Source organism: Onthophagus taurus, chromosome 1, assembly GCF_036711975.1.
Source record: "Onthophagus taurus isolate NC chromosome 1, IU_Otau_3.0, whole genome shotgun sequence".
NCBI lineage: Eukaryota > Metazoa > Arthropoda > Insecta > Coleoptera > Scarabaeidae > Onthophagus > Onthophagus taurus.
Genome location: NC_091966.1, coordinates 43,223,775 through 43,503,319, shown reverse-complemented (window position 1 = coordinate 43,503,319; position 279,545 = coordinate 43,223,775). Strand labels below are relative to the sequence as shown.

Here is a 279,545-nt window from a genome sequence, read left to right as displayed (position 1 = left end):
TTCTACACCAACGGCGTCGACTATCGTAATCAGATCATCAACCAGAAGGGACCAACGCAGAGTTGATAACATCCCTCCCTGCGGACAGCCACCTCCCAGCCAGAACTATTCTACTATCAAGCATATTGCGTTATAGTTTCTGCTACTGCCCTGTCAAGAGCAGCTCTTGCAAGAGATTGTGGCATTGCGTTGTTGAACGCACCTTCTATATCCAGGAACGCACAAACCAAGATCTCTTTATTCTGGAGCATCCTGGATACTCTATCAACCAAGTTATGCAGAGCCAATTCTGCTGATTTTCTCGCTTGATAAGCGTACTGGTGGCGACTCGGTGGACCAGATACTACTGGTATCGTTCGGAAATGACATCAAGCTGATGTGTCGAAAGGCATTAGGAGTAGGGACCGAACGGCCCACTTTAGGTATATAAGATACCCTTACCTTAGTCCATTCTACCGGTACATATTTCCAGACGACACTCGCTTTGAAAATTTTTACCAAAATATGCAACAATAATGACCCTCCTTGCTGTAACAAAGCAGGAAAGATATTGTTTTCTCCGGGCTTAAATGTTGGAATCGCCTGGTCGACAGATGCGCAAGTGACAACTTTAGTAGTATAGAACGCCGATTCTAGATAGGAAGTTACTCCTCCGTTCCTCAGTGGCTCCTCCGTGACCAACCCAACCTAAGGCTGAGAAAAAAAATAGGTTGGTATTATTTTTTTTTACAAATTCAATTATATGAGCGGACTTCGGTTTACCTTAGTACCTTTATTATACACAATATGCTATTTATTATGTAATGTTTATTAATACTTTTATTGGGTTGATTGGGGGGGAAAATTAAATTGTGTTATTATTATTTCCGGAATATTCCTAAGTTCCTGCGCACGCGCATTCAAGAGTTGTGAGGCAAGACTTTTGTGCGTTCAATAGGTAAATTTGAATCTACGCGCGCGCCATCTTTCGGAAACGCCGATTCTAGACAGGAAGTTGTTGCTCCTGCGCTCCTCCGTGACGTCATCTGCCCAATGTAAAAGGATAGGGAGGGTTGTCAACCAAAGGCTTGGGGGAAAAAAATAGGTTGGTAACTAGATCTGGTGACTTTTTAAAAGTAACAGTCTACCTGGTTGAGTTCCACTACCAACCACTAGGTGGCGCGTTACTTTTTTTAAAAAGTCACCAGATCTACTTTTCCAATACTAACCTATTTTTTTTTCTCCTCAGCCTTAGGTTGGTACCCTTCCCTATCTTTTTACATTGGATTGATGACGTCACGGAGGAGCCACTGAGGAGTGGAGGAGCAACGTCCTATCTAGAATCGGCGTTTCTATACTACTAACTTTTCTAGCCACACTCCAATCCGTATTTGAGGGGCGCTTTGTAAATAAGACATTAGATTGTTCAGGAATAAACTTTATTTTCTTCCAATATTCTTTCAATGATATTTGTTATTTTGTGTACCTGACTCACACTTGAGTGTTTACTTCTGTAACCGAACTGATAATTTGGGAGCAGATTCTTCCTTTCTATGATAGGTTGCATTGTTTTTAAAAATAATTTCTCAAAAATGAGAGATAATTAAACTAAGATTAGAACTAAAACTAGAAACTTTCGGGTTTTGCCGTGCGTCTTTTAATAAAAGGTTTGACGTTTCGGATGCCATGTTGCAACCTTCTTTAGAAACTGGTTCGAAGTGACGAGATCAAAAAATCGGTAACTATATATAAGTCGGAAAAACTAATTAATAACTAATTGCGTCGCGTCCGGTGTGAGGCGGGAAGAGGTCTTCGTGTTCACCACCATCTTCCATGTTCTGCTAAGCTCCCAGCCATCCTCTCTGTTGACGTTATTTTTATGTCGGTGAATCTCTATGGCTTCTCTTGTCAGTCTTTGGTAGTATCTGTTGTCCCTAGCCAGCACCTTTGTTTGTTCGAAGTCTATTCGGTGCCCCTCTGCATGGCAATGTTCCGCATCTTCTTCAGCCTTACATCCCTCTCATGCTCCTTGATGCGGCACTCGACGTTGCGTCCAGTTTGGCCAACATAAACCTTCCCACAACTAAACGATAGTCGATAGACTCCCGCTCCTTTTAATGGAGTTAGTTTGTCCTTGGCTAATTTTGCTGACCGTGCCGTACCGCACTACGATGTCGTTCTTCTTGAGGTGCCTAGCAATTCGTTCCGTTACACCTGAAACATAGGGAAGACAGATAAATCCAAGTGGTTTTGTACTTACCGTGTCCTCTTTCTGCTTTCGCTGCTTGATGGCCTGGTTGATGTCCCTCGAAGTGTATCCATTCTTCTGCAGCACGCCTCGTAGAAAGTGTTGCTCCTTCTTCAAGTTCTCTCCTTCACATAGTCTCGCTGTTCGCTGAAATAATGTACGGATCACGGACCTCTTCTGTTGGGGATGATGATGTGAACATACCTGTAAATACCTGTTGGTATGGGTCTTCTTTCGGTATACACCAAGTTCTATATCTCCATTTGTCGTCCTGGTGACCAACACATCTAGGAAAGGTAGTTTTTTGGCAGTTTCTGTTTCCATGGTGAACTTAATCATAGGATGTTGAGAGTTCAAGTGATCCAAGAACTCTTGGAGCTGTTTTTGACCATGTTGCCATATCACAAACGTGTCATCCACATATCGGAGCCATAGTTTTGGTTTCCACTGGCTCTTCTTCAAAGCGGCCTCTTCGAATAATTCCATGTAGAAATTAGCTATAATTGGCGATAGTGGAGATCCCATGACTGCCCCTTCGAACTGCTCGTAAAATTCTCCTTTCCAGCTGAAATACGTCGACGATAAGGATCTGGCACGTATCCTGGTAAACCCTCCGGAATGAGTTTTCGGCGAAGACCCTCTACAGCATCCTTAACTGGTACCCTAGTAAAAAGGGATTCCACATCGAAACTTACCAACATATCCCCAGCATCCAGCTTTACACCTTTTACCGATTCCACAAAATGTGTAGAATCCCTGACATACGATTCCGTGTTACCTGTAAAGGGGGACAAAATCTTTGCAAGATGTTTAGCCAGCTAGTATGTTGGGGAGTTGATGGCGCTGACGATAGGGCGGAGGGGGACGTCTGGTTTGTGAATCTTCGGTAGTCCGTAGATTCTTGGTGGTACCGGCGCCTGCACAAACAAACCTTTCTGCTGTTCTGCTGGAATTCCTGTGGATTTTATCAGTTCCTTCATTTTTCTAACGATTTTGTCTGTGGGGTCCTTCTTGATCTTCCTGTAGGTGGCTGGGTCCAGTAAGTTCATCATTTTGTCGTCGTATTCTTTCCTGTTCATAACAACGGTGGCATTCCCCTTGTCTGCTGGTAACACGACGATTTCTGACTTTTCTTTTATAGATCGGAGTGCCTTCTTTTCACCAACTGTTAAGTTGGATTTTTTGCTGATTTCAGTACTCTCGCAACTTCTTGTTGGATCTCTTCGGCTTTCAGTGCAGGCATCCCTCGAACAGCTGCTTCCACTTCGCAGATGATTTCTTCCTTTGGGACCTTCTTCGGGGCGATTGCGTAGTTCAATCCTTTGGCGAGCACAGAGGTTTCGTCTTTCGTTAGTGGGACATTCGATTTGTTAATGACGATTGTTTCTACTGGTAAACTATTACCTTTCTTCTTTTGCGACCGGCGCACTATGGAAAATGTAGTCCGTTTGCTGATCAAAAATCAATAACTTTTTTATTTTTAAAGATAAACCTTTCAAACTTGGTAAGAATATTCTACATTACAGGAAGTAAGAGTACCAATTTTCTTTTTATTTTTTATTATTTATTATTATTTTTATTTCCTCGTATATACGAACTATATGAAGACAACTTCTGTCCCAAACTACCGTTTCGAGGTTGTGATGAATCTTTACATTTGATGGTCCTAGAACCTATTTTGACCATTTTAGCATTACATCAGTACATATTATGTATCTGTTAGTATATAGTATGTATTATATACGTATTATCTACTTCCATGAAATTTGGTATGCGGCTATTAAATTAAGACTGTTGATCTCTACCAACTTTTGGAACAAATCTGTCGACCGGAAGTAGCAGTTTACTTTAACAGATTTAGAAATAGTTAAAAAAATTTTGTAGAGATCTGAATATGAATAAGTAACTTTCAGATACAAAATTTCTACCATCTCACATAACCGGAAGTAGTACTTTACCTGAAACTGTACTCATTTGTTTCATATAAGCTGGTACTAAGTAAAATAAATTATTAAAATTTTTTATAAGCCTTTATATCTGAAAAATATATAGATAAAAAATTACATTGAAATCATGAAACCGGAAGTAGTATTTTACTTAACAAATCACTTATTAATCATTTTATTAATTTTTTTATGAATATTATTGATATTACAGAGTAATATTATTATTGAAAAAAACCCTAACTGATTACAATCTATCTGAGATATAAATATTATAATACAATGTATAATATATGTATAATATTGTTTAACTCGTTCAATATTCCATCATTGCCTGACACTGTTCAACTTATTCAATTTAATTTTCAGAAATCAGGTGATGCTGTGTTAAAAGAGCTAGGGTTTCTTCGCCAAGTTTCTTTACATTTTTAATGCACTGATTTGTAATATTCGTTATGTATGGATCTGATGTATAAAGGAGTATATAAAATACATCTTCGTTTGTAGCATATCTAGAACATTTTCGTGCATGATGTAGTCTAAATTTTTTGTAATCATTATTTCGAGATTCCTGTGCATCTTCTGATAGCTGTTCAATAGGTAAAATTGCAAAATGTCGTATGATACGTTCACCATGAATTAATATTTTATGTACGGAAGATGGCATGTAATACCAGTCATAATTTTTAATGTATATTTTTACCGTTTCCGTAACACCCGATGTCAACACCTGAAAAATTATGTGAAATCGCTTAATCAATATTTCGTCGACACTGGTAATTTCTGCCGAAGAAGAAGCATTACAAAAAAAATCTTTTAGCAGTATTTCCATCGTTTGTATTACCACTTATTTCTTTGGCTCATCAATAATCAAACCAAGCTATTTGCGGAATCGTGCCTGGACTAAAGCTTTCTTATCTCTTTTTAATTGTTTATTTTCTGCGGTAATAGCTGACCACTTTCGGAAGTGTAGATAATATGATATGTGTAAAATCATCTCCATGCAACGTATCGAGGCATGTATCATTGACAAACCATAGCGAAATGCATTATCATTTTCTGGTCTTGCTGCCACCTTTTCTAAATTATTCATTTGCTGTGAATTAGCACCGCAAATAGTGCATGTCGAACATGAAGATGTACCTGCTATTATTTGGGCAACTTTTCCATCTATCATAGTGAGAAACATGTCATGTTTGATTTGTATTGCTTTTCCTTGCTTTGTAATTACCGATGAACTCAAACTACCAATTTGACTTTGTATATCATCCACAACGGCTTTTGTTTTCTCGGGAGTCTCTTTAGAAACTCGATTGAAATTGGTCGACAAATCCGCACAGAAGAGGGGACAGGATTTTGCCACACTACCGTACTTGTGTGATTTAATAAATCTTGTAAAGATGTTACCTTTGCATGTGTATTGCTGATTTCTATGCTAGAAACAGGTTGATAACAGCTTTTTTTACTTTCCTAGATGTTGTGATAAGAAGGTGGCAATAAAAAGCAGCTTTTCTCATTGGTTAGATTTCTAAGATATAAATATTGTGCTTTAGTGAAATCTAAATCAATGTAAACGCTTAATGCTTCAACTACAGTCAATGGTTGTGATTTATCATGGTGGATCTGTTTTAAAATTGCTTTCTTTTCATCAGGCTGCAAATCTCTTATAGTCTCCACTACATTTGCTTCATCACTTTCTCCCATTGACCGTAATCCCTGGATATACGCACTGTATATACGATCAAATCCATATTCATTTAGCAATGTGGTATTTTTTCGTCTCTTACTAGATGCTGCAGAATCTTCGTAAGGTAGATACGGTCTTCCTCTCTTTTCATTAGATGTAGATGGCGCGGAACCAACAGATTCGTCGCATTCTTCATTTAGAACAGATAAAGATACAGTATACTCCTGGTTTAACCAATCATGAGCCAAATGATTGAGTCAATATTACCAAAAAAATTAAGTGCGCCATTGGCCGTTGAAGATTTATTCACGCCAACTAAATTAATGGGCAACAATATATAACCGAAAACTTATTACATATTGTGTTGAATAACTTGAAAAGCATGCAAATAAATAAATATTTATAAAAATAATTTTAAAATTAGACTATTTTTTAATAATTAATAATGATTGGGCTTTATATTTAAATAAAAATGTACTACGGATATAACTTTTGTGGACACACTGTATAGTATTGATTCTTCCGATATTCTGAAAATTGATTATATTCTCGTGATATTATTATTCTGTATGCCAAGTTTAAGCTACCTAACCTAAGAAAAGCCATATTGCATTTAAGTTATGTACGTCGTTAATAAACAAGACACTTATAAACAACACTTCTGTGCGTGACGTGGACTCTTTTAGTTTTCTGGTAATAACTTCTAAATAGGCAAATGTTGGCAGCTAATTTTTTTTATATGTTTTAAAGAAATAAATAGTCTTTAAAACTATATATATTGTAGACCGTCGCTAAACATCGCTAACTGCTAAAATTTTAGCGATAGTTAAAGAAATCTCGAAATTGATGTCATCGGATAATCCTACGTTTATTATTAAAATGCAACGATGAAATTACTTATTGATAGCTGAATTAGGTTCTCCATTGAACAACCTTTTCGGGAAGATGTGACGTTATATAGGTTTTACACTAAAAATTTATATTAGCAGTCTTTAAAAATCACGACAAAAGTAACCGAAATACGTGAAATCAGAGATATATAAACTTTGATAATTTTTTTTTACTTAAATACGTCATATAAAAATAAAACTTATGTTAATTATTAAAATCTGACATTTCTACTATAGGATTCAATTGAAAAAAGAAATACATTACGACTTTCGAAAAACCCATTTATGATCAGCAAACGACTCAAATTGCCCATAGTGCGGCGTTCCAGAGATTCAAACTTCTTGATGTGTGTGTCACGGGTCTTCTGAAATTCGCGATTAGCCTTCTCCATTGTTAGTCCCAGTCTTCTCCGGATATACAATTGGAAAGTGAGAGGTGGAGTCGTAGTAACTTCTCACTTATTTTTTGTAGATCATTGAAGGTCTTGTGGATTCTTTCTCGTAGCAGTGCTTGTTCTGTCCTAATCAAAATTCTACGTGCTGCAGCGGAGTCGATGTGGTGCTTCACCTTCAAGAAGGTTGGCGTTACTTTCTTCTCTCTGCATCTTCGTAGAAAGGCCAAAAGAATTCGTATGGCGATTTACCTGGCTTTGAGATCATCAATTTTTCATATTTTATACATTAAATACTAAATAAATTTTAAATTGCTTCTTGTTTCATGATTGTATCTTAATTAGTTTTTGAGATACAAATTTTTATTACATTGTTCTTCAAATTTAGAGTAATCAAACATGTTAAGTTGGTGTTAAAAAAATCATAACAGCGATAGTTATGAAAAATAAAAAATCATTTATAACACATTAAATCTTCATTAAATTTGCTTTAAACTGCTTTTTATTTCATAACGATATCTCAATTAGTTTTTGAGATACGTAAGAATTTATTACCCTAACATGTTTAAGATTATGTAAGGCTGCAATCAAAAAATAACTTCAAAAAGATGCTGAGTATGATACAATATTTTTGCAACCAATATTTTGCAAAATAGTATTTTTACACATCAAACTACTCTTCTTGGTCTAATAATATATTCTGCCATATTATCATCACCAAACTGTCTGGATGGATTTATGAGTTGCGTAATTTCGGTTATTTTCTCTCATCACTCGATCAATATTTATTCATGTCCCAACAAAACGTTGCCAAATTCTAAAACTTATCTAAAACTTTGTAAATATTGATAAAAAAAAGTCGTTTTTCAAAAACGTCATATTTAACGTTACTCAAAATGTACCGGAACTTTTAAAACGAATTTGATTGAAAAGTAAATAAAGTAAACGTTTGTGAATTTATGAGGTTTTTGAAGAAAGGTCATTGTTTGAAGAGCAAAGGTTTTTAGAGGGCACCCGGTCCGAGAGGGGTCGTTAAAAAGACGACGTGTTTAGATTGGTTTTCGTTGGCAAGTCTTTGACAAGTAATGACCGGGGAATCATTAATACTGGCTCCAAGATTTCCATTAAATTTTTGTCAAGTAGCGCCACACGATAGCCCGTGTAGTAAAAACCTTCTTTTTCCCTTTCAATCGGTACATAACGACCCGAAGATTGATTTGTCCTGTTGTCTCGACTTTGTCCTGTTTATATTTTGTTTACTAAGTGTTTTACATATGTCGAGTTTGAACAAAAAAATCTCCACTTAAACGTAGAGCATATTATAAAAAATATACGATCTAATTCACTATTTTCTAATTAAGTTTTGCGCGATAATCTTGGTTGAGTTACAGCTTCACTGCGTTGAAACGCGATACTGCAGTTGACGTTGTCTGACGACGATGACGGTCCGTTGGTCAGCGAATTCGTTCTATTTCTGACCGGAAGTGCGTTACAGATAAGACGAGACTCTCTTCTCAGAACCGCTTCGTTACAGCCTTATTACTTTTTTTCTTGTGTTTATCATTTCCCTTTTCTTATTTTAATTATTTCCATCTTATAATGTATTTATTAAACATTGCAAGGATACAAACTTTTTAGTATGATGATCGTTTTTGGTTTAATTTATTAAAAATTCGTAATCCTCGATGAAAATCCTTTAAAATGAGTCCAAACACGACTAGTTTTGATTAATAAATAACCGAGATATCCTCAAAAATAACTCAAAAAACAATTGACAATCGAAAATTTTAAATCATTCATAACTCAGTTATTTTTTTAAATAAACATATGGTGTTTGGGCTCATATTAAAGGGTTTTTCATGAGGATTTATTTTTAATTACTACTTGATACTAGTTTACTAATTCTTTATGTGGTCGAGCGAAATTTTACTATCAGACATTTGAAGATGAAACCACATATCTTCCAGATCCATAACGTTGCGAGGAGGCCACAAGAACTCCGTTATCACGTTATCCGTTATAGTATTATCTGCCACATTAAAAAAAACATGCCGCTTGTCCAAAATTCGCACCAAATAATGGTTCATTTTGTTAATTAACGAACTCGCTTAAATAAAAGTGCATCATTTTGTTCCAGCACCCACTTAGAAAACAACATGCATAGGAAACTATAGCAGCGTACAATCAGACAAATAGAGACTATTTGATGAAAAAAGGGTGAGGACATAAACCTTTAGCTGAAGGAATTAGAGAAACTAAAAATACAGTCAATCACGAGGAAATTCTACCAGAATCTGCACAAAGGGTTGTCATGCCACTAATGACCACGAATATGCAAAACAGTTCATTTTTCAAAATTTCTGTGTCGCATAACCTTAGTTTTTTGAAAAATAACTTTTAGTTTTTGAGAAAACAATATTTGAAGTTTTGATAAAATTTTCGATGTTGCAATTTTAATCGATAATATTCAAAATTCGCTATAAAATTAATTTCTTGAAGGATCCTTGTGGAAATAGCACCAATTATTAATTAAAGTATCCTCGTTTTAATGCAACAAGCCGTTTTGAAAAATCACTTTTAGTTTTTGAGAAATAAATTTTTGAAGTTTTGATAAAATTTTCGATATTGCAATTTTTATCGATAATTTTCAAAATTCGCTATAAAATTAATTTCTTGAAGAATCCTTGTAGAAATATCACCAATTATTAATTAAAATATCCTCTTTTTAATGCAATAAACCGTTTTCAAAAATCGCTTTTAGTTTTTGAGAAATAAATTTTTGAAATGATTGACACTTTTCGAATTTTGCAATTTTCGCCGATTAAGTTTTAAAAATTCGTATAAAATCCATTTCTTGGAATATGAGTATGAAAATTTCCCAAAGTGTTAATAAAAGTGTGCTCTTTCCAATAAACCAACCCGTTTTGAAAAATAACTTTTAGTTTTTGAAAAAACAATATTTGAAGTTTTGATAAAATTTTCGATGTTGCAATTTTCATCGATAATTTTCAAAATTCGCTATAAAATTAATTTCTTGAAGGATCCTTGAGGAAATATCACCAATTATTAATTAAAGTATCCTCTTTTTAATGCAAGAAGCCGTTTAAAAAAATCAGTTTTAGTTCTTGAGAAATAAATTTTTGAAATAATCGGCTAATTTTTCGAATCTTGCAATTTTCGTCGATTAAGTTTTAAAAATTCGTATAAAATCCTCTTTTCAATAAACTAACCCGTTTTGAAAAATAACTTTTAGTTTTTAAAAAAGCAATATTTGAAGTTTTGATAAAATTTTCGATGTTGCAATTTTTATCGATAATTTGAAAAATTCGCTATAAAATTCATTTCTTGAAGAATCCTTGTGGAAATATCATCAATTATTAATTAAAGTATTCTCTTTTTAATGCAACAAACCGTTTTGAAAAATCGCTTTTAGTTTTTGAGAAAAAAATTTTTGAAATGATTGACACTTTTCGAATTTTGCAATTTTCGCCGATTAAGTTTTAAAAATTCGTATAATATCCATTTCTTGGAATATGAGTATGAAAATTTCCTAAAGTGTTAATAAAAGTGTCCTCTTTCTAATGAACCAACCCGTTTTGAAAAATAACTTTTAGTTTTTGAAAAAACAATATTTGAAGTTTTGATAAAATTTTCGATGTTGCAATTTTCATCGATAATTTTCAAAATTCGCTATAAAATCAATTTCTTGAAGGATCCTTGTAGAAATATCACCAATTATTAATTAAAGAATCCTCTTTTTAATGCAAAAAGCCGTTTTGAAAAATCGCTTTTAGTTTATGAGAAATAAATTTTTGAAATAATCGACAATTTTTTCGAATTTTGCAATTTTCGCCGATTAAGTTTTAAAAATTCGCATAAAATCCATTTCTTGAAATATGAGTATGAACATTTCCCAAAGTGTTAATAAAAGTGTCCTCTTTCCAATAAACTAACCAATTTTGAAAAATAACTTTTAGTTTTTGAGAAAACAATATTTGAAGTTTTGGTAAAATTTTCGATGTTGCAATTTTAATCGATAATTTTCAAAATTCGCTATAAAATTAATTCCTTGAAGGATCCTTGTGGTAATATCACCAATTATTAATTCAAGTATCTTCTTTTTAATGCATAAAGCCGTTTTGAAAAATCACTTTTAGTTCTTTAGAAATAAATTTTTGAAATGATTGGCCTTTTTTTTATAATTTTGCAATTTTCGCCGATTAAGTTTTAAAGATTCGTATAAAATCCATTTCTTGGAATATGAGTATGAAAATTTCCCAAAGTGTTAATAAAAGTATGCCCTTTCCAATAAACCAACCCGTTTTGAAAAATAACTTTTAGTTTTTAAAAAAACACTATTTGAAGTTTTGATAAAATTTTCGATGTTGCAATATTTATCAATAATTTTCAAAATTCGCTATAAAATTAATTTTTTGAAGGATCCTTGTGGAAATATCACCAATTATTAATTAAAGTATCCTCTTTTTAATGCAAAAAGCCGTTTTGAAAAATCTCTTTTAGTTCTTGAGAAATAAATTTTTGAAATGATCGACAATTTTTTCGAATTTTGCAATTTTCGCCGATTAAGTTTTAAAAATTCGTATAAAATCCATTTCTTGAAATATGAGTATGAAAATCTCCCAAAGTGTTAATAAAAGTGTCCTCTTTCCAATGAACCAACCCGTTTTGAAAAATAAAGTTTAGTTTTTGAGAAAACAATATTTGAAGTTTTGATAAAATTTTCGATGTTGCAATTTTAATCGATAATTTTCAAAATTCGCTATAAAATTAATTTCTTGAAGGATCCTTGTGGAAATATCACCAATTATTAATCAAAGAATCCTCTTTTTAATGCAACAAGCCGTTTTGAAAAATCACTTTTAGTTTACGAGAAATACTTAAATTTTTGAAATGATCGAAAATTTTTTCGAATTTTGCAATTTTCGCCGATTAAATTTAAAAAATTCGTATAAAATCCATTTCTTAGAATATGAGTATGAAAATTTCCCAAAGTGTTAATAAAAATGTGCTCTTTCCAATAAACCAACCCGTTTTGAAAAATAACTTTTAGTTTTTAAAAAAACAATATTTGAAGTTTTGATAAAATTTTTGATGCTGCAATTTTGCATCGATAATTTTCAAAATTATTTATAAAATTAATTTCTTGAAGGATCCTTATGGAAATGTCATGAATTATTAATTAAAGTATCCTCTTTTTAATGCAAAAAGCCGTTTTGAAAAATCACTTTTAGTTCTTGAGAAATAAATTTTTGAAATGATTGGCCATTTTTTTATAATTTTGCAATTTTCGCCGATTAAGTTTTAAAAATTCGTATAAAATCCATTTCTTGGAATATGAGTATGAAAATTTCCCAAAGTGTTAATAAAAGTGTGCCCTTTCCAATAAACCAACCCGTTTTGAAAAACAACTTTTAGTTTTTGAAAAAACACTATTTGAAGTTTTGATAAAATTTTCGATGTTGCAATTTTCATAGATAATTTTCAAAATTCGCTATAAAATTAATTTCTTGAACGATCCTTGTGGAAATATCTCCAATTATTAATTAAAGTATCCTCTTTTTAATGCAAAAAGCCGTTTTGAAAAATCACTTTTAGTTCTTGAGAAATAAATTTTTGAAATTATAGAAAATTTTTTCGAATTTTGTAAATTTCGCCGATTAAGTTTTAAAAATTCGTATAAAATCCATTTCTTGGAATATGAGTATAAAAATTTCCCAAAGTGTTAATAAAAGTGTGCTCTTTCCAATAAACCAACCCGTTTTGAAAAATAACTTTTAGTTTTTGAAAAAACAATGTTTGAAGTTTTGATAAAATTTTCGATGTGGCAATTTTCATCGATAATTTTCAAAATTCGCTATAAAATTAATTTCTTGAAGGATCCTTGTGGAAATATCACCAATTATTAATTAAAGTATCCACTTTTTAATGCAAAAAGCCGTTTTGAAAAATTGCTTTTAGTTTATGAGAAATAAATTTTTGAAATGATCGACAATTTTTTCGAATTTTGCTATTTTCGCCGATTAAGTTTTAAAAATTCGTATAAAATCCATTTCTTGGAATATGAGTATGAAAATTTCCCAAAGTGTTAATAAAAGTGTGCTCTTTCCAATAAACCAACGCGTTTTGAAAAATAACTTTTGGCTTTTGAGAAAACAATATTTGAAGTTTTGATAAAATTTTCGATGTTGCAATTTTCGTCGATAATTTTCAACATTCGCTATAAAATCAATTTCTTGAAGGATCCTTGTAGAAATATCACCAATTATTAATTTAAGTATCCACTTTTTAATGCAAAAATCCGTTTTGAAAAATCACTTTTAGTTCTTGAGAAATAAATTTTTGAAATAATCGACAATTTTTTCGAATTTTGCAATTTTCGCCAATTAAGTTTTAAAAATTCGTATAAAATCCATATTTTGGAATATGAGTATGAAAATTTCCCAAAGTGTTAAGAAAAGTGTGCTCTTTCCAATAAACCAACCCGTTTTGAAAAATAACTTTTAGTTTTTGAAAAAACAATATTTGATCAAATTTTCGATGTTGCAATTTTCATCGATAACTTTCAAAATTTGTTATAAAATTAATTCCTTGAAGGATCCTTGTGGAAATATTACCAATTATTAATTAAAGTATCCTCTTTTTAATGCAACAAACGGTTTTGAAAAATCGCTTTTAGTTTTTGAGAAATAAATTTTTGAAATAATCGACAATTTTTTCGAATTTTGCAATTTTTATTGATTAAGTTTTAAAAATTCGTATAAAATCCATTTCTTGGAATATGAGTATGAAAATTTTCCAAAGTGTTAATAAGAGTGTCCTCTTTCCAATGAACCAATTCGTTTTGAAAAATAACTTTTAGTTTTTGAGAAAACACTATTTGATAAAATTTTCGATGTTGTAATTTTGATCGATAATTTTCAAAATTCACCATAAAATTAATTTCTTGAAGGATCCTTGTGAAAATATCACCAATTATTAATTAAAGTATCCTCTTTTTAATGCAAAAAACCGTTTTGAAAAATCAATTTTAGTTCTTGAGAAATAAATTTTTGAAATGATCGACAATCTTTTAAAATTTTGCAATTTTTGCCGATTAAGTTTCAAAAATTCGTATAAAATCCATTTCTTGGAATATGAGTATGAAAATTTCCCAAAGTATTAATAAAAGTCTCCTCTTTCCAATAAACTAACCCGTTTTGAAAAATTACTTTTAGTTTTTGAGAAAACAATATTTGAAGTTTTGATGATGCAATTTTCCGTGCTTCCGTGCTTCCGAAATATAAAATACTATTTACAATGCAATAATAACAATAAAAGCAATTAGATTAAACGGTTTAAAGTCGAGCATATAAAGCCTTAAATTAATCACAGGAAATAAATATTTTTTTATTTATTTTTCAAAGAAACACGTTATTTAATGTTCGGCACGCGACACAATATTATTTTAAAACAATATTTATATTTATAAAGCGCACACTTCAACAACAAACAAAAAGGATATAATAAAACTATTTGTGATTTTATTAAAAAAATTGTTTTACTCACTTCAATACAACTTTAATTGTTTATCTTTTTCTTACATATTTTTTTTTTCATTCTCGTGATGTAAGTTGCAAGTCATTTGATTGAGAGTCAGGTGTGTAAGATGATCGGCGTTATTGTGACCAGTCTTGGGTTCCAACCGATCATAACTGTCAGGTTTCATTAAAAACAATCAATTAGGTTCGGTATTTGAAGGAAAGAACGAAATCTCGATTCATTTAATTTCATTTGTAATTTAATTTATTTATAACAATTTATTAAATTTGTAGTGTATTACGGGAACCGATGATAGCGATATCAACAGCGTGTGTAAAACGATAAACACAAAACGGAAAAAGTTTTATTTTTCCTTCTTTACGAAATGTAAAGACACCTTTCTTCTTCAGCTTGCGATAAGGTTGTGTTTATTCGCTGCACGTGTGGACCTGATCTTACTACATCAACAAATTCAACACACCTGCTCCTTCTTTCTTTACAACTAAATCATAAAACAGAAAATTTTTTGAAATAATATCGCTATCATTAAATACAAGAGTTTCATAATAACGTTTTGAGTCGATTCTTGGGTTCGGACATGTTAAGAGGTGTTAATCCACGTGGAGTGTTGTTGATCACGGCGGGTTATAGGCGAGGCGTAGCCCTCGAGATATCTCGAGGACCACGTTGATGGACCGTGCCCAGATCGCGGTAACGCCCACACGCAACATTATTTTCTTCATTCAATTTTTTTTTATTTCGTCTTTATCATCAACCGTATATTGTCAATATCGAATTCGTCACACAATTTCATTAAAAAGAAAGAGAATGATGAAACGGAGATGAAGGGTTGGTTAAAAAAGACCGATTACTTGGAATGTTAAAGTCATTCTCAACCAACAACGAATCGTGTCAATCAAATTAAATCAAATTTGTCCGGGAGGATCCCTTTACAATAACAGCTAATGAATAGATTGGCGAGAATATATAAAAGGGACTTAACGAGATGTTATAATAATAAATAATGTAATATTTAAATAAAAATTTGGGAAAATTAGGAAATTTTTTTAGCTTATTTACGTTTCCCATCGATTTCTCCTTTTTGGTCGCATTCCATTTCTAATTATTTGACGAAACGTCCAAGACCGACAAAGAAAAAAAATGACAAAACAAAACGCTTCTCATGCCATAACTTTACCTTCGTTTTAACTTGGTAGATGGAAAAGACAACTAATTGGACCGAAGTAAAACAATTATCGACTTCAAAGTAATGACCGCGAAGTCACATAATAACGCGACGGTTACTCACGCTTTTTGTTTGTCGACACCTTCTCGATAAAGAAGTCGAAAAAGGAGTGATTACGAAAACGTTTTTGCGGCAACCAAATTCGAAGGAATTTCTAAATTGCCCCCAACGTTTAACTCAATTACATCTCATTCATGAATATTTATAAATTATTTTAAATAAACACTCAGTGAATTTTAAAAAATTTTATTACATATAGATCAAAACAATTCATTGATCTCAGTAGCTCCATCTATGATTAAATAGCTACAGTCTTAAATCATAAAAGTAGAGAAATCTGCAAATAACTAATTTTTATATATAATTACTAGGGCACGGAACTTTTGTAACAAAACGATTCGATTTCCCCCCTCCACTCGTTCTCAGCAGAAAATTTCATAAAAATTTATATATTTTTTTATTGAGATTATGTTCTTAATTATTAATCAAATCAAAAATTTTTATTAACAATATTTGTTTAGAATTACTCCAGGAACAGTGTTTGTTAATACAATTTTTTGCTAACTTGAAATTTTAATTTCCCTCTGAATAGTAGGTATGCTTCAAAATTAATTATCTCAACAATTATTGTTTTTATTAAAAAATGTTTTAAATAAAAATTGTTTCAATTTTTATTTTGAATCAATTATCTTAATAAAAAAATTTTACATCTCTATTAATTAACCATCTAAGTATAATTATGTATAAAAACGGAAAAATTATTATTTCGAGGTTATCTCCTTAATTATTGATTAAATCAAAAAAAATTGTTGACAAAGCTTATTTAGAATTGTTTCAGGAACAATTTTTGTTAATACAACTTTTTTCTAACTTGAAATTTTAATTTCCCACTGAATAGTATGCTACAAAAATTAATATTTTTGAGATTATATCCTTATTGTTGATTTAATCAAAAAATGTTGTTAACAAAATTTGTTTAGAATTACTCCAGGAATAGTGTTTGTTAATACAATTTTTTGCTAACTTGAAATTTTAATTTCCCTCTGAATAGTAGGTATGCTTCAAAATTAATTATCTCAACAATTATTGTTTTTATTAAAAAATGTTTTAAATAAAATATGTTTCAATTTCGATTTTGAATCAATTATCTTAATAAAAAATTTTTATATCTCTATTAATTAAGCATCTAAGTATAATTATATATAAAAACGGAAAAATTATTATTTTGAGGTTATCTCCTTAATTATTGATTAAATCAAATAAAATTGTTGACAAAGTTTGTTTAGAATTGTTTCATGAACAATTTTTGTTAATACAATTTTTTTCTAACTTGAAATTTTAATTTCCCACTGAATAGTATGCTACAAAAATTAATATTTTTGAGGTTATATCCTTATTGTTGATTTAATCAAAAAATGTTGTTAACAAAATTTGTTTAGAATTACTCCGAGAACAGTGTTTGTTAATACAACTTTTTGCTAACTTGAAATTTTAATTTCCCTCTGAATAGTATGCTATCAAAATTAATTATCTCAACAATTACTGTTTTTATTAAAAAATGTTTTAAATAAAATTTGTTTCAATTTCGATTTTGAATCAATTATCTTAATAAAATATTTTTTCATCTTTATTAATTAAGCATCTAAGTATAATTATGTATAAAAACGGAAAAATTATTATTTTGAGGTTATCTCCTTAATTATTGATTAAATCAAAAAAAATTATTGACAAAGTTTGTTTAGAATTGTTTCGGGAATAATTTTTATTAACACAATTTTTTTCTAACTTGAAATTTTAATTTCCCACTGAATAGTATGCTACAAAAATTAATATTTTTGAGGTTATATCCTTATTGTTGATTTAATCAAAAAATGTTGTTAACAAAATTTGTTTAGAATTACTCCGAGAACAGTGTTTGTTAATACAACTTTTTGCTAACTTGAAATTTTAATTTCCCTCTGAATAGTATGCTATCAAAATTAATTATCTCAACAATTACTGTTTTTATTAAAAAATGTTTTAAATAAAATTTGTTTCAATTTCGATTTTGAATCAATTATCTTAATAAAATATTTTTTCATCTCTATTAATTAAGCATCTAAGTATAATTATGTATAAAAACGGAAAAATTATTATTTTGAGGTTATCTCCTTAATTATTGATTAAATCAAAAAAAATTATTGACAAAGTTTGTTTAGAATTGTTTCGGGAATAATTTTTATTAACACAATTTTTTTCTAACTTGAAATTTTAATTTCCCACTGAATAGTATGCTACAAAAATTAATATTTTTGAGGTTATATCCTTATTGTTGATTTAATCAAAAAATGTTGTTAACAAAATTTGTTTAGAATTACTCCAGGAACAGTGTTTGTTAATACAATTTTTTGCTAACTTGAAATTTTAATTTCCCTCTGAATAGTATGCTATCAAAATTAATTATCTCAACAATTATTGTTTTTATTAAAAAATGTTTTAAATAAAATATGTTTCAATTTCGATTTTGAATCAATTATCTTAATAAAAAATTTTTATATCTCTATTAATTAAGCATCTAAGTATAATTATGTATAAAAACGGAAAAATTATTATTTTGAGGTTATCTCCTTAATTATTGATTAAATCAAAAAAAATTGTTAACAAAGTTTGTTTAGAATTGTTTCAGGAACAATTTTTGTTAATACAATTTTTTTCTAACTTGAAATTTTAATTTCCCTCTGAATAGTATGCTATCAAAATTAATTATCTCAACAATTATTGTTTTTATTAAAAAATGTTTTAAATAAAATTTGTTTTAATTTCGATTTTAAATCAATTATCTTTATAAAAAATTTTTACATCTCTATTAATTAAGCATCTAAATATAATTATATATAAAAACGGAAAAATTATTATTTTGAGGTTATCTCCTTAATTATTGATTAAATCAAATAAAATTGTTGACAAAGTTTCTTTAGAATTGTTTCAGGAACAATTTTTGTTAATACAATTTTTTTCTAACTTGAAATTTTAATTTCCCACTGAATAGTATGCTACAGAAATTAATATTTTTGAGGTTATATCCTTATTGTTGATTTAATCAAAAAATGTTGTTAACAAAATTTGTTTAGAATTACTCCAGGAATAGTGTTTGTTAATACAATTTTTTGCTAACTTGAAATTTTAATTTCCCTCTGAATAGTAGGTATGCTTCAAAATTAATTATCTCAATAATTATTGTTTTTATTAAAAAATGTTTTAAATAAAATTTGTTTCAATTTCGATTTTGAATCAATTATCTTAATAAAATATTTTTTCATCTCTATTAATTAAGCATCTAAGTATAATTATGTATAAAAACGGAAAAATTATTATTTTGAGGTTATCTCCTTAATTATTGATTAAATCAAAAAAAATTATTGACAAAGTTTGTTTAGAATTGTTTCGGGAATAATTTTTATTAACACAATTTTTTTCTAACTTGAAATTTTAATTTCCCACTGAATAGTATGCTACAAAAATTAATATTTTTGAGGTTATATCCTTATTGTTGATTTAATCAAAAAATGTTGTTAACAAAATTTGTTTAGAATTACTCCAGGAACAGTGTTTGTTAATACAATTTTTTGCTAACTTGAAATTTTAATTTCCCTCTGAATAGTATGCTATCAAAATTAATTATCTCAACAATTATTGTTTTTATTAAAAAATGTTTTAAATAAAATATGTTTCAATTTCGATTTTGAATCAATTATCTTAATAAAAAATTTTTATATCTCTATTAATTAAGCATCTAAGTATAATTATGTATAAAAACGGAAAAATTATTATTTTGAGGTTATCTCCTTAATTATTGATTAAATCAAAAAAAATTGTTAACAAAGTTTGTTTAGAATTGTTTCAGGAACAATTTTTGTTAATACAATTTTTTTCTAACTTGAAATTTTAATTTCCCTCTGAATAGTATGCTATCAAAATTAATTATCTCAACAATTATTGTTTTTATTAAAAAATGTTTTAAATAAAATTTGTTTTAATTTCGATTTTAAATCAATTATCTTTATAAAAAATTTTTACATCTCTATTAATTAAGCATCTAAATATAATTATATATAAAAACGGAAAAATTATTATTTTGAGGTTATCTCCTTAATTATTGATTAAATCAAATAAAATTGTTGACAAAGTTTCTTTAGAATTGTTTCAGGAACAATTTTTGTTAATACAATTTTTTTCTAACTTGAAATTTTAATTTCCCACTGAATAGTATGCTACAGAAATTAATATTTTTGAGGTTATATCCTTATTGTTGATTTAATCAAAAAATGTTGTTAACAAAATTTGTTTAGAATTACTCCAGGAATAGTGTTTGTTAATACAATTTTTTGCTAACTTGAAATTTTAATTTCCCTCTGAATAGTAGGTATGCTTCAAAATTAATTATCTCAACAATTATTGTATTTATTAAAAAATGTTTTAAATAAAATTTGTTCCAATTTCGATTTTGAATCAATTATCTTTATAAAAAATTTTTACATCTCTATTAATTAAGCATCTAAGTATAATTATGTATAAAAACGGAAAAATTATTATTTTGAAGTTATCTCCTTAATTATTGATTAAATCAAAAAAAAATGTTGACAAAGTTTGTTTAGAATTGTTTCAGGAACAATTTTTGTTAACACAATTTTTTTCTAACTTGAAATTTTAATTTCCCACTGAATAGTATGCTACAAAAATTAATATTTTTGAGGTTATATCCTTATTGTTGATTTAATCAAAAAATGTTGTTAACAAAATTTGTTTAGAATTACTCCGAGAACAGTGTTTGTTAATACAACTTTTTGCTAACTTGAAATTTTAATTTCCCTCTGAATAGTATGCTATCAAAATTAATTATCTCAACAATTACTGTTTTTATTAAAAAATGTTTTAAATAAAATATGTTTCAATTTCGATTTTGAATCAATTATCTTAATAAAAAAATTTTACATCTCTATTAATTAAGCATCTAAGTATAATTATGTATAAAAACGGAAAAATTATTATTTTCAGGTCATCTCCTTAATTATTGATTAAATCAAAAAAAATTGTTGACAAAGTTTATTTAGAATTGTTTCAGGAACAATTTTTGTTAACACAATTTTTTTCTAACTTGAAATTTTAATTTCCCACTGAATAGTATGCTACAAAAATTAATATTTTTGAGGTTATATCCTTATTGTTGATTTAATCAAAAAGTGTTGTTAACAAAATTTGTTTAGAATTACTCCAGGAATAGTGTTTGTTAATACAATTTTTTGCTAACTTGAAATTTTAATTTCCCTCTGAATAGTATGCTATCAAAATTAATAATCTCAACAATTATTGTTTTTATTAAAAAATGTTTTAAATAAAATTTGTTTCAATTTCGATTTTGAATCAATTATCTTAATAAAATATTTTTTCATCTCTATTAATTAAGCATCTAAGTATAATTATGTATAAAAACGGAAAAATTATTATTTCGAGGTTATCTCCTTAATTATTGATTAAATCAAATAAGATTGTTGACAAAGTTTGTTTAGAATTGTTTCAGGAACAATTTTTGTTAACACAATTTTTTTCTAAATTGAAATTTTAATTTCCCACTGAACAGTATGCCGTTCTTTTAATCAAGATTTTCTGAGAACGAGTGGAGGGGGGAAATCGTATCGTTTTGTTACAAAAGTTCCGTGCACTGATAATTACTTCTATATTATTTATAAATTCAAATGTACCCGTTACATCAAAAACCACACAATCGTGAGAATATATCGCAACACATTACGATACATATCTTTTTCGTTTGAGAATAATTGTGGGCGTGATATGAACTGTCATGATGTTCTCTTACAATTGAGGGGTGTGGGAAGAAATTTATTTTCTTTTCTGATTGACACCTTTTGCAATAACATCTTTAAGCTGACACATAACCTTTTTTATTTAATTCTTACTGAATAAATTTTAAAAGGAATAAAATTTAGAAACGGAAGTGACAATTATCTCTATTAACAGGATAAAAAATCTCCCAAAAATAAAATAAGAGAAAAGACGCGGTTAGAAAAGTAAGAAAAACCTAGGAAGGCGGCGCTTTTGAAATCTAATCGGGGTCAAATCCTTAAGAAGAAGAAGAAAATTAACACTACAAAAGTGATTTGACGATATCCACGTTTCATATTTTGTTGGGAGGTCTTACGGTGAATACTGAGAAGGAGAAGTTGGGATGGTATGATGAGAAACACGTGTCTTTTAAAATAATCATTAAAAAATTTTTTTTATAATTTATACTACTACTATTAATTTATAATGTTGTATCAATAAAAACCGGAAGTAAATAATTGACGAAAATAATTTCATTATCTTATAGAAAATAAAAAATGCTTTAAAATGAGTCTAAACACGGTGAGGTTATTTAAAAAAACACGGGAAATATACCCAAAATTAATAAAGGGGTGACACAAACAAACGACGATCACCCCTTTTAAAATTAACTAAAATGATCGCATCTCCGTTGTTTTTAAAGATAACTTAGTCGTGTTTGGGGTCATTTTAAATGATTTTTGATAAGGATTAACAATTTTTAATAATAATATCATTTTTATTTGAAACTACAACAATTTAACCTAATTTTTATTTATCCTAAACTTAATATTTATTTCATTTTATTATAACGAATTGATTAGCATTTAATATAAGTACAAAAATGATTTATATCAATAAAGGTGCGATTTAAAATTGTAAAAACCGGAAGTAGATAATCGAAAAAATTATTTCATCACCACTATCTTATAGCAAATCAAAAATCCTTTAAAATAAGTCTAAACACGATTAGGTTATTTTAAAAAAGACGGGAGATATACCCAAAATTAATAAAGGGGTGATACAAACAAAAGACGATCGCCCCTTTTAAAGTTAACTAAAATGATCGCATCTCGGTTGTATTTAAAGATAACTTAGTCGTGTTTGGGGTCATTTTAAATGATTTTTGATAAGGATTAACAATTTTTAATAATAATATCATTTTTATTTGAAACTACAACAATTTAACCTAATTTTTATTTATCCTAAACTTAATATTTATTCCATTTTATTATAACGAATTGATTAGCATTTAATATAAGTACAAAAATGATTTATATCAATAAAGGTGCGATTTAAAATTGTAAAAACCGGAAGTAGATAATCGAAAAAATTATTTCATCACCACCATCTTATAGCAAATTAAAAATGCTTTAAAATGAGTCTAAACACGATTGGGTTATTTTAAAAAACACGGGAAATATACCCAAAATTAATAAAAGGGTGATACAAACAAAAGACGATCGCCCCTTTTAAAGTTAACCAAAATGATCACATCTCCGTTGTTTTTAAAGATAACTTAGTCGTGTTTGGGCTCATTTTAAATGATTTTTGATAAGGATTAACAATTTTTAATAATAATATCATTTTTATTTGAAACTACAATAATTTAACGTAATTTTTATTTATCCTAAATTTAATATTTATTCGATTTTATTAAAACGGATTGATTAGCATTTAATATAAGTACAAAAATGATTCAAATTAATAAAGATGCGATTTAAAATTGTAAAAACCGGAAGTAGATAATCAAAAAAATTATTTCATCACCACCATTTTATAGCAAATGAAAAATCCTTTAAAATGAGTCTAAACACGATGCGGTTATTTAAAAAAACACGGGAGATATACACAAAATTAATAAGGGGGGGGACACAAACAAAAGACGATCGCCCCTTTTAAAGTTAACTAAAATGATCGCATCTCGGCTGTTTTTAAAGATAACTTAGTCGTGTTTGGGCTCATTTTAAATGATTTTTGATAAGGATTAGCAATTTTTAATAATTATATCATTTTTATTTGAAACTACAACAATTTAACCTAATTTTTATTTATCCTAAATTTAATATTTATTCTATTTGATTATAACGGATTGATTAGCATTTAATATAAGTACAAAAACGATTTATATTAATAAAGGTGCGATTTAAAATTGTAAAAACCGGAAGTAGATAATCGAAAAAATTATTTCATCACCACCATCTTATAGCGAATCAAAAATCCTTTGAAATGAGTCTAAACATGATTAGGTTATTTTAAAAAACACGGGAGATATACCCAAAATTAATAAAGGGGTGATACAAACAAAAGACGATCGCCCCTTTTAAAATTAACTAAAATGATCGCATCTCAGTTGATTTTAAAGATAACTTAGTCGTGTTTGGGCTCATTTTAAATGATTTTTGATAAAGATTAACAATTTATAATAAGTATATCATTTTTATTTGAAGCTACAACAATTTAACCTAATTTTTATTTATCCTAAATTTAATATTTATTCTATTTTATTACAACGGATTGATTAGGATTTAATATAAGTACAAAAATGATTCATATCAATAAAGGTGCGATTTAAAATTGTAAAAACCGGAAGTAGATAATCGAAAAAATTATTTCATCACCACCATCTTATAGCAAATAGAAAATGCTTTAAAATGAGTCTAAACACGATTAGATTATTTTAAAAAACACGGGAGATATACGCAAAATTAATAAGGGGATGATACAAACAAAAGACGATCGCCCCTTTTAAAGTTAACTAAAATGATCGCATCTCGGTTGTTTTTAAAGATAACTTAGTCGTGTTTGGGCTCATTTTAAAGGATTTTTGATAAGGATTAACAATTTTTAATAATTATATCATTTTTATTTGAAACTACAACAATTTAACGTAATTTTTATTTATCCTAAACTTAATATTTATTCTATTTTATTATAACGGATTGATTAGCATTTAATATAAGTACAAAAATGATTGAAATCAATAAAGGTGCGATTTAAAATTGTAAAAACCGGAAGTAGATGATCGAAAAAATTATTTCATCACCACCATCTTATAGCAAATCAAAAATGCTTTAAAATGAGTCTAAACACGATTAGGTTATTTTAAAAAACACGGGAGATATACGCAAAATTAATAAGGGGGTGATACAAACAAAAGACGATCGCCCCTTTTAAAGTTAACTAAAATGATCGCATCTCGGTTGTTTTTAAAGATAACTTAGTCGTGTTTGGGCTCATTTTAAAGGATTTTTGATAAGGATTAACAATTTTTAATAATTATATCATTTTTATTTGAAACTACAACAATTTAACGTAATTTTTATTTATCCTAAACTTAATATTTATTCTATTTTATTATAACGGATTGATTAGCATTTAATATAAGTACAAAAATGATTGAAATCAATAAAGGTGCGATTTAAAATTGTAAAAACCGGAAGTAGATGATCGAAAAAATTATTTCATCACCACCATCTTATAGCAAATCAAAAATGCTTTAAAATGAGTCTAAACACGATTAGGTTATTTTAAAAAACACGGGAGATATACGCAAAATTAATAAGGGGGTGATACAAACAAAAGACGATCGCCCCTTTTAAAATTAACTAAAATGATCGCATCTCCGTTGTTTTTAAAGATAACTTAGTCGTGTTTGGGCTCATTTTAAAGGATTTTTGATAAGGATTAACAATTTTTAATAATTATATCATTTTTATTTGAAACTACAACAACTTAACCTAATTCTTATTTATCCTAAACTTAATATTTATTCCATTTTATTATAAAGGATTGATTAGCATTTAATATAAGTACAAAAATGATTCATATCAATAAAGGTGCGATTTAAAATTGTAAAAACCGGAAGTAGGTAATCGAAAAAATTATTTCATCACCACCATCTTATAGCAAATCAAAAATGCTTTAAAATGAGTCTAAACACGATTAGGTTATTTTAAAAAACACGGGAGATATACGCAAAATTAATAAGGGGGTTATACAAACAAAAGACGATCGCCCCTTTTAAAATTAACTAAAATGATCGCATCTCGGTTGATTTTAAAGATAACTTAGTCGTGTTTGGGCTCATTTTAAATGATTTTTGATAAAGATTAACAATTTTTAATAATAATATCATTTTTATTTGAAACTACAACAATTTAACGTAATTTTTATTTATCCTAAATTTAATATTTATTCCATTTTGTTATAACGGATTGATTAGCATTTAATATAAGTACAAAAATGATTTATATCAATAAAGGTGCGATTTAAAATTGTAAAAACCGGAAGTAGATAATCGAAAAAATTATTTCATCAACACCATGTTATAGAAAATGAAAAATGCTTTAAAATGAGTCTAAACACGATTAGGTTATTTTAAAAAATACGGGAAGTATACCCAAAATTAATAAAGGGGTGATACAAACAAAAGACGATCGCCCCTTTTAAAGTTAACCAAAATGATCACATCTTCGTTGTTTTTAAAGATAACTTAGTCGTGTTTGGGCTCATTTTAAATGATTTTTGATAAGGATTAATAATTTTTAATAATTATATCATTTTTGTTTGAAACTACAACAATTTAACCTAATTTTTATTTATCCTAAACTTAATATTGATTCCATTTTATTATAACGGATTGATTAGCATTTAATATAAGTACAAAAACGATTTATATGAATAAAGGTGCGATTTAAAATTGTAAAAACCGGAAGTAGATAATCGAAAAAATTATTTAATCACCACCATTTTATAGCAAATGAAGAATGCTTTAAAATGGGTCTAAACACGATTAGGTTATTTTAAAAAACACGGGAAATATACCCAAAATTAATAAAGGGGTGATACAAACAAACGACGATCGCCCCTTTCAAAGTTAACTAAAATGATCGCATCTCGGTTGTTTTTAAAGATAACTTAGTCGTGTTTGGGGTCATTTTGAAGAATTTTTGATAAAGATTAACAATTTTTAATAATTATATCATTTTTATTTGAAACTACAACAATTTAACCTAATTTTTATTTATCCTAAATTTAATATTTATTCTATTTTATTATAACGGATTGATTAGCATTTAATATAAGTATAAAAATGATTTATATCAATAAAGGTGCGATTTAAAATTGTAAAAACCGGAAGTAGATAATCGAAAAAATTATTTCATCACCACCATCTTATAGCAAATGAAAAATCCTTTAAAATGAGTCTAAACACGATTAGGTTATTTAAAAAAACACGGGAGATATACCCAAAATTAATAAAGGGGTGACACAAACAAAAGACGATCGCCCCTTTTAAAGTAAACTAAAATAATCGCATCTTCGTTGTTTTTAAAGATAACTTAGTCGTGTTTGGGCTCATTTTAAAGGATTTTTGATAAGGATTAACAATTTTTAATAATTATATCATTTTTATTTGAAACTACAACAATTTAACCTAATTTTTATTTATCCTAAATTTAATATTTATTCTATTTTATTATAATGGATTGATTATCATTTAATATAAGTACAAAAACGATTTATATCAATAAAGGTGCGATTAAAAATTGTAAAAACCGGAAGTAAATAATCGAAAAAATTATTTCATCACCACCATCTTATAGCAAATCAAAAATCCTTTAAAATGAGTCTAAACACGATTAGGTTATTTAAAAAAACACGGGAGATATACCCAAAATTAATAAAGGGGTGATACAAACAAAAGACGATCGCCCCTTTTAAAGTTAACCAAAATTATCACATCTCCGTTGTTTTTAAAGATAACTTAGTCGTGTTTGGGCTCATTTTAAATGATTTTTGATAAGGATTAACAATTTTTAATAATTATATCATTTTTATTTGAAACTACAACAATTTAACCTAATTTTTATTTATCCTAAATTTAATATTTATTCTATTTTATTATAACGGATTGATTAGCATTTAATATAAGTACAAAAATGATTTATATCAATAAAGGTGCGATTTAAAATTGTAAAAACCGGAAGTAGATAATCGAAAAAATTATTTCATCACCACCATCTTATAGCAAATAAAAAATCCTTTAAAATGAGTCTAAACACGATTAGGTTATTTTAAAAAACACGGGAAATATACGCAAAATTAATAAGGGGGTGATACAAACAAAAGACGATCGCCCCTTTTAAAGTTAACTAAAATGATCGCATCTCGGTTGTTTTTAAAGATAACTTAGTAGTGTTTGGGCTCATTTTAAAGGATTTTTGATAAGGATTAACAATTTTTAATAATTATATCATTTTTATTTGAAACTACAACAACTTAACCTAATTTTTATTTATCCTTAACTTAATATTTATTCCATTTTATTATAAAGGATTGATTAGCATTTAATATAAGTACAAAAATGATTCATATCAATAAAGGTGCGATTTAAAATTGTAAAAACCGGAAGTAGATAATCGAAAAAATTATTTCATCATCACCATCTTATAGCAAATCAAAAATTCTTTAAAATGAGTCTAAACACGATTAGGTTATTTTAAAAAACACGGGAAATATACGCAAAATTAATAAGGGGATGATACAAACAAAAGACGATCGCCCCTTTTAAAGTTAACTAAAATAATCGCATCTCCGTTGTTTTTAAAGATAACTTAGTCGTGTTTGGGCTCATTTTAAATGATTTTTGATAAAGATTAACAATTTTTAATAATTATATCATTTTTATTTGAAACTACAACAACTTAACCTAATTTTTATTTATCTTAAATTTAATATTTATTCTATTTTATTACAACAGATTGATTAGCATTTAATATAAGTATAAAAATGATTTATATCAAGAAAGATGCGATTAAAAATTGTAAAAACCGGAAGTAAATAATCGAAAAAATTATTTCATCACCATCCTATAAAAAATTAAAAATGCTTTAAAATGAGTCTAAACACGATTAGGTTATCTCAAAAAATACCGGAGATAACCCCAAAATTAATAATTGAAATGTTAAAAACAAATGACGACTCAATCATTAAATATTTAATAAAATTGTTGTATCTCTGTTGTTTTTAAAGATAACCTAGTCGTGTTTGGACTCATTTTAAAGGATTTTTGATTTCGTATTCAATTTTATTAACAAAAATAAATAATAAACGAATTAATTTTTTTCAAAATTTATTAATTAATATCACATAAAATAAAATAAAAGCGAATCGTGTCTCCTCGATGCATTGTGAGCAAAATCAGCTTTCACAATGATCTCAGAATCGAATATATCTGTCAAATCACTGTGAAAACCAGTTTTGCCTCACTTCTAATCATCTCTATCTTTCTTTGAGGATGACTTGCGGAAATATTTTCGATTTTTGACGACTTCGATGGAGGTCTTCCTCTTCAAACAGCAATTCAATCTTCGGCACGTCTCTCAATCTTATTTTTCGTCATCTTTCAATTCGTTTATTTATCATGTTTTATTCCCTAGAAAAAAAAAATATAGAAAATTATTTTCTTTTTATTAAATCTTTTCGTAACGCGTCTAACGACGTCATCTCATAGCCGTATATTTTTTCGTCGCGGTGCAATAAAAGTTTAAAAGGCGCGTCGTCATTGCATAGCGTATTTTAAAACGGTAGCGAAAACGTTTTACTTGGAACAGCTGACGATGTACACATTAACTCTAGTGTAAACAACTTTAATTTTTTATTTATTTTAATAAATAATTATATATATATTATATATATCACATACACATATATTACAAGAAATTTCATTTGAGTAAAACACACCCGCATCACGTGAACGTTTTGCATTTATGAATGAACCGTTTTTTTAGTGAATGGTTGTAAAAAGGCGTTATTCATACGAGCGAAACTCATTCTCGCGCTTTACATTAACACGGAACACGGCGTTAACATAGCACAAAGACGACGTCGCACGGCGTCACGACGCGACCTTTGACATTGCAGTTTCGCTTCGTACCAAAGACGGTGATGCACTGATCAGTGACAAGTTTGGCGCCGCGTTTTACCCAACTTTTGAATATGTGCACACTACATATTGCGGTGACGTATTTCGACTTGGAAACAATATAAATTCTACGCACGTAAAAACGTATGAAAAAAATAAACGAACGTTGGGTAAACGTAAATTACCCATTTATATAAATTAATTTGTATTTACCTTTTAGGTAACAATTATTGTGTTATAAATAATTAAGTTAATTTCGAACTATTTAGATTTAGATAGACGGTGATTGCGTGTATTGTTTGATGATAATATCGCTGACGCGCAATGGCATGTACCAAGTAAACTTCCATTTCTCATTTTCTCCTCCTCCCCCCATCTTTATTTAAGTACACAGAACGTTGCAAATTGTGGTGTAATCATCTCATTTGATACACACAACATTTAATAACGTCATATCGCCGCCAATTAATTATTAATTTTAGCCTTTAATTTTAATAACGGGTATTCTTGCTTTTTATATCTTCGCATTATCTGTTGCGTTTGTGATTTATCGATGTCTCGGGTCGTCGTCGTGCAACAGATGACGATTTCCTGTTATTTCAATTAGTGGGGCCACACCGATACATGGCAATTAGTGTCTAGTACACCATGCTCGAGAGAACGACGATTACCAAGTCCTTTTTTTAAAGATTGATAATAAATACTCGGCGAGTTCGAGATCAAGGGTCATCGTAGTTTTATTTTCGTTATCTAACAGCTTCCGGGCGCTAACTGTTTTATTTACAACTTAATTTTTCTTAATTTAAAAATTAAAATATCGCTCAAATAATTTTATATTTAAAAATTCGTGATCTAGATGAAAAATTCTTTAAAATGAGTCCAAACACGACTAGGTTATCTTTAAAAACAACGGAGATACGATTATTTTATAATAACGATTATCGATTGTTTTTTTGGTTATTTTTGGCGATATCTTGGTTATTTTTTGAGATAATCTCATCGTGTTTGGTATCATTTTAAAGGATTTTTAATTTCCTACAGGAATTTCATATCGCTCAAATAATTTTATATTTAAAAATTCGTAATCTAGATCAAAAATTCTTCAAAATGAGTCCAAACATGACTAGGTTATCTTTAAAAACAACGGAGATACGATTATTTTATAATAACGATTATCGATTGTTTTTTTGGTTATTTTTGGCGATATCTTGGTTATTTTTTGAGATAATCTCATCGTGTTTGGTATCATTTTAAAGGATTTTTAATTTCCTACAGGAATTTCATACAATATCGATTATTTAAAAAATTAAAATATCGCTCAAATAATTTTACATTTAAAAATTCGTAATCTAAATTAAAAATTCTTTAAAATAAGTCCAAACATGACTAGGTTATCTTTAAAAACAACGGAGATACGATTATTTTATAATAACGATTATCGATTGTTTTTTTGGTTATTTTTGGCGATATCTTGGTTATTTTTTGAGATAATCTCATCGTGTTTGGTATCATTTTAAAGGATTTTTAATTTCCTACAGGAATTTCATACAATATCGATTATTTTAAAAATTAAAATATCGCTCAAATAATTTTATATTTAAAAATTCGTAATCTAGATGAAAAATTCTTCAAAATGAGTCCAAACACGACTAGGTTATCTTTAAAAACAACGGAGATACGATTATTTTATAATAACGATTATCGATTGTTTTTTTGGTTATTTTTGGCGATATCTTGGTTATTTTTTGAGATAATCTCATCGTGCTTGGTATCATTTTAAAGGATTTTTAATTTCCTACAGGAATTTCATACAATATCGATTATTTTAAAAATTAAAATATCGCTCAAATAATTTTATATTTAAAAATTCGTAATCTAGATGAAAAATTCTTTAAAATGAGTCCAAACATGACTAGGTTATCTTTAAAAACAACGGAGATACGATTATTTTCTAATAACGATTATCGATTGTTTTTTTGGTTATTTTTGGCGATATCTTGGTTATTTTTTGAGATAATCTCATCGTGTTTGGTATCATTTTAAAGGATTTTTAATTTCCTACAGGAATTTCATACAATATCGATTATTTTAAAAATTAAAATATCGCTCAAATAATTTTATATTTAAAAATTCGCAATCTAGATGAAAAATTCTTCAAAATGAGTCCAAACACGACTAGGTTATCTTTAAAAACAGCGGAGATACGATTATTTTGTAATAACGATTATCAATTGTTTTTTTGGTTATTTTTGGCGATATCTTGGTTATTTTTTGAGATAACCTCATCGTGTTTGGTATCATTTTAAAGGATTTTTAATTTCCTACAGGAATTTCATACAATATCGATTATTTTAAAAATTAAAATATCGCTCAAATAATTTTATATTTAAAAATTCGTAATCTAGATGAAAAATTCTTCAAAATGAGTCCAAACATGACTAGGTTATCTTTAAAAACAACGGAGATACGATTATTTTCTAATAACGATTATCGATTGTTTTTTTCGTTATTTTTGGCGATATCTTGGTTATTTTTTGAGATAATCTCATCGTGTTTGGTATCATTTTAAAGTATTTTTAATTTCCTACAGGAATTTCATACAATATCGATTATTTTAAAAATTAAAATATCGCTCAAATAATTTTATATTTAAAAATTCGCAATCTAGATGAAAAATTCTTCAAAATGAGTCCAAACACGACTAGGTTATCTTTAAAAACAGCGGAGATACGATTATTTTGTAATAACGATTATCAATTGTTTTTTTGGTTATTTTTGGCGATATCTTGGTTATTTTTTGAGATAACCTCATCGTGTTTGGTATCATTTTAAAGGATTTTTAATTTTCTACAGGAATTTCATACAATATCGATTATTTTAAAAATTAAAATATCGCTCAAACAATTTTATATTTAAAAATTCGTGATCTAGATGAAAAATTCTTTAAAATGAGTCCAAACATGACTAGGTTATCTTTAAAAACAACGGAGATACGATTATTTTCTAATAACGATTATCGATTGTTTTTTTGGTTATTTTTGGCGATATCTTGGTTATTTTCTGAGATAATCTCATCGTGTTTGGTATCATTTTAAAGGATTTTTAATTTCCTACAGGAATTTCATACAATATCGATTATTTTAAAAATTAAAATATCGCTCAAATAATTTTATATTTAAAAATTCGTAATCTAGATGAAAAATTCTTCAAAATGAGTCCAAACATGACTAGGTTATCTTTAAAAACAACGGAGATACGATTATTTTCTAATAACGATTATCGATTGTTTTTTTCGTTATTTTTGGCGATATCTTGGTTATTTTTTGAGATAACCTCATCGTGTTTGGTATCATTTTAAAGGATTTTTAATTTTCTACAGGAATTTCATACAATATCGATTATTTTAAAAATTAAAATATCGCTCAAACAATTTTATATTTAAAAATTCGTGATCTAGATGAAAAATTCTTTAAAATGAGTCCAAACATGACTAGGTTATCTTTAAAAACAACGGAGATACGATTATTTTCTAATAACGATTATCGATTGTTTTTTTGGTTATTTTTGGCGATATCTTGGTTATTTTTTGAGATAATCTCATCGTGTTTGGTATCATTTTAAAGGATTTTTAATTTCCTACAGGAATTTCATACAATATCGATTATTTTAAAAATTAAAATATCGCTCAAATAATTTTATATTTAAAAATTCGTAATCTAGATCAAAAATTCTTCAAAATGAGTCTAAACACGACTAGGTTATCTTTAAAAACAACGGAGATACGATTATTTTCTAATAACGATTATCGATTGTTTTTTTGGTTATTTTTGGCGATATCTTGGTTATTTTTTGAGATAATCTCATCGTGTTTGGTATCATTTTAAAGGATTTTTAATTTCCTACAGGAATTTCATACAATATCGATTATTTTTAAAAATTAAAATATCGCTCAAATAATTTTATATTTAAAAATTCGTAATCTAGATCAAAAATTCTTCAAAATGAGTCCAAACATGACTAGGTTATCTTTAAAAACAACGGAGATACGATTATTTTATAATAACGATTATCGATTGTTTTTTTGGTTATTTTTGGCGATATCTTGGTTATTTTTTGAGATAATCTCATCGTGTTTGGTATCATTTTAAAGGATTTTTAATTTCCTACAGGAATTTCATACAATATCGATTATTTTAAAAATTAAAATATCGCTCAAATAATTTTATATTTAAAAATTCGTGATCTAGATGAAAAATTCTTCAAAATGAGTCCAAACATGACTAGGTTATCTTTAAAAACAACGGAGATACGATTATTTTATAATAACGATTATCGATTGTTTTTTTGGTTATTTTTGGCGATATCTTGGTTATTTTTTGAGATAATCTCATCGTGTTTGGTATCATTTTAAAGGATTTTTAATTTCCTACAGGAATTTCAAACAATATCGATTATTTTAAAAATTAAAATATCGCTCAAATAATTTTATATTTAAAAATTCGTGATCTAGATGAAAAATTCTTCAAAATGAGTCCAAACACGACTAGGTTATCTTTAAAAACAGCGGAGATACGATTATTTTGTAATAACGATTATCAATTGTTTTTTTGGTTATTTTTGGCGATATCTTGGTTATTTTTTGAGATAATCTCATCGTGCTTGGTATCATTTTAAAGGATTTTTAATTTCCTACAGGAATTTCATACAATATCGATTATTTTAAAAATTAAAATATCGCTCAAATAATTTAGTATTTAAAAATTCGTAATCTAGATGAAAAATTCTTCAAAATGAGTCCAAACACGACTAGGTTATCTTTAAAAACAGCGGAGATACGATTATTTTGTAATAACGATTATCAATTGTTTTTTTGGTTATTTTTGGCGATATCTTGGTTATTTTTTGAGATAACCTCATCGTGTTTGGTGTCATTTTAAAGGATTTTTAATTTCCTACAGGAATTTCATACAATATCGATTATTTTAAAAATTAAAATATCGCTCAAATAATTTTATATTTAAAAATTCGTAATCTAGATGAAAAATTCTTCAAAATGAGTCCAAACATGACTAGGTTATCTTTAAAAACAACGGAGATACGATTATTTTATAATAACGATTATCGATTGTTTTTTTGGTTATTTTTGGCGATATCTTGGTTATTTTTTGAGATAACCTCATCGTGTTTGGTGTCATTTTAAAGGATTTTTAATTTCCTACAGGAATTTCATACAATATCGATTATTTTAAAAATTAAAATATCGCTCAAATAATTTTATATTTAAAAATTCGTAATCTAGATGAAAAATTCTTCAAAATGAGTCCAAACATGACTAGGTTATCTTTAAAAACAACGGAGATACGATTATTTTCTAATAACGATTATCGATTGTTTTTTTGGTTATTTTTGGCGATATCTTGGTTATTTTTTGAGATAACCTCATCGTGCTTGGTATCATTTTAAAGGATTTTTAATTTCCTACAGGAATTTCATACAATATCGATTATTTTTAAATTAAATTATCGCTCAAATAATTTTATATTTAAAAATTCGTAATCTAGATGAAAAATTCTTTAAAATGAGTCCAAACACGACTAGGTTATCTTTAAAAACAACGGAGATACGATTATTTTCTAATAACGATTATCGATTGTTTTTTTGGTTATTTTTGGCGATATCTTGGTTATTTTTTGAGATAACCTCATCGTGTTTGGTATCATTTATCATTTATTATATTATGTATCACAGTTTGGATTTTTAATTTTCTACAGGAATTTCATACAATATCGATTATTTTAATTACTTCCGAATATTTTTTTATTGGTTGTATTTCTAAATTTTTAAAATAATTGTTTCGTTTCGATTTATTATATTATATTTTCAGTTTTATTCCATTATCGTTTAATACTTTATCTACATAACCTAAATTATGATGAAAATGTGATTTAAATTTTTAAACAATAACATTTTCGTAAAGATCAGGAAATTTTAACCTAATTTCATGTATCACACCCTATATCTCTCATAAAATTCACATTTACAAGCATAAATGTCACAATTAATTAGTGTTTTGTTTCGGCCATTTTGATTTTATAAAAACAAAGATATCTCTTGTGCTATAACACCTAGATATATCGAGTTTGGACTCATTTTAAACGTTTTTTCATTTTCTACCGAAATATTTATTTAGATTTTATAAAAAATTGCTGATTATTATTTTTAATAAATTAATTTTTTTAAATTATTTTATGTCCGTCAATGATAGATGGAGCCATTATATTCCAAAAAATTTCTTTAATACTTACAGATCCCATTCAAAACTTACTTCACTCGGTTTGTTTACCTACTACAGTCTCAACGTGAAACATCTACACTCCGATAGATGGCGCCCCATTCTAAATCATTGCTGCGTTGTAGAAATTTCCGACAAATTAATTCCCTGTAAAAATACAAGATTTTTTTAAGCTAAATCATTAAAAACATAAATATTTATGTAGAAATAACGAAAGGTGGAAGAATTAAAAACAAAGATATTAAATGACGCGGAGAGATACTCGTGAGAAAGTCTAAGGAATGTAAATAACAACAATAATAACGAAAGGTTCGTTGATGAACCGTACGGGGATAGAGATTGTCGTTTCTTTTTTTATTTTTTTTGTTATTATTAAGCTAATAATAAACGTCCTTAATCTTACACAATCGGTTTTTGTTTTGCTGGCGTCTTCTCGACTACTCATTACCAACAATTCTTCAACAATCGGGTATAAAATGGGAAATCTAATGAATAACCCATTGTCTCTAATTACATAAAGGTATGAAAAGACGTCTTCGCCGCTAATAATAGGCAAAGAAGAACTCTTTCGATTATACAAAATTATATATATTGATATCTTTAAGGATAACAACCAAGAAACGTCGTCAATTTCTTATGGTTTTTAAACGACGATGAACCCGGAAGCAATATCGTAGTCGACGTATTAATCTCTCCCAGTATCTTCGATGTGAAGAAGTGAGTCGCAAGTGGCGAAAGAGACTGTTGCGGGTACTGGATGGCAGCAAAGCAGTAGGAGCAGTGGCAAGAGTAAAGAGCACAACCAAGCAACAGCTGACCGTGGGACAGGGTACAGTGAAAAAGTCGCACGCTGTAAGAACGTTCCGTTACAGCGCAGGCGCCAAACGGCCGCAAACCGAATATTTCCCGGTGCTGTTGTTGGGTTTATTTTAACCGAACAAGGAAGAATCCGGCTAAGAAAGAGAACGAATCAAAAGAACACGTACAAATTTTAATTTTAGTCAAAAATCTTAAATTAAGGTTATGTAATACCAAAAAAATTGAAATCTACGTAAAAAATCCTTCAAAATGAGTCCAAACACGACTAGATTATCTTCAAAAACAAGCGAGATATGACCGTTTTAAATATAGCGATTGTCAATTGTTTTATAGATTATTTCGTTGTAACTCGGTTGTTTTAAAAGATAATTTAGTGGTGTTTGGGGTCGTTTAAAAGGATTTTTGATGAAGATTAATAATTTTTAATAATTATTGCGAAATTTCGAAAAATGTTTTGCCTTAACCCAACTTTTTTCTTGGTAAATTAAGAATTTTGAATTTAATTAATTAAATGAAATAATTTTTAGATTATTAATTAATTTAAAAAAAAATGCAATTTATTCGATTAAGGTAATAAGGAAGAATCGTAAAAACCGGAAGTTATTTAACCTAAGAAATAATTTTGTGGTTATCATTGAATAGGAAATGAAAAATCCTGCAAATTGAGACCAAACACGACTAGGTTATCTTCAAAAACAAGCGAGATATAACCGTTTTAAATATAGCGATTGTCAATTGTTTTATAGATTATTTCGTTGTAACTCGGTTGTTTTAAAAGATAATTTAGTGGTGTTTGGGGTCGTTTAAAAGGATTTTTGACGGAGATTAATAATTTTTAATAATTATTACGAAATTTCGAAAAATGTTTTTGCCTTAACCCAACTTTTTTCTCGCAAAATTAAGAACTTTTAATTTAATTAATTAAATTAAACAATTTTTAGATTATTAATTAAATTTTTTTAAAAATGCAATTTATTCGATTAAGGTAATAAGGAAGAATCGTAAAAACCGGAAGTTACTTAACCTAAGAAATAATTTCGTGATTACCATTGAATAGGAAATGAAAAATCCTGCAAATTGAGACCAAACACGACTAGGTTATCTTCAAAAACAAGCGAGATATGATCGTTTTAAATATAGCGATTGTCAATTGTTTTATAGGTTATTTCGTTGTAACTCTGTTGTTTTAAAAGATAATTTAGTGGTGTTTGGGGTCGTTTAAAAGGATTTTTGATGGAGATTAATAATTTTTAATAATTATTACGAAATTTCGAAAAATGTTTTTGCCTTAACCCAACTTCTTTCTCGCAAAATTAAGAATTTTTAATTTAATTAATTAAATTAAATAATTTTTAGATTATTAATTAATTCTAAAAAAAATGCAATTTATTCGATTAAGGTAATAAGAAAGAATCGTAAAAACCGGAAGTTACTTAACCTAAGAAATAATTTTGTGATTACCATTGAATAGGAAATGAAAAATCCTGGAAATTGAGACCAAACACGACTAGGTTATCTTCAAAAACAAGCGAGATATGACCGTTTTAAATATAGCGATTGTCAATTGTTTTATAGGTTATTTCGTTGTAACTCGGTTGTTTTAAAAGATAATTTAGTGGTGTTTGGGGTCGTTTAAAAGGATTTTTGATGGATATTAATAATTTTTAATAATTATTACGAAATTTCGAAAAATGTTTTTGCCTTAACCCAACTTTTTTCTTGGTAAATTAAGAATTTGTAATTTAATTAATTAAATTAAATAATTTTTAAATTATTAATTAATTTTTTAAAAAATGCAATTTATTCGATTAAGGTAATAAGAAAGAATCGTAAAAACCGGAAGTTACTTAACCTAAGAAATAATTTTGTGATTACCATTGAATAGGAAATGAAAAATCCTGGAAATTGAGACGAAACACGACTAGGTTATCTTCAAAAACAAGCGAGATATGACCGTTTTAAATATAGCGATCGTCAATTGTTTTATAGGTTATTTCGTTGTAACTCGGTTGTTTTAAAAGATAATTTAGTGGTGTTTGGGGTCGTTTAAAAGGATTTTTGATGGAGATTAATAATTTTTAATAATTATTACGAAATTTCGAAAAATGTTTTGCCTTAACCCAACTTTTTTCTTGGTAAATTAAGAATTTTGAATTTAATTAATTAAATTAAATAATTTTTAGATTATTAATTAATTTTAAAAAAAAATGCAATTTATTCGATTAAGGTAATAAGAAAGAATCGTAAAAACCGGAAGTTACTTAACCTAAGAAATAATTTTGTGATTACCATTGAATAGGAAATGAAAAATCCTGCAAATTGAGACCAAACACGACTAGGTTATCTTCAAAAACAAGCGAGATATGACCGTTTTAAATATAGCGATTGTCAATTGTTTTATAGGTTATTTCGTTGTAACTCTGTTGTTTTAAAAGATAATTTAGTGGTGTTTGGGGTCGTTTAAAAGGATTTTTGATGGAGATTAATAATTTTTAATAATTATTACGAAATTTCGAAAAATGTTTTTGCCTTAACCCAACTTTTTTCTTCGTAAATTAAGAATTTTTAATTTAATTAATTAAATTAAATAATTTTTAGATTATTAATTAATTTAAAAAAAAATGCAATTTATTCGATTAAGGTAGTAAGGAAGAATCGTAAAAACCGGAAGTTACTTAACCTAAGAAATAATTTTGTGATTACCATTGAATAGGAAATGAAAAATCCTGCAAATTGAGACCAAACACGACTAGGTTATTTTAAAAATTACCGGAGATACACTCAAAAATAATAAATTAACAAATGACGAACGTCATTTTAAAATGATCGTATCTCGGTTGTTTTTGAAGATAATTTGGTGGTGTTTGGGCTCGTTTTAAAGGATTTTTAAATCTTTACGTGAAAATCGAAGAAAATTTACGAAAATCCAAAAATTTTTTTTGCATATTCATATATCTTAATTATTATCGTAAATGATGTCGTTACGGTTTTAAACGGACGACTGGCGACTTCTATAATTAGACTTGATTTTTAATTGCCTCTAATTGAGGACGAAATTGCCCGCGTTATTTCTATATACGTCGAAGGGTCGCGCGCGAAGAGATAAATATAGCTTGGGATGAGCTCATAATCCGCACCGCCTCGACGCGAACTCTCGTCGTCTGGGAATTTCGCTTGACCGCTATTAAAAGAAAGCTCCACGACCAACGGCGGCGTCTAAACGAAATACTTTTGACAGGTAAAACCGACATTTTCGTTCCGGACGTCGAACGTCCGGAATCCGCGCAGTGTTGAACAATTTCCTGTTGAAGCGATTATGGTTTTTTTTCCAAGATAAATAGTTGTCGTTTCGCTTTAGTTGATTTTTTTGTACACACACAAAACGTAATTTCATTATTATTTTTAGATAAAAAAAAACCTACCGTAGAGATAACGTTAATCACCTGGCAAATAGCAGGGCGCCATCATGTGGAAGAAAAAAGAATGTACACATTAACGGTTTACATTTCGTTATCGGCTATATTACGTAAAACAAAGAAATACTTTCTAATAAAAATGATTTAGTTCAAAAAATTGTACGTTGATTAAACTGGAGAATAATTCCTCGACGACCATCGTATAGGAAATTAAAAATCCTTTAAAACGAGTCCAAACACGACCAGATTATTTTAATAAACATCGGAGATACACCCAAAAATTAATAATTAAAATATATAAATAAATGACGATCGCTACTTTAAAACGGCGGTATCTCGCTTATTTTTTAAAATAACCCCATGGTGTTTGGGCTCATTTTAAGCGTCTTTTTAATATCTATATGATGGACAAATAAAATTCATGAAATTAAAAAAATTAAAAAAATTTTTTTTTTTTTTGAAAGTAAAGAATGTTTGTACTGGCGGAAATAAATAGAATGAAAAAAACGGAAAGCGACGAACGAACGAAGGTTAATGCTGGAATGTTGTTCTACTCACCCAGTGTAAAGTAAAGGCGCCGACACACTGCGAGCGATGTCCAAGATTCAATTGGTCAGCTTGGTCGATGCGTGTGCAAAGTTCTCTCTTTATTTTCTTACTTCCTTTTCTTCTCTCCATAATTCTTTTTTGATTTTTCACCCACCACCACCACCATCATAACCACTACTACCACCACTCACCAATCGCATTCCCCGGAATATTATTATTATTTTCAAGCGATTATGCAATAACTGAGTAACCACCCGACACCTTCCTCTTCTTGTTATTGGAGCCGCTTTTGTTTTGTCTGCTTTGAGGCGCGCGTAAGCTGCTTATTGTTGAATTCCAAAGAAGGCAGAGGCGGACGACGACGTTAAGGGTCGTCAATCTGTAACGAAAACAAGAAACAATAGAATCGATATAACTATACCTTTTGTTTTCCTTTCGTATCGTTTCAGTTTTATGATGTTTAGCAAACGTTAACTTCATAAAACTCGATGTAGGTGTTAAGTGATTAGAACATATTTTATCGGGTCTATTTTGCAAGAGTTATTAAAAGACCTTTTTAGATATGAACTAGCAACAGCAGCTTTGGCAGCATTCATTCATTAAATTCTTATCAAGTTCCACGAAAGAAATCGTTACGTCAATGTTTTATAAATACAAACTCACCATTTCATTTCTCAATTCTAACTCGACAAACACGATGTTTTTTCATGACGGTCTTCATGATCACGATCCAGTGACTAACTAAATCACTAAGTCACTATGCGATTTTTATAGCCGGAATACGTTAATAGTTTTGTGATTGAATCATGATTTTCCGGGTAAATTTATTTTCTGACTAACCAATAACCAGCTTTTTTACCACCACCACCACTACCACCAGCATCCATAGTTAGAAGTCCAGTCACTTGGTATCTTTAACAATCTATTAACAGTAATCGTGTGCGTTGTGGAATGCGAGACTTTAATTGGTCGCCGCCGTTCGCAATGGTGCGGTTACGTAAGAAGACGTGAACGCTCGATGGCCTTTTGCGACCTTCTGACAGGCGTCGTCCATTCATGAAGGATCGGCCTCGCAGGTGGGAAACGGGCGCGTATTTGCGTCACGCGAAAGGACGCGGCGCGTGTTAGTGCATGGGAGGAAGGAAATCGACGTCGAGGAATGAGAATTACTTATTAGTATGAAACGGTCGAACCAACAGCAACTCGGCCCAACCAGCATTGGTCACCGCTATGATATGTCGCTTGTTGCTATTGCTGTTGTTGTATGCAGAAGGTGACGTCAACGCTATATGTGCACAAGATTCGTATGCAAGAGACACTTTCAAATCAACAGGAATAAGTGATTTGCAAAAGAATTCAGACCGGTTTTTTCTATTGTTTTCTTCGAACAGCATAACTTTATGACGTAATATGTTATTCTACAAATAACACACATACTGCTGTAGAATTTTCATTATGAATGGGTGAATAAGGATGTAAAATAGTCGAACAGTATCATAATGCTTCAAAAAATGTATATTTTTAAAACAATCCAAAAAATTGAAACACCCTGTATATTCAAAACTTTTAAAACAGAATTGATAAAAAAAAATCGTTAATATCAAAAAATTGTTCGAATCATATTTGTTCAGAATTTAATCAACAACATTTTTCGTTAGAATTATTTTTTGAAATTCCCGCTAGATATCGCTGTGTATAGATATGAAAAAACATATTTTTGAGGTTATGTCAATAACCATTATTGCAATCGAAAAATGTTTCAAATAATATTTCTTTAAAATTTAATAAAGCACAATTTTCGTTAGAATTATTTTTTGAAATTCCCGCTAGATATCGCTGTGTACAGATATGAAAAAACATATTTTTGAGGTTATGTCAATAACCATCATTGCAATCGAAAAATGTTTCAAATAATATTTCTTTAAAATTTAATAAAGCACAATTTTCGTTAGAATTATTTTTTGAAATTCCCGCTAGATATCGCTGTGTACAGATATGAAAAAACATATTTTTGAGGTTATGTCAATAACCATTATTGCAATCAAAAAATGTTTCAAATAATATTTCTTTAAAATTTAATAAAGCACAATTTTCGTTAGAATTATTTTTTGAAATTCCCGCTAGATATCGCTGTGTACAGATATGAAAAAACATATTTTTGAGGTTATATCAATAACCATCGTTGCAATCGAAAAATGTTTTCAATAATATTTCTTTAAAATTTAATAAAGCACAATTTTCGTCAGAATTATTTTTTGAAATTAGCGCTAGATATCGCTGTGTACAGATATGAAAAGACATATTTTTGAGGTTATATCAATAACCATAATTGCAATCCAAAAATGTTTCAAATAATATTTCTTTAAAATTTAATAAAGCACAATTTTCGTTAGAATTATTTTTTGAAATTCCCGCTAGATATCGCTGTGTACAGATATGAAAAGACATATTTTTGAGGTTATGTCAATAACCATTATTGCAATCAAAAAATGTTTCAAATAATATTTCTTTAAAATTTAATAAAGCACAATTTTCGTTAGAATTATTTTTTGAAATTCCCGCTAGATATCGCTGTGTACAGATATGAAAAAACATATTTTTGAGGTTATGTCAATAACCATAATTGCAATCAAAAAATGTTTCAAATAATATTTCTTTAAAATTTAATAAAGCACAATTTTCGTTAGAATTATTTTTTGAAATTCCCGCTAGATATCGCTGTGTACAGATATGAAAAAACATATTTTTGAGGTTATGTCAATAACCATTATTGCAATCAAAAAATGTTTCAAATAATATTTCTTTAAAATTTAATAAAGCACAATTTTCGTTAGAATTATTTTTTGAAATTCCTGCTAGATATCGCTGTGTGCAGACATGATAAAACATATTTTTGAGGTTATGTCAATAACCATTATTGCAATCCAAAAATGTTTCAAATAATATTTCTTTAAAATTTAATAAAGCACAATTTTCGTTAGAATTATTTTTTGAAATTCCCGCTAGATATCGCTGTGTACAGATAAGAAAAAACATATTTTTGAGGTTATGTCAATAACCATTATTGCAATCAAAAAATGTTTCAAATAATATTTCTTTAAAATTTAATAAAGCACAATTTTTATTAATACAATTTTTTGAAATTCCCGCTAGATATCGCTGTGTATACGTATAAAATTACTATTTTTGAGGTTATTTCAATAATTATTATTACGATCAAAAAATATTTCAAACAATATTTGTTTAGAATTATACTGCTGTAGAATTTTCATTATGAATGGGTGAATAAGGACGTAAAGTAGTCAAACAGTATCATAATGTTTCAAAAAGTGTATATTTTTTAAACAATCCAAAAACTTGAAACACCCTGTATATTTAAAACTTTTAAAACAGAATTGATTAAAAAAAATCGTTAATATCAAAAAATTGTTCGAATCATATTTGTTCAGAATTTAATCAACAACAATTTTCCTTAGAATTATTTTTTGAAATTCTCGCTAGATATCGCTGTGTACAGATATGAAAAAACATATTTTTGAGGTTATATCAACAACCATCATTGCAATCAAAAAATGTTTCAAATAATATTTCTTTAAAATTTAATAAAGCACACTTTTCGTTAGAATTATTTTTTGAAATTCCCGCTAGATATCGCTGTGTACAGATATGAAAAAACATATTTTTGAGGTTATGTCAATAACCATTATTGCAATCAAAAAATGTTTCAAATAATATTTCTTTAAAATTTAATAAAGCACAATTTTCGTTAGAATTATTTTTTGAAATTCCCGCTAGATATCGCTGTGTACAGATATGAAAAAACATATTTTTGAGGTTATATCAATAACCATCATTGCAATCCAAAAATGTTTCAAATAATATTTCTTTAAAATTTAATAAAGCACAATTTTCGTTAGAATTATTTTTTGAAATTCCCGCTAGATATCGCTGTGTACAGATATGAAAAAACATATTTTTGAGGTTATATCAATAACCATCATTGCAATCCAAAAATGTTTCAAATAATATTTCTTTAAAATTTAATAAAGCACAATTTTCGTTAGAATTATTTTTTGAAATTCCCGCTAGATATCGCTGTGTCCAGATATGAAAAAACATATTTTTGAGGTTATATCAATAACCATCATTGCAATCCAAAAATGTTTCAAATAATATTTCTTTAAAATTTAATAAAGCACAATTTTCGTTAGAATTATTTTTTGAAATTCCCGCTAGATATCGCTGTGTACAGATATGAAAAAACATATTTTTGAGGTTATATCAATAACCATCATTGCAATCCAAAAATGTTTCAAATAATATTTCTTTAAAATTTAATAAAGCACAATTTTCGTTAGAATTATTTTTTGAAATTCCCGCTAGATATCGCTGTGTCCAGATATGAAAAAACATATTTTTGAGGTTATATCAATAACCATCATTGCAATCCAAAAATGTTTCAAATAATATTTCTTTAAAATTTAATAAAGCACAATTTTCGTTAGAATTATTTTTTGAAATTCCCGCTAGATATCGCTGTGTACAGATATGAAAAAACATATTTTTGAGGTTATATCAATAACCATCATTGCAATCCAAAAATGTTTCAAATAATATTTCTTTAAAATTTAATAAAGCACAATTTTCGTTAGAATTATTTTTTGAAATTCCCGCTAGATATCGCTGTGTACAGATATGAAAAAACATATTTTTGAGGTTATATCAATAATCATCATTGCAATCCAAAAATGTTGCAAATAATATTTCTTTAAAATTTAATAAAGCACAATTTTTATTAATACAATTTTTTGAAATTCCCGCTAGATATCGCTGTGTATACGTATAAAATTACTATTTTTGAGGTTATTTCAATAATTATTATTACGATCAAAAAATATTTCAAACAATATTTGTTTAGAATTATACTGCTGTAGAATTTTCATTATGAATGGGTGAATAAGGACGTAAAGTAGTCAAACAGTATCATAATGTTTCAAAAAGTGTATATTTTTAAAACAATCCAAAAACTTGAAACACCCTGTATATTTAAAACTTTTAAAACAGAATTGATTAAAAAAAATCGTTAATATCAAAAAATTGTTCGAATCATATTTGTTCAGAATTTAATCAACAACAATTTTCCTTAGAATTATTTTTTGAAATTCCCGCTAGATATCGCTGTGTATAGATATGAAAAAACATATTTTTGAGGTTATGTGAATAACCATTATTGCAATCAAAAAATGTTTCAAATAATATTTCTTTAAAATTTAATAAAGCACAATTTTCGTTAGAATTATTTTTTGAAATTCCCGCTAGATATCGCTGTGTACAGATATGAAAAAACATATTTTTGAGGTTATATCAATAACCATCATTGCAATCCAAAAATGTTTCAAATAATATTTCTTTAAAATTTAATAAAGCACAATTTTTAGTAATACAATTTTTTGAAATTCCCGCTAGATATCGCTGTGTATACGTATAAAATTACTATTTTTGAGGTTATTTCAATAATTATTATTACGATCAAAAAATATTTCAAACAATATTTGTTTAGAATCGCAACAGAAATATTTTTCGTTTGAAACATTTTTCAAAATTTTCATTAGTAATTGCTGTATACTGATATAAAAACATTTAATTTCCCTGTGAATAGTACAATTCAATGTAATTGAAGACATATTGAAGCACTATTTTTGTTTTAATCGAAAAATATCTCCTATAATAACCGATTTTTTTAAAGAAATTTTCGATATTTTTGCTAGGTGGTGCTGTATACTGATATAATATCCTTGGGGCAAGTAGCCAAGAACAACTTTTTTCTATTGTTAACGAACAGAATGACGAAGACCCGTAGTTCTGGTTTTCATGACGACGAAGGCATTGTTAACAATTGTTAGCAGAGCACTTGGCAAATGAAACATCTGCATTTCGCAACGTATGTATGTGTATAGTGAAAATCCGTTCTGTACACATATCTACTTAAATACATTCGAAGTAGTTATGACTCATGCAAAAGATATTTATTCTTGGTCGACGCTTGTTTCGCAGAGATAAAAAAAAGATTTCTTCTTTTTAAGAATAAGGGGTTTAAGATTTTCGTCAAGATTCATCTTTCCTTTTCGGTAATAAGAACACACCTGCTTATTTCCCCTTCAATTCGTATAAAGAGAACATCTGCTCTTTTAGGGCACGTGTTCCATCTTGCACCTTGTGATTTTCGGAAGAAGAGGCTCAGCACAGAAGAAACAGCTGCTCTTTAGTGTTATTAAAATTATTTCTGAACCAGTTTTTCCATCAAATTAAATTTTGGTTTGAAATAATCACTTCTTCACTTAGTCACCAGTTACTTAGATCACCAGACGGTGGTAATTTGCAATCACAATAAAAAAGTATATGTAATTTAAAGATAAATTTGATTTAGAAGTGTGAATAAAAATATGGAGGCGAAAAAAATTACTTCCTGCAACACATTGTAATTTGCAAAGTCATTTAAACAGGCAAAACACGCTCTGTTGGGTGAAAAGACGATTATTTTTTTTATTATTATTACAAACACGTTGAGAAACGTCAAACACGCCTTCGTCTTCCTTCAACAACTCATTACAAAGTTTAAAATGTGAGATAAGATTTTATTTTGTTTCCATTAATCCTATAATGATATTTTTTTGTTAAATAAAAAGGATAGATTTAGATACATTATAAGTTCTAGGTAATAAAGAGTAGGGAATGAAGTTCTTGCCTTAAAGAAATTTTGCTTAATAATCCAGATTAGCGGATGGACTTGCGGATTATCGATAATTACAGCGTGAACAATTTCGTGAAAAAAACACCTCAATTTACTACGAATAAATCTTGTTGAGGAATAGTTTGCTACAACTTTTATACTAAAACTTTTTTCCAAAACTCTTCAATCCCATGCTTCGCAAGAACAAGATGTAAAACCACGATTTCATCTAATTTTTACCTTTTCGAACTTCTCTGGACATTTATGCATCTGATTGTGAGAGCAAAAGTGTAAAAGAGCAATATTGTTGAGAATATAGTTTCCTACAACTTTTATACTAAAACTTTTTTTCTAAAACGTTCCAATCGCGTGCTCTATCAATAAGAAGATGTAAAATCACAATTTCATCTAACTTTTACCTTCTCGAACTTTTCTGGACATTTATGCATCTGAGAGCAAAAGTGTAAAAGAGCAATATTGTTGAGAATATAGTTTCCTACAACTTTTATACTAAAACTTTTTTTCTAAAACGTTCCAATCCCGTGCTCTATCAATAAGAAGATGTAAAATCACAATTTCATCTAACTTTTACCTTCTCGAACTTTTCTGGACATTTATGCATCTGAGAGCAAAAGTGTAAAAGAGCAATATTGTTGAGAATATAGTTTCCTACAACTTTTATACTAAAACTTTTTTTCTAAAACGTTCCAATCCCGTGCTCTATCAATAAGAAGATGTAAAATCACAATTTCATCTAACTTTTACCTTCTCGAACTTTTCTGGACATTTATGCATCTGAGAGCAAAAGTGTAAAAGAGCAATATTGTTGAGAATATAGTTTCCTACAACTTTTATACTAAAACTTTTTTTCTAAAACGTTCCAATCCCGTGCTCTATCAATAAGAAGATGTAAAATCACAATTTCATCTAACTTTTACCTTCTCGAACTTTTCTGGACATTTATGCATCTGAGAGCAAAAGTGTAAAAGAGCAATATTGTTGAGAATATAGTTTCCTACAACTTTTATACTAAAACTTTTTTTCTAAAACGTTCCAATCCCGTGCTCTATCAATAAGAAGATGTAAAATCACAATTTCATCTAACTTTTACCTTCTCGAACTTTTCTGGACATTTATGCATCTGAGAGCAAAAGTGTAAAAGAGCAATATTGTTGAGAATATAGTTTCCTACAACTTTTATACTAAAACTTTTTTTCTAAAACGTTCCAATCCCGTGCTCTATCAATAAGAAGATGTAAAATCACAATTTCATCTAACTTTTACCTTCTCGAACTTTTCTGGACATTTATGCATCTGAGAGCAAAAGTGTAAAAGAGCAATATTGTTGAGAATATAGTTTCCTACAACTTTTATACTAAAACTTTTTTTCTAAAACGTTCCAATCCCGTGCTCTATCAATAAGAAGATGTAAAATCACAATTTCATCTAACTTTTACCTTCTCGAACTTTTCTGGACATTTATGCATCTGAGAGCAAAAGTGTAAAAGAGCAATATTGTTGAGAATATAGTTTCCTACAACTTTTATACTAAAACTTTTTTTCTAAAACGTTCCAATCCCGTGCTCTATCAATAAGAAGATGTAAAATCACAATTTCATCTAACTTTTACCTTCTCGAACTTTTCTGGACATTTATGCATCTGAGAGCAAAAGTGTAAAAGAGCAATATTGTTGAAAATATAGTTTGCTACAACTTTTATACTAAAACTTTTTTTCTAAAACGTTCCAATTCCATGCTTTATCAACAAAAAGATGTAAAACCACGATTTCATCTAATTTTTAACTTTTCTAATTTTTCTGGACATTTATGCAACTGAGAGCAAAAGTGTAAAAGGGCAATATTGTTGGAAATATTGTTTGCTACAACTTTCATACTATAACTTTTTTTCTAAAACATTTCAATCCCATGCTCTACCAACAATAAGATGTAAAACCACGATTTCATCTAATTTTTACCTTTTCGAATTTCTCTGGACATTTATGCATCTGAGAGCAAAAGTGTAAAAGAGCAATATTGTTGAGAATATAGTTTCCTACAACTTTTATACTAAAACTTTTTTTCTAAAACGTTCCAATCCCGTGCTCTATCAATAAGAAGATGTAAAATCACAATTTCATCTAACTTTTACCTTCTCGAACTTTTCTGGACATTTATGCATCTGAGAGCAAAAGTGTAAAAGAGCAATATTGTTGAGAATATAGTTTCCTACAACTTTTATACTAAAACTTTTTTTCTAAAACGTTCCAATCCCGTGCTCTATCAATAAGAAGATGTAAAATCACAATTTCATCTAACTTTTACCTTCTCGAACTTTTCTGGACATTTATGCATCTGAGAGCAAAAGTGTAAAAGAGCAATATTGTTGAGAATATAGTTTCCTACAACTTTTATACTAAAACTTTTTTTCTAAAACGTTCCAATCTCGTGCTCTAACAATAAGAAGATGTAAAATCACAATTTCATCTAACTTTTACCTTCTCGAACTTTTCTGGACATTTATGCATCTGAGAGCAAAAGTGTAAAAGAGCAATATTGTTGAAAATATAGTTTGCTACAACTTTTATACTAAAACTTTTTTTCTAAAACCAATTCCATGCTTTACCAACAAAAAGATGTAAAACCACGATTTCATCTAATTTTTACCTTCTCTAATTTTTCTGGACATTTATGCAACTGAGAGCAAAAGTGTAAAAGGGCAATATTGTTGGAAATATTGTTTGCTACAACTTTCATACTATAACTTTTTTTCTAAAACATTTCAATCCCATGCTCTACCAACAATAAGATGTAAAACCACGATTTCATCTAATTTTTACCTTTTCGAATTTCTCTGGACATTTATGCATCTGAGAGCAAAAGTGTAAAAGAGCAATATTGTTGAGAATATAGTTTCCTACAACTTTTATAATAAAACTTTTTTTCTAAAACGTTCCAATTCCATGCTTTACCAACAAAAAGATGTAAAACCACGATTTCATCTAATTTTTACCTTCTCTAATTTTTCTGGACATTTATGCAACTGAGAGCAAAAGTGTAAAAGGGCAATATTGTTGGAAATATTGTTTGCTACAACTTTCATACTATAACTTTTTTTCTAAAACATTTAAATCCCATGCTCTACCAACAATAAGATGTAAAACCACGATTTCATCTAATTTTTACCTATTCGAATTTCTCTGGACATTTATGCATCTGAGAGCAAAAGTGTAAAAGAACAATATTGTTGAGAATATAGTTTCCTACAACTTTTATACTAAAACTTTTTTTCTAAAACGTTCCAATCTCGTGCTCTATCAATAAGAAGATGTAAAATCACAATTTCATCTAACTTTTACCTTCTCGAACTTTTCTGGACATTTATACATCTGAGAGCAAAAGTGTAAAAGAGCAATATTGTTGAAAATATAGTTTGCTACAACTTTTATACTAAAACTTTTTTTCTAAAACGTTCCAATTCCATGCTTTACCAACAAAAAGATGTAAAACCACGATTTCATCTAATTTTTACCTTCTCTAATTTTTCTGGACATTTATGCAACTGAGAGCAAAACTGTAAAAGGGCAATATTGTTGGAAATATTGTTTGCTACAACTTTCATACTATAACTTTTTTTCTAAAACATTTCAATCCCATGCTCTACCAACAATAAGATGTAAAACCACGATTTCATCTAATTTTTACCTTTTCGAATTTCTCTGGACATTTATGCATCTGAGAGCAAAAGTGTAAAAGACCAATATTGTTGAGAATATAGTTTCCTACAACTTTTATACTAAAACTTTTTTTCTAAAACGTTTCAATCTCGTGCTCTATCAATAAGAAGATGTAAAATCACAATTTCATCTAACTTTTACCTTCTCGAACTTTTCTGGACATTTATGCATCTAAGAGCAAACGTGTAAAAGAGCAATATTGTTGAAAATATAGTTTGCTACAACTTTTATACTAAAACTTTTTTTCTAAAACGTTCCAATTCCATGCTTTACCAACAAAAAGATGTAAAACCACGATTTCATCTAATTTTTACCTTCTCTAATTTTTCTGGACATTTATGCAACTGAGAGCAAAAGTGTAAAAGGGCAATATTGTTGGAAATATTGTTTGCTACAACTTTCATACTATAACTTTTTTTCTAAAACATTTCAATCCCATGCTCTACCAACAATAAGATGTAAAACCACGATTTCATCTAATTTTTACCTTTTCGAATTTCTCTGGACATTTATGCATCTGAGAGCAAAAGTGTAAAAGAGCAATATTGTTGAGAATATAGTTTGCTACAATTTTCATACTGAAATCTTCTTTCTAAAACGTTCCAATTTCATGCTCTCCCAAAAACGAGATGTAAAACCACGATTTCATCTAATTTTTACCTTTTCTAACTTCTCTGAACATTTACGCATCTGAGAGCAAAAGTGTAAAAGAGCAATATTGTTGAGAATATAGTTTGCTACAATTTTCATACTGAAATCTTCTTTCTAAAACGTTCCAATTTCATGCTCTCCCAAAAACGAGACGTAAAATCACGATTTCATCTAGTTTTCACATTTTTTAACTTCTCTCGACATTCATGCGTCTGAGAGCAAAAGTGCAAAAGAGCAATATTGTTGAGGATATAGTTTGCTACAATTTTTATACTAAAACTTTCTTTCTAAAACCTTCCAATCCTATGCTATAATAACAACAAAATGTAAAACCACGATTTCATCTAATTTTTACCTTTTCGAACTTCTCTGGACATTTATGCATCTGAGAGTAAAAGTGTAAAAGACCAATATTGTTGAAAATGTAGTTTGCTACAACTTTCATACTAAAACTTTTTTTCTAAAACGTTCCAATCCCATGCTTTACCAACAATAAGATGCAAAACTACGATTTCATCTAATTTTTACCTTTTCTAACTTCTCTGGACATTTACGAATCTGAGAGCAAAAGTGCAAAAGAGCAATATTGTGGAGAATATAGTTTGTTACAACTTTTATACCAAAACTTTTTTTCTAAAACGTTCCAATCCCATGCTCTACCAACAACAAGATATAAAACCACGATTTTATCTAGTTTTCACATTTTTTAACTTCTCTCGACATTCATGCATCTGAGAGCAAAAGTGTAAGAGAGCAATATTGTTGAAAATATAGTTTGCTACAACTTTCATACTAAAACATTTTTTCTAAAACTTTCCAATTCCATGCTTCGCAACAACAAGATGTAAAAGCACGATTTCATATAATTTTTACCTTTTCGAATTTCTCTGGACATTTATGCATCTGAGAGCAAAAGTGTAAGAGAGCAATATTGTTGAGAATATAGTTTGCTACAACTTTCATACTGAAACTTTCTTTCTAAAACGTTCCAATCCCATGCTCTACCAACAACAAGATATAAAACCACGATTTCGTCTAATATTTACCTTTTCTAACTTCTCTAGACATTTATGCAACTGAGAGCAAAAGTGTAAAAGAGCAATATTGTTGGAAATATAGTTTGCTACAACTTTCATACTATAACTTTCTTTCTAAAACGTTCCAATCCCATGCTCTACCAACAATAAGATGTAAAACCACGATTTCATCTAATTTTTACCTTTTCTAACTTCTCTAGACATTTATGCATCTGAGAGCAAAAGTGTAAAAGAGCAATATTGTTGAGAATATAGTTTGCTACAATTTTCATACTGAAACTTTCTTTCTAAAACGTTCCAATTTCATGTTCTCCCAACAACGAGATGTAAAACCACGATTTCATCTAGTTTTTATATTTTTTAACTTCTCTCAACATTCATGCATCTGAAAGCAAAAGTGTAAGAGAGCAATATTGTGGAAAATATAGTTTGCTACAACTTTCATACTAAAACATTTTTTCTAAAACTTTCCAATCCCATGCTTCGCAACAACAAGATGTAAAAGCACGATTTCATCTAATTTTTACCTTTTCGAACTTCTCTGGATATTTATGCAACTGAGAGCAAAAATGTAAACGAGCAATATTGTTGGAAATGTAGTTTGCTACAACGTTCATACTAAAACTTTTTTTCTAAAACATTCTAATCCCATGCTCTACCAACAACAAGATGTAAAACCACGATTTCATCTAATTTTTACCTTTTCGAATTTCTCTGGACATTAATGCATCTGAGAGCAAAAGTGTAAGAGAGCAATATTGTTGAAAATATAGTTTGCTACAACTTTTATACTAAAACTTTTTTTCTAAAATGTTCCAATCCCATGCTCTACCAACAACAAGATGTAAAATCACGATTTCATCTAGTTTTCACATTTTTTACCATCTCTCAACATTCATGCATCTGAGAGCAAAAGTGTAAGAGAGCAATATTGTTGAGGATATAGTTTGCTACAACTTTTATACTAAAACTTTTTTTCTAAAATGTTCCAATCCCATGCTCTACCAACAACAAGATGTAAAATCACGATTTTATCTAGTTTTCACATTTTTTACCATCTCTCAACATTCATGCATCTGAGAGCAAAAGTGTAAGAGAGCAATATTGTTGAGGATATAGTTTGCTACAACTTTTATACTAAAACTTTCTTTCTAAAACTTTCCAATCCTATGCTATAGTAACAACAAGATGTAAAACCACGATTTCATATAATTTTTACCTTTTCGAATTTCTCTGGACATTTATGCATCTGAACGCAAAAGTATAAAAGAGCAATATTGTTGAAAATATAGTTTGTTACAACTTTTATACTAAAACTTTTTTTCTAAAACGTTCCAATCCCATACTCTACCAACAACAAGATGCAAAACTACGATTTCATCTAATTTTTACCTTTTCTAACTTCTCTGGACATTTACGAATCTGAGAGCAAAAGTGTAAAAGAGCAATATTGTTGAAAATGCAGTTTGCTGCAACTTTAATACTAAAACTTTTTTTCTAAAACGTTCCAAGCCCATGTTCTACCAACAATAAGATGCAAAACTACGATTTCATCTAATTTTCATCTTTTTGAACTTCTTTCGACTTTTGTGCATCTGAGAGCAAAATGTGCAAAAGAGCAAGATTGTCGAGAATAAAATTTGCTACAATTTTAACAACTTTAACAACTACATCTTGTGAAACTACAATTTCATCTATTTTTTTCTCGATATTTATGTATTTGAGAGCAAAAGTGTAAAAGAGTAATATTGTTAATCATAAACTTTGCTACGAGTTTTATACTAAACCTTTTTTCTAAAGCGTTCCGAATCCCGTGCTTAGATTAGCTAATGTGTGTATTAATTTAGATAACTTTTTATCAATTTCAAAGAAAAAGTAAAAGTAGCCAACTCGTTGGCGACACCAAAAAGGAATTTGTTTAGTCAGCATCGATATTGAAAGACGCCGAGCTCGCGCATTTCGTTATCGGGACAACGATGACGCGACGGGCAGAGTAACAGCAGTTAAAGTTCAGAATGAAATAGTACCGAACAGATTAGAAAAGATATTTTTAGCCTCCCCGTATAAATGTTGGAATCCGAGTACCGCATTCGATAATAAACGGTTGCGTAACTCATCTTCCTCTTCTTCTTCTTCTTCATCAACACACTCACTCACTCACGAGTATTTATAGCGACGACAAATCGAAAACAAAAGAGCCAACATAAACATTGGACCTTGACAAAAAACAAATCAAAAAAATAAAAATTTTTTCCTTACCTTTTTTTAAATTTTATGAATGAACTCGTATTGTGTAAATACGAGGTTCATAATAATGATTATAACCTGTGACCTATTTTGGTAGAGAAAAAAGAGGATGGAGTGAGAGGAGCGGATGGAACTCAGACGACGGGCTCTGATGCGCTTATATGATGAATTGCCCCCCGTTTTCCATCTCACTTCTTCCTTTCCGCGTGCGGTGCGAAATTACGTAAGCAGTGTGGTCGACACAGAGACCAGATAGAGCAGACACTGGAGAGGAGAGTGCACTAAAACTTGAAATAAGCCGAGTGGCGCCCACGTCCGTTAAAGGACGGGCGCCGCGCCGCGGACGATTTTTTTCCCACTAGAAATTGTCGCGTAAACCAGATAAAACCGATCAGATTACGCACGAGGATTCTTATCTTTAACGACAACGACATCTCGAGAGATTACCCGATTCCAAATCGAATTTTTAGACGATGAGTAATAGGAAAAATCTAATTTTCAAAAAAATGATCACGTTATATTTCAATAAGCTCGAGAATCGGAGTCGGTGTGCGATAAATAACCCCATATAATAAACGTTTTTTCTTTTTTTTTAATCTCTTTTTGAGGTTCCTTTGCCTGTCCGCGGCATTGTCCGTAACTTGAACAAGAGAGGTGGCGGCACCGCGAAACGAGTTTTCTGACCGTGTCCCATTCAAAATTCGGCGGATGGAACGGCGGCTTATAAAGAAGAAGAGAGGTCGAACGACGCGACGGACGGAGGAGAGTGTGGAAACCGAGCGAACGACGACGGTTCCGTGCCGGTTTCCTAAGGGAACCGTCGCCCTGGTTCTGTGGGAACCCACCGACCGTGGGAACGACCGATTCGCGGCGCCACCAGTAACAATATCTTTTCGCATTCTATACAAATACAACACACAGAGAACCACAAACTACTCGATATAAATGTGTATGTATCAAGATAACAACGTCGAATTAAATTGAATTCATTTTAATAAATCGTAATCTACGTGAAAAATCCTTTGGAATGAGTATAAACATGAAGGGGTTATCTTTAGAAACAAAGGAGATATTATTAAAATTAACTTTTTTTAATAAATTCTTAATCTACATTAAAAATCCTTTAAAACGAGCCCAAACTCTACTATGTTATCTTTAAAATTAAAAAATGTGTCAATTTTTACGATTATCATTTGTTTTTTTGATCATCTAGGTTGTCTTAAAAGATAACCTAATCATGTTTGGGCTCATTTGAAAACATTTTTTAACGCAATTGCAAATTTTTAAGAATTAAATCTTAATTATATCCAGTTTTCTTATAAAATCATTTTGTAACTTAATAATAAATCGAATTAATTTTATTTTAAAAAATTCTTAATCTGCGTTAAAAATCCTTTAAAATGAGCCCAAACACGACTATGTTATCGTTGAAACTGAAAATGGTGTCAATTTTAACGATCATGTTTTGTTTTTTTGATCATTTTGTTGCATTTTAAAACATAACCTCATCGAGTTTGGACTCATTTTAAAGCATTTTTCATCGCGAGTTCGAATTTTTAAGAATTAACTTTTAATTATAATCAGTTTTCCTAAAAAATCATTTTGTAACTTAATAATAAATCGAATTAATTTGATTTTAAAAAATTCTTAATCTACGTTAAAAATCCTTTAAAATGAGCCCAAACACGACTATATTATCTTTAAAACTGAAAATTATGTCAATTTTAACGATTATGTTTTGTTTTTTTGATCATATTGTTGCATTTTGGTTGTTTTAAAACATAACCTAATCGAGTTTGGGCTCATTTTAAAGCATTTTACATCGCGAGTTCGAATTTTTTAGAATTAAATTTAAATTATATCCAGTTTTCTTATAAAATCATTTTGTAACTTAATAATAAATCGAATTAATTTGATTTTAAAAAATTCTTAATCTACGATAAAAATCCTTTAAAATGAGCCCAAACACCACTATATTATCTTTAACACTGAAAATTGTGTCAATTTTAACGATCATGTTTTGTTTTTTTGATCATATTGTTGTATTTCGGTTCTTTTAAAACATAACCTAGTTGAGTTTGGGCTCATTTTAAAGCATATTTCATCGCGATTGTAAATTTTTAAGAATTAAATTTTAATCATAACCAGTTTTCCTAAAAAATCATTTTGTAACTTAATAATAAATCGAATTAATTTGATTTTAAAAGATTCTTAATCTACGATAAAAATCCTTTAAAATGAGCCCAAACACGACTATGTTATCTTTGAAAATAAAAATTGTGTCAATTTTAACGATTATGTTTTGTTTTTTTGATTATATTGTTGCATTTCGGTTGTTTTAAATCATAACCTAATCGAGTTTGGGCTTATTTTAAAGCATTTTTCATCGCGATTGCGAATTTTTAAGAATTAAATTTTAATTATATCCAATTTTTTTATAAAATCATTTTGTAACTTAATAATAAATCGAATTAACTTGATTTTAAAAGATTCTTAATCTACATTAAAAATCCTTTAAAATGAGCCCAAACACGACTATATTATCTTTAAAACTGAAAATTATGTCAATTTTAACGATAATGTTTTGTTTTTTTGATCATAATGTTGCATTTTGGTTGTTTTAAAACATAACCTAATCGAGTTTGGGCTCATTTTAAAGCATTTTTCATCGCGATTACGAATTTTTAAAAATTAAATTTTAATCATTACCAGTTTTCTTATAAAATCATTTTGTAACTTAATAATAAATCGAATTAATTTGATTTTAAAAAATTCTTAATCTACCTTAAAAATCCTTAAAAATGAGCCCAAACACCACTATTTTATCTTTGAAAATAAAAATTGTGTCAATTTTAACGATTATGTTTTGTTTTTTTGATCATATTGTTAAAGTTCGGTTGTTTTAAAACATAATCTTATCGAATTTGGACTCATTTTAAAGCATTTTTCATCGCGAGTTCGAATTTTTTAGAATTAAATTTTAATTACATCCAGTTTTCTTATAAAATCATTTTGTAACTTAATAATATATCGAATTAATTTGATTTTAAAAAATTCTTAATCTACGTTAAAAATCCTTTAAAATGAGCCCAAACACGACTATATTATCTTTAAAACTGAAAATTGTGTCAATTTTAACGATTATGTTTTGTTTTTTTGATCATATTGTTGCATTTCGGTTGTTTTAAAACATAACCTTATCGAGTTTGGACTCATTTTAAAGCATTTTTCATCGCGAGTTCGAATTTTTAAGAATTAAATTTTAATTATATCCAGTCTTCTTATAAAATCATTTTGTAACTTAATAATAAATCGAATTAATTTTATTTTAAAAAATTCTTAATCTACGTTAAAAATCCTTTAAAATGAGCCCAAACGCGACTATGTTATCTTTAAAACTGAAAATTGTGTCAATTTTAACGATTATATTTTGTTTTTTTGATCATACTGTTGCATTTTAAAACATAAGCTCATCGAGTTTGGGCTCATTTTAAAGCATTTTTCATCGCGAGTTCAAATTTTTTAGAATTAAATTTTAATTATATCTAGTTTCCTTAAAAAATCATTTTGTAACTTAATAATGAATCAAATTGATTTGATTTAAGAAAATTCTTAATCTACGCTAAAAATTCTTTAAAATGAGCCCAAACACGACTATATTATCTTTAAAACTGAAAATTATGTCAATTTTAACGATTATCTTTTGTTTTTTTGATCATATTGTCGTATTTCGGTTGTTTTAAAACATAACCTAATCGAGTTTGGGCTCATTTTAAAGCATTTTTCATCGCGATTACGAATTTTTAAGAATTAAATTTTAATTTTGTTCCGCTTTGTTATAAATTCGTTTTACAAGCGAATAATAAATCGAATTAATTTAATTTTAAAAGATTCTTAATTCATATTAAAAATCCTTTAAAATGAGCCCAAACACGACTGTGTTATCTTTGAAAATACAAAATGTATCAATTTTAACGATTATGTTTTGTTTTTTTGATCATTTTGTTGCATTTTAAACATAACCTAATCGAGTTTGGGCTCATTTTAAAGCATTTTTCATCGCGATTACGAATTTTTAAGAATTAAATTTTAATTTTGTTCCGCTTTGTTATAAATTCGTTTTACAAGCAAATAATAAATCGAATTAATTTAATTTTAAAAGATTCTTAATTCATATTAAAAACCCTTTAAAATGAGCCCAAACACGACTATGTTATCTTTGAAACTGAAAATGGTGTCAATTTTAACGATTATGTTTTGTTTTTTTGAACATATTGATGCATTTCGGTTGTTTTAAAACATAACCTAATCGAGTTTGGACTCATTTTAAAGCATATTTCATCGCGGTTACGAATTTTTAAGAATTAACTTTTAATTTTGTTCCGCTTTGTTATAAATTCGTTTTACAAGCAAATAATAAATCGAATTAATTTTATTTTAAAAGATTCTTAATTCATGTTAAAAATCCTTTAAAATGAGCCCAAACACGACTATGTTATCTTTGAAAATACAAAATGTGTCAATTTTAACGATTATGTTTTGTTTTTTTGATCATTTTGCTGCATTTTAAACACAACCTAATCGAGTTTGGGCTCATTTTAAAGCATATTTCATCGCGATTACGAATTTTTAAGAATTAACTTTTAATTTTGTTCCGGTTTGTTATAAATTCGTTTTACAAGCGAATAATAAATCGAATTAATTTAATTTTAAAAGATTCTTAATTCATATTAAAAATCCTTTAAAATGAGCCCAAACACGACTATGTTATCTTTGAAAATAAAAAATGTGTCAATTTTAACGATTATGTTTTGTTTTTTCGATCATTTTGTTGCATTTTAAACATAACCTAATCGAGTTTGGGCTCATTTTAAAGCATATTTCATCGCGGTTGCGAATTTTTAAGAATTAACTTTTAATTTTGTTCCGCTTTGTTATAAATTCGCTTTACAAGCGAATAATAAATCGAATTAATTTAATTTTAAAAGATTCTTAATTAATGTCAAAAATCCTTTAAAATGAGCCCAAACGCGACTATGTTACCTTTAAAATTACAAATTGTGTCAATTTGAACGTTTATGTTTTGTTTTTTTGATCATAATGTTGCATTTCGGTTGTTTTAAAACATAACCTAATCGAGTTTGGACTCATTTTAAAGCATATTTTATCGCGGTTACAAATTTTTAAGAATTAACTTTTAATTTTGTTCCGCTTTGTTATAAATTCGTTTTACAAGCAAATAATAAATCGAATTAATTTAATTTTAAAAGATTCTTAATTCATATTAAAAATCCTTTAAAATGAGTCCAAACACGACTATGTTATCTTTAAAAATAAAAAATGTGTCAATTTTAACGATTATGTTTTGTTTTTTTGATCATTTTGTTGCATTTTAAACATAACCTAATCGAGTTTGGGCTCATTTTAAAGCATATTTCATCGCGGTTACGAATTTTTAAGAATTAACTTTTAATTTTGTTCCGCTTTGTTATAAATTCGTTTTACAAGCGAATAATAAATCGAATTAATTTAATTTTAAAAGATTCTTAATTCATATTAAAAATCCTTTAAAATGAGCCCAAACACGACTATGTTATCTTTGAAAATAAAAAATGTGTCAATTTTAACGATTGTTTTGTTTTTTTGATCATTTTGCTGCATTTTAAACACAACCTAATCGAGTTTGGGCTCATTTTAAAGCATATTTCATCGCGGTTACGAATTTTTAAGAATTAACTTTTAATTTTGTTCCGCTTTGTTATAAATTCGTTTTACAAGCAAATAATAAATCGAATTAATTTAATTTTAAAAGATTCTTAATTCGTATTAAAAATCCTTTAAAATGAGCTCAAACACGACTATGTTATCTTTGAAAATAAAAAATGTGTCAATTTTAACGATTATGTTTTGTTTTTTTGATCATTTTGCTGCATTTTAAACACAACCTAATCGAGTTTGGGCTCATTTTAAAGCATTTTTCATCGCGATTACGAATTTTTAAGATTTAAATTTTAATTTTGTTCCGCTTTGTTATAAATTCGCTTTGCAAGGAAATAATAAGTCGAATTAATTTGATTTTAAAAGATTCTTAATTAATGTCAAAAATCCTTTAAAATGAGCCCAAACTCGATTAGGTTATGTTTAAAATTAAAAATTGTGTCATTTTTAACGATTATCGTTTGTTTTTTTGTTAAATTGGTTATATCTCGGTTGTTTTTAAAGATAACCCCATCGTGTTTGGGCTCGTTTTAATCGATTTCTCATTCCGATTACGATTTGAAATAAATCAATTTAAAAAGTTGACTTTGATTTTTATCGAAGCTTTTCATTTACATTCCAAAGTGTGCAGAAATGAACAGGTGATAAAACTGTTTGTTACAATAGAGTTCTCTTCGTTTTAGACTTGATTACCGAGAGGCATAAATATTTGGTCTAGAATCCATCTGCAGACGACCGGCCGTCTAATAATATACCCCGCGACTCTATTTCTCTGTTGCTAAGCGGCGCGCGCGCGTTGCGATGAGTTCAATTTGCATAAGATCAACACGTTTTGCAATTAAGCTAAACCAATTATCTTTTTAAAGCAACTTTCATTTGTTATCTTGCTTTGGTCTTTGTTTTGGAAAAAAAGTGGAATTCTTCGTTTTTCTACTTTAAACGAAAAGATTAACTTTAAAAGCCTTTTTGAAAGTGAAATTTCTAAAGTTTGAAACTTCGTGATTGTTTACGTTTACAGAATGGAATGCGTAAACGATAATTCACAGTTCGACTGTGGCGGCTTCGCGTGCCAAAGTCGAGTACTAATCGGGCAGTTATTACGCTCTATTTCCGGACTCTATTAATATCGCCCGAGGGATAAATTTAATATACGTTTTGCGAGAATGGAATTTGCCCCGGGAATAAAATAGTATTCCAAGGATATAAAGAGATAGTCATAATAAAATGATTATTTTTTGTGATATATAATTTTGCTTCCCCGTTTAAATACTAAATACGGTTTTTCTTTGCACGAACGTTACCGAGAGTTGAACGACCCCTGACAAACGACGACTACGACGACGACGACGACGAGACGGATAGACACGTGCGCTCGCACGCATAGTAACTCCCGTTCCGTTTTGCTACACGCTTTTCCGTCCATTCATAAACGGCTTCCTCGCGACGCGACGTTCGTCCATTCTTCACTTCAAACCACTCAAACTTAAGAATAACTATTAAAAAAAAAAAAACATTTAAAAGAAGATTTATGTAATATAAACGGGGAGGGTCACCCTTCGACCCTTAACGGAAAAAAAAGAAATTCTTAGAAACCAATTCGTCGTTTCTCGGAAGAATCTCATTTTTAACTCCCCCTTCTCTCTCTCTGTTTTTAACTCAAGAAATCTTTCGTGTACGCATTTTACACTCACACACACACACCGAAATGAACGCACACAAACGTAAAGGTTTCGTCTTCTCTTCATAAAATCGTATACAGAAGAAGAGAAGGTCTGCGCCCACCCAAGCATGGGAAAAGAGGAGGGTCGTCTACCACCGTTGAAGATATAAGTAGTAGAAGAAGTAGAAGAAGAAGGAGCGGTGTGTATCAAAAGAGGGTTGAGGCAAAGCTATTTGAATTTTAGAGTGGCGCGGCCTTCTAGATTTTAAACGAAGATACCAACCAGGCGTCTTGGATATATTCGGTAATTGCCGGACTTCTACTAATGAATTAACCTCAACAAAGTGGGAACGATAAGAAAAAAGTATTATTATTTAGTTAAACTTAACGAAGAGGAAATTTAAAGAAAAAAAATTATACTCACTTCTTAACCTTCATAATTATGAAACGGCACCAAATAAATCAGTTCTGGTGTGGCTTTGATCGATTTATCGAGCTTTATGTGTGAAGTTCAAGGTGTAAAAGGAGGAGGGAGAACATTTTTTGAACACGTCACGACCGAATGTTATGCCAACGATTTGTGTCTGCAATGTGTGACTCAAAATTATTACTTATCAAAAAATGGGGGAGGGGTGGATAAAGAGGAGGTATTGGTTGGCAATAGATAGCGTGTACCAACACGTAATTAAATTCCGGTACCGATAATGAAATTGCTGGCCTATTAGTCACTGTATTAAACCGTTTTTAGTTTCTATTTTTGAATTTTCGAGCTGATTAGGAAATGAGTGTGTTGAAAAAATTCATAGGGAGTTAATAATGAGTGGAGGAAAGAGGATTAGATTAAAAAATTGCATCGAAATAGCATATCTAATTAATTAAAAAGTTTCGAAATACACGATTTTGTGTAAATAATGATAGATTAAAAAATCAGTGTAAGAAGAAGAATGAGGTTTAAAAATTGAATGGAAAAAGCATCAAATTCCCCCAGTTAATTAAAAAGTGTCAAAATCGCGATTTTCTGCTAAAAATGAATGATTAAAGTCATATCATCTTGAAATGAAGAGTTGGAAGAACGAAACTTTATACACGATTAATAATGAGGGTCGAAAAGAGAATGCGGTTTAAAAATAGTATGGAAAAAGCATCAAATTCCCCCAATTAATTAAAAAGTCTCAAAATAACGATTTCTGCTAAAAATGAAGGGTTAAAAAATTATATCGTCTTGAAATGAAGAGTTGGAAGAACGAAACTTTACATACGATTAATAAGGAGTGTAAGACAGAAGATGAGGTTTAAAAATTGAATGGAAAAAGCATCAAATTCCCCCAATTAATTAAAACGTCCCAAAATCACGATTTCTGCTAAAAATGAAGGAATAAAAAAAAACCGTATCATCTTAAAATGAAGAGTTGGAAGAACGAAATTTTACATACGATTAATAATGAGTGTAAGAAAGAGAATGAGGTTTAAAAATTGAATGGAAAAAGCATCAAATTCCACCAATTAATTAAAAAGTGTCAAAATAACGATTTTCTGCTAAAAATGAAGGGTTAAAAAATTATATCGTCTTGAAATGAAGAGTTGGAAGAACGAAACTTTACATACGATTAATAAGGAGTGTAAGACAGAAGATGAGGTTTAAAAATTGAATGGAAAAAGCATCAAATTCCCTCAATTAATTAAAACGTCCCAAAATCACGATTTCTGCTAAAAATGAAGGAATAAAAAAAACCGTATCATCTTAAAATGAAGAGTTGGAAGAACGAAACTTTACATACGATTAATAATGAGTGTAAGAAAGAGAATGAGGTTTAAAAATTGAATGGAAAAAGCATCAAATTCCACCAATTAATTAAAAAGTGTCAAAATCACGATTTCTGCTAAAAATGATGGATTAAAAAACCATATCATCTTGAAATGAAGAGTTGGAAGGACGAAAATTTACCCACGATTAATAATGAGTGTAAGAAAGAGAATGAGGTTTGAAAATTGAATGGAAAAAGCATCAACTTCCCCCAATTAATTAAAAAGTGTCAAAATTACGGTTTTATGGTAAAAATGAAGGATTAAAAAGTAGTATCATCTTGAAAGGAAGAGTTGGAAGAACGAAACTTTATACACGATTAATAATGAGTGTAAGAAAGAGAATGAGGTTTAAAAATTGAATGGAAAAAGCATCAAATTCCTTCAATTAAATAAAAAGTGTCAAAATCACGATTTTCTGCTAAAAATGAAAGATTAAAAAATCATATCATCTTGAAATGCAGGGTTGGAAGAACTAAATGTTACACACGATTAATAATAAGTGTAACAAAGAGAATGAGGTTTAAAAATTGAATGGAAAAAGTATCAAATTCCACCAATTAATTAAAAAGTGTCAAAATCACGATTTCTGCTAAAAATGATGGATTAAAAAATCATATCATCTTGAAATGCAGAGTTGGAAGGACGAAGCTTTACACACGATTAATAATGGGTGTAAGAAAGATAATGAGGTTTGAAAATTGAATGGAAAAAGCATCAACTTCCCCCAATTAATTAAAAAGTGTCAAAATTACGGTTTTATGGTAAAAATGAAGGATTAAAAAGTCGTATCATCTTGAAAGGAAGAGTTGGAAGAACGAAACTTTACATACGATTAATAATGATTGTAAGAAAGAGAATGAGGTTTAAAAATTGTATGGAAAAAGCATCAAATTCCCCCAATTAATAAAAAAGTGTCAAAATCACGATTTCTGCTAAAAATGAAGGATTAAAAAATCATACTATCTTGAAATGAAGAATTGAAAGAACAAAACTTTGCACACGATTAATAATGAGTGTAATAAAAAGAATGAAGTTTAAAAATTGAATGGAAAAAGCATCAAATTCCTTCAATTAAATAAAAAGTGTCAAAATCACGATTTTCTGCTAAAAATGAAAGATTAAAAAATCATATCATCTTGAAATGCAGGGTTGGAAGAACTAAATGTTACACACGATTAATAATGAGTGTAAGAAAGAGAATGAGGTTTAAAAATTGAATGAAAAAAGCATCAAATTACTCCAATTAATTAAAAAGTGTTAAAATCACGATTTCTGCTAAAAATGAAGGATTAAAAAATCATATTATCTTGAAATGAAGAATTGAAAGAACAAAACTTTACACACGATTAATAATGAGTGTAATAAAAAGAATGAAGTTTAAAAATTGAATGGAAAAAGCATCAAATTCCTTCAATTAAATAAAAAGTGTCAAAATCACAATTTCTGCTAAAAATGAAGGGTTAAAAAATTATATCATCTTGAAATGAAGAGTTGGAAGAACGAAACTTTACGTACGATTAATAATGAGTGTAAGAAAGAGAATGAGGTTTAAAAATTGAATGGAAAAAGCATCAAATTCTCCCAATTCATTAAAAAGTATGAAAATAGCAATTTCTGCTAAAAATTGAGGGTTAAAAAATTATATCGTCTTGAAAAGAAGAGTTGGAAGAATAAAACTTTATACACGATTAATAATGAGTGTAAGAAAGAGAATGAGGTTTTAAATATTGAATGAAAAAAGCATCAAATTCCCCCAATTAATAAAAAAGTGTCAAAATCACGGTTTTCTGCTAAAAATGAAGGATTAAAAAATCATATCATTTTGAAATGAAGAGTTGGAAGAACAAAATTTTATACACGATTAATAATGAGTGTAGAAAGAGAATGAGGTTTAAAAATTGAATGGAAAAAGCATCAAATTCCCCCAATTCATTAAAAAGTGTTAAAAGTCATGATTTCTGCTAAAAATGAAGGGTTAAAAAATTATATCGTCTTGAAAAGAAGAGTTGAAAGAACGAAACTTTATACACGATTAATAATGAGTGTAAGAAAGAGAATGAGGTTTAAATATTGAATGGAAAAGTATCAAATTTCCCCAATTAATTAAAAAGTCTCAAAATCACGACTTTTTGCTAAAAATGATGGATTAAAAATCGTATCATTTCGAAATGAGTAGTTGGAAGGACGAAACTGCACATACGATTAATAATGAGTGTAAGAAAGAGAATAAGGTTTAAAAATTGAATGGAAAAAGCATCAAATTCCCACAATTAATTAAAATGTGTCAAAATCACGATTTCTGCTAAAAATGATGGATTAAAAAACTATATCATGTTGAAAGGAAGAGTTGGAAGAAGGAAAATTTACACACGATTAATAATGAGTGTAAGAAAGAGAATGAGGTTTAAATATTGAATGGAAAAGTATCAAATTGCCCCAATTCATTAAAAAGTCTCAAAATCACGACTTTTTGTTAAAATTGATGGATTAAAAATCATATCATTTCGAAATGAGGAGTTGGAAGGACGAAACTTCACATACGATTAATAATGAGTGTAAGAAAGAGAATGAGGTTTAAAAATTGAATGGAAAAGGCATCAAATTCCCCCAATTAATTAAAAAGTGTCAAAATGACGATTTCTGCTAAAAATGATGGATTAAAAATCATATCATTTCAAAATGGGGAGTTGGAAGAACGAAACTTCACATACGATTAATAATGAGTGTAAGAAAGAGAATGAGGTTTAAATATTGAATGGAAAAAGTATCAAATTCCCCCAATTAATTAAAATGTGTAAACATCACGATTTTTTACTAAAAATGAAGGATTAAATCATATCATCTCGAAATGAAGAGTTGGAAGAACGAAACTTTATACACGATTAATAATAAGTGTAAGAAAAAGAATGAGGTTTAAAAATTGAATAGAAAAGTATCAAATTCCCCCAATTAATTAAAAAGTCTCAAAATCACGAATTTTTGCTAAAAATGATGGATTAAAAATCGTATCATTTCGAAATGAGGAGTTGGAAGAATGAAACTTCACATACGATTAATAATAAGTGTAAGAAAGAGAATGAGATTTAAATATTGAATGGAAAAAGCATCAAATTCCCCAAATTTATTAAAAAGTCTCAAAATAACGATTTCTGCTAAAAATGAAGGGTTAAAAAACTATATCGTTTTGAAAAGAAGAGTTGGAAGTACGAAACTTTATATACGATTAATAATGAGTGTAAGAAAGAGAATGAGGTTTAAAAATTGAATGGAAAACGCATCAAATTCCACCAATTAATTAAAAAGTGTCAAAATCACGATTTCTGCTAAAAATGATGGATTAAAACATCATATCATCTTCAACTGAAGAGTTGGAAGAACAAAACTTTACAAACAATTAATAATGGGTGTAAGAAAGAGAATGAGGTTTAAATATTGAATGGAAAAAGCATCAAATTCCCCCAATTAATTAAAATGTGTCAAAATCACGATTTCTGCTAAAAATGATGGATTAAAAAACTGTATCATCTTGAAATGAAGAGTTGGAAGAACGAAAATTTACACACGATTAATAATGAGTGTAAAAAAGAGGGTGACGTTTGAAAATTGAATGGAAAAAGCATCAAAATACCCCAGTTAATTAAAAAGTGTTAAAATCACGATTTCTGCTAAAAATGATGGATTAAAAAACCATATCATTTTGAAAAGAAGAGTTGGAAGAACGAAATTTTAGACACGCTTAATAATGAGAGTAAAAAAGAGAATGATGTTTAAAAATTGAATGGAAAAAACATCAAATTTCCCCAATTAATTAAAAACTGTCAAAATTACGATTTCTGCAAAAAATGAAGGATTAAAAAGTTATATCATCTTGAAATGCAGAGTTGGAAGAACGAAACTTTACATACGATTAATAAGGAGTGCAAGAAAGAAAGTGAGCTAAAAATTGAATAGAAAAAGCATCAAAATTCCCCAATGAATTAAGATGTGTCAAAATCACGATTTTCTCCACAAAATGAAAGATTAAAAAATCATATCATTTCTAAATGAATAGTTGGAAGAACGAAACTTTATGTACGATTAGTAAGGAGTGTAAGAATGAAGATGAGCTTTAGAAATTAAAAGGAAAAAGCATCAAAATCCCCAATTAATTAAAAAGTATCAAAATCACCTTTTTCTGCATAAAATGAAAGAATAAAAAATCATATCATCGTGAAATGAATAGTTGGAAGAACGAAACTTTACACACGATTAATAATGTGTGTAAGATAAAGAATAAAGTTTAAAAATTGAATAAGAAAAGCATCAAATTCCTCCAATTAATAAAAAAGTGTCAAAATCACGATTTTCTGCGAAAAATGAAGGATTAAAAAATTATAATATCTTGAAATGAAGAATTGAAAGAACGAAACTTTGCACACGATTAATAATGAGTGTAATAAAAAGAATGAAGTTTAAAAATTGAATGGAAAAAGCATCAAATTCCTTCAATTAAATAAAAAGTGTCAAAATCACGATTTTCTGCTAAAAATGAAAGATTAAAAAATCATATCATCTTGAAATGCAGAGTTGGAAGAACTAAATGTTACACACGATTAATAATGAGTGTAACAAAGAGAACGAGGTTTAAAAATTGAATGGAAAAAGCATCAAATTACTCCAATTAATTAAAAAGTGTCAAAATCTCGATTTTCTGCTAAAAATGAAGGATTAAAAAATCATATCATCGTGAAATGAATAGTTGGAAGAACGAAACTTTACACACGATTAATAATGAGTGTAACAAAGAGAATGAGGTTTAAAACTTGAATGGAAAAAGCATCAAATTCCTCCAATTAATAAAAAAGTGTCCAAATCAGGATTTCTGCTAAAAATGATGGATTAATAATCATATCATTTCGAAATGAAGAGTTACAAGAACAAAACTTATACACGAATAATAATTAGTGTAAGAAAGAGAATGAGATTTAAAAATTGAATGTAAAAAGCATCAAAATCACCTAATTAATTAAAAAGTGTCAACATCACGATTTTCTACATAAAATGAAGGATAAAAAAATCATAACATTTCTAAATAAAGAGTTGGAACAACAAAGCTTTACATACGATTAATAAGGAGTGTAATAAAGAAGATGAGCTTTAAAAATTGAAAGGAAAAAGCATCAAAATCCCTCAATTAATTAAAAAGTGTCAAAAACACCTTTTTCTGCATAAAATGATAGATTAAAAAATCATATCATCTCGAAATGAAAAGTTAAAAGAACGAAATTTTACACATGATTAATAATGAGTTTAAGAAAGAAAATGAGGTTTAAAAATAGCGTCAAAGAAGCATCAAAACCCTGCAATTAATTAAATAATGTCTAAATACACGATTTTGTGCATATAATAATGGATTGAAAAAATCATACCATCTCGAAATGATGAGTTGGACGAACGAAATTTCACATATAATTAAGAATGAGTATAAGAAAGAAGATTAGAGTCAAAAATTGGATGGACAATGTATCAGAGCCTCTCAATAAATTAAGAGAGAAAGAAATAAAAGATAACTTTTTAAAACCCATATTGTTATTCGTTTTTGGAATGGTGCTTATTACTAATCATTTTTGAAGAAACTCATATGTGTGGATCATGTAGAACAATGATTTTTAAATCGAACAAGAAGAATAACACTGTTTGATATTAAGCTTCGTTCTTGAGATATTTTTGTAAAATACGTCGACATTGATTGATTTAAGAAAAAATATCTTAATTTCAAATTTATTTTTGAATCAGAAAAAGACGTTAAAATTTATTTTTTTTTCAAAATGATTATTAAAGTGGGACATACACTAAATAAAAATCATCCTTACACAATTTTTAAATTAGAATGTCCACGAGTTTATTTCCAAGGTTTTTCTTAACTTATTACATACAAAACACATTCCTCGACCCACTTTATTCCACCCCGCGCACATGATTTGATTTCCTCTCAAATCGCCAATTAAACGATTTCAAAGAGCTCCGTACAAAGTCAACATCATCGACGAATATGGAAATTTTTTCTTTCTAGGAGGCGGCTGGCTCGCGATAGTGACGTCACACGGCAACAATGCGGTCGCGAACCCGGCGGCGGCGGCGGCGACAACGATGGCAATACTTTGGCCGTTATGGTCATGAAACGAAAGAAAGAGAGGACGACGACGACAGAGGCGGCACAGCCGGTGGCGCTAAACCATTTATGGTTAAACCCAACGTGAGCGACCGTGGTGTAGAGTGTGATTCATACCGCTTATAAGAGGGGTCAAAAAAATCTAAATAAAAAATATATATGTATAAAAAAATCATCCAAATTAATTTTTATTATTATTTACTTGTAGAAAATTAAAAATTCTTTGAAACGAGTCCAAACACGATGGGGTTAACTTAAAAATTAACGGAGAAATAACCCAAAAAGTAATTGACATATTCAAAAAACAGTTGATAATCGGCGTTTTAAAACTATGATATCTCGATTGTTTATTAATATAAATATACGTTGTTTGGGCTCATTTTGAAGGATTTTTTATGAGGATTATAGTTTTTTTTACATTAAATCGATTTAAGGAGAATTTTTTTACTTAATAAATAAATAAGAAGAAAGTTTCGCCAAATATAGACTTTCTTTGGTGGCGAGAACCAAAGAGAGAGTAAGAACGATGATTTAAGAGAGGAGGAAGAGGTGAAAGAGACGAAAGGAGAATCGAGTGTGGGAAAGAATTCCTCAATCGGCCCCGTTACTACTACTAACTGTGTGGAATGCGCCGGACCTTTTCACACCTATTTTCGAAAACAGATAAGGCTGTTTGTAAACAGACGGCGCGCGTGAGAGATCGAGGGAAAAAACAGGGGAGGGAGAAGTAAATAAACCTTAAAAAAAGGGACGTTGTCGAAAAAAAAAAAGAAATAAATAAATATTAAAACCGGCTATCTAAGGCAACTTAATAAAATTAATTAAAACTGTCAAAATACTTCTGAAATCGTTAATTAAACTTTATGTAATCTTTAAACGTCCACGTGCGTAATAAGAGTAATTTACCGATCTCTAAAATCGACGATTATCACCACTTAAATAACTTAAAAAAGTTTTTAGGTGAAAGAGAAAACGAATTTATTTCGATTCAAAATGGCGCCCCGATATTAATCTATAATTATATCCATATTTAAATTTATCGCAACTTTATCGGCACCGTTTCGTAGAGAATGAAAAATCCTTTAAAATGATACCAAACACGATGAGGTTATCTCAAAAAATAACCGAGATATCATCAAAAATGACCGAAAAAACAATCGAGAATCGCCATTTTAAAAATGGTCTTATCTCGGTTGTTTTTAAAGATAACTTGATCGTGTTTGGTATCATTTTAAAGGATTTTTCATGAAGATTATGAATTTGTCAATCTACTCTTAAAATGCCGAATTTTAGTTATTTTAAATGATAATATCATCATGTTTGGACTCATGTTAATGGATTTTGTTAATAATTTGTTAAAATTGAAGTAATCTATAATGTTTTTATTTTATATTTATCAATAATTTTTGTTACTGCGTAGCGTGATTATTTATAGGTATTTTCCTTGACGGATTTCTAACCATTTATCAAGCGAAAAGTATGTATTCTACATCCAAGGCCCTGGCGGCGGCGCTACGACGCAAAAACCCCAATTCGTCGTCCGTCGTCGTCGTTAAACAATGGGCCTGCTGGCGGCATGAAGGCGTGGCGGCGACGTTTCGCTCTATTTTACTACTATTTACGAAGGCACAAAACGTTACTTGTGCTTGCTTTCGTTCATAGAAACGTCTCTCGGTCGACAACGAAACGGTAGATCGCGTGCTTTGCCATGTTACTTCTTGGTGGACATCGAGAGAAAGAGGGGAAAGAAGTAAAGGGGGAAATAGGAAAAGGAAACCCACTTCCGCATTATACAAAACTTAACTTACCAGCATTAAAGAGAATTTAAGAAATAAATTTTTAAACTTTATCAATAAACTAAAATTAATGTTATGTTGTTTTATTATTGATTAGTTTTAATCCACGTAAAAAGTCCTTTAAAATGAGTATAAACACGACTAATTTATTTTAATAAGCAAATGTTATAAAATTTAAAGATGGCGGCTTTTATTATTAAATATTCTTAATCTTTATTAAAAATCATTAAAAATAACCCCAAACTCGATACAGTTATCTTCAAAAACAACGAAGATACGAGGGTTTGAAAAAAAGCGACTATCGATTGTTTTTTTGTGTTATCCGGTTATATTCGGGCGAGTTTTTGAGATAACTCAGTTGTGTTTGGTATGATTTTAAAAGATTTCTCATTATCTATAGAATAGCCATCTTTAATTCTTAATTTTTTCAAAAAAAAAATCAATTTTTATTTTGATATTTTTTTGAAAATTTTTTATATAATCTTTTTATTAAATATTCTTAATCTTTATTAAAAATCATTAAAAATAACCCCAAACTCGATACAGTTATCTTTAAAAGCAACGAAGATACGAGGGTTTGAAAAAAAGCGACTATCAATTGTTTTTTTGTGTTATCCGGTTATATTCGGGCGAGTTTTTGAGATAACTCAGTTGTGTTTGGTATCATTTTAAAAGATTTTTCATTATCTATAGAATAGCCATCTTTAATTCTTAATTTTTTCAAAAAAAAAATCAATTTTTATTTTGATATTTTTTTGAAAATTTTTTGTACAATCTTTTTATTAAATATTCTTAATCTTTATTAAAAATCATTAAAAATAACCCCAAACTCGATACAGTTATCTTCAAAAACAACGAAGATACGACGGTTTGAAAAAAAGCGACTATCGATTGTTTTTTTGTGTTATCCGGTTATATTCGGGCGAGTTTTTGAGATAACTCAGTTGTGTTTGGTATGATTTTAAAAGATTTCTCATTATCTATAGAATAGCCATCTTTAATTCTTAATTTTTTCAAAAAAAAAATCAATTTTTATTTTGATATTTTTTTGAAAATTTTTTATATAATCTTTTTATTAAATATTCTTAATCTTTATTAAAAATCATTAAAAATAACCCCAAACTCGATACAGTTATCTTTAAAAGCAACGAAGATACGAGGGTTTGAAAAAAAGCGACTATCAATTGTTTTTTTGTGTTATCCGGTTATATTCGGGCGAGTTTTTGAGATAACTCAGTTGTGTTTGGTATCATTTTAAAAGATTTTTCATTATCTATAGAATAGCCATCTTTAATTCTTAATTTTTTCAAAAAAAAAATCAATTTTTATTTTGATATTTTTTTGAAAATTTTTTGTACAATCTTTTTATTAAATATTCTTAATCTTTATTAAAAATCATTAAAAATAACCCCAAACTCGATACAGTTATCTTTAAAAACAACGAAGATACGAGGGTTTCAAAAAAGGCGACTATCGATTGTTTTTTCGTGTTATCCGGTTATATTTGGGCGAGTTTTTGAGATAACTCAGTTGTGTTTGGTATCATTTTAAAAGATTTCTCATTATCTATAGAATAGCCATCTTTAATTCTTAATTTTTTCAAAAAAAAAAAATCAATTTTTATTTTGATATTTTTTTGAAAATTTTTTATATAATCTTTTTATTAAATATTCTTAATCTTTATTAAAAATCATTAAAAATAACCCCAAACTCTATACAGTTATCTTTAAAAACAACGAAGATACGAGGGTTTCAAAAAAAACGACTATCGATTGTTTTTTTGTGTTATCCGGTTATATTTGGGCGAGTTTTTGAGATAACTCAGTTGTGTTTGGTATCATTTTAAAAGATTTCTCATTATCTATAGAATAGCCATCTTTAATTCTTAATTTTTTCAAAAAAAAAATCAATTTTTATTTTGATATTTTTTTGAAAATTTTTTATATAATCTTTTTATTAAATATTCTTAATCTTTATTAAAAATCATTAAAAATAACCCCAAACTCGATACAGTTATCTTCAAAAACAACGAAGATACGAGGGTTTCAAAAAAGGTGACTATCGATTGTTTTTTTGTGTTATCCGGTTATATTTGGGCGAGTTTTTGAGATAACTCAGTTGTGTTTGGTATCATTTTAAAGGATTTTTCATTTTCTATAGAATAGTCATCTTTAATTCTTAATTTTTTCAAAAAAAAAAATCAATTTTTATTTTGATATTTTTTTGAAAATTTTTTATATAATCTTTTTATTAAATATTCTTAATCTTTATTAAAAATCATTAAAAATAACCCCAAACTCGATACAGTTATCTTTAAAAACAACGAAGATACGAGAGTTTCAAAAAAGGTGACTATCGATTGTTTTTTTGTGTTATCCGGTTATATTTGGGCGAGTTTTTGAGATAACTCAGTTGTGTTTGGTATCATTTTAAAAGATTTCTCATTATCTATAGAATAGCCATCTTTAATTCTTAATTTTTTCAAAAAAAAAAATCAATTTTTATTTTGATATTTTTTTGAAAATTTTTAATATAATCTTTTAATTAAATATTCTTAATCTTTATTAAAAATCATTAAAAATAAGCCCAAACTCGATACAGTTATCTTTAAAAACAACGAAGATACGACGGTTTCAAAAAAGGCGACTATCGATTGTTTTTTTGTGTTATCCGGTTATATTTGGGCGAGTTTTTGAGATAACTCAGTCGTGTTTGGTATCATTTTAAAGGATTTCTCATTATCTATAGAATAGCCATCTTTAATTCTTAATTTTTTAAAAAAAAAATCAATTTTTATTTTGATATTTTTTTGAAAATTTTTTATATAATCTTTTTATTAAATATTCTTAATCTTTATTAAAAATCATTAAAAATAACCCCAAACTCGATACAGTTATCTTCAAAAACAACGAAGATACGAGGGTTTCAAAAAAGGTGACTATTGATTGTTTTTTTGTGTTATCCGGTTATATTTGGGCGAGTTTTTGAGATAACTCAGTTGTGTTTGGTATCATTTTAAAAGATTTCTCATTATCTATAGAATAGCCATCTTTAATTCTTAATTTTTTCAAAAAAAAAAAATCAATTTTTATTTTGATATTTTTTTGAAAATTTTTTATTTAATCTTTTTATTAAATATTCTTAATCTTTATTAAAAATCATTAAAAATAACCCCAAACTCGATACAGTTATCTTTAAAAACAACGAAGATACGAGGGTTTCAAAAAAAGCGACTATCGATTGTTTTTTTTGTGTTATCCGGTTATATTTGGGCGAGTTTTTGAGATAACTCAGTTGTGTTTGGTATCATTTTAAAAGATTTCTCATTTTCTATAGAATAGCCATCTTTAATTCTTAATTTTTTCAAAAAAAAACAATCAATTTTCACTTTGACATTTTTTGAAAATTTTTTTATCATTTTTTTATTAAATATTCGTAATCTACATCAAAAATCCTTTAAAACAACCCCAAACACCACATACTTATCATCAAAAACACCAAAGATACGGTAATATAAAAAATTGCGATCCTCGATTGTTTTTTGAGTTGTTTCAGGTTGTATCTCGGTTATTTTTTGAAATAACCCCTTCGTGTTTGGTATCATTTTAAAGGATTTCTCATTTTCTATACGATTATCATATTTAATCCAACATATTTAATCAACATCGATTTTGACATTTTTTGGAAATTTTTAAAACAATTTTTTTATTAATTATTTATAATCTACATCAAAAGCCCTTTAAAACGACTCCAAACACCACATAAATAAATTTAAAAACACCAAAGATACGTTGGTTTTAAAATGGTGATTCTCAATTGTTTTTTTGGTTATTTTTGGGGATATCTCGGTTGTTTTTTGAGATAACCCCATCGTGTTTGGTATCATTTTAAAGGATTTTTAATTTTCTATAAGATTGTATTAAAAAAATTTTAAAATGGTGAAATTTTTTATTGTAAATTCCACAAAATTGCGTTTTTGTCCCTTTAAATTTTAAAAGGAAGCTCGGATTATTCTATTCGGTAATTTATACCACGATAAGTTAAAAGCGGAATATTATTTTTTTTGTGGCGCCTATGTCGACAGTCGTTGATAATTTTCTGACGTAAAGCGATAAAAATTCCTGGAAAAATGATTTTTTTTTCGATTATTTCTTTAACACTACGGAAGTTTATTATCGGAAATCGAACGGAAGAGATTAGAGGTGATGAATGAATTAAAAAAATACGATTTTGAGGTTTCTTGGGAAGTCGAAAAGTTTTTAACAGACCGCAAAAAAAAATTAACCAACTCTAGCAATTATCTACTCTACCGACCGAACAACTGAACGTAGTAGTCCCTAAATCGAGCCCCCTATGTCTACACTAACCTAGTAGTCTCTCGGTCAAGCTCCCACATTCAAAGTTTTTTAACTGTTGCTCAAACAGTTTTTATTTAATATTATTACATTTTTAGCATGATTTAATTTTATTTTAATTATTATAACTCTGATTAACAAGGAATTTATTATTATTAAAAGTTTTAAAATGAAAAAGCAATGTTACAATAAAAATTCTTTGGAAAAAATGTAGTTTTTTTCGACTTACCTAATAAGTTTGTAATAAATCCAACGAAAGAAAGATTAATAAAATAAACCGAACAAAAATCATCGTTATTTTTTGTTAATTTGAAATTATTTAGTTTAAATCCACGTTGAGTACACCTCAATTGCAAACCCGTAACTACGAAAACTATAACGATATAACGACCGCTGAGCGAGCAAACCATATGTTTAAAGTGGGAACAGTACTCTTAATACTAAAACCGTGGACAACACATACTCTTATCCCACTTTGAAACGTTACAAACCGAACGTTCCCTCTTCGTTTTTAGTAGTCATCCCCACCATTTAACTCCCCACGTTTCGACGAATCTCGAACCGAAACGATCACGAGTTTTATTCATTTTTACTCGTTTTTACCCTTAAAATTCGTCGAAGGTCGAATTATTACCGAGGAAACACCTTTATTTAACCATAAACAATGAGATTTGACGAAAAAAAAATTATTTTTTTCCTCGGAAATTAACGAAAATTTCGTTTAAAATGTGTAAAGTCGCACCATGGGCGCTGAGGGGGGAACACGTAACGACTCCGTGTCACAAAATGGCGTAGTTTACGATCGGTTTTTGTTGATCGGGGTTTCTAGAAAATGTTTTTAAAGATTTTCAAGTTTCTTTTTGTTTTTGATTAATCGGAATTGAGGTAAAATTGGATAAAAAAACGCATGGGATGATAATTGGGGGGAAAGGATTCGATTTTTTGCGTTTTTGTGGAATTTTATGTTACGGGGTGGTTTTTTTTGGGAATTAGGTGAAATTTATTGATTTTTATGATTTATTTTTGAGGGTATGGTTGAGTATTTAGAGATGGGATTAAAAATGTGGGGGGTTTTTGTGGGGAATTGGGTTAAAAAAATTAGCGTATTTTAAGAAAATTTGTCGGTAATTATAAAATTGCTTATAAATAAATAAAAATAGAAATTAGGTTCTGAATAAATAAAATTGGAATTTCGATAAATAAAATACAAAAAAGTAAATAAATAAATGACGGATTTCAAAGATTTAACCCCTCAACATCTACGCCGCTGACTAAATTAAAGGGAATAGATACAAAAGGATAGATTTTGAGAATAGATACAAAAAACTATTAGCTTTTAAATAAAAAAAACCGTTTTTAAAAATATCTCTTAGTTCTTGAGATATTACGTTTTGGAATTTATAAAAAAGATTATTGATAAGATGATTTTTCGTTGCTTTTCAAAAAATCGCCAAAAATCTATTTTTTAACGAAACTTTTTGAAATTTTTAAGAATTATAAAAGAAATTATCAGCTTTTTAATGAAAAACGCCGTTTTTTTAAATATCTCTTACTTCTTGAGATATTACGTTTTGAAATTTATTAAAAAAATCATAATAACAATTAACCTTTATTGGTATTTAAAACATCGTAATAAATCGATTTTTTATTTAATCTTTTCGAAATTTTCATAAATTATAAAGAAAAATGTCAGCTTTTCAATGAAAAAGGCCGCATTAAAATAAAACTTTTACTTTTTGAGATATTAACTTTTTAATTTCAATCAGATTTAGCTCTGCACCTCTTAAGACGGCTAAACCTGAATAATTCTAGTTCTAGGTCTTGCGTTAGTTCTAGTTTTGCACTACCACTATCATTAAAACTAAGCCGTCTTGAGAGACGTGCGGCTAAACCCGAATGTATCTAGTTCTAGGACTAGTGTTAGTTCTAGTGATAGTGCTAGGTAGTACTAGTTAGCGTTAGATATCAATGTGTTGCATATTTTTATTGAAATAAGTGCATCATATCGACACTGCTGCAGCACCTAGGATCTTGATTAAGACAGAGCTGATACGAGAAAGAATTTACAAAACCTTTAAAGATCTACCGCGAATAAGTGAGAAGTCCACCTCTCACTTTGCAATTCTATCCTGTGATATCTACCATAATGACTAAATTAAAGGGAATAGATACAAAAGGATAGATTTTGAGAATAGATACAAAAAACTATTAGCTTTTAAATAAAAAAAACCGTTTTTAAAAATATCTCTTAGTTCTTGAGATATTACGTTTTGGAATTTATAAAAAAGATTGTTGATAAGATGATTTTTCGTTGCTTTTCAAAAAATCGCCAAAAATCTATTTTTTAAAGAAACTTTTTGAATTTTTTAAGAATTATAAAAGAAACTATCAGCTTTTTAATGAAAAACGCCGTTTTTTAAAATATCTCTTACTTCTTGAGATATTACGTTTTGAAATTTATTAAAAAATCATGATAACAATTTACCTTTATTGCTATTTAAAACATCGTAATAAATCGATTTTTTATTTCATCTTTTCGAAATTTTCATAAATTATAAAGAAAAATGTCAGCTTTTCAATGAACAAAACCGCATTGAAATAAAACTTTTACTTTTTGAGATATTAACTTTTTAATTTCAATCAGATTTAGCTCTGCGCCTCTTAAGACGGCTAAACCTGAATAATTCTAGTTCTAGGTCTTGTGTTAGTTCTAGTTTTGCACTACCACTATCATTAAAACTAACACAAGACCTAGAACTAGTATCATTCGGGTTTAGCCGTCTTAAAAGACGTGCGGCTAAATCCGAATGCTTCTAGTTCTCGGTCTAATGTTAGTTCTAGTATTGTACTAGTACTAACACAAGACCTAGAACTAGCATCATTCGGGTTTAGCCGTCTTGAAAGACGTGCGGCTAAACCCGAATGTATCTAGTTCTGGGTCTAGTGTTAGTTCTAGTGATAGTGCTAGGTAGTACTAGTTAGCGTTAGATATCAATGTGTTGCATATTTTTATTGAAATAAGTGCACTATATCGACACTGCTGCAGCACCTAGGATCTTGATTAAGACAGAACTGATAGAGCTGATACGAGAAAGAATTTACAAAACCTTTAAAGATCTACAGCGAATAAGTGAGAAGTCCACCTCTCACTTTGCAATTCTATCCTGTGATATCTACGACACTGATTAAATTAAAGGGAATAGATACAAAAGGATAGATTTTGAGAATAGATACAAAAAACTATTAGCTTTTAAACGAAAAAAACCGTTTTTAAAAATATCTCTTAGTTCTTGAGATATTACGTTTTGGAATTTATAAAAAAGATTGTTGATAAGATGATTTTTCGTTGTTTTTCAAAAAATCGCCAAAAATCTATTTTTTAAAGAAACTTTTTGAATTTTTTAAGAATTATAAAAGAAATTATCGGCTTTTTAATGAAAAACGCCGTTTTTTAAAATATCTCTTACTTCCTGAGATATTGCGTTTTGAAATTTATTAAAAAATCATGATAACAATTTACCTTTATTGGTATTTAAAACATCGTAATAAATCGATTTTTTATTTCATCTTTTCGAAATTTTTATAAATCATAAAGAAAAATGTCAGCTTTTCAATGAAAAAAACCGCATTGAAATAAGACTTTTACTTTTTGAGATATTAACTTTTTAATTTCAATCAGATTTAGCTCTGCACCTCTTAACACGGCTAAACCTGAATAATTCCAGTTCTAGGTCTTGTGTTAGTTCTAGTTTTGCACTACCACTATCATTAAAACTAACACAAGACCTAGAACTAGCATCATTCGGGTTTAGCCGTCTTAAAAGACGTGCGGCTAAATCCGAATGCTTCTAGTTCTCGGTCTAATGTTAGTTCTAGTATTGTACTAGTACTAACACAAGACCTAGAACTAGCATCATTCGGGTTTAGCCGTCTTGAAAGACGTGCGGCTAAACCCGAATGTATCTAGTTCTGGGTCTAGTGTTAGTTCTAGTGATAGTGCTAGGTAGTACTAGTTAGCGTTAGATATCAATGTGTTGCATATTTTTATTGAAATAAGTGCACTATATCGACACTGCTGCAGCACCTAGGATCTTGATTAAGACAGAACTGATAGAGCTGATACGAGAAAGAATTTACAAAACCTTTAAAGATCTACAGCGAATAAGTGAGAAGTCCACCTCTCACTTTGCAATTCTATCCTGTGATATCTACGACACTGATTAAATTAAAGGGAATAGATACAAAAGGATAGATTTTGAGAATAGATACAAAAAACTATTAGCTTTTAAACGAAAAAAACCGTTTTTAAAAATATCTCTTAGTTCTTGAGATATTACGTTTTGGAATTTATAAAAAAGATTGTTGATAAGATGATTTTTCGTTGTTTTTCAAAAAATCGCCAAAAATCTATTTTTTAAAGAAACTTTTTGAATTTTTTAAGAATTATAAAAGAAATTATCGGCTTTTTAATGAAAAACGCCGTTTTTTAAAATATCTCTTACTTCCTGAGATATTGCGTTTTGAAATTTATTAAAAAATCATGATAACAATTTACCTTTATTGGTATTTAAAACATCGTAATAAATCGATTTTTTATTTCATCTTTTCGAAATTTTTATAAATCATAAAGAAAAATGTCAGCTTTTCAATGAAAAAAACCGCATTGAAATAAGACTTTTACTTTTTGAGATATTAACTTTTTAATTTCAATCAGATTTAGCTCTGCACCTCTTAACACGGCTAAACCTGAATAATTCCAGTTCTAGGTCTTGTGTTAGTTCTAGTTTTGCACTACCACTATCATTAAAACTAACACAAGACCTAGAACTAGCATCATTCGGGTTTAGCCGTCTTAAAAGACGTGCGGCTAAATCCGAATGCTTCTAGTTCTCGGTCTAATGTTAGTTCTAGTATTGTACTAGTACTAACACAAGACCTAGAACTAGCATCATTCGGGTTTAGCCGTCTTGAAAGACGTGCGGCTAAACCCGAATGTATCTAGTTCTGGGTCTAGTGTTAGTTCTAGTGATAGTGCTAGGTAGTACTAGTTAGCGTTAGATATCAATGTGTTGCATATTTTTATTGAAATAAGTGCACCATATCGACACTGCTGCAGCACCTAGGATCTTGATTAAGACAGAACTGATAGAGCTGATACGAGAAAGAATTTACAAAACCTTTAAAGATCTACAGCGAATAAGTGAGAAGTCCACCTCTCACTTTGCAATTCTATCCTGTGATATCTACGATACTGACTAAATTAAAGGGAATAGATACAAAAGGATAGATTTTGAGAATAGATACAAAAAACTATTAGCTTTTAAACGAAAAAAACCGTTTTTAAAAATATCTCTTAGTTCTTGAGATATTACGTTTTGGAATTTATAAAAAAGATTGTTGATAAGATGATTTTTCGTTGCTTTTCAAAAAATCGCCAAAAATCTATTTTTTAAAGAAACTTTTTGAATTTTTTAAGAATTATAAAGGAAATTATCAGCTTTTTAATGAAAAACGCCGTTTTTTAAAATATCTTTTACTTCTTGAGATATTATGTTTTGAAATTTATTAAATAAATCATAATAACAATTAACCTTTATTGGTATTTAAAACATCGTAATAAATCGATTTCTTATTTAATCTTTTCGAAATTTTCATAAAATATAAAGAAAAATGTCAGCTTTTCAATGAAAAAGGCCGCATTAAAATAAAACTTTTACTTTTTGAGATATTAACTTTTTAATTTCAATCAGATTTAGCTCTGCGCCTCTTAAGACGGCTAAACCTGAATAATTCTAGTTCTAGGTCTTGTGTTAGTTCTAGTTTTACACTACCACTATCATTAAAACTAACACAAGACCTAGAACTAGCATCATTCGGGTTTAGCCGTCTTAAAAGACGTGCGGCTAAATCCGAATGCTTCTAGTTCTCGGTCTAATGTTAGTTCTAGTATTATACTAGCACTATCACTAGAACTAACACTAGGCTCAGAACTAGATACATTCGGGTTTAGCCGCACGTCTCTCAAGACGGCTAAACCCGAATGATTCTAGTTCTAGGTCTTGTGTTAGTTCTAGTGATAGTGCTAGGTAGTACTAGTTAGCGTTAGATATCAATGTGTTGCATATTTTTATTGAAATAAGTGCACCATATCGACACTGCTGCAGCACCTAGGATCTTGATTAAGACAGAACTGATAGAGCTGATACGAGAAAGAATTTACAAAACCTTTAAAGATCTACAGCGAATAAGTGAGAAGTCCACCTCTCACTTTGCAATTCTATCCTGTGATATCTACCATACTGACCAAATTAAAGGGAATAGATACAAAAGGATAGATTTTGAGAATAGATACAAAAAACTATTAGCTTTTAAATAAAAAAAACCGTTTTTAAAAATATCTCTTAGTTCTTGAGATATTACGTTTTGGAATTTATAAAAAAGATTATTGATAAGATGATTTTTCGTTGCTTTTCAAAAAATCGCCAAAAATCTATTTTTTAACGAAACTTTTTGAAATTTTTAAGAATTATAAAAGAAATTATCAACTTTTTAATGAAAAACGCCGTTTTTTAAAATATCTCTTACTTCTTGAGATATTACGTTTTGAAATTTATTAAAAAAATCATAATAACAATTAACCTTTATTGGTATTTAAAACATCGTAATAAATCGATTTTTTATTTCATCTTTTCGAAATTTGCATAAATTATAAAGAAAAATGTCAGCTTTTCAATGAAAAAAACCGCATTGAAATAAGACTTTTACTTTTTGAGATATTAACTTTTTAATTTCAATCAGTGCGGCTAAATCCGAATGCTTCTAGTTCTCGGTTTAATGTTAGTTCTAGTATTGTACTAGTACTAATACAAGACCTAGAACTAGCATCATTCGGGTTTAGCCGTCTTGAGAGACGTGCGGCTAAACCCGAATGTATCTAGTTCTGGGTCTAGTATTAGTTCTAGTGATAGTGCTAGGTAGTACTAGTTAGCGTTAGATATCAATGTGTTGCATATTTTTATTGAAATAAGTGCACCATATCGACACTGCTGCAGCACCTAGGATCTTGATTAAGACAGAACTGATAGAGCTGATACGAGAAAGAATTTACAAAACCTTTAAAGATCTACCGCGAATAAGTGAGAAGTCCACCTCTCACTTTGCAATTCTATCCTGTGATATCTACCATACTGACTAAATTAAAGGGAATAGATACAAAAGGATAGATTTTGAGAATAGATACAAAAAACTATTAGCTTTTAAACGAAAAAAACCGTTTTTAAAAATATCTCTTAGTTCTTGAGATATTACGTTTTGGAATTTATAAAAAAGATTGTTGATAAGATAATTTTACGTTGCTTTTCAAAAAATCGCCAAAAATCTATTTTTTAAAGAAACTTTTTGAATTTTTTAAGAATTATAAAGGAAATTATCAGCTTTTTAATGAAAAATGTCGTTTTTTAAAATATCTCTTACTTCTTGAGATATTACGTTTTGAAATTTATTAAAAAATCATGATAACAATTTACCTTTATTGGTATTTAAAACATCGTAATAAATCGATTTTTTATTTAATCTTTTCGAAATTTTCATAAATTATAAAGAAAAAGTGTCAGCTTTTCAATGAAAAAAACCGCATTGAAATAAGACTTTTACTTTTCGAGATATTAATTTTTTAATTTTAAGCGTTTTTGAATTTGTCCTTTTAATTACTTATTTGTATACGCAACTTTAAACAATTATGAGACATCTGATAATTTATAAATGTTTATGAAATTATTATGATCTATGAAATAAAGCATCTATTTTTCAATGAAAATGGTTGCATTAAAATCCGAGCTTTACTTTTTGAGATTCGAAATTTTAAATTTTGTGGTCTAGGTAATAAAACAGAGAAAAACAGAGAATCCTGAAAAACAGATCTAAAGTACAATTTTGCAAAATCAACGATAACCAACAAAAGAACAGTATTGTACGCAAATATTAATGGGTTAATTTACTATTAAATGCTTTGGTCACTAACCTACATACAAAATATCCATAGTATGTAAATCTATTACATGACTTGGCTTTCCTATGTAGATACAAAGAAGGATAACGAAAAAACTTCCTCAGAGTGAAGTACTATATCGGCACCGCTGCATTTGAACAGGCATTGATACGAGAAAGAATTCACAAAACCTTTAAAGATCTACAGCGAATAAGTGAGAAGTTACTACGACTCCACCTCTCACTTTGCAATTCTATGGCAAGAGAAGACTGGGACAAAATAGAGAGGATAACCACGGAGAAGGGTAGATTAAGAAATTTAAATCGTTGGACCGCAGCACCCACACGTTGAAGAAGAACGAGTTATCAATCGAAACAATAAAAGGTTTAAATTTTGCAGTCGCTCCAAAAAGGGCTCCCAAAGAAGAAATTATATGTGAAGTGGAAGCGGCTATTTGCAGAATACCTGCAGTGAAAGCACAAGAAATTCGTCTCATGACATAGCGAGAGTGCTAAAATCAATCAGGAGTATGAAGCTAGACCATCAGGATATCCTGGTAAGTTTCGACGTAAAATCTCTATTCATCAGAGTACCAGTCAAAGATGCCGTGGATGATCTTCGCCAGAAACTCATCTCTGAGGGTTTCCCAAAGTATGTCCTAGGACTAGTGGAGTAATGCCTATCGTCGACATATTTCACCCATGGGATCACCTCTGTCACCTATGATTGCCAATTTCTACATGGAGATGTTTGAAGAGCCCAGACACTTCAAATTCTATGTCACATCAATTCGCAGCACCCCATGATAAAATTTACCATGGAAACAGAAACTGCAAAACAGTTGCCATTCCTGGATGTGTTGGTCACTAGAAAGACAGATAGGGGCATCGAACTGAGAGTATACCGAAAGAAGACGAATACACCCAGAATAGAAGAGTGATTAGTAGATCCGTGATTCAAGCTTTATTCCAGCGAGCAGAGAGGATATGTGATAAAGAGAACCTAAGGAAAGACATCCTAGAAGATGTACTACAGAAGAACTGCTATACGATGAGGGATATTCAACGAGCTACCAAAAGACGCAAACAGAAGGACGACATAATAAGTACGACACCAGCCGGTTTTATCTGCCTTATTTATGTTTCAGGTGTGACGGAGCGAATTGCGAGGTGTCAAAAACAAACTAACCCCATTAAAGGGAGCGGGAGTCCTTCGGCTATCGTGCAGTTGCGAAAAATATTACATTGGCCAAACAGGACGTAACAACGAATGCCACGTCAAATAACACGTGAGGGATGTCCGACTGAGTGAAATGAAACAATCTGCAGTCACAGAGCATTGCCACAAAGGAGGACACACCATAGAGGTTGACGAAACCAAAGTACTAGCAAGAAACGGACATTACTTCCAAAGATTGACGAGAGAGGCGATAGAGATTCATCGACATGACAATAACATGAATAGATAAGACCTCAACGAAACCTTTTCTACCCGAATTTGACAAAAACAACTTAGTTAACAATTAGACACTAATTAGTTATTAATTATCTTTTTATGTATTTATTGTCAAATTTGTTTCCGAAGGGGGTTGCAACATGGTATCCAGAACGTCAAACATTTTTTCAGAAGACGCCCGACTTAACCCGAAAGTTTTTAATTTAATACAACATACTTATATGATGATCTACTTTGACAATATAACTGTTATGCTTAATTACCTGTGACACTTTATATCCTGGTGTTTTGAAGATTTTAGTCATGCGCCTAGTGGATTCCTATTCGAATCCGACCTGAAACACAAAAAAAGAAATATTAGGTCAAATAAAACTGTAAGTTGTTACTACTACATGTTTTTGTTGAATATGTAAGAAAGAAAGGATGTCGGTAAAAGGCTATAAATACATCATCGTAAATTGAGCTGATCTCAATAGTTGCGGAGAAACCCGTAAAGCTGATCTCTATCACAAACTTGGTTAAAGTGAGTAAAAGACGTTGCTTTGTAGAAGCATGATTATATACAGGGCTCTCATTAACGTACTTTTCGCATAGTTTGGTTTAAGATACGACAAGAAATCCCAAAACTTGTATACTACACGTATCACCGGTGATAGCACTACGGGCAACGGCACTGCCATATGGTTTAATGAAGCACTAAGCACACAGTCACAAGGTAACACTCGGAAGAACTCAGCAAGTTTAAAGCTTCCTGACAAATTGATCAACTTGATGTCACGAAGCGCAATTTAAATGTCTAAAAGAGATCAACAGGTAGCAAAGTCCACTAGAGATGTCTAGAAACTCATCACAAAACCACCGAATATCATACAGAAGGCAAACTCGCCCTCGTAGCACAAATTGCGTATTCTCTGCTTCATTTTTCGTGTAAAAAGGACTAAAAATTGCTTATAGGCCCCATACACCTGCAAAGAAATTCCGCAAACTGACGTTGCACAACAGGTTATTGTGCAAACAAGGTTACCCATACAGTATACACAATTTTATACAAACTTCTTGTGTTGTGTACGCATAGAAAGATGCCGTCTGACGAAGCAGCCTGTTTAGCTATAATAATTGCTGTTGCGTCAGAAGATGGTGTTAGAAAAAGAAAACATCTCTTTTTAGCCAAGCAAATCTTCTCAAAGAACTTAAGTTGAGTTCACCATTAGACTATAAAAATTTATTTAAATAGAAACCAGGGCGTACCTACTAAACTCTCGGTAAACTCGATTGTTTCTAGTTCTAGGTCTAATGTTAGTTCTAGTGACAGTGGTAGGTAGCGCTAGTTAGCATAAAATATCACTATGTTGCATATTCTAATTGAACTAAAATTAGAACTAACACTAGACCTAGAACTAGAAAATATCTTCTGTCCCCCGCTTTTAGTTTTTGAGATATAACCTATAATGATGTACAAAACGCCAAAATCGAGTTTTTTTTAGATTATAGTCAAACAGGTTCGGAATAGTCAATGCTGGAATAGAAATGATTATGGAAAATGTTTTAGGGGATATTACAGAATATTTTCGAATAACAAAACTTTTTTCCTCCGCTTTTAGTTTTTGAGATATAACCCATACTGATGTTAAAAACGTCAAAATAGGGTTTTTTTGATTATAGTCAAATAAGTTTGGAATAGTCAATGCTGGAACAGAAACGGTTATGGGAAATGTTTTAGGGGATATTACAGAACATTTTCGAATAACAAAACTTCTTTCCTCCACATTTAGTTTTTGAGATATAACCTACACTGATGTTCAAAACGTCAAAATCGGGATTTTTAGATTATAGGCGAATAGATTCGAAATAGTCAATGCTGGAACAGAAACGATTACGGAAAATATTTCTTGGGATATTACAGAATATTTTCTAATAAGAAAACTTTTTTCCCCCACTTTTGGTTTTTGAGATATAACCTACAGTGATGTTCAAAACGTCAAAATCGGATTTTTTTAGATTATAGTCAAATAAGTTTGGAATAGTCAATGTTGGAACAGAAACGGTTATGGGAAATGTTTTAGGGGATATTACAGAATATTTTCGAATAACAAAACTTCTTTTCTCAAAATTTAGTTTTTGAGATATAACCTACACTGATGTCCAAAACTTCAAAATCGGGATTTTTAGATTATAGGCGAATATATTCGAAATAGTCAATGCTGGAACAGAAACGATTACGGAAAATGTTTCTTGGGATATTACAGAATATTTTCTAATAAGAAAACTTTTTTCTCCCACTTTTAGTTTTTGAGATATAACCTACACTGATGTCCAAAACCTTCAAAATCGGGATTTTTAGATTGTAGGCGAATATATTCGAAATAATCAATGCTGGAACAGAAACGATTACGGAAAATATTTCTTGGGATATTACAGAATATTTTCTAATAAGAAAACTTTTTTCCCCCACTTTTGGTTTTTGAGATATAACCTACACTGATGTTCAAAACCTTCAAAATCGGGATTTTTAGATTGTAGGCGAATATATTCTAAATAGTCAATGCTGGAACAGAAACGATCACGGAAAATGTTTCTTGGGATATTACAGAATATTTTGTAATAAGAAAACTTTTTTCCCCCACTTTTAGTTTTTGAGATATAACCTACACTGATGTTCAAAACGTCAAAATCGGGTTTTTTAGATTATAGTCAAATAAGTTTGGAATAGTCAATGCTGGAACAGATACGGTTCTGGGAAATGTTTTCGGGGATATTAGAGAATATTTTCGAATAACAAAACTTCTTTCCCCCACTTTTAGTTTTTGAGAAATAACCTACACTGATGTTGAAAACGTCAAAATAGGGTTTTTTAGATTATAAGCGAATAGATTCGAAATAATCAATACTGGAACAGAAACGGTTATGAGAAATGTTTTAGGGGATATTATAAAATATTTTCGAATAACAAAACTTCTTTCCTCCACATTTAGTTTTTGAGATATAACCTACACTAATGTTCAAAACGTCAAAATCGGGATTTTTAGATTATAGGCGAATAGATTCGAAATAATCAATGCTGGAACAGAAACGATTACGGAAAATGTTTCATGGGATATTACAGAATATTTTCTAATAAGAAAACTTTTTCCCCCCACTTTTAGTTTTTGAGATATAACCTACACTGATGTTTAAAACGTCAAAATCGGGATTTTTAGAATATAGGCAAATAGATTCGAAATAGTCAATGCTGGAACAGAAACGATTACGGAAAATGTTTCTTGGGATATTACAGAATATTTTCTAATAAGAAAACTTTTTTCCCCCACTTTTAGTTTTTGAGATATAACCTACACTGTTGTCCAAAACGCCAAAATCGGGTTTTTTTAGATTATAGTGAAACAGGTTCGGAATAGTCGATGCTGGAACAGAAACGATTATGGGAATTGTTTTAGGGGCTATTACAGAATATTTTCGAATAACAAAACTTTTTTCCTCCACATTTAGTTTTTGAGATATAACCTACACTGATGTTCAAAACGTCAAAATGGGGTTTTTAGATTATAGGCGAATAGATTCGAAATAGTCAATGCTGGAACAGAAATGATTACGGAAAATGTTTCTTGGGATATTACAGAATATTTTCTAATAAGAAAACTTTTTTCTCCCACTTTTAGTTTTTGAGATATAACCTACACTGATATTCAAAACGTCAAAATCGGGTTTTTTAGATTATAGTCAAATAAGTTTGGAATAGTCAATGCTGGAACAGAAACGGTTATGGGAAATATTTTAGGGGATATTACAAAATATTTTCGAATAACAAAACTTCTTTCCTCCACATTTAGTTTTTGAGATATAACCTACACTGATGTTCAAAACGTCAAAATTGGGTTTTTTAGTTTATAGTCAAATACGTTTGGAATAGTCAATGCTGGAACAGAAACGGTTATGGGAAATGTTTTAGGGGATATTACAGAATATTTTCGAATAACAAGACTTCTTTCCTCCACATTTAGTTTTTGAGATATAACCTACACTGATGTTCAAAACGTCAAAATCGGGATTTTTAGATTATAGGCGAATAGATTCGAAATAGTCAATGCTGGAACAGGAACGATTATGGAAAATGTTTCTTGGGATATTACAGAATATTTTCTAATAAGAAAACTTTTTTCCTCCTCTTTTAGTTTTTGAGTTATAACCTAAACTGATGATTAAAACGTTAAAATAGCTACTTTTTAGATCTAGAACATTTCTAGATCTAGGTCTAGTGTCACAAAACTAACAAAGTGGTTATCAAATTATGTGTAGTTTTATAAGGGATTCACCAAAATAACAAATAATTAATTGAATGTGTTACAAATAAAATGTATTTACTTCTAAAGCTACAACATGGGCCATAGCACAGTACACGATTAACATAGAATACTGATTAACGTCCAATTAACATTAGGTTAGTTGTCGATTTGAACTCAATTAAGGTTACATCACTTTTTGAAATCCATGATTAATATATCGTGGCGTCAACACAAAGTTGACATCTTAGATGATGATGATGATCAAACAAAGTGGATAGTTTTTAATAAAAATGACCGCAATAAAGTTAGACTCATTTCATTTTGAGATATATTTTTTTATAATAATTTTTGCAGCACTACATGTTACGAAAAGAAAAAGAATTTCAAAACGGAAGAATAAATGGGTTGGAAAATAAAACGGTTTATTAAATACTTTTATTTCGAAAATAATAAATAATGATCGTTGTTTTAGTTAACGAAGTGAATAAAAATTTAAATATTATTAAAAAATAATCTCATTTAACAACCCCCTTTTTAATAACGAATGAAAATGGGGTTAATCGTATTCTGGGAGTTATTAAAAGCTGCCCAATTTCGGGATGTAAGATATAATTAACTCGAAAATGTAAAGATAATATCTTTTACGTTCAATTAAATTTGTTAGGTAGGAAAAAAGTTTGTTATAAAGTATCTTTTTATTAATTTTGCATTGAATTTCATTTATCTGAACAATGATTAATCATCAAATTTCCAAGTAATATTTCTCATCGAAATATTTTTTGATAGCTGGTAATTGATATCGTTTTCTTTTGCAAAAACAGTGATTAGAACTATCACACGAAAGGAATTTTATAAATACAACCAACCAGTTAATTACACAACATTGCGTGGTCTAGAAGTTCATTACATTTTTTTTAACTCTGCGTCAATATTCTCGGTATCGATTCACATTTGTAGTTCTTAGATTACTCGAGAATAACGATGAAATAGTTTTGAGTAATATTAATAATGTTTTAAAAACTATTTTAGTCTCTATCAGATACGTATTATTTTTCATTCCAACAACAAATTCCATCATCATAGTTGATATTTCTTGGAAAACAGATTTTTATTGATGACTCATAATTATTGATTCATAAGTCTTGTTAATTATATAAATGTTTCTTTTCGGGTTTTTATATTGAACTTTTTTTAATAATATGTAAGAAAATACTTAAAACATTTTTCTTTAATTCTTTTTAAACTCATAAATATTTATTTAATGTCGCGACATTAAAATGAATGTCAATGTTAAAAGTGTCGTCCCAGATTTAGATTGAAAACGTATTTATGTATGCGTTTTAAAGGGGCGTTCGTACGGTTATATTGATAATAAGTCAGTTAAGTTGAAGCGTAAGGTGAACTTGACACAAAATCATCATTTGTGTAGAGTTTTTATTGTAAACATTTTCTTTCCATTACGCTTAGTTCCATAGCGAGATTATTGGTTATTTAAGCACAACAATAATTATTGAGGATAGAAAAAAAACTTTTTAATTGTAACATAATCCTTGTTTAATAAGAAATTTTTGTATTAAAATAAATTTTCCTTGACTAATTTAAGTTTTGAATTATAATAACTATTATTATTGTTATAATAAAAATAGATAAAATGTTTTTAATTATAAAATAATTCTTATTGAATAAGGAATCGTTTTTATTAAAATCATTTTTCCCTAAATAATTTAATTATTGAGTTACAACAACTTTTATTAAGAAATATAGAAGAAAATGAGGTTATCTTGGATTTTAGCAATAAATATAAGAAATAGAAAAAAACTTTCTTATCAAAAATGGTGCATTACTTAATAAGAAATCTTTTTTATTTGAATAATTTTTTTCTATATCTTTTAATTCTTGAGATATTATCAATTTTAGTTAACAATTAATGTTAAAAATAGTAAGGTTATGTTGTAGTACAACAGTAAATATTGAAGACAGAAAAAAACTTTTTAATTATAAAATAATCCTTGTTTAATACAGAATCATTTTTATTAAAATCATTTTTCCCCAAATAATTTAATTATTGAGTTGCAATCATTTTTATTAAGAAATCTAGGAGAAAATGCGGTTATCTTTGATTTTAGTAATAAATATAAGAAATAGAAAAAAACTTTCTTATCAAAAATGGTGCATTATTTAATAAGAAATCTTTTCTATTTCAATAATTTTTTTTTACATCTTTTAGTTCTTGAGATATTATCAATTTTAGTTGAGAATTAAAGTTAAAAATAGTAAGGTTATGTTGTAGTAGAACAATAAATATTGAAGATAGAAAAAAACTTTTTTAATTATAAAATAATCCTTGTTTAATAAGGAATCGTTTTGATTAAAATCATTTTTTTCCAAATAATTTAATTATTGAGTTACAATAATTTTTATTAAAAAATCTCGGAAAAAATGAGGTTATCTTGGATTTTAGCAATAAATATAATAAATAAAAAAAAACTTTCTAATCAAAAATGGTACATTATTTAATAAGAAATCTTTTTTATTTCAATAATTTTTTTCTACATCTTTTAGTTCTTGAGATATTATCAATTATAGTTGAGAATTAAAGTTTAAAATACTAAGGTTATGTTGTAGTACAACAATAAATATTGAAGATAGAAAAAAACTTTGTAATCATAAAAGAATCCTTATTGAATAAGGAATCATTTTTATTAAAATCATTTTTCCAAAATAATTAAATGTTTGAGTTATAATAACTTTTATTAAGAAATCTAGAAAAAAATGAGGTTATCTTGGATTTTAGTAATAAATATAAGAAATAGAAAAAACTTTCTTATCAAGAATGGTGCATTATTTAATAACAAATCTTTTTTATTTGAATAATTTTTTTCTACATCTTTTAGTTCTTGAGATATTATCAATTTTAGTTGAGAATTAAAGTTCAAAATAGTAAGGTTATGTTATAGTAGAACAATAAATATTGAAGATAGCAAAAAACTTTTTAATTATAAAATAATCCTTATTGAATAAGGAGTCGTTTTTATTAAAATCATTTTTCCCCAAATAATTTAATTATTGAGTTACAATAATTTTTATTAAAAAATCTAGGAAAAAATGAGGTTATCTTGGATTTTAGCAATAAATATAAGAAATAGAAAAAAAATTTCTTATCAAAAATGGTGCGTTATTTAATAAGAAATCTTTTTTATTTCAATAATTTTTTTCTGCATCTTTTAGTTCTTGAGATATTATCAATTGTAGTTGACAATTAAAGTTAAAAATAGTAAGGTTATATTGTACTAGAACAATAAATATTGAAGATAGAAAAAAACTTTTTAATTATAAAATAATCTTTATTGAATAAGGAATCGTTTTTATTAAAATCATTTTTCCCCAAATAATTTAATTATTGAGTTACAATAACTTCTATTAAGAAATCTAGAAGAAAATGAGGTTATCTTGGATTTTAGCAAAAAATATAAGAAATAAAAAAGAACTTTCTTATCAAAAATGGTGCATTATTTAATAAGAAATCTTTCTTATTTCAATATTTTTTTTGTACATCTTTTAGTTCTTGAGATATTATCATTTATAGTTGACAATTAAAGTTAAAAATAGTAAGGTTATGTTGTAGTAGAACAATAAATATTGAAGATAGAAAAAAACTTTTTAATTATAAAATAATCCTTATTGAATAAGGAGTCGTTTTTATTAAAATCATTTTTCCCCAAATAATTTAATTATTGAATTACAATAACTTTTATTAACAAATCTAGGAAAAAATGAGGTTATCTTGGATTTTAACAATAAATATAAGAAATAGAAAAAAACTTTTTTATCAGAAATGATGCATTATTCAATAAGAAATCTTTTTTATTTCAATAATTTTTTTCTATATCTTTTAGTTCTTGAGATATTATCAATTTTAATTGACAATTAAAGTTAAAAATAGTAAGGTTATGTTGTAGTAGAACAATAAATATTGAAGATAGAAAAAAACTTTTTAATTATAAAATAATCCTTGTTTAATACAGAATCGTTTTTATTAAAATCACTTTTCCCCAAATAATTTAATTTTTGAGTTACAATAACTTTTATTAAGAAATCCAGGAAAAAATGAGGTTATCTTGGATTTTAGCAATAAATATAAGAAATAGAAAAAAACTTTCTTATCAAAAATGGTGCATTATTTAATAAGAAATCTTTTTTATTTGAATAATTTTTTTCTACATCTTTTAGTTCTTGAGATATTATCAATTGTAGTTGACAATTAAAGTTAAAAATAGTAAGGTTATGTTGTAGTACAACAATAAATATTGAAGATAGAAAAAAACTTTTTAATTATAAAAGAATCCTTATTGAATAAGAAATCGTTTTTATTAAAATCATTTTCTTCCAAGTAATTTAATTGTTGAACTACAACAACTTTTATTAAGAAATTGAAAAAAATGAGATTATTTTTGGTTTAATCAATAAATATAAAAAAAACTTTCTTATCAAAGTATATTTAAAAGGAATGCCTTGAATGAATACAGTATGTATGAGTGTTCTTATTCATGTTTAGTTGACTAAATTGGTACGTAAGTGGGCCATATTTGAATAGAATATTCATGTAAATGGCTCGTAATTAATCATCTTTATCGTGCGGCGGCGCTTCGACTCGAACTAACGAGATTAAAGTACGACGTTAAGAATTTTTCGTGTTATTTACGAACTAAAAATACGTTTGATTATAGGAATTATAAATTGTAGTAACTAAAATGTACGAGTAAGAGTACATTCTCAATATTGAGAGGAGGGAAATTATTGCCGCTATTAATTAAACTATATCACGAGCGTACGGCGAATGCCGTTGTCCTTCGGATAACAAAAATAATGAAAAGTGTGGGAACACAGCTTTCTATTTCGACTCTCTGTTACTACTCCGTAGACATTCTCGCCAACCACTTCTTCTTTCTATTTCTGTTTGTTCTCTCGAGTATCGATTTGCCCGGGATCCAATTTGTCGGGAAGAAAGCGTGAATGCTTTTTTTATTGGCCTTTTTGATAAAGCGATTTAAAAACGTTGAACCCGACACCCTAATTCGTCATAATTAACCGTTAGACGAAAGGGGGATTTTTTTCCTCCCCTTTTCGGGTCGTTTAATTGCTTGATTACCAAAGTGTGACCCTTATGTGGGGATAACCACGATGTGTTCAGCTCTACACAGGTCATTTATTTAATACTACTAGAGTATCCACTTAAAAATGAAGGGTGAACCGTGACGACAACGACCACCGAAATACAAATAGAAAAACAATTTCGTTATTATTCGTTTCCTGTTAAATAATCAACTTTATTTGTTTTCAATGAAATAGTATTAAGCAATCAATTAAACGACCTTTTACCTTTTTTTTAATGTGATAGGCGCGAATACTTGGAACTAAGTGCTGTAACCAACAACGAACGAGGAATGCAGCAACCAATATTCTATTCTATTCCACAAGAGAGACCATTCTTAGAACTATGCTATCTATCTACCTCTCTTTCTTTGCATTCTATACACTCGCTTCAATAGAAAACGAAAATTTGCATCTGAATAGGTTACTGGTACATTGATTTTTTGATTTATTACCAATAATATGTAACACTTGTAACATAATAGAAATTTTTTTCAACATTTTTCATTGTTGATTCACTAAGTGAACGAGATAAGTGGGTTGAAGAGATCGTGTGGGTGTGGAAAAAGAAGCCGACGACAGACAAAACTGCACCTTCCCAATGGATAATTGATAAATTGAAATATCGTTATTAAGCAGCATCCGGTTTCATGGACTTTTGAATTGTATAATTGTATAATGTTAAGATTTATTATTGTCATTACCGTTGGTGAAAGGAAAATCGATTTTAATTAAAATGTTATAAAAATATTTTTAATATCAATATTTTAATGTCTCTATAAAATTTTGCATACGCATAAATTAAGTAATAAATAAATGAGATACTGTTAAAAGAAATTGTTGGAATAAAAAGATTGTTTATTAAATAATGAATCTCTTTGTTAATAAATTTTTTATATTTATTGATAAAATAGAAATTCCACTAAAAGCTCAATTTTTTTTGATTTCTCGTTAAAAGTTATTGTAACTCAAAAATTAAATTATTTGAGGAAAAATGATTTTAATAAAAACGATTCCTTATTCAATAAGGATTCTTTTATAATTAAAAAGTTTTTTTCTATCTTCAATATTTATTGTTCTACTATAACATAACCTTACTATTTTTAACTTTAATTGTCAACTATAATTGATAATATCTCAAGAACTAAACGATGTAGAAAAAAATTATTGAAATAAAAAAGATTTCTTATTAACTAATGCACCATTTTTGATAAGACATTTTTTTTCTATTTCTTATATTTATTGCTAAAATCCAAGATAACCTCATTTTTTTTTTAGATTTCTAATAAAAGTTATTGTAACTCAATAATTAAATTATTTGGGGAAAAATGATTTTAATAAAAACGATTTCTTATTCAAGGAGGATTCTTTTATAACTAAAAAGTTTTTTTCTATCTTCAATATTTATTGTTGTACTACAACATAACCTTACTATTTTTAACTTTAATTGTCAACTATAATTGATAATATGTCAAGAACTAAACGATGTAGAAAAAAATTATTGAAATAAAAAAGATTTCTTATTAACTAATGCACCATTTTTGATAAGACATTTTTTTTCTATTTCTTATATTTATTGCTAAAATCCAAGATAACCTCATTTTTTCCTAGATTTCTTAATAAAAGTTATTGTAACTCAATAATTAAATTATTTTTTTTAAATTATATCTCGAGAACTAAAAGATATAGAAAAAAATTATTGAAATAAAAAAGATTTCTTATTAAATAATGCACCATTTTTGATAAGAAATTTTTTTTCTATTTCGTATATTTATTACTAAAATCCAAGATAACCTCATTCTTTCCTGGATTTCTTAATAAAAGTTATTGTAACTCAATAATTAAATTATTTGGGGAAAAATGAATTTAATAAAAACGATTCCTTATTCAATGAGGATTCTTTTATAATTAAAAAGTTTTTTTCTATCTTCAATATTTATTGTTGTACTACAACATAACCTTACTATTTTTAACTTTAATTGTCAAATATAATTGATAATATCTCAAGAACTAAAAGATGTATAAAAAAATTATTGAAATAAAAAAGATTTCTTATTAAATAATGCATCATTTTTGATAAGAAAGTTTTTTTCTATTTCTTATACTTAATGCTAAAATCCAAGATAACCTCATTTTCTCCTGGATTTCTTAATAAAAGTTATTGTAACTCAATAATTAAATTATTTGGGGAAAAATGATTTTAATAAAAACGACTCCTTATTCAATAAGGATTATTTTATAATTAAAAAGTTTTTTTCTATCTTCAATATTTATTGTTCTACTATAACATAACCTTACTATTTTGAACTTTAATTCTCAACTAAAATTGATAATATCTCAAGAACTAAAAGGTATAGAAAAAAATTATTGAAATAAAAAAGATTTCTTATTAAATAATGCATCATTTTTGATAAAAAAGTTTTTTTCTACTTCTTATATTTATTGCTAAAATCCAAGATAACCTTATTTTTTTCCTAGATTTGTTAATAAAAGTTATTGTAACTCAATAATTAAATTATTTGGGGAAAAATGATTTTAATAAAAACGATTCCTTATTTAATAAGGATTATTTTATAATTCAAAAATTTTTTTCTATCTTCAATATTTATTGTTGTACTACAATAAGTATAACCTTACTATTTTTAACTTTAATTGTCAACTATAATTGATAATATCTGAAGAACTAAAAGATGTAGAAAAAAATTATTGAAATAAAAAAGGTTTCTTATTAAATAGTGCACCATTTTTGATAAGAAAGCTTTTTTCTGTTTCTTATATTTATTGCTAAAATCCAAGATAACCTCATTTTTTCCTAAATTTGTTAATAAAACTTATTGTAACTCAATAATTAAATTATTTGGGGAAAAATGATTTTAATAAAAACGATTCCTTATTCAATAAGGATTATTTTATAATTAAAAAGTTTTTTTCTATCTTCAATATTTATTGTTCTACTACAACATAACCTTACTATTTTTAACTTTAATTGTCAAATATGATTGATAATATCTTAAAAACTAAAAGATGTAGAAAAAAATTATCGAAATAAAAAAGATTTCTTATTAACTAATGCACCATTTTTGATAAGAATTTTTTTTTCTATTTCTTATATTTATTGCTAAAATCCAAGATAACCTCATTTTTTCCTAAATTTGTTAATAAAACTTATTGTAACTCAAAAATTAAATAATTTGGGGAAAAATGATTTTAATAAAAACGATTCCTTATTAAACAAGGATTATTTTATAATTAAAAAGATTTTTTCTATCTTTATTATTTATTGCTATATTACAACATAACCTTACTATTTTTAACTTTACTTGTCAACTATAAATGATAATATCTCGAGAACTAAAAGATATAGAAACAAATTATTCAAATAAAAAATATTTCTTATTAAATAATGCACCATTTTTGATAAGAAAGTTTTTTTCCATTTCTTACATTTATTGCTAAAAACCAAGATAACCTCATTTTTTTCTAGATTTCTTAATAAAAGTGTAACTCAATAATTAAATTATTTGGGGAAAAATGATTTTAATAAAAACGATTCCTTATTCAATAAGGATTCTTTTATAATTAAAAAGATTTTTTCTATCTTCAATATTTAATGCTGTATTACAACATAACCTTACTATTCGTAACGTTAATTAGTTCTAGTGATAGTGCTAATGCAAAACTAGAACTAACTAAAACTAGACTTAGAACTAGAAACATTCGGGATTCGAGATTCTTTTGAAAGAATTTTTCATTTTCTAGAAGATATTATTAACCATAAAATTAATTTTATAACATTTTTTTTATTAAAAATTTTAAATACATCCCGTATTATCGGGCAATTAAGCTGATAATGATGTCTAATTGGCAGAATATTATACGCCGGAATCATCGTCCGTGCTAAATTGCTCACGAAACCACTTTCGGCGAGTAAAAAAATTTCCCCCAACAGATGGAGGTACACAATAAAAAATTAAAACAAAAAAAATAACTATTCGGTTATCATCATCATCTAGGAAATGAAAAATCGCTTAAAATGAGTACAAACACGACCAGTTTTGATTAAAAAATAACCGAAAACGTCAAAAATTAAACAATCGACGATTGCCATTTTAAATTGATCGTATCTCGGTTGATTCTAAAGATAACTCGGTCGTGTTTGGGTTCAATTTAAAGGATTTTTTGGGTGGATTATGAATTTTAAGTGAACGAAATGTTTTCGTTAATTAATTTTTGTTTATCGTTAAACATCTGTTTTTTTTCTGTTGGACTTGACTTGATGAACCCGGAAGGAAGGAGATCTTTTAGAATCGCAACATTGTAATAAATTGATATAATTGGCCGTTTAATTATGCGAGTTTTTATTCTTTACTTGTTCAATCCGTTACCGTTCATTTTTTGGTAGTTTAATAACGGTACGGGAACAGCTGCTTCTTTTTCTTTTTTCCATTTTTTTTTTATTTGGGCACTCGGCTATTTCACGGTCAATTTGCACTAACACCTGTTCAATAATTTGGGAATAATATCATCTCAGCAGGGATGTAAATGGGATTTGCTAATTTTAATAATAAGTTTGGGATCATTTATTAAAATCATTTTAATGATCAAAAACGGTTTTTTAAAGACGGCTAAACACGAATGATGCTAATTTTAAGTCTTCTTAGTGATAGTTCTAATATTAGTTCAATAAAAATATGCAACATAGTGATATTTTATGATAACTGGCGCTACCTACCACTGTCACTAGAAGTAACATTAGACCTAGAATTAGAAACATTCGGATTTAGCCGCACGTCTTCTTAGTAAACGTTAAGTAACTCAAAAATTTAATTACTTGAGGAAAAACGATTTTAATAAAAAAAATTTCTTAGTTAACAAGGATTATTTTTTAATTAAAAAGTTTTCTTCTATCTTTTAATATTTATGGTTGTAATACAACATAACCTCACTATTCTTAACATTAATTATAGACTATGATTGATAATATCTCAAAAACTATATAAAATAGAAAAAAAATATTGAAACAAAAAAGATTTCTAATTAAATAATGCATCTTTTTTGATAAGAAAGTTTGTTTCTATTTTTTATATTTATTGAGAAAAATCACTAAAACCTCATTTTTTCTTGATTTCTTGTTAAAAGTTATTGTAACTCAAGAATTAAATTACTAGGAAGAATATGATTTTAATAAAAACGATTTCTTATTTAATAAGGATTCTTTTATAATTAAAAAGTTTTTTTCTATCTTCAATATTTATTGTTGTACTACAACATAACCTTACTATTTTTAACTTTAATTGTCAATTAAAATTGATAATATTTCAAGAACTAAAAGATGTAGAAAAAAATTATTGAAATAAAAAAGATTTCTTATTAAATAATGCACCATTTTTGATAAGAAAGTTTTTTTCTATTCGTTATATTTATTGTTAAAATCCAAGATAACCTCATTTTTTTTTAGATTTCTTAATAAAAGTTATTGTAACTCAATAATTAAATTATTTGGGGCAAAATGATTTTAATAAAAACGATTCCTTATTCAATAAGGATTATTTTATAATTAAAAAGTTTTTTTCTATCTTCAATATTTATTGTTGTACTGCAACATAACCTTACTATTTTTAACTTTAATTGTCAATTAAAAGTGATAATATCTCAAGAACTAAAAGATGCAGAAAAAAATTGTTGAAATAAAAAAGATTTCTTATTAAATAATGCAGCATTGTTGATAAGAAAGTTTTTTTCTATTTGTTATATTTATTGTTAAAATCCAAGATAACCTCATTTTTTTTTAGATTTCTTAATAAAAGTTATTGTAACTCAATAATTAAATTATTTTGGGAAAAATGATTTTAATAAAAACGATTCCCTATTCAATAAGGATTATTTTATAATTAAAAAGTTTTTTTCTATCTTTAATATTTATCGTTGTAGTACAACATAACCTTACTATTTTTAACTTTAATTGTCAACTATAACTGATAATATCTCAAGAACTAAAAGATGTAGACAAAAATTATTGAAATAAAAAAGATTTCTTATTAAATAATGCACTACTCTTGATAAGAAAGTTTTTTTCTATTTCTTGTATTTATTGCTAAAATCCAAGATAACCTCATTTTTTTTTAGATTTATTAATAAAAGTTATTGTAACTCAATAATTAAATTTTTTTGGGAAGAATGATTTTAATAAAAACGATTCTGTATTAAACAAGGATTCTTTTATAATTAAAAAGTTTTTTTCTATCTTTAATATTTATCGTTGTATTACAACATAACCTTACTATTTTTAACTTTAATTGTCAACTATAACTGATAATATCTCAAGAACTAAAAGATGTAGACAAAAATTATTGAAATAAAAAAGATTTCTTATTAAATAATGCACTACTCTTGATAAGAAAGTTTTTTTCTATTTCTTGTATTTATTGCTAAAATCCAAGATAACCTCATTTTTTTTTAGATTTATTAATAAAAGTTATTGTAACTCAATAATTAAATTTTTTTGGGAAGAATGATTTTAATAAAAACGATTCTGTATTAAACAAGGATTCTTTTATAATTAAAAAGTTTTTTTCTATCTTTAATATTTATCGTTGTATTACAACATAACCTTACTATTTTTAACTTTAATTGTCAACTATAACTGATAATATCTCAAGAACTAAAAGATGTAGACAAAAATTATTGAAATAAAAAAGATTTCTTATTAAATAATGCACTACTCTTGATAAGAAAGTTTTTTTCTATTTCTTGTATTTATTGCTAAAATCCAAGATAACCTCATTTTTTTTTAGATTTATTAATAAAAGTTATTGTAACTCAATAATTAAATTATTTGGGGAAAAATGATTTTAATAAAAACGATTCCTTATTCAATAAGGATTATTTTATAATTAAAAAGTTTTTTTCTATCTTCAATATTTATTGTTGTACTGCAACATAACCTTACTATTTTTAACTTTAATTGTCAATTAAAATTGATAATATCTCAAGAACTAAAAGATGCAGAAAAAAATTGTTGAAATAAAAAAGATTTCTTGTTGAATAATGCACCATTTTTGATAAGAAAGTTTTTTTCTATTTCTTATATTTATTGCTAAAATCCAAGATAACCTCATTTTCTCCCAGATTTCTTAATAACAGTTATTGTAACTCAATAATTAAATTATTTGGGGAAAAATGATTTTAATAAAAACGATTTCTTATTAAACAAGGATTATTTTATAATTAAAAAGTTTTTTTCTAACGTCAATATTTATTGTTATACTACAACATAACTTTACTATTATTAATTTTAATTATCAACTATAATTGATAATATCTCAAGAACTAAAAGATGTAGAAAAAAATTATTGAAATAAAAAAGATTTTTTATTAAATAATGCACCATTTTTGATAAGAAAGTTTTTTTCTAATTGTTATATTTATTGTTAAAATCCAAGATAACCTCATTTTTTTTTAGATTTCTTAATAAAAGTTATTGTAACTCAATAATTAAATTATTTGGGGAAAAATGATTTTAATAAAAACGATTCCTTATTCAATAAGGATTATTTTATAATTAAAAAGTTTTTTTCTATCTTCAATATTTATTGTTGTACTGCAACATAACCTTACTATTTTTAACTTTAATTGTCAATTAAAAGTGATAATATCTCAAGAACTAAAAGATGCAGAAAAAAATTGTTGAAATAAAAAAGACTTCTTATTAAATAATGCACCATTGTTGATAAGAAAGTTTTTTTCTATTTGTTATATTTATTGTTAAAATCCAAGATAACCTCATTTTTTTTTAGATTTCTTAATAAAAGTTATTGTAACTCAATAATTAAATTATTTGGAGAAAAATGATTTTAATAAAAACGATTCCTTATTCAATAAGGATTATTTTATAATTAAAAAGTTTTTTTCTATCTTCAATATTTATTGTTGTACTGCAACATAACCTTACTATTTTTAACTTTAATTGTCAATTAAAATTGATAATATCTCAAGAACTAAAAGATGCAGAAAAAAATTGTTGAAATAAAAAAGATTTCTTGTTGAATAATGCACCATTTTTGATAAGAAAGTTTTTTTCTATTTCTTATATTTATTGCTAAAATTCAAGATAACCTCATTTTTTTTTAGATTTATTAATAAAAGTTATTGTAACTCAATAATTAAATTATTTGGGGAAAAATGATTTTAATAAAAACGATTCCTTATTCAATAAGGATTATTTTATAATTAAAAAGTTTTTTTCTATCTTCAATATTTATTGTTGTACTGCAACATAACCTTACTATTTTTAACTTTAATTGTCAATTAAAATTGATAATATCTCAAGAACTAAAAGATGTAGAAAAAGATTATTGAAATAAAAAAGATTTCTTATTAAATAATGCACCACTCTTGATAAGAAATTTTTTTTCTATTTCTTATATTTATTAATAAAATCCAAGATAACCTCATTTTTTCTTAGATTTCTTAATAAAAATCATTGTAACTCAACAATTAAATTATTTGGGGAAAAATGATTTTAATAAAAACGATTCCTTATTAAACAAGGATTATTTTATAATTAAAAAGTTTTTTTCTATCTTCAATATTTACTGTTGTATTACAACATAACCTTACTATTTTTAACTTTAATTGTCAATTAAAATTGATAATATCTCAAGAACTAAAAGATGTAGAAAAAAATTATTGAAATAAAAAAGATTTCTTATTAAATAATGCACCATTTTTGATAAGAAAGTTTTTTTTTATTTCTTATATTTATTGCTAAAATTCAAGATAACCTCATTTTCTCCTGGATTTCTTATTAAAAGTATGTGTAACTCAATAATTAAATTATTTTGGGAAAAATGATTTTAATAAAAACGATTCCCTATTCAATAAGGATTATTTTATAATTAAAAAGTTTTTTTCTATCTTTAATATTTATCGTTGTATTACAACATAACCTTACTATTTTTAACTTTAATTGTCAACTATAACTGATAATATCTCAAGAACTAAAAGATGTAGACAAAAATTATTGAAATAAAAAAGATTTCTTATTAAATAATGCACTACTCTTGATAAGAAAGTTTTTTTCTATTTCTTGTATTTATTGCTAAAATCCAAGATAACCTCATTTTTTTTTAGATTTATTAATAAAAGTTATTGTAACTCAATAATTAAATTATTTGGGGAAAAATGATTTTAATAAAAACGATTCCTTATTCAATAAGGATTATTTTATAATTAAAAAGTTTTTTTCTATCTTCAATATTTATTGTTGTACTGCAACATAACCTTACTATTTTTAACTTTAATTGTCAATTAAAATTGATAATATCTCAAGAACTAAAAGATGCAGAAAAAAATTGTTGAAATAAAAAAGATTTCTTGTTGAATGATGCACCATTTTTGATAAGAAAGTTTTTTTCTATTTGTTATATTTATTGTTAAAATCCAAGATAACCTCATTTTTTTTAGATTTCTTAATAAAAGTCATTGTAACTCAATAATTAAATTATTTGGGGAAAAATGATTTTAATAAAAACGATTTCTTATTAAACAAGGATTATTTTATAATTAAAAAGTTTTTTTCTAACGTCAATATTTATTGTTATACTACAACATAACCTTACTATTTTTAACTTTAATTGTCAACTATAATTGATAATATCTCAAGAACTAAAAGATGTAGAAAAAAATTATTGAAATAAAAAAGATTTTTTATTAAATAATGCACCATTTTTGATAAGAAAGTTTTTTTCTATTTGTTATATTTATTGTTAAAATCCAAGATAACCTCATTTTTTTTTAGATTTCTTAATAAAAGTCATTGTAACTCAATAATTAAATTATTTGGGGAAAAATGATTTTAATAAAAACGATTCCTTATTAAACAAGGATTATTTTATAATTAAAAAGTTTTTTTCTATCTCCAATATTTATTGTTGTACTGCAACATAACCTTACTATTTTTAACTTTAATTGTCAATTAAAATTGATAATATCTCAAGAACTAAAAGATGCAGAAAAAAATTGTTGGAATAAAAAAGATTTCTTATTAAATAATGCACCATTTTTGATAAGAAAGTTTTTTTCTATTGCTTATATTTATTGTTAAAATCCAAAATAACCTCATTTTCTCCTAGATTTCTTAATAAAAGTTATTGTAACTCAATAATTAAATCATTTGGGGAAAAATAATTTTAATAAAAACGATTTCTTATTAAACAAGGATTATTTTATAATTAAAAAGTTTTTCTCTATCTTCAATATTTATTGTTTTACTACAACATAACCTTACTATTTTTAACTTTAATTGTCAACTATAAGTGATAATATCTCAAGAACTAAAAGATGCAGAAAAAAATTATTGAAATAAAAAAGATTTCTTATTAAATAATGCACCATTTTTGATAAGAATGTTTTTTTCTATTTCTTATATTTATTACTAAAACCCAAGATAACCTCATTTTTCCTGGATTTCTTATTAAAAGCATGTATAACTCAGACATTAATATATAATATTATTCCACTGTATACTTTAATAAATAGTAACTTTAATTAAATTAAAACGGATTCTTTATATTGTTCAGAAACACATAAATAGATAACGTCCAAGCTTTTAACTCAAACTATGTTTACGTTCTTATATTTCAACATACATAACTGGCCTTAATTATTTTAGGTTAAAGATAGTAATAATCGTAGTTTAAAGTACTTTTACAGTAATCGTTTCTGTTTCAAATATAGGACGTCGAAAATTGCTCGTAAACTAACATTAAGTCGTATCTTTTAAGAGTTGCTTTGAGAGGTGGACAACTTTATGAATGGGAAGTTAATCTTATCGTTTATTTCCGGTCTCTGAGAGGAAACGCAATTTACACTTACAATGGTCTCGTTTAAAGAAAAGGATTTCAAAAAATCGATATTCAAGACTTTCATATTTGCGAATAAATTAGTATGATTAAGTTATTATTATATGATTGAATTTAAATTTTAAATCGTGAGAGTTAAGTTTTAATGAATATTTATTAATAATAATAAATTCGGTTTCATCGATTTGCGTAATTGGTTTTAATAATTGTTTATATTACGATAAAAAGGGTTTCTTAAGAAAGTCGAGATAATTGATAATATCTCAAAAATTAAAAGAGATTGAAAAAAATTATTAAGATAAAAAAGATTTCTAATTAAATAATGCTACTTTTTTAATAAGAAAGTTTTTTTGTATTTTTTATATTTATTGAGAAAATTGATTTTTTAATAAAACTTGTTATAACTCAAGAATTAAATTATTTCGACTAAAATGATTTTAATAAAAACGATTCCTTATTCAATAAGGATTAAAAAGTTTTTTTCTATCTTCAATATTTATTGTTTTACAACAACATAACCTTACTATTTTAAACTTTAATTGTCAACTATACTTGATAATATCTCAAGAACTAAAAGATGTAGAAAAAAATTATTGAAATAAGAAAGATTTCTCATTAAATAATGCACCATTTCTGATAAGAAAGGTTTTCTCTATTTCTTATATATATTGTTAAAATCCAAGATAACCTCATTTTCTCCTAGATTTCTTAATAGAAGTTATTGTAACTCAATAATTAAATTATTTGGGAAAAAATGAATTTAATAAAAACGATTCCTTATTCAATAAGGATTATTTTATAATTAAAAAGTTTTTTTCTATCTTCAATATTTATTGTTCTACTACAACATAACCTTACTATTTTTAACTTTAATTGTCAACTATAATTGATAATATCTCCAGAACTAAAAGATGTAGAAAAAAATTATTGAAATAAAAAAGATTTGTTATTAATTAATGCATCATTTTTGATAAAAAAGTTTTTTTCTACTTCTTATATTTATTGCTAAAATCCAAGATAACCTCATTTTTCCTAGATTTCTTAATAAAAGTTATCGTAACTCAATAATTAAATTATTTGGGGAAAAATGATTTTAATAAAAACGACTCCTTATTCAATAAGGATTATTTTATAATTAAAAAGTTTTTTTCTATCTTCAATATTTATTGTTCTACTACAACATAACCTTACTATTTTTAACTTTAATTGTCAACTATAAATGATAATATCTCAAGAACTAAAAGATGTAGAAAAAAATTATTGAAATAAAAAAGATTTCTTATTAAATAATGCATCATTTTTGATAAGAAAGTTTTTTTCTATTTCTTATATTTATTGCTAAAATCCAAGATAACCTCATTTTTTTCCTAGATTTGTTAATAAAAGTTATTGTAACTCAATAATTAAATTATTTGGGGAAAAATGATTTTAATAAAAACGATTCCTTATTTAATAAGGATTATTTTATAATTCAAAAATTTTTTTCTGTCTTCAATATTTATTGTTGTACTACAATAAGTATAACCTTATTATTTTTAAGTTTAATGGTCAACTATAAATAATAATATATCAAGAACTAAAAGATATAGAAAAAAATTATTGAAATAAAAACGATTTCTTATTAAATAATGCACCATTTTTGATAAGAAAGTATTTTTCTATTTCTTATATTTATTGCTAAAATTCAAGATAACCTCATTCTTTTTTTAGATTTCTAATAAAAGTTATTGTAACTCAATAATTAAATTATTTGGGGAAAATTGATTTTAATAAAAACGATTTCTTATTAAACAAGGATTATTTTATAATTAAAAAGATTTTTTCTATCTTTATTATTTATTGCTATATTACAACATAACCTTACTATTTTTAACTTTACTTGTCAACCATAAATGATAATATCTCAAGAACTAAAAGATATAGAAAAAAATTATTGAAATAAAAACGATTTCTTATTGAATAATGCACCATTTTTGATAAGAAAGTTTTTTTCTATTTCTTATATATATTGTTAAAATCCAAGATAACCTCATTTTCTCCTAGATTTCTTAATAAAAGTTATTGTAACTCAATAATTAAATTATTTGGGAAAAAATGAATTTAATAAAAACGATTCCTTATTCAATAAGGATTATTTTATAATTAAAAAGTTTTTTTCTATCTTCAATATTTATTGTTCTACTACAACATAACCTTACTATTTTTAACTTTAATTGTCAACTATAATTGATAATATCTCCAGAACTAAAAGATGTAGAAAAAAATTATTGAAATAAAAAAGATTTGTTATTAATTAATGCATCATTTTTGATAAAAAAGTTTTTTTCTACTTCTTATATTTATTGCTAAAATCCAAGATAACCTCATTTTTCCTAGATTTCTTAATAAAAGTTATCGTAACTCAATAATTAAATTATTTGGGGAAAAATGATTTTAATAAAAACGACTCCTTATTCAATAAGGATTATTTTATAATTAAAAAGTTTTTTTCTATCTTCAATATTTATTGTTCTACTACAACATAACCTTACTATTTTTAACTTTAATTGTCAACTATAAATGATAATATCTCAAGAACTAAAAGATGTAGAAAAAAATTATTGAAATAAAAAAGATTTCTTATTAAATAATGCATCATTTTTGATAAGAAAGTTTTTTTCTATTTCTTATATTTATTGTTAAAATCCAAGATAACCTCATTTTTTTCCTAGATTTGTTAATAAAAGTTATTGTAACTCAATAATTAAATTATTTGGGGAAAAATGATTTTAATAAAAACGATTCCTTATTTAATAAGGATTATTTTATAATTCAAAAATTTTTTTCTATCTTCAATATTTATTGTTGTACTACAATAAGTATAACCTTACTATTTTTAACTTTAATTGTCAACTATAATTGATAATATCTCAAGAACTAAAAGATGTAGAAAAAAATTATTGAAATAAAAAAGATTTGTTATTAATTAATGCATCATTTTTGATAAAAAAGTTTTTTTCTACTTCTTATATTTATTGCTAAAATCCAAGATAACCTCATTTTTCCTAGATTTCTTAATAAAAGTTATTGTAACTCAATAATTAAATTATTTGGGGAAAAATGATTTTAATAAAAACAACTCCTTATTCAATAAGGATTATTTTATAATTAAAAAGTTTTTTTCTATCTTCAATATTTATTGTTCTACTACAACATAACCTTACTATTTTTAACTTTAATTGTCAACTATAATTGATAATATCTCAAGAACTAAAAGATGTAGAAAAAAATTATTGAAATAAAAAAGATTTGTTATTAATTAATGCATCATTTTTGATAAAAATGTTTTTTTCTACTTCTTATATTTATTGCTAAAATCCAAGATAACCTCATTTTTCCTAGATTTCTTAATAAAAGTTGTCGTAACTCAATAATTAAATTATTTGGTGAAAAATGATTTTAATAAAAACGACTCCTTATTCAATAAGGATTATTTTATAATTAAAAAGTTTTTTTCTATCTTCAATATTTATTGTTGTACTACAACATAACCTTACTATTTTTAACTTTAATTGTCAACTATAATTGATAATATCTCAAGAACTAAAAGATGTAGAAAAAAATTATTGAAATAAAAACGGTTTCTTATTAAATAATGCACCATTTTTGATAAGAAAGTTTTTTTCTATTTCTTATATTTATTGCTAAAATTCAAGATAACCTCATTTTTTTTTTAGATTTCTAATAAAAGTTATTGTAACTCAATAATTAAATTATTTGGGGAAAAATGATTTTAATAAAAACGATTTCTTATTCAATAAGGATTATTTTATAATTAAAAAGTTTTTTTCTATTTTCAATATTTACGAAGCGATTTGTTTAATTGGTTTTAATAATTGTTTAATTAATAAATAAAGAGTTTAAGTGTTAAAGACCCTCTGGTATTTCCTGTGCAACGACGAACGTTTTTTTTTGAAATGTCGATTTCCTTTTCCGATCAGGAAGTTTCCTTCCTTCTTAGAAACCGTCCGTTTATGTCATGAAACCGGATTTAACACATTTTTGTCATTTCAACATTTTTAAATTTATTAGTGGGAATAAAATAAAATTCCATTGAATACAGTTATAATCGGTATGGAATTACAGTAAAACCAGGATTATTGTAACAATTTTATATAATTCGTCCATTCATTGTGACATCCTGTTGTACAAACACCATTATTACGGTAAATATACCTGCATTTTTAGCTTTTAACTAATTTTTTCTTCGCATTCAAGATTATTTATACAGCTGGTTTGGTTGAGGAGAGTTATGAATGGGGAAGTTAATCTTATCGTTGACTTCCGGTCTCGGGGAGGAAACGAAAATCAACGTGTTCGTCGTTGCTTTGTTCGTTACTTACACAAAAAAATTTCTTTATATAAATTATATTTCGTAAAACTTACCGTTTTTTTTTTTGGAATATTTTAATTTTGAATTCTTGTTTTTACCAAAAATGAATTCGATGTGAAGTCGGTGACACAGCTGATTGCGAGGGTCAATTACATAACTCGCAGTATAAGATCAACGTCTTTTAACCAACCACACAAGTCTTTTTTCCTTTTTGTTAAAGTTTAAAGTAATTCGAAATTTCCACTTAATTTATTTATTTTAAATTAAAATTTTAATACACTAAACAATAAATTTTATCACAAAAATAAAAGCATTAATTAAAAAATAAGAAATTAAAAAGAAATAATAAATAGAATAAAATGTCTTTTTGTTTTTTAGAGTTTTTTTATTTATTTTAATTGTTTAACTTGATGAAAAAATGTTTTAAAACCGAACCGTATAGCAGCACTTGTCTGATGCCTACTGTTAGCAAGAGCCCATTCAAGAATGCACTCACAACTTGCACTACCTCTGTCGTCGTCGACGTCGTCGTAAAGGAGGCCCTTCTTTGGTGGATTGGGAGAAGTGGGACGAGAGGGACGTGGATCGAAGTTGGCTTGGAACGCAGGGCCGGACGCAGAGCGTCGCATCGGAATTCACCGCATTCTACCCGGCAGCGCCCCCTGGATGAGGCGCCGGCCGTCTTCTTGGCGCCGCGACGCGACGTCCTACTATTATTATTACTCCTCATCATTTTTCACACACATTATTATTATATATTTCATTCAAAATATAAATTATATACTTTTTTTAATTATCAATTTTAACTCAAAATAGAACAAACATCTAATTTGAAAGATTTTTACATAAAGCGTAGAAAATAATCAATTTTACGTTTGAAGTAGTTAAAGATTACAATTTTCAGATTCACTATGAGCAATATAATATATACAGGGTGGCCCATTGAAAACGTTTAGAGTTTATTTGCTAACTAGCTTTCAAACTAATTATGACCAAGCAGGAAATGAGTACAAGAATTGGTCGATGGGCGCTGAGTCTAGAAGATTATACACCGACCTGGTTCTAATATGAAGCACGTGGATGCCGTGTCGAGATACCCAGTAATGATTATAGAAGACGGATTAATATTGCGAATACGTTGGCATAAGAGAGGGATGAAAACATAAAAAATCAATCTTCAGTCTGCTAAATAAAGGCGATTATGACAATTATGTTATTGACTGTGCCTTTTACGTAAAAATGTAGACAGATCTAATTTGATAGTGATACCGAGGATTTTACAAAGGGATCATCAGAACATTACATGGAAATGGTCATTTTGGAGTTAGGAAAACAAAGGAGATGATTAAGAAAGTAGCATTCGGAGAAGGACCATCAACTACCGCGGATTCTATGAAACCCTGGAAGCAGGTTCATGGATTTGATGTTTTAAACAGCAGTTTATCCGAGATGGATGACGAGCAAGAGGGCCGAGTTGTAAGATGCTCGTCAATAGGAGTAGGCTAGTTAAAAAAAGAGATACAAACAAAAACAATTTTTTTTGTTAGATAAAAAACGTGTTGTGCAATTATTCTGCGAAAATCTAGAGTTCACTATATTTTCTTAAACTTATGTTAATGTATTGTAGATCGATGGGCTCAAAAAAACATCTCTATCCCATAACGTGAAGAAAAACATACCGAGCAATTTGAAAATCAAAAGTTGATAATCGTTTGAAATCGAAGATGGCGTTGGAAAAAGAGTTACAGCTTACGGCGTTCTTGTGCGACAACCTGTATATACAGGTGTCTTTTTTCTACTAAAATTACATTCAAAATGGATGTATTACACATCAGTGCATTCAGAAAAACAATCCCTATCTAATGACGTGAAGAAAAATATATGGATCAATTTGAAAAACAAAAGTTAATAATCGCTTAAAATTGAAGATGGGCTTGAAAAAAATTTATTTGTAGCACGAACCATAGTATTTATCAAACCATTTCATTTGATGCCTCGGTCATGAAAATCGGAATATAAATGACAGAGTTACAGCTTGGAGCGTTTTTTGTGTGACACTCTGTATATAATATACAGGGTGTATCTGAATGACTGCAACAAACTTCAAGGGGTGATTCTTTAGTGAATTTTAAGGGTACTTTCATATATGAACCATGGGCGACTTCGGCTCCCCTAAGGAGCTACACCCCTCCAAAAATGGGGGAAAATTTTGGTTTAATTGTTTTTTCTCAAAAACCATAAATGCTAGGAAAATGAAATTTGGGGAATATGTTTAACTCATAATAGGGCACGTTTTGACCCTATTTGTACTTTCAACCTACCCTTCTAAACTACTAAACGTAACCACCCCCGTTCAATTTATGCCTAGATTTTTTTTATGAAGATGATAAATACATTGGAAAAATTTCAGTTAGATAGATAAAACTATTCTAAAACTTTTTTGTCTCTCTGATGTTCTTCTAAAAATTAATAATTTCTGAGAAAAAAAATAATTAAGCAAACACTGACCGTTAAGCTGAAGGGTTGTTAATCGAAAGTTGGAATGAATTTTGAATAAAAAAACAAATTTATTATTGTTTTATTTAAAATTTTGAAACGTCGAGTGAGCGAACGTAAATGCGATAGAACTTTATTCAAAAATTAATTTGAAAAACAATAATAATAGTAAGAAAAACTGACATTTAAACGTCAAAAATATTTCTGACAAAGATTGCAACGCCTACTAAGATTTTTTCATTAAAAATTCATTCCAACTTTTGATCGACAACCCCGTCGTTTAACGGGCAGTGTTTGCTTTACTATTTTTTTTCTCAAAAATTAGTCGTTTTTGGAAAAATTTCAGAGAGACAAAAAAGTTTTAGAATACTTTCATCTATCTATGTAAAATTTTTCTAATGTATTTATCATCTGCATACAACAAATTTTCGCAAAAATGCAAAAGGGATGGTTACGTTTAGTAATTTAGAAGGGTAGGTTGAAAGTACAAATAGTGTCAAAACGTGCCCTATTATAATATATTCCCTAAATTTCATTTTCCTAGCGTTTATGGTTTTTGAGAAAAAACAATTAAACCAAAATTTTCCCCCATTTTTGGAGGGGTATAGCTCCTTAGGGGAGCCGAAGTCGCCCATGGTTCATATATGAAAGTACCCTTAAAATTCACTAAAGAATCACCTCTTGAAGTTTGTTGCAGTCATTCAGATACACCCTGTATACCTATAATATACAGGGTGGTTCAACTTTCAATCGGGAAACTTTATTAGGACGTGGTACTTGGCAAAATAACAAAAGTTTTTTATATAAAGATAGGTTCACAACTCTTTTGTTTTCGAGCTGTGAGCTGTCAAAGTTGAGCCAAAAATTTATATTTTATCTTTTATTTTGGGTATAAGTAAACCGTAGAATTTGAAATTCTGTATGTATGTACTACTGATTAATACCTTATTTTTAACCGTACCTTAAACTTCCCTAGTGCTCTCTAAGGGGATGAAATTCACACCCCCTTAGATTTTATTATAACAATTTTTTAACGCCATGGAATATTAACATATAAAATATGGGTTGTAAAGCTTATTCATTATTGCCACCTTTTTGTATCTTTAGTTTTTTCCTTAAACATAATAGTTTTAGCATAAAATACACAGGATCTAGTAAAATCTTAATATATATGGTCTTGCAAATGCCATCTTAACGAGATATGAGGGTGTCAAAGTTTTTTTAAAATTAAACATTACCTGCAATAAAAAAAACCCTTTTTTAAAAATATTAAAATGTACAAAGGATACTAAAATTTTACGTCATCGTAAAGAGAAAAGTAATCTCTATCAAATGAGCCTAACGAAAGGGTACATTGCCACTTAAAAAAATTCAAGTGTTATTCCTTACTATACTAGTTTTCTCCAATTTTGTCTTGAAACTACGTCAGATAATAGTCAAAGCCAATAGGTAAATGATAGTATCCAAAGATATTAGATATGCTATACAGCGTGTTCATAAAGCTTAGTTATTTTTGATGTTTTTCAAATAGCTTTTTCATAGGTTTTTTAAATGGAACACCCTGTATATTGTGTGCTGGTTGAATTGCCCATCAAGTTACCTTTAATTAATGATAAATATGTCATATATCTAACTTTAGTAGTTTTCCTGATATTTAAAATTTAAAGAATAATGTGTAATAAAATATGCGTTATTGTACTTAATATTATATTCTGTCTATGCTTATCACTTTTCTTTGTTATTCCTTTCATTATTTGATTAATATTTTATAATGTCAAATAATTTTGTTGCCATATACCAGATTTTAATTTTAATTTTTCTTATTATGGCAAATAAAATATTAAACAACTTTTGTATAAAATGTTTTTTTTATAAAGTCAATATTTACAAGATATACACTTAATGATAAATGATAAAGAAGATACATACTATATTCCATACATAATGGGCACCCTGTATCAACTTTATAAAAAAACATTTAGTTAGATTTTTATACATAAAATAAAATCATACAATATTTATGTTATTTAAACTAAAATGTGATGGTTCAACCATAATTTTTCATTTTGAACAACTTTTTTCGGCCCACTGTCAAGGCCGACTTTGTTTTCAAAACATGAAAATATTCTTAAAATTCTCTTCACACCAAGCAGGGTTTAATTCCTCAGCCTTAAAAAAAAATTCTAAAATTTTTAGGTTACACACTGTATATGTAATATACAGGGTCATTCAAAAAACCGCTGACAGACTTCTAGGGCAGGTAATGCATCAAAAATTAAGATGAAAAGTCTTAATATACATGGAGTTGCAAATGCCTCCTTAACGAGATAAAGCGGATCAAAGTTTCTTTACAATTAAACATTATCTGCAATAAAGAGCCCTATTTTAAAAATATTTTCAACGCCACTGCTAATTTTGTTAAACGGGCAGTATTTTCGTGTAAAGTGATCAATTATCTATCAATTGGTCTCTTACAAAACTTTGATTAAAGCAACAGTTTTTGATTGGATTCACAAATTTTCTATAAACGTGTTTTTCTTAAAAATTATTGCTTACATCAGTACCAAACGTTATCGCTTCCTTTAAACTAACTTCTAAAGAAACCTGGTTAGTTAAACAAATTTAACGTCACACTGTTCAGCAACTTTTTCTTCAACAACAGCTCAAATTAGTGTAAAAGATTTATGTTTCTCAACAGAAGTAAACTTAATTTCGCCACGTTAACTGAGATTCGTTGCTGAAATTTGGTGCACTACTCCACCAGTAGTACCAATAGTATTTCACCAGATCACGATCGGAGACATTTCGGAAACTATGTTTACCGTTCACTGCTAGTATTGTTTCATCATGATCTAACGTGGTTGCAAAGATGTCCTTACCAAAATCCTAAGATCATCAGGTTGCGTATTGCTTCACCGGGAGTAATCATTTGAAACCATCTACAATACATACACGTTTCTGAAACAAAGCGTTGGTTATCCATTAAGCAAAGGATCGTATTGCTTGAAAAACACTCGTGCGACACCTCAGACAAATGACACAGCTCGTTAGAACCGCGTTTGTTGAAATAGGTGCGTATATACATATATAAATAAAGTTGTATGACAGAATGGTTCTTCAACCCTTAATTCTGTTTCTATACATCATCATCATCATTCTTTGTGAGCTGGTTGTTTAAGTTTTTTGGTTTTTCGAAACGCAATTTATTGTGATTCTTTATCAAATTTAACGTTGAAAGCGGATATCTTAAAAACCCCATTTGTGCAAATATTTTATTTACAACAATCTTTTCTCCAAACAGCTTATTTAATATTTAACACCCCACCATGTTAAATAAACCACCTTTTATTCCGTTGTTGTTTTCGAAAATATAGGCGAAAATAAATAGTATTTTTTTGTCAGTAATCTATGTTGATGTAGAATTAGAGTAAGAAGAATTAGTGTTTGTTCTTGGCGCCGGGACACCGCCGACGTTGATCCAAATATAACGACGTCCACGCTATTTCGATCGCGACGCGAGCGCCTCGCGTGGTAAAAATACGCGGAACGACGACGACGACAACGACAACGACGCAAGAAGGCGTCGGCGTCGGCGTCGCGTTACGTAAACGACGCGAAACGCGAAACGCGGTCGTCGTTGGAACGCGCGAGGGCGACTCTCGCCGGAATTCGCGTAAACGGACGCGAATAACTCGCGTGCCGTTATTGTGTCTGGGAATTAAGTTGAGTACACACTGTAAGAAATCTTTCAAACATTATATTTCTACGTCCGTACAGCTAGACCCCCCTTTTAAGATATCAGCATTTTGATACTACTATAATTATGTACTAATTTTGTACTACATTAAAAATTTTTGTACTAATCATCTTTATACAGGGTGTTTCGGTGACTCGGGGAACAAATTTAACCACATATACTAGAGTGAAAATGATGAAATTTTTTCAAATATCTTAAACACTATTTACAGTAAAGCGCTGAAATTTGGTACAGTATAAATCAATGTGATGCAAAATCTTTAGGCAATTTATGAGTTGGATTGGTCCGCGGGAAAAATGCTATACAGGATGTTCCTAAAGTTTGTTTGCTCACAACTTTTTTATTCTGTCATAACGCTACATTTATTTTTGCAGTTTCTAATAGTAAAATTAGTTTAGAAACTTTTATTACTCTTAAATAATATTGATAAAAGTCACCGTTTTCGTGTTAAATGCAAAAATACATTACTACTAGTTCATTTCATGTGGAATTTAATTCTAAAACTTTTCTTACTCTTATTATTTTTTAAAAAACATTGTCGTTTTCATAGAAAACTTAAATAATTAAAGACACGTATTTCGTAATGTTACTTAAAATAAGAGAAAATTTAATACAAATAGGTTATAAAGTTATTTACGACAAGGTTTCCTCCATCTTTTCTCCATCACCTTTCATTCTTGAGTTATAATCGATTTTAACACCAAAAGTACCCAATTTTGACATTTTGGAGATTTTCTCTTTATCACCTGAAAATCATTACATCTAAACTAAATTTGTTTATGGATGATGTCTTCTTAGTTGACAATAAACAACTCATTCCTAAAAAACTTTTCTCCATCACCTTCCATCCTTGAGTTATGATCAATTTTAATACCAAAAGTATTCAATTTTGATATTTCGATGATTTTCTCTTTTTATCATTAGAAAATCATTATAACTAAACCAAATCTTTTATGTGAATAAAAAACTTTGCTTTTCAGAAGTGTGGAAATTTTTTAATTTTCGACTCAACCGGTTTCGACTATTTTTTAGTCATCTTCAGGAACAATAGCCACCTAATATATAATTCAAAAATCAAATTAAAACTAAATTAAAAATTACAGAATAAAATTTTGTTCTTTAGAACGAACATGTGTTTTCTAAAAAGTATTCTAACAAGATGGGAAGTAATAATATTAATAAACCAAATCTGTTTATGAGTAATGTCCTTTTATTAGTTCATAATAAACAATTTATTTGAAGTATACTTTTCTCCATCACCTTTAATTTTTGAGAGACGAGTGACAATAGTAGCTGATGACAATTTTATTGTTCTAAGCAATCGTAGAACGACAGCTATAGAAGCTCGGTGTCGTCTTCAAATGGTGCATGTTGTTGATGTCAGTGAGTAATTGCGGCAAACTCTTCTTCACAAGCAATTCGTAACTTTTGAAGGTTGTCCGGTAGGACAGGACGATGACGAATGCGTCTCTCAAGTTGGTTCCAAAGATATTCGATAGGGTTAAGGTCCGGGTTGCACGCTAGCCACTCTATCCGTTCAATACCCTACTTCATCAAGATTTTCGTTAACCACACGTGCTACGAGCGGTCGCGCATTGTCATGCATTAGCATGAATACGTCACCAATAAAATGGGAATAGAACCTCCATGGAAAGATACTCTTTCCGAAATTGTGCAGGTCGCAAACCTTTCATTACGACGTCTCCACACTCATTCTCGATCATCAGGTGACCGGAGACAAAATCGAGACTCGTCAGTGAAGAGCACCTTACCCCATTGTTCCATTCCCTAATTCATATGTACGCGCCCAAATTGAAGACGTGTTCGCCGATGTCTCTGGAGCAGTCGAGGTCTTTTGGCAGGTCTTCTTGCAGTCAGATCACATTTATCAAGTCTTCGGTGAATAGTTCTTTCACTTACGGCAACGCCATGCACCATTTGAAGACGATGCCGAGTTTCTACAGCTGTCGTGCTACGATTCCTCAGAGTGTTTAGAACAATAAATCGATCATCAACTGCTGTTGTCACTCGTCTTCTACCGAAACCTTGCCGCCTAGTGAAATTTCCTGTTTCCACATATTGATTCCAGGCATCCTGAACTGTTGTTGGGGGTATACCCAACGTATGGGCAACGTATCGCTGACTTTTGCCATCCTCAATTAAAGTAACAATACGCGCAACATCGGTTACTGACAACGGGATTGCTATTATGTTAAAAGACTGTAAAAATCTTTAACAACTGTCAATTTACTATTCAAAACAAATGACATACGCTACCTAGCGCGCCACCTTAGATTTTTTATGCTTGCTTGTCTTGTTTTTACAGGCGTTCGCTTTAAAACACTTCATCTTCGTTATTAATAGAGATAATAGAGTGAATAAAAAAATAAGATGTTCAGAAAAGATTGGGCTTCCGTTTGATTCCAGTTAACACCATCTGCTGTAGCAGTTGCAACCCACAGGGTATTAGAAATTTCGAGAAAAAAAAAGTTTTTCTCATTCTTGCAGCCCGTATATGCTCAAATTAATATCCGAATCAAAAAGAATCAACCTTTCGATCAAAAAAGGAATCATCAAAATCGAATGCGCGGTTCGCGAGAAAGCCAGCTTTGAAGTTTTGGCTAATTTAAAATGGCCGGTTCAGTTTATATTCAGGTATTTACCGGAGTTTAAGTTTTTATGGTAGATACTATATGTCAACATTCTATTATCTAAAGGGGCACACCATACATTGAACCCCAATCTTCTTTGAACGCTCAAGGACTTCATCGGTCAAGACGACATATTGAACAAACAGCAGATTATTTAATTTTTCTAGATATCATCTACAAAATTCTAATCTTAGATTGACATCTCCGGCACGTAAATAATGAGTTAGCCCCGCTTTGTATGGTTTATACTTATTTTCTTTTCATATTCGGGAGCAGCGACTTTTGAGTCAAACGTCTTGTTCAATTGCTCTGCAAGATGTTAATGGATTTATCGCAAGTGAAGCCAATACATTGACATCATCCCCTTCCAAGTCATTTTGGTATGTTTTTGCACGTAGTTTGGGGAAGGACCAAAAATCTATTAAATTTTCTACTAATCGGCTGAAAGTTCTTACATGCGGTTGTCTTCTTTCCGGATACCTTGTGAAATATAATTCCGCGGCTAATGTCGCATTCTTATCTGATAACGTATAGCATTCCATCATGTTACATTGTTCATAATTTTCGAAATTCATTGTAAAGTTTTATTCAGTTTTGTTATACGTTGACACTTAACATGCTGGTGCTTCGTAGCAGCACATAATGCCAGAGTTGTTATCGAATTTTTAAATACAAACTTTGGCAATTATTTGGTACATTATGTTCCATCATAGTATGTATGGTTATCACCATAGCTACATTAACTTTGAAATACATACATTAATTTTAGATTGAAAAAAATGAATTTTTGTTAATTATTCAATAACTATAAGAAATATACCTCATAAACTATATATATTTGTTATCAAAAGAAAATAACAAATTATTTTAGGTCATAATTATGGCACTATCAAAATGCTAATATTTTAAAAGGGGAGTATAACTGGACGTCCTGCTATACCCCCCACTTTCATATACATAAAAAATATACTAAATGATTAGTACAAAAATTTTTAATGTAGTACAAAATTAGTACATAAATAGCATACTACCTGAATAGTATGCAAGTTAAAAGAATAAATGGGTATAATTTATTTATTAATAAAAATATCTATGTCAAGTGGTATATCATTAAAATCGTTGAGAAAAGGCCTTTTTTATAAAGTCATGGCCAACTATGGTTTACATTAGAAAAATTACAAGTTTGTGTCATAACTCAAAAATTATTGCTTAAATAAAAAAATCAGTTAAACTGCTTTATTAAACATGTAGTACCCTACAAATTTTTCCTAAAATCAATAACAGCGAAGCCATAGGTATGTAACGATATAACAAAAAAACGGTTTCTTCGAGATATCTAGTTAGCCATGCATTTTATCCAAAAAACAAAAAGCTCATTAAATTGAGTTCATGAAACTGCAATTCTTTGCCTATTTAATCTTCTCTCTATCTCCGCTAGTTTTCGAGATCTTCATACTAAACATGGAAAAAAACTCACCCTGTATATAAAAAAAGTACTAGATGATTAGCACAAAAATTTTTAATGTAGCAGAAAGTTAGCATATAAATAGTACAAAATTATGGAACTATCAAAATATGATATCTTGAAAGGGGGGTTGTATATGGAGGGGGGAGTGTAACTGGACGTTCAGCTACACCCCTCACTTTGACATATTTAAAAAAAAAATACTAAATGATTAGTACACAAATTTTTAATGTAGTACAAAATTAGTAGATAAATAGTACGTAAATATACAGGGTGTCTCAGCGAGACCGGTCATTAGACGTTTCTGGGGTTCTGGCCAAACAAAAAATTTGAGAATGCAGACTTAAGTATTATTAATTGCGTTCTCTTCGACTAAAATATTTTCAGATCTCTAGCACTTCCGGTTATACCGGAAGTCGCCACCTACTTTATTTTTTTAAATGGAACACCCTGTATATTTTTACATATTTGGATTTGTCTGTTTTGAAGGTTTATAAATAACTTTACTTTTTGCAATTTGATTCGGCCGTTCTCGAGTTATTCGATTTTTTCTAGAAAAATCTGCTCCAGCGGACATTTGTTCAAAAAATCATAAAACACTCAATTTTTGAGATATCAATTTAGGGTTCAGAACATGCTTAAACAACATGATGGAGTATGTTTTGGTGCCGAGAACGGCTGTCTAGATCGTTTGGTCACTTTACTATGACACGTTAACTTTTCGAAATTTGGAAGCACCATACCTTCATTTTTTTAAATGGCACCTCCCATATTTTATTACTTAGTCGTCTTCGGCGTCTCATTTTACATCTTTTATATTCCATATGTCCTTTGCCTAACATTAATAGTTTGAGAAATAATTAGGGTTTTTTGAAAAATGCTCACATATCATATCGATATTAACCTAGTGTGCCATGGAAAACAAATGTTTAATGACTTATTGACAAACGTCAAAGTCTGATTTACGTTGTATGATGCTTGTGAGTATAAAACCAGTTAAAATGAATATTAATAACGTAAATAATGTTTATACAAATGAAGAAATCCATAATTTATTTTTTGTGCACGAAAAGTGCAACAAAGTTCTTAGTAGAACTTGCAGAATGTTTAATGAAAATTATCCACATTTATCTCCGATGACAAAAGGTAAATTTAGAGGAATAGAAGCAAATTTTTGCATTTTGGACGAATTAATCACTTGTTAAACTGACCAAAAAATGTAGTAGATAATGCAACGGAAGAGGTGAATACCTTGACTTAATTCGAGCCCAGTCCCAACACCTCAATTCGAGCTGCCAAAGAAGATCTGGGAATCATACTACGAACTTTGTCGCGCTTTTCATGCAAAAAAAATAAATTAAGAATTTCTTGATTTGTGTAAATATTACTTTCGTTATTGTTATCGATTTTAACTCGTTTCAGTACTAATATTAAGGGACATAACAGATAATTATTAGCTCACATGCATCAAGTGACGTAAACAAGTGAGTCTTTGACAAGAACTCATTGAGAAGGCTTGTTTTTCATGGCACACTACGCTAAATATCCATATGATATGTGTGCATTTTTCAAAAAACCCTAATTATTTCCCAAACTATTAATATTAGGTATGGGCCATATGGGATATAAAAGATGTAGAATGAGACAACGAAGACGACTAAAAAATAAAATATGGGGGGTGCCATTTAAAAAAATGAAGTTATGGTACTTCCAAATTTTGAAAAGTTAATGTGTCATAGTAAAGTGATCAAACGTTCTAGACCGCAGTTCTTGGCACCAAAACATACTCCATCATGTTGATTAAGCATGTTCTGAATCCTAAATTGATATCCCAAAAATTGAGTGTTTTCTGATTTTTTAAACAAATGTCTGCTGGAGCAGATTTTTCTAGAAAAATTCGAATAACTCGAGAACGACCGAATCAAATTGCAAAAAGTAAAGTTATTTATAAACCTTGACAACAGACAAATCCAAATATGTAAAAATATACAGGGTATTCCATTTAAAAAAATAAAGTTGGTGGCGACTTCCGGTGTAACCGGAAGTGCTAGAAATATGAAAATATTTTAGATGAAGAGAACGTAATTGATAATACTTAAGTCTGCATTCTCAAATTTTTTGTTTGGCCAGAACCCCAGAAACGTCTAATGACCGGTCTCGCTGAGACACCCTGTAGTAGTATCAAAATGCTAATATGCTGTACGGACCTTCTTTTTCTTTATTATCAAACTAGGTGAGGTTAACACGATGTTAATATATAATATAACAATAGTACAAATTTTGCGATACAACTAAAATATTTATTTATAGGAATCAAAATGATCGATTAAAAATAAATGAAAATTGGAGTGCGGGAAGTTAGCCCCCATTTTTTGATTTTTAAATTTTTTATTGTTGTTCTAGATTGTTCTAGAGTTGTTCTACATTGTTCCAAACCGGCAAATCGAAAAAATAAAAACTCCGCGAGAAAACCGAAAAAACAGGTTTTTTGACTAGCCCCCATTTTTGGAAAAATCATGTGATTAAATAATGATTAAATAGTGGAAATTTTAAGTACCTAGAACAACAAGAACAATTTAGAGCAACAAAAAATATGTGATTTTGCAAAATTAATGTCCGTGTTAAACGTAAAACACATCTAGAACAATTTGAATCGGCAAAGATTGAGTTATTTTAGATTGTTCTATGTTTTTTAATTCTTATTGTGTAATATAAAGCCGCTGACACAAGAATTACTGACTGAAACTTCGAAAAACTTTAATTTTCAAAGAGTAAAGTGCCCTTTAGAGAGTTGTTCTAGTGAAAATAATAGCTGTTCCAGATTGCGTTAGCTATAATAAGTATATACAGGGTGTTCCGGTGACTCGGGGCATAAAATTAATCTCATATACTATAATTTTGACTTTGATCGGGCTTCGGCAACCATGCTATACAGGTGTCCCTAAAATTTGTTTGCTCAGAACTTTTTTGTTCGCTCGTAACTCTACATTTATTTTTGCGGTCAATGTTATCACAATTTTCAAAGAGTGATAAAAGTTCCTAAAATAAATTTGCTATTAAAAAGTACAAATATAAATGTAGGGTTACGAGCGAACAAAAAAGTTCTGAGCAAACAAATTTTAGGGACATCCTGTATAGCATGGTTGCCGCCGTCCGATCAAAGTCAAAATTGGTTCAATGATTTTGCTTGATATTTGTTTACCCTCTACCAAAGTTCAACGCTCTACCATAAATGATATTGAAAATATGGAATTGATAATAGAAAAACTATGATCACAGCAATCAATTAGACATTTCGGCGGCCAAAGCTATTTTTAGTTATAACTTCGTAATGCTGTATCCCATAATTTTGATTTTCTAGAACAATAACTAGAACAACTAGAACAACCCAGAACAACACAAGAAAATTTGATTTTTCCAAAAATGGGGGATTTGCCGCTTTGGAACAATGTAGAACAACTCTAGAACAATCTAGAACAACAATAAAAAATGTAAAAATCAAAAAATGGGGGGCTAACTTCTCGCACTCTCCCCAAAGGCGATTCGTACGTTGTATTTTAAAACGATTTGCAATAATCATTAATATCAGATTAGTACAAATTTTGCGATACAACTAAAATATTTATTTATAAATTGATGAAAATTGATGTTTTAATAGAGAAAATGTGAACGCGCTTTGAGATGTTCTGGTTGTAGGCGGCTCCTATTGTCGATTTGGACCTCGGTCCCAAAGAAACGAGGACGTCTCGCAAAGCGAGACGACGATAGGAAATATCTACAGAGCAGAGAGTCTCACGAGGCGCCGTGCCGTTAGCGTCTGGACGCTATATATAAGCGTCGGCCGGAATACACTCGACCTTTTGCACAATCAGTACAGACTATACTGTTTATTTTTATTTATGTCTACTATTTTTTTTTAATATACCCGAACAAAAAGAATTATTTCTTGAGAAACAATTGATTTGGTTGAATTTAATGTATTCAACGTAGGTATAGGTTTCGTTGTCGAAAAATCGCTGTACATCTGCCGTGTATCGGTGCACAAACGAGAACGAGCATATAAATAAATGAACCGGAACAATGTGGATCGTTTCAAAGAGGCGGTTTTTGATGCAGGTGATGTTCCTCTTCAGCACCTGCAAAGAAACACCTTTTTAAGTGGCCAACTCGTGTGTAACTAAAATGTTTTATAAATTGAAATTTTGCGCTTTACTTTTGGTTGGCAATTATGATACGGTTGTTATTATCTTTGTGGCTTTATTCCGTTACTGTATTATTTTTAGTGGAGTTGCTATATTTTATAAAAAAGTTTTAAATTAACACAAATTTTAGATGTATTCGATACTTTTTGATTATCAACACATCAATGATTAGTGATTCATCTTAAAATAGAGCTTTCAAGCATTAATGTAAATCATTTTTATATCTTTATAAATAAAGTCAAGACGATTTTTTGAATTTAGACAAATTTTCTTAAATTTTTCAAATTAGTACAAATTTCAAACAATTCAATTTTGAACCATTTCGGATATTTTTTGATTATTAACATATTGATCTTTATACATCATCCTAAAGCACAGATTCCAAGCTTTCATTTAAGATATAAATCACTTCCATATCTTTGTAAATAAAGTTAAAACGATTGTTTGAATTTCGATAAATTTTATTAATTCTTTCAAATTAACACAAATTTCAGACTACACAATTTTGAACATTTCTGGATATTTTTTGATTAATTTTTTAATTAATATCGATCTTTATACATCGTCTTAAAGCATACATTTCAAGCTTTCTTTTAAGATATAAATCACTTCCATATCTTTCTAAATAAAGTCAAGACGATATTTTGAATTTTGACAAATTTTCTTAATTCTTTCAAATTAACACAAATTTCAGACTATTCAATTTTGAACATTTCTGGATATTTTTTGATTATTAACATATCGATCTTTATACATCGTCTTAAAGCATACATTTCAAGCTTTCTTTTAAGATATAAATCACTTCCATATCTTTCTAAATAAAGTCAAGACGATATTTTGAATTTTGACAAATTTTCTTAATTCTTTCAAATTAACACAAATTTCAGACTATTCAATTTTGAACATTTCTGGATATTTTTTGATTATTAACATATCGATCTTTATACATCGTCTTAAAGCATACATTTCAAGCTTTCTTTTAAGATATAAATCACTTCCATATCTTTCTAAATAAAGTCAAGACGATATTTTGAATTTTGACAAATTTTCTTAATTCTTTCAAATTAACACAAATTTCAGACTAATCAGTTTTAAACCATTTCTGATACTTTTTCATTATCAACATATCGATCTTAATACATCATTTTAAAGCACAGATTCCAAGCTTTCATTTCAGATATAAGTGACTTCTATATCTTTACGAATAAAGCCAAGGCAATTTTTTGAATTTTTACAAAGTTTCTTAGTTATTTTAAATTAACACAAATTTCAGACTATTCAATTTTGAACATTTCTTGATATTTTTTGATTATTAACATATCGATCTTTATACATCGTCTTAAAGCATACATTCCAAGCTTTCTTTTAAGATATAAATCACTTCCATATCTTTCTAAATAAAGTCAAGACGATATTTTGAATTTTGACAAATTTTCTTAATTCTTTCAAATTAACACAAATTTCAGACTAATCAGTTTTAAGCCATTTCTGATACTTTTTCATTAACAACATATCGATCTTAATACATCATTTTAAAGCACAGATTCCAAGCTTTCATTTCAGATATAAGTGACTTCTATATCTTTACGAATAAAGCCAAGGCAATTTTTTGAATTTTGACAAATTTTCTTAATTATTTCAAATTAAGACAAATTTCAGACTATGCAATTTTGAACATTTCTGGATATTTTTTGATTATTAACATATCGATCTTTATACATCATCTTAAAGCATAAATTCCAAGCTTTCTTTTAAGATATAAATCACTTCCATATCTTTCTAAATAAAGTCAAGACGATATTTTGAATTTTGACAAATTTTCTTAATTATTTCAAATTAACACAAATTTCAGAATATTCAATTTTGAACATTTCTGGATATTTTTTGATTATTAACATATCGATCTTTATACATCATCTTAAAGCATACATTCCAAGCTTTCTTTTAAGATATAAATCACTTCCATATCTTTCTAAATAAAGTCAAGACGATATTTTGAAGTTTGACAAATTTTCTTAATTATTTCAAATTTCAAGACAAATTTCAGACTATTCAATTTTGAACATTTCTGGATATTTTTTGATTATTAACATATCGATCTTTATACATCATCTTAAAGTAAACATTCCAAGTTTTCTTTTAATATATAAATCACCTCCATATCTTTGTAAATAAAGTCAAGACGATATTTTGAATTTTGACAAATTTTCTTAATTATTTCAAATTAACACAAATTTCAGACTATTCAATTTTGAACATTTCTGGCTGTTCTTTGATTATTAACATATCGATCTTTATACATCATCTTGAAGCATACATTCCAAGCTTTCTTTTAAGATATAAATCACTTCCATATCTTTCTAAATAAAGTCAAGACGATATTTTGAAGTTTGACAAATTTTCTTAATTATTTCAAATTTCAAGACAAATTTCAGACTATTCAATTTTGAACATTTCTGGATATTTTTTGATTATTAACATATCGATCTTTATACATCATCTTAAAGCATACATTCCAAGCTTTCTTTTAAGATATAAATCACTTCCATATCTTTGTAAATAAAGTCAAGACGATATTTTGAATTTTGACAAATTTTCTTAATTATTTCAAATTAACACAAATTTCAGAATATTCAATTTTGAACATTTCTGGATATTTTTTGATTATTAACATATCGATCTTTATACATCATCTTAAAGCATACATTCCAAGCTTTCTTTTAAGATATAAATCACTTCCATATCTTTCTAAATAAAGTCAAGACGATATTTTGAAGTTTGACAAATTTTCTTAATTATTTCAAATTTCAAGACAAATTTCAGACTATTCAATTTTGAACATTTCTGGATATTTTTTGATTATTAACATATCGATCTTTATACATCATCTTAAAGTAAACATTCCAAGTTTTCTTTTAATATATAAATCACCTCCATATCTTTGTAAATAAAGTCAAGACGATATTTTGAATTTTGACAAATTTTCTTAATTATTTCAAATTAACACAAATTTCAGACTATTCAATTTTGAACATTTCTGGCTGTTCTTTGATTATTAACATATCGATCTTTATACATCATCTTAAAGCATACATTCCAAGCTTTCTTTTAAGATATAAATCACTTCCATATCTTTCTAAATAAAGTCAAGACGATATTTTGAAGTTTGACAAATTTTCTTAATTATTTCAAATTTCAAGACAAATTTCAGACTATTCAATTTTGAACATTTCTGGATATTTTTTGATTATTAACATATCGATCTTTATACATCATCTTAAAGCATACACTCCAAGCTTTCTTTTAAGATATAAAGCACCTCCATATCTTTGTAAATAAAGTCAAGACGATATTTTGAATTTTGACAAATTTTCTTAATTCTTTCAAATTAACACAAATTTCGGACTAATCAGTTTTAAACCATTTCTGATACTTTTTCATTATCAACATATCGATCTTAATACATCATTTTAAAGCACAGATTCTAAGCTTTCATTTAAGATATAAGTGACTTCTATATGTTTATGAATAAAGCCAAGGCAATTTTTTGAATTTTTACAAATATTCTTAATTATTTCAAATTAACACAAATTTCAGACTATGCAATTTTGAACATTTCTGGATATTTTTTGATTATTAACATATCGATCTTTATACATCATCTTAAAGCATACATTCCAAGCTTTCTTTTAAGATATAAATCACCTCCATATCTTTCTAAATAAAGTCAAGACGATATTTTGAATTTTGACAAATTTTCTTAATTCTTTCAAATTAACACAAATTTCAGACTAATCAGTTTTAAGCCATTTCTGATACTTTTTCATTAACAACATATCGATCTTAATACATCATTTTAAAGCACAGATTCCAAGCTTTCATTTCAGATATAAATGACTTCTATATCTTTACGAATAAAGCCAAGGCAATTTTTTGAATTTTTACAAAGTTTCTTAGTTATTTCAAATTAACACAAATTTCAGACTATGCAATTTTGAACATTTCTGGATATTTTTTGATTATTAACATATCGATCTTTATACATCATCTTAAAGCATACACTCCAAGCTTTCTTTTAATATATAAATCACCTCCATATCTTTGTAAATAAAGTCAAGACGATATTTTGAATTTTGACAAATTTTCTTAATTATTTCAAATTAACACAAATTTCAGACTATGCTATTTTGAACATTTCTGGATATTTTTTGATTATTAACATATCGATCTTTATACATCATCTTAAAGCATACATTCCAAGCTTTCTTTTAAGATATAAATCCCTTCCATATCTTTCTAAATAAAGTCAAGACGATATTTTGAATTTTGACAAATTTTCTTAATTCTTTCAAATTAACACAAATTTCAAACTAATCAGTTTTAAACCATTTCTCATACTTTTTCATTAACAACATATCGATCTTAATACATCATTTTAAAGTACAGATTCCAAGCTTTCATTTCAGATATAAGTGACTTCTATATCTTTACGAATAAAGCCAAGGCAATTTTTTGAATTTTTACAAATTTTCTTAATTATTTCAAATTAACACAAATTTCAGACTATGCAATTTTGAACATTTCTAGATATTTTTTGATTATTAACATATCGATCTTTATACATCATCTTAAAGCGTACATTCCAAGCTTTCTTTTAAGATATAAATCACTTCCATATCTTTCTAAATAAAGTCAAGACGATATTTTGAATTTTGACAAATTTTCTTAATTCTTTCAAAATAACACAAATTTCAGCCTATTTAATTTTGAACCGTTCCGGATATTTTTGATTAGCAACATATCGATCTTTATACATCATCTTAAAACACAGATTCCAAGCTTTCTTTTAAGATATAAATCACTTCCATATCTTTCTAAATAAAGTCAAGACGATATTTTGAATTTTTACAAATTTTCTTAATTATTTCAAATTAACACAAATTTCAGACTATGCTATTTTGAACATTTCTAGATATTTTTTGATTATTAACATATCGATCTTTATACATCGTCTTAAAGCATACATTTCAAGCTTTCTTTTAAGATATAAATCACTTCCATATCTTTCTAAATAAAGTCAAGACGATATTTTGAATTTTGACAAATTTTCTTAATTCTTTCAAATTAACACAAATTTCAGACTATTCAATTTTGAACATTTCTGGATATTTTTTGATTATTAACATATCGATCTTTATACATCATCTTAAAGCATACATTCCAACCTTTCTTTTAATGTATAAATCACCTCCATATCTTTGTAAATAAAGTCAAGACGATATTTTGAATTTTGACAAATTTTCTTAATTATTTCAAATTAACACCAATTTCAGACTATTCAATTTTGAACATTTCTGGATATTTTTTGATTATTAACATATCGATCTTTATACATCATCTTAAAGTAAACATTCCAAGTTTTCTTTTAATATATAAATCACCTCCATATCTTTGTAAATAAAGTCAAGACGATATTTTGAATTTTGACAAATTTTCTTAATTATTTCAAATTAACACAAATTTCAGACTATTCAATTTTGAACATTTCTGGCTGTTCTTTGATTATTAACATATCGATCTTTATACATCATCTTAAAGCATACATTCCAAGCTTTCTCACTTCCATATCTTTCTAAATAAAGTCAAGACGATATTTTGAAGTTTGACAAATTTTCTTAATTATTTCAAATTTCAAGACAAATTTCAGACTATTCAATTTTGAACATTTCTGGATATTTTTTGATTATTAACATATCGATCTTTATACATCATCTTAAAGCATACACTCCAAGCTTTCTTTTAAGATATAAAGCACCTCCATATCTTTGTAAATAAAGTCAAGACGATATTTTGAATTTTGACAAATTTTCTTAATTATTTCAAATTAACACAAATTTCAGACTATGTAATTTTGAACATTTCTAGATATTTTTTGATTATTAACATATCGATCTTTATACATCATCTTAAAGCATACATTCCAAGCTTTCTTTTAAGATATAAATCACCTCCATATCTTTCTAAATAAAATCAAGTTGATATTTTGAATTTTGACAAATTTTCTTAATTATTTCAAATTAACACAAATTTCAGACTATTCAATTTTGAACATTTCTGGATATTTTTTGATTATTAACATATCGATCTTTATACATCATCTTAAAGCATACACTCCAAGCTTTCTTTTAATATATAAATCACCTCCATATCTTTGTAAATAAAGTCAAGACGATATTTTGAATTTTGACAAATTTTCTTAATTATTTCAAATTAACACAAATTTCAGACTATGCTATTTTGAACATTTCTAGATATTTTTTGATTATTAACATATCGATCTTTATACATCATCTTAAAGCATACATTCCAAGCTTTCTTTTAATATATAAAGCACCTCCATATCTTTGTAAATAATGTCAAGACGATATTTTGAATTTTGACAAATTTTCTTAATTATTTCAAATTAACACAAATTTCAGACTATTCAATTTTGAACATTTCTGGATACTTTTTGATTATTAACATATCGATCTTTATACATCATCTTAAAGCATACATTCCAAGCTTTCTTTTAAGATATAAATCACTTCCATATCTTTCTAAATAAAGTCAAGTCGATATTTTGAATTTTGACAAATTTTCTTAATTATTTCAAATTAACACAAATTTCAGACTATGCAATTTTGAACATTTCTGGATATTTTTTGATTATTAACATATCGATCTTTATACATCATCTTAAAGCATACATTCCAAGCTTTCTTTTAATATATAAATCACCTCCATATCTTTGTAAATAATGTCAAGACGATATTTTGAATTTTGACAAATTTTCTTAATTCTTTCAAATTAACACAAATTTCAGTCTAATCAGTTTTAAACCATTTCTGATACTTTTTCATTAACAACATATCGATCTTAATACATCATTTTAAAGCACAGATTTCAAGCTTTCATTTCAGATATAAGTGACTTCTATATCTTTACGAATAAAGCCAAGGCTATTTTTTGAATTTTTATAAATTTTTTTAGTTATTTCAAATTAACACAAATTTCAGACTATGCAATTTTGAACATTTCTGGATATTTTTGATTATTAACTTATCGATCTTTATACATCATCTTAAAGCATACATTCCAAGCTTTCTTTTAAGATATAAATCACTTCCATATCTTTCTAAATAAAGTCAAGTTGATATTTTGAATTTTGACAAATTTTCTTAATTCTTTCAAATTAACACAAATTTCAGACTATTCAATTTTGAACATTTCTGGATATTTTTTGATTATTAACATATCGATCTTTATACATCGTCTTAAAGCATACATTTCAAGCTTTCTTTTAAGATATAAATTACTTCCATATCTTTCTAAATAAAGTCAAGACGATATTTTGAATTTTGACAAATTTTCTTAATTATTTCAAATTAACACAAATTTCAGAATATTCAATTTTGAACATTTCTGGATATTTTTTGATTATTAACATATCGATCTTTATACATCATCTTAAAGCATACATTCCAGCCTTTCTTTTAAGATATAAATCACTTCCATATCTTTCTAAATAAAGTTAAGACGATATTTTGAATTTTGACGAATTTTCTTAATTATTTCAAATTAACACAAATTTCAGACTATTCAATTTTGAACCGTTCCGGATATTTTTTGATCATCAACATATCAATCTTTACACACCCTTTAATACAGACACTCCAATCTTTTATTTAAGATATATATAATTTCTATATTTTCATAAATAAAGAAGTTATTTGAAGTGAGATATCTTAAGAAACATTAACAACAATTTGGAAAACAAAAAAAAAGTAAGAAAACGGTAAATAAAATCCTCACGAGGAAGTAATTAGTTTCCGCTCCCGTCATGTGAGTGGCGCGTTCCGAATAGTCACAACTCTACGTGTATACTGTATTGGTTGTTCGGTTCCGCTTCGTCGTATCCTTTTCCGGTCTGTCTAAAAACTGATGGATGTCGCAAACTACACATGAATCATCGTTTAAACAACCACAATCTTCACTTTTCTTTCTCATTTTTCACACAAATTTAAATAACTCTTATAATTAACTTTTAAAAATCCGACGAGCGGTCCCAATTTGAAACATCAAAGTTCCGTTATCCGCTTACAGCCGCCACCGCCGCCACCACCATTCGTCGGCCAGTCGATGACGACGGAATTTTCACACGACAGTGAGCTCGACATTCCGTATTTTGCGTCAAGTCATTTCCTCTTCGTACACTTTCCACAACGTGGTCGCTTTTAATACCATTATTGCTATATCTATCAATGAACTACACATTTACATTCACCTTTACGTTTACTTTTACATTCATCTTAAATAAGAAATCCACACAGTTCTATTTTGATTCAATTTTGATTAATTAATGTAAAATATTGAATCAAATTTCGTCTCATTCTTAAAAGATTTTTACTTTTAATTGTTTTCCTTTTTTTACAATCGAAAACGTGCCGTGGGAAAGCCACCTCAAAACGCAATAAGTTCTGCATTGCTAACTTTATATCCTATCGCATTACGAGTGCGAACTAATGGTAAATTGCACGGGCTGCGCATTCCATCGGTGTCAGCGTATGCGCACACTTCGCCAACAACTACTAAGAAATTCAAAAAAAAAATTTCTTTTATCTTGTATTTTTAGTACAAAAATAACCTAAACAAGTGCAGACACTTCTTGAACGAAACATGATGAATTATCAATTGGTAGACCTGTAATTTCTACACACTCGAACCACTTAAACCGTGAAAGATTTATTATCATTATGTATCAGATGCATCTTTCAGGAAACAACCGATTTAATAATCCCAAATAAAAATGCCATTTCTGAATCTTAATGTCTGTCAATCGAAATGTTTAATTATGCTTATGTTGTGCCTAAAAATAACTTTGCAATTAAAAAATTTAAATAATATGGAAATTGCATAGTCTCGTTTTTCTTAATAGGGTAAAAAGAGCTGTTACATTTATTAATTGGCTCGAGCTCGTTAATTTTAATTGTTTCTTACAAGAATCTGTACCGTATCGTTCACTCTTTACCATATGAAACTCGAACCATACCATAGAGTTTCGTTGCAATCAGTAATTTTTTGCAATTTAATAAAGAATGGGAAAAAATTGGAATTTATTAGCTTTAATGTGTTATAAATGACTTTTTAGTTTCCATAAACATCATTGCAAAAGGTTATAATTCAAAAAATCACCTTAACTTTATTTATAAAGATATAGCACTGTCTGAAGACGCACGGCTAAACCCGAAACTTTCATTCTCGGTCTAGTGTTAGTTCTACAGCAACTCTAAAAAAAGATACTTTAATTAATAATTGGTGATATTTCCACAAGGATCCTTCAAGAAATTAATTTTATAGCGAATTTTGAATGTTATCGATGAAAATTGCAACATCGAAAATTTTATCACAACTTTAAATATTGTTTTCTCAAAAACTAAAAGTTATTTTACAAAACGGGTTTGTTCATTGGAAAGAGGACACTTTTATTAACACTTTGGGAAATTTTCATACTCATATTCCAAGAAATGAATTTTATACGAATTTTTAAAACTTAATCGGTGAAAATTACAAAATTCGAAACATTTGTCGATCATTTCAAAATTTTATTTCTCAAGAACTAAACGAGATTTTTCAAAATGGCTTTTTGCATTAAAAAGAGGATAATTTAATTAATAATTGGTGATATTTCCACAAGGATCCTTCAAGAAATTAATTTTATAGCGAATTTTGAAAGTTACGATGAAAATTGCAACATCGAAGATTTTATCAAAACTTCAAATATTGTTTTCTCAAAAACTAAAAGTTATTTTTCAAAACAGGTTAGTTCATTGGAAAGAGGACACTTTTATTAATACTTTAAGAAATTTTCATACTCATATTCCAAGAAATGGATTTTATACGAATTTTTAAAACTTAATCGGCGAAAATTGCAAAATTCGAAAAAATTGTCAATTATTTCAAAAATTTATTTCTCAAAAACTAAAAGCGATTTTTCAAAAAGGCTTCTTGCATTAAAAAGAAGATACTTTAATTAATAATTGGTGATATTTCCACAAGGATCCTGCAAGAAATTAATTTTATAGCGAATTTTGAATGTTATCGATGAAAATTGCAACATCGAAAATTTTATCAAAACTTCAAATATTGTTTTCTCAAAAACTAAAAGTTATTTTTCAAAACGGGTTGGTTCATTGAAAAGAGGGCACTTTTATTAACACTTTAGGATATTTTCATACTCATATTCCAAGAAATCGATTTTATACGAATTATTAAAATTTAATCGGCGAAAATTGTAAAATTTAAAAGAATTGTCGATTATTTAAAAAATTTATTTCTCAAAAATTAAAAGCGATTTTTCAAAACGGCTTGTTGCATTAAAAAGAGGATACTTTAATTAATAATTGGTGATATTTCCACTAGGATCCTTCAAGAAATTAATTTTATAACGAATTTTGAAAGTTATCGATGAAAATTGCAATATCAAAAATTTTATCAAAACTTCAAATATTGTTTTCTCAAAAACTAAAAGTTATTTTTCAAAACGGGTTGGTTCATTGGAAGGAGGACACTTTTATTAACACTTTGAGAAATTTTCATACTCATATTCCAAGAAATGGATTTTATACGAATTTTTAAAACTTAATCGGCTAAAATTGCGAAATTTGAAAAAATTGTCGATTATTTCAAAAATTTATTTCTCAAGAACTGAAAGTTATTTTTCAAAATGGCTTTTTGCATTAAAATGAGGATACTTTAATTAATAATTGGTGATATTTCCACAAGGATCCTTCAAGAAATTAATTTTATAGCGAATTTTTAAAATTATCGATGAAAATTGCAACATCAAAAATTTTATCAACATTTCAAATATTGTTTTCTCAAAAATTAAAAGTTATTTTTCAAAACGGGTTACTTCATTGGAAAGAGAACACTCTTATTAACACGTTGGAAAATTTTCATACTCATATTCCAAGAAATGGATTTTATACGGATTTTTAAAACTTAATCGGCGAAAATTGCAAAATTCGAAAAAATTGTCGATTATTTCAAAAATTTTTTCTCAAGAACTAAAAGTGATTTTTCAAAACGGCTTATTGCATTAAAAAAACGATACTTTAATTAATAATTGGTGGTATTTCCACAAGGATCCTTCAAGAAATTAATTTTATAGAAGAATTTTGAAAGTTATCGATGAAAATTGCAACATCAAAAATTTTATCAAAATTTCAAATATTGTTTTCTCAAAAACTAAAAGTTATTTTTCAAAACAGGTTAGTTCATTGGAAAGAGGACACTTTTATTAACACTTTAAGAAATTTTCATACTCATATCGCAAGAAATGGATTTTATACGAATTTTTAAAACTTAATCGGCGAAAATTGCAAAATTCGAAAAATTTGTCGATTATTTCAAAAATTTATTTCTCAAGAACTAAAAGTGATTTTTCAAAACGGCTTGTTGCATTAAAAAGAGGATATTTTAATTAATAATTGGTGATATTTCCACAAGGATCCTTCAAGAAATTAATTTTATAGCGAATTTTGGAAGTTATCGATGAAATTGCAACATAAAAAATTTTATCAAAACTTCAAATATTGGTTTCTCAAAAACTAAAAGTTATTTTTCAAAACGCATTGGTTCATTGAAAGGAGGGCACTTTTATTAACACTTTAGGAAATATTCATACTCATATTCCAAGAAATCGATTTTATACGAATTATTAAAATTTAATCGGTGAAAATTGCAAAATTCGGAAAAATTGTCGATTATTTCAAAAATTTATTTCTCAAGAACTGAAAGTGATTTTTCAAAATGGCTTTTTGCATTAAAAAGAGGATACTTTCATTAATAATTGGTGATATTTCCACTAAGATCTTTCAAGAAATTAATTTTATAGTGAATTTTGAAAGTTATCGATGACAATTGCAACATCAAAAATTTTATCAAAACTTCAAATATTGTTTTTTCAAAAACTAAAAGTTATTTTTCAAAATGGGTTGGTTTATTGGAAAGAGGACACTTTTATTAACACTTTAGGAAATTTTCATACCCATATTCCAAGAAATCGATTTTATACGAATTTTTAAAACTTAATCGGTGAAAATTGCAAAATTCGGAAAAATTGTCGATTATTTCAAAAATTTATTTCTCAAGAACTGAAAGTGATTGTTCAAAATGGCTTGTTGCATTAAAAAGAAAATACTTTAATTAATAATTGGTAATATTTCCACTAGGATCTTTCAAGAAATTAATTTTATAGCGAATTTTGAAAGTTATCGATGAAAATTGCAACATCGAAAATTTTATCACAACTTTAAATATTGTTTTCTCAAAAACTAAAAGTTATTTTTCAAAACAGGATGGTTCATTGGAAAGAGGACATTTTTATTAACACTTTGAGAAATTTTCATACTCATATTCTCAGAAATGGATTTTATACAAATTTTTAAAATTTAATCGGCGAAAATTGCAAAATTTGAAAAAATTGTCGATTATTTCAAAAATTTATTTCTGAAGAACTAAAAGTGATTTTTCAAAACAGACTTCTTGCATTAAAAACAGAATACTTTAATTAATAATCGGAAGTGATAATCGCGACAGTTCTTTTAGTAATGAATATGACGATGAATTACAAACGAAGAAAAGAAAACTAGAGGAAATTGCAACAAGAGATTTTATATATCGTATTGGGATTGTTACAATGAGGTTGCTAATGACAAACCTGATATAAATAAATTTGTATTAAATGAAAAAAGTCCTATTGGGGTTGAACTTGATTATTATCTGCAGTGTCTAACACCTAAAACAGATACTAATTCCTGTGAATGGTGGAGTACTAAGTAATAGGTTTTTAATATCCGGCCAAAGACCTAGAACTAGAAACATTCGGGTTTTAAAATATTCTTAAATATCACTGTGTTCTATATTTTTATTGAATTAAAACTACAACTAACACTAGAACTAACACAAGACTTAGGACTAGCATCATTCGACAAGACTTTTGGGACTGACTAATTTAAAAAAAAAAGTAAAAATTGCAACACTTGCACATATGCAAGTGATTTATATCTTAAATGAAAGCTTGGAATCTGTGCTTTAAGATGGTATATAAAGATCGATATCTTAATAATCAAAAAATATCCGAAATGGTTTAAAATTGAAATTTGTAATAACTCAAATAAACCTTCTTCATATCTCAAAGAGTTAAGGAGTGAGGTTTGATGAATTTATCCAGAATTAATTAATTAAGTCGTACTCTGAAAAGCAATTTTTAATATTATATTTTTCAAACTTACCTTTTTAAATCAGTCCAATTTTGAAGAAATCAAAAAACGCAATTGAGACATTCCTCTTGGTTTGTTCCGCGGTCTGATTGCAATCGTTTCTTAATCTCCATTTAAAGGGCTTCAATTTGATACAATTTGAAATCAATTTAATTTTTCAAAAATAGAAAAATGAAACAATTAACAATCAGGTTCTAATGAATTGCGTTTGGATTTCTATTGTTTCTTGCTTTAATTTGATACCAAGAGCCCATAAAATACAATGGATAATCGGGTTCCGATGAAATAGAAAACCAATTTAATTTTTAAATAATTTATTTTCATCCAAAAAGTAAAACGATTAAATAATTTTTATTAAAGTACTTATTAATTAAGTATATTTAAAAAAAAAATTTGTTTTATTTAATTTTTAAGACCGTAACTTACATTGCACGTTAGATAACTATAAAAGTATCTTTTTAAACGAACCCAAACACAATTTTTAGTAGTTTAAAATTAGATTTCTCTTTGTGTTACAATACGTTTTGTTATCACAGTTACCGTCATAATCGTTTTTTTAGTTTGTATAAAAATACTTAGCAGTTGATTAATTAATTTAATTAATTAATCGGTAGTAGAAAAATATTTTTTTCTTCACGATTACGGCTTAAACCAAATTAATTACAATACTGAAAATAATTAGTGATTAAGAATAAAAAGTGGAACTATTTAAGTAGTACAAGAGAATACCCTGGCTTTTTTAAACACCATTTTGAACACTTAAAACTTTGAAATAAATCTAATAAGTACACTATAAAATGGAAGTTGTAGAAGAGGCTTTTATGTACAGAAATAAAGAATGATTAAAGTACAACGTAAATAATCTAATGAGGATATGTAGTTCTTTGTATTTATCTTTTTAATTTCCTATGCGTTAATGACAAGAAAGTGACGATTATTATTTTTAAAAAAATGCCTTTTGCGTTTAAAAAGTTAAAAAAAAGGAATCTAAGTTTGTTGATAACTACTAATCGATAAATTTATTGCATCTACTTATCCTAATCCAACGTCCAAAGTCATCATGACTAGAAATCCAAGAATTGAGCCCCAAGTTGCCAATTTTCCATTCCCACTGTAAAAAAAATTGAAATGAAATACATAAAATAAAATGATTGAAATGTAAATGTAAATAAATGAATTGAATGAAGTTTGCGAAATCATATGATGCACCGTCACAGTTCTGTTCTTCTTCTGGTGCGGTCGAGACGGGGCGAATGTACGAACGGATGGATGGATGGATGCCTGTCGAATTCCTTCACGTTGCCAGCTGGGGCCATCGCCAAGTTCGTTCACACGGCCGGACGCGCGACGTCGTCCTCTCTTCTTCGTCGTCGTTCCCCAGACGGGAACGACTTGGTCATGACGAAGACGACGACGACGACCAGAAAACGAGACCAACACGGATCAAATTAAATAAGGAAAATTTCATATTTTGACATTAAACGATAACATTATAACTTAAAAAGTGATATTTTGAATTCAAAAAAACCAATCATCTCCGTAAAAAATTGAACGACTTCAAACATCACGTGAATTTTATTTAATCAAATAAAGTGATTGGTTCTAAGTTTATCCGAAATTGCTTATAGCTAAGTACGTTGTAATATCGACGTTGCCAAGCCAAAACGGCTTAAATTACATTTACTTGATTATTTAAGAAAACAAAAAATTTTGTATCACATTGTATTGAAATAGGCACATGCGCAAAATGTAAACTAATATTGTACCGATTGTATGTTGCTTGAGGTTATATCACTTTAACTGTTGGATGCAGATTTAAAAATCCTATTCAACGGTGTTGCTAAAGCGGTTATGAGTAGGCAGGAACGTTTTTCGGCCCTTGGCCATCTTCAGAGACTCTACAAATAGATTAACATCTCTCCTCTTATCCATTTTACAAACAACAGCAGTAAGTAGCGCTAGTTAGCATAAGATATCACTATGGTACATATTTTTATTGCACTAAAACTAGAACTAACACTAGACGTAGATCTAGAAAGTTTCGGGTTTAGCCGTTCTTGGTGTAGTATTAGTTGTAGTGGCAGTGGTAGGTAGCGCTAGTTAGCATAAGATATTACTATGTTGTATATTTTTATTGAACTAAAACTAGAAATATTCGGGTTTAGTAGTGAAAAAATTATATTTTATTATATTATATTTTTATTATTATATTCGTAATCTTCATAAAAAATCCTTTAAAATGAGTCCAAACTCGACATATTTACCTTTAATATTAATGAAAATACAATCGCTTCCGGTTTGAAACGTCAACGTCAATTTAGTAAAATTTGTCATCTTCATTAAAAAATCTTTAAAATGAGTCCAAAGATGACGCACTTATCTCAAAAGACAAAAAAGTTAAGAGGCTACTTTACCATACAGCTCGGCAAATTACAAAAAACATACATTATTTATGAAAATATTTGGATGAAATTTTGTACATAGCTTCTTCTAACAATTCTACATAACGCATGGTGAAAATTTTTAAAGTTTTCCAAAAAAAGGGATTTTTTTCCTCAATATTATACAATTTGGTCGTTCTTTTTTAGCTTGCATGATAGTATACTTGAAAATAGTAATATTTTTCAAATAAATTTTTTCAAAATTTTTAGTTATAAAGGAATAGTTTGTAATTTGCTAAAATTGCAAAAAGGTAGCGTAAAAATGAATATTTTCCGTCAAGATTCCCACGAAGTATTACCACCGCGTTAGTCCCGCCTCTTGCCGACTGAGCGGCGCTTACATCGACTCTCTTCATCGAAGCTCCTTGTTTTATCTATTACTTTTTAATGTGGTAGAGAAAATAATCATTTCCAAAAGTACGTTTTGAACTTTATTTTCCGTGATTTTCTACTAATGATTGTGTAATTTAACAAAATTTTTGAATTTATAGTCAATAGTTGTTATTTTATTGTGTACTATAGTGTTAGTTTAATTTAGTTTGTGTAAAGTTTTTATAAACAATGGGTAAGTATGTTCATCTAAAAAACTACCCCTTAGCATTTAAAGATGTTCTCGAAAAAGGAGTAATAGACGGTAATAATTTACGATATAAATTTTTATAAAATCTAAAATTTCATATTTTATAAACCGAGATTCAATTGAAAAATGTATTCATTCCGAAAGGTAAGTTAAATTTTATTAATTTTATTGTATAAACTGTGGCACACATAAAAAGGACTTATTTAAAAAGAATAAACCATCACAGTAAAAATTAAAACGATACATTATTTAAAGCGATACCATAAGATAAATAATACAAATGATGCAGAACCAAATACTGATGGTGGAGAATAATTCATTCAACTGCAACAAAACTCGCATTAAATTTATTAATGAGTCAAAAGCAGGGCTTAGCAGCTCATTTCTTTTATGTTTTATGTGCGGGATAAAAAAGAAGCTTACACTGAAGAAAGCAAAGAGTCTATTGAGATAAACTCTGCTGTTGTTTCTGTTATCTGTCGGTACCGGATATACACAGGCTGAAGAATTATTGTTATGTGTTTGTTATTTATGTTAACAAAAACATTCCAAAAATATCAAGAAACCGCAAGTGACATGGCATAGCAGTTTATGAAGAACGCAAGTAAAGAAGAATTAATTTAGTTACAGCTTCAGGAAAAGTAAATAAAGACTGAATAAAGACTGTAAACGCTAAACGCTCGAACAACATCAATTACGATGCATCATCCGGAGTGGTACTGCTATAAAATAATTGTATACAATAAAATAAAATACTCGTGTATACAGAGTAATTCAGGTAGGTAGCGAAAGCCGATCAGGGTAATGATAGCAATTCGGTTATAATTTATGAGTGACATTTCACACGAAGAATATAAAAGAAAGAAGAATTTATTGGAAACTTGCAAGATGGATGCATTAACAGAAATAAAATACAAATTCTTACCAGAAGCTAAAGTACCAATCAGATATGGATCCAAGAAAGGTATCTGTGCCTAACTGCATCGAGATTTGGTGATGTATGTAGGATGAGAAATGACACGTCTTGCTTAAATAAAGTTAAATCAATCTTGTACTCGAAATTTGCTAGAAATAATAACACTAAACATGGCCAAGACTATGAATGGCTTGCATTAAAAAAATTTGAAAGTAAATATAACTTGCCAGCAAACTCTTGAGCTCTATTCATCCGTAGGATGTATGGATTCTTAGTTGCAAGTCCAAATGAAACAATAAAAAACGAAAATGCCATCGTCGAAGTGAAGTGTCCAGCGAATTTCAAGAGCTTACATCTATTCAACGATGGCAAATTAAAATTTTCTAAAGATATTTCTAGTCAGGGCTGTTTTATTTATTACACTATTAGCCATATTTTGTATACTTCAATCATTATTTAATATTATTATTAATTAGGTATTACATATTATTTCATTTACTTATACAAGGTGATGCAGACCATGCAGTCCATTTTTTAAACAGAAATATTAAAAAAGTTCGAATGAAAAGTAATAATATTCATAAAGGAACCACATTTATTCAGCTATTTTTTCTTTAATTTTTGTAACTACCTGTGTTTTCAAATAAAATTACTTACACGGTTACTCTGAGACACCTGTATATCAAACGAACGCATAATAATACAACAAAGATATAATTTATAAATGTTGTACCGAACTTTTCACATTCCCTGTATTGCAAATATATCTATTTTAATATAAAATGAAGTTATAAATGTTATTTTCGTTTCAAAATGATATAAATGTTTTATGCCCCGCAAAATTATTTATTGCATTTGAAATTGATTTTTGCCTTACATTCAATTGAATTATAAACCCATAATCTTAGATGTTCTCAACTTCTTTCTCTAATTTCTCTATTAAAAAATTAATATTCTATTCATATCGAAAAAAAGCGTTAAAAAAGTGATATTTGCGTAATGTAAATTGTTGTGAACCAAAATACTTAAAAAAACAAACGTAGTAAAAAGGTGGGCTACGACTACGATTATTAATAAAAAATCAAAATAATAAATAAATTGGAAAGTCAATAAAAAGATTGATTGTAATTCGTAATTAAGAAAAATTGTTAATAAACAATAATATTTAGAAGAAGTCGTTTAATTTCTTCATTAACAACATCTACGAGAAAAAGAATCGTAATAAAATAAACACGATGTTTTTTTTATCTATAAAGGGTCGGGCCTAGTAGAAAATAAACTCCGCCTCGTTGCTTCCGAACGTCCGTCGTCTGCGCCCCTCAGAAACTGACCGACCTGGTAAAGTGGGCTCTTAAAATATAAAACATTAAACCCGAAGTTAGCAACAATGAAGATAGCAATTTAATTTTTAAATATTAATACCAACCTTAATTTTTTATTTTTTTTTATTATATTTTTGTTTTTGTGACAAATATTAAGACATTTTATAAAAATTAAAAATAAGTCAAAATGACATTGACATTTCAAACCGGAAGTTGCTTATATCTCGAGTAATATTGGAATTAAACGTATCGTGTTTGGACTCATTCTAAAGGATTTTTCATGACAATTACAAACATGTCAAAATTGACGTTGACATTCTTAACCGGAAGTTGACCATAACTTCATTAATATTGAAGATAAATATGTCGTGTTTGTACTCATATTAAAGGATTTTTAATGAAGATTACAAATATGTCAAAATTGAGGTTGACATTTTAAACCTGAAGTTAGTTATCATATAACAGAAGTTTTATAACTGAAGTTAATCTACTGTTAGTCACTTTTCCAGACTTTCTTTTTATTTTTAACGTGTTTCTTGGGTCATTTCACATTGATTAAAAAAAATCTTCATTTTTTTAGCCACATGATGATTCTTGAATTTTTCCCAAGTTTCTTAATATTTCTTTTCTTAAAAAAGAGCGTTCTTAAATTTTAACCTGTAATCTTATAACAAACACTTCGTCCTTAATTTCCTTTTATAACTTTTTAAGCTTTAATTTTGTAAATTAGTAACTAATAAACTGATTTCCACTTTGATATGTGATCTTTTTTAACAAAACAAAAAGAAATATTAAGCAACTTGTTTGTAAAATGGATAAGATATTAATTTATTTGTAGAGTCTCTGAAGATTATCAAGGGCCGAAACTGGTTAGACTTAAATTCTATATAAAATAAAAACCAGTTTAAAAGTACAAAATCAAACTTTAGATTATTTTCTTCAAAAATTTTTACACGAATCATTTTGTTTCTAGTTTTAGTGATTAAATTTAAGCCGCGATTTACAGAAACACCTGTATAATCGTAAAATATAATGAGTCACCAGGCGTCTTCTGTGCTTGTGATAGCTGTCATCAGTGTTCTGTGATAGAAATGGAGCTGTTTGAGCATATCTATTCTGAGATGTCTTATATTTTTAGAGAGATGAAAAGGAAAATCCTGTTTTTCTCAACATAATTCATTTGTCGCTAAGTCAAGTGATGTATAATGCGGTCCAATTAAGTTAAAGTCGGTTGTACAATATACTGATAAATCTACCTGATAACTATCCGGCCGATAAACTTATTAGGGGGATAAAGATATTCGCTATTGTACAAATTCTTTTTGTCGGTAGGATTGCAATTGGCGAAATAAGAGTAGATTGGTACTAGTTTTTCCCCGTATCTAGTGATTTGTGTCGTAGGTTGGTAACGCTAACGTCTTTCTTTGAAGTTTGAATTATGATTTTGACAATAATAACAATTGTTCAAAAAAAAATGTTCACGGTTCATTTAACCGTCTTTAGAGAGGCTAAACCCAAATAATTCTAGTTCTAGGTCAAATGTTACTTCTAGTGACAGTGCAAGTGTAAAACTAGAACTAACACACTATATCTAGAACTAGAATCATTTGGGTTTAGCTGACTTTAGAGACGTGCGGCTAAACCAGAATGATATTAGTTCTAGGTACAGTGTTAGTTTTACATAATAGCAATGCTAGTGTAAAACTAGAACTAATACTATATCTAGAACTAGAATCATTCGGATTTAGCCGTCTTTAGAAATGTGCGGCTAAACCCAAATGATTCTAGTTTTAGGTGTAATGTTAGTTCTAGTGACAGTGCAAGTATAAAACTAGAACTAACACTATATCTAGAACTAGAATTATTCGGGTTTAGTCGTGTTTAGAGACGTGTGGTTAAACCCAAAGGATTCTAGTTCTAAGTATAATGCTAGTTCTACATAGTAATAGTGCTCGTGTAAAACTAGAACTAATACTACATCTAAAACTGGAATCATGGAACTAACACTATATCTAGAACTAGAATCATTCGGGTTTAGCCATCTTTAGAGACGTGCGGCTAAACCCAAATGATTCTAGTTCTAGGTCTAATGTTAGTTCTAGTGACAGTGCAAGTGTAAAACTAGAACTAACACTATACCTAGATCCCAACCCGTATTGAAAGACGTACGGCTAATCCCGAATGTTTCTAGTTCCACATCTATTGTTAGATCTCGTTAATCATTATCCAGGGTTAGATTGTGGTGTATTTTTATTGAATGAAAAGTAGAACTAACACTAGACCTAGAACCAGAAACATTCGGGTTTGTTTGATTTCCTTTTATCATCGTGTGCTTAATGGATGTGAGTAAATAAGTATAGTACTTTAACGATGAAAAGTTTTATTTTTATTTTTTGGTTTCTACGGGTTTCGGCGCGACGTCATCATCAGGAAAACCACGTCATACAATTTCTGCCTTTTCTTATCATATCATTCAATTATATATAATACATAAGGACAATATCATACTGACATCACCTTTTTCAAGAAAATGTTTTCCTTTGCAAAACTGCCTGTACTACTACATATTAAGCTATGTTGTATTTTATGTGGGACAATGTATTTATACAGAGTGAGTTTTTTGCGATGTTTAGTATGGAGATCTTGAAAACTAGCGGAGATAGAGAGACGATTAAATAGGGAAAGAATTGCAGTTTCATGAACTCAATTTAATGAGCTTTTTGTTTTTTGGATGAAATGCATGGCTAACTAGATATCTCGAAAAAACCGTTTTTTTGTTATATCGTTAGATATCTATGGCTCCGTTATTATTGATTTTAGGAAAAATTTGTAGGGTATTACATGTTTAATAAAGCAGTCTAGCTGATTTTTTTATTTAAGCAATAATTTTTAAGTTATGACACAAACTTGTAATTTTTCTAATGGAAACCATAGTTGGCCATGACTTTTTAAAAAAATGGCCTTTTCTCAACGATTTTAATGGTATACCGCTTGACATGGATATTTTTATTAATAAATAAATTATACTTAGCCATTTATTCTTTTAATTTGCAAACTGTTCAGTATGCTATGGAAACAATTGATAGATACGTTTGCAAACGTAAGTTTCCATGATTTCGTACCGCTAGCTTATTAAGCAAATGACGCGTCTGCAGGAGCAATTCATCTAACATATTATCGAAGTCGTTCTGTAGAAAGTGAAGATAACGATCTGTGTTTAACGTATCATAAAAACGGGCCAAGAATTTTTGAACAAATGACACCGCACCAAACATTAAATCCAAACATAACTTGAGGTCTCCTCCCTTGAACATGGTGCGGATTTTCATGCATCCATAAATGTTGATTATGTCTATTAAACGAGCAGCAGTTTGTAAATCGTGTTTCATCTATCCACAAAACTTTAATCTAAGCTATGATCAGCTTCACACATGTTAATAAATCACGTACACGCTTATTGTAGTCATCTGGGGGTAGTGTTTGTGAAACTGACACTTTATATGAATGAAATGTATGCTTTTTTAGTTCTCTTACGACAGTGCCTTGTGACGTGCTTACGATGCATCTTGATGCATACTCACCCAAATTATCAGCCTCTTCAAAGTAGGTAGAGAAGGCTGGCGACGATCAAAATACTGTTCTGCAGCTTGTATTGCATTTTTATAGCATAAAATGTAACGCTCAGTGATATCACGCTTTTATTGATTAGAAAAATTCATATTGATTATAATTTACAAAACCTCAATCAACGTTAAGTAGAAACTAAACGAAACATACGTTTGCCTTAAGCTGTCATAACCAAACGTATCTATCAATTGTTTCCATAGCATACTACCTGAACAGTTTTTCAATTAAAAGAATAAATGGCTATAATTTATTTATTAATAAAAATATATATGTCAAGTGGTATATCATTAGAATCGTTGAGAAAAGGCATTTTTTATAAAGTCGTGGCCAACTATGATTTCCATTAGAAAAATTACAAATTTGTGTCATAACTCAAAAATTATTGCTTAAATAGAAAAATCAGTTAGACTGCTTTATTAAACATGTAATACCCTACAAATTTTTCCTTTACACATTTTTCCTAAAATCAATAATAGCGAAGCCATAGGTATCTAACGATATAACAAAAAAACGGTTTTTTCAAGATATCTAGTTAGCCATGCGTTTTATCCAAAAAACAAAAAGGTCATTAAATTGAGTTTATGAAACTGCAATTCTTTTCCTATTTAATCGTGTCTCTATCTCTGCTAATTTTCGAGATCTCTATACTAAACATGGAAAAAAACTCACCTGTATATTGCGAGTTAGATGAAATTCCCGGTATAGAAAGTACTATGAAAATGAACGTATTCATCGTAATAACAACAATCGTTGAAAAATTTGTTAATAATATCAAAATCATAAAACGTTTGTTGAAGAAATTGTAATTTTGTTGAAATGATGAGAAGAGGTTGGGCATCGGGCGTCAATATTTGGCAAATTGTTTGTTATTGCGCGTCGGCTATTGGGTTGTCGATCGTTGGAAGGACGTCGTCGTCGACGACGACGGCAGACGACGGCGAGCGTCGATCTCTAAAACGCGATTAGGACACGCCCCCCTGACGCCTTCGCCCCGCGGCACCCAAAACAATCCAACCGATGCCGCCGCCAACGATTAAAATAGCGGGGCCCCCGTAATGAATTACAAGAATCAACGGTCGGTTGGATTCAATAACTTCGACCTAAATACCAATATCTCTTTCTTTCTCTTTTTTTATTTTTCTTTCCACAAAGATTAATAATAAAAAATTAACTTTAAACCATTTATTTCGTTGTTTTCATGAAAATACCTAAATTAAAACAAAATATTTCTTATTCCATTCATCTTTCTTTCACGGCAAACTTATCAATGAACCGATTCCCTCCATCTTTCTCATTTTCCATCTCCGTCTTCGTCGTGTTTCTTCACGCACTTCTTGAATGCGCTTCTACACCTTTCTTTTAAACCCGATTTATTATTAAAAAAATTTCTAATTATTTCGAATTTCTTTGTTTAATAACGGTTGTTATTCAAGAAGAGGGTTTCTCTCGCGGAGACCACCTCGATGACGACGACGACGTTCGTGTCGTCGACCCCGCCTAATCGCCAAAGAGTTAGTCTATCTTCCGATTCGATAGAGAGGAGAATAAAAGAGAATGAAAGAGAAAGATGGAGAGGGTGAAAAAGTGTCGTTTACGATTAATAAACGCCCGAGTTTGCATTGTTGACGTTCTAAAAATGAAGAAAATAAATACTCGATAAGGTATCGGTGTTATGGCCGATTAAAACGGTTTTATTATGTTTTTGGGATGATAAGATTCGTTGTTTCATATCAGAGGTAAAGAATACTCACTTAGTATTGGCTTCGGGAATTATATCATCGACTACAACATATATCATAGCGCCCGCGGCAAACGCCAAGGCATAAGGCAAAACGGGTTGAGCTAAGGCCACCGTTAAAGCACCCAGAACGCCAAAGATTGGTTCAACCATACCACTAAGTTGACCATACCTGAAATACAAAAAAAATACTTTAAATTATAATTATTATTGTTTAAAAGATGACCCTGCAAGGTCGAGTTTTGTGCCTCATTAATCACTCCTCCTCAGTTCGCCTCAACTCAGTTTGCCTCAACTCAGTTTGCCTCAGTTCGTTTCACATACGCCCTCTACCGTAAACGCTAAGTGTCTCAACAAGGTACAAAAGAGAGCCGCCGAAACTGTTCACGAAAATAAAAAGGAAAAAAAAAATAAAATGAAAGGATGAGAAGAAGGGAGGGGGCTTGGTTCGTCGTTGGAATGCGGTCAGAAATGTACCTATTGCACATCTACCAAAAACGATTTCTTCGTCTTCTCACAGATCGCTTCTTATCGGTCTCAACACATCTATTACGCGGCCCCCTTGTAAATTTCATATTTGAAAGATGAAGGATGATGAAAGAAAGCGGCGTGAAAGGTACAATTTCGCCTTTCTTTATTACTTACCAAAAGCTTCGCAAGGTCGAAAAACCGGCCGCGTGAAGCGGAAGGCTTACGGCTAAACCTTCGGGAAAGTTTTGAATTCCAATTCCGATAGCCAAGTTTCTGAAAATGTAGAAAATAATTTTTGTTTAGTTTATAGTTGCATGTTAATGTGTTTTTCATAAACAGTGAATTTTACTTCAAATGCAATATACAAAAATATATTTCTAGTTGTAGATCTAATGTTAATTCTAGTATTGCACTAGCACTATCATTAGAACTAACACAAGACCTAGAACTAGAATCATTCGGGTTTAGCCGTCTTAAGAGACGTGCGGCTAAATCCGAATGTTTCTAGTTCTCGGTCTAGTGTTAGTAAAGTTCTAGTATTGCACTAGCACTATCATTTGAACCAACACAAGACCTAGAACTAGAATCATTCGGGTTTAGCCGTCTTGAGAGACGTGCGGCTAACCCCGAATGTTTCTAGTTTTAGGTCAAAAATTAGTTCTAGTGACAGTGATAGGTAGCGTTAGTTAGCATAAAATATCACTGTTCCATATTTTTATTGAATTAAAACTAGAACTAACACTAGACCTAGAACTAGAAAGTTTATGGTTTAGCCGTGCGTCTGAAGACGCACGGCTAAACCCGAAACTTTCTAGTTCTAGGTCTAGTGTTAGTTCTAGTTTTACACTAGTACTATCATTAGAACTAACACAAGACCTAGAACTAGAATCATTCGGGTTTAGCCGTCTTGAAAGACGTGCGGCTAAATCCGAATGTTTCTATTTCTCGGTCTAGTGTTAGTTCTAGTGTTGCACTAGCACTATCATTTGAACTAACACAAGACCTAGAACTAGAATCATTCGGGTTTAGCCATCTTGAGAAACGCACGGCTAAAAAAAAACTTTCTAATTCTAAGCCTAGTGTTAGTTCTAGTTTTATTTCATTAAAAATATGAAATACAGTGATGCTAACTAGCGCTACCTTGTTTGGACTCATTTTAAAGGTTTTTTAATAAAGAATACATCATGAAAGAACACCATGAAGTTGTCCATATGTCTATTATACAGGATGCCCATTATATATGGAATATAGTATATATCTTTGTAGGTATCAACTTTATAAAAAAATATTTTATACAAAACTTGTTTAATATTTTATTTGCCATAATAAGACTGCATTCAATTGTTTTTAATTCAGAAAACAAATGAGTAACGAATTATACTTAAATTTTTTTTAATGGCAATGTATTCTTTCTTTAGGCTCATTTGATAGAGATTACTTTTCTGTTTACGATGGCGTAAAATTTTTATCCTCACATCAGAAAATTTTTGAGAAAAATGGAAAAACTGTTTATTAATAAAAATTAATCAATAACATTAATCTTCTAGATTAATAGAATCTCGATATCTATAACAGAATCTAGATAACCGAGATCGTCAAGTACCTCGAATTATTACTGTAAATTAAATTTACATAAAAAATAAAACAAATAAACGAAAAATTAGTGTACATCTCCAATAATTCGAGGTACTACGAGGTACTTGACGATCTCGGATATCTAGATTAATGTTATTAGTTAAATTTTCTTAATAAACAATATTTACATTTTTTTCAAAAATTTTCTGATGTAAGGGTACTAAAATTTTACGGCATCGTAAAGAGAAAAAAAATCTCTATTAAATGAGCCTAACACAGGGTACATTGCCATTTAAAAAACTTCAAGTGTTATTCGTTGCTCATTTGTTTTCTGAAATAAAAACAATTGAATGCTGTCTTATTATGGTAAATAAAATATTAAACAACTTTTGTATAAAATGTTTTTTTATAAAGTTGATACCTACCAAGATATACACTATATTCCATACATAATGGGCACCCTGTATGATAACAGACTTCAGGTTTAAAACGTCAACCTCAATTTTGACATATTTGTAATCTTCATTAAAAATCCTTTAATATGAGTACAAACACGACATATTTATCTTCAATACTAATGAAATTATGGTCAACTTCCGGTTAAGAATGTCAACGTCAATTTTGACATGTTTGTAATCGTCGTGAAAAATCCTTTAAAATGAGTCCAAACATGATACGTTTAATTCCAATATTACTCGAGATATAAGCAACTTCCGGTTTGAAATGTCAATGTTATTTTGACATATTCTTAATTTTTATAGAATGTCTTAATATTTGTCACAAAAACGAAAATTAAAAAAAAAAAATCAAAAATTAAGGTTGGTATTAATATTTAAAAATGAAATTGCTATCTTCTTTGTTGCTAACTTCGGGTTTGATGTTTTTTATTCTAACTTTTTTGTTTTTTGAGATAAGTGCGTCATCTTTGGACTCATTTTAAAGGTTTTTTAATGAAGATGACAAATATGTCAAAATTGACGTTGACGTTTCAAACCGGAAGTGATTGTATTTCCATTAATATTTAACTTAAATATGTCGAGTTTGGACTCATTTTAAAGGATTTTTTATAAAGTTAACAAATATGTCAAAATTAATTGTTGAAAGATCAAACTCATTTTAAAGGTTATTTTATAAAGATTACGAATATAATAATAAAATTAAACTTGACATTTTGTTGTTTAACGTTAAATTGTGGTATATTTGTATTATTTTTATAATCCTTTAATATGAGTAGAAACACGACATATTTATCTTCAATACTAATGAAATTATGGTCAACTTCCGGTTAAGAATGTCAACGTCAATTTTGACATGTTTGTAATCGTCGTGAAAAATCCTTTAAAATGAGTCCAAACATGATACGTTTAATTCCAATATTACTCGAGATATAAGCAACTTCCGGTTTGAAATGTCAATGTTATTTTGACATATTTTTAATTTTTATAGAATGTCTTAATATTTGTCACAAAATCGAAAATTAAAAAAAAAAATCAAAAATTAAGGTTGGTATTAATATTTAAAAATTAAATTGCTATCTTCTTTGTTGCTAACTTCGGGTTTAATGTTTTTTATTCTAACTTTTTTGTTTTTTGAGATAAGTGCGTCATCTTTGGACTCATTTTAAAGCTTTTTTAATGAAAATGACAAATATGTCAAAATTGACGTTGACGTTTCAAACCGGAAGTGATGGTATTTCCATTAATATTTAAGTTAAATGTGTCGAGTTTGGACTCATTTTAAAGGATTTTTTATAAAGTTGACAAATATGTCAAAATTAATTGTTGAAAGATCAAACTCATTTTAAAGGTTATTTTATAAAGATTACGAATATAATAATAAAATTAAACTTGACATTTTGTTGTTTAACGTTAAATTGTGGTATATTTTTATAATCTTTTAATATGAATAGAAACACGACATATTTATCTTCAATACTAATAAAGTTATGGTCAACTTCCGGTTAACAATGTCAACGTCAATTTTGACATATTTCTAATCGTCGTGAAAAATCCTTTAAAATGAGTCCAAACATGATACGTTTAATTCCAATATTACTCGAGATATAAGCAACTTCCGGTTTGAAATGTCAATGTTATTTTGACATATTCTTAATTTTTGTAGAATGTCTTAATATTTGCCACAAAAACGAAAAATAAAAAAAAAAATCAAAAATTAAGGTTGGTATTAATATTTAAAAATTAAATTGCTATCTTCTTTGTTGCTAACTTCGGGTTTGATGTTTTTTATTCTAACTTTTTTGTTTTTTGAGATAAGTGCGTCATCTTTGGACTCATTTTAAAGCTTTTTTAATGAAAATGACAAATATGTCAAAATTGACGTTGACGTTTCAAACCGGAAGTGATTGTATTTCCATTAATATTTAAGTTAAATGTGTCGAGTTTGGACTCATTTTAAAGGATTTTTTATAAAGTTGACAAATATGTCAAAATTAATTGTTGAAAGATCAAACTCATTTTAAAGGTTATTTTATAAAGATTACGAATATAATAATAAAATTAAACTTGACATTTTGTTGTTTAATGTTAAATTGTGGTATATTTTTATTATTTTTATAATCCTTTAATATGAGTAGAAGCACGACATATTTATCTTCAATACTAATGAAGTTATGGTCAACTTCCGGTTAAGAATGTCAACGTCAATTTTGACATGTTTGTAATCGTCGTGAAAAATGCTTTAAAATGAGTCCAAACATGATACGTTTAATTCCAATATTACTCGAGATATAAGCAACTTCCGGTTTGAAATGTCAATGTTATTTTGACATATTCTTAATTTTTATAGAATGTCTTAATATTTGCCACAAAAACGAAAATTTAAAAAAAAAAACAAAAATTAAGGTTGGTATTAATATTTAAAAATTAAATTGCTATCTTCTTTGTTGCTTACTTCGGGTTTAATGTTTTTTATTCTAACTTTTTTGTTTTTTGAGATAAGTGCGTCATCTTTGGACTCATTTTAAAGCTTTTTTAATGAAAATGACAAATATGTCAAAATTGACGTTGACGTTTCAAACCGGAAGTGATCGTATTTCCATTAATATTTAAGTTAAATGTGTCGAGTTTGGACTCATTTTAAAGGATTTTTTATAAAGTTGACAAATATGTCAAAATTAATTGTTGAAAGATCAAACTCATTTTAAAGGTTATTTTATAAAGATTACGAATATAATAATAAAATTAAACTTGACATTTTGTTGTTTAACGTTAAATTGTGGTATATTTTTATTATTTTTATAATCCTTTAATATGAGTAGAAACAGGACATATTTATCTTCAATACTAATGAAGTTATGGTCAACTTCCGGTCAAGAATGTCAACGTCAATTTTGACATGTTTGTAATCGTCGTGAAAAATCCTTTAAAATGAGTCCAAACATGATACGTTTAATTCCAATATTACTCGAGATATAAGCAACTTCCGGTTTGAAATGTCAATGTTATTTTGACATATTCTTAATTTTTATAGAATGTCTTAATATTTGCCACAAAAACGAAAATTAAAAAAAAAAAACAAAAATTAAGGTTGGTATTAATATTTAAAAATTAAATTGCTATCTTCTTTGTTGCTAACTTCGGGTTTGATGTTTTTTATTCTAACTTTTTTGTTTTTTGAGATAAGTGCGTCATCTTTGGACTCATTTTAAAGGTTTTTTAATGAAGATGACAAATATGTCAAAATTGACGTTGACGTTTCAAACCGGAAGTGATGGTATTTCCATTAATATTTAAGTTAAATGTGTGGAGTTTGGACTCATTTTAAAGGATTTTTTATAAAGTTGACAAATATGTCAAAATTAATTGTTGAAAGATCAAACTCATTTTAAAGGTTATTTTATAAAGATTACGAATATAATAATAAAATTAAACTTGACATTTTGTTGTTTAACGTTAAATTGTGGTATATTTTTATTATTTTTATAATCCTTTAATATGAGTAGAAACACGACATATTTATCTTCAATACTAATGAAGTTATGGTCAACTTCCGGTTAAGAATGTCAACGTCAATTTTGACATGTTTGTAATCGTAGTGAAAAATCCTTTAAAATGAGTCCAAACATGATACGTTTAATTCCAATATTACTCGAAATATAAGCAACTTCCGGTTTGAAATGTCAATGTTATTTTGACATATTCTTAATTTTTATAGAATGTCTTAATATTTGTCACAAAAACGAAAATTAAAAAAAAAAACAAAAATTAAGGTTGGTATTAATATTTAAAAATTAAATTGCTATCTTCTTTGTTGCTAACTTCGGGTTTAATGTTTTTTATTCTAACTTTTTTGTTTTTTGAGATACGTGCGTCATCTTTGGACTTATTTTAAAGCTTTTTTAATGAAAATGACAAATATGTCAAAATTGACGTTGACGTTTCAAACCGGAAGTGATGGTATTTCCATTAATATTTAAGTTAAATGTGTCGAGTTTGGACTCATTTTAAAAGATTTTTTATAAAGTTGACAAATATGTCAAAATTAATTGTTGAAAGATCAAACTCATTTTAAAGGTTATTTTATAAAGATTACGAATATAATAATAAAATTAAACTTGACATTTTGTTGTTTAACGTTAAATTGTGGTATATTTTTATTATTTTTATAATCCTTTAATATGAGTAGAAACACGACATATTTATCTTCAATACTAATAAAGTTATGGTCAACTTCCGGTTAACAACGTCAACGTCAATTTTGACATGTTTGTAATCGTCGTGAAAAATCCTTTAAAATGAGTCCAAACATGATACGTTTAATTCGAATATTACTCGAGATATAAGCAACTTCCGGTTTGAAATGTCAATGTTATTTTGACATATTCTTAATTTTTATAGAATGTCTTAATATTTGTCACAAAAACGAAAATTAAAAAAAAAAATCAAAAATTAAGGTTGGTATTAATATTTAAAAATTAAATTGCTATCTTCTTTGTTGCTAACTTCGGGTTTAATGTTTTTTATTCTAACTTTTTTGTTTTTTGAGATAAGTGCATCATCTGTGGACTCATTTTAAAGGGTTTTTTAATGAAGATGACAAATATGTCAAAATTGACGTTAACGTTTCAAACCGGAAGTGATTGTATTTCTATTAATATTTAAGTTAAATGTATCGAGTTTGGACTCATTTTAAAGGATTTTTTATAAAGTTGACAAATATGTCAAAATTAATTGTTGAAAGATCAAACTCATTTTAAAGGTTATTTTATAAAGACTACGAATATAATAATAAAATTAAACTTGACATTTTGTTGTTTAACGTTAAATTGTGGTATATTTTTATTATTTTTATAATCCTTTAATATGAGTAGAAACACGACATATTTATCTTCAATACTAATGAAGTTATGGTCAACTTCCGGTTAAGAATGTCAACGTCAATTTTGACATGTTTGTAATCGTCGTGAAAAATCCTTTAAAATGAGTCCAAACATGATACGTTTAATTCCAATATTACTCGAGATATAAGCAACTTCCGGTTTGAAATGTCAATGTTATTTTGACATATTCTTAATTTTTATAGAATGTCTTAATATTTGTCACAAAAACGAAAATTAAAAAAAAAAATCAAAAATTAAGGTTGGTATTAATATTTAAAAATTAAATTGCTATCTTCTTTGTTGCTAACTTCGGGTTTAATGTTTTTTATTCTAACTTTTTTGTTTTTTGAGATAAGTGCATCATCTGTGGACTCATTTTAAAGGGTTTTTTAATGAAGATGACAAATATGTCAAAATTGACGTTAACGTTTCAAACCGGAAGTGATTGTATTTCTATTAATATTTAAGTTAAATGTATCGAGTTTGGACTCATTTTAAAGGATTTTTTATAAAGTTGACAAATATGTCAAAATTAATTGTTGAAAGATCAAACTCATTTTAAAGGTTATTTTATAAAGACTACGAATATAATAATAAAATTAAACTTGACATTTTGTTGTTTAACGTTAAATTGTGGTATATTTTTATTATTTTTATAATCCTTTAATATGAGTAGAAACACGACATATTTATCTTCAATACTAATGAAGTTATGGTCAACTTCCGGTTAAGAATGTCAACGTCAATTTTGACATGTTTGTAATCGTCGTGAAAAATCCTTTAAAATGAGTCCAAACATGATACGTTTAATTCCAATATTACTCGAGATATAAGCAACTTCCGGTTTGAAATGTCAATGTTATTTTGACATATTCTTAATTTTTATAGAATGTCTTAATATTAGTCACAAAAACGAAAATTAAAAAAGAAAAATCAAAAATTAAGGTTGGTATTAATATTTAAAAATTAAATTGCTATCTTCTTTGTTGCTAACTTCGGGTTTAATATTTTTTATTCTAACTTTTTTGTTTTTTGAGATAAGTGCGTCATCTTTGGACTCATTTTAAAAGTTTTTTAATGAAGATGACAAATATGTCAAAATTGACGTTGACGTTTCAAACCGGAAGTGATTGTATTTCTATTAATATCAAAGTTAAATATGCCGAGTTTGGACTCATTTTAAAAGATTTTTTATAAAGTTGACGAATATGTCAAAATTAATAGTTGAAAAATCAAACTTTTTGTTTTTTTGAGATAAATGCGTCATATTTGGACTCATTTTAAAGGTTATTTTATAAAGATTACGAATATAATAATAAAATTAAACTTGACATTTTGTTGTTTAACGTTAGATTGTGGTATATTTTTATTGAAAGAAAAGTAGAACTAACACTAGACCTAGAACTAGAAACATTCGGGTTTAGCCGCACGTCTCTCAAGACGGCTTAACGCGAATGATTCTAGTGATAATGTTATTGTAAAATTAGAACTAACATTACACCTAGAAAGTATCATAACGTAGAAAGTACCTAGAACTAAAAACATTCAAGGTTAATGTTTTTTATTTCCCTTTTTGTTTTTTGAGAGAAATGTATCGTATTTGGATTCATTTTAAAGGTTTTAATGAAGATGACGAATATGTCAAAATTGACGTTGACATTTCAAACCGGAAGTGATTGTATCTCTATTAATATTAAAGTAAAATATGCCGAGTTTGGACTCATTTTATAGGACTTTTTATAAAGTTGACAAATATGTCTAAATTAATAGTTGAAAGATCGAACTTTTTGGTTTTTTGAGATAAATGCGTCATGTTTGGATGCATTTTAAAGGTTATTTAATTTTGACATATTTATAATCTTCAAACATCAAATATTTTTTTAGTTTGTCATTTCATTTGTCAAAAAAGTAGGGGTAGTTTTCTACTGCCTCTACTGGGATTGAATATACTGTGTTCTCTAATACAACAAATATTATTTATTATAAGGTTTTATTTCTTAATATTTAATATTAATATTAATTATTACAAAACACGTTTTCAAATATTCCGCCATTTTAGTTACACTGCACTTATTGAACTTAATCGAAAGCAGGTGCAACAAAATCTGCACTAACTTGCACCGGCTGCACTAAATTGCACTGCACCTGGCCCAACGAACAGTATGAGTGCAACTGCACTAAACTGCACTATCCCCAACGAACACACAACATCTGCACTAAACTGCATAGTGCAAGTGAATGCAAGTAGTGCAGTCCCAACGAACAAAGCTATGGTATTAAACAAAACCAATTTGGCAACTGTCATAATCAAATTGGCATTAATCAAAATCAAAATGACATTAATCAACATCAATTTGGCATTCAATAATGTAACAAAACAATCTTTGATTCGTGATTAACGTTTTAAACGCATAATTTTATACTTGGTAATAAACACTATTGTTAACTCAAAAGGTGACATCCTCCATGTTTAAAATAGATGTGATGTGCTTTTGAATTCCGGTTATAAACCTGTTACAGTTAGTTACATTAATTTTGGCAATATTGTTTTTAATTATATGTTCTAATTTTCAATTCTGTTTCCTTCCAAAATATTTTTCACTGCATTCGCCAAGTCCACCTTTACACCTGCTTTCAAAATTGACCAAGCGTGTTCAGTTGAATGAATTAGAATCATTCGGGTTTAGCCGTCTTTAGAGACGTACGGCTAAATCCGAATGTTTCTAGTTCTTGGTCTAGTGTTAGTTCTAGTATTGTACCAGCACTATCATTAGAACTAACACTATACCTAGAACTAGAATTATTCGGGTTTAGCCGTCTTTAGAGGCTAAACCGATAGAGGCTAATATTGCACTAGCACAATCATTAGAACTAACACTATACCTAGAACTAGAATCATTCGGGTTTAGCCGTCTTGAGAGACGTGCGGCTAAATCTAAATATTTCCAGTTCTCGGTCTAGTGTTAGTTCTAGTTTTACACTAGCACTATCATTAGCACTAACACAAGACCTAGAACTAGAATCATTCGGGTTTAGCCGTCTTGAGAGACGTGCGGCTAAATCCGAATGTTTCTAGTTCTCGGTCTAGTGTTAGTTCTAGTATTGCACTAGCACTATCATTAGAACTAACACAAGACCTAGAACTAGAATCATTCAGGTTTAGCCGTCTTGAGAGACGTGCGGCTAAACCCGAATGTTTCTAGTTCTCGCTCTAGTGTTAGTTCTAGTATTGCACTAGCACTATCATTAGAACTAACACTATACCTAGAACTAGAATCATTCGGGTTTAGCCGTCTTGAGAGACGTGCGGCTAAATCCGAATGTTTCTAGTTCTCGGTCTAGTGTTAGTTCTAATTTTACACTAGTACTATCATTAGAACTAATACAAGATCTAGAACTAGAATCATTCGGGTTTAGCCGTCTTGAGAGACGTGCGGCTAAACCCGAATGTTTCTAGTTCTGGGTCTAGTGTTAATTCTAGTATTGCACTAGCACTATTATGAGAACTAAAATCATTCGAGTTGTAGCCGTCTTGCGAGACAATTGGCTAAACTCTAGTTTTAGTTGTTATTCAATACCAAGTTATTTTATATTTTGAACACTTCGAAATTGTTTCTGAACAAGATTGCAACGTGGCATCCGAAAAGTTAAATACTTATTCAAAAGAGTGTTAGTTCAATTAGTACCGGGCGTAAAACCCTTCCTATTTATAAATGAGAAATAATTGTAGAAAAAGTAAGTTGTATTTGATTATTTTCGTTTGGTTCTCGTTCTTCTTTGGTGGGTATACACACGTCAGAACATCGGCCGGCGTCTTTAATCTGGCGCGGCGTCGTTCGAGACGAGGAGGAGATCGGCCGAGACCGGCTGCACACTGCAGTTCTAGCGCATACCTGAGCAGTTAACAGTTCTTGGAAACGGGCGGGTCGGAGACGGTCATCTGACCCCGAGCGCCGCCTCAGCAGCAGCTACAGGAGGCATCAGCGCCATCCGTCGATATCCAGGCAAAGACGATGACCACACCATCTTCAACCCGCAATCACGGATATAGATTATGTACAAACACGATATCTTCATTAATATTGTGTAATAGTGACCTTTATCAACAACTATACCAAGTATATCTTTTCTTTATATTTCTTAAACGAAAGATTAAACAATAAAATTGTTGTGGTATTAAAATTTTAATAAAAAAAAATAAATTATGTAATAATTTCGATTTTTTTTTCAATAATTTAAAAAATAAAAAATATTTCCCGGCGCTTCCACCAAAAGATAATTTGTAAGTCCAAATTAATTTATCCAAAAAAATAACATATATTAAGATAAGTCCAAAAGAATTTAACATCTTTCTTTTATATTAGATGGATTAAATCGATTATTCAATTATCGAAAATTTTTAAAACACATTAATAAGAATTATTTCTAATTTAATTCTTAACATAAATTGTTTGAAACATTTTTTGATATCATTGATTATTAATAAGATAATCTCAAAAACGTTGTTTTTATACCAGAATATGATTTTGAAACTTCCCAATTTATTTTTCTTGGCTAATTTTGTAGTTGTTTAGTATCTCTTATAAACTAGAATCATTTTGACACACACCAATACATTTGGTCAATTTTTTGCAAAGTTTGAACACTTTGAAAAAATATCGAAATGAATTTTTTAAATTAAATCGTTTTCGTTGAGTATTCTCGAGATATTTTTAATAGATTAGAATGATTTTAATCAACACCAATCATCATTTTCAGATTTTTCAAAAATTTGAAACTTCTGGACAACATCCCAATTAATTTTTTTAACTTATTTTTTTGTTGCCAAGTATCGCGTAATAATTTCTAATCGATTAAAATGATTTTGACAAGCACTACTACATATTTCGATTCCTTGCCAAATTTGAAACATCGTCAAAGATGCATTTTATTCGTTTTAGACATGCATTTTCATAAATATTTTGATATTCCCAAAAAAAAGAAGAAGAAATCTTTAACAATTCATTTTAGATTTTGAAAGATGTTGAGGGTGAAGAAAGAGGGGATTCTGGGGCGAAGCGCCAGGGCGTTTAAAGAACACGAGACGGTGAGAATCGGCGATAACAAAGGCATTCCGCGATGGTTCCCGTCCAGAGAGAAGAGCGGCGCTCTCTCAGGGGAAAAAAAATGTGCCAAGAGACGGGCCGCATTCAATGTAGATTCGGCGGCCTGTTTCGGGGATCTCTTCGGGGAACGAGGGGGGAGGGAGCAAAAGAGGGCTGCCGCCGCTGCTGCGATTCTGGGAAGGCGTCAAAGCAACCGCATGCCACCGCACGCCGCCCCGTTTCGAACCGGGGGCCCTCTTCTCCTTATTTATTTCGGGCCTTGTTGGGCACGGCGACCCTCCTCTTCCTTCCACGTCTTCTGTCTCGTTAACTAAATAGGCGAAACACTCGTCTTTTCGGTTCGTTTCAAGAAACATTAAAAAACGAATTGTATTTATTTTAACGAATCAAAAATTTCTACACACATCCTATAAAATTAATTCAAATATCAAATATATATTCTTGATTCTCTGTTTTTGATTGAAGATGTCCAAAATTGATTATATATACGGTGTGGCGTATGGTATATGTAAAGTTGTAAAAATGAAGTTTTTGAAGTATTTTTGATTTTTATTTTGATCTTGAATGTGTTATGGAGCCCTCGCGGCGGAATGCGCAGGCGTTTCGGTCGTCGACCCCGCACATGTCATTCTAACTGTCCGCAAATCCGCGGCGGCCGCCACTGCCGCCGTCGCCGCTTCTGGGAACAACCGCGCCGCGGCGCGCATTCCTCGCGTTCGTGCTCGAATCCCGTCATTAGGTCATGTACTCTTTCTCTCTCTTCTTTGCACAATATTCGCTTAATAACTAATTTCCAAAAAAAATTCTCATTGCTTATATTAATTTATATATACAGGGTATATCTGAATGACGTGCCCAAACTGACGCCTCCAATGTATTTATCATCTTCATAATAAAAATTTAGGTATAAATTGAACGGGGGTGGTTACGTTTAGTAGTTTAGAAGGGTAGGTTTAAAGTACAAATAGGGTCAAAACGTGCCCTATTATGGCACGTTTTGACTATTGACCTATTTATGGTTTTTGAGAAAAACAAATTAAACCAAAATTTTCCGCTATTTTTGGAGGGGTGCAGCTCCTTAGGGGAGCCGAAGTCGCCCATGGTTCATATATCAAAGTACCCTTAAAACTCACTAATCACCCCTTGAAGTTTGTTGCAGTCATTCAGACACACCCTGTATACAGGGTGTCCCAATTTCGATGTCCACATAGGCTATCTCCGAAACTAAAAGAGATAGAAAAAAAGTAGCTTACATGTCATGATCTCGTTTTTCGAGAAAATGCTAATGCCGAAAACTCCGAACAGCTATTGTCTTTTGTTTTCGCCCCATCGGCAAAAACTGAAAATTTTGCAAAAACGAATATCTCACTTATTATCAAAGATGGAGTATTATAAATAAAACATTATATGGGCAACTTTTTACGAAGAATTCAGTGGCGTAGGTAGAATTTTTTTCCCATCTTTTATTTTCGAGATTTGAGATATAACTTTATTTTTTTAAATGGAAACCATAGTTGGCTATGACCTAAAATAATTTGTTATTTTCTTCTGATAACAAATATATATAGTTTGTGGGGTATATTTCTTATAGTTATTGAATAATTAACAAAAATTCATTTTGTTCTATCTAAAACTAATGTATGTATTTAAAAGTTAATGTTGCTATGGTGATAACCATACATACTATGATGGAGCATAATGTATCAATTTTTTTTGTTCTTTCTAAAACTATTGTATGTATTTAAAACTTAATGTTGTTATGGTGATAACAATGCCACGATGAAAAACATTGGGTACGTTCAGCAGGTGTCAACAGTTGAATTAAATCAGTCAGCTAGTTGTATGAGCTTTAATACAGCGGGACGAAATCGGCTGAACAAGCAATTGAGAATTAGCAGTTCAGCATAACCTAAAACTATGGCCAACAATAATATTTTTGAAAATTTTGTGTTATTACAAGAGATAATGGATGATGATGTTGATTTTAAGGCTCATTTCATTTTATACAGTTCTGCCAGTTTTCAAAATTAAAGGGGAGAAACAAAAAATATTAATCCTAACCTAGAATTTCACAACCGCTGACAAACTAAGCGCAGATTACTTACGCTGAGATATTTACTAAACTGCTGCGTAACAGCGCTGACTTAGCATATCGTTCAGCCGCGACTGCTAATATAGCAACTTAACAGTTGACACCGGCTGAACGTGCCCATTGTTTCCAATTATTGCCAAAGTTTGTAGTAGTATTTAAAAATTCACTGACAACTCTGGCATTATGTGCTGGTGCTCCGTCATATTGAAAATATATCATTTGAGACTTATTTAATGGCAAATTGTCGAGGCACAATGTGCTGCCTTGATATATTGAGGTATTACCTGAGTTTAAGTTTTTATGGTAGATACTATATGCCAACATTCTATTATCTAAAAGGGAACACCATACATTGAACCTCAACCTTCTTTGAACACTCAGAGACTTCATTGGTCCAGATGACATTTTGAACAAACAGCAAATTATTTAATTTTTCTAAATATCATCCACAAAATTCTAATCTTAGATTGACATCTCCTGCACGTAAATAATGAGTTAGGCCCGCTTTGTATGGTTTATACATATTTTTCTTTCATATTCGGAAGCAGCGGTTTTTGGGTCAGACGTCTTGTTCACTTTCTCTGCAAGATGTTGATGGATTTATCGCAAGTGAAGCCAACACATTGACTTCATCCTCTTGCAGGCCATTTTGGTATGTTTTTGCACATGGTTTGGGGATGGACCAAAAATCTATTAAATTTTCTGCTAACCGGCTGAAGGTTCTTACGTGCGGTTGTCTTCTTTCCGAACACCTTGTGAAATATAATTCCGTCATATTACATTTTCATAATTTTTGAAGTTCATTGTAAAGTTTTATTTAGTTTTGTTATACTTTGACACCTAACATGCTGGTGCATCATACCAGCTCATAATGCCAGAGTTGTTATCGAATTTTTAAATACAACCTTTGGCAATTATTTGATACATTATGTTCCATCATAGTATGTATGGTTATCACCATAGCAACATTAACTTTTAAATACATACATTAGTTTTAGATAGAACAAAATGAATTTTTGTTAATTATTCAATAACTATAAGAAATATACCCCACAAATTATTTTAGGTCATAGCCAACTATGGTTTCCATTTAAAAAAATAAAGTTACGTCAAAAATCTCGAAAATAAAAGATGGGAAAAAAATTCTACCTACGCCCATATAATGTTTTATTTATAATACTCCATCTTTGATAATAAGTGAGATATTCGCGATTGTCGTTTTCGCATAATTTTCAGTTTTTGCCGATAGGACGAAAACAAAAGACGATAGCTGTTCGGAGTTTTCGGCATTAGCATTTTCTCGAAAAACGAGATCATGACATGTAAGCTACTTTTTTTCTATCTCTTTTAGTTTCGGAGATAGCCTATGCGGACATCGAAATTGGGACAGCCTGTACAGTGCGTCCGTAAAGTAACGGATATAGGCGATAAAATCATTGAAAACGATTTATGAAAAAATCCCTGAAACGGGTCTAAAGATTTAAATTTTCACCGCCATTTTTCAACGAGTTATGACGTCATCGATACTTTTTTCAAATGGCAATACCCCATTTTTAAAGTTTAACTATTCAAATTTGCAACACATGATAAAAATAGCAGTAGCCATGAGTAACTATGGTAACCAATGATTTTAAACAATTTCCTAAGTGTCAAAAAGTGATTTAGTATAGCTTGTTGAAGTGTGGTGGCACGCCATCTTGTTGGAATTGGCTTGGGTCAATATTATCGGAAAATCTGGATGTTATGAAAGGAATGATATCGTTTTGAAAAAACCTAAACATCTCTCTCCAGTTAAGGTTTCTTCACATTGATCTTTTGCGGATATTGAGTGTGACTTTCTTGCCAAATATGAATTTTGGGTAGCCCAATATCGACAATTTTGTCTATTTACTTATTCGCCTAAACTACGACTTGATAGGAATGATATTTTGCGAGTTTTAAAATTTTGTGAACCTTTGATTTACTAATGTCCAAATTAGACCCAATATCCCTTACAGTAAGAAGCAACATGAAGGGTTTCTTGCCCAGCTAACACTACGTTTTGTTTAACCTCCCCTGAAACATTTGGTAAGCGCCACACTTCGAAAAATGCTTCAAGGGATGTCCATGGTTTTAATTTGCTCATAGCTAGGCTTACCATACTTTAGCTAATGAGTTGATGATCAATATATGTTGTATTAAAGATGTCAACTACTTACTAAACCATTTTTTAATACTTAGGAAATTGTTTAAAGTGATTGGTTACCATAGTTACTCGTGGCTACTGCTATTTTTATCATGTTATGTAAATTTGAATAGTTAAACTTTAAAGTAATTTTTCTCAAAAGTTTTCTTATGTAACCAATGTTAATATTGACTGTACTGGATTCAGAACAAAATCCTCTGTCATATTCCGTAATAAAAATGGGGGATTGCCATTTGAAAAAATTAAAATCTACACCAGAAAATTGTAAAAAATTTAAATCTTTAGACCCGTTTCAGGAATTTTTCCATAAACCGTTTTTAACGATTTTATCGCCTATATCCGTTACTTTACGGACACACTGTAGAATTTAAGTCTAACTAGTTTCGACCCTTGGCCATCTTCAGAGACTCCACAAATAGATTAACATCTCTGATCTTATCCATTTTACAAACGACAGCGGTAGGTAGCGCTGGATATCATAAGATATCACTATGTTGCATATTTTTATTGCACTAAAACTAAAACTATCGCTAAAACAAGATCTAGAACTAGAATCATTTGGGTTTAGCCGTCTTGAGAGATGTGGGACTAAATCCGAATGTTTCTAGTTCTCGGTCTAGTGTTAGTTCTAGGTTTGCACTAGTACTATCACTAACGCTTTACTAAAATCGAATGGAGGAGCTACGACGTACTAGTACTACGCACATTTCATCGTTCATTGCAACATTTAGAACTGTACGATTACTTTTGTGAGGTTTTTGAGGTTTCTAGTTCCCGGTCTAGCATTAGTTCTAGTGGCAGTGCTAGTTAGCATAAGAATTACTATGTTGTATATTTTTATTGAACTAAAACTAAAACGAGAACTAGAAACATTCGGGTTTAGTCGTGAAAAAAACTTTCAATTATCAATGTCAACTTTAATTTTATTATTGTATTCATAATCTTCATAAAATAACCTTTAAAATGAGTCCAAACTCGACATATTTAACTTTGATATTAATCGAAATACAAGCACTTCCGGTTTGAAACGTCAACGTCAATTTTGACATATTTGTCATCTCCATTAAAAAACCTTTAAAATGAGTCCAAAGATGACGCACTTATCTCAAAAAACAAAAAAGTTAGAATAAAAAACATTAAACCCGAAGTTAGCAACAATGAAGATAGCAATTTAATTTTTAAATATTAATACCAACCTTAATTTTTGATTTTTTTATTATATTTTTGTTTTTGTGACAAATATTAAGAAATTTTATAAAAATTAAGAATATGTCAAAATGACATTGACATTTCAAACCGGAAGTTGCTTATATCTCGATTAATATTGGAATTAAACGTATCATGTTTGGACTCATTTTAAATGATTTTTCACGACGATTACAAATATGTCAAAATTGACGTTGACATTCTTAACCGGAAGTTGACCATAACTTCATTAATATTAAAGATAAATATGTCGTGTTTGTACTCATTTTAAAGGATTTTTAATGAAGATTACAAATATGTCAAAATTGAGGTTGACATTTTAAAAATTAAGTTAGTTATCATGTAATTGATGTTTTATAACTGAAGTTAATCTAGTCTTAGTCACTTTTCCGGAATTTCTTTTTATTTTTAACGTGTTTTTTGGGTTCTTAAATTTTAATCTTTAAACTTGTAACACTTCGTCCTTAATTTAAGATGGCTAAGGGCCGAAACTGGTTAGATTTAAATACTATATAAAATAAAAACCAGTTTAAACGTATAAAATCGAACTCTAGATTATTTGCTTCAAAAATGTTTACACGAATCATTTTGTCTCTAGTTTTAGTGATTAAATTTATGCCGCAACTTACAGAAGCACCCTGTATAATCGTAAAACGTAACAAGTCACCAAGCGGCTTCTGTGATTGTGATCTGTCATGAGTGTTTTGTGATAAAAATGGACAGGCACCAAACAATTTTCAATAGTTTGACCCTGTCTATTCTGAGAAGTCTTGTATTTTTAGAGAGATGAAAACGAAAATCTCGTTTTTTTCAACATTATTCATTTGTCGCTTAGTCAAGTGATGCATAATACGGTCAAATTAAAACTATCACTACTACTACTATCACATTCTAGTTTTAAGTCTTGTGTTAGTTCTAGTGATAGTGCTAGTGTAAAACTAGAACCAACGCAAGATCTAGAACTAGCATCATTCCGGTTTAGCCGTGTTAAAAGACGTGCGGCTAAACCCACTTGATTCTAGTTTTAGGTATAGTATTAGTTCTAGTTTTACACTTACACTGTCACTAGAATTAAGAGACTACGACAACGCACTGAAGATGTCAGGTGAGATCTTGGCGAAACGATTGCCCCTTTCAAAAGGGAACCAACAGGAAGAACGGATGAAACTCGGATCGACCACAACAACATATATATATATTATATATATATAAAATTTTAATCTTGGGTGTTTTTAAAAGCAGTAAAGTTATTTTGACGGTTTATGTTAACATAATTAGTTAATTTCGTGGGAATTATTGTTAATTATTAATTTCTAATCGGTATATAAAGAGATTCTATCATCAGAATGCAAGAGCAGAAGGCAACAGAAAGGGTCAAGTTGACTGTGGAATGTGGCCACGACTACCTTGACCAGACGGTCGTGATCTCACAGCGTTCAGGTATGCGCTATCCGTTCTCTCATCTGCAGGACAACAACCACTACTCTCTAGGAACGCGGTGCCCTCCTCCAGGCGATGAAACGTCCTTTTACGATCAACGAAAATAGGAAGAACAAGTATTTTCACAAACAATTTTTCCTTTCGTTTCTGCGAATATCGTTAAGATGGAATTAACACATTTTCTTCTTATTTATTTAGATACACTAAGAACCAGTTTCTATCAAAATTGATTATCATCAGGTTGATAAAATATTATCTCACCAGATTAATTCAATTAACTTGAATACCACGTTTTAGAAATTATTATAAATGTGATGTAGGTAGAAAAGAATAGAGCGAGGTCATTTTAGGGGCCGAGAATTGAATGAATGAGGAAGGACGTGTTTCCCGTGGAAGTGTGCGTGTGTGTGAACGTTAACCGCCGCATCCTGGCGATTGCTGGTGGCAACCGGGAATCCCTCTAACACTCCATGTCTTTGAATCCCATTCGTTCCCGGACACGATTAATTAAATCAGCTGCGGTTAGAGTTTTTCCGAATTAAACGAGAAAAATTAATTATTCTCAGAATTTTCATACAAAAATAGAAATTGATAAAACTATTTGAGATAACGAAATAATCTCGTTAATTCAAATCTAATTAATAATAAATCTTCTGGATTATAGATGGCGCATACTAAAATTAAATCATTTCGAAAATGATTTTTTTTAATTTTTACCTGGTGGTTATAATTAAGAAAAAAAAAACGGGGAAAAAGAATTTTAAAACGAAGCAAAAGCAACATCTGTTGGACGCCAGGCGTAAACAAACGGTGCCCGTCCCCCATTCATAGTTCGCGTCCGTGACGCACGTTTCATTGAATAACAGGCGGAAGCCGACACCGTGCGCCAACGGAGAGATCTTGACTCAACCCGAGAGAGAAGAACCTCTTTGCTTCAAGCTTGGATAAAATACGGGGGTCCCCCCCGTTTTCTTTCTTTCTTATCGACGGGTTGGGGTCGAGTTAGTTCGTTGACGGACGACGACGGCGGTTGACTGTTTGGTTTTTATTGATAACGGAGAGCGCATTCCTCGTCAGTTTCAGACTCGAGACGAAAGAAACGAAGGGAAAACATTTAATAATCGTAAAATGAAATAATTTAAAAAAAAATAACATTTATTTTATTTAAATATCTTTTATTACTCGTTAGTGCCATCTATTGAAATCTATTACTACTAAGTTACTTTACTTATACAGGGTGTCTCAGCGAGACCGGTCATTAGACGTTTCTGGGTTTCTGGCCAAAATAAAAATTTGAGAATTCAGATTTAAATATTATCAATTGCGTTCTCTTCGACTAAAATATTTCCAGATTTGTAACACTTCCGGTTATACCAGTCTTATGAAACGTATTTTTATGCTATTTTTTGTAATTCGCGTTTTTATCTTTTTTCTCAAAAATAAAATAAATATTTAATAAATATTTTGACAATGTAGGGAAATAGGTATGTAGCAGTTGGTAACACTTGAAAATAGAAATTTGAATTGACAAGTAGAAACTGTCAAAACACAAAATGTATTCACCTAACAAAAATGTTTCATGTACACCTCCCAAAATAAGAAAAATTGCTCAGAGTTTAATGTACTCATCCATAGACAAACATTGTCACATTGACAACTGGAAAAATTAATGACCCAATGTCACCAACTTGAACTGGTTCCATAAAATGTTACTAAAATCACATTACAGCATCGGAAGCTGTAAGGAGTCCCGCTTTTCATGTATACAAAATAAATTAAGAATTTCTTGATTTGTGTAAATATTATTTTCGTTACAGTTATCGATTTTAACTTTTTTTAATACTAATATTAAGGGACCTAACAGATAATTATTAGTTCACATGCATCAAGTGACGTAAACAAGTGAGTCTTTGACAAGAACTCATTGAGAAGGCTTGTTTTCCATGGCACACTAGGCTCAATATCCATATGATATGTGTGCATTTTTCAAAAAACCCTAATTATCTCCCAAACTATTAATGTTAGGTATAGAACATATGGGATATGAAAGATGTAGAATGAGACACCGAACACGACTAAGTAATAAAATATGGGGGGGGGGGGGTATTTAAAAAATGTAGTTATGGTACTTCCAAGTTTCCAAAAGTTATCGTGCCACAGTAAAGTGACCAAACGTTCTAGACGTTCTCAGCACCAAAACATACTCCATCATGTTGCTTATCATCATGTTAGCATCTTTTTTGACAGTCTTAGGTTATACGAAAATGTATGTTTTATTTCAACATTTTTTTAAATATTTTTCCAATCCAACCCAACAATTATTACACATCATTTAAGTCTCATTCCTTAATTTCAATAAATACGGTTTACAAGAATTTTTAAATTAGCATCTTTTTTGACAGTTTTAGGTTATACGAAAATGTAAGGTTTGTTTCAAAATCTTTTTTTCTTAATATTTTGCCAGTCCAACCCAACAATTGTTATACATCATTTTTAAGAGAAAGCTTTGAGCTTTAATTTACAACAAGTCTCATTCCTTAATTTCAATAAATACGGCTTCCAGGAATTTTTAAATTAGCATCTTTTTTGACACTTTTAGGTTATACGAAAATGCAAGTTTTATTTCAATATCTTTTTTCTTAATATTTTTCCGATCCAACCCAACAATTATTATAGATCATTTTAAAAAGAAAGCTTTGAGCTTTAATTTAGAACAAGTCTCATTCCTTAATTTCAATAAATACGGCTTCCAGGAATTTTTAAATTAGCATCTTTTATGACACTTTTAGGTTGTACGAAAATGCAAGTTTTGTTTCAATATTTTTTTTCTTAATATTTTTCCGATCCAACCCAACAATTATTATACATCATTTTAAAGAAAAAGCTTTGAGCTTTAATTTAAAATAAGTCTCATACCTTAATTTCAATAAACATGGCTTCCAGGAATTTTTAAATTAGCATCTTTTTTGACACTTAGGTTATACGAAAATGTAAGTTTTGTTTCAATATCTTTTTTCTCAATATTTTTCCAATCCAACCCAACAATTATTATACATCATTTTAAAGAGAAAGTTTTCAGCTTTAATTTAGAACAAGTCTCATTCCTTAATTTCAATAAATACGGCATCCAGGAATTTTTAAATTAGCATCTTTTTTGACACTTTTAGGTTATACGAAAATGTAAGTTTTGTTTCAACATTTTTTTTCTCAATATTTTTCTAATCCAACCCAACAATTATTATACATCATTTTAAAGAGAAAGCTTTGAGCTTTAATTTAGAACAAATCTTATTCCTTAGTTTCAATAAATACGGCTTCCGGGAATTTTTAAATTAGCATCTTTTTTGACACTTTTAGGTTATACGAAAATGCAAGTTTTATTTCAATATCTTTTTTCTTAATATTTTTCCGATCCAACCCAACAATTATTATAGATCATTTTAAAAAGAAAGCTTTGAGCTTTAATTTAGAACAAGTCTCATTCCTTAATTTCAATAAATACGGCTTCCAGGAATTTTTAAATTAGCATCTTTTATGACACTTTTAGGTTGTACGAAAATGCAAGTTTTGTTTCAATATTTTTTTTCTTAATATTTTTCCGATCCAACCCAACAATTATTATACATCATTTTAAAGAAAAAGCTTTGAGCTTTAATTTAGAACAAGTCTCATTCCTTAATTTCAATAAATACGGCTTCCAGGAATTTTTAAATTAGCATCTTTTTTGACACTTTTAGGTTATACGAAAATGTAAGGTTTGTTTCAACATTTTTTTTCTCAATATTTTTCCAATCCAACCCAACAATTATTATACATCATTTTAAAGAAAAAGCTTTGAGCTTTAATTTAAAATAAGTCTCATACCTTAATTTCAATAAACATGGCTTCCAGGAATTTTTAAATTAGCATCTTTTTTGACACTTAGGTTATACGAAAATGTAAGTTTTGTTTCAATATCTTTTTTCTCAATATTTTTCCAATCCAACCCAACAATTATTATACATCATTTTAAAGAGAAAGCTTTGAGCTTTAATTTAGAACAAGTTTCATTCCTTAATTTCAATAAATACGGCTTCCGGGAATTTTTAAATTAGCATCTTTTTTGACACTTTTAGGTTATACGAAAGTGTAAGTTTTGTTTCAATATCTTTTTTCTCAATATTTTTCCAATCCAACCCAACAATTATTATACATCATTTTAAAGAGAAAGCTTTGAGCTTTAATTTAGAATAAGTCTCATTCCTTAATTTCAATAAATACGGCTTCCAGGAATTTTTAAATTAGCATCTTTTTTGACACTTTTAGGTTATACGAAAATGTAAGGTTTGTTTCAACATTTTTTTTCTCAATATTTTTCCAATCCAACCCAACAATTATTATACATCATTTTAAAGAGAAAGCTTAGAGCTTTAATTTAGAACAAGTCTCATTCCTTAATTTCAATAAATACGACTTCCGGGAATTTTTAAATTAGCATCTTTTTTGACACTTTTAAGTTATACGAAAATGTAAGTTTTGTTTCAATATTTTTTTTCTCAATATTTTTCCAATTCAACCCAACAATTATTATACATCATTTTAAAGAGAAAGCTTTGAGCTTTAATTTAGAACAAGTCTCATTCCTTAATTTCAATAAACACGGCTTCCAGGAATTTTTAAATTAGCATCTTTTTTGACACTTAGATTATGCGAAAATGCTAGTTTTTGCTGAATATGTTTTTTCTCAATATTCTATCAGATTTTCGTCGTTCTGTACCTACAGGTCTGATAAATAAATATTTAAATTTATTGCGTCTACGGAAATGTCCGTACGGAATTCCTTAAATTTTTGATTTTCACATCTTTGCAATTTATGCAAAATAAGAAATTATTTTGGGCACGTTAAAATTTGATTAAATTTACTTTAAAACGTTTTTTATTTAATAGTGTTATCTCAATTCGTTTATGTTCTCAAATTTTTACTGTTTAAATCTGTGACAATGGAAGATGCCAAGTTGGGCTTCACAAATCGTAACAACGCAGTGTATGGAAAATAAGAAATTGCATCTGGCACATCTTTATTTCTTTTAAAATTGCTGCAAAATACTTGACGATACATCAAGTTATCAGTTAAACATAAGTTACATTATGTTAAAGTTTTTGCAATTAATACTTTTGAAAATCCTTAGAATTTCTCTGAAAATCTTGATGCATCCAATTAAATCACAGAAATTTTATAAAATTGTAGGTTACGTTTTGAAATCGTTTAAAATCTCTGAAAATCATCAAGGTATTTTTGGAAATACTCCAAAAAACTAGATAATACTCTAATAAATCCGACAGTCGTTAAAAATCTCAAGCAATGTTCTGAAAATTTTTCTATATCGCAAGGTATATCAAGTAGAAGACCTTAGAAATCTCAAATAGTTCTTGGAAGTTGTTAAAATCATTAGGTAACGAAATGCTGTTATTTGATCAATCTGGGACATTTTACTGAAACTACGAAAAATGTTACTGGCTTAGAACATCAGCCGCTTAGTCATCCCACAGATTGGGTGTGAACATGGTTTAGACTGGAAAGTTGTCTGTAGTATGTTGGAAGTCATGATGGTGTGCAACGATAAAAAAAAGGATGGAGTGCTATTTCGATAAGACGTCACAATGTAGGGACGGATCATCTTGTAGATTCCGCCACAGCGAACCCAAAAGCTCATTTCTGGGTAGAGGAGACGTTGTCAAAGTGTGTATTGTGTAATATATTGTGTTCAAATATAAATAAATATAAATAACTAAAAAAAACGTTTTAAATGGGTATGATTTGCTAGTAGATATATAAAGGAGAAACCAGAACTATTTAGAAATCCAATTGACATTTGAAATATTAAAAACATTAAAAGAAAAAAATAGAAAAATGGAATTATTGCGTATTGTTGGTTATTTATTTTTTTTATAGATACATAAACGTCCTTGTCAAGTACGACGCAATAAATGGTTGCGTATTGTTTCGTTTTGACGCCGTAACATAACTACGTATCGTAAAGATAATTACGTATCGTGTTCGTTACGTTCTTAAAAACGGAATTTGCAGTAAAAAATTTTTAACAAAAAAGAACATCTTGAATGTTTTTATAAATGAACGGTTTAAATATTTTAATTCCATCTTAAGATTTAAAATGCGAAAAACGATCTTACCATGCGCAGTATTTACGTGCTCGCAATCTAAATCGCATAACATTAATTACTAATGCAAAATGTTATAAACAGAAAACAACGTATATGATATGATATATTTTAGTTTCTTTTCTCTTTAGATGGTCTAAATGGACGTTCAATCAAAGATATGAGAAGTAGGTCGATGTTGACGCAACGAACGACGATCAGAGATCGACTTCGTTGGTACGCGAAGAATTCACAACCAATTACCCGGGAATTTAACCGTTTGATTACCGCCGACATATGATTGAGGAGCGTGTGAATATCAACACTGGTCCACGCCTTAAAACAAAACTATTATCTTTTATACGTACACTCAAAGAAAAGATTTTACTAATTACTAATTATTCACGTCTTAATTTTTGACACACCCTATAATTTCGTGGTCAAAAAAAAAAGAATGACCTAGACGGGGGGAAAAACAGAAATAGTAAAATTCCCGCTGAGCACACGTGTGCGCACGCGGAAAAGAACAACGAACGACGTCGACGACAACGAGACGAGGAGACGACGAAGAAGAAGAACAAGTCGCAACCGGGATGGACGATGAGAGAGGAAAAGAGGGATATAGTAGAGGAATTCAGGTCACATAACTTCGAGATGTTCGCGGTTCTCAATCGCGGGCAGGCGAAAGCAAACGGACCAGCACAGACTGCGAGTCTCCGAGAACCAGCAACAACTAACGTGTTTCGATCGAATGTCAGACAAAGATGACGATAATTAAAAATCGGTTCCAGCAAACGAACCGGATGTAAATAACTCGAAGCGAACCGAGAAACGTTACGAACTAAATTTACGACTTCTATTTATGATTAAATCAATATATATGTATATAAAATCAATTAAATCGCCTAATTTATTATCCCAATATGGTTCTAAATCTTTGGAGATAAAGATTCTGCAATAAATGTGTTAAGATGTGGTTGAAATATTACAATTATATCATTTATAAACAAAGACAGCTGAGCTGCCAAGGCAGTAAAGTTTACTTTTTAATGTAAATATGTGATATCTGTGATGGGCGCTGGGTAAATACTCAAATAGTACATATAAAAGTGATACAAGTCAAAATATAAGATTCGGCCAAAAAATGAAATGGGCGTTGAAGACGAGGAATTGTCAACGATCGAAGACGTATTATAATCAAGTAACCACTGCTCATCCTTCATTCTTGCCACGATGATCCGCCCAGTTCCAGTTGAGCTTTGCCACAATGTTAACTACATTATTTACGCCAGTTCTTTTTCGTAGGTCTTCATTTCGTATATGGTCCCTCAGGGTTACACCCAGCATCGACCTCTCCATCATTCTTTGCGTTACTTTGAGCCTCCTGGTAATGGCCAGCGTTAATGTTAAAGTTTCGGAACCGTATGTCATAACCAAAGGAGGAAGTTTCAAATATACAGGAATATCGCTCATGAAGATGTCTCTAAGTTTCCTGTAGGCTGCCCATGCGAGTATCATCCTTCTGTTTAATTCGCTTGTTTGATTATTATGATCTCTCGATACACGAACCTCATGGCCAAGATATATGGCTGCGATGCGAACCAACTGAGATGAGTGCTTAAAGAACAATAGTGAAAAATACAAGAAGAGATAGAGTTAGGAACAAAATTGTAAAAGAATTTTATGGATTCGGAGATGTCATGAGATTTGCTAGGAGAAAAATAAAAAAAATTAATGAATATTTCCAAAGAATGGAAGAAACCTGGCTGAAGACAGCAAGAGACCAAAGATTAACTAGAAAGAGATCCCGGGAGACCAGGAAGTTGGATTTCCAACTCTAATGAAACACCATGAATGATGCGTAAAAAACAGGTTACAACCTGAATAAAAGAAAAATAATAATAAGATCTTAAACGAACTACTTAATTTTCAATTGGAAATCAACAATCTCATGGATCTTGGATTTGATAGAAGTGCAATATGACTAGAAAAGTTTCTGGTTTAGACTTAGAACTAGAACCATTTGGGTTTAGCCGTACGTCTCTTAAGACGGCTAAACCCGAATGATTCTAGTTCTTGGTCTAGCGCCGCATTGTAATTACGTCTTTCAAGACGGCTCACTAAAGAATCATAAAAACTACATTTTTAGATAGTTTAGCACTTCCATGCGATGTAGAGTTTTTTTAGGGGATGACCTATCGAGTTTTACCTTATTTTAAAGGTAATAGAAAAAGAAACACAACCCCATAAACCAAAACCCGATATCTTAATTCTTTCAAGAATTATGAGGGGTTGACTACCAAATGGGAAAATGGGAATTGAACGTAGGTGACTTCGAAAGAAGGTTGGAATTCTGTGAAATAGTACGTGAACAATGTGATGTTGACAGAAATTTTCTTTTGAACGTTGTTTTCTCTGCTACTTTCTACTTGAATGGTAAGGTTAATGGCACAATTGTCGTTATTGGAGTGACGAAAATGCACGTTTAATAAGAGAAGGTCATACTCAGAGACCGCAAAAAATTAATGTATGGGCTGGTATTATGGGAGAGAATGTAATTGGTGCATTTTTTATTAATGGAAATTTGAACGGAGACAGATATCTGCATCTTTTAGAAAATCAAGTAGTTCCAAGTGTACGTGCCGTATGCCCTAATGGTATTGACAATAAATGGTTCCAACAAGATGGTAGTCCTCCACATTTTAGTCGCGCAGTCCGAGACTTTTTAAGCCGTACGTTTCCAAACCGTTGGATTGGTAGTAGAGGTGACATTGACTGGCCACCACGATCTCCTGAGCTAACACCACTCGATTTTTTCTTTTGGGGATTTCTCAAAAGTAGAGTGTATGCAACAAAACCAGAATCAATCAATGATTTGGAAAATCGCATACTTGAAGAACCACCAATATCACTTGGGATATGCTCCTCATGGTTCAAAATTCAATCTATGAGCGTTTAGGTTATTGCGAGACCGAAGAAGGTTGACAATTTGAACATTTGTTATAAAAATCATAATAAAAGTGCAAAAAAGCATGAAAACATTTTATTTTCCCATTTGGTAGTCAACCCCTCATAATTCTTGAAAGAATTAAAATTTCGGGTTTTGGTTTATGGGGTTGTGTTTCTTTTTTCATTGCCTTCAAAATAAGGTAAAACTCTACAGGAGTTGCTATTTAAAAAATTTTTTACCCCTAAAAAAATCTCTTAAAAAAACTCCACATTGCATAGAAATTCTAAACTATCTAAGAATGTAGCCTTTATGACTCTTCAGTGATTCCCAAATTTTCAAATTTTGTTCTTCACTCGTTCAAAACTTATAGCTCCGTCCTGGCAGTTTTGGGAAACCCTGTATATTTATTATATACATAAAATTTACTATACAGGGTGATTTATTAGCTCACCATCAAACTTTGACATATGATAGCTAATTTAATTACCAAAAAAATTTTAATGAACATATGTCCTATTTCAATTATTTACGAAATTATAACACTTTAAAGTTTTCTGCAGCGAATTTATTAATAGTCAGTAAAATCAAACATTTAACAAAAACAAAGTTGTCATTGTAATATGTCAGTTTGCTGTAAGGTTTAATTATTACATACAAGAAGATACTCAAAATGTACGCTTATAGCACTTAAGAATATGCTAATATAATTTTCGTGTATGGTTTTTGCAATGGAAATGCTCGACAATCAGTACGAGAATATCAAGAAAGATTTCCACAACGTCATTTGCCATATTATTCAGTTTTTAACGATTCTTTCAGAAGACTTCAAGAAACAAGTAATCCTGCTCCAGCAAAAGCTATTCGACCGCATGTAGTTAATGTAGAGAACGAAGAAACTGTCAAAATGTAAGTCAAAATTTTGTATGGCGCGTATTGAACCGCGAAATCCTTCATCCGTATCGTAATCAGAATGTTCAAGCTCTACAGCCAGGAGATAATCAGCAATGGTTAGCATTTTGTGAATGGTTATTGCAGCAACATGCCCAAAATAATGACTTCATTTCAAATGTTCTCTGGACAGATGAATCATGTTTTACACGAGATGGTATAAATAATTACCATATCTGGGCATTACAAAATCCGCATGCGATTAGACCAAGGAAATTTCAACAACGTTTCAGTATCAACGTTTGAACGCTGTAAATTACAGATTTTTTTGAACAATACACTTTTTGATTTACTTGAAGATATATCTCTTAATGTAATTCAAAATACGTGGTACCAGCACGATAGTGCCCCACGTCATCGCGGAAGAGTAGTTGTCGACCAATATTTTCCAAACAAGTGGATTGGTAATAATGGTCCATTTGCTTGGCCACCAAGTTCCTCCGACTTAATCCATTGGATTTCTACTTATGGGGTCAAATGAAACAAATTGTGTATCAAGTGGAAATTAACACACAAGAACAGTTATTAAACAGAACATAAATGGCGGCTACTGAAATAAAAAATCAATCAGACATTTTAATTCGGCTGAAGAACTCTTTAATTTGTCGTTGTGAAGCATGTATTCTAGCAGAAAGAGGCTATTTTGAACAATATTTGTAATATTTATGTGTTTAAAAAAAATGTAGCAGTTAATTATGATACAAAAATTAAAACTTTAAAGTTCATTAACATTTTTTTTGGTAACTGGATTAGCTATCATATGTCAAAGTTTGATGGTGAGATAGTAAATCACCCTGTATACAGGGTGTTTCAGGTTTTTGTAGCAGGACTTTAACAGTCGATAGATCTTTTAAAATTAGCACAAAAACTTTATATAAACATAGACCGACAAAAATTTTGTTTTGAAAATACAGGGTGTTTAAGTTAAATTTTGTAATTGATTTTTATTTAATATTACACGTGTATTTCATCCGATTCTATTCAAATTTGGTATACGGATGTTTTTTGGCATGAGAAAGACGATTATGGAGTCCGTTTTACTATAGAGTTAGCGGATTTTCATTTTGTTTATGGGTTTGCAAACGGAAACTCAGCAGAAGTAGCCTTAGAGTATAGGAGAAGATATCCGCATCTCTAGACAAATAGTTGAACAAGGGCTAAATAATGACGGGTAGATCGTAATAATGACAAGGTTAGACTGCAAACTTTAGAAGAAGAATTTTGCGTTAGTTCGACAGAGATCTCACTACGAGTGTTAGAAGAGTTTCGAATGCCTTACGAATTTCTAGGGCGCGTATTTATCGCCTTGTAAAACATGATCGTAGGTATGCTTATCATTTACAACTTTTGCAAGGATTGCAACCAGGCGATAAAGAATGGCGTGTAACGTTTTGTCGGTGGATTGCTAAAGCATCAGCCGACAATCGAGATTTTTTAAATAATGTAATGTGGAACGATGAATCGTGTTTCACAAGACTTGGGATTGTAAACTTTCACAATTTACATGATTTGGTATCCCTACGCAATTCGACCACCAAACTTCCAACATGAATTTAGTGTCAACGTCTGAGTAGGTGTTTATAATCATCTTTTGCGGCGTTCTTGTAATTTTTGATAGCTGAACATGCCAATATGTGGGATGACATTGATTTAGCTTTAAGAAGAAAGGCCTGGTTTCAACTTGATGATTGTGCAGCTTATTATGGTAGGGTGGTAAGAAATTGGCTAGACAACCATTTTCCTGCAAGATGGATTGGTCGTGGTGGACTACTATCTGTGCAAAAAGTCAAGGCCCCTCACTTTAGAGATCGATATCTTCGCAACCGCTCCATAAAAAAAATTGCAACAAAATTTGTTGTAATCACTGAACATTTCTACGTAACTTATGTTAATCTGAAAATTTTCGGATCCACGGTTTTCTTGTTACCGCGAGTTAAATGAAAAATGTACCCGATTTTTTACGGAATTGGCAACTTTATCAACTTTGCGATTTTTTTTCTCGAAAACTATCGTACGAAAAAATTTGAATTTTGAACAGGTGGTAGTCTGATGTGTTCTCGATGAGTGGCATGTTTTATTTTTTCGATATTTCATACAGTTTCGCGGAAAATCGCGGTTTAGTAAGACGCCGTTATGTCGAAAACGGTTGGGTGGATTTCTTCGCGGATTTGACCAAAATATGTCAAATAATGTTGGTTGTCGGATTCCGTTATCAGTTTTTCAATATTAAGGCTCTTTATTTTTTTAAGAGCGATTAAATGGAATTACAAATTAAAACGAAACAGAAATAAGCTCTGCGGGGTGACTAGGGTTCCGGCCAATCGGAACAGATGGTGCGTCCCAGACAGGACGTCGCGCCTTATTTCTTTATATAGGCAAGATAAAGGCGCGACGTACTGTGCACTGTTCCGATTGGACGGAACCTTCCTCTCCCCGCATAGCTGATTTCTGTTTCTCTTTAATTTGTAATTCCATTAAATCGCTCTTAAAAAATTAAGGAGCCTTATTTTTGAAAAACTGATAACGGAATCCGAAAATCCGCGTTATTTGACATATTTTGGTAAAAACCGCGTTGAAATTCGCCAGGTCGTTTTCGAAATAACAGCATCCTACTAAATTGCGATTTTCCGCGAAACTATATGGAATATCGAAAAAATAAAATATGCCCCACATTAAGAACACATCGGTTTACCACCAGTTCAAATTTGAAATTTTTTCGTCAAATAGTTTTGGAGAGAAAAAATAGCAAAGTAGACAAAGTTGCTGGCACTCTCAAAAATCGGGTACTTTTTTCACTTAACTCGCGATAAAAGTAAAACCGCGGACCCGAAAATTTCCAAATTAACATGTGATACGCAGAAATGTTCACTGATTACAATAAACTTTACAGCAATTTTTTCCATCGAGCGGTTACGAAGATATCGATCTCTAAAGTGAGGGGCCTTGACTTTTTGCACGAATAGTAGTCGCATGGCCCCACGAGATTTTTATGTGGCGATATTTGAAAGGAAAGTTGTATGAGACACCTGTTCCCACAAGGGATGAACTTTTATTAGGATTAGCAATGCTTGTAATGACATAAGGCCGTTCTTAAATACCATTACTCTATAAGTAATTCGTCTGTCAATTATGCAAGCAAAATTTTTACCTTTTCAACAATTTCTTTAATTTGTTTCTTCTATTATTTAGATTAAAAAACATTAATAAACTAAAACCAAGGACAGTAGAATCTAACAGGACTGCTACATTCATTGTTGTGACAACCTGCCCGCAAACTACGTCATACCATTTGCCACGCCCAGCTCTATGCGTTTGTTGTGTATTTTTAGAGGTTATATCGTATTATTTTTGAAGTTTTATTTTTTTACACGTATTAATGTCTATCATGTAACCTCTAAATCTTAAAAAAACACACAGCAAACGCATAGTACTCAATGACAGTTAACAGGGCGTGGCAAATAGTGTGACGTAGAGTGCGGGCAACCAACCCGTAGTGAGCTACAAAAATACAATACATGTAGCAGATTATCTTGAAAACGATAAACTTTAAAGCATTTTGATAAGAGTACCCTTTTTGCTTAAAAAGTACAGAGAATAAAAATTTTTTATTCAAAAAGCCAAAAAGTATACTGTCAGAAAAGTTATTGTTATTTTAATCCGTAAAGAATACGTTACAGAGCGGCCTCTACCGGCTATTGTAAAACTGACTCCATAATCGTCTTTCTCAAGCCAAAAAACATCCGAATAGCAAATTTGAAAAGAATCGGTTGAAATACACGTGTAATATTAAATAAAAAATCAATTTAAAAAATTTAATTTTAACACCCTGTATCTCCAAAACAAAGTTTTTGTGTTAATTTTAAAAGATCTATTGAGCTACTACAAAAACGTTAAACACCCTGTATATGTATATAAAATTGTATAAATGATTATTATTTTTTATATGAAAATTGTTGGTTTTTAGTAAAGTTTTAAAGAGGTCTATGTAGGCGCCTACCTTAGCTTCTTGAATCGGAGGACCAACACACGAAAGAATGCAGTACCTGTCCGTTCAGGTAAAGGTCCTTCTTGGAATTGGATCCCGGTATCAGACCGAATCAGTTTAATATTATTCTAATGATTTCGTGCGGAAAGAAAAGAAAGTTAATAAAAATTGTTAATAATTATATATACCTATATATAATTATTGAAAAAGAAAAACAATAATACTGATGGATGTAAAAAAGAAATCCAGATGATGTCGAAATGTGTGTATTTTTTTTAATGAACGGTGACCCGTTAAGCGACCCACGGCCTTTTTTGTGTAAACATCGGCCCGTTTATCGGATTGACTCGTTTACTAAATAGGAACCGACAGGAAATGGGTGGACGATAAGAAAACGTGCCGATAGGAAAGAGGAGATTATTATTAAGGAAACTGGGAAACCGATTATTGAAGAAAAATATTATTCTTATACATTCAAATTTTTTTTTTGACTTCAAATTAGAAAAAAGATAGTTAACATTTTTGTTGTATTCCATGTTATTATTAAATTGCCGAGGCAACTTACAAAATAAACAGAAATTTTTTTATACTATGTTCTCTAGATAGAATCTGAGGCAACCATTGTGGCCAAAAAGCAAATGATCAAGTATTCAAAGAACAAACTTTGATGCCAATGTAATATTGATTATCACAATTATCAATAGAGTGACTACTTAAGAAATAAACAGAAAACCATTTTGGCCAAGAAATAAAGTATAGTTAAATTCGATTTTGTTATTGAGTGGCCGAGGCAGCTGTGCTGCTGAGGCAGTTGATCAACAACTCAAAGAACCAATAGTAAATCCTTTTTTAATGCAAATGTACGTAAAAACAAATGTATACAAATCTATATAGAAGTATATAAACGTTTCGTAATTGCGATAATTTATTATTTTCAACTAGATCTGTAATCGACAGTAAAAATTGCATCCGCGACCAATTAATGTAGCAATTGCTCGACGAACGCAATCTTATCTCGAAATCAAGCTAATTTAAAGAAAACTCGAGGCACTAATTAGTACCGGGATGTGTTCGCGCACGTTCGTTCAACGTCGACGTCGACATCGACATCGTCGTAGTCGTCTTCGTCGCCAGAGCAAATAATTAAACGTTATAATAAATTAATAACAACATTTTCTCAAGAAGAACATTATTAATTACAAGCTTAGTATAAAAATGTGTTTTAAGGCCGCATCAAAACTCGCACGGGAAGAAAACGACCCATAATCATCATTGTAAATATTATATTATTATAAAATAAACTCTTGGGAATATCTAACAATGCGAAACAAATTATTTTAAATAATTTCCGATTATATCTCAATTATTTTGAAAAATAGAGCCCGTCGTGTTTGTACTCGTTTTAAAAGATTTTTCATTCTCCACAAAATGGGAGTCATAAAAAAACAGAAAAAAGAAGTCACCGCCTTGATAATTACGAAAGGAATTTAGAAAACCTGTAAATTGCCGGCCAAACAACCCAAAACAAGAGTAGTAATTCAATTAGCGTTAGAGAGCGTCCGTAAACATAACGGGAACGAACTGTATCTCAAATATCTACCGGATATTGAACGAACACCATTTATATATACATACATGTACTTATAATTTGATATATTATTAATAATTTGAATAAACGAAGTAAATTAATAAAAAGGAAGGGAACGGAATGTTTTCCTTGTCTTTCGGTTTTAATCTTTTTTCTTTTACTCCGTCTCTGAGGTCAGGCGTCTTGCGCGAAGGAATGTCGGCGCCCGGGGCGAAACTCGGATTCCAGGCCCCCATGTTGTGCCTCTACCAGACCTCTCTCAGTTCATTCATACACAACGAAAGACCTCCTACCACGATACCTACATCGGAGTTTGCAGAATAATCGAAAGGTAACGCCATCTCTTAACCATAAGCTAAACAACGACTATTCAACAAAAAAAATTATAAAACATTTGAAAAAGACAGATTGCTTATTTATCGACAAAGATATATATGTTATATTGATTATAGATGGTGCTATAAACACGATATAAATACATATATTATATAAATATATATTATTTATATTTTTATAAAATATTTGTATAAGTTAATATATTTTTTTATATATTATATAAAAAAATCATAAAACATTTGAAAAAGACAGGTTGCTTATTTATCGACAAAGATATATATATATTATATCGATTATAAATGGTGCTATAAACACGATATAAATATAATATATATATAAATATAATATATATATAAATATAATATATATATAAATATATATTATATATATTTTTATAAAATACTTGTATAAATTTAATATATTTTTTTATATATTATATAAGAAAAATTATAAAGCATTTGAAAAAGACAGATTGCTTGTTTATCGACAAAGATATATATACATATATATATTATATTGATTATAGATGGTGCTATAAACACGATATAAATATATATTATATATATTTTTATAAAATAGTTTCATAAATTTAATATATTTTTTTATATATTATATTAAAAAATTATAAAACATTTGAAAAAGACAGATTGCTTGTTTATCGACAAATATATGTATATATATATATATATATATATATATTATATTAATTATAGATGGTACTATAAACACGATATAAATATAATATATATATAAATAATATATATATATATATATATATATTATATTAATTATAGATGGTACTATAAACACGATATAAATATAATATATATATAAATAATATATATATATATATATATATATATATATTATATTAATTATAGATGGTACTATAAACACGATATAAATATAATATATATATAAATAATATATATATATATATATATATATTATATTAATTATAGATGGTACTATAAACACGATATAAATATAATATATATATAAATAATATATATATATATATATATATATTATATTAATTATAGATGGTACTATAAACACGATATAAATATAATATATATATAAATAATATATATATATATAAATATATACAGTGTGTCCCCTGATAGGTGAAACGACTCTTATAAAAGGTAAAATTTTTTCGATATTAATTGTCATCTTTTGGGGTTTAGCCCTGTTTGATTAACGACTAATTTTGAACATATTATCAATTATTAAAAAACAAGTTAGCCTTGACAGTGAAAGAAAAACTCTTTTTGTGGCAGGTAAAGTACCTTTTCTGTTTACAGTACGTGAAAGTGTTACTAAGAAGTTTTGTTCAGAATGAAAAACTATGGGCATATGCAAATTTTCGGATTGATCGGCCTACTTTGAAAAAATCCATATCAAACAATTTTATTTCTAACAAAGACTGCCATGGAAAAACAAAATTGCTTTCCTGTCACTGTTAATCTCTCAAACTGTAATTTAGTAAACTTAAAGTGTTTTTTAAACAGAATGTTAACATTACAGGAAAAAGTTTACGTGATTCAGTGTTATGGAACCGGGAAAAAACCGATTATTGCTTTATTTTGTGAAAAATTTTCAAATACTGCAATTAAAAGAAGTACTTGTTGGCGTTTAATCAAAAGATTTCTTACAGCAGGAAGTATTCACTCTAAGAAAAAAGAATTATGATGAAACTGATTAACTATGATCAACTGTTTTCCTTTGTGGGCGAACACACACTTAATTTCTTGTGAACATTTTCAGAACGATTTGTTTATTTCTCCCTAATAATCTGAATCTCAAAACAAAAAGTGTAATAAAGTACTATTGACGAAAATAATAAACAATAGGTTTTATCAAAGTAGGCTGATGAAAATTTGCATATGGCCATAACTTTTCATTCTGAATAAAATTTCTTAGTAACATTTTACCATACTGTAAACAGAAAAGGTACTTTACCTGACACACAAGAAGTTTTAGCGTCAGTATCAACACTCACTTGTTTTTTAAAATTTGAAAATATGTTCAAAATTAGTCTTTAATCAAGCAGGCCTGAACCCTAAAAGATGACAGTTAATATCGAAAAAAATTTACATTTTATAAGAGTCGTTTCACCTATCCGGGGACACACTGTATATATATAAATATATATTATATATACTTTTATAAAATATTTGTATAAATTTAATATATTTTTTTATATATTATATAAGAAAAATTATAAAGCATTTGAAAAAGACAGATTGCTTGTTTATCGACAAAGATATATATACATATATATATTATATTGATTATAGATGGTGCTATAAACACGATATAAATATATATTATATATATTTTTATAAAATAGTTTCATAAATTTAATATATTTTTTTATGTATTATATTAAAAAATTATAAAACATTTGAAAAAGACAGATTGCTTGTTTATCGACAAATATATATATATATATACAGGGTGTCTCAGCGAGACCGGTCATTAGACGTTTCTGGGGTTCTGGCCAAACAAAAAATTTGAGAATGCAGACTTAAGTATTATCAATTACGTTCTCTTCATCTAAAATATTTTCAGATTTCTAGCACTTCCGGTTATACCGGAAGTCGCCACCTACATTATTTTTTTAAAAGGAACACCCTGTATATTTTTACATATTTGGATTTGTCTGTTTTGAAGGTTTATAAATAACTTTACTTTTTGCAATTTGAACCAGCAATTCTCGAGTTATTCGAATTTTTCTAGAAAAATTTGCTCCAGCGGACATTTGTTCAAAAAATCATAGAACACCCAATTTTTGAAATATCAATTTAGGATTCAGAACATGCTTAAACAACATGATGGAGTATGTTTTGGTGCCGAGAACGGCTGTCTAGATCGTTTGGTCACTTTACTACGATACGTTAACTTTTCGAAATTTGGAACCACCATAACTTAATTTTTTTAAATGGCACCCCCCATATTTTATTACTTAGTCGTCTGCGGCGTTTCATTTTACATCTTTTATATTTCATATGTCCTATGCCTAACATTAATAGTTTGAGAAATAATTAGGGTTTTTTGAAAAATGCTCACATATCATATGGATATTAACCTAGTGTGCCATGGAAAACAAATGTTTAATGACTTATTGATAAACGTCAAAGTCTAATTTAGGTTGTTTGATGCTTGTGAGTCTAAAACCAGTCTGAATTCTCAAATTTTTATTTTCGCCAGAACCCCAGAAACGTCTAATGACCGGTCTCGCTGAGACATCCTGTATATATATATATATTATATTGATTATAGATGGTACTATAAACACGATATAAATATAATATATATATAAATATATATTATATATATTTTTATAAAATATTTGTATAAATTTAATATATTTTTTTATATATTATATAAGAAAAATTATAAAGCATTTAAAAAAGACAGATTGCTTGTTTATCGACAAAGATATATATATATATATATTATATTGATTATAGATGGTGCTATAAACAAGATATAAATATATATATAACTTCATTATAATATAATATTATATATTATATAACTTTATTAATATTAAATAAGTATTTAAAAACTGGGCTATTACATTTACATTCCAGAATATGCAGTATTCGTAATAGAAGGCAAAAAAAAAGGTCGACACAGATAAGTTTAGTATTCGTTCAATGCCACAGAACCATTAATGCCAAGTTTGCATACTAATTGTTCGATAAATAATTATCGACATCCGAAAAGAATTGTTACAAAAAAAATTATAATTTAATTACAAGTTGAATAAAGAATCTTGGATAACTTTGATATTATTGATTTAACTCTAACCAGAGAATTATGTATATTAGTGCGAGTGATGTATATTAAATAGATTTTTATGATGAAACCGTGTAAACAAAAAAACCTAAGATAAAAATAACTTATATATTCCAGATTATTCCAGGTAGCGATTATTTGTTTATTAATATAACCGCAACCTATCTATCGGTACCAAGAGAATTTCTTCGTTTTTATGTAAAAATCAAGGACGGATCGAAGGTGAAAAGAAAGTAATTTAATAAACGTTATTAAGACGTATAACATATACTCAAAAGTTTTTTTGTAGATTTTTTTTATAAAATTATTCATGCTTACACTTATTTCTTGTCACATCAATAAACTTTAATGTTATTTAGATGTAAAGTGATTGATTATAGTTACGAACATATTATATAGAGGCCGAGGCAGTAGAGTGTATTTCAAAATAAAATGATATTAAAATTGTTCTTTGAAGCCAGTTATGTTTGAGCCAGCTCTTAGCCAGCTGATGCAGTTGAAGGAGAGGCCCAAATTCTTGAAAAATAGACAGTAAATCTTATTTCTAGTGTTAACTAAATATTTTTTAAAAATTTTTTCGGAAGATTAGGCGAAATTGAAACTGTTTTTTACAGACGAATCTGTTATTTATTTGCCAGAGCAACAAGTACTTGAAAAATAGAAAATAAAGTTTATTTCTTAATACCAACATGTTATTTGGAAATTAAGGCAGCTTTGTTGCCGACGTAATAGAGTAAACTTGAGGGTAAAAATAAATTAGAACGCTCTTTATAGACGATCGACATGAAAACAAAACAAACAGAAAAGCTCATTTTTTAATAGCAATATACCCTTTTCATTGAATACAACTTTATTTATATCAGGTTTGTCTTTATCAACCTCATTGTAACAATCCCAATACGATATATAAAATCTCTTGTTGCAGTTTAGTCTAGTTTCGTTCTCTTCGCTTGTAATTCATTATCACATTCATTACTAACAGAACTGTTGCTGTTATCACTTTCGATTATTAATTAAAGTATCCTCTTTTCAATACAACAAGCCGTTCTGAAAAATCGCTTTTAGTTTTTGAGAAATAAATTTTTGGAATAATCGACAATTTTTTCGAATTTTGCAATTTTCGCCGATTAAATTTTAAAAATTCGTATAAAACCTATTTCTTGGAATATAAGTATGAAAATTTCCCAAAGTGCTAATAAAAGTGTCCTCTTTCCAATGAACCAACCCGTTTTGAAAAATAACTTTTAGTTTTTGAGAAAAGAATATTTGAAGTTTTGAAAAAATTTTCGATGTTGCAATTTTCATCCATAATTTTCAAAATTCGCTATAAAATTAATTTCTCGAAGGATCCTTTTGGAGATATCACCAATTATTAATTAAAGTATCCTCTTTTTAATGCAAAAAGCCGTTTTGAAAAATCAATTTTAGTTCTTGAGAAATAAATTTTTGAAATAATCGATAAATTTTTCGAATTTTGCAATTTTCGCCGATTAAGTTTTAAAAATTCCTATAAAATCCATTTCTTGGAATATGAGTATGAAAATTTCCCAAAGTGTTAATAAAAGTGTCCTATTTTCAATGAACCAACCCGTTTTGAAAAATAACTTTTAGTTTTTGAGAAAACAATATTTGAAGTTTTGATAAAATTTTCGATGTTGCAATTTTCATCGATAATTTTCAAAATTTGCTATAAAATTAATTTCTTGAAGGATCCTTTTGGAAATATCACCAATTATTAATTAAAGTATCCTCTTTTTAATGCAAAAAGCCGTTTTGAAAAATAAGTTTTAGTTCTTGAGAAATAAATTTTTGAAATAATCGACAATTTTTTCCAATTTTGGCCGATTAAGTTTTAAAAATTCGTATAAAATCCATTTCTTGGAATATGAGTATGAAAATTTCTCAAAGTGTTAATAAAAGTGTCCTCTTTCCAATGAACCAACCCGTTTTGAAAAATAACTTTTAGTTTTTGAGAAAACAATATTTGAAGTTTTGATAAAATTTTCGATGTTACAATTTTCATCGATAATTTTCAAAATTCGCTATAAAATTAATTTCTTGAAGGATCCTTGAGGAAATATCACCAATTATTAATTAAAGTATCCTCTTTTTAATGCAAAAAGCCGTTTTAAAAAATCAGTTTTAGTTCTTGAGAAATAAATTTTTGAAATAATCAACAATTTTTTCCAATTTTTGCCGATTAAGTTTAAAAAATTCCTATAAAATCCATTTCTTGAAATATGAGTATGAAAATTTCCCAAAGTATTAATAAGAGTGTCCTCTTTCCAATGAACCAACCCGTTTTGAAAAATAACTTTTAGTTTTTGAGAAAACAATATTTGAAGTTTTGATAAAATTTTCGATGTTGCAATTTTCATCGATAATTTTCAAAATTCGCTATAAAATTAATTTTTTGAAGGATCCTTGTGGAAATATCACCAATTATTAATTAAAGTATCCTCTTTTTAACGCAATAAGCCGTTTTGAAAAATCACTTTTAGTTCTTGAGAAATAAATTTTTGAAATAATCGACAAATTTTTCGAATTTTGCAATTTTCGCCGATTAAGTTTTAAAAATTCGTATAAAATCTATTTCTTGGAATATAAGTATGAAAATTTCCCAAAGTGCTAATAAAAGTGTCCTCTTTCCAATGAACCAACCCGTTTTGAAAAATAACTTTTAGTTTTTGAGAAAACAATATTTGAAGTTTTGATAAAATTTTCGATGTTACAATTTTCATCGATAATTTTCAAAATTCGCTATAAAATTAATTTCTTGAAGGATCCTTGTGGAAATATCACCAATTATTAATTAAAGTATCCTCTTTTTAATGCAACAAGCCGTTTTGAAAAATCAGTTTTAGTTCTTGAGAAATAAATTTTTGAAATAATCGACAATTTTTTCCAATTTTGACCGATTAAGTTTTAAAAATTCGTATAAAATCCATTTCTTGGAATATGAGTATGAAAATTTCCCAAAGTGCTAATAAACGTGTTCTCTTTCCAATGAACAAACCCGTTTTGAAAAATAACTTTTAGTTTTTGAGAAAACAATATTTGAAGTTTTGATAAAATTTTCGATGTTGCAATTTTCATCGATAACTTTCAAAATTCGCTATAAAATTAATTTTTTGAAGGATCCTTTTGGAGATATCACTAATTATTAATTAAGGTATCCTCTTTTTAATGCAACAAGCCGTTTTGAAAAACCAATTTTAGTTCTTGAGAAAAAATTTTTTGAAATAATCGACAAATTTTTCGATTTTTGCTGATTAAGTTTTAAAAATTCATATAAAATCCATTTCTTGGAATATGAGTATGAAAATTTCCCAAAGTGTTAATAAGAGTGTCGTCTTTCCAATGAACAAACCCGTTTTGAAAAATAACTTTTAGTTTTTGAGAAAACAATATTTGAAATTTTGATAAAATTTTCGATGTTGCAATTTTCATCGATAATTTTCAAAATTCGCTATAAAATTAATTTCTTGAAGGATCCTTGTGGAAATATCACCAATTATTAATTAAAGTATCCTCTTTTTAATGCAACAAGCCGTTTTGAAAAATCAGTTTTAGTTCTTGAGAAATAAATTTTTGAAATAATCGACAATTTTTTCCAATTTTGGCCGATTAAGTTTTAAAAATTCGTATAAAATCCATTTCTTGGAATATGAGTATGAAAATTTCCCAAAGTGTTAATAAGAGTGTCCTCTTTCCAATGAACCAACCCGTTTTGAAAAATAACTTTTAGTTTTTGAGAAAACGATATTTAAAGTTTTGATAAAATTTTCGATGTTGCAATTTTCATCAAAACATCAAAAAAGTTCATTTTGTATCTTTGATCCAAATAATTTGACATATCTAATAATAATAAGCTGTCTTATTAATTTCATTTTTATTCAAATATCGCAATACTGTGGCAATGTAGGGTATAACTTGGCTTTTCGCAAAATCACTTTTCGTTGAGGCAGTTGTGTAAATAGTCGAAAACAACCTCATCATAAAAGATATGAAAATCTATTAACTACTAATTTATAAGTAGTTATTCTAATAATAATTCAAACGCAACAATTTTTCTATGAAACAAAGATTTCACAAGAAAATTACTTAACAAGGAATAAAATTAGGAATAAAAACGCCCAGTATAATTTATAATAATAAATTTGCAGTGTAAAAGCATTTAGTAATCGAAAAATAAACTTATGCAACATAAATAATCGGTAAGCTGTACTATTTTAAAATGCGTATCGGCTTTTTTCTTCGTCAACGAAAAAAAAGTCAAATATTTCACCACGTTGATGTCTAAGAATGTTATATTAACTGGAATTGTTTGATACAAAAGCAAGGTCGAATTAATTGACTCCAAAGAAACTCGAAATAATCTGGTCGATGAACGAATAAAATGCATTGGAAAAAAAATGAAAAATTTAAAGAGAATTAATTTAAAATGAAATAATGCAAAAATAAAGACAAAAACAACTTCCTTTGCATATCGAGTATTTAAATAGTGTTACAACAAAATTCAACGTAAATAAACGTTTTTTTTTTGGGCACTTTATTTCCACTTTCCTCGTTATCACCTAGACACATTAAGAGCCCGTTTTTCCTCCCCGCGAATTCAAGGTTGGTTATTTACCCGCGGTCCTATACCTGGCCAAGATCGACGTAAAATCGCAAAATAGAAAACCAGTTCATCAATAACAAAAACAAATCAACCTTTAATCGGAATTCGGGGGATTTGTTTTTCCAAACTAAACTATTACGCAAAGAATAACAAAACAAAATTATCAAGATATATCATATTAATATGTTAAAATTAAAACTAATTTATTCAAGGATTTTTAACCGATTTTTAAAAACAATTTTTTTTAATCAACATAAATGATATATTAATTTAAAAACCCAATTACGTAATGTAATAGTTTCAATAAAGTCAATGTCGATTAGTTTTTACTCACCTAGCACTTTCAAATGTTGCCGATGTTGAACTTCCAACAGCTCCAAAACCAACTCCGACAGCTAAACCTTCCGGAATATTATGAACGGTTATTGCAACGACGAGTAACATGATCCTTTTCCATTGTCCATGTTGAATTTCCTCAATGTTCTCCTCATAAGTCTGAGAATCAACTATTGTATCATCTTCGTTAGTATGCTTAATTCTTCCTACATAGCGGACGCGGGGGTTAATATAGCCAGTAAGTAGTATTAGAATAATTAATCAATAAAAGAATTAAAAAAAAAACTATTCACTCTTGAATTTAGTGCGAAGCTTGGTATAATTCAAGAATCATCATGTCGCTTAAAAATCGACAATTTCGTTTTTAATCGACGAGAAATCACTCAAGTAAGCCGTTATAAATAAAAAAAAAAGTCGTCTTTACGAAAAATCACTTTAAAGTTTCGACGTGACGTCATCGACCATATATTTTCGCAGCACATTTGGTTAAAACGCATATTTTCGGGTGAAATACGATTACTTTTTAGATTTTCATAAATTAAAGATAACCTAATATCTATTAATCTATTCTCTTTAAACGTTACATTCCTATCCACCTAATTTACTGATTTATTTCAGAATTTTGTGTAGAAATTCCACTTTGAGTTAACATTTAAACCAGTGTGAATTTCTCAAATATTGGGTTGGGCATGGAGCAGCAGAGGGTTATAAATTCCGGGTTGAATTGAACCCTATACTTTCTAGTTCTAGGTCTTAGTTATGTCTAGTTTTACACTATCACTAGAACTATCACAAGACGTGCGGCTAAACCCGAATGTTTCTAGTTCTAGGTCTAGTGTTAGTTCTACTTTTCTTTTAATAAAAATATACCACAATCTAACGTTAAACAACAAAACGTCAACTTTAATTTTATTATTATATTCATAATCTTTATAAAATAACTTTTAAAATGAGTCCAAACATGACGCATTTATCTTAAAAAACAAAAAAGTTAGAATAAAAAACATTAAACCCGAAGTTAGCAACAATGAAGATAGCAATTTAATTTTTACCAACCAATTTAATACCAACCTTAATTTTTGATTTCTTTTATTATATTTTAAACCTGAAGTTAGTTGTCATATAATTGACAAATGGACTTCATTAAAGAACCTTTAAAATGAGTCCAAACATGATACATATCTCTCAAAAAACAAAAAAGAGAATAAAAAACATTAACCTTGAATATTTTTAGTTCTAGTTTCACACTAACATTATCACTAGAACTGATCACTAGATTACTGTAGGAATATTGACATCTTTAATGTTTCTTTGACTGTTTTCAGACGTTTCTTGTGGGGTGTGGGTGTGGAGAGATCGTTACTACTTCGTTAATGATTATATTTTTATTTATATAAGCAACGATAATTTTTTATGTTTTTTGATTTGTTTATTATTGTTACACACAACCTAACGTTAAACAACAAAATGACAACTGTAATTTTATTATTATATTCGTAATCTTTATAAAATTGCCTTTAAAATGAGTCCAAACATGACGCACTTATCTCAAAAAACAAAAAAGTTAGAATAAAAAACATTAAACCCGAAGTTAGCAACAATGAAGATAGCAATTTAATTTTTAAATATTAATACCAACCTTAATTTTTAATTTTTTTAATTATATTTTCGTTTTTGTGAGAAATTTTAAGACATTTTATAAAAATTAAGAATATATGAAAATGACGTTGACATTTCAAACCAGAAATTGCTTATAACTCGAATAATATTGGAATTAAACGTAACACGTTTGGGCTCACTTTAAAGGATTTTTTCACGACGATTACAAATATGTCAAAATTGACGTTGACATTTCTAACCGGATGTTGATCATAACTTCATTAATATTGAAGATAAATATGTCGTGTTTGTATTCATTTTAAAGGTTTTTTAATGAAGATTACGAATATGTCAAAATTGAGGTTGACATTTTATACCTGAAGTTAGTTGTCATATAATAGACAAATGGACAATTTCATGGTGTTATTTCAGGATGTATTCTTTATTAAAAAAACCTTTAAAATGAGTCCAAACATATCTCTCAAAAAGCAAAAAAGAGAATAAAAAACATTAACCTTGAATGTTTTTAGTTCTAGTTTTACACTAACATTATCACTAGAACTAACACAAGACCAAGAACTAGAATCATTAGGGTTTAGCCGTCTTGAGAGACATGCGGCTAAACCCGAATGTTTCTAGTTCTAGGTCTAGTGTTAGTTCTACTTTTCTTTTAATAAAAATATATCACAATCTAACGTTAAACAACAAAACGTCAACTTTAATTTTCTTATTATATTCGTAATCTTTATAAAATAACCTTTAAAATGAGTCCAAACATGACGCATTTATCTTAAAAAACAAAAAAGTTAGAATACAAAACATTAAACCCGAAGTTAGCAACAATGAAGATAGCAATTTAATTTTTAAATATTAACACCAACCTTAATTTTTGATTTTTTTAATTATATTTTCGTTTTTGTGACAAATTTTAAGACATTTTATAAAAATTAAGAATATATGAAAATGACGTTGACATTTCAAACCGGAAGTTGCTTATATCTCTAATAATATTGGAATTAAACGTATCATGTTGGGCTGATTTCAAAAAATTTTTTCACGACGATTACAAATATGTCAAAATTGACGTTGACATTTCTAACCGGATGTTGATCATAACTTCATTAATATTGAAGATAAATATGTCGTGTTTGTATTCATTTTAAAGGTTTTTTAATGAAGATTACAAACATGTCAAAATTGAGGTTGACATTTTAAACCTGAAGTTAGTTGTCATATAATAGACAAATGGACAACTTCATGGTGTTATTTCAGGATGTATTCTTTATTAAATAAACCTTTAAAATAAGTCCAAACATATCTCTCAAAAAACAAAAAAGAGAATAAAAAACATTAACCTTGAATGTTTTTAGTTCTAGTTTTACACTAACATTATCACTAGAACTAACACAAGACCAAGAACTAGAACCATTCGGGTTTAGCCGTCTTGAGAGACGTGCGGCTAAACCCGAATGTTTCTAGTTCTAGGTCTAGTGTTAGTTCTACTTTTCTTTCAATAAAAATATACCACAATCTAACGTTAAACAACAAAATGTCAACTTTAATTTTCTTATTATATTCGTAATCTTCATAAAATAACCTTTAAAATGAGTCCAAACATCACACACTTATCTCAAAAAAACAAAAAAGTTAGAATAAAAAACATTAAATCCGAAGTTAGCAACAATGAAGATAGCAATTTAATTTTTAAATATTAATACCAACCTTAATTCTTGATTTTTTTTTATTATATTTTCGTTTTTGCGACAAATTTTAAGACATTTTATAAAAATCAAGAATATATCAAAATATCAAATATGTCAAAATTGACATTGACGTTTCTAACCGGAAGTAGACCATAACTTTTTTAATATTGAAGATAAATATGTCGTGTTTGTATTCATTTTAAAGGTTTTTTAATGAAGATTACAAACATGTCAAAATTGAGGTTGACATTTTAAACCTGAAGTTAGTTGTCATATAATAGACAAATGGACAACTTCATGGTGTTATTTCATGATGTATTCTTTATTAAAAAAAACCTTTAAAATGACTCCAGACAAGACGCAGTTATCTCAAAAAACAAAAAAGTTAGAATAAAAAACGTTAAATCCGAAGTTAGCAACAATGAAGATAGCAATTTAATTTTTAAATATTAATACCAACCTTAATGTTCGATTTTTGTTATTATATTTTCACGACGATTACAAATATGTTAAAATTGACGTTGACATTTCTAACCGGAAGTTGACCATAACTTTATTAGTATTGAAGATAAATATGTCGTGTTTGTACTTATTTTAAAGGTTATTTAATGAAGATTACAAATATGTCAAAATTGAGGTTGGCATTTTAAACATGAAGTTAATTAAATAAAGTAAAATATTTTTTCTGTTTGAATTTTTGTTAAAAATGGATTAATTGTTTTAAATTCTACCGGTTTCGGTTCATCTACAAAACCATCTTCAGGAACCTTCGAATCTCGTCGATTTATTTTCAATGTCTCTTGTGATAATTAGCGTGTTGATTTTCTAGTAAACGTTTTTATTTAAATGAATCTGCGTCGTTATTTTTAAGTGTAATGTGGTGTTATGCTTTAGGCTATCTTTTATTCAGACTGTATCGAACCAGTGACGTCAATCTGCGGGGTAATAATCGATACTACAGAGGCATAGGGAATTAGGTAACCTTATGTTCTATAAACCTTGGCGTTAGGTCTAGTTTTGCACTAGAACTAACACAAGACCTAGAACTAGAACCATTCGGGTTTAGCCGTCTTGAGAGACCTGCTGCTAAACCCCAATGTTTCTAGTTCTAGGTCTAGTGTTAGTTCTAGTTTTACACTAGCACTGTTACTATGTAGAACTAACACTATACCTAGAACTAGAATCATTTGGGTTTAGCCGCACGTCTCTAAAGACGACTAAACCCGAATGATTCTAGTTCTTGGTCTAGCGTTGCATAACAATTAAAACTAGAACTAACACAAGACCTAGAACTAGAAACATTCGGGTTTAGTCGCACGTCTCTTAAGACGGCTAAACCCGAATGATTCTAGTTCTAGATGTTGTGTTAGTTCTAATTTTACACTAACACTGTTACTAGAACTATCACTAGAACTAAAACAAGACTCAGAATTAGAATCATTCGGGTTTATCCGTCTTGAGAGACGTGCGACAAAATCCGATTGTTTCTAGTTTTCGGTCTAGTGTTAGTTCTAGGGACAGTTCTAAATAGCGCTAGTTGGCACTACTATCCGTGCAAAAAGTCAAGGCCCCTCAATTTAGAGATCGAAATGCGACAAAGTTTGTTGTAATCACTGAACATTTCTACGTAACGTATGTTAATTTGAAAATTTTCGGATCTCCGATTTTCTTTTTATCGCGAGTTAAACGAAAAAAGAACCCGATTTTTTACGGTACCGGCAACTTTGTCAATTTTGCGATTTTTTTTCTCGAAAACTATCATACTAAAAAATTTGATTTTTCAACAGGTGGTAGCCTGATGTGTTCTTAATGAGCGGCATATTTTATTTTTTCGATATTCCATACATTTTTGCGGAAGTGGCTGGGTGAATTTCCTTGCGGATTTGATCAAAATATATCAAATAATGTCGGTTGTCGGATTCCGTTAATAGTTTTTCAAAATTAGAGTTCCCTAATTTTTGAAGAGCGATTTAATGGAATTGCAAATTAAAGAGAAACAGAAATAAGCTCTGCGGGGTGCCGGGGCTTCTGTCCAATCGGAACAGATGGTGCGTCTCAGACAGGACGTCGCGCCTTATTTCTTTATGTAGGTAAGATAAAGGCGCGACGTACTGTCTGGGACATACCATCTGTTCCGATTGGACGGAACCCTCCTCTCCCCGTAGAATTTACTTTTGTTTCTCTTTAATTTATCATTCCATTAAATCGCTCTTAAAAAATTAGGAAGCCCTAATTTTGAAAAACTGATAATGGAATCCGACAACCGACATTATTTGACATATTTTGGTAAAAACCGAGTTTTAATCCGCCAGGTCGTTTTCGAAATAACCACATCCTACTAAACCACGATTTTCAGGGAAACTATATGGAATATCGAAAAAATAAAATATGCCCCACATTAAGAACACATCGGTTTACCATCAGTTCAACTTTGAAATTTTTTCATCAAATAGTTTTGGAGAAAAAAAAATCGCAAAGTAGACAAAGTTGCTGGCACTCTCAAAAATCGAGTAGTTTTTTCACTTAACCCGCGATAAAAGAAAAACCGTGGCCCCGAAAATTTTCAAATTAACATGTAATACGCAGAAATGTTCACTGATTACAATAAACCTTACCGCAATTTTTTCCCTCGAGCGGTTACGAAGATATCGATCACTAAAGTGAGGGGCCTTGACTTTTTGCACGGATAGTAGATAGCCTTAGGTTGTGTATTGTTATTGAATTAAAACTAGAACTAACACTAGACTACTAGAAACATTCAGGTTTAGCCGTGCGTCTAAAGACACATTCTAGTTCTAACGGAAAACTTTCTAGTTCTAGGTCTAGTGTTAGTTCTAGTTTTACACTAGCACTGTTACTATGTAGAACTAACACTATACCTAGAACTAGAATCATTTGGGTTTAGCCGCACGTCTCTAAAGACGACTAAACCCGAATGATTCTAGTTCTTGGTCTAGCGCTGCATAACAATTAAAACTAGAACTAACACTAGACCTAGAACTAGAAACATTCGGGTTTAGCCGCACGTCTTTCAAGACGGCTAAACCCGAATGATTCTAGTTCTAGATCTTGTGTTAGTTCTAGTTTTACACTAACACTGTTACTAGAACTAACACAAGACCTAGAACTAGAATCATTCGATTTTAGCCGTCTTCAGAGACGTGGTGCTAAAATCCAATGTTTCTAGTTCTAGATCTAGTGTTAGTTTTAGTTTTGGACTAGAACTATCACTAGAACTAAAACAAGACCCAGAACTAGAATCATGGTTCTAGTTTTCGGTCTAGTGTTAATTCTAGTATTAACACAAAGTCTATTGACACACAGTCTATCTAACGACAGGTAGTCAGTCGTTATGCATCAAAAGTCTAAGAAAAACAAGGATATTTCATCCGAAAATATGCGTTGTAATCTCACCTAGTTTAGTGAAAATAACTTTACTTTTAAGTTTATCAGATTGATTTTGTGCATGGGTATAAAATAAACAATTTGTAGGGTAGATATTGACCGATTTAATTTAAAAAAATGCATGGTTAACATTGCTTGTGAAACTTTAATGTGATTTTTTGGTATGTTCTACACTTTTTCGCGCTTTCTTTTTATTTTTGACATGTTTTTTAGGTTATTTCACATTGATTAAAAAAAAAACGTCGATTTTTAAGCCACATAACGATTCTTAAATTGTTCCCAAAGCATTTGAGGCGAAACGCACATACAAAACGACGACAACAAAGAAACTAAAGCTTTATACACTCACCTCTCCGTCGAAACGTCGTTGTTACAGTTGTTTCAGTAAAATCGACAGTTGCTGAATCTACGGTTGAGATTTTTGAGTTACGTTTCGATTCTTCTTTGCGTGTTGACGAATTATGTAGAGCTAAAAATGAAAAAATTTCGTAACCAATGTTTACACCAAATAAAATTTTATTTACCCAACATCATGTTGTGCGAATGCGATCCTAATTTAGATATTAACTTATCAGCTAAGAATACAAAAACAGCACCAAGCAAGAACCCTATCGCTACAGGAATGAAAGCGTATTCCCCATTTTCACCGTATTTCTGCGATTTCTCAGCCATTTCAATAGCCGGTGATAATAGAGACCAATACGATGCCGCTATCATCACGCCAGCTGCAAACCCCAAACTTGCATCGAGAAATTTTCTCTAAAAAAAATTAATTTAATTATTTAAATTTTAATATTATTATAAACGTCATTAAACGTCATTTATGACAATTAAAAAAAGTGAGGTTATGTTATTACTTACTCTTGTCCCTTTAATAAAAATAACTAAAGAAGCCCCGGCAGCTGTGAGACCCCACGTCATGAGTGTCCCCATGAAGGCTTGCATAACGGGTCCATATCCTTGCAACATATTCGTAACGTTATGGGGTTCTTTTAATTTTGAGGTTATCTCGACACTACATAACTATCAGTCAAAATACGCGCTTATTTTAAGGCTTGAAGTTAATAAGCGAACCGTGGATGGGGGCCCCCACCACCGTAAATCGCGGAATCCACGTCAAATTCACGTTTCAAAACCTCCTCTCCGTCCGCTCTACGTCGAAGGCTGTTTGGGTAAATTTTTTTTGTTGATTTTGTTGAATCATACACAAACCGAAATTATAAAGCATTAAGTGTTTCTATTCAATTAGAGATTTACTTTTAATTTTTTAATTACTCTTTACAAATTTAATGGTTAAAATTAAAAATTTTTTTTTTTTTACGGCAAATAAAAATAATTACAGCACCCTCTATAAAATAAAAATAGAACTAAAAATGTGATTTTAATCGAATTATTAAATTAATTATTATTTTGATTTAATATTGTTACGATATTGATTAGATTCGATAAGATTCTTGTAATCTAAATTAATTTATTATAATATTAATTCGAATTAATATTTAAAATGTAATTTCTTAAATGTCATTTTGTTTGACGTTTAAACGTCAAATTAATATAATTTAAATAATATAATTTAATAATACTATTTAATAATACTATTTAATTTAATAATATAATTTAAATTATAATTAATATAATTTAAATGTTAAAATTAAAAAAATTTTTTTTTTACGGCAAATAAAAATAATTACAGCACCCTCTATAAAATAAAAATAGAACTAAAAATGTGATTTTAATTGAATTATTAAATTAATTATTATTTTGATTTAATATTGTTACGATATTGATTAGATTCGATAAGATTCTTGTAATCTAAATTAATTTATTATAATATTAATTCAAATTAATATTTAAAATGTAATTTCTTAAATGTCATTTTTTTTAGGTTTAATGTCATTTTGTTTGACGTTTAAACGTCAAATTAATTTAAAAAAAAATTTTTTGTAATATTTTTATCAAATTTTACCTGTTAAATCATACTCATATGACGAATGAAATGGAATTTAAAAGATTAGAGTAAACAAGTTTTATTGATTACGTGTTTTTTTCTTTTCATGATAAGAGATATAGAATTTTTTTTAATCTATATCTTGAAATAGTATTTCGAACGAAATTTGGAATACAAATACAATAAAATACTTTGTTTTAAAACGAGTAAATTTAAATTTGAATAACCCACGAAACTCATCAACAATAGCGATAATATAATCATTAAATTATGTGTTTTTGTCATTTATCCCACACATTTTAACAATGGGTTAGGGTTTTAGGGTTTACGGTTGGTTTACAACATGTTAAAGAAGTGCTTTTAATAAAATACATAAAAAAATTACTGGTTTTGTTTCGTGTTTAAATGTTTTCTGAGTCTGTGTGTACAATTAGAGAGTTTTCGAGTTTATTATGGTTGTAAATTAAGTTTTAAGTCGGATTTATGTGCTTGCCGTTGCAATAGCACGTACACTATCGCTTTAAATAGAGGGCAAAACATCGAAATTTATCAGTTAGAGTGGTTACTGCGTTACTCGAAACAACAATGTTTTTGTGATAAGCTAAAATTGAGATTATATTTGAAAATCAACCATTTTTTTGTTCAATATAATCCTTTAATATCTCTGGAAATGCGGATAAAATCTTCCTGCTGTTTTCACGTCAATTATTATTTCGTCCATAATCAAGTTTCTCTGCGTGTCACTTCTTTTTCTAATTTACTCAATCAAATGCTTTCGTAAATAGTTTGCGTAGAGGGTAATCTTGTAGACGTTTGAAGTGACCAAGATATCTTTCATTTTGTAACTATCCTCTGGACTTTTAAGATAGTCAATAACGTCTGGTTTGGTTCAATAATGCACTTTATGTTTCAATGCCTGCGAATTTATTATTGTGATGATAAATTTGTAGATAAATTTACTTTTTTTATGGGCTGATACAGTTCATCTCAGTTATGGATGAAGTCTGTAGATGTGGAAGAGGAAACCAATAATACTGGTTACAAATTAATTTTAATAAAACTGAAATAATGGCTGTAGCGAGATGAGAGAGAAGACATACAGATTAATACAGACGGATTTACACTCAAGACAACAGAAAGTTTTAAATATCTAAGAACGATATTGGATAATACTGGAAATCTGGAAACAAAACATTTAAATTATTTAATATCTACGGAGACGAATCATGAATGCTTTTACAAAGGATTAAATCAAAGATTATTGTTATGGAAATGAAGATGGACTAATAAGGGACGATGAAATAAGAGCAAGACAATAATAATAACAAATAAAAGGGAATTTAGATGGTTTGGACACCTGGAAAAATGAACAAAAACAATCTGACGTTTTGAAAAAAGAGGACATGAACGGCGGTCAAAAATAAGGCGAGAGATAGAAGTAGTTGAAGTATGCAGGAAGCCCAATCTCGCATCTAATAGTATAAAGGAGAACTGAGAATAAAATTTGCTACAACTTTCATTCTAAAAGTTTAATTGTGATATGCACTGAATCCTAAGCGTTACCATTAACAGCATGCACCACGAATTATCTAATTTTCACATTTTTGCTTTTTCTCGATATTTATGCATCCAAGATCAAAAGTGAAAAAGAGCAATTTTGTTAAGAATTAAATTTGCTACAAGTTTGGTTCGAAAAGTTATTCTGCAGCATGCTCAGATTCCCCACTGCTGCCATAGTTTAAAAAAACAACGAATTAATGAAATTTTTATATTTTCGTATTTTTCTCGATATCTAAGTGTATAAGAGCAAAAGTGCAAGAGAGCAATTTTGTTAAGAATAAAATTTGCTACAAGTTTGGTTCGACAAGTTATTCTGCAGCATGCTCAGATTCCCCACTGCTGCCATAGTTTAAAAAAACAACGAATTAATGAAATTTTTATATTTTCGTATTTTTCTCGATATCTAAGTGTATAAGAGCAAAAGTGCAAGAGAGCAATTTTGTTAAGGATGAAATTTGCTACAAATTTGGTTCGAAAAGTTTTTCTGCAGCATGCTCAAATTCCCCACTGCTGCCATAGTTTCAAAAAACAACGAATTAATGAAATTTTTATATTTTCGTATTTTTCTCGATATCTATGCGTCTGAGGGCAAAAGTGCAAGAGAGCAATTTTGTTAAGAATAAAATTTGCTACATGTTTGGTTGGAAAAGTTTTTCTGCAGCATGCTCAAATTCCCCACTGCTGCTATAGTTTGAAAAAACAACGAATTAATGAAATTTTTATATTTTCCTATTTTTCTCTGTATCTATGCGTATAAGAGCAAAAGTGCAAGAGAGCAATTTTGTTAGGAATGAAATTTGCTACAAGTTTGGTTCGACAAGTTATTCTGCAGCATGCTCAGATTCCCCACTGCTGCCGTAGTGTGAAAAAACAACGAATTAATGAAATTTTTATATTTTCCTATTTTTCTCTGTATCTATGCGTATAAGAGCAAAAGTGCAAGAGAGCAATTTTGTTAAGAATGAAATTTGCTACAAGTTTGGTTTGAAAAGTTATTCTGCAGCATGCTCAGATTCCCCACCGCTGCCGTAGTGTGAAAAAACAACGAATTAATGAAATTTTTATATTTTCGTATTTTTCTCGATATCTATGCGTATAAGAGCAAAAGTGCAAGAGAGCAATTTTGTTAAGAATGGAATTTGCTACTAGTTTGGTTTGAAAGGTTTTTCTGCAGCATGCTCAGATTCCCCAGTGCTACCATCAACAGTTTGAAAAAACAACGAATTCATGAAATTTTCATATTTTCGTATTTTTCTCGATATCTATGCGTCTGAGAGCAAAAGTGCAATAGAGCAATTTTGTTAGGAATGAAATTTGCTACAAGTTTGGTTCGACAAGTTATTCTGCAGCATGCTCAGATTCCCCAGTGCTACCATCAACAGTTTGAAAAAGCAACGAATTCATGAAATTTTCATATTTTCGTATTTTTCTCGATATCTATGCGTCTGAGAGCAAAAGTGCAATAGAGCAATTTTGTTAAGAATGAAATTTGCTACAAGTTTGGTTCGAAAAGTTTTTCTGCAGCATGCTCAGATTCCCCAGTGCTACCATCAACAATTTGAAAAAGCAACGAATTCATGAAATTTTCATATTTTCGTATTTTTCTCGATATCTATGCATGCGAAAGCAAAAGTGCAAGAGAGAAATTTTGTTAAGAATGAAATTTGCTACAAGTTTGGTTCGAAAAGTTTTTCTGCAGCATGCTCAGATTCCCTAGTGCTACCATCAACAGTTTGAAAAAACAACGAATTCATGAAATTTTCATATTTTCGTATTTTTCTCGATATCTATGCGGCTGAGAGCAAAAGTGCAATAGAGCAATTTTGTTAAGAATGAAATTTGCTACAAGTTTGGTTCGAAAAGTTTTTTTGCAGCATGCTCATATTCCCCAGTGCTACCATCAACAGTTTGAAAAAATAACGAATTCATGAAATTTTCATATTTTCGTATTTTTCTCGATATCTATGCATGCGAAAGCAAAAGTGCAAGAGAGAAATTTTGTTAAGAATGAAATTTGCTACAAGTTTGGTTCGAAAAGTTTTTCTGCAGCATGCTCAGATTCCCCAGTGCTACCATCAACAGTTTGAAAAAACAACGAATTCATGAAATTTTCATATTTTCGTATTTTTCTCGATATCTATGCGTATAAGAGCAAAAGTGCAAGAGAGCAATTTTGTTAAGAATGAAATTTGCTACAAGTTTGGTTCGAAAAGTTCTTTTGCAGCATGCTCAAATTCCCCACTGCTGCCATAGTTTGAAAAAACAACGAATTAATGAAATTTTTATATTTTCGTATTTCTCTCGATATCTATGCGTCTGAGGGCAAAAGTGCAAGAGAGCAATTTTGTTAAGAATAAAATTTGCTACATGTTTGGTTGGAAAAGTTTTTCTGCAGCATGCTCAAATTCCTCACTGCTGCCATAGTTTAAAAAAACAACGAATTAATGAAATTTTTATATTTTCGTATTTTTCTCGATATCTATGCGTATAAGAGCAAAAGTGCAAGAGAGCAATTTTGTTAAGAATGGAATTTGCTACTAGTTTGGTTTGAAAAGTTTTTCTGCAGCATGCTCAGATTCCCCAGTGCTACCATCAACAGTTTGAAAAAACAACGAATTCATGAAATTTTCATATTTTCGTATTTTTCTCGATATCTATGCGTCTGAGAGCAAAAGTGCAATAGAGCAATTTTGTTAAGAATGAAATTTGCTACAAGTTTGGTTCGAAAAGTTTTTTTGCAGCATGCTCATATTCCCCAGTGCTACCATCAACAGTTTGAAAAAATAACGAATTCATGAAATTTTCATATTTTCGTATTTTCTTCGATATCTATGCATCTGAGAGCAAATCTGCAAGAGAGCAATTTTGTTAACAATGAAATTTGCTACAAGTTTGGTTCGAGAAGTTTTTCTGTAGCATGCCCAGTCTCCCCAGTGCGGCCATAGTTTGAAAAAACAACGAATTAATGAACTTTTCATATATTCGTATTTTTCTCAATATCTATGTGTCTGAGAGCAAAAGTGCAAGAGAACAATTGTGTTAAGAATGTATTTTACTACAAGTTTAGTTCGAGAAGTTTTTCTGTAGCATGCCCAGTCTCCCCAGTGCGGCCATAGTTTGAAAAAACAACGAATTAATGAAATTTTCATATATTTGTATTTTTTTCGATATCTATGCGTCTGAGAGCAAATGTGCAAGAGAGCAATTTTGTTAAGAATGAAATTTGCTTCAAGTTTGGTTCGACAAGTTATTCTGCAGCGTGCTCAGATTCCCCACTGCTGCCATAGTTTGAAAAAAAAACGAATTAATGAAATTTTTATATTTTCCTATTTTTCTCTGTATCTATGCGTATAAGAGCAAAAGTGCAAGAAAGCAATTTTGTTAGGAATGAAATTTGCTACAAGTTTGGTTCGACACGTTATTCTGCAGCATGCTCAGATTCCCCACTGCTGCCGTAGTGTGAAAAAACAATGAATTAATGAAATTTTTATATTTTCGTATTTTTCTCGATATTTATGCGTATAAGAGCAAAAGTGTAAGAGAGCAATTTTGTTAAGAATGAAATTTGCTACAAGTTTCGTTCTAAAAGTTTTTCTGCAGCATGCTCAGATTCCCCAGTGCTACCATCAACAGTTTGAAAAAATAACGAATTCATGAAATTTTCGTATATTCGTATTTTTCTTGACATCTATGCGTCTGAGAGCAAAAGTGCATAAGAGCAATTGTGTTAAGAATGAAATTTGCTACTAGTTTGGTTTGAAAAGTTTTTCTGCAGCATGTTCAGATTCCCCAGTGCTACCATCAAGTTTAAAAAAGCAACGAATTCATGAAATTTTCATATTTTCGTATTTTTCTCGATATCTATGCATGCGAAAGCAAAAGTGCAAGAGAGAAATTTTGTTAAGAATGAAATTTGCTACAAGTTTGGTTCGAAAAGTTCTTCTGCAGCACGCTCAGATGCCCCACTGCTGCCATAGTTTGAAAAAACAACGAATTAATGAAATTTTTATATTTTCCTATTTTTCTCGATATCTATGCGTATAAGAGCAAAAGTGCATAAGAGCAATTGTGTTAAGAATGAAATTTGCTACAAGTTTGGTTCGACAAGTTATTCTGCAGCATGCTTAGATTCCCCAGTGCTACCATCAAGTTTGAAAAAGCAACGATTTCATGAAATTTTCATATATTCACATTTTTCTCGATATCTATGCGCCTGAGAGCAAATGTGCAATAAAGCAATTATGTTAAGAATAAAATTTGCTACAAGTTTGGTTCGAAAAGTTTTTCTGCAGCATGCTCAGATTTCCCAGTGCTACCATCAAGTTTGAAAAAGCAACGATTTCATGAAATTTTCATATATTCGTATTTTTCTCCATATCTATGTATCTGAGAGCAAAAGTGCAAGAGAGCAATTTTGTTAAGAATGAAATTTGCTACAACTTTCGTTCGAAAAGTTATTCTACAGCATGCTCAGATTCTCCAGTGCTACCATCAACAGTTTATAAAAACAACGAATTTATGAAATTTTCATATATTCGTATTTTTCTCGATATTTATGCGTCTGAAAACAAAAGTGCAAGAGAACAATTTTGTTAAGAATGAAATTTGCTACAAGTTTCGTTCTAAAAGTTTTTCTGAACCATGCTCAGATTCCCCAGTGCTAGCTAACATCGACAGTTTGAAAAAACAACGAATTCGAAAAGTGCAAGAGAGCAATTTTGTTAACAATAAAATTTGTTACAACTTTTATTGTAAAAATTTTTTTCGTGAAGAAGTTAATACTAATCTAGAACACATTGAGTGGCTCAAATTCGGTGACTAATTGTTCATTAAGAGAAATTTGGGTTTTGAAATAAATTTTGAAACAATTTGAAAAACATTATTTTTTATTAAGACACTAATAAAATATATTATCTATAATAAAAAGAAATAAAACCTGTTTAAGAGGAATGTATACATATAAAAATAGTTAATAAAATAACGAAACATTTACAAAACGAAAATCTACAAAGCCGTTTTTCATAAAGCACCGAAACAAATTTGATTTTATTAATTATTATATTATATATAATTTTTTTTTGCATGTACACTTTCCTATTTCTCTTTACGTTACCCGTTACTTCATTTTTTTTACAATAACAACGATTAAAAAACACAAATTACATTTTATTTTATTTTACAATATCATCTTTTCTCCTTTAAAACTTTAGCTATTCAAACTTGTACCTTTTTCCTCATTTTAAAATTTTCTCCAATTTATTTATTTGAAATATATTTTATAGTATTCATAAATATGTATTAATATAGAGTATTTTTTTATTAATAATTAAAGTACGTCATTGCACAAATATGTTTTATCTTCTTTAAGCGCATTTATAAACGATTTGTTCTTAAATTTGTTTATTATTAAAAATAGCTTCATTAATTATCTTCATCTGAACTTAACAACGTTGTTTTCTCAGTGTAATTTTGAGATATTGTTGATACTTTGGGTCCGCTGTGGAAATTCCTATCGCTTGAATCCAACGTGTTGTAACTATGTGGGAGTGAGCCCCCGCTGGGGCTCGTTGGGTCATCGGGATCGTAGCTGGAGACTCTCATTGCGCGCCCATTTTTACCTCCTAAATGATAATAAAGAAAATTTAAAGGGGGTTTAATAATTAATTTAGTTTGGTTTGAATGAAATTTATGGGTTAAGCTTTGATTTCTAATTGTAAGAGCAAGATTAAGTGTTTATTTACACATTTATGTACATACCTTTAATTTGTTATGATAAATAATAAAAAGTGTATAAAGGGATAAAACTAAAAAAAAAAATAACTGAAAAAAGTTTTTATTTAAATAAAATTTACATAAGACAAAATTATAATTTAACTAACATTTAATTTTCTTAAAATCAAAAAGTTTCTGTACACTAATTAAGCTGATTTAGCATCAATTAAAATCAAAAATGAAAGATTAAATTGTTCGTCTATGTTATTTAAGTATTTCTTTTGATTGTTATATCACAAAACGTTCTAAAAACACAATTTATTTTTTTTATTCAAAAAAATACTTTTAACTTAATACTTCTTTATTTATACATTTAGGTGTTGATTCCGTGCAAAAAATAATAAACGACCAACATGCTAGGTAGCCACAAGCATCGTTCTACGAACCCCTATTTATATATTTTTTTTTCATTCGTTTCATCACAACTTCTCGTAGGGCAAATTTGAGACGACCTCTGTAAAAAGCAATTTATCCACGTTCTAATTTTTTCATGCAATTCACAACGGTTAACATTCACAAACATTTAGCAACATCAAAGAAAAATTTATCTTAACCTTTGAGCGGGCGAGCCCGATTTTATAACGCTAGCGGGCGCGTGTCATAAATTTTATGACATCAGGTCCGTATTAATAAGTGTTACGCTATTATTAATAAAATAGTTAAAACACACATTTTGCTACAGTAATAGTATTTTATTCAACAAGCGTATAATAGCGGCTGTTACCCACGAAGATGAAGTTGTAATCTGAGTGGGTAACATCCATTATACGCAAGTTGAATACTATACTTTATCTACAACTATTTAATTTTGAAAAAAAAATCGAAAAAAAGGAAAAAAAATAAACTTGATAGACATTTCAGACATAACCTCAATATAAGAAAGCTGTCATTTCTGTTAATATTTTATTTTTTGATTAGTAGGCCGTGTCAGAACAGAACTGTGGAATAATGGCTTCATTATTCAACACTTTGTCAGTCATGACTCATGAGTAATGCGTGTCATTACCTGTCAAAAATCAAGTGTATAACGACTAGATAATTCAATAGTTGTAGATAATAGTATATTATTCAACAAGCGTATAATGGCGGCTGTTACCCACGAAGATGAAGTTGCAATCTGAGTGGGTAACATCCATTATACGCAAGTTGAATACTATACTTTATCAACAAATATTTAATTTTGAAAGTAAAAATCAAAAAAAGGAAAAAAAAATAAACTTGATAGACATTTCAGACATAACCTCAATATAAGAAAGCTGTCATTTCTGTTAATATTTTATTTTTTGATTAGTAGGCCGTGTCAGAACTGTGGAATAATGGCTTCATTATTCAACACTTTGTCAGTCATGAGTAATGCGTGTCATTACCCGTCAAAAATCAATTGTATAACGAATAGATAATTTAATAGTTGTAGATAAAAATATTTAATTTATATTAAACAATTCGAATTCATGAAATTTTCATATATTCGTATTTTTCTCAATATCTGTGTGTCTGAGAGCAAAAGTGCAAGAGAACAATTTTGTTAAGAATGAAATTTGCTACAAATTTGGTTCTAAAAGTTTTTCTGCAGCATGCTCCGATTCCCCAGTGCTACCATCAATAATTTGAAAAACAAAGAATTCATGAAATTTTCATATTTTCGTATTTTCCTCGATATCTATGCGTCTGAGAGCAAAAGTGCAATAGAACAATTTTGTTAAGAATGAAATTTGCTACAAACTTGGTTCGAAAAGTTTTTCTGCAGCATGCTCAGATTCCCCAGTGCTACCATCAACAGGTTCAAAAAGCAATGAATTCATGAAATTTTCATATATTCGTATTTTTCTCGATATCTATGCGTCTGAGAGCAAAAGTGCAAGAGAACAATTTTGCTAAGAATGAAAGTTGCTATAAGTTTGGCTTGAAAAGCTTTTCTGCAGCATGCTCAGATTCCCTAGTGCTACCATCAATAATTTGAAAAACAACGAATTCAAGAAATTTTCATATTTTCGTATTTTCCTCGATATCTATGCGTATGAGAGCAAAAGTGCAATAGAGCAATTTTGTTAAGAATGAAATTTACTACAAGGTTGGTTCGAAAAGTTTTTCTGCAGCATGCTCAGATTCCCCAGTGCTACCATCAATTGTTTGAAAAAATAACGAATTCATGAAATTTTGATATATTCGTATTTTGCTTGATATCTATGCGTCTGAGAGCAAATGTGCAATAGTGCAATTTTGTTAAGAATGAAATTTGCTACAACCTTGGTTCGAAAAGCTTTTCTGCAGCATGCTCAGATTCCCCAGTGCTACCATCAACTGGTTCTAAAAGCAATGAATTCATGAAATTTTCATATATTCGTATTTTCCTCGATATCTATGCGTCTGAGAGCAAAAGTGCAAGAGAACAATTTTGTTAAGAATGAAAGTTGCTACAAGTTTGGCTTGAAAAGCTTTTCTGCAGCATGCTCAGATTCCCTAGTGCTACCATCAATAATTTGAAAAACAACGAATTCATGAAATTTTCATATTTTCCTCGATATCTATGCGTCTGAGAGCAAAAGTGCAAGAGAGCAATCTTGGTAAGAATGAAATTTGTTACAAGTTTGGTTAGAAAAGTTTTTCTGCAGCATGCTCAGATTCCTCAGTGCTACCATCAATTGTTTGAAAAAATAACGAATTCATGAAATTTTGATATATTCGTATTTTGCTCGATATCTATGTGTCTGAGATCAAAAGTGCAATAGAGCAATTTTGTTAAGAATGAAATTTGCTACAAGTCTGGTTGGAAAAGTTTTTATGCAGCATGATCAGATTCCCCAGTGCTATCATCAACAGTTTGAAAAAACACCGAATTCATGAAATTTTCATATATTCGTATTTTTCTCTATATCTATGCGTTTGAGAGCAAAAGTGCAATATAGCAATTTTGTTAAGAATGAAATTTGCTACAACCTTGGTTCGAAAAGTTTTTCTGCAGCATACTCAGATTCCCCAGTGCCACCATCAACAGGTTCAAAAAGCAATAAATTCATGAAATTTTCATATATTCGTATTTTCCTCGATATCTATGCGTCTGAGAGCAAACGTGCAAGAGAACAATTTTGTTAAGAATGAAAGTTGCTACAAGTTTGGCTTGAAAAGCTTTTCTGCAGCATGCTCAGATTCCCTAGTGCTACCATCAATAATTTGAAAAACAACGAATTCATGAAATTTTCATATTTTCCTCGATATCTATGCGTCTGAGAGCAAAAGTGCAAGAGAGCAATCTTGGTAAGAATGAAATTTGTTACAAGTTTGGTTAGAAAAGTTTTTCTGCAGCATGCTCAGATTCCCCAGTGCTACCATCAATTGTTTGAAAAAATAACGAATTCATGAAATTTTGATATATTCGTATTTTGCTCGATATCTATGTGTCTGAGATCAAAAGTGCAATAGAGCAATTTTGTTAAGAATGAAATTTGCTACAAGTTTGGTTCGAAAAGTTTTTCTGCAGCAAGCTCAGATTCCCCAGTACTACCATCAACAGTTTGAAAAAACAACGAATTCATGAAATTTTCATATTTTCGTATATGCGTCTAAGAGCAAAAGTGCAATAGAGCAATTTTATTAAGAATAAAATTTGTTACAAGTTTGGTTCGAAAAGTTTTTCTGCAGCATGCTCAGATTCCCCAGTACTACCATCAACAGTTTGAAAAAACAACGAATTCATGAAATTTTCATATTTTCGTATTTTCCTCGATATCTATGCGTCTGAGAGCAAAAGTGCAATAGAGCAATTTTGTTAAGAATGAAATTTGCTACAAGTTTGGTTCGAAAAGTTTTTCTGCAGCATGCTCAGATTCCCCAGTACTACCATCAACAGTTTGAAAAAATAACGAATTCATGAAATTTTCATATTTTCGTATATGCGTCTAAGAGCAAAAGTGCAATAGAGCAATTTTATTAAGAATAAAATTTGTTACAAGTTTGGTTCGAAAAGTTTTTCTGCAGCATGCTCAGATTCTCCAGTACTACCATCAACAGTTTGAAAAAACAACGAATTCATGAAATTTTCATATTTTCGTATTTTCCTCGATATCTATGCGTCTGAGAGCAAAAGTGCAATAGAGCAATTTTGTTAAAAATAAAATTTGCTACATGTTTGATTGGAAAAGTTTTTCTGCAGCATGCTCAGATTCCCCGGTGCTAGCTAGCATCAACAGATTGAAAAAACAACGAATTCATGAAATCTTTATATTTTTCTCAATATCTATGCGTCTGAGAGCAAAAATGCAAGATAGCAATTTTGTTAAAAATGAAATTTGCTACAAGTTTGGTTGGAAAAGTTTTTCTGCAGCATGCTCAGATTCCCCAGTGCTACCATCAATAGTTTGAAAAAACATCGAATTCATGAAATTTTCATATATTCGTATTTTTCTCGATATCTATGCGTCTGAGAGCAAAAGTACAATAGAGCAATTTTGTTAAGAATGCAATTTACTACAAGTTTGGTTCGAAAAGTTTTTCTGCAGCATGCTCAGATTCCCCAGTGCTAGCTAGCATCAACAGTTTGAAAAACAACGAATTCATGAAATTTTCATATTCTCTTGATATCTATGTGTCTGAGAGCAAAAGTGCAATAGAGCAATGTTGTTAAGAATAAAATTTGCTACAAGTTTCGTTCGAGAAGTTTTTCTGTAGCATGCCCAGTCTCCCCAGTGCTGCCATAGTTTGAAAAAACAACGAATTAATGAAATTTTCATATATGCGTATTTTTCTCGATATCTATGCGTCTGAGAGCAAAAGTGCAAGACAGCAATTTTATTAAGAATGAAATTTGCTACAAGCTTAGTTCGAAAAGTTTTTCTGCATTATGCTCAGATTCCCCAGTGCTAGCTAGCATCATCAGTTTGAAAAAACAGCGAATTCATGAAATTTTCATATTTTTCTCGATATCTATGCCTGTGAGAACAAAAGTGCAAGAGAGCAATTTTGGTAAGAATGAAATTTACTACAAGTTTGGTTCAAAAAGTTTTTTTGCAGCGTGCTTAGATTCCCCAATGCTACCATCAATAATTTGAAAAATAACGAATTCATGAAATTTTCATATTTTCGTATTTTCCTCGATATCTATGAATCTGAGAGCAAAAGTGCAATACAGCAATTTGGTTAAGAATGAAATTTGCTACAAGTTTGCTTCGAAAAGTTTTTCTGCAGCATGCTCAGATTCCCCAGTGCTGCCATCAATAGTTTGAAAAAACAACGAATTCATGAAATTTTCATATTTTCGTATTTTTCTCGAGATCTATGCGTCTGAGAGCAAAAGTGCAAGACAGTAATTTTGTTAAAAATGAAATTTGTTACAAGTTTGGTTGGAAAAGTTTGTCTGCAACATGTTCAGATTTCCCAGTACTACCATCAACTGTTTGAAAAAACAACGAATTCATGAAATTTTGATATATTCGTATTTTTCTCGATATCTATGCGTCTGAAAGCAAAATTGTAATAGAGCAGTTTTGTTAAGAATGAAATTTGCTACAAGTTTGGTATGAAAAGTTTTTCTGCAGCATGCTCAGATTCCCCAGTGCTACCATCAATAGCTTGAAAAACAACGAATTCATGAAATTTTCATATATTCGTATTTTCCTCGATATCTATGAATCTCAGAGCAAAAGTGCAATACAGCAATTTTGTTAAGAATGAAATTTGCTACAAGTTTAGTTCAAAAAGTTTTTCTGCGGCATGGTCAGATTCCCCAGTGCTACCTTTAACAGGTCCGTAATGACAATTTTGTCAGAATTGAAATTATTTTCACCTTTTCAATGTTTTCGGTTTTTCGTGAGTGGAAATATTCAATATATTCAAAGGCTTAAGACGGCTAAACCTTCTGAATGAATGTTTCTAGTTCTAATGTTAGTTCTAGTGACAGTGGTAGGTAGTGCTAGTTCAAGGTTTATATATTAAAGGTTTTGATTTTGTGGGCGAGGGGCAAGAGCAGGAGTGTTTCGTGACGTCCACCTCCATGCATTTGTTCAATTTGAATTGCTTGGCGGTATTATTTTCCACATGTGACGTAATGCGCAGTATGGTTGCGTACGAACCTAGACAACCTTTTATATATAAACCTTGGTGCTAGTTAACATAAGATATCACTATATTGCATATTCTGATTGAACGAGAACTAAGACTACTAGACCCAGAATTAGAAAAATTCGGGTTTAGCCATGCGTATCTTAAGACGGACGAAAACTCAAGATTGTCATAAGGACGTCACCTTTTTCCAAGCAAAACTCTCCAATGCCTGTACTATTAAGCTATGTTGCATTTTATGTGGCACAGTAGATTCGTAATTATGGTTACTGCATTCATATATTGCGATTTACATGAAATTTCCGCTATGTTGTTAGATTTCAAAAACTAATCGATTTCATTTTATGTTTTTAACAATTGTTTAATATAAATTAAATATTTTTGCTCTAGCAAAATGTGTTTCATTGAAAATAACGTAATTTTTATTAATACGGACCTGATATCATAAAATTTATGACACGCGCCCGCTCGAAGGTTAAAAAATAAAACTGAAAATGAAAAACTTAGGTTTAAGCTTTTTTTAATGTTAATTACGACTTTATGAATTTAATAATTATTATCATCAAGATTATTATTAATATTTGTATTAATGATGATGATTGAAGTGGTGTTGAAAAAAAATTATAACAATACATAGATAAGCGTGCTATCTAATCAAAATAAGAAGCAAAGTGATCATGATTAATAAAATTGATTTGTTTTTAGCTTTACCTGAGCTGTATTGGGTGTATTGTTGATATTGCGGATGGAAATTATGAATCGCATCGGTCATAATATCTCGAGGGTTCATAGTTTCCTAAAAAAATCACAAAAATCACTCAAAAAATTAAATTTTTACCCCAACAATTACTTTTAGGCTACTAGAGATGCTTTGCATGGTAACAGAGCGCCCCCTCGAATCCGAAATACATCCCTGAGCGTATATTTTGTACGGGAACGCATACTTCAAGGCGATTGCGGCGAAAAACATTTCAATACAGATCAAGAAATTTTGATATCCCGCCGAAACCGTACCAGCGGATGTTGGGGTTCCATTACTATCGATAATCGGAGAAATGATTTCAGCCTTTTCTAAAATCGCTAAACCAACACCTAAGACGAAAATAAAATCATAAAACGGCATTAATCGATTTAAAAATCGCCTTACCTTGCCAAAATGATAAGAAAATAACTGATTTAACCGTGCAAAATTTCAATACCGGTTCAAATCTGGTCAATAAATCCCTCGTTGCAAAATAAAATAAAAATAATCCGTACAAAGCCAACGAAATCGAAATGTTATAAATGATAATGATGTATAAATAACCACCGTTTGGGCTCCAATCCCCATCGCGGTAATGTCCGAATGCTTGTAAAAAAATGGTAATAAAAGCCATTAATGGTTTAACAAGGCAAAATTGTAACGTGGCCTGTTTGCAAAACCTTAAAAATCCGATTGTGTACGTTTTTCCGGTTAAACAACAAGTACCATATAAACAACTCGATTTAATCGGTTTTCCTCGAATCTCCGACATTATGTTTCCTTCTCCTCCCAAGTACTCGTAGCACAATGACAAAAAGTTGTATATTACAAATGCTTAAATTAAATTACAAAAATTATTAGTTAAATTCATTGATTTCTGTTATACTCTATTTTTTAATTCGGAAGAGTAACATGAAAACTCACGTTTTAGAGAGAGTTTTAAAATATTCTAAATAAACTGTAGTTACGAGATTAATTACTTATTTGTTTAAACGTAATAAAAAACGAGGTGTACTTACTTACTTTGTCACACATAAAATGCAACATGTTAATATAATTTGACTAAAACCTCAATATAACGGGATTAATACAGTGTCAGTTATAGCCCAATAAAAATATACAATGATCTAGCGCTGAATAACTAATAAAACTAGACTAATACTAGCACTAGAACTAACACTAGACCTCGAACTAGAAACATTCCATTTAGCTGTACCTCTCTTAATATAGCTGGTAGGTAGCGCTAGTTAGCATAAAATATCATTATGTTGTATATTTTTAATGAACTAAAACTAGAACTAACACTAAACCTAGAACTAGAAAGTTTCGGATTTAGCCGTGCGTCTTCAGACGCCTTAATGATCACTGACATTTTCGATTTTATCGCTCAATGTCTCTAACAACATTCAACCTCAACCTGAACATAACTTAATATAGTCCCTGGCACACTCCACATAAAGCCTAAAACATCCTTCAATATCATTCCTGGAACACGTCAACATCATCCTGGAAAGCACTCAATGTTGTTCTTGACAGCTCTGGATATATTTGAATCCAGGTTCTTTCAACCCAAACAACAAGTTCCAAGTCATCTCTCAATATCTTACCTCAATGATGTCTTTACCAACTTACAACATCATCCTGAATATCCCTCAATATCGTCTTTGGTGTATGCCAATCTTATCCATACACAGTACTGTATGTTGTTCCTGATGATCCTGGTGATCGCTGTTACGCTTCAATTATCCCTGAATAGTGTCGCCCATAACTTTTAACATTATCCCTCAATATCATCCTTGGTACCTCTCAATCTTCAGACGCATGGCTAAACCCGAAACTTTCTAGTTCTAGGTCTAATTCGAGTTTAGCCGTTTTACGAAACGTGCTGCTAAACCCGAATGTTTCTAGTACTCAGTGTAGTGTTAGTTCTAGTTTTACGCTAGCACTATCACTAGAACTAACACAAGACCTAGAACTAGAATCATTCGGGTTTAGCAGTCTTGATAGACGTGTAGCTAAATCCGAATGATTCTAGTTCTCAGTCTAGTGTTAGTTCTAGTTTTACACTATCACAAGAACTAACACTAGAACTAGAATCATTCGGGTTTAGCTATCTTGAAAGACGTGCCCCTAAATCCGTATGTTTCTAGTTCTCAGTCTAGTGTTAGTTCTAGTTTTACACTAGCACTATCACTAGAACTAACACAAGACCTAGAACTAGAATCATTCGGGTTTAGCCGTCTTACGAGACGTGCGGCTAAACCCGAATGTTTCTAGTTTTCAGTCTAGTGTTAGTTCTAGTTTTACACTATCACTAGAATTAACACAAGACCTAGAACTAGAATCATTCGGGTTTAGCCGTCTTATGAGACGTGCGGCTAAACCCGAATGTTTCTAGTTCTCAGTCTAGTGTTAGTTCTAGTTTTACACTAGTACTATTACTAGAACTAACACAAGACATCGAACTAGAATCATTCGGGTTTAGCCGTCTTGAAAGACGTGCGGCTAAATCCAAATGTTTCTAGTTCTCAGTCTATTGTTAGTTCTAGTTTTGCACTAGCATTATCACTAAAACTAACACAAGACCTAGAACTAGAATCATTCGGGTTTAGCCGTCTTACGAGACGTGCGGCTAAATCCGAATGTTCCTAGTTCTCAGTGTAGTCTTCGTTCCAATTTTATACTAGCACCATCACTAGAACTAACACAAGACCTAGAACTAGAATCATTCGGGTTTAGCAGTCTTGAAAGACGTGCGGCTAAAGCCGAATATTTCTAGTTCTCAGTCTAGTATTAGTTCTAGTTTTACACTATCACTAGAATTAACACAAGACCAAGAACTAGAATCATTCGGGTTTAGCCGTCTTGAAAGACGTGCGGCTAAATCCGAATGATTCTAGTTCTCAGTCTAGTGTTAGTTCTAGTTTTGCACTAGCACTATCACTAGAACTAATACAAGATCTAGAACTAGTATCATTCGGGTTTAGCCGTCTTGAAAGACGTGCGGCTAAATCCGAATGTTTCTAGTTCTCAGTCTAGTCTTAGTCCTACTTTTACACTAGTACTATCACTAGAACTAAGACTACACTGAGAACTAGAATCATTCGGGTTTAGCCGCCTTACGAGACGTACGGCTAAACCCGAATGTTTCTAGTTCTCAGTGTAGTCTTAGTTCCAATTTTACAGTAGCACTATCATTAGAACTAACACAAGACCTAGAACTAGAATCATTCGGGTTTAGCCGTCTTGAAAAACGTGCGGCTAAATCCGAATGTTTCTAGTTCTCAGTCTAGTGTTAGTTCTAGTGGCAGTGGTAGGTAGCGCTAGTAGGCATAAGATATTACTATGTTGTATATTTTTATTGAACTAAAACTAGAACTATTACTAAGAATCAATACAAGACCTAGAACTAAAAACATTCTAGTAATCACACCAGTAATTTTTGCGTAAAACTGACCAATAGTAATAGGTAAATGGGTTTTTATTCATATTGCTATATTATATGTGTTTTTAAAAATAAACAATGTTTATACTCCAACATATTTTATAAATTTATTAATTTTACCGGTTTCGGCCTAGACCATCATCAGGAGTCTCGTTGTATAAGGTTGACGTTAGGAAACACATTCAAATTTACATTCAATTACATTCAAATTTTGATATATCGTTAATGGACTGTAAAATCAAATAGAATGATGTATTAAAACAGATGTAAATCGAAAGTTTTAACAATTATTGTATTACCTAAACTTAGAAAACGAGAATAGGGATGTATAGGAGGATTTTTTGTAGTTGTAGCTGGTCGTTTAAATTTTCGGTGTTTGGATATGTGTTTTGGATTTTGTCGATTTCATATGCGACCAATAAAGAAGGGTTACTTCTTTAATGGTGTTTCAATTTGAAAACACTCCTCCGCATTAAAAAAATAGAGTATAATTAAATGAAATTGTTACCTTCATAGCAATCCCGAACGGTAAAAAAATATACATAATAACTTTCTGAGTTAAAAAATAATAAGCTGATCCAAGAATATATGGCATATATAGGTACGATAAATAATATGCGGACGATCCATCGCTGTTCCGCTGGATTTGTGTACCATCTTAAATGTTGATATATCTAAATATTAAATGTTTATTTTGCTAATGGTGAATGAAAAAGGGAGAGTTGGTATTTACCTGATGGCATGTTATGAATAATGCGAGCCAGACAAATGTGCCCGCGATGCCTTGTGCTAATTTGGTCTGGAGGAAAATTGGCTCGGAAGGGTGTGTTCCTTCAATGTGAGGACTATCGGATGATTCCAGTAAAGTTGATGTGGTATTAAGCGCCACGCTAGCGGCCGCTACAATATTACTTGCAGTCATTTTATCTAAAAATAAAAGATTTTTTTGATCTTATCGTTAATTATTTTTTAATTACTATACATAAATATAACAATATATCTCATTGCTGTGCATCAACATACTTTTAAATGTTTTTATTATAATAAATTATTAAAATTATGTCAATTTGAATTAACATTATATCAACCTAAATCTAGTCATTACACTATGGCGCCTAATATTGTAACTGTTTTGAGTTATGGTGATTATATTGTGACGCTTAGGCCGCCATCATACTGTGGCTACACTTCCACCATTTTCTTATTAATATTTCGTATAAACTTTTGACACAATTTTTACAGAAAGCTAGACTACTATGTGACTATGGTTAGATCTATGATCACTAGGGCACGGAACTTTTGTAACAAAAGGATACGATTTTCCCCCTCCACTTGTTCTCATTGGCTAGTTTTCTGGGTTTGTTTTCTAGGATGCCACTGAGAACAAGTGGAGGGGGGAAATCGTATCCCTTTGTTACAAAAGTTCCGTGCCTTAATGATCACATACGGAGCAGGAGCCTGATATAGGAAAGTCCGACAGACTTCAATTATCAATAAACTTTCACGAATTCAACGAGTAGCTGGATTGGCAATCTCTGGTGCGATAAGCATAACGCCAACTTTGGCAATGGATGCTCTACTTGGCCTATGTTCTTAGCATTTGCGTATAAAGAAAGTTGCTAGAACTACTATTTACAGATTTAAGCAATATGCTCAAAACTGTTCCGACATGTCCTACCAATGGGCTGCGGAAGCACTGATACTGTGCTATCAATGCCATCAGAATTGGCGGGATCACTATCAGTGAAATGCTCGATACCAGATTGTACTGTACTGTATTCCAGACGGAAGTATTTGCTATTGACAAAAAAATCCTTCTTGAGAGAGGGGTGAAGAACGTGACAGTACGCTGCTCTCTAGGCGGTGCAAGCCGTGAAAACGGTGTTGGCACTGATTAATGACTGTAAAAGAACATTAAACGCACTGAGTTGTGATAACAGAATTTCTCTGATCTGGGTCCCAGGTCACTCTGGGATTGCTGGCAAAGAAGCGGCAGATGAGCTAGTACAAGAGGGCAGCGCTAAAGCGTTTGTGGGGACAGAACCAGCAGCAGTTGGTGTATCATTTGCGATGGCCAAACATAGGATTGGACTGTGGGCCGAAGAGAGACTTCGCCTACTGTGGACCAATTCTCCTGAAATGAGATATGCTAAGATGATTATCAATATCACCACTGTCAAACCCGGGAATATTTTAGGACTTGCTCGTAGCAGCATTAAAATTCTAATGGATGTCTTTACTGGGCACTGCAGATTAAAGACACACCTCAACTTGTTGGGTCTAGCCGATGATGTTGAATGCCGACTATGTGCGGAGGACGAGACGGTTGAGCATGTTTTATGCCACTGCCCTGCTGTTAATCGTATCAAATTCTCGATCTGAATGACTTTTCACCGAGCAAGGTATTAATGTTAGTTAAGAGCATTGGACTGCACGGTAAAATTTGATGTAGTTGCGTTGCACACCGAAGTACATATATTCGCTGTCAAGGGAAAATGTTTTAAACAGCTTTGTTTTTTGAAAGTCGTAAAACAAAATAGAAGAACTTGTATACAAAAATAAAGAAACAGTATTTATTCGACTCAATTAGTCGTATTTGACTGACATTTTCTGTGAAATTAACACTTTATATCACTCAATACAAAGAAAAATGAGCAATATTCTAATAGCGCAAGACAAGATTGTTAGTTTTTTAAAAGTAGAACTTCACAACCGTAGAGCTCAAGTTACGTTTTGGATACAAATGCAGAGCGAATATTTTATTTTAGATGCCAGTGCTTTAAGAATTCCAATTCCATTTGGGAATACATGTAGATGTGAGAGCGGCTTTTCAACTTTAGTTTCTATCAAAACAAAATCTAGGAATCGGCTCAGGGTAGAGCATGACTTACGATGTCCTTTATTAGAAAATAACCAAACAAGAAAAATCTTGTTAAGAAGAAGCATCATCAACCATCCCATTAATTATTATTCAAAATTTATGTGTAATATATTTAATAATAATAAGATTATTACAGTACTGTATGGCATTTTTTATGAAGGGGTAAATCCCTAGTCCCGGGCAGGTCATATGGGTAATGATGGTGGGAAGGTTAAGAAACACTGCACTAAAGGAATGTCTCACTGATGCTATTAATTAGGCTTTTTTGACAAAATCCTACATTCTTAAATGTTATATCAAAGATGCCGATGCAATAGGTTCAAAAACCGAGCTATGCTTATTAACCAGAAACAGAAAGTGTTGGAATCCTGCGTACTACCGGTAACAATATATGGCCTCTAAACAACCCCGCTCACGAAACGAAGTGCCAATAGGCTAAGGACAAACCAAAGACTAATGGAGTGAGTAATGAGTTATAGGAATCAGTCTCAGAGACAGTAGGTAGACGTAGTGATAAGGATTGCTGACCTGAAATGGCTATAAGCAGAACACGTCATAAAACAAGACAGTAGGCAGTGGATACTCCAGACAACAAATCGGAGTGTGTAAAGACCAACGGAGATGAAATTGAGGAGCAGAAATTGGCTACAAATGGCGTCAAGCAAAGATATATGGTAAAACGTGGGAGAGGCCTACTTCCAGGAGTGGATATAGACGAGATGAGAAAGAACGAAGAAGAAAAGAAAATCTTTTGCAATGAGAATTTGATCTTTTACAAGTGGTGTGCAGTTTATTTGAAATAGTATATGGTCATCGTCTGGCTTCAAATAATGTATAGTCTTTTGGAAACAGCATCTAATTTTCTGCAAACAGTATCTGGTCTTCTGCAATAAGAATTTGATCTTTTACAACCATTATGCAGTTTATTCAAAATAATACAGAGACATTGAAAAGTCGTGCACATCAAAATAAATATATTTGCAAATAGTAGTTTCGTTGAATTATTTAAAGGACTTCTGTGTGAAAGTATCACATGTGTTACTGACAACAGCCCTACACACCATTGATATGGACATCATATGCTCAAAATGGCTGACTTGTGCAGTAATACACGCACGAATTCGTTTTATTATGTTTGAGGCCACTTTATGCAGCATGCTTACATTGATGTTATTAATCTCCGCTCTTATATTCCTCTTCAGTTCATCCAGTGCGTGCGGCCTGTTTTTGTAAACGATTCCTTTAAGGTATCCCCAAAGGAAATAATCTAGAAACGTTAAGTCGGGAGAACGTGGGGGCCATAATCCTTCAGAGATGATACGCTCGCCAAAAAAGTGACGTAAAAACTCCATCGTTGCATTAGATATCTTGGTATACAATATTGTTCACCTTTGTTTCAAGGAATAAAGGACGTACTATTCGACGACGAGATATAGCACACCACACTCCAATCTTCTGGGAGTGCAAAGAGTTTTCATGAAAGACGTAAGGATTTTCGGTTACTAAAATTCCCTCGTAGGTAAAGAAAACACGATCATGTTCTTCAATTCTATGGTTGTCGACGAATGTCCGAAACAATCTACAATATTCTAGGCGATTTTGTTTATCCGGGTCTTTCAATTCCTGCACACTGCAAATATAATAAGCACGAAATTTTAATTTTTTCATCGTGTTCTGAGCATTACCATATGAAATCTGAGTGTGTGTTAAGAGTTTCTTCAAGCTTTTTGAATGTGAACGTAGCATCGCATTTCGTATTTCATTCAGTTATTAGGTACTCCAACATCTGGATATTTCGCAAGAAATCATCTGCAACAGTCGTTGCTCATGAGAAAATGGCATCTTTGCAAATCAGTAAAAACCGCAATACTACCGATGTGAAATGACAAATTTTCGTTTTAATGGCATCTAGTAGCTTTTAATGTCTAATATGGTCATTGTGTGGCTATAAATAGTATATAGTCTTCGATAAACAGTATCTAGTCTTATGCAAATAGATTCTACTGTTCTGCAAACAGTATGGAGTCTTCTGGAAACATTGGAAGCGCACAAGTATTGCTGACCTGAAGTGGCGATGGGTAGGACACGTCATAAGACAAGACAGTATCAGATGGCAGAACAGAATCATCCAGACAAGAAATCGAAGTGTGGGATGACTGCAACGAGATGGTTGGATGACATTAAGAAGATTGGGGGAATAAATTGGCTAGAAATGTCCTTATTCATATCTTTCGGAAACTTGTAACACTTTTCCAAAACAATTTGTAATACCTTGTTTATCTTCATGATGACAATATTGGCCATGGTTTATTTAAACATAAATTGTGTTTGACGTTAAATTAACACATTATCATTGTTTGACGAATAAACTTCACATAGCTTGTAAAAGATCAAATTCTCATTGCATAAGATCACATATTGCTAATAGAAGACTAAATACTGCTTCCAGAAGACTATATACCATTTGAAGTCAAACAAACACCATATATTATTTCAAATAAACTGCACACAGCTTGTAAAAGATCAAATTCTCATTGCAGAAAACCACATATTGATAATAGGAGACTAAATATTGTTTGCACAAGACCATTTATCACTTGAAGCTAGACAATGATCATATACTACTTCAAGTAACCTGCACGCGCCTTGTAAAAGATCAAAGTCTCATTGCAGAAGACCACATATTGTTAATAAAAGACTCAATACTGCTTTCAGAAGACTATATACCATTTGAAGTCAAACGATGACCATATGTTACTTCAAATAAACTGCACACAACTTGTAAAAGATCAAATTCTCATTGCAGAAGATCACATATTGCTAATAGAAGACTAAATACTGCTTCCAGAAGACTATATACCATTTGAAGTCAAACAATGCCCATATATTATTTCAAATAAACTGCACACAGCTTGTAAAAGATCAAATTCTCATTGCAGAAGACCACATATTGATAATAGAAGACTAAATATTGTTTGCACAAGACTATTTATCACTTGAAGCTAGACAGTGATCATATACTACTTCAAATAAACTGCACACGGCTTGTAAAAGATCAAAGTCTCATTGCGGAAGACCACATATTGCTAATAGAAGACTCAATACTGCTTTCAGAAGACTATATACCATTTGAAGTCAAACAATGACCATATATTATTTCAAATAAACTGCACACAGCTTGTAAAAGATCAAATTCTCATTGCAGAAGACAACATATTGATAATAGAAGACTAAATATTGTTTGCACAAGACTATTTATCACTTGAAGCTAGACAATGATCATATACTACTTCAAATAAACTGCACACAGCTTGTAAAAGATCAAAGTCTCATTGCAGAAGACCACATATTGCTAATTGAAGACTCAATACTGCTTTCAGAAGACTATATACCATTTGAAGTCAAACGATGACCATATGTTACTTCAAATAAACTGCACATAGCTTGTAAAAGATCAAATTCTCATTGCGGAAGATCACATATTGCTAATAGAAGACTAAATACTGCTTACAGAAGATTATATACCATTTGAAGTCAAACAATGACCATATGTTACTTCAAATAAACTCCACACAGCTTGGAAAAGATCAAATTCTTATTGCAGAAGATCACATATTGTTAATAGAAGATTAAATACTGCTTACAGAAGACTATATACCATTTGAAGTCAAACGATGACCATATGTTACGTCAAATAAACTCCACACAGCTTGTAAAAGATCAAATTCTCATTGCAGAAGATCACATATTGATAATAGAAGACTAAATACTGCTTACAGAAGATTATATACCATTTGAAGTCAACCAATTACCATATTATGTTACTTCAAATAAACTCCACACAGCTTATAAAAGATCAAATTCTCATTGCAGAAGATCACATATTGCTAATAGAAGACTAAATACTGCTTCCAGAAGACTATATACCATTTGAAGTCAAACAATGACCATATATTATTTTAAATAAACTGGACACACCTTGTAAAAGATCAAATTCTCATTGCAGAAGATCACATATTGCTAATAGAAGACTAAATACTGCTTCCAGAAGACTATATATAATTTGAAGTCAAACAATGACCATATATTATTTCAAATAAACTGCACACGGCTTGTAAAAGATCAAAGTCTCATTGCAGAAGACCACATATTGCTAATAGAAGACTAAATACTGCTTCCAGAAGACTATATACCATTTGAAGTTAAACAATAACCATATATTATTTCAAATAAACTACACACAGCTTGTAAAAGATCAAATTCTCATTGCAGAAGACCACATATTAATAATAGAAGACTAAATATTGTTTGCACAAGACTATTTATCACTTGAAGCTAGACAATGATCATATACTACTTCAAATAAACTGCACAGGGCTTGTAAAAGATCAAAGTCTCATTGCAGAAGACCACATATTGCTAATAGAATTGAGTCTTCTATTATTAATATTAAATAATATATACTGCTTTCAGAAGACTATATACCATTTGAAGTCAAATAATGACCATATATTACTTCAAATAAACTGTACGTACTGTTTTCTTCTTGTTAGCAACTGATCCACATTCACGGAAACGGGCGATTAATCTCGTTATTGTTGGGTTATTAGGTTTTAATGTCTAATATGGTCTAATATGGCTATAAATAGTATATAGTCTTCGGTAAACAGTATCTAGTCTTATGCAAACAGATGCTACTGTTCTGCAAACAGTATGAAATATTCTGGAAACAGTGGAAGCGCACAAGTATTGCTGGCCTGAAGTGGTGATACGTCATAAGTTGGGGAAATAAATTGGCTACAAATTGAGTCAAACAGAGAGATATGGAAAAACATGGAAGATAGAGACATCATTATCGTCCTTATTCATATCTTTCCGAACACTTTTCCAAAACAATATGTCACTCTAATACCTTGTTTATCTTCATGGTGACAATATTGGATATGGTTTATTTAAACATAAATTGTATTTGACGTTAAATTAACACATTATCATTGTTTATTTAACTTATTGTTTGAGATATCTCATTGTAAATAACAAGTTTTTGTCGAGATGTAGAAAAACTTTTAGATCATTTAATTATTAACATGGAATTGAATAAAAATGACGTGGTTATTCTGAATCAATAAAAAATTAATAAGCTATCCGGTACGTTTGAGGTCAAACAACGACCGATATTTTATTTACATCCAAGGTTAAGGATAAATACATTACACATAGAAATGCGTATAAATAGGCAAGTTGTGACGTGTTAAATTGTTTCTATGAATTACAAAACAAAAATTTTAGGATTTCGAAAAAAAAAGAACTTGATGACATCATTTCTAAATGCGTTTATTTTTCGACTTTTGGAAATAAACTTGACATTTTCTATATGTTATAGAACTTTCACTGATGCAATTCGAGCCATTGAAGTCCATAAAGGCTAAGATTTCCCAAGGATTTCGTTCTCGTCAAAGTGAATGTAGTATATACCAAAAACGCGAAAAATCTATCTTTGCGTGTTTTCACTTCAAGAATGTTATGTTGTTTAAATTTATGCGGAATATTGAAAATTGCTTTACGTAATTTTAATCAACCGTTAGTTTTGATCAGGTTAAAAGGATAAGGTTCATTAAAAAGTATTGTTTGAAAAATGCAGGTTCCCAGGTGAATGCAAACTTTCTAGTACAGGAAGATAACAATTAAAAAAATGCTAATATAAATATGAAAGTTCGTAATTAATAAAATTTTAAAAAATCAGGACAATCGTGTTTGATAAAAATATGATTCATAATGATAACAAATATTTCCTTGTTGTTTAAACATCCATAATTTCATAAATTACCAATTTCATCTTTTCTTTTAGAAACATTAAGTTATTTACTAAATACATATTCTATTAATAGTATGTAATACAGCAAAAAAACGGACATATGTTGTGTACCAGGAATTTTCTTACCTGTTCAGAGTCGAGTTTGCTAAAAAAAACTAAAATAAAAACGTTAATCCAATCTTTAACTTTCTTCGTTCAAAAACTAGTCCACTTGCAAGTTTGTGCACGTTAACGTTTAATGTTACACATTTTGTTACTCGATATTCCCGAAAACGGACATATTTTCATCGTTAAATTTCAATCCACATTCAATGAACACAATTTTACGCACACACATACCATAAATGTCAAATTGGGCCTCTATGAATCTTTGGCGCATGCTCCATCGAATGTCAATAGGTTTACAGGGATCTAATTACCGACTACTAAATAGAATTAACAGAAACCTGTAAAATATCACAAAACTAAATTATTGGGATTCGGAGATTTTAAATTTAATTTAAAGAATTGAAACATAAACTTAAATTATTTAATAACATTTACATAATTACGTATAATAATAATAAATTGTATGAAAAATACATATAATTAAAAAAATAAAGAAATAATCGAGAAAATACTACGTAGACCACCCATATTAACAATTTGATCGAAATTGTAATCTCCTTCATCAAATCTAAATCGATTTATTTTTCCAATAATCGAAGAGCAATCTTCGCAGCCGCTTTTTTAGCAACTTTTTGATGATCTCCGAATCCATGGACGCTTTTGTGTTCGCCATCGATTAAGAAATTCAATTTTACCATTACTCGACCGTCTTCAAGTACTTTGGCGTTTCTAAAAATTGATTAAAAAAATTAATAATAAATATTTTAACGATAAAATTACTTACTGGAACTTTGGGTGAGCACCAACCGTTTCATATAACATACGAATTGAATTCTTAGGCACTTTGTTACTAAACTTTTCGATTTCTTTCCACATAATACGATGGAACACTCTCCAAACAGTTTCCAAGTTCATGTCGGAGTCTAAATAAACTGCGCCGGCGAGGGCTTCAAATAAATCACCTAAAACCTAATTAAAACAATTAATTTAGTTTTAACAATAAATAGAGTGTATATTTATAAGTAAAAGTTGCGAAAATGATAAAAATTTGAATCCTTGTTTGCGTTTTAATTTGGTTTTATGCGTGCCAGCGTTTTGTTTTAAACTGAAATCGGTATCGATACATATTTGTATTTGCAAAAAAGTAGAAACTATTTGCAGAAGACTATATACCATTTGAAGTCAAAGAATGACTATATATTACTTCAAATAAACTGCACACAGCTTGTAAAAGATCAAGTCCTCATTGCAGAAGAGCACATATTGCTAATAGAAGACTAAATACTGCTTTCTGAAGACTATATACCATTTAAGTCAAACGATGACCATATGTTACTTCAAATAAACTGTGCACAGCTTGTAAAAGATCAAATTCTCATTGCAGAAGATCACATATTGCTAATAGAAGACTAAATACTGCTTGTAGAAGGCTATATACCATTTGAAGTGAAACAATGACCATATATTACTTCAAATAAACTACACACAGCTTGTAAAAGATCAAATTTTCATTTCAGAAGACCACATATTGCTAATAGAAAACTAAATACTGCTTGCAGAAGACTTTATACAGTTTGCACAAGTCTAAATAATGTTTGCAGAAGACTAGATATTGTTTGCAGAAGACTATTTATCATTTGAAGCCAGAGAATGACTATATACTATTTCAAATAACCTGCACACGGCTTGTAAAAGATCAAATTCTCATTGGGGAAGACTTTTTCTCCTCTCCTTCTCAGCTCGCCTTTATCAACTCCTGAATGGAGATACATAGGAGAGATCTACCTCCTATGTTTCTCTACTTCCTTTGAAGTGGCTTTTTAAAGTGACTGTTCATGCAGAATAGGTATTCTGAACTCAAGTAGTCAAGTTGCGTTGAACTCGTTCGTTCCTGTTTCCTAGACCAAATAGTCCTAATGCAGAAGAGACCAAATACTGTGTCAGAAGACTACATACTATTTGTAGAAAAATAGAAATTATTTGCAGAAGACTATATACCATTTGAAATCAAACAATGACTATATATTACTTTAAATAAACTGCACACACCTAGTAACAGATCTAATTCTCATTGCAGAAGACCACATTTTGATTGATAAATTGACCTTTTGTCAACCTTATGTTAATTTTATAGCATAATGTATATTCTTCTGTTATTACTGTAATTCTGAGTGGCAATAAACTTATTATTATAAACATATTGCTAATAGATGACTAAATATTGTTTGTAAAAGACTATATACCATTTGAAGTAAAACAATGAGCATATATTACTTCAAATAAACTACACACAGCTTGTAAAGATCAAATTTTCATTGCAGAAGACCACATATTGCTACTAGAAGACTAAATACTGCTTGCAGAAGATTGCTTACTGTTTGCACAAGTCTAAATAATGTTTGCACAAGACTAGATATTGTTTGCAGAAGACTATTTATCATTTGAAGCCAGACAATGACTATATATAAATAACCTGCACACGCCTTATAAAAGATCAAATTCTCATTGGAGAAGACTTTTTTCTCAGCTCGTCTTTATCCACTCCTGGATGTAGGTCTCTCCCATGTTTCTCTATATTTATTGTCCACTTCTCTTGAAGTGGTTTTTTAAAGTGAGTGTTCATGCAGAATAGACCTTCTGAACTCAAGCAGTTCAGTTGCGCTGACCTCGTTCCTGTTTCCTAGACCAAATGGTCCTATTGCAGAAGAGACAAAATACTGTTTTCAGGAGACTACATATTATTTTCAACACAGTAGAAACAGTTTGCAAAAAACCAGACACTGTTTGCAGAAGTCCTTTGTTTGTTCTAAGACTAGATACTATTTGCAGTAGAATATATTGCTTGCAGAAGTCCAAATACTGTGTCAGGAGCCTACATACTATTTGTAGAAAAGTAGAAATTATTTGCAGAAGACTATATACCATTTGAAGTCAAACAATGACCATATATTATTTCAAATAAACTGCACACGGCTTGTAAAAGATCAAATTCTCATTGCAGAAGACCACATATTGCTAATAGAAGACTCAATACTGCTTACAGAAGACTATCTACCATTTAAGTCAAACGATGACCATATATTATTTCAAATAAACTGCACACAGCTTGTAAAAGACCAAATTCTCATTGGAGAAGACCACATATTGCTAATAGAAGACTAAATACTGTTTGCACAACACTATTTATCACTTGAAGTTAGACGATGACCATATATTACTTCAAATAAACTACACATGGTTTGTAAAAGATAAAATTCTCATTGCAGAAGACCACATATTGCTAATAGAAGACTAAATACTGCTTTCTGAAGAATATATACCACATGAAGTCAAACTATGAAAATATGTTACTTCAAATAAACTGTACATAGCTTGTAAAAGATCAAATTCTCATTGCAGAAGATCACATACTGCGAATAGAAGACTAAATACTGCTTACAGAAGATTATATACCATTTGAAGTCAAACAATGATCATATAATTTCAAATAAACTGCACACAGCTTGTAAAAGATCAAATTCTTATTGGAGAAGACCACATATTGCTAATAGAAGAATAAATACTGTTTGCACAACACTATTTATCACTTGAAGTTAGACGATGACCATATATTATTTCAAATAAACTACACACGGTTTATAAAAGATAAAATTCTCATTGCAAAAAACCACATATTGCTAATAGAAGACTAAATACTGCTTTCTGAAGAATATATACCACATGAAGTCAAACTATGACCATATGTTACTTTAAATAAACTGTACATAGCTTGTAAAAGATCAAATTCTCATTGCAGAGGACCACATATTGCTAATAGAAGACTAAATACTACTTACAGAAGATTATATACCATTTGAAGTCAAACAATGACCATATCGTCGGCCTAATCTGCAAAACCCGTAAGTCCACTTTTAGTCTAAATTGACATTCCAGTGGAATCTGTTGAGGAAACAATTTGTGACTTACGGGTTTTGCAGATTAGGCTGATGATATGTTACTTCAAATAAACTTCACAGCTTGTAAAAGATCAAATTCTTATTGCAGAAGATCACATATTGCTAATAGAAGACTAAATACTACTTCCAGAATACTATCTACCATTTGCAGTCAACGAATGACCATATATTACTTCAAATAAACTGCACACAGCTTGTACAAGATTAAATTCTTATTGCAGAAGACCACATATTGCTAATAGAATAGTAAATATTGCTTACAGAAGACTATATACCATTTGTAGTCAAATAATGACTATATATTATTTCAAATAAGCTGCACACAGCTTGTAAAAGATCAAATTTTCATTGCAGAGGACCACATATTGATAATAGAAGACTAAATACTGTTTGCACAAGACTATTTATCACTTGAAGCTAGACAATGACCATATACTACTTCAAATAAACTGCACACGGCTTGTAAAAGATCAAATTCTCATTGCAGAAGACCACATATTGCTAATAGAAGACTAAATACTACTTCCAGAAGACTATATACCATTTGCAGTCAACGAATGACCATATATTATTTCAAATAAACTGCACACAGCTTGTACAAGATTAAATTCTCATTGCAGAAGACCACATATTGCTAATAGAATAGTAAATATTGCTTACAGAAGACTATATACCATTTGTAGTCAAATAATGACTATATATTATTTCAAATAAGCTGCACACAGCTTGTAAAAGATCAAATTTTCATTGCAGAGGACCACATATTGATAATAGAAGACTAAATACTGTTTGCACAAGACTATTTATCACTTGAAGCTAGACAATGACCATATACTACTTCAAATAAACTGCACACGGCTTGTAAAAGATCAAATTCTCATTGCAGAAGACCACATATTGCTAATAGAAGACTAAATACTACTTCCAGAAGACTATATACCATTTGCAGTCAACGAATGACCATATATTATTTCAAATAAACTGCACACAGCTTGTACAAGATTAAATTCTTATTGCAGAAGACCACATATTGCTAATAGAATAGTAAATATTGCTTACAGAAGACTATATACCATTTGTAGTCAAATAATGACTATATATTATTTCAAATAAGCTGCACACAGCTTGTAAAAGATCAAATTTTCATTGCAGAGGACCACATATTGATAATAGAAGACTAAATACTGTTTGCACAAGACTATTTATCACTTGAAGCTAGACAATGACCATATACTACTTCAAATAAACTGCACACGGCTTGTAAAAGATCAAATTCTCATTGCAGAAGACCACATATTGCTAATAGAAGACTAAATACTACTTCCAGAAGACTATATACCATTTGCAGTCAACGAATGACCATATATTATTTCAAATAAACTGCACACAGCTTGTATAAGATTAAATTCTTATTGCAGAAGACCACATATTGCTAATAGAATAGTAAATATTGCTTACAGAAGACTATATACCATTTGTAGTCAAATAATGACTATATATTATTTCAAATAAACTGCACACAGCTTGTAAAAGATCAAATTTTCATTGCAGAGGACCACATATTGATAATAGAAGACTAAATACTGTTTGCACAAGACTATTTATCACTTGAAGCTAGACAATGACCATATACTACTTCAAATAAACTGCACACGGCTTGTAAAAGATCAAATTCTCATTGCAGAAGACCACATATTGCTAATAGAAGACTAAATACTACTTCCAGAAGACTATATACCATTTGCAGTCAACGAATGACCATATATTATTTCAAATAAACTGCACACAGCTTGTATAAGATTAAATTCTTATTGCAGAAGACCACATATTGCTAATAGAATAGTAAATATTGCTTACAGAAGACTATATACCATTTGTAGTCAAATAATGACTATATATTATTTCAAATAAGCTGCACACAGCTTGTAAAAGATCAAATTTTCATTGCAGAGGACCACATATTGATAATAGAAGACTAAATACTGTTTGCACAAGACTATTTATCACTTGAAGCTAGACAATGACTATATACTACTTCCAATAAACTGCACACGGCTTGTAAAAGATCAAATTCTCATTGCAGAAGACCACATATTGTTAATAAAAGACTAAATACTGCTTTCTGAAGACTATATACCATTTGAAGGCAAAAATGCCAAGATACAGGGGTGTCTGAAAATTGTAAATTTCGAACACTCCCTGTATATCAAAAACAAAGAGGGCTATGAAAATTTGGTTTGTGCCATTGTAAGTTTCACAAAAAAGTAGCTCAGGTTCGCGAAAGCCGCAACTTTCTATCTTTCATAATAACTGAGATACCTTGCAACTCCATCGAAATTTTGTCACCTGTACATAGCTTGTAAAAGATCAAATTCCCATTGCAGAAGACCACATATTGCTAATAGATGACTAAATACTGCTTGCAGAAGACTTTATACTGCATAAGTCTAAATAATGTTTGCAGAAGACTATTTATCATTTGAAGCCAGACAATGATCATATACTATGATCAAATTCTCAAATGCTGTTTTCAGGAGACTACATATTATTTGCAACCCAGTAGAAGCAGTTTGCAAAAAACAAGACAATGTGTGCAGAAGTCCTTTGTTTGTACTAGACACTATTTGCAGTAGAATATATTGCTTGCAGAAGTCTATATAGAGTTTGAAAGTTGACAAAAACCACATATTACTTCAAGTGAACTATACATTGCTTGTAAATGAAATACTACTACCAGAAATATTGTTTATAAAAGACTAGAAGTTGTTTGCAAAAGATTAGATACTGTTTATACTGCTCTAACAATAAGTTAAACAAAAACTGGATGGCTTGCTAAAGATCAAATTTTCATTGCAAAAGATTATTTCAAATACAAATTTTATGATAGATTATATCGTCACAAACCGATTTTTTATATCCTCTGATATATTGGAAATGAGAAGATTGAATTTTCGCAACTTAATTCTATAATCTTATAATTAATTTTTTATCTCACCTTTGGTACATCAATATATTCAGCTATATGATAATCATCTTCATTTAATAAAATAACAACTTCATCGTCGATAGCGAAATTTTTATTCTCTTGATACCTCACAAACCGGTCAATATAAGCTTGCAATTTATTACTCATCGCCAATAAATGCTTATGAAACCCACATCGAATCGTTAAACAAGCAAACGTAACATTATTAACCAGGGCCGAACGTAAATCAGTGATATCCCCCGGCGTTAATTTTTGGCAATTTTCATAAATATGACAAGTTATTAAAAAGTCCAAAATGGCATCGCCCAAAAATTCGAGTCTTTGATAAGATCCGGTTACTCGATTAATCGTGTACGAAGAATGGGTAACGGCTTGTAGGAGATAAGCCCTATTTTTGAATTGATACCCTAAAGCTTCTTCTAATAGGCGATATTGGGGAATGTGAAAATCGATGTCTTTTTGGGTTGTCGTTGGATTTAATATGGGGGTGGATGGTCGTTTTTGTAATAAGTTAATTATATCTTCTGATTGAGGAAAAACCCCCAACCAATTCAAAATGTTTAAACCACCTTTAATCCCGCACGATTCCAAATAAGCCCCGATTAAAGCCTCGGAACAATCCGATATCGATTTATTACTTAAACATTGTTTCCCCATGAAAAACATCGTTGACGTATTAACCGGGATTGATTCTTCTTCGCTTGGTTCTTGTTGGAGCTCGAAAATTTTTGAAATCGATTGCGGCGTAATAATTCCACTTAATTGTTCCGATTTACTTAAAGTAATATCGTTTAATGAGTTGTTGTAGGTGAAAAATTTTGAGATATTTTCCGGGAGGATATAACCGGGTGGGGTCCAATCTTGTTTTGGTTTTAAACTAAAAAATTTGATGTAATTCCCAAGATTTTTTTGGCAACCCAATATCAACAAGTTTTTATTACTAACTAATTGAGACTTTAACGAAGTTGATGTACCCTCGTTAAACATGGGAAATTTAATAATAATATAAAGAGAGCTTGTAAATTTTAACAACGAATCCCCCAAAGTTTCTAATCGCTCCAAATTTACGATATCGTCGCTTTTCGCCATCGTTAACGCTTTGTAAATTTCGCATAATTCGGGTCCGGTTTGATTAATTTCTTTTTGAATAATTTGAATTGGGTTGTAAATGTAATCTTTGTTGTATGTTAAAGCTAATAATTTCCGTTGATTTGTTGTTTGTCTAATTAATTCGCCGGTGTTGAGATCGTTTATAGGTTTATGAATGAAATTCATATAATCTTGTATCTCCATTAAAGTGACATCTAATTTTCGGTCGATATCAACGGGTTCTTCGCTCGGATCCCAAGGATATTCGTTTTGAATCGTGTTCTTTTCAATATCACTGCTCATTTTTGCCATAATCGATTTAATATTAACATTTAAATCTTCAATAACATTATTATCATCGTTCACTACGTTATCGTCGTCTGTTTCGTAAACATTTGCCTCGTAATTAATTAAATGGTTATCTAATTTTAGTGGGGACCAATTTTTCGATTCAAAAACTCCGATTTTTGTTGATTTATGTATTTCGACTCTTAACTCTTCGGCTCTTAATAATTGAATGATTTTATCGCAAATTGTTGGTAAGATTTTTGATTGGACCCATAAACACGAAGGGAAACTTTGTTTTGTAACCATTTCAGGGACTAAATGGATCACATCGTTTTCGTGAGCGTCTCGATTTCGTTTCTTTTGCGCGCCCCGAGGTTTCGTGCAATCTAATTTCGATGATAAAGCTTTAACTTCAAGAAGGGGTTGATCGAGCTTTTTGATACAATATTGATATTTACTCTTGAAATAATCGTAGAAAGTTCCGTCTTTATCCGAGGGAAATTTTGAAATCGGCGATAACTCATAACAAACTCTCATCACTACATATTCAACATAATTCATGTGAGATCTATAAAATGGAATGACGATTTTTTCGTTATAAGTTTCCTCGCAAACATCCAAAACGGAACACTCCTCTGTTGACATCTTACTTGGACGGATTAACCTCATATCGTAAATAACTTCGTGATTAATCGACTCTAAACTTTTATTATAAGGCGCTAAAAGAATCATCGCTTCATTATCGACCACTAAATAAGTTTTTAACACCTGAAGAAGATCCGAATAAACAAAATGAGTGAATTGTTTTAAACTGTCAACGTCGAAATTCGTTAAAGAAATAACTTGGTAGTTACTGATTAATTTAACGCTTAATTCCCCGCCAGAAACATAAATAGGAAACTCACAAATTTTATGAAACGGTTTCGATGAAATCAAAGCGAATGTTAAATCGGAATCGTATAAATTCGCCATCTTTTTAATGTAATCTTGGGTTGCTTTAAATTTCGATTTGATTTCTAATACGTGTAAAAATGCGGGGGTTGTTAAGTTGTAGGGGTGGGTTAACGTTCCTTTGCAACAATTCGGAATTTTTATATCGAAAACGTTGCGTTTTTCTTTTGCGACGTTGGCTCGTTCATCTTTATAATGTGGAAATAAGAAATTTGTATCCTCTTCAATAATAGTTTGTTTCTTTGGACGCAAGTTGTCATCTAATTCTTTTATTTGATGTAATAATTTGCAAGCGGTGAAAGCGGCGGCTCTTTTTGCAGATTTTTTATTAGGCATAAAGGGGCCCTATTAAAAACAAAAAAGAATATTATAAAAATGATTATTATGAATTTTATAAAGGATGTGTCCAAAGTGGAGTAACAGTTTAAATTTTAACACTAATGAGATTATTTTATTGTTTGTCACCTTCGAAACACAATGATAAGAAGAGTCCTTAATAAACCTTAGTATTCTTCCTTTATGTCTAATTTACAGCGCGATATTTCTGCGTTGCTCCGTTACTGTAGCTCAAACTTTATCGCGCTTACTCCCCAGTAAACAAGAAACATCTGTGAAACATTTCAATTTTAACATACAATGAATTAAATGAAACATTTTACAACTACGTTTCATATACGTGACAGATACGATTGTTACGAAACGTATCTAAAGATATGTATCAAATACATTTCAGTAGGAATATTTATGAAATATCATTAAAATATGTAGCAGAAACATTTCATTTGAAACATTTCTCTACAAATGTGTCTGAAACATGTCTGAATATCTTCATCAGCGCCTGTGAACGTATGCGCATGTTCCAGGACGCGGTGACTCATCAGCGTCTTGTCACGACTTGTTCTATTGTGTGTTTTGTTCTGTTCAGTTCTGTTCTCAGTTCCTTCGAGTCGTTTTGTATATATCTGTTCTGTGGCTCGAATATTGGTTTAGAATGGCGCAGGTAAGTTTCGTATAAGTTTTTTTATATATCATCACTAGGTTTAGTTATTTTTAAATTTATCTAAAAACATTCTTGTTTAAAATGGTGGCTTAAATCTTGTGATTGAATTTAACCGAAGAATATTATATTGACATAAAGTTATTCGTTAACCAACGCGATGTATTCGCTGCGACGGCGATTGTTACGCTTGATAATGTTGTCGCCAAGTCGACACGGCGGCAAATAAACATGCACAAACGTGCCCAAACCGACGTTTTCAACTGTCAGGTGACAACGACAAAAACCGTGGGTGTAGCGATACTTTCGCGTCGGTCTGGGTATGTTCATTTGCCGCGGCTTCGTGTTGACCTGGCGACATGGTCATGCGAAACAATCGCCGTTACAGAGAATAAATCGCGTTGGTTAAGGAGCAGTTTAAAACTTTTTCCATGACCGAATTCTAATTTAAACATACATTTTAGTGGCAGTTAGGAAGAGCTTCCATTTAACTGATAAAGAATATGAAGTGGTAGTAAGCAATTGGTTACGACAAGCGAATTTACGTTATAATAGGCGAAATAAGGAAACTGCAGATGTGATAATAAAGAATATTGTTATTTTCTTTTAGTATTCTTTCTTTCGTTTACTCGTCGCAATACGGAAAACGTAGTGCAAGAATCGCATCTCAAATATGAAACAAATTTAAAAATTTTGTGTTGCCATTTCTCCATATATGTATATTTTATGTAGTTTTGTACTTTTATGTTTTAGTTTTATGTAGGTTATTTAAATTTTAGTTAAATTTCTTAGTCTTGAACAATCATAAAAAGATGATGAAAGAGATCTCCAGCTTCTTCAGACTACAAGTAAAGAAGACCTATTTATTTTGTAAAAGTCTTATTGCTATAAGTGAGACCACATGTTGTAAAATTCTTTTTATCAAGAAAAATAAACAATTCCACGACTGTTGTACATCGTTTGTGGTACATTACTTGTTTTATTGTATTATCTGACATGTAAATTGTCATGTAACTGTTTTTGTAAGTTATTTTGTAATACTGATAGGTTCTCTTCATAAAAAGAATTTTACAACATGTGATATCTCCAATAACTAAGATAAAAAAAAATGTTAAATATATTATTATAATTATTATTATTAAATATATTATAGGTATTCTTTATTTGTAGTCTGAAGAAGCTGGGGATCTCTGGCGAAACATCACAAATATATGTGTATTAATTGAAACAATGTTTCGTTTGAGAAAAAAAAATCTTTCGGTTATTCATATATAAACAGAAGTAAAAATAATTAAAAATACCACTAATATGATCTAAATTTAACTTTATATTTAAATGACCTACATAAATTATTGGAATGTTAATTATGATGATTATTAGAATTTTATTTTAGTTACCATTTTAATATATTTTGTATATATATTTACTAAATATATTTAATGCATACCTACTCTTATACTTACTTTATATGTCCTAATCAATGAGAAAACAGAATAGTAGAAATTATTGACTGATAATTTTGAAATTTGGTACAGTAGGCGGTAAGTAACAAGTATCGTACCATATCATACTTCTATTATTATTTTTCCTACCTTAAGGTATGATTTTGTTGCAGCGTCCACCGTCTGCGCCCTGGGTGGTATGCTCAGAAATGCTTCCTCAGCATATGCATATCTTTTGAGGAAGCATGTATGAGCATCTTGTCCAGGATGCAGACGCTACACCTCAACGAAATTATATCTTTACATACATATGTACATCCCTGAAACGTCAACGAAACCTTTCAGAAATTATTTTTAAATGTTTATGATACATACTATTAATGTAATGTAAATGTAAACAAAACATTACAGAAATACCGTATTTTCTCGAATCTAATCCGCACCCCGATTTTAAAAATGCATAATGGTAAAAAAATTTAGTTTGCGAATGTAATCCGCATCTTTCTCTGAGCAATTCGACAACAACAAAATGATGCGATGCTTGTTGTTAACCATAAATATATAATAATAATAATATATTTATGCATAGTATACATATATACATAAAATTATTATAAATTAAGCCAGCACAAATTAGGCGGAGTTCAGGTGCAGCCTGCTCTTCCACTCAAACCTAATAAAACGAATTCTAAATATATAAGAGAGAAAAAGAAAAGAAAAACGAAAAGAAAAAGACCCGATGGTGAAATCATAATTAATTACTAAGCGTAAACTGCCCGATCCCTGTCGCCCTACAATGCATTCTGAATTTGAGACAAGCGGCCGTTCACTCTGTGACGAAACAACCTTGAAGAAGTGCAACATTTTATAGTTGATGGCAAATCATTAAGAATATGTGTTATTTGGTATGAAAAGTATTTCTTAAATAGCTGGTGATGATGTATCGGCGGGGTACGAGTGCCCTTGAATCGAATATTCAATTGAACATCGGTACGAAATTTTATTTTATTGAAGAAGTATGGAGATTTCTTCAAAGTAATTATATTAAAGAACAAAACCGCCGAATGAAGTATGCGCCTGTTTTTCATGTTGAGCCAACTCAAACCCTTTAATTTGTGCGAAACATGCTGACGTCCCCGTAACCCAAATATCAAGAGCAAGCAAGAATTTTGAATTTTCTGAATTTTTTTCGTATTACTATACGAAATACACTGATCATACAATGTATCATAATAATTAAAATGCGCTAACACCAAGGCCTCGCACAAAAGTACCCTTGTTCTACGATTGAGGAACGACCGACCGCCATAAATCAGCTTAAGAGCAGCATACGCGGAAGCAGTGCACTTATTGATGTGTTTATTAAAGTTTAAATTTTCGTCCAATAAGACACCCAAGACACCCATCTTGACCCGATCTTGAACAGAATTATCACTTATCACCTTTCTTGGCCCAAATAAAATCAGCTCTGTTTTAGCAGCTTTAAGACAAAGGCAGTGACGCCTATCATCGACATCCGATGGCAGAAAAAATATATATAACTGGGTGTCATCCGCGTAGAAATGATGATTACAACTTTTTATGTATCTGTTAAAATGCGATGTGTAAAGTGAGTATAGCAGTGGACCCAAAATTGAACCCCGAGGAACACCGGACGTTGTCGAAAGAAACGATGAAACGTTTCTCCTTCACGCACTGCATTCTGCCCGTCAAGTAACTGTGCAAGTAACTAACCCCGATGCAAGATCATCAAACCCAATGTAGCGAAGCTTGACATGATTGATAGTATCAAAAGCCTTTGAATAATTTAAGAGACACATCAAAGTGTATTTTCCTTGGTCTGTGCTTCGTATGACATCGTCCACAATATTCGACAGAGCTGTATTACAGCCATAATGCTTTCTAAAACCTGACTATGTAGGCGGTAAAAGGTTGTATTCCGTCACATAGTCCATTAATTGTAATTCGATTACTCTGTCTGTAATTTTAATACTAGCAAAGGTTGGACAAACTACAATTTCCCAAAAGCTCCTAATGATTTTCAAAAAAATTTCAATTTGTCTCAAACAGTGAATGCCGACGAAATGGCACTATATCTGGATATGCCTCCCAATTTCCTTAGAAACGAGTGGTTGCGAAAAATTGTGCATAACATTAGTATGCTAGCAGCAACAAGTGACAAAATTGGGGAAAAATTGCTGTCATTATTCAAGGACAGTAGAATCTAACAGGACTGCTACATGCATTGTATTTTTGTAGCCCACTACGGGTTGGTTGCCCGCCATCTACGTCACAGTATTTGCCACGCCTGGTAACTGTCTGTGTTTTTAAAGGTTATATGATAGACATTAATACGTCTAAAAACATAAAACATCAAAAATAATATGAATACGTCTACGATATAACCTCTACAAATACACAGCAACGCATAGACCACAACAACAGCTGGGCGTGGCAAATGGTGTGACGTAGTTTGCGGGCAGGTTGTCACAACAATGGATGTAGCAGTCCTGTTGGATTCTACTGTCCTTGGTCATTATTAATATTGAGAAAAAAACCATTCTGAAATCCGAAAGACTTCCCGAATGACGTCTTAGTTAGGGCACAATAAAAGAATGAATAATGGAAAAGCTGATGATGGAATGGTTAAGACAAGTATGGAGTCGTAGACCAGGAACACACATGGAAAACGATTCCTGAAAACAATTATAACATCATTTAAGAAGTTTTGTATAACCACTGCTTTGGACAGATCCGAAGATGACGAAATATGGGCAGAAAATGATACATAAAAATGTAAATATCGTTCTAAAACCCTTAACAGCGTTATTGTTATAATGCGATTTTATTTTACTATTTTCCAAATCGCAACTATACGACTGCGAATCTAATCCGCACTCGATTGTAATCCGCATTTGATTTTAGAGCATATAAAATTTGTAAAAAGGGTGCGGATTAGATTCAAGAAAATACGGTAATTCAAAACCATTAATGAAACATTTTAGTAGTGTACCGTAATTGTCAGCTGTATGTTGCAGAAACGTTTCAATAGAAACGTTTCAATAAAACATAAAAAGGGTCGGACATTAGCAGTTTCAGACACGTTTCATCTATGTTTCAGAAATATGTCGAAGAACGTTTCATGTTTCAATAATATGTATCAGAAATGTTTCTGAAACGCAAATTTGTTTACTGGGTCCTGGAAAATGTACTGTAATCTCATTTACAAGAAAGGCGAATGTGGTCAGATATGAGTACGACATCGGTGGCATAACCATACCCAGAGTAACTCAGATTAGAGACTTAGGCATCATATAACTGGGAGCACTCAAAATTTGTGGAGGGAGCTGCGCAAGTTAAATATTTACAATAAAAAAAACCCTGCCTACTGACGAGTCTGAGAGATGTTGAAGCTTTGAATGGGTACTTTTCTTCGATTTCGGGACGATCTGCGGAGGTCGACCCGGACGTGCACAACTCTTATGCTAATAATGTCAGACTTGGTGTGAAAAATTTCTTTTTCCAAAAAGTAGATGAATCTATAAGTACGAAGGCTTTCACGGCTGGTGTGAATTAATCTAAGATTAGAACTAAAACTAGAACTAACACTAGAACCTTTCGGGTTTTGCCGTGCGTCTTTTAATAAAAGGTTTGACGTTTCGGATGCCATGTTGCAACCTTCTTCAGAAACTGGTTCGAAGTGACGAGATCAAAAAGTCGGTAACTATATATCTGGACCTCAGAGCCAAACAGTATTAAGTCCATTTTTTTCGTTTTTGAGGTTATCATTGTTCCTATAGTATTTGTTTCCGCTCTTTCCATTGACGACGCGTATTAAGTCCAGTTTCTTCCCGTTTACGAGATAGGTGTAGATTATTGATATTAAGTCCTGTATTAAATAGAACCAAACAGTATTAAAGGTTTTTGATACTGTTTGGCTCTGGAAGATATCCAGTATTTAGGTATTAAGTCCAAATGTGAGGTTAGGTCATTGGACTTAATACTGTTTTGTTTTAGTGTACATCAGTTGTCATAATATTAAGTCACATTATTTTGTTCGTGAAGTTAACAAGAAATACTTGATAATTTTATAGTTTTAATATTTAATAAGTGAATAGGGTCAACATGATGTCTTCAAGGGGCCAAAAGATATTACAAATGACACTAACACAAGCCAAGTACAACGAAATATCTGAAAAACCTGTTATAACCTCACTTTTGGCCGAGGAGAACGGTAAATAAGATAATTTATTTAATAATAAATATTATTAAATAATAATATTATTATAGAAGATGCTGAGATAGTTATGGAAATATATCCAACCACTAATAGCACGCAGGATATCCATCATGAAAATTTGAAAATTCTTGCAACCGGTTATGGCAATGCTGCAGAGGATGTTATTTCTTTGAATAACAATGTGTACAATACCATCTTTGTTAGTAAAAATAATGTGCCTTTTTCCAATACCGAAGATATCCTACGAGATAATACAGACGAGTCTCAGCCAGCAGAAAGCTCACCAGAGCATTTTGTTCAAGGCAATAGGAATGAAGATAAAAATGACGAATTCGAGAAACCTTCTAAAATTAATATTCTACAAAATATTATTATTCAAAATAATGACGATGGACCTCACTATAAAGCAGATGAAGTAGACGCAAATAATTTACAACACAAAGAAGACTATAATATTGAATCTGAAGTCCCACCTTATCTACCTGAGGAAAGTAGTGATACAAAAGAACTGGAAGAAGAACAAGAGGAAGGAGCTGTAGAAATCCGAGAAACTAAGGAAATGAAAAGAAAAAGAAATTCCGTTAATTGGAAGAAAAACATTAGAAAGCAAAGGAGAGCTGCTGGTGAAGAATATCTGTCAGCCACCAATAAGCTTACTGGAAAAAAAGAAATGAAAGCACCTTGTCCTGATGAATGTAAAAAGCAGTGCAAACAGAACATATCAGTTGAGAGTCGTGCTCTAATTCATTCACAATTTTGGAATGGTATCATCGAACTTGACCAGAAAAGACAATTTATAGCTAGCTGCATAGAAGAAGTTCCAGTTGAGCGTGTACGTGCTAGAACGGGATCTCGTGCTGGTAAAAGAAAAACGTCGTTGAAGTATTTTTTTAATGTAGATGGTAAGAAGTTTAGTGTGTGCCGTACTTATTTTCTTAACACCTTAAATATATCCCAAACCTCTGTACGTAAAGCGTTATCGAAAAGACAACTTGGTGGTATCGTAATACCCGACCAAAGGGGTAAACATGAACCCTCAAACAAAATTGCCTCAAATGTAAGAAACAATATCAGGGAGCACATACAGAAGTTTCCGTGTATAGAATCACATTATTCCAGGAATAAATCCCAGAGAAAATATTTAGGCAGCCATCTCAACATTTCAATAATGTATCGGTGCTTCTATGAAGATTGCGTAGAAAACCAAATTCCTAAAGAAGATATCCCCAAGCAGTGGCTATATAATGAGATTTTCAATTCGGAATTTAATTTATCCTTCAAAGAGCCAGCGAATGATACATGTGACACATGTGATTAATATATTATTAAACTCAGAGTCTGTATCTCTGGAGGAACGCCTTGAATTACAAACTAACTATGACACACATCTTCGTGATGCCGATAATCGGAACACGAATAATTTGAACACAAGTACCTTTTACGAAGACATACGCACATGGAGGTAGATACAATTCATGCACGAATAGAAAGGCAAAAGAAAGCTTCACCCCAATTTTCTGTAATAACTCCATGGGATTGGCAGCAGCTTTTCAGACTTTGTGGTAACAATATTGAAGTAGTGGAAATGGAAACCATGGACTTTAAAAATTTTACCTTTTTATCTGAAAAATCCGGATCTTACTTCCACAATAACAAAAAAACCATAAATAATCAAAACTTTTTGATATCTAAAGTGGTTCATATGAAGTTTTTAATGAAACACCTGGAGTTTTGTATTTTAAAACAGATTTTAATCAAGAAAGTTTTGAACAAGTTGATTTTAATCGAGGCACCAAAAGACTAACACGCAAAGAGAAGCGTACTGTTAATTCTAAGGAAGTTGTTCTCAGTGATAATAATTTAATGCTACTGAAACCAATAAGAGAGACACTAAAACCTATTTCAACTAAAAAGTATAATGATTTGCAGAAGTTACTAACATGGGTGCCTAAAAGATTCCATAAATACTTTAAAAATCTTCCACATAGTAACCTCAAGGAAGACGACTGAAAAATGCAATGACCCTTATTGCTTATTTTATTTTGTAACCCTTTATTAATTAGTCATAATTGGTATTAATTCTACTTTGGATTGTTCTACTATGAGTTTCTTAATAATAATTCAGTATCAAGTCCCACGTATCTATAAATTCGTAGGAGCTATACAGTATTAAGTCACAAAATAGAGTATTAAGTCCATTGTTAGAACCAAACAGTATTAAGTCCCACAATTAATTTAAAATTATTTCAATAAATTAATGTAGGAGGTTGGTTATTATCAGCTTTAGTTAGCTTCCAAAATCATAACAGGGAAAATAAAAACCTATGCTCTCCTATTTACAATAGTAATCGGTTTGAAAAATTTGTTCAAAATCTTCAAATTGCTCTCCTGTAAAATTTAAAGAATGTGACTTAATACTGTTTGGTTCTGAGGTCCAGATATAAGTCGGAAAAACTAATTAATCCTCACACCGGCCGTGAAAGCCTTCGTACTTATATTATTAACCTTTATGGGGATGATGGATATCAACAAACAAATCAAGGATTTGGTTAACTCACGAATTAGACAACGCAAGCTGTTGAGCAGTTTGGCCTTTCTACGAAGATGCAGAGAGAAGAAAGTAACGCCAACCTTCTTGAAGGTGAAGCACCACATCGACTCCGCTGCAGCACGTAGAATTTTGATTAGGACAGAACAAGCACTGCTACGAGAAAGAATCCACAAGACTTTCAATGATCTACAAAAAATAATTGAGAAGTTACTACGACTCCACCTCTCACTTTCCAATTGTATATCCGGAGAAGACTGGGACTAACAATGGAGAAGGCTAATCGCGAATTTCAGAAGACCCGTGACACACACATCAAGAAGTTTGCATCTCTGGAACGCCGGTCGCAAATGAAGAAAAGTAATAGTTTACCAGTAGAAACAATCGTCATTAACAGATCGAATGTCCCACTAACGAAAGACGAAACCTTTGTGCGAAACTACGCAATCGCCCCGAAGAAGGTCCCAAAGGAGGAAATCATCTGCGAAGTGGAAGCAGCTGTTCGAGGGATGCCTGCACTGAAAGCCGAAGAGATCCGACAAGAAGTTGCGAGAGTATTGAAGTCAGCAAAACCACCAAAATCCAACTTGACGGTTGGTGAAAAGAAGGCACTCCGATCTATAAAAGAAAAATCAGAAATCGTCGTGTTACCAGCAGACAAGGGGAATGCCACCGTTGTTATGGACAGGAAAGAGTACGACGACAAAATAATGAACTTACTGGACCCAGCCACCTACAGGAAGATCAAGAAGGACCCCACAGACAAAATCGTTAGAAAAATGAAGGAACTGATAAAATCCACAGGAATTCCAGCAGAACAGCAGAAAGGTTTGTTTGTGCAGGCGCCAGTACCACCAAGAATCTACGGACTACCCAAGATTCACAAACCAGACGTCCCCCTCCGCCCTATCGTCAGCCGCATCAACTCCCCAACATACCAGCTGGCTAAACATCTTGCAAAGATTCTGTCCCCCTTTACAGGTAACACGGAATCGTATGTCAGGGATTCTACACATTTTGTGGAATCGGTAAAAGGTGTAAAGCTGGATGCTGGGGATATGTTGGTAAGTTTCGATGTGGAATCCCTTTTTACTAGGGTACCAGTTAAGGATGCTGTAGAGGGTCTTCGCCGAAAACTCATTCCGGAGGGTTTACCAGGATACGTGCCAAATCTGGTGGAGTATTGCTTATCGTCGACATATTTCAGCTGGAAAGGAGAATTTTACGAGCAGTTCAAAGGGGCAGCCGTGGGATCTCCCGTATCGCCTAATTTCTACATGGAATTATTCGAAGAGGACGCTTTGAAGAAGAGCCAGTAGAAACCAAAACTATGGCTCCGATATGTGGATGACACGTTTGTGATATGGCAACATGGTCAAAAACGGCTCCAAGAGTTCTTGGATCACTTGAACTCTCAACATCCTATGATTAAGTTCACCATGGAAACAGAAACTGCCAAAAAACTACCTTTCCTAGATGTGTTGGTCACCAGGACGACAAATGGAGATATAGAACTTGGTGTATACCGAAAGAAGACCCATACCAACAGGTATTTACAGGCATGTTCACATCATCATCCCCAACAGAAGAGGTCCGTGATCCGTACATTATTTCAGCGAGCAGCGAGACTATGTGAAGGAGAGAACTTGAAGAAGGAGCAACACTTTCTACGAGGCGTGCTGCAGAAGAATGGATACACTTCGAGGGACATCAACCAGGCCATCAAGCAGCGAAAGCAGAAAGAGGACACGGTAAGTACAAAACCACTTGCATTTATCTGTCTTCCCTATGTTTCAGGTGTAACGGAACGAATTGCTAGGCACCTCAAGAAGAACGACATCGTAGTGCGGTACGGCACGGTCAGCAAAATTAGCCAAGGACAAACTAACTCCATTAAAAGGAGCGGGAGTCTATCGACTATCGTGTAGTTGTGGGAAGGTTTATGTTGGCCAAACTGGACGCAACGTCGAGTGCCGCATCAAGGAGCATAAGAGGGATGTAAGGCTGAAGAAGATCCAGCAGTCGGCGGTTGCGGAACATTGCCATGCAGAGGGGCACCGAATAGTCTTCGAACAAACAAAGGTGCTGGCTAGGGACAACAGATACTACCAAAGACTGACAAGAGAAGCCATAGAGATTCACCGACATAAAAATAACGTCAACAGAGAAGATGGCTGGGAGCTTAGCAGAACATGGAAGTTAACTGATTATTAATTAGTTTTTCCGACTTATATACAGGGTGGTCCGTTACTAATGGGACACAGAGCAACAGTGAATTCCTTACATATAATTATTACGATTTAACCCAATTTATCTTAGTCCAATTGTTAATAATAACGAAGATACAGATGGTTAAAGTTAATTATTTTCGTTTTTCTTTAATAATTTCGTTGTCTCTTACATTATGAACATGAAAATTGGTACATTAGTATTTTTTTAGACGATAAATAATAAATTGGTATTAGTTTTGATTTCTTTTTCAGATGGCGCTGTCTACCTTAAAAAACCACCCTTAAAGCAGTCATATCTTTTTCATCGTTAAAATTTTTACAACTCACATAACATAAAACAGTTTCTCAGACATTTTTACATAAATTTGGTATACCTATCAATATTCTCTAAAGTTCTCCGTTCCCGAGATAATCACTGTTTAAGCGCACATTGCAAAATTTCACTATGCTCAATAAACATTAGTTGGCGGTGAAAAAGTCTTTATTTACAATTGGACTAGGATAAATTGGGTTAAATCGTAAAATTATTACGATTTAATTCAATTTATCTTAGTCCAATTGTTAATAATAACGAAGATAGAGTTGGTTAAAGTTAATACTTTAATTTCGTTGTTTTTTTAACAATTTCGCTTTTTCTTAAATTATGAACATTAAAATTTTTATATTATTACTTTTTAAGATGATAAATGATAAATTAGTATAGTTCTGATCTATCTTTCAGATATAATTTAACTATCCACAAACATAAGTTGATGTTACAAAAATATTAACATAATTACTATATTAAAAATCGATTTTAATAACGACTATAATTTATTTAAACATTTTAATAATAATAACATCGAACAAAAAGAGGAAACAATAATGACAATTAAAATGAAGTGCATTAGAGTAAGTGTTCAAAGTGACCACCGTTAGCTTCAATGCATTTTCCAATCCGTTTAGAAAATGATCTTCTTATGTTAAATAATATTTGTTCATTCCTAATGATATCCACTGCCTTTACAATTTTTTGCCACAGTTCCTCACGAGTTTCAGGATTGTCTTTGTAAACAAGGGATTTTACAAATCCCCATACGCAAAAATCCATAGGATTACAATCGGGACTTCGTGGTTGCCAAGTGTAATGACTACCTCGGTCAATCCATCTTCGTGGAAAATTTATATCGAGATAATCTCGCACTTGCCTGGAAAAATGGGGTGGTGCTCCATCTTGCATAAAGCACATGACAGTCCAAATATTTAATGGTAACTCAGCCAACATATCGTCTACTTGGTTTTGCAAAAACTGTAAATAATTGTGGACCCAACACATAATTTCCAATTATTCCACACCAAACATTTATTTTAAATTCATGTTGAAAATGCCGTTGCCGTGTCATGTGTGGGTTTTCAGTTTCCCAAACATGATAATTTTTAAAATTAAAAACCCCACTACGAGTGAATGTCGCCTCGTCAGTAAATAAAATGTTGGCAATAAACGATGGGTCAGAATTTTGCCGATTTTTGATAAAATTAGCAAATTCTAACCGAACTCTTAAATCAGTAGGCAGTAAGGCGTGTACAGGTACAAAATGGTATGGATACAGTCTTTCATTTTTTAATATTCGTAGAATTGACGACTTGCTTAACCCGGTTGCAGCTGACAAACGTCTAGAGCTAACTTTTGGGTTGTTACTAACTCGTACTAAAACTTCATCTTCTTCATCAACTTCATCATGTATTTCGTTTAGGACGAAATGAACCAGTCTCACCTAAGCGGTCATACAAATTTTTAAATAACTTGTGATTTGGTTGTCTTCTGTTGGGGTATTTTAATAAATATCTTCTGCACGCTTCCCTTCCATTAAACTTTTCTTGAGCGTATATGCACACCATATCACGCATTTCCGTGTTAGAAAAAAAATTATGCAAATGTAAAATGAAACTGAATGTCAAACTGATTGTCTAGTGTTTGACTAAATAAAAACTTTGTCAACGCCAACTGATGTTACTGAGATATTAAATTTTGCAAAGTGCCCTTAAACAGTGATTATCTCGGGAACGGAGAACTTTAGAGAATATTGATAGGTATACCAAATTTATGTAAAAATGTCTGAGAAACTGTTTTATGTTATGTGAGTTGTAAAAATTTTAACGATGAAAAAGATATGACTACTTTAAGGGTGGTTTTTTAAGGTAGACAGCGCCATCTGAAAGATAAATCAAAACTAACACCAAATTATTATTTATTGTATTAAAAAATGATAATGTACCAATTTTCATGTTCATAATGTAAGAGACAACGAAATTATTAAAGAAAAACGAAAATAAAGTATTAACTTTAACCATCTGTATCTTCGTTGTTATTAACAATTGGACTAACATAAATTGGGTTAAATCGTAATAATTTAATGTAAGGAATTCACTGTTGCTCTGTGTCCCATTAGTAACGGACCACCCTGTATAGTTACCGATTTTTTGATCTCGTCACTTCGAACCAGTTTCTGAAGAAGGTTGCAACATGGCATCCGAAACGTCAAACCTTTTATTAAAAGACGCACGGCAAAACCCGAAAGTTTCTAGTGTTAGTTCTAGTTTTAGTTCTAATCTTAGCTTAATTCACACCGGCCGTGAAAGCCTTCGTACTTATACAATAAACTATATTATGATAAAGAAACTAGAAACTTGCCTGATTTAATAATTGGACAACCAGTGTATGTACAGGGTGGGCAAATTTGGGTGTTATCATAGGCTATCTCAGAAACTATAAGAGATACGAAAAAAGTAGGTGCCATGTCCTGGTCTCTTTTTTCGAGACTAAGCCAATCCTGCAAACACCAAACCTCTATCTTCTTTTGTTTTTAAGTTATAGCCAAAAAGTCAAATTTTCGTGATTTTAAAAAATGCTCATATTTCGTTTATTTTTGAAATTAGAGAAATGGGGTTGATACGTTCTTAAGACACTTTTTTAAGTAGAATATATTGCCGTTGAAAAGTTTTAAATATACTTGATGATTTTTGAGATATAACACAAAGTTGTGTTTTTTTAAATACAAACTATACTTGATTATGATGTTAAAGAAAAGAGCATATTTTTAGCTTTCCAATGATGTATCGCACGCATGATGTTTCTGCGGAAAATAAGCGTTAATTTTCAATTCGAAAATAGTAAGCGCTAATGTTCAAAATTTTGATTATAGTAGGCGTGTCCGGACAGTAAATACTACCTAGTGGCTATAATATATGGTTTTGCACGAATATGACAGAATAAAGTTGGTTTTGTACCATTATTCAGGATAAGTTGGTTTTGTACCAACGAATAAAAACTTTGAATAGTTAATTTAAATTTCTCCGCATCTTATCGCTGACTTTGTTCACCAATAAAAAATGATTAGCATTTAAAGTTTGTTTATTAAAAATACAAGAAATGTATTAATTAATGAATAATTAAATATGGACAACTTCAGGAACTAAACAGTCATAAACTGTCATCTTCTTCTACTCAACTTACTGGTTGTAAGATTAGAACAGTTCGGAATCAATGAATGAAATCTTCGGTAGTATTTTCCCAGTTTTCCCCAAACATAAGATGTAGAAGTTTTTTGATATCAGCAATCTTTTCTTTTGAAATTGGGTGAGATAGAGGAAAATTAGGAATCATAAACTGGGAGTGGACTTTCCATTGAAACACCGTTTGAATGGGGATATGAAGACTTATGTATCATCTTCAAAGCGGACTCCAATATATTCTATATTTAATTTTATCGTTTTATTTAAAGATAATGCGGAACTTCTTAAACGGGAAACTCGTTTCGCAAAATTCATGAATGAAATGACAAGTAAACTCACGTTGCTATAGTAACTAAGTAGTATTTAGCGTTTTCCTCGCCTACTATAATTAAAAATTTTAATTTTAATCTTTAATATTTTAAAAATTGAAAAATAACGCTTATTTTCCGCAGAAACATCATGCGTGCGATTCATCATTGGAAAGCTAAAAATATGCTCTTTTCAGTAATGTCATAATAAAGTATAGTTTGTATTTAAAAAAATACAACTTTATGTTATATATCAAAAATTATCAGCTATGTTAAAAAATTTTCAACAACAGTATATTCTACTCAAAAAAGTGTCTTAAGAATGCATTAACCCCATTTCTCTAATTTCAAAAATAAACGAAATATGAGCATTTTTTGAAATCACTAAAATTTGACTTTTTGGCTATAACTTAAAAACAAAAGAAGATAGAGATTTGGTCTTTACGGGATTGGATTAGTCTCGGAAAAAGAGACCGGGACATGGCACCTACTTTTTTTGTATCTCTTATAGTTTCTGAGATAGCCTATAATAACACCCAAATTTGCCCACCCTGTACAATTAAAACCTGATTCCGAATGGACAAAAGGAAAAATAGACGAAAAACTTTCAGATAGAGCATTCATGATCGATGTGGGTGGAACATCTTATCGAAGAGACAAAATACATATAAAGGAAAGAAAAGAAGAGGAAATAAAGAAACAAATCAATGTTAATGATCAAGTATTGAATCCAACAATAGAAGAAATTGAGATACCAAAGGATCAACATTTGGATCAAACTAAAGAGCAAGAAACGAAGAAACAAGAAGTAAAGAAGGAAGGAAAAATAAAACTAGATTTACCTAGAAACGAAGAAGAACCTACAAGAACCCGGCCGACAAGAGTTAAGAAAACGCCTGAAAAGTTTAAAAATTTTATTTTAAATAAAGGGGGATGTCATAATAAATAGTATATTTGTAACGCCATCTAGTGGTGAATTAGTAGAATGATGGAGACAAGTTGTAACGGAAAAGAATAAAATACGTTATCGTTAAGAACATGTTGTTCTTTGTTCCTAAATAAAACCCAAAATTAAACAGAAAGAATCGCTAAAAACTGAATAATATGGCAAATGACGCTGTACTGATTGTCGAACATTTCCATTGCAAAAACCATACACGAAAATTATATCAGCATATTCTTCAGTGCTATAAGCGTACATTTTGAGTCTCTTCTTGTATGTAATAATTAAACCTTACAGCAAACTGACATATTACAATGACAACTTTGTTTTTGTTGAATGTTTAATTAATAAATTTGTTGCAAAAAACTTTAAAGTGTTATAATTTCGTAAATAATTGATATAGAAAATATGTTCATTAACAGTTTTTTTTTTGGTAATTGGATTACCTATCATATGTCAAAATTTGATGGTGAGCTAATAAATCACCCTGTATATTATTTTACATTTACTGCTACTCCACTTTTAAATCATCCCCAAAACAAAAAATACTTACTTCAATTGGTTCTACATAAGGACACACCGTTGGTAATTCAATAATAACTCTACAAGTCTTTCCTGGCCCAAATTCAATATACCAATTCGGGGCATATTGCGTATAAATATCCGCCATAAACGAATTACAATAAGACGATAATAAAGAACAAGCAGAAACCATATTAATTTGAGCCGAACCAGGGCCTTGTGTATAATAAGGCTCAATTTCATGCTCATTATACATCTCATTTATTTGCTTCTGGTCAGGATAACTTCTAATTTCGTTTTTACCAATCAAATACTGAACAATAAAAAAAAAACGTTATTAAATAAATTAATAAAATTAATAAATCCTTTAATTTAATTTACATCGTTTAATTTTTGTTCTAATTCCTGAAACATCGCATATTTCGCTTTGTATTTGTACAAACTCGTTTCTTCAACCATAATATAATAATAACTTTCTTTGTGTCGCGCTCTCCCTTTCGATTGAATGTAAGCTCTATAATCCTTGGGTTCATCAAATTTAATGATTAATTGGCACATAGGAACATCGACACCCTCCTCTAATACGTTCGACGCGACTAATAAATTAACGGATTTCGCGTAAAATTCTTTGATTATGGTCCGATTAACTTTGGAACCATACATTGCTTCTCGTGTGTTATTTAGAGGATTGGCTGTGTATCCAACGACAAAATTAGATTTTATAAAGCTGAAGTTTTCATCGTTTTCAGCGAGTAATTTTAATAATTGATAAAGTACTTTTGCTGTAAATCGGCGTTGGACGAAAATGATTGAACAAAAGTTCTCTAATGAGTTATTTTTTCTGTACGTTGATAAAATATTTAATAAAGTTATAACTTTAGGGGATGAATAAACAATGATGTCTTCTCTTATCCTCCCGGTAAATAACCCTCTTAAAAGGAGTTTGCAAAATGTTAAGGATGTTATAGTTCCATTGATTAAAAGTAGCAATTTCGAATCGGTACATTTTTTTTTAATACATTGTATTTGGATTAGATGAGCGTTTATGGTTAATAATCCACCGTAACTTCCCATAGCTTCCAAATGATATATCGTGTCTTTAATTATATTAGCTAATTCTTTAACGTCTTTATTAGGATCCGATAATTCTTTTCGGTGAGGCGAATCATTTTTTTGATTATTTTTTAACGTCACATTTAATAAAACATGTATTAAATGATTTAATTCATCTACAATTGTGTTATCGACGTTTGATAAATTATAGTTAATGTAAGATATAATACGTTCATTTGGATTAGTCGAAAACCTACAAATTAAATTGATTAAAAATTATTAAAATCGATTAATTGATCGAATTGAACCTTTGAGCACTACTTAATTCATCAACGGTAGCCACTTTACTATGAAACGTAACCTCTAATTCTGCGACGCTCCTTTCAACCTGTCCTGGAGTACAATTTCCGTTTAATAATGTTGCAGTTAATCCTAAAACTCTAGGTGGGTCAATAGCGTGTTGGAAATTCATCATAATTTGCCGCATAGGTTGATCTTGGACTCCGCGATGACATTCGTCGAAAATTAATAAATTGATTTTGTTTAAATCTGATCAAAAAAAAATTTTGAATTAAAACCCATTAAAGTAGTAGTCAGCGATAGATCAAGAAGTAGAATCATTCGGGTTTAGCCGTCTTATTTTTAAAATTTTTTTGCAATTAGACGAAAGAAGTTTTCTAAAAACGGGTTGTTGGGTGTGAATAAGCCACTTTTCTAGTTTTAAATACATATTTTATATATTAACAGTTATTAAAATTGCACCCGCTAGATGTCGGTAATGTTAGGCTTGCAAATCGTGCAGGGTCAAACTGTGCGCAGGATTTCTCCTAACGCGTAAGTCGAATAATTAAAACTTGAATACGATTACTTTAGTAAACTCAAAAAGTAGGGAACTACGTAGGATTTGGAAATGGTGAAGATTTTACAAGAAATGTCGTATTTATTGATAAAAAATGTACCTAAAAATGGTTGTAAAACAGAGAATCTGAGACATATCTAAAAACAGCTACGTACTTACCTAGAATAAGATAATTAGGGTACAGAACTTTTGTAACAAAACGATACGATTTCCCCCCTCCACTCGTTCTCAACAGAAAATTTCATACAAAGTTGTTCTAAATTAAATTCTAAAACGATTTTCTCAACAAAAAAAATATATACAGGTGTCTCACGTAACTGGTTCGTTAGAACTTTTTTAGGTTCCACTATTCATAGAGGTTTGAAATTTTGGTAGCATGGGTTGTTCATTCTAAACTTTTAATCTAAAATATTTTCAAGATGGCCACCACTTCCGGTCTACCGGAAGTAGACCACAACTTCGTTATTTTAAATGGAAAGCTATAGTTTTTATTACACCTTTCAATTATACATAAAAAAATATGTTGACTTTGATAAAAGTTGTTGGTACTTACCATTTTTTGTTTTCGGGTTATTTTGATTTTAAGCTTTTTTTGGCAAATTTCACCATGCTCTTTAAAAGCCTATATCTCAGTTAACGTTCATTAAAAAAACCTCTAAATTGGCACGATTACTCTTCAGATGTTGCCAAATAGATTGCCATTTCTTGTATCAGAGTATCTTATACAGGGTGGTCAAAAATTGAATTACTGTTTCTCCATATTCAATGGCTAGAAAATCGAAAATTTTAAATGGAATACCCAGTACTTTTTTACCCTATCAAAAAGGGAATTTAATTCTCTACAAATTATCTATAAACATTCCTATACCTATTTATTGTAGTTTCCTTGATATTGGGACATTAATCAAAGTATGCACGGAATGCGGGAAAACGTTTGATTTTTTTATTAGAAGGCAATGGAATTTTGACAGTTTTTGGTCCATATTTGTATTATTGTTGTTGTTACTTACTTTTGATCACGAGTGAAAGTCATTGTATAGGTATCATGGCAAATTATTCCAACGCCGATATTTTAAATTTGTTTTATATTCATGGCAATGGCCTCCACGATCTCCAGATTTAACACCATTGGATTTTTATTTGTGGGGTCACTTAAAAAATCAAGTGTACAATTCACCGATCAACACACGACAAGAGTTGCGTGATAGAGTGATGCGTGCATTACGTACTATTGATGGCGACCAACTTCTACGGGCCACAACGGTAGAAGTCGAAAGAAGAGTTGAAAAATGTTTAATGGTGAATGGTCAGCATATCGAACAGTTTTAATTTTTTTATAATTTTAAGTTTTTGTTTTTTTATTTGTTATTGATTCTAATTTCTGTTATTAAATTGTTGTTTTTCATTGTTTCATTTATTCGTTTTTCTGTTGGTTATTTTTGGTAAATAAAAGCGAGCAAGCTAAAGGTTATTCAACCATAGTTAATTGTAGAAATAATACCAATAATAATTTAAATAAATTAAACGATGAACTGTCAAAATGTCTTGGCCTGCTAACAAAAACACAAACGAGCTTTGAGATTCTATGTCTGATTTTGATTAATTTTCCAATATCAGAGAAACTACAATAAATAGGCATAGGAATGTTTATAGATAATTTGTAGAGAATTAAATTCCCTTTCTGATAGGGTAAAGAAATATGGGGTGTTCCATTTAAAATTTTCGACTTTCTCGCAATTGAATATTGAGAAACGATAATTCAATTTTTGACCAGCCTGTATAAGATTCTCTGATACAACAAATGACAATCTATTTGGCAGCATCTGTAGAGTAGTCGTGCCAATGCAGAGCTTTTTTGAATGATCGTTAGCTAAGATATGGGCTTTTAAAGACCATGGTGAAATTTGTCAAAAAACACTTAAAATCAAAATAACTCGAAAACAAAAAACGCTAGGTACCAACAACTTTTATCAAAGTCAACATATTTTTTTACGTATAATTGAAAGGTGTAATAAAAACTATAGCATTCCATTTAAAATAACGAAGTTGTGGTCTACTTCCGGTAGACCGGAAGGGGTGGCCATCTTGAAAATATTTTAGATCGAAAGTTTAGAATGAATAACCCATGCTACCAAAATTTCAAACCACTACGAATAGTGGAACCTTAAAAAGTTCTAACGAACCAGTTACGTGAGACACCCTGTATATAAACTTGTAATTTTTCTAATGGAAACCATAGCTGGCCATGACTTTATAAAAAAGGTCTTTTCTCAACGATTCTAATGATATGCCACTTGACATAGATATTTGTATTAATAAATAAATTATAGCCATTTTTAATTTTAATAAATAATTTTTAATTTTTTAATTACAGCCTCTTTTAATTGGAAAACTGTTCAAGTAGTATGCTATGGAAACAATTGATAGATACGTTTGGTTATGACAGCTTAAGGCAAACTATGTTTCGTTTAGTTTCTAATTAACGTTGATTGAGGTTTTGTAAATTATAATCAATATAAATTTTTCTAATCAATAAAAACGTGATATCATTGAGTGTTACATTTTATGCTACAAAAATGCAATACAAGCTGCAGAACAGTATTTTGATCGTCGTCAGCCTTCTTTAACTACTTTGAAGAGGCTGATACTACTTTGAAGTTCTTTCTGTAAACCAACTAACGATGCAAGACGGAAGTAAATGTATTAACACGAATCCATCAAGATGCATCGATTTCAACACAAGTTGCATCTGAAGCAGGCACATCACAACGTACTGTCATAAGAGAACTAAAAAAGCACAGATTTCATTCATATAATATGACAGTTTCACAAACAGTACCCCCAGATGACTGCAATAAGCATGTAGAATATTGTACGTGGTTTGTTAACATGTGAATTAGCTTAGATTAAAGTTTTGTGGACAGATGAAACACGATTTACAAACTGCGGCATGTTTAATAGACATAATCAACATTTATGGATGCAGGAAAATCCGCACCATGTTCAAGAGAGGAGACCTGAAGTTAAGTTTGGATTTAATGTTTTGTGCGGTGTCATTTTTTCAAAAATTCTTGGTCCGTACATTTTTTATGATACGTTAAACAGAGATCGTTATCTTCACTTTACGTATCTATCAATTGTTTCCATAGCATACTACCTGAACAGTTTACAAATTAAAAGAATAAATGGCTATAATTTATTTATTAATAAAAATATTGATATAGTAGAAACCACGAGAGCTGGCAGTGACAGATCGCTTAAAAATGGTATGAATCAAGATATGGACGTACGACTTAGATTATTTCACTACATACATTTAAATGTAGCTTATGTTAGTAATGGAGGTTATATGTCAAACATTGTCAAAGATAATATCTTAATGATTTTCCTTTCAAAGAAAAGATTTTCGGCTTGTGAAAACACTAACAGATTCATGACAACGCTTACAAGACGTTTCGATTTGAGGTTATAATTATAGAATTACATCCCTTAGAAGAACAGACGTACATTTTCGACGTGGCCATTTAAATTGTACAGGAGACATATTAAACTAATGCTATCTCTTTCTAACACACATTACTCTCTAGCGGTTTGTGAACTACGTATGGCATTTGTAAGAGCGGAAAATGATGATTTACTGCCAGCTCTCGTGGCGTCTACTATATCATTAGAATCGTTGAGAAAACGCCTTTTTTATAAAGTCATTGCCAACTATGGTTTCGATTAGAAAAATTACAAGTTTGTGTCATAACTCAAAAATTATTGCGTAAATAAAAAAAATCAGCTAGACAGCTTATGAAACATGTAATGCCCTACAAAATTTTCCTTTACACATTTTTCCTAAAATCAATAATAGCGGAGCCATAGGTATTGAACGATATAACAAAAAAAAACTGTTTTTTCGAGATATCTAGTTAGCCATGCATTTTATCCAAAAAACAAAAAGCTCATTAAGTTGAGTTCATGAAACTGCAATTCTGTCCCTATTTAGTCGTCTCTCTATCTCCGCTAGTTTTCGAGATCTCCATACTAAACATGGAAAAAACTCACCCTGTATAATTATACAGGGTGTTGTTAATTAACAACAATTAAACAATTATTGTGTTTTAATAAATTTTTCAAATTAATATCATTTGATTAGACAATTAACAACAATTTTGTCTAATGAACAACACAAAAAAAATACATATCCTATTACTTCTAATTAAACTAGAAAAATGTACATTTTGCCTGACAACTAAATATTGGGACATGGCACGATTTGTATTTCTAATATGGAGTAACATCGCCCTTAGATTTTATATTTTTTTTTATATTTCATTGAATTCGCTAAGGTTCTGCACTGTTCAGGAGTAAATCCATCCCAAATTTGTTTTATTTTGGCTTTAAGTTCTGGCAATGTCCGTTGTGGGTTGTTCCTCAAAGTTTGTTTCATTTTGTGCCACACTGTTTCAATTACATTCAGATCTGGACTGTTGGAAGGCCAAGACAGAACATTGCTAAACCACAAGCCGCTCCATCTTGCTGAAATATGTAATTTTCGCCAAGATTTAATTTCACGATACTTGGTAGTAAGCTGTTTTATAGTATTTGTTGATATTTTGCAGCGTTCAGGGCCATCAATAAATTCAAAGCAACCTAATCCTGAAGCTGTCATACAGCCGCAAATCATTCCCTTCGGAAATTTTACACAACGCAACGCTTTAAACAATCTTTATGAAATGTTTATTGCGAATTACGCGTTTACGGAAATCATCAAATTTCGATTCGTCGCTAAATATTACCCTGGACTAATCTTCTGCTGACCAAGGCAGTTTAGATTATACCCATGTGAGCCTGGCTTTCTTTTGTTTTTCTGTTAACAGTAATTTTTTTTGCCTATAAAAAAACAATTTTCTAAAAGCTTCATTTTTAAATTATTACTTATAAGTAAACCTTGTAAAACTTTAATCCACTTTTAAGAATGCATTTGCGACAGCATTCCCTTGACAAATTTAATCCAGTTTCATTATTCCATTCAGCAGTAACTTGTCTTAAAGTATTTCTTTGTCCTTTCTTGCAGATTTTTACAAGTATTCTTTTATTTCTATCAGAAACTACTTGAACTTATACCTTTTTTTCTAAAATTTGCCCAGTTTCTCTATAACGTTTAATTACATTCCACGCTGTTCTTTTAGGAATATTAAGTTCGTCTGCTATTTCACGTTTTTTTTTTATTGCAGCAATAATTTTTAATCACTAAATCACGGATTTTTGACCCTATGGAGATACCAAGCACCATTTTAATTGGTAAATACTAGTGATGGGACGATATTTAAGGAGCGGTATTTTTGAGGAGCGTACCGCTTCCACGCGATTTGTATAAGATACTCTGATACAATATATGACAATCTATTTGAGAGCATCTGAAGAGTAATCGTGCCAATTTAGAGCTTTTTTGAATGAACGTTGGCTGAGATATAAGGTTTTAAAAGAGCATGGTGAAATTGGAAAAAAAAAACCTTAAAATCAAAATAACTCGAAAACGAAAAACGCTAGGTACCAATAACTTTTATGAAAGTCAACATATTTTTTTACGTACAATTAAAAGGTGCAATAAAAACTATAGCATTCCATTTAAAATAACGAAGTTATGGTCTACTTCCAGTAGACCGGAAGTAGCAGCCATCTTGAAAATATTTTAGATCGAAAGTTCCGACTGAACAACCCAAAATTACTACCAAAATTTCAAAACTGTACGAATACTGGAACCTAAAAAAGTTCTAACGAACCAGTTAGGTGAGACACCCTGTATACTTGCACTGTCACTAGAACTAACATTAGACCTGGAAACATTTGAGATTAGCCTATGTCTCTTAAGACGGCTAAACCCGAATAATTCTAGTTCTTGGTCTAGCGCTGCATAACAATTAAAACTAGAACTAACATTAGACTTAGAAGTAAGAGAAACGGGCAGCTAAACCCGAATGTTTCTAGTTCTAGGTATAGTGTTAGTTCTGGTTTTGCACTAACATGATCACTAGAACTAATACAAGACCTAGAACTAGAATCATTTGGGATTAGCAGCACGTCTCTCAAGATAGGTAAACCCAAATGATTCTAGATCTATAGTTCGTTTTTTTTCTATAATACTTGTCAATGTAAATTATTTAGAGTTTCTGTTGGTATTATCTAGGACCCTTATAAAATTTATGTTGTTTTCCTGATTTTTAGTGACATTTTCAGTAACTAAATAGTTGAGGTTAAAATGCTAATAAATTTTTAGATAAATACGATTTTAACGAAGTACATATTTGTTGTAAAAACGTGCTACAAAGTAATTAATAGAATAAAATACCTTTTCTAGGTAAATAAATGGCAAATAAACACCCCACAACACTTTTACTGCACCTTTTCTTTTTAAATAACGAAAGCTCAAACGTCAATGTGACATATTTACTTCAAAACATGATAAAACAAAACTCCCTGTTAATTTTGCCAACTTTACAACAAATTGACAGGTATTATAGAAAAAAATGAACTATAGGTCTTTTGTTAATTGTATAGTTTAGAATTTGTTCAAGTTAAGTATAGTTTTTTTTTTAATTTAAAATACATTTTCTAAAAACTACATTGTTTATAAAAATCATTATAAACTAATGTCACGTAAAATAATTGATTTTACAAAAGGAATTATTAATTTTTTTATTATTAATTTTATTGCATTATTTTCATAAAACTAAAGCTCAAATTGTTTGCCGTCGCACATACGTTGATTTTAACGATTTAAGCGGTCAAAAGTTGAATTCAAAAAGTAATCATAATTACAAAGGAAATACACAAAGAGTGTGTAGACAGTTCCAGAAACAAAAGGTAACATCCTCTATACTATCCGTGGTAGTGTGTGGTTGCACATGTCATTAGAACCTGATCGCATTGCGTGTACGCGTTACAGTTTTCGGCGTTCTTTGCGTAAGCAACTTTCACAAAGTCAATATTTGAGTCTCTGTGTCTGTCACTAAAGTGAGGGTGATGGATCCCGATAGTTCAGGTAAGAATCAATAGGGATTACAATATTTTAAAAAACCTGCGATGTTTTAAGGTTATTTCAAAGGTTCGAAACCTTGTGTGTTTTTGAAACGAAATTTTCGGTATTTTTTGCTTTTAATATCTATTTGGTGTACTATCGCGCCCGATCGAGCTATAATTCTTTTTGATTATGATACTTTGTACTTTCATTTAACTGATGACTATTAAATCAGCTGCGGATACGGCGCATTTCATAAATTTCAGAGACTTATACGTTATGACTTGAAATAGAGGAAAAAACACGGAATTTGATTTTTCTATATTATTCTGTTTTCAAGTGATTTCAACATCATCTAGCACGTCTAGAATAAAAGGAGTAACTCGTCAATATTTATATGATCAACTGCAACAATTCAATTTTCCAACTTTAGATGAAAAGTTGAATCATTTGGAAAAGCATCTCTTGTCGTACTCCTGTAACGTTGAAGATAAGATAAGATGTCTGAAGAAAAGATTTGGTCACTTTAAATCTTCAATAAAAGTGAAATGGTCGAAAGCTCATAGAAAAGAAGATGTTTTCAAAAAAACGAATAAGGTCTGGTTGGATGGAACCTTTGAACTTCCAAGTGATCGTCAATGTCGGCCGGGACATCCTTCTAAACCATTTAGTGAATTGAGTGAGAGAAGTAAGCACCGAAAAACCGAACAGGTTCGCACGACTGTAGACGATGAGGTTATTATTCATGCTGCACAAACAACCTTAAGAAAAAGAGGCAAAAGAGATGCATCCCAAATTCTGAAAAACATCACAAATTCTCAAAACAAGATTGCTATCCACCTAAAGAATGTATAAGGGTCACAAGTACCTGCGCCGAAAGTACATTACAAGGCCTCATGAACAACACCGTTACGCGCTTTTCAATTTATCTGGAAGAAATACTGGCAACCCTCAAAGATTCAGATTTCTGAAGGAAAACGCGGATGTTACTAAAGAAGAAATTAGTTTTGTCGAAGAGTCTGCACAGAGTTTAGTTGCTACCGAAGTCATTTTGAACGGAAAGACATTCCTGTTTGGACATATATTGAAAATGACTATGATTGACGGAAAGGTTTGCAACGCAGCTACTGGCACAAAATCAACGACACGGTGTTATATATGTAACGTAACATCAAAAGATTTCAATAATCTGGATCTAGAAAAAAATGTAGTGAGTAAACCTGCTATCGAATTTGGTTTATCTATTTTACACGCCAGAATACGATTGTTAGAGAGTATTTTACATTTGGCTTATAAATTGCCAGTCAAGCAGTACAGACAGAAAAGAAGTAAGGAGGAAAAAATCGTCGAAGAACAAACGAAATTACACATTCAAGAAAGGTTTAGAAAAGAGACGGGATTATTAATAGATATGCCAAAGGCTAACTATGGAAATACTAACGATAGAAACACTAGCCGAAGATTCTTCGAAAATGCAAATTTAGCTGATGACATCACAGGGATTGATTATAATTTATTCTACAGACTTAAAGTAATTTTGGAAGTCATTTCATCTGGTCATAAAATTGATACCAAGAAATATGATGAATATGCTTTGGATATGGCTAAATTATACGTTCAATTGTATGAATGGCATCCGATGACACCATCCATGCATAAGATATTAATACATGGTGGTATCATCATTAAAAATGCTTTGTTGCCCATAGGGCAATTATCAGAAGAAGCCCAAGAGGCTCGAAACAAACATTTTCGAATGTACCGCGAAAACTTTGCCAGGAAATTTTCAAGAGAAGATTGTAACCGCGATATATATAATAGATTATTATTAAGCTCAGACCCACTTTTGAGCAGCACAACACAAATTAAAAAAAGGTGTAAATCGAAATCATTCTGCCCAGAAACAATAGAAATGTTAATATCAGCTGAGCCTTATATTGAAGCCAGTACTACACCAGATTCTTCGGATAGCGAGCAAGATCTGTGATTAAATATGGTTGAAATAATGATTATTGATATTGTTTACTAACATAATATACCTACGAACAAATATTATGGGACAGTGATTTCGGAAATGAATGCTTATTGTGATTATTATGTCTTTTAAGATACCTTTTTTTATGTGTTAAGTTAATATGTTTGAATTTTCTGTATTTGTTTTTAAATAATCATATTAATTAGTAATTATTGTGAAAAATACCGAATTATTATTGTTTATCCCATTTAGAACGGATATAGATCATAAAATAATTTTGACCGCGTAAATCGATCAAATCAACCTATGTGCGTCGGCGGTAATACAAACTCTGTATCGTCGCAGAAAAGATCTTTTTACTACTTGTGCATTTATTTCTTCTGCTACTGTATAAATATTGTAGCGCTGTACTTCAAGATTTTCAATCGGTTTTTAATACACTTTCTTTTATGCAATCTTAATAAAAAAATCAAGGGGATTTAGGCCTAGGGAATGAGGAGGCCATATAATCGAACCAAGACGCCCAATTTATCTTTCAGGATATTCTGTATTCAATCCTGTACAGGACAAGCATAATAAGCTGGGTAATCATCTTGTTGAAACCACATTTCTCTGTAGATATTAAGTAGTACATCTTCTAACAAGGTGTTAAATTATTTTGGAGGAAATACAAATAAGATATGGTATGAATTTTTCAAATAACGCGTTTTTTGCAGAAAAACAGGCAATAATATTTTTTAAGAAACGAAAAATGGCAAGTGTTATACCATTTTGGAATCTTGAGTAAACAGGCCATCTTTTAAAATAACTTGCCAAGGGTGTTATACTACTCCTTTTTTTAGAAATGGTTTGTCAAACTTAATAGACATAAATTCATTCAATGAAACCAATTTTTTTTGCAAAACTAATGACTTTTCTTGTTTGATTTATGACTTCTATAATAGCATGGTTCATAAGGAATACATTATTTAAAAATCACTATTAAATTGGGTACATTTCTGACCATAGTACCTAAAGATATAATATTTGGGAACAATTTTTAACATTTTCAAAAATATATCTATTACCACTTGACAAAGAGACATGGAATTCTTTTCTTATTATTACCATAACAGGTATTGGTGGGCCTTAGTTAATATATTCTTGCAATAAACACTAATTTCTTCTAAAATTTACAATTATTTTCTACCTTGGCCATACTTAAATGGTTTTATAAATCAAAATTTATGAATGACTCATACCTAACACATTCCTCTCCAAACCATTAGATAAAATTTGAGCAGTCATGATTAAAACTTGATGCTCCGTACATTGTTGATCCCAAATATTTTTTTCCCAAAAATCCAAATTGTGTTCTCCGGTGTATTCCCCAACTTTAAAAGGGGTGTGTCTCCGAATGTTATCACCGTGTTGGTGAACTAAAGCAACCGTATTTACAACCATAATCGTAACTTTCCCATCTTCCAACCAATTTCTATTAATAAAATATAATGTTTTCATAACCTCAACCCCACTGGAATAAACTGGAAATATCAATACTTACTTTGCTAATGGTTCGGACATTTGTTTCAAAATCATGATAGCTATATACGTTTTTCCAGAACCTGTTGGAAGAAAAATGATGGTATTTTGAGATAGAGCTATTTTCATAAGCTCCACTTGATAATTTCTTGCTGTAAATTCGCTCGTATCTAACGCCATTTTAACGGTGTTAATGGCCAATACTACATGAGAATGATGAAATACTGATCTAAAATTACACAAAATGTTTGTTACAGGGGTATTCCCCTATTAAAACAGTACACGTCAGCAGGTTATGTTAAACAATTGGGCGTCACCTTATTTATGTAGGTTAGATTCACTTTAGTTATCACTTAAAAGCACAACGTGAGAATAACAGATTAATTTAGGTATTTCATCGAAAATATTTTTTTTTCCTTAGTGATAAACTTGTATTACATATTTTCCGGTGTTTACTTACGACAGGTGTCACTACTTATCATATTTGACATAACGCGGGGAAATCAAAAAAAAATTAAAAATTTTACTTATAATCAGATTTTTAAATATTTTAATATATTAAGGCGATTAATTACATAAAATGGGAATTTAATTAAAAAACAATTTAATAATCTTAACATTAAATAATTTCTTGAAATATTTTATTTAAAAACAATAACAGATGGCGCGCAATGTATTGTTTATTTGTGAAAAAATAAAGTTTATTTCTTAATTATAACAAACAAATAAATTATAAGTAATTAATACTTAGAAAACAATAATAATAATAATAATAAATTAAATATTTATATGGATTGAATAAAAAAAAAATTAATACATTTTTTTAAATTTATTTTACTTATTTACAATTTTAATTACAATATATTAAGAACATATTAAAATGACTAAAATAATTTCTTAATCAATAAATATTGATATAATTAAAGTTATTATTCCAAAAATAAATTTTAACATATTAACCTTGAATCTAGGGATTTTTCAACCTCACCAAAAAAAACATTTCAATTTTTTTGTAATTTCTAAATTTATACTGTGAATCAAAATTATCAATACCCACCTCATTTACCATACAAACCATATCTATACCTGTATCAAATTAAATAAAAACCCTTTTAATTCATAAAATTGCAAGGGTATCGCCCTATTACGCCACTTTTGTTGGTAATACTCGGTAAGTAATTTGACAAGTAAAATGACAGCAACCGTCTGACAGTTACTGTCATCTGTATTAGTAATCAAAACGTATATTATTTATAAGTAGATAGAAAAATCAAGATTATAATCTATAAAGTGTGAATCATTTAGATTTATAGGTTGAAAAGAGTCCGCAATGACTTCTGGGCCAACACTCACAAAAGCCATCGAATTGGTTACTCGCGCAACCGACGAAGATCGAAAGAAAAACTACGAGGAAGCGTTACGATTGTACGAACACGGGGTTGAATATTTTTTGCATGCAATTAAATGTAAGGATTTTTATCAGAACCGATAATTTTGTTATAACCTAATTCTTATTGATTTTTTTTTGTGTTACGAGTAGATGAGGCTCAAGGTGAGAAAGCAAAGGAGAGTATTCGATCGAAATGTTGTCAGTACTTGGAAAGGGCGGAGAAATTAAAAGAATTTTTGAAGAAAGGGAAGAAAAAACCGATTAAGGATGGGGAAAATGGCTCAAAGTAAATTAAAGTTTTTACATTCTTTTTAAAATTAATTAATTAAAATCGTAGGGATGAGAAGAAAAGTGATAGTGATAGCGATAGTGATGACCCACAAAAGAAAAAGTTACAAAGTCAATTGGAGGATGCGATTGTAGTTGAAAAACCTCATGTAAAATGGTCAGATGTTGCTGGATTAGATGCTGCGAAAGAGGCGTTAAAAGAAGCTGTAATTTTACCGATAAAATTCCCGCATTTATTCACTGGAAAACGAATACCATGGAAAGGAATTCTTCTTTTCGGAGTATGATAACATTATTAATCAATAATTTTTTGGTATAAGTAATTTAAGAATCATCATGTCGCTTAAAAATCGACATATTTTTTTTAATTGACTTACAATCACTCAAGTAATAAGTTGCAAATAAAAAAAAAATGGGGAAAAGAGTAAAACTTACCGAAAAATCACTTTAAAGTTTCGACGTGACGTCATTTTTTGTGACGTCATCGACCCTGCTAATCATATACAGAGTGTTTTTAAACGGGAAACTTTATTAGGATGTAGTACTTGCTAAAATAACACAAATTTTTTTATATAAACATAGGGTCGCAACTCTTTTGTTTTCGAATTATGAGCAATCAAAGTTGAGCCAAAAATTTATATTTTGTGTTGTATTTACTACTGGTTAAGACCTTATTTTCAACAATACCTTAAACTTCCCCAGCGCCTTCTGAGGGGATGAAATTCACCACCCCCTTAATTTTTTTTTACAAGAACTTTTATAACGCTATGGAATATTAACATAAACAAATATGGGTTGTAAAGCTCATTCTGTAGTGGTACTTTTTTGTCTCTTTAGTATTTTCCTTAAAGTTAATAGTTTCTGTGTAAAAAAATAAAATATCGTGCCATCTACCGCTATGTGCCGCCATGTTTAGCTAAAATTATTCTAAAAGTTAGCTCTGAGAACTTGTAAGTTTTATTTACAGTGAATCCTCATAATTGTTGATGATTATTAATAATTTTTGACTGTTATTAAGCAAGAGTATCAATTTTTTAATGTTGTTTAAAACAATGTAATTTATTCATCTTATTTATGGTTTTTCTTATGAAAATCACAGTTAATTGGTGTTATTTAGTTAGTACTAGATCTTAGTAAGTGCACAACTTCCATAGCCAGCTATAATGAAAATTAATCAATGTAACATATTTTATTTTTTTACGCTAAAACTAGTATCTTTACAGGAAAAACTAAAGAGACAAAAACGTACCATTAATGAATAAGCTTTACAACCCATGTTTTTTTACCCTTTGTTAATATTCCATGACGTTCAAAAGTTGTTATAAAAAAATCATAGGGAATATTAAGGTATGGTTGAGAATAAGATATTAATCAGTAGTACATACATACATAATTTCAAATACTGGGTGTTTTTTAAATCCGATAGAACTTTAAATTGAAAAAAATAACACAAAAATTACATTTTTCGATAACTGCTATTAAAAGTTGACTTTTGCGTAGTACTTAGCGACCGTCAAAACGATAGTTTTTTGTCAATAGGACGTAAAAGTCTTTTTTGTAATTCGCGACGGTAACGAAAGCTCTAACAGTACTCAAACGGGTACTGTAATGAGACTCCTTACAGCATCCAATGCTGTAATGAGATTTTAGTAACATTTCATGAAACCAGTTCAAGTTGGTGACATTGGGTCATTAATTTTTCTAGTTGTCAATGTGACAATTTTTGTCTATGGATGTTTAAACACGTTCTTAGCATCGAATACAAGGTCCACAATGATGAGGATATTGAACACTGAGCAATTGCTCTTATTTTGGGAGGTGTACATGAAACATTTTTTTCAGGTGAATACATTTTCACAATCCACTGGATGACGTTGTAGACTGAATTTGCAGTAATCTGCATTATCTACACAAACAAAGCGCTTGAAACCATAAAAAAATTTATGTGTAACGTCAAACCACGTCAAACTCAGAGGTGAAAGCAAACGTCACATTTTTGTTTTGTCGTTTAGTGTGATAACCCCGTTGTATAAGCAAATTTTCTTCCTTACGTTCATTTGGCTTAGTGTTATATATTCTTTAGTTAAGTATTTAAATAAGTTAGGGCCATTTTTACCACCTTTTGATAAGTTTATCCGATAGATAAATTGGCGCTCTCAGCCAATGAGAGCAATATACGTTAAAAATTATGAATATTATCTTGGAAAAACTTTAAATTAATATTTTTTCCTATTTATTTGGAAAATGCGCTTTACCTCTTCAAAATAAAGTAGTGGTATAAACCGGTATAGAAATACCTATATTTAAATTTCGCGCTTTAACTTAATTAGTTCCCTCACAATCCCCTTGGGAGCGCTTGTACCAAAAAATAGTGGGGAGATGACCTTCTATATAAATTTTTCTATGACTTTTACGTCCAGCTACGACAATCAAAGAATTTGATACTATTGGTTGTTAATTTATTGTTATGAACAAATTATAAACACAAAATAATCAACAGTTAATTGTTGTATCATTTCATGTTTAAATGCAAATTTATAAGAGTACATTTGTTCAAATTGTGAGGTTAACTCGATGTGACGTTGTCCTGAATTTGGTCTTTTTATTAATTCATAACTTTAGAATACGCAGTTTTCGAAAAAATGTTGTTTGATACACGACAGCGAAATGACACTTTTGCATTCGAGAACGAAAGTTTTTGTTGCGAGCTTTAGCGAGCAAAAAAAATCGTTCGAAAAATAACTATTTAATCAAAAAAATGTTTTTGTTCGAAAGATCAATACATGACATTAACATTTGAAAATGATTTCGGGCATATGGGCACCGCGGCTGTTTTTGACGAAGCGCATTCTGGACGTTCAATTTTGGGTCGCATTTCTGGGTATGTCACGAATAACAGCAACAATGTTGGCTTCCAAAGCGTCAATTGTTGCTGGTTTATCAGCATAAACCAATGACTTCGCGTGGCCCCATAGGAAATAATCGGGAGGTGTTAAATCGCACGATCTTGGAGGCCAATTGACAGATCCATTTCTCGAAATAAACTTATCGCCAAACTTTGATTTCAAAAAGTCGATAGTTGCGGTCGCCGTATGGCACGTAGCGCCGTCCTGTTGAAACCACATCTCGCCCAGATCAATGTCATCCATGTTTTCAAACAAAAATCATTGGTTATGATGCGGTAATGATCTTCATTGACCGTAACGCGAGCTCCGGCTTCATTTTTGAAGAAATAAGGTCTGATGATGCCACCAGCGTGCAAACCACACCAAACGGTGCATTTTTCTGAATGTAATGGAGTCTGTAGAGTCTGTTGTGGATTGGTTTCACTCCATACGCGGTCATTTTGTTTATTAACAAACCCATTAAGCCAATAATGCTGAACACAATTTTGCGATAAAACATCGAATCAGTTTCTAACTGCTCTAGAGCCCAATCGGCGAAAGAACGATACATGTGATGGTCTCGTGGCTTTAATTCCTGCACCAAGTGGATCTTAAACGGTGGTCCAAGATCTTTGCGCAAAATTTTCTACGTAGTGGACAGACAGAGCCCTAATTCCTGCGACTGACGACGAATCGATACACTTGGACTTTCTTCTACACTTTCGTTTACAGCGGCGAGATTTTCTTCAGTACGCACATTCCTTCGGCGTGTTTTTGTTATTGCATCATTCGGATCATAGAAACATTCGGATTTAACTGCACGTCTCTCAAGACGGCGTACATGTGTACTGACGAGTGTTTAACACATTTGGGCTGTTTTGAGGTGTACAGAGTAAATAGTAGCGGAGCTAATGAAGATCCCTGAGGCACACCAGCCTCCATGGGTAAGGAAGCCGAAAATTCCTCTCCCAATCTCACCACCTGGACTCGGCCAGAAAGGAAGCTGTTTATAAGAGACACTGTCGACTCAGATATTAACACAACAGTTTCACAAATATGGCGACAAGTGAATAACGTGTGTGTGGTGAGCTCCAAGGTTTTCTTCGTTTTACATTTATTAAAATAAGTCCTAGTGTTTTGGATTATTGTTGAGACCTTTATTAACTTGCTAGCTATCGAAATGCGTTTCACTAGAAGTGATTTGAATGAAATTAAAAGCGTGGTAAGAGATTGTATTGTGGAAATGTTCTCGGCCGATAGTGAATTTCTTGCCCGATTGGCGGACATGGTCGCAAAAAGTGTTGAAAACAAGTTTAGCGAAGTTACCAAGCAGATGGCTCAAGACATTAATGATCTTAATGTTGAAAATAAAACGCTGTCAAATAAGCTTGATAAATTAGAACAATACACAAGACGATCAAATGTGCGAGTCTATGGCGTTGCGGAACATGGGAAAGAAGATATTAGGCAGATAGTGGATGGTTTCCTCAAGAACGATTTAAAGCGAAGTTTGGATTGGAAAGGGTTGATAGGTGCCATCGCCTAGGTAAAAGTCGGACGGAAAAAACACGTCCTATTATTATAAAGTTTATTTCTTATGAACATAAAGCGGAGGTCATCGTACTCCGCAAGAATCTTAAAGGAACAAACAAGTTTTTGTCCGAAAATTTGACATCTGCACAATACTCTCTTCTAAAAAAATGTAAAGAAAGGTTCGAAAGAGGTTGTGTTTGGACTAATGATGGTATTATTAAGATTAGAATAGAATTGAATAGAAGATTAGAATAAAGCGTAATAGCCTTTATTTAGGTTTAGTATTTATATATATATGTATATTTTGAATTTAATTAATATTTTAAGTTTAATGCGTATAGCTCACCTTAATGTGAGGTCATTATTGATTAGTTTTGCCGATTTTTCACGGCTGGTGTCTCAGGGGGATTTTGACTTGTTCCTGCTCTGCGAAACCTGGTTGAATGATGATGTTGCATCTGATATAATTGCCATTGATGGTTATAATTTAATTAGAGCTGATAGGGGGACTAGAGGGGGAGGTGTTGCATGTTACATTAGACGGAGGTTCAATTATAATATAATTCCTTGCACTCGACAAACAACTTATGAGCAGCTTTGGTTTAGTCTTGAAATAGGAAAAAAGAATTATTGTTTTGGTATTATTTATCGTCCACCATCGGGAAGTTGCAATACGTTTTTGAAAGAATTTGATTCTACATTATTAGAATTGGTTCCTTTATTTGATGAAGTGATGTGCATGGGTGATTTTAACATTGATATGTTATCGGTTGACGATTTGATGGTTGGGAGATTTAATGATTTATTATTGTCATTTGAATTGGTTCAATTCGTAGATGAACCAACTAGAATTTCCCCACCGCACGAGAGTTTACTTCATTTAATTGTGTGCTCTGGGGTATGTCGTCTATCGAATATTACCCTCAGTTCGGTTGCAGGTTTATCCGATCATGAAATGATTTCTTGCACTTTGAATACTAACAAGGAACCCGTGCGACCAATTTTCATAGCACAGCGGGATTACTCGGGGTTTGATCTTGCTACATTTAGATGTGCTCTTGAAAGTTTACCTTTATGGGAGATTTATGATATTGATAATGTAGATGATAAGGTTTCTCATTTTTCTAATTTAATTACAACAATATTTGATTGGTTTGCACCTAGTAAAATTCTCCGTTTCTCAAAGTTTCTCCTATTAATGAAAAGAAGTCGTACATTAATACAAGAATTCGGGCAACTAATCGGAATGAACTTTGGAAAAGTGTTTAAAACTCTGAATATCCACTCGAAATCCAAAACTAACAGTGTCCCTGATTACCTCAAACGCGTTAATGATATTAATAATCATTTTGTCGATTCTATTTCTGCTATTGCACCCGATGTAAATCTTATCAATCGGTACATGATCTCGCGCCATAAAAATTTTACAACTGAATTTGATTTCTGTCTTGTGGACGATATGGAGATTGAAAATGTTATATTCTCAATCACGTCTAATTCAGCCGGATCAGATAAAATTGATATTAAAATGATACAGTTTTCTTGTCCGGTTATAATTCCATATATTACCCATATCAATAATTTCTGTTTGATGAATGGTGTCTTTCCTGAGGCCTGGAAACAAGCAATTGTTGTACCAATTGCTAAGAAACCTCAGCCCAAAGCTCTAAATGACGTAAGACCTATAAGTTTGTATCTAAAATTCTGGAGAAAGTGGTAGCAAAACAGGTCATTACGTACTTGGAAATGTTAGATGTTTTGGGAGACACGCAGTCAGGCTTTCGGTTGGCGCACAGCTGTGCTACTGCATTGACTCTCATAGTTGATGATATTTTACAGGCACCAGACAATAATAAAATGAGTATTTTAGTTTTGTTAGATTACAGCAAAGCTTTCGATACTGTGAACCATGATCTGCTTGCATCCATTTTATATCACATTGGCTTTAATAGAAACGTTTTAAATTTTTTTAAATCCTATCTTTTCGGTAGACAGCAATGTGTGGGTATTGATTGCGAATTCTCGTCATATAGGAGTGTTAATTTGGGAGTCCCGCAGGGCTCAATATTGGGTCCGGTATTGTTTTCTATTTATACCCTTAATATTACGCAATGTGTTGCTCATACGAACATACATACACAGGAAAAAATATAGAGTAAAAATCAACTCTAAAACATGGTTCAGATCGGTCCAATTTATTTAGAGTTATTTTTTTGCACTATACAGGGTGTCCCGTTAAGCGTACGGAGCGGCGGTATCTCAACAACGGTAAGACCTAGAGGTTTGGGAAAAAAATCCTTATAAGCAAAGTAGGCAAGAGAAATACCTGGAAATTATTTTGAAGTTCGTAATTCGACCGCTAGGGGGCGTAACTGCCATTGAGAAACATAAAATTCCCGCTATCTCAGAAAGTTAGACTTGAAAGTAGCTTGGATAATACCGCATCGTTTTTGTTTTGCGATATTTCTCATATCTCTCATAATAAGGGAGGGGGAGGCCAATGCGTTTTCAAATGTTTACATTTTAATATCTCCTGGACCATTCAACCGATTTGAATATTTTTGGTCTTGTTTGAAAGAGCATTTCATGCTCTTTTAAAAGATATTTTCAGTAAGTCTGCTTGGTTTAAAACAAATAAACTAGAGGGCGTTATCTGCAGCGGTTACATATTTTTGTGATTTTTGAAAAAAAGTTAAATGGAACGGTACTATTTACTTCACAGACCATTAATCACCATAAAATTTGCTAAATATTAGTGAAAACCGCATCTCGATATCTCCATCCATTCTCGAATTATAAAACAAAATGTTAAAAATTCGTATATCTTAATCGGATCAAGTTACCTTAGGAAACAAATAAGAGAGAACAAACATTTTATTATCTAGAATCTTCCTTCACACTTTATCCAAGCTTAGAACTGCTTCAAAACTACTTTTGAGGCGTGTTGAAAAGCCAACGCGTCAATGAAACCTCAACAATGATAATAAAAGAAAATAAACCAAAACACTTAGAATAACTTAAATTTTTGGCAAAAATAACTCACTAATGTGCGAAATGCCTTCCATAAACCTCGATGCATTTATTTAATCTAGTTTCGACGAAAAAAAAGCGCTGCTTAAGTCTCGGCTCTAGATACGTTTCTACTGGTATTTAGTGTTTTGTCATATTTTCCCTGGTTATTGGTTTTTCTTGAAAAGTCAGGTCGTTTAGTCTACCCAATAGATAAAGGGGTGAAAGCAATGTGGGTTTTGCTCGAACCAAGAATGCATATTATGCAAGTTTACATCAGCTTGCTTTACATAGCATTTGTGATAAAAGGTTTGGATTTGCCCGAATCATATTTAAAAGTTAATGGTAATAGTTCAGTCTGTTATCATAATCGGTATCTGTTAAGGCCTGATGTAAAACAACGTAGTGGAGATATTATTCTCTTGAGAACTCTTGTGGACAATTGTTTTCGGAGTTCCCAGATTATGAGGGACCATATTGCGCACCAATGTGATTTACGAATTCATAGAGATGTCTGAATGGGCTACACGTTGCCAGTTTTCCGTAATCGCTAAGTCAATCTTAAAAACACTTCTAGAGAAAAATGTCTTTCTTTGTCGTAATTGCATTGCACATTTTTGCCATGCAGTAGTTGTATCGTATTCGAAACATTAAAAGTAAATCATCATACGCTCTATCATACGCTTCTGCGTTAGTAAATGACATGTTTACAGTTACCATGGTTATGTGATTTGTTTTTCTCGATGAGGTAACTGGATCCGATTGATGGCACTCGAGTTTTTAACATTTTCTTCTATAATTCGAGAACGGGTGGCGATATCGAGATGCGGTTTTCACTCAAATTTAGCAAATTTTAAGGTGACTAAGGGTCTGTGAAGTAAATAGTATCGTTCCATTTAACTTTTCTTAAAAAATCACAAAAATATGTAATCGCTGCAGATAACGTCCTCTAGCTCATTTGTTTTAAAGCAAACGGTCTTACTGAAAAATATCTTTAAAAAGAGCATAAAATGCTCTTTCAAACAACACCGAAAATATTCAAATCGGTTGAATGGTCTAGGAGATATTAAAATGTAAACATATGAAAACGCATTGGCCTCCCCCTCCCTTATTATGACAGATATGAGAAATATCGCAAAACAAAAGCGATGCGGTATTATCCAAGCTACTAAATGATGTTGTCAAAGTTATAGCTCATCGTGTAACTTTCTGAGATAGCGGGAATTTTATGTTTCTCAATGGCAGTTACGCCCCCTAGCGGTCGAATTACGAACTTCAAAATAATTTCCAGCTATTTCTCTTGGTCACTTTGCTTATAAGGATTTTTTTCCCAAACCTCTAGGCCTTACCGTTCTAGAGATACAGCCGCTCCGTACGCTTAACGGAACACCCTGTACATGGCTATAAAATAAACAATTTGTAGATTAGGTGTTGACCGGTTTAATAAGAAAATACATCGCTTGTGACGTCACAAAACGTGACGTATCGATTTTTAAGTCACATGATGATTTTTAAATCTTTCAAATTTTTTTTTAACCCTTAAAATTAGCCCCCAGGTACTGGAAAATCTTACTTAGCAAAAGCTGTAGCAACGGAAGCAAACAACTCAACATTTTTTTCCGTCTCATCGTCCGATTTAGTATCAAAATGGTTAGGTGAATCAGAAAAATTAGTAAAAAATCTATTTGAATTAGCCCGACAACACAAACCGAGCATTATTTTTATCGACGAAGTGGATTCGCTGTGCTCGTCTCGATCGGACAACGAATCTGAATCGGCCCGGCGCATAAAAACCGAATTTTTGGTGCAAATGCAGGGCGTTGGCAACGATAACGATGGAATATTGGTTTTGGGAGCTACAAATATTCCGTGGGTTTTAGATTCGGCGATTCGTAGGCGTTTTGAAAAACGAATTTATATCCCACTTCCTGAAGAACCGGCTCGACTTACCATGTTTAAATTACATTTAGGTAACACTCCGACGCATTTAACGGAAGAAGATTTAAGAGTTCTTGCTAAAAAAACTGAGGGGTATTAAATCGAAACTTAAATTTTTTTTTCAAAATAATAATTTATAATTCTTAGTTATTCCGGAGCTGATATAAGCATAGTTGTTCGTGATGCCTTAATGCAACCAGTTCGAAAAGTTCAAACGGCAACTCATTTTAAAAGGGTTCGAGGTCCAAGTCCGCGAGATCCCAACGTTATTGTAGATGATTTATTAACACCATGTTCTCCGGGAGATCCCGATGCTGTTGAGATGACTTGGATGGAAGTTGAAGGGGATAAATTATTAGAACCACCCGTTATAATGGTACTTAATCATTAAAAATTATTTTCTATTAACTTAATTTTATTTTTTTAAATGTAGAAAGATATGTTAAGATCTTTAGCGACTTCTAAACCAACTGTAAACGATGAGGATCTTAAAAAATTGACGAAGTTTACTGAAGATTTCGGCCAAGAAGGATAAAAACGTTATTAAAATAAAAAAAAAACTTTTCAGTGCTTTGCTTAAATATTTCTTTTTATTTTTCTCTCCCAATAACTGTCGTGTTATATAAATATATTTTTTAATATGTCTGAAAATGTTTGAAGAGTTGTAATAAAAAAAAATCACAAACATAGTTTATTTTTAGATAAATAAATAGATTTACCACCGAAATTTTATAAAAGCGTAAATACTTTTACTGTTATATTATCTTTATATATATAAAATAAATGTATTTATTCGATAAGTGATGCTTTAGGTAATAACAAAAAAATAAAATTAATGTGTAAAAATACTTTTAATATTAATAATAAATCCGTATCTTTGTTTTTTGAATATTTTTTTACTTGATATTTACTTCAAAAAAATCCTTTTTTGTCTTGAGTCGTTTTCAATGGCACTTGAACAAAGTGTGCTCAACATTATCGTATTCAGCATCAGCCATATTTTGAAAGTTATTGATGAAAATTGCAACATCGAAAATTTTATCAAAACTTCAAATATTATTTTCTCAAAAACGAAAAGTTATTTTTCAAAACGGGTTGGTTCATTGGAAAGACGACACTTTTATTAATATTTTGGGAAATATTCAAACTCATATTCCAAGAAATGGATTTTATACGAATTTTTAAAACTTAATTGCGAAATTCGAAAAAATTTTCGATTACTTCAAAAATTTATTTCTCAAGAACTGAAAGTGATTTTTCAAAACGACTTTTTGCATTAAAAAGAGGATACTTTAATTAATAATTGGTGATATTTCCACAAGGATCCTTCAAGAAATTAATTTTATAGTGAATTTTGAAAGTTATCGATGAAAATTGCAACCTCGAAAATTTTATCAAAACTTCAAATATTGTTCTCTCAAAAACTAAACGTTATTTTTCAAAATGTGTTAGTTCATTGGAAAGAGGACACTTTTATTAACACTTTAGGGAATTTTCAGATTCATATTCCAAGAAATGGATTTTATACAAATTTTTAAAACTTAATCGGCAAAAATTGCAAAATTTGAAAAAATTGTCGATTATTTCAAAATTTTATTTTTCTAGAACTAAAAGTGATGCTTCAAAACGGCTTTTTGC

At 30.1% G+C, this 279,545-nt stretch overlaps 4 protein-coding genes and 1 long non-coding RNA gene across 9 annotated transcripts; 1 reads left to right on the top strand and 4 right to left on the bottom strand.

Moving 5' to 3' along the window:
- Nucleotides 1–32,363: 32,363 nt before the first annotated feature.
- On the bottom strand, nucleotides 32,364–78,134 carry LOC139432648 (uncharacterized). Its single transcript, XR_011642400.1, has 3 exons — nucleotides 76,904–78,134; nucleotides 40,799–41,168; nucleotides 32,364–36,152 (listed from the first exon to the last, which is right to left on the bottom strand). It is a non-coding gene; the product is annotated as an uncharacterized lncRNA (long non-coding RNA).
- Nucleotides 78,135–138,974: 60,840 nt separating this feature from the next.
- On the bottom strand, nucleotides 138,975–201,449 carry LOC111415928 (Zinc/iron regulated transporter-related protein 48C). Of its 2 annotated transcripts, none has more exons than XM_023047829.2 (7): nucleotides 200,994–201,449; nucleotides 200,657–200,891; nucleotides 200,482–200,601; nucleotides 193,424–193,631; nucleotides 149,947–150,045; nucleotides 149,315–149,473; nucleotides 138,975–139,788 (listed from the first exon to the last, which is right to left on the bottom strand). In XM_023047829.2, exons 1-7 carry the CDS (start codon nucleotides 201,099–201,101, stop codon nucleotides 139,710–139,712), a joined length of 1,008 nt encoding a protein of 335 aa, XP_022903597.1. In that variant the 5' UTR covers nucleotides 201,102–201,449; the 3' UTR covers nucleotides 138,975–139,709. The 2 variants fall into 2 exon arrangements, with proteins under 2 accessions (XP_022903597.1, XP_022903598.1); XM_023047830.2 differs by having other exon boundaries at nucleotides 193,424–193,595.
- Nucleotides 201,450–208,972: 7,523 nt separating this feature from the next.
- LOC111415927 (Transmembrane endosomal protein) lies at nucleotides 208,973–228,710 on the bottom strand. 2 transcript variants are annotated; one of them, XM_071201404.1, is made up of 7 exons: nucleotides 228,476–228,710; nucleotides 220,387–220,580; nucleotides 220,162–220,327; nucleotides 216,614–217,042; nucleotides 216,317–216,558; nucleotides 216,178–216,262; nucleotides 208,973–209,261 (listed from the first exon to the last, which is right to left on the bottom strand). In XM_071201404.1, the coding sequence occupies exons 2-7, from the start codon at nucleotides 220,573–220,575 to the stop codon at nucleotides 209,062–209,064; spliced, it is 1,311 nt and encodes a 436-aa protein (XP_071057505.1). In that variant the 5' UTR covers nucleotides 220,576–220,580; nucleotides 228,476–228,710; the 3' UTR covers nucleotides 208,973–209,061. The 2 variants fall into 2 exon arrangements, with proteins under 2 accessions (XP_071057505.1, XP_071057506.1); XM_071201405.1 differs by lacking the exon at nucleotides 208,973–209,261 and adding an exon at nucleotides 209,747–209,866.
- A 154-nt stretch (nucleotides 228,711–228,864) lies between these two features.
- On the bottom strand, nucleotides 228,865–267,360 carry LOC111415925 (Endoribonuclease Dcr-2). Of its 2 annotated transcripts, none has more exons than XM_023047824.2 (9): nucleotides 267,182–267,360; nucleotides 266,887–267,093; nucleotides 266,585–266,817; nucleotides 255,812–256,052; nucleotides 254,832–255,756; nucleotides 254,482–254,763; nucleotides 235,409–238,072; nucleotides 229,242–229,426; nucleotides 228,865–229,186 (listed from the first exon to the last, which is right to left on the bottom strand). In XM_023047824.2, the coding sequence occupies exons 2-9, from the start codon at nucleotides 267,042–267,044 to the stop codon at nucleotides 229,036–229,038; spliced, it is 4,839 nt and encodes a 1,612-aa protein (XP_022903592.2). In that variant the 5' UTR covers nucleotides 267,045–267,093; nucleotides 267,182–267,360; the 3' UTR covers nucleotides 228,865–229,035. The 2 variants fall into 2 exon arrangements, with proteins under 2 accessions (XP_022903592.2, XP_022903593.2); XM_023047825.2 differs by having other exon boundaries at nucleotides 266,887–267,131; nucleotides 267,182–267,344.
- Nucleotides 267,361–267,905: 545 nt separating this feature from the next.
- LOC111415926 (vacuolar protein sorting 4) lies at nucleotides 267,906–278,796 on the top strand. Of its 2 annotated transcripts, XM_071201403.1 has the most exons (7): nucleotides 267,906–268,035; nucleotides 268,170–268,330; nucleotides 268,405–268,540; nucleotides 268,592–268,823; nucleotides 277,519–278,000; nucleotides 278,055–278,283; nucleotides 278,341–278,796. In XM_071201403.1, the coding sequence occupies exons 2-7, from the start codon at nucleotides 268,195–268,197 to the stop codon at nucleotides 278,440–278,442; spliced, it is 1,317 nt and encodes a 438-aa protein (XP_071057504.1). In that variant the 5' UTR covers nucleotides 267,906–268,035; nucleotides 268,170–268,194; the 3' UTR covers nucleotides 278,443–278,796. The 2 variants fall into 2 exon arrangements, with proteins under 2 accessions (XP_071057504.1, XP_071057503.1); XM_071201402.1 differs by lacking the exon at nucleotides 267,906–268,035 and having other exon boundaries at nucleotides 268,063–268,330.
- The last annotated feature ends 749 nt before the right edge of the window (nucleotides 278,797–279,545 follow it).

Coding starts and splice junctions, on each gene's coding strand:
- LOC111415928 (XM_023047829.2), bottom strand. CDS start 201,101: ATGTTGCAAGGATATGGACCCGTTATGCAAGCCTTCATGGGGACACTC. Junction 200,892..200,993: donor TTTTTATTAAAGGGACAAGA/GTAAGTAATAAC, acceptor AATTTTTTTTAG/AGAAAATTTCTCGATGCAAG. Junction 200,602..200,656: donor TTCGCACAACATGATGTTGG/GTAAATAAAATT, acceptor TTTCATTTTTAG/CTCTACATAATTCGTCAACA.
- LOC111415927 (XM_071201404.1), bottom strand. CDS start 220,575: ATGACTGCAAGTAATATTGTAGCGGCCGCTAGCGTGGCGCTTAATACC. Junction 217,043..220,161: donor CGTTCGGGATTGCTATGAAG/GTAACAATTTCA, acceptor ATTTAATTTAAG/CATTTGTAATATACAACTTT. Junction 216,559..216,613: donor TTTCTTATCATTTTGGCAAG/GTAAGGCGATTT, acceptor TTTTCGTCTTAG/GTGTTGGTTTAGCGATTTTA.
- LOC111415925 (XM_023047824.2), bottom strand. CDS start 267,044: ATGGCGTTAGATACGAGCGAATTTACAGCAAGAAATTATCAAGTGGAG. Junction 255,757..255,811: donor GAATTAAGTAGTGCTCAAAG/GTTCAATTCGAT, acceptor TTTAATTTGTAG/GTTTTCGACTAATCCAAATG. Junction 229,427..235,408: donor AATATATTGATGTACCAAAG/GTGAGATAAAAA, acceptor TGTTTTAATTAG/GTTTTAGGTGATTTATTTGA.
- LOC111415926 (XM_071201403.1), top strand. CDS start 268,195: ATGACTTCTGGGCCAACACTCACAAAAGCCATCGAATTGGTTACTCGC. Junction 268,541..268,591: donor GATGGGGAAAATGGCTCAAA/GTAAATTAAAGT, acceptor TTAAAATCGTAG/GGATGAGAAGAAAAGTGATA. Junction 268,824..277,518: donor AAGGAATTCTTCTTTTCGGA/GTATGATAACAT, acceptor CCTTAAAATTAG/CCCCCAGGTACTGGAAAATC.